Below are 288,358 nucleotides of genomic sequence, written 5' to 3' on the forward strand. Positions count from 1 at the left end.
GAAAAAGTGAAACAAACTAGATAAAAGATCATCATAATATAGTCCAATTGTTTTTAAACAAGACTACTCATTAGAAGTACTATATCAGCAACCTCAAATATGCAGATGATAGCACTCTTAATGGCAGAAAGCAAAAAGGAACCAAAGAGCCCTGCGTGAGGGTGAAGGAGGAGAGTCAAAGAGCCGTCTTAAAACTAAATATTAAACTAAGATCATGGCATCTGGCCCCATTGCTGCATGGCAAATAGAAGGAGAAAAGGTGGAAGTAGTGACTGATCTACTCTTCTTGGGCTCCAAAATCACTGTGGACAGTGACTGCAGCCATGAAATCAGAAGACAATTGCTTCTTGGCTGGAAAGCAGTGAGAAACCTAGACAATGTATTGAAAAGCAGAGACAGTGCTCTGCCATCAAAGGTCTGTATAGTCAAGGCTATGGTCTTCCCAGTGGTCATTTATGGTTGTGAGAGCTGGACTGTAAAGAAGGCAGTGCCAAAGAATTTATGCCTTTGAACTGTGGTGCTGCAGAAAACTTCTGAAAGTCCCTTGTACAGCAAGATCAAACCAGTCAATCTTAAGGGAGATTAACCTTGAATATTCACTGGAAGGACTGATGCTGAAGCTGAAGCTCCAATATTTTGATCTCTGAAGCAAGCAGACAACTCGTTAGAAAAGTCCCTGATCCTGGAAAAGATTGAGGGCAGAAGGAGAAGAGGGCATCAGAGGATGAGATGGCTGGACCTCATTACCAATGCAGTGAACATGAACTTGGGCAAACTCCAGGAGATGGTGAGGGACAGGGAGGCTTGGAGTGCTGCAGTCCCTGGGGTCACAAAGTGTCAGACATGACTGGGAGACTGAACAACAACAGCAACAACACTCATTAGAAACATATCTGCAGCTCTGGAGAAAAAATCAATATCTGAGCATTTGTGTTTTTCAAAAAATTTCAAGGTAATTCTGATATGCGTCTGGATTTTAAAAAGTTATTACAGGTTTTTCTATTAGATCCTAGTTTTGGTGATATAGAATTCTATTATTTTTCTGTTGACCAATCATGATGCAATGGTATTGAGTAATAGTTAACATAATCACAATGGTGAAAGATGTTTATCAGTTTTCACAATAGCCAGACAAATAAAAGATAATTACAATTGCAAGTCAAAATAATTAATACAATTCTGGGGGACTCAAGCAGAGTGATGTGGTAAGTGGAAGTACATAAATGAGCATGTTTTCATCCACCCAGTCAGTCTAGTCTTTTGGTTGATACATTTAATCCATTTGCATTTAAGTAATTATCAATATATATGATCCTATTACTGTTTTCTTAATTGTTTGCATTTATATTCTATATTTTCTTTTCTTGTATTTTATTTTCTGTTTATTTTCTGTATGTCTTTTATTTCTCTTGTATTTCCTGCTTAGAAAAGTTCCTTTAGCATTTGTTGTAAAGCTGGTTTGGTGGTGCTGAATTCTCTTAACTTTTGCTGGTCTGGAAAGCTTTTGATTTCTCCATCAAATCTGAAGGATAGTCTTGCTGGGTAGAGTATTCTTGGTTATAGGTTCTTCTCTTTCATCACTTTAAATATATCATGCCATTCCCTTGTGGCTTTTAGAGTTTATGTTGAGAAGTCAGCTGATAGCCTGATGGGAGTTCGCATACATGTTATTTGTCGTTTAGCCTTGTTGCTTCCTAATATTTTATCTCTGTCTTTAATTTTTGTCAGTTTGAATACTATATGTCTTGGTGTGTTCCTTCTTGGGTTTATCCTGCCTGGGACTCTGTGCTTTCTGGACTTGGTTGACTGTTTCCTTTCCCATGTTCAGGAAGTTGTCGGCTATTATCTCTTCAAATATTTTCTCAGGTTGTTTCTCCCTCTCTTCTTCTTCTGGGACTCCTATAACGCAAATGGTGCATTTAATGTTATGCTAGAGGTCTCTTAGGCTGTCCTCATTTCTCTTCACTTTTTTCTATATTCTGTTCTGTGGAGATGTCCAGCAATGTCCTCCAGGTCGTTTATCTGTGCTTCAGCCTCAATTATTCTGCTATGGATCCCTTCAAGTGTACTATTCATTTCTGCTTGTTCTTTAGTTCTTCTAGGTCTTTGGTAAACTTTTCTTGCATCTTCTCAATCTTTGCCTCCATAATTTTCCCAAGATCCTGAATCATCTTCACTATTTTTCTGGAAAGTTGCCTATCTCCACTTCATTTAGTTATTTTTTGGGGGTTTTATCTTGTATCTTCCTCTGGGACATAACTTTCTGCTTTTTCATCGTGATTAACTTTTTGTAATATGGTTTTTGTTTTATCCACTGTGAGACTGTGCTTCTTCTTGCTTCTTCTGCCTACCCTCTAATGGATGAGGCAAAAAGGCTTGTGAAAACTTCTTGATGGGAGGGACTGGCAACGGGAAAAACTGGGTCTTGCTCTGGTGGGCAGGGCCTTGCTCAGTAAAGCTTTAATCCAATTATCTGATGATGGGTGGATTGTACTCCCTCCCTGGTAGTTGTTTGGCCTGAGGCAACCCAGCCCTGGAGTCTACAGCTCTATGGTAAGTTTATGCCAAAGGGGACCTTTCAGTGCCCCAGGCCCTGTGGTGAGGCCCTGCCAACCCACGCCTCCACCAGAGACCCTCCAACACTAGCAGATAGTTTTGGTTGAATCTCCTGTGGGATCACTGCTCTTCTCCTCTGGGTCTTGGTGCATGCAAAATTTTGTTTGTGCCCTCTAAGACTGAAGTCTCTCTTTCCTCCAGTCCTCTGGAAGTCCTATAATCAAATCCTGCTGGTCTTCATGGCCACAGTCCCTGGGGATTACCAGTCTCTTTGTCGGGTCCCCAGGCTGGGAAGTCTGATGTGGGGTTCCAAACCTTTACAAAGGTGTGAGAATTTCTTTGGTATTTTTGTTCTCCAGTCTGTGAGTCATCCACCCAGAGGGTATAGGATTTGATTTTATCATGACTGCACCCCTCCTACTATCTTGTTAAAGCTTTTTCTTTGTCTCTGGACATGGGCTATCTTTTTTTGGTGGGTTACAGCATCCCCTGTAAATGGTTGTTAAACAGCTAGTTGCAGTTTTGTTGCTCTTGCAGGAGGAGATGAGCACATGTCCTTCTACTCCACAATCTTAAACTGGAATTTCTAGCTTATTTTTTTCTCAGATACTGTACTTTTCATTCCTAGATGTTTGCTTATATTTATAAGTTGTAATAGCTCTTTTAATATCCTTATTAGCTAATTCTAATATCTTTGTCAACGATGAGAAGATATTTATTGATTGAGTTTTCTTGCAATAATGGATCATATAATCTTGCTTTTTTGCACACTTGGCACTTTTTTATTGAGTGCCAAATGTAATTTTATCTTTTTGAATGTGGAATAGTTTTATATTTCTATACTTATTCTGAACTTTGGAATAAGTTTGGAACAACTTTGGAATATTCTATCCTAGGATGTAGTTCTATTACTGTGAATAATTTTGACCCTATAGGGTCTTGTTTGAAAGATGCTTCAGGCAGCACAAAAGCTACATTTAGTTTAGAGCTAATTATTCCCTTCTAAGTACTCTTCCAAGTGTCTTGTGAATTACTAAGTTTTCCAGCATGGTTAGTAGAGATAAATGAATAGAAATAAAATAGATAAAAATGAAGATTAAAAAAATGTTTAAATATCAGGTATTGTTCCCTCTTGTCCTTTTTTTTTTTTTTTTTAATATTCTCCCTGATCTCAGGTGGTTCCTTTATCAGTACCTGCTAATTAACAATAATCTAGGAGAACTTTCAGTAGCTCTCCAAAGTTCCCTTTTACTATGAAGCTGCCTTTCCATTATTAATCTGTCCATCAAATCTATCCATATTTTATTTGTAGGTTCTCAGATATCTCTCCCTATTCAAGGTATCTGCTTGATGTGTCCAGGTTCTCATTCATTGCATTGTCACTTGAAAACACTTTCAAGGCTGTGAACTGTGATAGTCATAGGGTTCTTCTCAATAGGGTTCTTCTCATTTGTGTCCCATATCTGAGGATCACAGTATTTTCTTTCACAATTTCTAGTGTCTTGAAAAAAACTTTTTAATTTTTTTTTCACCTTTTGAAATATTTTTAAAGTGATCACCTTTATATTTTACTTTGGAAATGTTTTTCTATCAGTTTTATTTAAACATTTTGAATTTTGTGTTTTGTCAAATCTCATATCCCACTTATGTGGTGGGATTACTTAGTTCCAATTACTGAATTGGTAGAATAGATTTATATTTGTCATAGTCTTATTTCAGTAATGATCTCAATTCCTTGAATATTAAACAGTTCAGTGAAGCAGACGTAAGTGGTTTAAAATCAGTTTATCTGGTTTTATCTTTTTTTTTTTTAATTTTATTTTATTTTTAAACTTTACATAATTGTATTAGTTTTGCCAAATATCAAAATGAATCCATCACAGGTATACATGTGCTCCCCATCCTGAACCCTCCTCCCTCCTCCCTCCCCATACCATCCCTCTGGGTCATCCCAGTGCACTAGCCCCAAGCATCCAGTATCGTGCATTGAACCTGGACTGGCATCTCGTTTCATACATGATATTTTACATGTTTCAATGCCATTCTCCCAAATCTTCCCACCCTCTCCCTCTCCCACAGAGTCCATAAGACCGTTCCATACATCAGTGTCAGAAAGATGATAACAATAACCCTGTGTACGAGTTTATCTGGTTTTAAATTCAAATCTGTCACCAAGCAAGATGAAGTTGAAAGCTACTGAACCGTACTAAGACTCAGTTTCTTTTTTCATCTAAAAGGAACATTAATAAAACTGCTTCTTAGGTTGACTTTAAGGAGGAATAATGACAACAGTTGTATAAGTATTATCATTATCAAGATGTTTGATGATATTGATATAATTTAGTGTTTACTATTACAAAATTTCATAAAATGCTATATATTAACAAATATATATGAAATCTAGAAAAATGATACAAGTGATCCTATTTGCAGGGCAGGGATAGAGATGCAGATGTAGAAAATGGCCTTTTGGACACATTGGGAAGGAGAGGGTGAGATGAATTGAGAAAGTAGCATTAACATAAACACACTACCATGTGTAAAATAGATAGCTAGTGGTAGGCCAATGTATAGCATAGAGAGCTCAGTTATGACCCAGAGGGGTGGGATGGAGGAGGAGTCGGATGGAGGAGTTGTGGGAGGGAAGCTCAACAGGGAGAGGATATATGTATACTTATAGCTGATTCACTTTGTTGTACAGTAGAAATGAACACAACATTGCAAAGCAATTATACTCCAATTAAAAATAAATTAAAAAGAAAACATAAAAAATAGTTATATCACCCCCTCACTGTAGGAAAACATATATATGAATTTGTAGTATAACAAGGATTCTTCTTAGGTCTAAGAGTAACTAGTAAATTATTCATTCTTTTAAGTCATTTGTTCTTGGTATCAGGCTCTCTTTCTTACCCAGTTGACTCAAAAAACTAACTGATGATGACAGATTATGAGAGTAACAGATCACATTGGAAAACATATGTCATTAACTAAATAGTGAGTCCTGCTCAAAAAACTCTTCAACAAATCCCAGGTATATTTCTCACTTTTCCACTAGTGACTGAGCTCACCATATATCTGCTAAATTAACAGCACCTAATAGAGTTTCAGACTTTTCCTAGGTGAGTGGTAATAACTTACAATGCCGTGTCTCTGTTTTCATCCTGATCTGAAGGCAACACAGATCTTATTAAGATCAGAAGTACCAGCAGAGAAAAAATAATCAGGCTCTAGGACAAAATATATTTATCTGCCTTTTAATCTCTTGTGTTTTCTTTTGGCTTTATGCATTCAACCTCATTCTGCCTTTGGCATTGACTTAAGTTTCATTATAGTGCTGACCTCCAGCTAAAATATCTTTGGTAAAGTTCTTTAAAAAAAAAAAAAAAGGAAGAAAGAAAACAAAACCTGTTTCCCTGTATAAAACATCTTAAAATTATCATCAGAAAAAATAATATTTACTGACATCAGTGACCATGTTAAATATACTTCTTATGCTTATCTTTTGAATAAATGATTTACTTGTTCAACTGATAAATGTTTTCAGAAGTAATACATCACTTTCCTGAACAGTTTTGACTTTCATATAGTGAAATAGAAAAATATATAGGTATTTGACATTGTATTATGGGAACATATTCAGTATATTCTCTTTATATAAAATTCAAAAGTTTATTTCAAATATGTCTAAGTGACATGGTGTAGTACTAAGACTCACTTCTTCATATTATGCTACAAATGAGGGCCTCCCTGGTTTCTCAGGTGGTAAAGAATCTGCCTGAGATACAGGAGACCCGGGTTCAATACCTGAGTTGGGAATATCCCCTGGAGAAGGAAATGGCAACCCACTCCAGTATTCCTGCCTGGGAAATCCCATGAACAGAGGAGCCTGGTGGGCTACAATTCATAGTGTTGCAGAGTCAGACACAACTGAGCAACTAACACAACAGCAACACAAATTTGTGCAGTTGTAAAAATAAACGCTATTTTTATGATTTCCATTATTGGATAAACTATGTTGGAGTCTATATCATAATCTCAAATTTTTATTAGAATTTGGTAAATTTGCAATATTTTGCTTGGTTTTCTTGATACATGCAATTGATATGCATGTAAATCATTTAGGTGCATGCACATACTTGTGTGTACACACAAACACACACACACACACACAAAACCTCACACACACAAGCTTTCAGTCATTTCTTGCTGTATAACAAACCATCTTGAAATACAGAGAGTTAAAAGCAATGGCCATTTATTTGGTCATGATTTCCTTCACTGATATTTGAATTAGGCTCACCTGATCCCTTCTGCTACAGATCTCAACTGTGGTCCTTTACAACTTTGTAGTCATTAAACCAGGTGTTCCAGGATGATCTCCCATATTGCATGTAGATTGTTCTGGTGGTAGGCTTTGCCATCTCTTCTTAAAATCTCTCATCTTTGGAAAAGCTAATCTGAGTTTCCTTACATTTCAATTTCTGAATATCAAGATGAGTAGAGTAGAAGCTGCAATAGCTTTTGGACACTGCACAGTGTCACATCTGCCATATCTTATTGGTTAAAGCAAACTAGGCACACTGCCAGCCCAGATTCAAGGGGATGGAGAAATAGGCTTCACCTGTTCATTGTCATAGCAATGCAGTCACATTGCAAAGATCCATCTGTACAAGGATGGAACATATTATAACAGCTACATTTGTGTGCAATCTACCGTATCTGCTCTAAATGTTCTATTTGTTCAGTCATTGACATGGAAGCCACCAAAGTGAGTGAGTGAGGTCATAAACATGCATAGCTTTTCTTCCTAGGTAACTGCTTAAGGACCATGCTTCTCTAGTTGTCACTGTCAAAATGGGTGATAATCATGTATTTATACTGTGTCTACACCTTTTATTTGCAACCCTCATCAATATTCTGTTAGAATGTACATTAAGAAATTGAAAGGAGGAAGAATGATCAGTGCCCAGGTGTGCCTAAGTCATGTGTATGACACTATATTTTCAATATCGAGAAATTTTATGCCCTTATCGTCTGAGACTTTTGACTTGAAATAAGAGAAGTAATACTTTTTGTGTTTTCATGATTTTCATAAAGCTTTTTAGATATATAGCAATCAAGTATGAATCATTTATTTTTGGAATTATCACTGTAAAATACTTAGATGATTCTATTATACATATTTTTCTGGACTCAATTTTTACTAGGCTCAATTAAATTTTACATAGTCATGGCATAATGTTATAGAAGTATTTGTGTTCTCTCAATGTCAATGTTAAGATTTGCATTTCAGTCTGTGACTAAAATTTAATACAATTCTAACCAAGTATGTTCTTCATCAAATAATTTTCAATATAATTTTTTTATGTTTTATTAAACTTGTTCATAGTGGTATAATCACAAGACTAATTAATTAAATAACAAAAATGAAAATGGCACTTTTATCTCTTAAATTTGAGTTAGATGAATAATAAACTTTATTGTCAGATATTAAAATATCACCACTTACCAGAACCATGAGTTTGATTCCCTTATCTAGACATACTCTACACTATACTTAGGAATGTTATGTTCCTAACATATTTGTTGTTTGAAAATGGAAATACACTTCAAAAGAAAAGCGAAGGTGTAAAATCTGACTTGGATTTTTGACAAATTCACAAAAAATCACATTGTTAACAATATGTGGCTTACGTCTAGTTTAAGGATTAATGAATTTATTCATTATCTTATTCGGTAGATCCTAACTAAACAACTAAAGTGTGCTCAAAACTATTCTTACTTTTTAACCTAAAACTGAGGAAAAGATAGGTAAGATGATGACAAAGGTCTCAGCAGTGGAATGGAGTAATAAGGTGAAATTCTGTGATGATGACCCTATAAAATTTACCAGCTTTGTTAGTGATACAGCGGCCTAAGTCAAATGATAAGGTGGTTTTACAGGCTTACTGATAATGGAAAGATATCAATTTTGAATGTGTTAATGTAAATTTAAATATAGCTATCATTTAGAAACATAGTATACTTTTGTAATTTTTCCTAAAAACATATGGAACTTTATATTCAAGAAAATATTCAGACATCATTTCATATAGTTCTTACTATCCAGAAGAAAACAGCGAAACCAAAAGGGGCAGTTTCTACAAAGTAAGCTCCAGAAGCCTAAATTCTAATTTCCTGTTTAGTATTATTTTCAAGATACTGTGGGTAACAGTTATTAACTTGTGGCCATAGCTATTAACTCGTGGACATATAGTATGTGCCACATCCTCTGCTCATTTAGTATGTTTATCATTTTATTTATTACAGCAGTCATATGGTTGAGTAGAATTATCCTGAATTTATACATGATAAAAGCTATATTCAGTAAATTTAATTACACAGCCAATATAAAAACTCTTTGGAGTGACAAAACAGGTATTTCATATGCCACAGTTTAAGACCTTATCCACTTTAATACCCTGCTTGATATACCACTTAGCTTAATTCTCTGAGAAAGAGTAAAAGAGAAAACAGTTTAAATTTAATGAAACTGAAACTGAAAATAGTTTTAATTTCATGAAACTGACTTTAGAATATCTGTCCTAGAATTAAGATTCAACTATCACATTTTTTACTTATTCAGTTTTATTTTCAGAAATCCTCAATGTGTATCTCTATATTTTTGGTCTCATAATGTTGGCCAATATTTTCCCCTAGACATATATATTTATAGTTGATTTAGATTATACCTTGAATTTGTGTCCCACCTTTTTTTGGCAATGCAAACCCCACAGTTCATTGAAAATATCACTTTTTTTATTATAAACTTTACTCTAGCATTTAGGTATCTTTCAAAAAGATGTCACTCTGAAATTCTTCATTTTAAAGAATAAAAGTCTCATTTCCCTAGTCATTTTGCAGTATGATCCAGGTTTATATAAAAAAGATCTAAATTTTAAATATGAATTAAAAGTCTTTACCTATTTTAAATGCCAACCCATTTCCAGTTAAATGTCCTTTCTTATTTGTGATGCAAGTGCTGCAAACTGTGGATGGTTAGAAAAAGCTGTGTGTCATTTAGAGTCCAAATTAGAAATGGTGGGGACTGCCCACAGGAGTAATCCACTGTAATAGTTGTCTTTGGCTTTGGAGCATTCCGAAAGTCATGTTGCAAAATGTTATTTAGTCACTAAGTCATGTCTGATTCTTTGCAACCCCATGGACTGCAACAGGCTAGGCTTTCCCTGTCTTTTACTCTCTCCTGGAGTTTGTTCAAACTCATATCAGTGATGCCATCCAACCATCTCATCCTCTGTTGCAGAAAGGAATCTCAAAAAAATGTTTGCTGCTAAGGAGGCTGGATGAACATGAAGCTACTGCCCCACATCCCTTCTGAAAAAAATGGAGTACTTGATCTCATTTGGTCTGGAATTGGGTTGGGTTCTTTAGCCATAGACACCACTCTATGTGCCCAGGGGACTATGAAGTAAACTGGAATATTAATAATACCTGTATGGGACTCTTGAAACTGGATAATGAAAGCAAAAGTAGATGAAATATTCTTTAGGAATAAATTGAATGGGGTAATGAGAATGAACTAGTAATTGGTAGTTGGAGCAGTGAGTAAATGTCATCCGTAGAAAGGACAGCATCTAGAAGCTCTGTGTAAGCAGGAATCTGGAATCCATGGCAGGCATCATAGAATATCTCAGAGTGGCTGAACTGTGCACTAGAGGAGGGAACAACTTCTATCTACTGCTGGACCAACAAATAGACAAGGTGTACACTAAAGCTGCTGTGGGTTTTGTATTCCTACTTACCTACCTTAAAGTTGGACCCTTAGGCAGTTGCAACTGCTTTCCTTTTTATATTTTTCAATTCACTAAACCCCTATCATAAAAACAGGAAATTACCATCTGTGCAAACTAAAAGTGCTTGCTTAGCATCAGAGTCAATAAAGACTAGATTAGATGTCAAGGGAAAAGGGTGACTATTAACACTACAAAGTGTTAAAGTGAAAGTATTAGGCTCTTAGTTGTGTCCGACTCTTTGCATCCCCATAGACTGTAGATCACCTGAGTCCTCTATCCATAGAATATTCAGGCAAGAATACTGGTGTGTGTTGCCATGCCGTTCTCCAGAATATCTTCCCAACTCAGGGATCGAACCCAGATCTCCTACATTGCAGGCAGATTCTTTTCTGTCTGAGCCACCAGGAAAGTCCTTAACGCTACAAGGTCTGTGGTTAAAGGAGTTTGAGAGAGGGCCTTTAAACATGTTTGTTTAAAACAAGTATACAAACCATCAATCCAACAAAACTGAAAACAAAATACTAATTTTTCTGAGTCTACTGTAGCCTCTCAAGAGGGTAGTGCAGATAGTTATTAACAAGCATTCCAAAATTCTGGATAATCACTAGCTTGAGCTCTGATCAATGATAGTTAAACTATGGCTTAAATTTTCTTACCCATTGTAATTTTAATAAAATTTGATTTACTAATATTCATTTTAGAAATGTAAAATATGATTTTCAAAATGTAGTTATGTTAATCTGTCTGATAATCATACCTATATTCAAAATAGTGTATTTATTTTTTGTTACTTTATTTATTTATTTTTGGCTATGCTGGGATTTTATTGTGCTCAAGCTTTCTCCAGTTGAAGTGAGCGGTGACTACGCTCTAGTTGTTATGTGTGGACTTTTCATTGCCATGGCTTCTCTTGTTGCAGAGCACAGGCTTGAGGGTATGTGGGCTTCAGCAGATCTGGTAAGTGAGATCAGTAGTTGAAGTTCCTGGACTCTAGAGCACAGGTTCAATAGTTGTGGCACACAGGCTTAGTCGCTCTGAGACATGTGGTATCTTTCTGGACTAGGGAAAGAAAGCATGTCTCCTGCATTGGCAGGTGGATTCTTTACCACAGAGCCAAAAGGGAAGCCCCAGAATACTGGATTTAAATTCAGAAGTATTCTAAAATATATATTAAATGATACATAGCATGCAGTGCCAAGCATCTACTCTAGTAAGTAGAAGTCTTTCTTCATTATGGTTAATTTTAAGATAATGTGTAAAAAAATGCTGATTAAAGAAACAAAAAAATTAAAATCATTTTAAATTACTATTTGAACTGTCATGTAAAGTTTGTGAAATAATATTATCTACTTCATTTATAATTTGGTAGAAAAAGTAATTACATTTTTGGAAAGGACTTCATTTTGTACATTCATAACATGAAAGACTGTGGAAAAACTGACAGATGAGCATGTACATTTCAGTATTATCTACATGTGAGTATCTCTAAAATGAAGAATAAATGCTGTTGAGGCACTGATGTAAGAACTGTATGAATCATCTTTATTTTAGATCTTGTTGTTTTATGGTTTTATCAGAGAAACTAGTTTGAACCAGGGTCTTCTGCATTACAGGCAGATTCTTTACCAACTGAGCTACCAGGGAAGCCCTAGTTTTCAATGCTGTCTAGAAACCTGCAAATACTGGCATATTCTTTCTTTCCCTTATCTTTGATTTGTATATACTTATTGGTTTGTAAAATTTTACCTAATGATTCAGAAAAGTATTTTTGTATAGGTGACCAAATAAATATATACATTAATTCAATGCTCAATAGAATAAGAATAATAGAACAAAGGAAATACATTTTTTCAGAAACTCAGTAATAAAAATATATTAAAGACTAAACTGTAGCCCTAAATATTTCACAGATATCTTCATTTAATATTAGCCCAACATTTAATATATACTTAATATTAAGTGCTTACTATCTAAGATTTGGGGAGAATACTGTTGTAGATTTACTACAAGTGGTCTTTGACCTTATGCAACGGAAGGTCTGATCTTTGTCAAACCAGTAGAACAAGATCTTTTTTTTCAAGTGACATTATCTTCTATCCCTTGCAAGAACACCTATTTTGTAAAATAATGTGGCATTATACAATCTATTCTTAAGGCTGCAACGGTATCAGCCACAGATGTCAGGAAAAATGAAAACATGAGTCATTTAACATATTTAGGCAGGAACAAAGATTAAATTTTAACTCTTTAATTTAGTCATGTGTTTATTCAGAACAAAATGACAGAAGGCAATGATTTTCCTTAGTGGGAAATAGTATGTTTATTCTCATTCTAATAACTCTCAGTTAACCAATACTGATGCATTCTTATTGAGACTCAGTTGAATGCATGACAGTTAACATATCTGCTCCTATTATTTCTCCTTAAAACCTTTACCTGAGAATGGTGTAAAAGTACAGGGTGTTATTACACTGTATTAATTTAACACATAATTATTAAGCACTATTTGTCAATATGTTGCTAAATACTAAAAATCTGAAATTTGGGATTAACTGTGCCTTCAAAAATAATAAGAGTTTTTGGTGACAAATGCCCACCTTCCTTAGCTTTAAACCATAGACATTTCTGCTCTTCTAGAAATTGCACTGGTTTAATATTTTACAAATTAGGAGACATTTCTCCTATAATTCAAAGTTTTCTGAATGAATATAGAACCCAAGATTCAGAGAGAGAGAGAGAAATATTCAATAAGAGAGGTATGCATTATTATTTTTTTTGATACAGAATATACCTTTACACTAGGTAAAGGGAAAAGTGTAGAGTACATAAAGACCTAGAATTGCAGAAAAATGTGGACTTTTAAATGATTATGATAAATGATTATATGCAGCTAAAGTTAGGAGAAAAGAAACTCTGTACACTTTTGGTGGAAATGTACAGCCACTATGGGAAATACCATGGAGGTTATTCAAAAAGCAATCCACTTCTTATCATATATCTGAAGGAAGTGAAGTAACTCTCTTAAAGAGACATCTGCACCAACATGATCATTGCAGTATCATTTACAGTAGCTAGGACATGGTAATGACCTACATGTCCTTCAGTGGATTGATGAAGTATATGTAGTCAATGGTATATTCTTTAACCATGAAAAAGAAAGAAATCCTACCATTTGTGACAATATAGATGAGTTTTGATGGCATTTTGCTAAGTGAAATAAATTACATAAAGAAAGTATGGTATGATTTCACTTACATGTGGAATAAAATTAAAAAACAAACAAACAAACAAACAAACAAAAAACCTCATAGAAACAGAGAATAGTGGCTGCCAGAGATGAGAAGCCGGGGGAAAGGAGGCCAGGGCAAATATGGGTGAAGGTTGTTAAAAGGCAGATCCTTTCAGTTAAAAGATAAGATCACAAGATGTAATGTACAGCCTGGAGACCATAAAGAATACTGTATTGTGTACTTGAAAGTTACTAAGATAATAGGTCTTAGAAGGTCTCAGTGCAACAGCGTCAAAGTATGTCTATGTGAGGTGATAGATGCACTAACTAAATTAATTGTGATAGTCATTGTTTAATATATGTATAAATCATTGTTGTCCAGACAAAATTGTTGCCTGTCATGCCTCAGTAAATCTGGAAAAATAAAATGAATTGTATATGTTCATCTCCCACATGTTCATAGTAGAAAATGGAAAAATAAAATATTTGATAGACAAATATCAATTTCTAAAATACACTTCTGTATCATTCAGTTTAGTTCAGTTCAGTCACTCAGTCATGTCTGACTCTTTGCCAAACTCATGAACAGCAGCACTCCAGGCGTCCCTGTCCACCATCAACTTCCAGAATCTACCCAAACCCATGTCCAGTGAGTCAGTGACGCCATCCAGCCATCTCATCCTCTGTCATCCCCTTCTCCTCCTGCCTGCAATCCCTCCCAGCATCAGAGTCTTTTCCAATGAGTCAACTCTTCGCATGAGGTGGCCAAAGTACTGGAGTTTCAGCCTTAGCATTATTCCTTACAAAGAAATCCCAGGGCTGATCTCCTTCAGAATGGACTGGTTAGATCTCCTTGCAGTCCAAGGGACTCTCAAAGAGTCTTTTCCAACACCACAGTTCAAAAGCATCAATTCTTCAGCACTCAGCTTACTTCACAGTCCAACTCTCACATCCATACATGACTACTGGAAAAACCATAGCCTTGACTAGATGGACTTTTGTGGACAAAGTAATGTCTCTGCTTTTTAATATGCTGTCTAGGTTGGTCATAACTTTCCTTCCAAGGAGTAACCATATCTGTATCATTAAATGCAACTAAAACATTGAGTCCAGTCTTAGTGAATATACAACAACATTCTACTCAGCATTCCAGTCTTTTATCTGGAAGCACTTTCTTCACCTAGTTAGTACCTCTTTGAGTAACTCTCTGTGCTCTGCCTGGACTCTAGTACTTTGTTCATTGTTCTTTCTTTATGTAATCTCAACCATATAGCAACTTCATTGTTTATACTTCCAGTATAAACTTCACTTCTCAATGACCTCTCTATCCAACTGCTGCTGCTGCTGCTAAGTCACTTCAGTTGGGTTCGACTCTGTGCAACCCCATAGACGGCAGCTCACCAGGCTCCCCTGTACCTGGGATTCTCCAGGCAAGAACATTGGTGTGTTGCCATTTCCTTCTCCAATGCATGAAAGTGAAAAGTGAAAGTGAAGTCTTTCAGTAGTGTCCAACTCTTCACGACCCCATGGACTGTAGCCTACCAGGCACCTCCGTCCATGAGATTTGCCAGGCAAGAGTACTGGAGTGGGGTGCCATTGCCTTCTCCATATATATCCACCTCTTCAATATTTCCAATTTTTTTCCCACATGAATCACCATATACCCAACATATAGAAAATTAAATTTATGCTTATCTTTCAAAGACTATAGCTTGTTTCTTACTGGAATAGGTATTGAAAAACAGACATCCTTAGCTGACAAAGGTCCATGTAGTTAAAACTATGGTTTTTCCAGTAGTCATGTATGGATGTGAGAGTTGGACCACACCAAAGAATTGATGCTTTCAAATTGTGGTGCTGAGGGAGACTCTTGAGATTTCCTTCAACTGCAAAGAGATCAAACCAGTCAGTCCTAATGGAAATAAGCCCTGAATATTCATTGAAAGGACTGATGCTGAAACTGAAGTTCCAATACTTTATCAGCCTGATTCGAAGAGCCAACACATTGGAAAAGCCCTGATTCTGGGAAAGATTGAGGGCAGGAGGAGAAGGGGGCAAGAGAAGATGAGATGGTTAGATAACATCACTGACTCAATGAACATGAAGTTGAGCAGACTCTGGGACAGTGAAGGACAGAGGAGCTTGGCATGCTAGTCCATGGGATCTCAAGGAGTCAGACATGTCTTAGTGACTGAACAATAACAACAAAAGTTATGAATGAAATGTAGAATGGTGGTTGGCTTCCCAAGTGGTGCTAGTGCTGAAGAACCTATCTGCCAATGCGTGAGACATGGATTTGATCCATGGGTTGGGAAGATCCCCAGGAGAAGGCATGGCAACCCACTCCAGTAATCTTGCATGTAGAATCCCATGGAGAGAGGAACCTGGAGGACTACAGTCCTTAGGGTTGCAAAAAGTTGGACATGACTGAAGCATGCACACACATCTATGGAATGGTTGTTATCGGTGGATGATAGATGGGGAAAATGAGAAGAGGTTGGTCAAGTGTTGAAAAATTCCAGTTAAAACATAAGTTTTAAGCATCTAATGCAGAGCATTGTGATTATAGTTAACAGTCCTGTTATACACTTGAAAGTTGTTAAGAGTATAAATGCTCTTGCTACCAAAAAAAAAAAAAAAAAGTTAATTATATGACATCATGAAAGTGCTACTTAAACCATGGTGGTAATAATTTTGCAATATATAATTGTATTAAGTTAACAAGGTGTATACTTTAAATTTAAAATTCTTAAGTTTAAGTCCTAAAATTATTGAGAAATATATTTGACACATAAATCAACTTAAATTTTGATTTATGTGTCAAACATAGCCAATGAAGCTGGAAGATTTTTCTTTTTTTGCCATTCTGATGATTTCTCTTTGGGCCAATAAAGAATTTTGAAAATTAAAAGAAATAAGAAAGTCCAAGTACTTGGAGAAGACTTATTCTTTCTTTACTGAGGATCCATAGATGTATTATTAAACTATGAGGAAAAAAAGACAAAGAAAAAAGAAAAGTAGGGTTCTTTATTTGATACAATTATAAATACATTCAATTATTTATTAGTCATCTGCTATTATTATCACATTGCTATACTAGAGGAGGGATATATTGCATAACAATATTTAATGAAATAATTTATGTATACTCCATAAATACATATTTTGTACTTATTGTATGAAAAGTGCTACATGAGATAGAGACAATTTAAGTGAAAGTGAGTCAGACACAAACATTGCCTCTAAAGACTTTTAGTGGCATAGGTTTTTGAAGCAAATGCAACTGGAGAAACTAGAAAAGAAAACTTACTACTTGATTGCTGATTCCGTGGTGCTAGAAAATGTCTTCCCTGATATGATCTCCCTTGGCCCATTGTCTTAATCAGTGCAGTCAGTGGAAAAAACTAGTCAACATTACACCTTAGAGATGAGCAGAATTATCCAAGATTAATTCACAATGAGATTAAACGTTATATAGATTATTCAGGAGTTATTACATATCTGATGAAAGATAATATGGATTGTTTTTATTTCTTAGAATGTATACCTATGACTACAATCCCTCTCTATAAAGAAGACAATGTTACTCTTATACTTCCCCCTTTTATTTTATTAATGTCACAGTTTACCTATTTTTATGTTGTGTATTGCTTAAATTATAGTAGTTATAGTTATTTTTATTGCCCTTTAATCTTTATACTGCAGTTAAGTGGTTGACAAGCTATTTAATGGAAAAAGTAAAGTCTGTTCAAAAAATAGTAGTGGGAGAAGTTATTGTAGACAAGCAGAAGAGTGAAGTTTGGACTCTACCTTATACCATATACATACAAATAATAATAATTCCAAGCATTCACATAACTAAGTTTAAGAGCTAAAGCTATAAAACTCTTAGAAGAAAACATAGGAGCAAATATTTTCAATCTTGGGTTTGGCAGTGATATCTTAAATACGACCCCAAGAGCACAAACAGCAAATCAAAACAGATAAATTGAACACAGTGAAAATTAAAGAGTGGGTAATGGTGTTCCTAAATTAAGGTTACACAATGTAAATTCTTATAAATTTTAGGTAAACAGAATCATTACATACTAACCATTTAGGTGGTAACTTTTTTCTATAATATATTGAATATTATCTGTTTTAATGTTTGTGTTTTTTATTTGAAAAATATGTACAATTCTTTGGGATCATTCTAGATTTAGACAAGCAATCCTACATGCTTTACCCTAGCTCTTACACTTACATGTGTCTAAAACTTTGTTCCCTTTAATGTTGATGTGTGTTATAGATGGTACAAGTTATACCCAACTACCTCTGTTGCAACCTGTATCATTCTATTGTTTAAAGTATTTCTGTGATTCCTTGAGAGAGTCTATCTACATATAGTGACGAACACTTAAATTCCCTTTTCTGTGCAATACTCAAAAATGATAATTATTCTATTATTAGTAAGTTGAGAAGATATTGGGGTATTAAAAGTAATTATTTTAATACTTTTTGCCAGTGTTCACTGCTCCTTTACTTCAACATTAGCCAGTGACAGATTTAACAAGGGTTATAAAATGAACACATTGCTTCTTAGGATATGGTGAATGACAAGTGGATGCTCTCAGAACTATACAAAATAATCTCTACATGAATTTCATGCTTGAAAAAATGGAAAATCTGAGGGAAATCCATAGCTATTAACTGAATTTCTTAAAAATTAGAAGCATAATCTGTAGAGGAATTAGAACAAGTCATTTAGAAAGGGTGCTTGGCAGTTATGAATATATGTGGAACACATAATGCCTTGGCATTGTTTGAAAGTAGATTCCTAACTTGGCATCCAGGCCTTCTGTTGTCAAGCATGCTTGATATTGTAAATCCCTACTTGTAAGCATGTCTATTCAAAGAGGCTGAAATATAAAAATGACTTGCAAATCACCATTTGGGGTCTACAATGCAAAATAATTAAAATTATAAACATGGCTAACTCAGTATTTTATGTCTGATTTTTTTGGTTTTAAAACAAAATATGCTTAATGTGGACATGTAGGCAATATATAAAAGATTAAGCTATGAATGAATCCTGATTACATATACTTTTAATAAAGTATCATCTTACTCATGTTGCTCTGAGAACTATTACAATTTTCTGTAGGATATTAATTTGCAAATCTCTGGGCCATATTAAAATTGTATAGTGAGGTGATCCTCAGGATCACTTCTGTACTAATAGCAGTGGATATCAGTCAGGGACAGAGGAAAAGGAGGGAAGAAGGGAGGGAGGAACAGGGAGACATTTAAGGATATGAACGCAGTATAATCATCCCACCCATCATTTAGGAAATAAATTCTGTAAATTCTAGTCCCAGTAGTTCATAGATTATCTTGTTTTACTTCATTAATTGGTTCATTGACATTTGCTACTTCCATTATATATGATGCTGTTATGTAAAACAGTATTCATCAAATGCCTTACTTTAATTATGCTTATTCTGATATGAGATCAAATATACAGGTATGAGGCTTCCCCGATGGCTCAGTGGGTAAAGAATCCTCCTGCAGTGCAGGAGATGGGAGATGCAGGTTCGATCCCTGGATTGGGAAGATCCTCCCTCTGGAGTAGGAAATAGCAACCCACTTCAGTGTTCTTGCCTGGAGAATCCGATGGGCAGAGGAGCCCAGTGGGCTACATTCCACAGGATCACAAAGAGACAGACAGGACTGAGTGACTTGAGTACAAGCAAGACAGGTATGAGGCCTCCACTTAATACCTTTTTTGTTGAATCAAGTATGGTAATTTTGATTATAAATAAGAGATTGACAAACTAATCACTGATTGTAAAAAACTGTTTATTATGTTGTATAAAAATAACTAGACAATTCTACAGAAGATTCTTCATACCCTATTATTTTTGAAGGCCTCATTTACACAGTAAGCCCTTTCATATATTAAGTACTATGACAGTCACATTGCTGCATAGCTCCAAATGACATATCTACACATGCATATTTTGTAAATTGGAGGGAAGAGGATAGAGCTAACTGTTTGGTTTGTTTTCCCCTCTCTTACAGTATCAGTCTTTTTTACTGGAGGGAATGTCATCTGAAAAAAAAAAAAAAAAAACAGAATATACTTTTCTTTTGACTCAATGGTCAGAATATACTTTTCTTTTGACTCAATGGTCAGAATGAATCCCATCACTAGCAAAATATGTCTGGCTTGGGGACGAGGCAGGTGTGCATATAACTCTTAGTTCCTGGAGAATATTTAGCAGTCCTAGCATGCCATTTATCTATCATTCCAATATTTCACATGATTGTAATATCCAATAGAGACAACTTGAATTCTTCAAATTTAGAACTATGTTTTATCTCTAGCATCTGACGTAGTTCCACCTTATAAACTATAAGCATAAATGTGTGTGTCTGTATGTGTACACATATATGTAGACATATATGTATGTCTGTATGTGTACACATATAAATAGACATAAACAAGTATTTATTTGCATGCATGCATGCTCATTCATGTCCAATTCTTTGCGACCCAGTGGACTGCAGCCTGCCCGGCTCCTTTTGTTCGTGGGATTTTCCAGGCAAGAATAGTGGAGTGGGTTGCCATTTCCTCTTCCAGGGAATTTTCCCGAACCAGGAATTGAACCCATCTCCTGCATTTCAGGCAGATTATTAACCTGCTGAGCTATTGGGGAAGCTATAATATGTATGTACACACATGCTGTTGAAGAATAAGTATAGCAGCCTTGAAGCATCCTAAATAAACCTTCAGACTAGGTTAGTTTATTTTATGGTTAGTATATTTACCATAATTATTTTGTATCTGTTTTCCCCCTTTGTTTAGGACAGTTTTAGTTTCATAGCAAGATTGAGGGAATGGTACAGAGTTCTTGTATAGCCCTTGCTTCTATACATTGATAGCCTCCCCCACTATCAACAACCCCACCAGAGTGGTACATTTGTTACAACTGATGAACTGACATTAATGTATCATTATCACTCAATGCCTATCATTTACATTACAGTTCATTCTTGGTGTCATGCATTTTATCAGTATTCCAGTTTGATAGACTTTCCACAACACTGGAGAGTAATAACAAATTTGAACAAAGGACTCAGCAATCTAAAAACAGGTGCATTAAAGACTAAACAAATGAAAAAGGCAGTTTAATACGTTTTAACTGTAGGAAATTAAAATTTTGTACAAGAAATGTAATCATACTATACTGCTTCTCTCAGCAGTGAAATTTTATTTTCATAAGCAAAACATGAATACTTACCAGTAAATAAAGAAAATTGTCATGTAATTAATATTAAAAATGTTAAGGCGATGAGGAAATTGAGGTTGGGAATGAAGAGTTAAATCCTCAACTGTGGTAATAGAACACAAGACGCAGAAATGTGACACATGGATTGAGCAACTGCAATTTCTTCGAGTATTTCTAGCCCTAGATTTAAATAGTAGTGTTTAAAAGATCTAAAATAAATGAATAAAAGGCTTTCAGTAGTATAAGTCACTTCAAGATTGAAGAATCCTTTCTAGCAGTCTCATATGCTTCTAGGATTCTACCCAGAGGTAAGTCAGTGAACACACAGAGTGACATGTAGAGTTCAGAACTGGCTTGAACACTCCCTTCATTTTCAAACAAGGACAGGGAATATTTTCTAACTCTGACTCAACCAATCACTGTATCTGAATTTTCACCTGTAATGGAGAAGTATTATGTTAATCCAAAAATGAATTGCAATTGCATGTAATCCTCTTTTTCATGAACTAGCAAACATTATATCAGTCAGTTCAGTTCAGTCGCTCAGTTGTGTCTGATTCTTTGTGACCCCATGAATCGCAGCACCCCAGGCTTCCCTGTCCATCACCAACTCCCAGAGTTTACTCAAACTCATATTGATTGAGTCGGTGATGCCATCCAGCCATCTCATCCTCTGTCGTCCCCTTCTCCTCCTGCCCCCAATCCCTCCCAGCATCAGGGTCTTTTCCAATGAGTCAACTCTTTGCATGAGGTGGCCAAAGTACTTGAGTTTCAGCTTCAGCATCAGTCCTTCCAATGAACATACAGGACTGATCTCCTTTAGAATGGACTGGTTGGATCTCCTTGCGGTCCAAGGGACTCTCAAAGGTCTCCAACACCACAGTTCAAAAGCATCAATTCTTTGGTGCTCAACTTTCTTCAGTCCAACTCTCACATTCATACATGACCACTGGAAAAACCATAGCTTTGACTAGAAAGACCTTTGTTGGCAAAGTAATGTCTCTGCTTTTTCATATGCTATCTAGATTGGTCATAATTTTCCTTCCAAGGAGTAAGCGTCATTTAATTTCATGGTTGTAATCACCATTTGCAGTGATTTTGGAGCCAAAATAAATAAATAAATAAAGTCTGACACTGTTTCCACTGTTTCCCCATCTATTTCCCATGAAGTGATGGGACCAGATGCCATGATCTTCGTTTTCTGAATGTTGAGCTTTAAGCCAACTTTTTCACTCTCCTCTTTCACTTTCATCAAGAAGAATTTTAGTTCCTCTTCACTTTCTGCCATAAGGGTGGTATCATCTGCATATCTGAGGTTATCGATATTTATCCCGGCAATCTTGACTCCAGCTTGTGCTTCATCCAGCACAGCGTTTCTCATGATGTACTCTGCATATAAGTTCAATAAGCAGGGCGACAATATACAGCCTTGACGTACTCCTTTTCCTATTTGGAACCAGTCTGTTGTTCCATGTCCAGTTCTAACTGTTGCTTCCTGACCTGCATATAGGTTTTTCAAGGGGCAGGTCAGCTGGTCTGGTATTCCCATCTCATTCAGAATTTTCCACAGTTTATTGTGATCCACACAGTCAAAGGCTTTAGCATAGTCAATAAAGCAGAAATAGATGTTTTTCTAGAACTCTCTGGCTTTTTCCATGATCCAGAGAATGTTGGCAATTTAATCTCTGGTTCCTCTGCCTTTTCTAAACCAGCTTGAACATCTGGAAGTTCACAGTTCGCGTATTGCTGAAGCCTGGCTTGGAGAATTTTGAGCATTACTTTATTAGTGTGTGAAATGAGTGCAATTGTGTGGTAGTTTGAGCATTCTTTGGCATTGCCTTTCTTTGGGATTGGAATGAAAACTGACCTTTAGGTAAACAAATATTTTTAGAATAAGAAGCTATCTTAGAGTTTTGGGGCTTCCTCTGTGCTCAGCTGGTAAAGAATCCGCCCACAATGCAGAGACCTGGGTTGGGAAGGTATCCTGGAGAAGGGAAAGGCTACCCCTCAGAATACCATAGACTGTATAGTCCATGAGGTCACAAAGAGATAGACACAACTGAGTGACTTTCACTTTCACTTTTTATAGTTTGTAACTACAGGAAAAGTATTGATAAAATTCAAAGAAAACTGTAATTATAAATGGAGAAATAATGAAGACTACAAAAGAAACACTTCTGTTTATCACATAAAACACAGTGGGAAAGCCTTGCTTTTAAAAACTTTATACCTTATAAAAACAAGTTACCCTTATTATAATTAATAAAGCACAATTAATAAAATGCATAAAATATATGTTGTGGATATGCATACTAAAATACTATAAACTAGTTCCTCATAATGATAGCTCTATATTTAGTAAAATTTCATTAGTCTGTGTATGTGTCAGCTAAATAATTTGCATACTTAAAATTCCCTGAGTACTCATAAACATGATCAATTGCAATGCCTGAAATTATTCTAAGAGAAAAACCATATTAAGAGAACATTATAAACCCAGTCCAAAACCCACAAGAGGAGCTCTATATTATAATATTACAGAGCCTCATCTTTCAAGAAGTTTGCAGTCTCAACTTAGAAATAAAATCATTGTTTATTTAAAACTAGGCTTATTAAACAAGGATTTCAGCATGCAGAGATGGTGGGTTTCTCACATTTTAACACAATTCCATGTGTTACAGAGCATGAAGGAGAGAAAGAAGGAAAGCAAAGAGATGTGTCAAATTTTCTCATAAATGTTTACAATAAAGATTTCTTTAGCATTCCATAGGTAGTGATTAATATGTGATTTTACATTTGAATGAGTTTCCAGGACTTGGGAATAAAATAGTAAAGTTTAAGCATTTGCGCTTCTTTACAACGGAAAACTAGAAAATCACTTAACCAATGCTGTTTACAGTAATTTGTGCTAAACATTTCTTAAAATTGTTATAAAGGCATTAGTAATGCATTGCTGTATAATAGAGAACTTGGAATTGAATGGATAGTTTAGAGTTAAAAATAACACATTGGAGACAATTGGATGACCACTTCCACTTTCACAACATTTAACATTGATTGATTGATTTGCAAATATTGAAGAATCCTTGCATCCCTGGAATAAAGCCCACTTGGTCACAATGTATGATCTCTTTAATATGTTTTTGAATTCTGTTTGCTAGAATATGTTGAGGATTTTTGTGTCTATGTTAATCAATGATATGGGCCTGTGATTTCTTTTTTTGTGGCATTTTCATCTGATTTTGGTATTAGGGCAATGGTGGCCTGATATGTGTTTGGAAGTTTTACTTCCTCTGAAATTTTCTGGAAGAGTTTGAGTAGGACAAATGTTAGCTCTTCTCTAAATGTTTAGTAGATTTCACCTGTGAAACCATCTGGTCGTGGCCTTTTTTTTTTTGGAAGGTTTTTTATTACAGTTTCAATTTCTGTGCTTGTGATTGGTCTGTTCAGAATTTCTGTTCCTTCCTAGTTCAGTTTTGGAAGGTTATACTTTTCTAAGAATTTGTTTATTTCTTCCAAGTTGTCCATTTTGTTGTCATATAGTTGCTCATGGTAGTGTCATGATCTTTTGTATTTCTGTATTGCCTGTCGTGATTTCTAGTTTTCATTTCTAATTTTATTGATTTGATTTTTTTTCCCTTTTTTTCTTGAGTCTGGCTAATGGTTTGTCCATCTTGTTTATCTTCTCAAAGAATCATCTTTTTGTTTATCTTTGCAATAGTCTCAGGAGTCGTCTCTCTGGAGGCATTTTGCATTCACTGGAGAAGTTTCGTTTATTGCAACAGGGATATAGGGGAGATATTACTGGTTTCTAGTCTTCAGAGGGTAAGGATACTGCTGTATCTTGCAATACACAGGATTGTTCCCTGAACAAATAATTATCAGGCTCAAAATGTCAACAGTGTCATGACTGAGAAAACCTGCACTAAATCCACAAAAAAAATTTAAACTGGATGAATAATTATGACTAAATATTTAAATTTTAAATAGTAACTCTCTGATACAGAAACTGTAGAGATAAGCATTATCTCACTTTCTTATATTCTTCAATTTATTTTTGCATATTATAATTAATTATAACATATAATTCAATTTTCTTATTTTTTTAACTTTACAATATTGTATTGGTTTTGCCATATATCAACATGAATCTGCCACAGGTATACAAGTGTTCCCCATCCTGAACCCTCCTCCCTCCTCTCTCCCTGTACCATCCCTCTGGGTCGTCCCAGTGCAACAGCCCCAAGCACCCAGTATCGTGCATCGAACCTGGACTGGCGACTCGTTTCATATATGATATTATACATGCTTCAATGCCATTCTACCAAATCATCCCACCCTCTCCCTCTCCCACAGAGTCAAATTTTAATTATAAAAGTTTTCCCAAAATTGTTTAATCTAAGCTTTAAATTTAAATGATGCTGTAGCCATTAGTGGTTTTCAAAATTTGAATCCTTTTAATTAGCTCTATTTTTTAATAGTTTTTTTGGTAGTTTTAGGTTCACAATAAAATTGAGCAGAAAGAACAGAGATTTCACATACTCTCTTAGGCCATTCACTCAGAGCCAGCCCCACTATCATCTTCCTCAGGAGACAGACCATTTGTTACAGCTGTGAAAAGAAGAGAAGTGAAAAGCAAAGAAGAAAAGGAAAGATATCCCCATTTGAATGCAGAGTTCCAAAAATAGCAGGAGAGATAAGAAAGCCTTCTTCAGCGATCAATGCAAGGAAATAGAGGAAAACAACAGAATGGGAAAGACTAGAGATCTCTTCAAGAAAATTAGAGATACCAAGGGAACATTTCATGCAAAGATGGGCTCGATAGAGGACAGATATGATATGGACCTAACAGAAGCAGAAGATTTTAAGAATAGGTTGCAAGAATGCACAGAAGAACTATACAAAAAAGATCTTCATGACCCAAATAATCACGATTGTGTGATCACTCACCTATAGCCAGACATCTTGGAATGTGAAGTCAAGTGGGCCTTAGAAAGCATCACTATGAACAAAGCTAGTGGAGGTGATTGAATTCCAGTTGAGCTCTTTCAAATCCTGAAAGATGATGCTGTGAAAGTGCTACATTCACTATGCCAGCAAACTTGGAAAACTCAGCAGTTGCCACAGGACTGGAAAAGGTCAGTTTTCATTCCAATCCCAAAGAAAGGCAATGCCAAAGAATGCTCAAACTACCACACAATTGCACTCATCTCACACGCTAATAAAGTAATGTTCAAAATTCTCCAAGCCAGGCTTCAGCAATACATGAACCGCGAACTTCGAGATGTTCAAGCTGGTTTTAGAAAAGGCAGAGGAACCAGAGATCAAATTGCCAACATCCGCTGGATCATGGAAAAAGCAAGAGAGTTCCAGAAAAACATCTATTTCTGCTTTATTGACTATGCCAAAGCCTTTGACTGTGTGGATCACAATAAACTGTGGAAAATTCTTTAAGAGACTGGAATACCAGACCACCTGATCTGCCTCTTGAGAAACCTATATGCAGGTCAGGAAGCAACAGTTAGAACTGGACATGGAACAGCAGACTGGTTCCAAATAGGAAAAGGAGTACGTCAAGGCTGTATATTGTCGCCCTGCTTATTGAACTTATATGAGAAATGCTGTTCTGGATGAAGCACAAGCTGGAATTAAGATTGCCGGGAGAAATATCAATAACCTCAGATATGCAGATGATACCACCCTTATGGCAGAAAGTGAAGAGGAACTCAAAAGCCTCTTGATGAAAGTGAAAGAGGAGAGTGAAAAAGTTGGCTTAAAGCTCAACATTCAGAAAAGGAAGATGATGGCATCTGGTCCCATCACATCATGGGAAATAGATGGGGAAACAGTGGAAACACTGTCAGACTTTATTTTTCTGGGCTCCAAAATCACTGCAGATGGTGACTGCAGCCATGAAATTGAAAGGTGCTTACTCCTTGGAAGGAAAGTTATAACCAACCTAGATAGCATATGAAAAAGCAGAGGTATTACTTTGCCATCTAAGGCCTGTCTAGTCAAGGCTATAGTTTTTCCAGTGCTCATTTATGGATGTGAGAGTTGGACTGTGAAGAAAGCTGAGCACCAAAGAACTGATGCTTTTGAACTGTGGTGTTGGAGAAGACTCTTGAGAGTCCCTTGGACTGCAAGAAGATCCAACCAGTCCATTCTAAAAGAGATCAGTCCTGGGTGTTCACTGGAAGGACTGATGTTGAAGCTGAAACTCCAATACTTTGGCCACCTCATGCAAAGAGTTGACTCACTGGAAAAGACTCTGATGCTGGGAGGGATTGGGGGCAGGAGGAGAAGGGGACGACAGAGGATGAGATGGTTGGGTGGCATCACTGACTCGATGCACGTGAGTTTGGGTGAACTCTGGCAGTTGGTGATGGACAGGGAGGCGTGGCATGCTGCAATTCATGGGGTCATGGAGAGTGAGACACGACTGAGCAACTGAACTGAACTGAACTGATGAACCTGTATTGACCAAAGTTCATAGTTTACATTGCAGTTCACTCTTGCTGTTGCACAGTGTACAGTTTTCGATAAATGCACAGTGGCAGGTATCCATGGTTATGATCATGCAGAATAGCTTCAGTGCCCTAAACATCTTCTGTGCTGCACCTGTTCATTCATTCCAACCACTACCCATGGCAACCACTTATCTTTTTATTGTCTCCAGATTGTGCCTTGTCCAGAATGGCATCAAATGAAACTGTACCCTTTTTAGATTTTTTTTTAATGACTTCTTTTATTTACTAATACACATTTAAGCTTCACATCATGTTCCTTCATATAACTTCATGGTGTTATAATGCATTTTTTTAGTGCCAAATTATAGTCCATGGTCTGTATGTGCCACAGTTTATTTATCCATTCATCTACAGAAAGACATCTTTATTGTTTCCAAGTTTTGACAATTGTAAACAAATCTTCCATAGACATCTATAAACAAACACGATGCAGGTTTTTATGCAGACATAAGTTTTCAACTCTTTTGTCAAAACTCCCTTGAGCATGATTTTAGTTTTGTTTTTGTTTTTTTTAACTGAATTTCACAATCAAGGTTTTCCCTCAACCCCCAGGAGGACCTCAAGTACATTTTACTGAAGGGTATTAATCAATTAATTTTGTCCTAAAATAACACTATATTTCTGTCTTCCACATCTTTAACTGCTCTCTAATTGCTTTGCCCTCTCTGAGATTTTCCTCTTGTACTCATTACAGTGATATTTGGTCTTTCTTTTTTATAGCAATTTAACTTACCATCTTGTCAATTTTTCTCTTTTAATTTGCAAATTATTTTCTTTCAATGTGGTTTTCATTTCCAATTTATCTAGCTCTGTAATATATATTTCATATAATTTGACCTTTTTATTATTTGGTTTTTATTTTTATTAAGGTCAATATGTGTATTTTCAATATATAGTATATAATCTATTAATTATTTCCTCCTATTCCCAAAACTTACCTAATGCTCAGTGCTGTGCATCCTTTTAAAATAATTACTGTTGCTAGAGTAGAGCTGAATACTTGCAAAGCCATCTTAGAGTGTATTTGCTTAGATGTAAGCAGCTCTGCTCTGATTTTATCTTGGAGATCAATGCTCCTCAAACTAGCTATGTTTTATATAGTTTTCTTTTTCCCATATTTTGTTTCATTTCAAATTCATCTTAGACTGATACCTGATACCTGGGTACATGACTCCCTGTGTCATGTACCCAAGTTCAATATCATTTAAATCAATATATGCACTGTTAAATGAGAGGAGTCAGGTTATACTTTTAATCTTAAACTGACATATTTCTATTAAAGTTCCTAAATTCTTCCTCTTAATTTACATATCTTTCTCAGTGTGAGCCAGTGGCAGACATTTCATGGAATGCCATCAGCTCACAGACCGCACTCTAAGTACAAGTGTGTGATTATTTCTTAACTTCTTTCCTACTGTGTCAGGTTGGTTTATTTTTAGCTCTGGCTACAACAGGTTTGTGTCTACATATTTACTGTCTATCAACCTCTATGTAGCAAACCTGAGTGAGATTTCTGTAGAGATCATTTGACAATAAGTGTAGCCCTGGTTGGGTCAGTATTTTGTGATTAGGTAATATAATTTACATGAAAATTTGTTCAATTTAGTTACTGGGGTTGCAATATAATGGGGCTACCAATCCAGTTTCAATCCAGTCTGATGATGTTCAAACTCCAATTCATTTGTAAATGATCCCCAAATATCAGTATTTCTGAACCATTGCCCTAGAGTTACTCAATTTCTTCAAAGAATTATGCTCAAATCTGCTACTTCCATGTTACAATTGTCACTCGTAGAATTTTCAGCAGATAGTAGAAGGATCTCACCATGCAACTGGAGACTGAGTTTATCTCTCTTTTTACCTAATTTCTACTCTACCAAGTGACTCCCTGTTTTCTGACTTTCCTCTTCTATGATACAGACATCGATTGATCTTTGATTCCTTCCAGTAATGAATAAATGAAAGTTGCAGGTCTGTACAAAATAGGGAGATAAGGTTTCTGATTTTACTAATTAGGTGACAAATTCAAATTAATGCATACAAATTTTCCAATTGCAAATTTTTTTCACATATTTTGTATAAAAATTGAAATTTACTGTAATAATTTATTTAAATTTGGTAGAATGCTTTATCAAAAATTAATTTACAGGTTTATATTAAGATTTCATAGTATTCTGGATTTCTTTTGAGAAATTCCATATATAGAAAATACATTTAAACACAAAAGATATATATTTTAAGTGGAAGAAATCTGAACATCTGAAAATACAGAAATGGTTAATTATAATCTGGCATCTTTACCAGGTGGAAATAAATGTTCTTGAGTTAGTAAGGGTGCTGATTTAAAAGTACTTGTGTCACCAGGGCAATCTTGTATATTTCAAAATAACTATTAAACAAATTATAACAAGTAATTCGATTATTGGCCTATGCTGCTGCTTAGGTGCTTCAGTCATATCTAACTCTGTGAGACCCTATGGACTGTAGCCCACCAGGCTCCTATTTCCATGGGATTCTCCAGGCAAGAGTATTACAGTGGGTTGCCATGACTTCCTCCACAGGATCTTCCCAAGCCAGAGATCTAACCCTGGTCTCCTGAATTGCAGGCAGATTCTTTACCACTGAGCTACCAGGGAGCCATAAAAGTGAAAGTGAAAGTCACCTATAAAACACTGGCCTATTAAAACATTTTAAACTTTGTAATGTACTCAGGGGGGTGAAAAAAAAGTATTAATCATGATCTAAATGGTCCTTCTAAGGCCAGGTGACTGACTGACACTGAATAGGAGAGCCCACCCAAAAAAAGAATGCATAGAAAAATATGTATATACTGCTGCAAATCTTGTAATAAATAATTTCAGACATAGTATTCATTCAAAGAACATTGTCTTTTATTATAGATCAAATATTTAGGCAAGTACATAATAAGGTTATTAACTGAAAAATGCCTTGATCTAATACATTGAATTATTAAAAAAAAAGAAAAAAGAAAAAGTGTTAATAATATTGTATTTTGGAAACATATTTATGTGACTTACCAGTTTTTTGCATGCTTCCATCCACTTTTAATTTCCTTGATTAAAAGTTAATCTCATTGTTGATCCTGGAGAAGGCGATGGCAACCCACTCCAGTACTCTTGCCTGGAAAATCCCGTGGACGGTGGAGCCTGGTAGGCTGCAGCCCATGGGGTCACTAGGAGTCTGACACGACAGAGTAACTTCACTTTCACTTTTCACTTTCATGCATTGGAGAAGGAAATGGCAACATACCAGTGTTCTTGCCTGGAGAATCCCAGGGATGGGGGAGCCTGGTGGGCTGCCATCTATGGGTTTGCACAGAGTCAGACACAACTGAAGCGCTTAGCAGCAGCAGCAGCATTGTTGATCCAGAGTATCTGTTTACAGGAAAAAAAAAAAAAAGAGCAGAATAGCAAACATATAACAGAAGAAAATGTGGTTGTAAAGGCTAAAAAACTGCATTTTTGAGAATCAATTTCACTCTCCTTGAAACTAATTTCCAGTGTTTATTTAATGTGTAGGTATTATTAGCTTTAGCTTTTACTTTGGTGTAAGTTTCATTTCTGTCACTTTTCAGCTCTGTGACCCTGGAATCTTAATTTCTGATTTTAAAAATAAAATTTTTTGTGCTTATTCCTTCCTATCTTACAAAATGTAGTGATTTTTAAAATAAGTGAAATAGAAAGTGTAAGAAATTATATAAAATGAAGATATAAGGATGAACTGTATGCTTCTCTTTTGGATACTGTTCAAGAATAAAAATCTCTAAAGCTTTTAAAAATTATTAATACATAAAAATGTGTTGTAGTTAAGAATTGGAATTTTAATTAAAAATAATAGTTTCTCTTTGACAATGTCATCTCTCTTGTGGCATAATTCAATACTTTTCATGAATAATTCCTCAAAGCTTTAAAGAGTTTAGTTTTTACTTGTTATAACAGTTTGTATACAAAAGAAAAAAAGTATTAGATTTTTATTTGATGAAAAGATTACCATTATATGCAAATGTATAGTATGTCAGAAATGGTAAAAAAAATATTTTAATCTAGAAATATACTAATCTAGAAGACATAACAGACAGAGGGGTTGTAAACAAAACAAGATTTTTTAAACCAAGGGCCTTTTTACTTTCCCTCTGAAGTAAGCACTTTTCTTAGCAATCTACTTTCATCTACAAGAGAAAAAATTTCCAGAGGCTTTAAAGATAATGTAATTCAATTCTTTTGTTTTAGAAATGAAGAAGCTAAGGGAGAGGAGATAAGTGATTTTTCCATAGTCACGCCATGAATTTCTGGAGTAATTTCAATGAGAGAGCAAGGAATATGACCAACCAAGTCCTTCCATTGCAGTCAAAACTGCAGTGTTGTGGAGTAAGAGGTAGACCCATGGATATTTAGGAATAGGCTTTTGGCTCAGAATGATTAAAGAGTGTATGAATGTGTATTTTAATAAATTTCAGTCTTCCAAGTCAGAAAATTAGCTAACAATTTTGAGTAAAACTTGCAAGCCCTTACCTCATATTTAAGACTTTCTTTTAGATTTTTCAGATATTGCCAATAAATTTTCACAAAATGTGGTGTTCTGACATAAAATAATGATATTTTTGATACCAGCTTATATCATGCTTCTGAAAACATAAATCCCAGAAGGCAGAATAAGTTAGCCATTCTTGTAAGTCAAACCTGTCCATGGGCCTGCTGCTAAACATGTAGCATATCTCTTACAAATTAAGGTTATATTCATTAGTTCATATTCCTCTATTAAATGCTTTCCATTTGCCCCAGATATCAATAGCCAAGCATTTGTCACACTCAAATGTATGTAGGAACAAGCAGACTTCACAGAGGTTTGTCCAATTTAACATGGCTTTGTGACTGCAGCCATGAAATTAAAAGATGCTTACTCCTTGGAAGGAAAGTTATGACCAACCTAGACAGCATATTAAAAAGCAGAGACATTACTTTGCCAACAAAGGTCTGTCTAGTCAAGGCTATGGTTTTTCCAGTAGTCATGTATGGATGTGAGAGTTGGACTGTGAAGAAAGCTGAGTGCTGAAGAATTGATGCTTTTGAATGTGGTGTTGGAGAAGACTCTTGAGAGTCCCTTGGACTGCAAGGAGATCCAACCAGTCCTTCCTAAAGGAGATCAGTCCTGAGTGTTCATTGGAAGGACTGATGCTGAAGCTGAAACTCCAATACTTTGGCCATCTGATGCGAAGAGCTGACTCATTGGAAAAGACCCTGATGCTGGGGAAGATTGAGGGCAGGAAGAGAAGGGGATGACAGAGGATGAGATGGTTGGATGGCATCACCGACCCAATGGACATGAGTTTGGGTAAACTCCAGGAGTTGGTGATGGACAGGGAGGCCTGGCATGCTGCAGTCCATGGGGTCACAAAGAGTCGAACACAACTGAGCAACTGAACTGATCTGAACAAGCTTTACAGTGTCACTTTTCCTTATATAGCCCTTGGCCATAACAGGAGAGTGAAAAGAAATTAGTCCAGTATTTTTTATGTTTTCCACTCCTCATATGATCTCACTCCTGTGCTCCTTCTTCCGGTAAAGTATAGAAAACTCTAAGGCTGTTATCAGTGATTTGCATAGCCAGTTTAGTACTCTTGCCTGGAAATCACTGCCAGGTCATATGGTTGGATTTATACAACTGACATTTGATATAACTCTGATTTTATTTTCCAAGCATGCTCAGAGAAAGAAAATAATAACCACAAAACTGATCTATTGAATTTATAAAATCTCCCTATGACTTAGTATGTAATTAGTTATTGTGATGCTTATCTCTAATCTTCACAAAATTGTGAGGAATAAAATGTATTAATTGACAACATCATTAGCATCCTTATTTAAATAAGGAAACTGAAACACAAGATCACATGTAATATAAAGAACAGAGCTGGGATTCATTTCCATTTGTTTCAGAGTCCAATGCCTGCACTTTTCTACTGTAACACTCATAGGAACAAAAGCTATCGAGACAGCCTTTATCAAATATCTTTTAAACATCTAAATGTTTATTCTATTTTTAAATCTCTAGAGAAAAAATTCAGTTTACCAATGATATAGCTAGAATTCACAATGCCAGCAGTCTTTTAGTCATAAGGCAATAATAGCTATCAGTAAACATTTACAGGAAGATTTTTTTTTTTTTTTTTTTTGGCTTCAGTGTAAGACAAATACTTTGTAATCTAACCTAAGTCCATAGTTTTGTATATGTACACACACACACACATACACAAAATGCATATTTGTGTTTGTTTTTTAATCTCGAACAGAATATATGTTTGTGTTGTACATATGTAAATTATAGGTTATTATGCAAGTATATAGTATATATTAGTATATATATAGAGATAGAATATATAGAGTATTAGTATCAAGTACAGAGAAGGCAATAGCACCCCACTCCAGTACTCTTGCCTGGAAAATCCCATGGATGGAGGAGCCTGGTGCGCTGCAGTCCAGGGGGTCGCTAAGAGTCGGACACGACTGAGCGACTTCTCTTTCACTTTTCACTTTCATACATTGGAGAAGGAAATGGCAACCCACTCCAGTGTTCTTGCCTAGAGAATCCCAGGGATGGGGGAGCCTGGTGGGCTGCCACCTATGGGGTCTCACAGAGTGGGACACAACTGAAGTGACTTAGCAGCAGTAGCAGTATCAAGTATATATTAATAATATGACCTTTCATTTTAAATTGATTTCCCATATTTTTTGTCTGTAGCATAAGTAATTCAAATTAATTTCTTCTTCCTACAAAGATTTAATTTGTAACATCTTAGTTATGCCCTAATGAGTACTCTACTTTTGTCTCTCTTCCATTTTCCAATTTGTTACAGAAATTGAATTAGTCAATAATAATCCATTTTCCACAAATCAGTAATGACAGTTATACTCAAATGACAATTATACTTATTCACATCTGGATTCTGTTTTTTAAGATCAGTATATTGTCTAGGTATGTAAACTAAGCTTGCTGGCTGACAGTGTTTATTTTCCTGCACTCCTCATTCATGGAAGTTAAAAGGAAATGGACAGTGTATCCTTTCCCATATTCTATTCTCAGTCATTTCATTAGGTTTTAATGACGTCTTTTGTAGAACTGGTTAGACAGACTAGAGGTGAGTGAGGCCCAAAGGCTTGTGCAGTATTTTATGGTTTAGAAATGTGAAGACGGAAGCTTTTGCTGGCAAATATTTAGTGTTAGGTGATATTTTTCAGACTTTTTAGGGAAAATCTAGGATCAATACATTTGTAACGAGTAAAGGAATAATGGCCTTTCCTGGTGAAAAGAATCCACCTGCAATGCAGGAGACCCAGGTTTGATCCCTGTGTTGGGAAGATCTTTGAGTCAGAGAAATGTGGCTTCACTTAAAGTCTGTGTCTGTATATTTTAAAAGGTTCATGTTCTCAGAATTCCTTAAACATTCAGATTGTATAACTGTATTTTCTTCATACTTCATATTATTTAAAGTTGAATTTTCTAAATCCCAGAGTCCAGGAAGTGATTCCTGTTTGGCTATGTAATTTTTTCCAAGAGGAAAATATTTTTTTAACTTGTGGTATTTTTGCAGTTTTAAAATATATTTTACGCATTATTTAATCACTTTTATCTTTTTCTTCATTATAAAATGGGCATATAGTTAGAAGTCAATATCAAATATATATAATTGATAAAGGAAAATATGTACCATAATGTGCTAGTCATTTGTATGTCTTTGGCTAACCTTAGAATTCCAATACATTTTTAATGAAATTTAGCACTTTTTAGTCAGAATATTGTGTTTAGGTCAGTTTTATAGAGTACTATAGATGACTTATGGAGAAGGCAATGGCAACCCACTTCAGTATTCTTGCCTGGAAAATCCCGTGGATGGAGGAGCCTGGTGGGCTGCAGTCCATGGGGTCGCGAAGAGTCAGACACGACTGAGCGACTTCACTTTTACTTTTCACTTTCATGCATTGGAGAAGGAAATGGCAACCCACTCCAGTGTTCTTGCCTGGAGAATCCCAGGGACGGCAGAGCCTGGTGGGCTGCCATCTATGGGGTCGCACAGAGCCGGACATGACTGAAGTGACTTAGCAGCATAGATGACTTAATATAAAAAGTTATTTTGTTAATCTACTGTGCCAAAGAATTGATGCTTTTGAACTGTGGTGTTGGAGAAGACTCTTGAGAATCCCCTGGATTGCAAGGAGATCCAACTAGTCCATCCTAAAGGAGATCAGTCCCGGGTGTTCATTGGAAGGACTGAGGCTGAAGCTGAAACTCCAATACTTTGGCCACATCATGCAAAGAGTTGACTCGTTGGAAAAGACCCTGATGCTAGGAGGGATTGGGGGCAGGAGGAGAAGGGGACAACAGAGGATGAGATGGCTGAATGGCATCACCTACTCGATGCAAGTGAGTTTGAGTAAACTCTGGGAGCTGGTGATGGACAGGGAGGCCTGGTGTGCTGCGATTAATGGGGTTGCAAAGAGTCGGACAGGACTGAACGACTGAACTGAACTGAACTGTGTCATTAATGAGTCCATTAACAACTGTTATATTATTAACTTTTTCATTATTTATCATAGAAGCTGTATTTATTTTGTCTTTTAAAATTAATACTCTTGGAGAGAGGCATTTCAAAATAGGACAAAAAGCTAAGGATAAATCTCAATATACTAAAAACTTCATGAGATATTTGGAGGAACTCTATTTGGTGGACAGTTTTAAATAATCTTTAAATTTTTATAATTATGTAGATAAGTAAATGTGGTCATAAATATGTGAAATCATATAATATAAAATTCTTATTAGAATTTTAAATGCAGAGATTTTTATTAGTTTTTCCATAAATACATTCCCAGAGCCAACAACACTGTCAGGTAACTGGCAAGTACTCTATATAAATAATGGTTAAATGAAATAATTTAAATAATTCTCTAGTTGAATGACTTGAATTTAAGATGAACTGCCTTTGGGATGAATAATATTAACATATTAATGTATTGTTTAGGGTTAAGTCATGTGCTGTGCTGCATTTAGTCACGTCTGACTCTTTGTGACCCCATGGACTGTAGCCCACCAGGGTCCTCTGTCCATAGGGATTCTTCAGACAAGAACATTGGAGTGGGTTGCCATGCCCTCCTCCAGGGGATCTTCCCAATCCAGGAATTCAGCCCAGGTCTCCTGCATTGCAGGCAAATTCTTTACCATCTGAGCCACTAAGGAAGCCCAGGGCTAAGTTATAGGGAATAAAAATTTCTTCTAGCTACTTTTAGTATAAAAGGATATCCTATTGAGTCCTAATAACTTACAGAATTATTAGAAAGACTAAAGAAGGTGACTCTAGGTTAATCTTTCAAGAAATGATTCCAGATGCTGTGTTGTAGAACCAAGCCACCAAGAAAGCCACTTCTATGAAAACCAGAATGTTCATAAAATCTCCACAACCACCTGATGGTAGTGATCAGGATACCACATCTACAGTGACATTTGCCAGCAGAAAAGAGCTGAAGTATGCCCTCCATGTCAGTTCTGCCATGCAAATTTGTTAAAAGGATAGCAAAAGTAACAAAATTTAAATCTTCAGTATCTTGAAGTTTAGAAAATATTATTTTTCTGCCTTTGCAAGATGATCATTTTGGGTTTGGAAAGAGGATATTAAGCGTCCTGTATCTGTTTATTTTTAAAAATTTTTTGTAATATCTATTTTTGCATACTTTGTAATTTTCATCTCATACTAGCAAGTTATTGTGCTTATATAGTATAATAGTAGTAGTGTTAGTCACTCAGTTGTGTCTAACTCTTTGTGACCCCATGGACTGTATCCCACCAGGCTCCTCTGTCCATGGGCTTCTGCTGGCAAGAATACTGGAGTGGCTTGCCATTTCCTTCTCCAGAGGATCTTCTGGACTGAGAATTGAAACTGGGTCTCCTGTATTGCAGATTCTTTACCATATGAGCTACAGGGATCAATAAATAACATTATTGAAGTGCATGCTAAAACTTTTTAAACATGCAACATCAGGAGTTTGTGTATTACCTGTCTAGAGAAAGGAGGAAAATAGCAAAATCTTGAGAGATCATTGTGTTCTCATAGGGCAACTTACCTAAGTTGAACACATAACATTATCACACATATTTACTCCTGTAGAATATAAGTCGGAGAAGGCAATGGCACCCCACTCCAGTACTCTTGCCTGGAAAATCCCATGGGTGGAGGAGCCAGTAGGCTGCAGTCCATGGGGTCGCTAAGAGTTGGACACGACTGAGCGACTTCACTTTGACTTTTCACTTTCATGCATTGGAGAAGGAAATGGCAACCCACTCCAGTGTTCTTGCCTGGAGAATCCCAGGGACAGGGGAACCTGGTGGGCTGCCGTCTATGGGGTCACACAGAGTCGGACACGACTAAAGTGACTTAGCTTAGCTTAGCTTAGAATATAAGTTCCTGCATGTAGAGGACATGTATTAGTCAACTAATTCTGTCTAAGGGTCATAGTGCATACTCATTGTTTATTAATGAGTGAGCCCAAAGTTTGAAGAGCTGTCATGGAGAAGAAGGAATAAAATTGTTTTTCTTTGGACTTCCCTGGTGGCTCAGTGGATAAGAATCTGCCTGCCAATTCAGGGGATATGAATTCCACATCCAGTGGGACAACTGAGTCTGTGCACCACAACTACTGACCCCGTGCTCTAGAGCCCTCGAGCTGCAACTGCTGAACCCACACACCACAACTGTTTGGAGCCTGCACACTCTAGAGCCCATGGGCCACAACTAATGAGCCCCTGTGTCACAACTACTGAAGCCCATGTACCCTAGAGCCAGAAAGCTGTAACTGCTGAACCCATGTGCTGTAACTATTGAAGCTCATCCACCTAGATCCTGTGTTCTGCAACAAGAGAAGCCACCACGAGGAGAAGCCTGTGCACTGCAACTAGAGAGTAACCCCCCTCTCTGCAACTAGAGAAAGCCTGCATGCAGCGATGAAGACCCATCACAGCCATAAATAAAGCAGTCTGTAAAAATATTATTTTGCTTTACTCCAACCTATAGTACTAGAAGGAGTAGTTCATGATTAGGGGATAAACATATGAACTGGAGTTTTCTAAGTATCAGAGTTTTCTAAAGTTGAATAGATTGCCATAATAGGCATCATTTCAGTAGAAAATGAGTGATCATCTACTAGGGATGTTGCAGAAAAGATTCTGTTTAGGTGGCTGAACTAGATGAATGAGTTTAAATTCTAAAGTCTCCTTAAATTTTCTGATCTTATTATTATAAAATTATTTTTTGGAAAAAGTCCAAGTATAAAAAAGGGAACTTTTTTTTGTTCATACGTCAGCCCAAAAACTTGAGATAAAAATTAGAGTCAGGACTATGATGCAATAGGCATAAAGAATGAAAATAAGGCTGAAAAACATGCTGGCTCTAGATGGTAAGATTCTTGTAGGAATACATTGCTAATTTCTATGCTGGGGGACTTCCACATTCCAGTCTTTAAAAATTCAAAACCATGTATCACTACTATGCTTAAACCTCAAAATATCACATTCAAGATGCGTCTGTCTCCATCAAGTAAACTTTGGAGTGTATCCCACTTAAGAAAATATCAGACACATGCAGGATGTGACTCATGTCTCCCTTCAAAATTACATGTGGAATCTTTATAGAAAGAAAGATTATATATGTCTCAAGCTCTGAGACACTTTAAATTAGTAATTGTAATACTTTAAATCTATGCAAATAACAAGACCCTGACATGGTACATAATCCATTTGTCTTTCCTCAAAGAGACAGAAAATAACTAAGTAACTTAATCAAAGAATCCTGCCATGACAGTAGCAGACAAAGCAAACACACCTGTCTTCCTTATCTATCATTAACTGAGTTTGAGTTCATAGTAGACCTATCAACACTTGACAGATCTAGCCTGATTTTTGCTAGGCACACAGGTCAGTTTATTTACCTTTTATGTGATATACACTTTTAATTTAGAAAATACAATCATTGCAAAAATATTAAAACAATTATATAATGTGAATACGTTTACACTTCTTTCTCGATGAAATAATAAAATTCTGTTATATTACATCAATAACTATATTCACAAGCTTAGTAGGGTGAAAATAGTAGAAATTATTACTTTTATTACTTATTCCATTCTGGTCAGATAATAAGATTAATGATTAAATAGATTGCTCCCATTTCTATTACCTGTCATACTAAGGCTGAAGTCAGTGCACTCTTTTTTTTTTTCTTTTTTTCTTGACTTTTTTTTTTTACATATTTTCTTGACACAAAATCAAATGCCCATTTTTTGAAGAGTGAAGACACTCCTGAAAATGTCCCTGTTTTGAATGGTTTAAAAAAAAACAAAACTCTCTTTATAGATACCATTACTAACAGAAATTTGTAATTTTCCTGATAAATATGTGGGAGAGAAGACATTAATAATGTATTTTCCTACTCCTTTTTGTAGGATTGGCATAAAAGCAATAGAAACACTGCTCAATGGTTAGAGATTATGCAGAAATGTGGCCTTCACATGGATTTCCCATTGTGGTGCCAAGATGCCCCAGGGAGAATGTTTACTGGAGGTTGCAAGAGGTAAACATATTGGGATATATAATTCAAATTATTTTAAAATGGAACAGAAAGCCTATCCAGTTATACATAGATGGAGTGATAAAATTGGCCTGGAATCAAGTTTGAGAATATGTTAAGGAAGCAATTCTGGATGAAGGTTGTGAACAAAATATGTGCGTCAATTTTCATTGATTGCTCTATGCTTAGTACTTGCTTAAGTGAGTAACTACAAGAACAGGGATGATCTGTGTTTAATTTAAAATCATCTAAAGTATTTAAAATATAATGTTAAGAAACCAAATTTTACATGTAGAAGTTCTGTGGAGCAATTTGAGCAATTAGGGAAGAATATTTATTTCATTATATTTTATCAAACATTTTACATTTACTGACTTGATATGTCTACTTCACTTTTCCTTCAGTGAGGCCATATTATTTATGTCTAATACCTTTGTCTTTATCACTTATTGTATATTCTTTTTTCATTATCTATTATTATTATTATGTATCTATTTGAAGGTCTCAGCTCTTTTTGTCAGTAGTTGTTACAGTTTTCCAACTAACAACTGATTCCTGATGGATCCCCAGTACTGTATTTCCAATGATTTAGCAGAATATAGGGAGATAAAGTATGTTGAGTATCTGCCATGTGCCAAAAATTAACTATGTATTAATATATGTAATAGTATATATATATATATATGTGTGTGTGTATATATATATATGTATAAATAATTTATATATCTACCTTGTTTAATTCCAACCAACTGCAGTTCTGCAAGTCTAGCATCATTTTTTTATGACTTGCATTCCTTTGGTACCAGTAAGATTCTTTTAAATAAATATTACAGTACAAATGATTTTTTTCTTACATCTAAGAAAAATCTTAATAAATATGGCCCATATGTGAAGAGTTGACTCATTGGAAAAGACTCTGATGCTGGGAGGGATTGGGGGCAGGAGGAGAAGGGGACGACAGAGGATGAGATGGCTGGATGGCATCACTGACTCGATGGATGTGAGTCTCAGTGAACTCTGGGAGTTGGTGATGGACAGGGAGGCCTGGCGTGCTGTGATTCATGGGGTCGCAAAGAGTCGGGCACGACTGAGCGACTGATCTGATCTGATCTGATCTGATCCTTTTCAGGGCAGGAACTCCAGTCTTTATAATCATCACTCAGAAATTTTTAAAGTAATCCAAATGTGAAACTACAACCATTTTTTAAAATGTCTTGGAGGAAAAAGTATACAATAGAGAAAAGATAGTATCTTTAGTAAGTGATGCTGGGAAAACTGGACAGCTACATGTAAAAAGAATGAAATTAGAACAGTCTCTATACCTTATACAAAAATAAAATAGATCAAATGCCTGAATGTAAGACTGGGTCCTATAAAACTCTGAGAGAAAAACATAGGTAAAACCTTATTTGACATAAATCACAGCAGTATCTTTTTGGATTCACCTCCTAGCATAATGAAAATGAAAAAAAAAATAATAATAAATGAATGGGACTCAATTAAACTTAAAAGCTTTTTTCCCAGCAAAGAAAACCATAAACAAAATGATAAGACCACCTGCAGAATGGAGAGTGCAAACAGGAGAAAGACAAGGGATTAATTTCTAAAATATACAGTTTATTCCACTTAATACCAGAATAATAAACAACCCCATCAAAAAATGAACAGAAGATCTAAATAAACATTTCTCCAAAGAATACATACAGATGGCCAACAGGCACATGAACAAATTATCAGTATTGCTAATTATTAGAGAAATGCAAATCAAAACTACAATGAAGTATCACCTCACTCACCAGTCAGAATGGCAGTCATCAAAAAGTCTACAAACAGTAAATGCCTGAGAAAGTGTGGAGAAAAAGGAACCCTCCCTACATGGTTGGTAGGAATGTAAATCGGAATAGCTACTATGGAGAACAATAAAAAGTGTCCTTTAATTTCTAGAAATAGAAGTACCGTATGATTCTGCAGTACCATTCCTGGGCATATATCCAGAGAAAAACATAATTCAAAAAGATACAGGTACCCCAGTGTTCACTGAATAGCCATCAAGATATATATTTATGTATATATAGAATAGAATATTACTCAGCCATAGTGTGAGTTAATGCCATTTGCAGCAACATGGATGGACCTAGAGATTATCATACTATGTAAGATAAGTCAGAGAAAGACAAACATTATATGATATTGCTTATATGTACAAGTACAAGCAAACTTATTTACAAACCAGAAATATACCCACAAACATAGAAAGCAAATTTATGGTTACCAAAGAGGAAAAGAATGAGGGATACATTAGGAGTCTGGGACTAATGTATATACACTACTATGTAATAGATGAACAGCAAGGGCCTACTGTATAGCACAGGAAGCTATATTCAATATTTCATAATAACTATAAGGGAAAATATTAACACTATATATATAGTGTGCATATTATATAATATATCTATATGCATACAACTGAATCACTATACTGTACAGCTAAAACTAACACAACATTGTAAATCAATTTTATTCCAATAAAAAATAATAAAATAAAATGTCTCATATTCTCCAGTTTTCTACTACAGTGTAACTCATTGCAGCTTTGCATCTCATTCCTCAGAAGAACCTTGTCCTCATCTTCTGCCTTATAACACTACCACCAGACTCTCAATCAGTAGTCCTTCCCTGATCTACATGTTCAGGCCTTGTATAATCTTAATTCTAAAAACCATGGGCTTCAGGAGTAATAAAGACAATTCCATACCACTGATCCACTGGACTATATTCATAGTAACTTCCTCAGATGAGGTTTTGAAAATGATTCCTGACCTACTTCTAAACAGAAAAGTTCTCTTAAACTAATTGTGTACATCTACTTTAGAAATTATCAGTGTTTAAATTTAGATAGTAAGTCAGTTATTTGTGTATATTGTAAGAAAATGGGTATATAGATATATAAATACATCATTTTTTGATACTAAAGGTTGCATTACAAAAACAATATTGGGCCTAATTAATGGTTAAATGGAATTTCCTAATGCATCTATTTCCAGACTTTCCAAATATTACTTTTTGAGTATTATGTCTAAAATTATTCTTATATACCTTTAGCAGTGGCTTGTACGTAGCTATAAACATGTAATTATGGACTTTTTAAATAAACTAGCTGTCAGCAAATTTCACCTAAAAAACTGTACTAATTGACCTTTGGTTTACGTGTGTATCTGCTTTTATGTCTAAACTTAGCTTTGATTGTGTTCCCAACATATTCATTACAGAATTTTTACTATTCTGTTAGGTATTATTTCTGTGAGTTCTGTAAAATTATTAACTAAATTCTTAGTGTGAATTAGTTGTTTTTGCTTTGGTTATGCCATTCGTCTACTTGTTAAAAATGCCTATTTCAAATTTTTCTTGAGTCCTTTGTGGTTTTTTGGTGGCCTTTTAAGTGAAAATAAAATTAATTTATTCATAACAGAAAATAGGTTCATGAAGAAAACTTATTTTTTATTTCAGTGAGAAAGTAACAGCAGGAAGGTATAGTATAGGAGTGAAACATAAGAAAATGATAAACTATCCTAACAATATATTCAAGTTACTTTATCTCACCTTTTCTATCTTTGTTCTTTCATCATTGTCAAAATGTCTTCTCTGTTTAAAATTCAGACAGCACAAATGTTTGAATTTTGTTTCTGTGATTATAATGTCTACATATTTAATCAATGCCTGATTAATTTTATATATCATAGCATTGTTTTCACATGATTATATTTTATTTATCTTATACATTATTACTGAAAGTCAAGCTTTGTTGTTAAATAATTCTATTAGTCAGCTAAGGCTTCTATAGCAAAATACCAGTCTTTTAATAGATGGGGCAGATGAAATAATATAAATTTATTTTCTCACAGTTCTTCTCACAGAAGTCCAAGATCAAAGTGTTGGCAGGGATGATTTCTGGTGAGGTGTCTCTTCTTGACTTGTAGGCAGCCAAATTCTGTCTATTTTTCTGTATTGAATCACTCTTGGTGTTTCTTATTCTTATGAGGACAAAGGTTCTGTTGTATCAGGGCTTGCTAAACTAAATGCTTTTCCCCTAAATTCATATGTTGAAGCCTAATTCTCAGTGTGGTGGTATTTGAAGATTGTGATTAGGTCATGAGTGTTTGGCATGAGTAACATTATCATCCTTATAAAATGCAGAACTCCTTTGCACTTTAGGGCCATCTTAGGACGCTGTGAGAAAACAATCATCCATGAACTATAAAGTAAGAAGCAAATATTCAATTCTCTAGCATCTTGATCATAGACTTGCTAGCGTCCATAATTTTTAGTAATAGATATTTGTGGTTTTTAAGTCACCCAGTGTTACTTGTGTTATAGCAAGCCAAGCAGATTAAGGCAGGGCCACACACTTAGGATTCTCATTTAACTTTAATAGCTCATGGAAGGCCCTATCTCTAAATACAGTCGCATTGAGGGTTAAGCTTCAACATGTAGATTTTTGGGGGGCCACAGTTCAGTCCAAAAGAGTACTATGTTCCTGAAATATTGCTACTGGAATATGTCCCTATTGTATTATACAATTATCATCACACTTTCCTTTCATCACTTCAAGGCAAATAGATGGGGAAACAGTACAAACAGTGGCGGACTTTATTTTCGGGGGCTCCAAAATCACTGCAGATGATGACCGCAGCCATGAAATTAAAAGACACTTACTCCTTGAAAGGAAAGTTATGACCAACCTAGATAGCATATTAAAAAGCATTACTTTGCCAACAAAGGTCATCTAGTCAAGGCTGTGGTTTTTCCAGTAGTCATGTATGGATGTGAGAGTTGGACTATAAAGAAAGCTAAGCATGGAAGAATTGATGCTTTTGGACTGTGGTGTTGAAAACTCTTGAGAGTCCCTTGGACTGCAAGCAGATCCAACCAGTCGATTCTAAAGGAGATCAGTCCTGGGTGTTCATTGGAAGGACTGATGTTGAAGCGGAAACTCCAATACTTTGGCCACCTGATGCGAATAGCTGACTCCTTTGAAAAGACCCTGATGCTGGGAAAGATTGAGGGCAGGAGGAAAAGGGGATGACAGAGGATGAGATGGTTGGATGGCATCACTAACTCAATGGACATGAGTTTGGGTAAACTCTGGGAGTTGGTGATGGACAGAAAGGCCTGGTGTGCTGTGGTTCATGGGGTCGCAAAGAGTCAGACACGATTGAGCAACTGAACTGAACTGAATCTGTTTCATATATACTTTAACTCATATTGTATGAGAAATATTTTAATATATATCATTTTTAATATCTTGATGAGATTTTAAAGAGGAACCCCTGATCAGTTATATCATTGTTATTTTTCAATGGCATTTATAAAGAAATAATGCTCTTAAGTCATTGTCACTAGATGACAGAACTACCACTTGCTGAGGAGCAATGCCTGGTGATTTGATAATGATCCTTGATGTAATCAAATGGCGTGTATTTATATATATATATATATATCATATATGTATATAAAGACACAATTCAGTGAAATCAATTAATTCATATTTCATATAAACTCAGCAGTGGCCACAGGACTGGAAAACGTCAGTTTTCATTCCAATCCCAAAGAAAGGCAATGCCAAACAGTGCTCAAACTATCGCACAATTGCACTCATCTCACACGCTAGTAAAGTAATGCTCAAAATTCTCCAAACCAGGCTTCAGCAATATGTGAACCGTGAACTTCCTGATGTTCAAGCTGGTTTTAGAAAAGGCAGAGGAACCAGAGATCAAATTGCCAACATCCACTGGATCATGGAAAAAGCAAGAGAGTTCCAGAAAAACATCTATTTCTGCTTTATTGACTATGCCAAAGCCTTTGACTGTGTGGATCACAATAAACTGTGGAAAATTCTGAAACAGATGGGAATACCAGACCATCTGATCTGCCTCTTGAGAAATTTGTATGCAGGTCAGGAAGCAACAGTTAGAACTGGACATGGAAGAACAGACTGGTTCCAAATAGGAAAAGGAGTACGTCAAGGCTGTATATTGTCGCCCTGCTTATTGAACTTATATGCAGAGTACATCATGAGAAACGCTATGCTGGATGAAGCACAAGCTGGAATCAAGATTGCTGGGAGAAATATCAATCACCTCAGATATGCAGATGACACCACCCTTATGGCAGAAAGTGAAGAGGAACTAAAAAGCCTCTTGATGAAAGTGAAAGTGGAGAGTGAAAAAGTTGGCTTAAAGCTCAACATTCAGAAAACGAAGATCATGGTGTCTGATCCCATCACTTCATGGGAAATGGATGGGGAAACAGTGGAAACACTGTCAGACTTATTTTTTGGGGCTCCAAAATCACTACAGATGGTGACTGCAGCCATGAAATTAAAAGACACTTACTCCTTGGAAGGAAAGTTATGACCAACCTAGATAGCATAAGCAAAAGCAGAGACATTACTTTGCCAACAAAGGTTCGTCTAGTCAAGGCTATGGTTTTTCCTGTGGTCATGTATGGATGTGAGAGTTGGACTGTAAAGAAGGCTGAGCGCTGAAGAATTGATGCTTTTGAACTATGGTGTTTGAGAAGACTCTTGAGAGTCCTTGGACTCCATTCTGAAGGAGATCAGCCCTGGGATTTCTTTGGAAGGAATGATGCTAAAGCTGAAAGTCCAGTACTTTGGCCACCTCATGTGAAGAGTTGACTCATTGGAAAGGACTCTGATGCTGGGAGGGATTGGGGACAGGAGGAGAAGGGGACAACAGAGGATGAGATGGCTGAGTGGCATCACTGCCTCGATGGACGTGAGTCTGAGTGAACTCCAGGAGTTGGTGATGGACAGGGAGGCCTGGCGTGCTGCGATTCATGGGGTCACAAAGAATCAGACACGACTGAACGACTGAACTGAACTGAACTGATCCCTGGATTAAGCCATCAAGAGCCAGAACAATTCATTCAAGTGCCAAGAAGACTATAAGTGTGTAAAATTGCAGAGCATAAAGCCATAGAATGCTTTGGCATCTTTGTGTTCTTTGACTTCCACTGCATCACCCTTATATCTTGACATTGTGGTCTTGGTGTGTGTGTCTGTGTCCCGATTTCCCTTTTTTATAAGGATACCAGTCATATCAAATTGATGGCCTACCCCACTCCAGTGAGACTTCATCATAACTAATTATGTATGCAATGAGCCCACTTCCAAAATTCTTAAGTCTGAGGACTTAAGGCTGCAACATATGAGTTTTGATGAAACACAGTTAACCATAACACAAGGATATTATCAACCAAGATTCTCTGAAAGAATGACACTCCCACTTGCCACCGTGAGCTCTGCCCTTCAGGCAAGCTCATGCACTTTATTTTATTCATTATGTAGATTAATGTATAAATAAAATAAAGTTTAATTCCCTTCTTGATGTAATTAAGAGAGTTCTTGAATTTCTAAAACAAGGAGCATTCATAGATGTATTAAAACACTTTTGAAAATCCCTCCTTACCCCTTGGATTTGAAGATGGGTTATCAAAGTACAGATGTTCATATTGAAAAGCAGTATATCAGGGGAGAGAGTGAATATTACTCCCAGGTTTTTGCAAAATGATTCCCCCAAATAGAAGTACTATAGTAAAGACTTTTTACTCTATAGATTGCTAGGGGTGAGCTAGAAACAGAAAGTCTTCCCCTATAGGAACACAGGGCATAGAAGCATGAATATCTGAATCTTGTGACTTCAGGGTTTGAAACAGATCTTCTAGAATTTTTGAGAGAACTAATGCTAGAACGGGCCAAGAAAAATAATTTTTAATTAATTAATTTATTTATATTTATTTATCTGGGGCTGTGCTGAGTCCCCATTGCTACATGCAGGCTTTCTCTAGCTGTGGCCAGGAGGGGCTACTCTTTGTTGTGGTGTGCAGGCTTCTTAATGAGATGTCTTCTCTTGTTGTGGAGCACAAGCTATAGGCATACAGATTTTGATAGTTGCAGCACGGGCTCTGTGGTTGTGCATATGAACTCTAGAGCATGGGCTTAGTAGTTGTGGCACACAGGTTCAGTTGCTCCACAGCATGTGGAATCTTCTCAGATCAGGGATTAAACTCATGTCCCCTGCATTGACAAGTGGATAGCACTGTTCTACCCAGAAAGTTCAAAAAAGAATGACCCCAGGGTGCAGTAAGTGAATTGGTGAGGCCAAGAGCATTCCAGAGGTTTGAAACTCACTGAAAAGAGGAAGAGAGGCTGGCCTAAGGGAAAACATTTTGCTGGATAATCCTCCTGTATACAGTCCCTCATTCAGTACACTTCTGACTAAAACAAACAAACAAAATAGGCTCCCATGGGAGAGCCTTCATGGGAGAGTCTGAGGCCTCTCAGTTCCAGGAGAGTGTGCCCCAAACCCAAGCCCCTATATTTAACTCTCAAAAGTAGCCTAATTAGAACCTCACTTTTTTTTTTTTTTTTTAAGATTTGGTCTGTAGTGAGTAGCAGACAGCAGTCGTCTGCACTGACCAGCTACTGAAGACAAGTAAGGATTGTCTTATGAAGGCTCTCAGGTGAAGAAGAGCTGATTCTGGGGATTTGTGGGCAAGTGAAAGGAACCACTGGGGTCCATCCTGGGTCCCTGAGTGAATTCATGGCATAGGTAGTGGCTCGTGTGTACCTGGACTCAACAGTGTTTTCTGCAGCTCAGGCCCAACTGCCCTATTTCTGGCTTGTGTAGATTTTAAGTTGTCAGTGTTGGCATGCCTCAGAATCAGGTGGTAAGGTAGTTAAATGATCAGTTTCAGAGATTTTGGCTTAGAATGTTCAGAATCAGTCCATATGGAGAAAATTTATTTTGACATTGCCACATGTGTTAGATTTAGTTTCTGATTTAGTTATTGGACAGTTTGATTAGGTTACTGGACATTATTGTCACTGTTCCACACTTCAATTATGTTTACCACTGCACACTGAATTCATGGAGAAAATATTTACAAAAAATCAACAGAACTTAAAAATTCACCTTTTACCTTTCTCAAACCTAGATCCCTCTTCTGAGTTAATTATTGGTTTATTATGTAGATTTTCCATATCTTTTTTTTTTTTTTTTTTACTTTACAATATTGTGTTGGTTTTGCCATACATCAACATGAATCTGCCACAGGTGTAGGTTTTCAAGATCTTTTCTAATATATTCACATTCTTCTGAATGTTTGAAATATGATTCTGTTTTATTGAGGTGGGTTATTTCATATGTATGGACACTCTATGTATTTCTGGAAATTGTTGAACACAGTTTTACTCTGTCCCAAATTGGATTTTAATCAGTGCAAAAAAAGTAGACATATTACAAAGAACAATGCTTGGAATACTGTATACTTTTACTTTCAATTGAATTTTTAATATGTGAAAGTGATCCCCCAAATCACTTAAAAATGCTATGCTATTTTCTACCAACATTCTAGTGGGAAACTGGATTAATGTAATCGATGTCCAGATGCTGTAATTCTTAAAGTCCTGGTTACTCTGGGAGTGTTCAGACTTTATTGAGTTGATGACAGGATAAACTCTTATTCACTGTGTATTATTACACAGGCATATTATTGACTTTATTACTCTGTTATTAATAGTTGAATTGACATTTTTACAATAAATATTACAGAGATTCATGTTCAATTATAAGAATTTTCTTCTGGAAGCAGAATTTGTGAAGCAGTTATGTTATAGAGAGAAATTTTATAAACCATTATATATTATCTTAGAGACTATTGAAGTGCTGAAAGATGATTATAAATCATGTTGTAAATAAAGCTATTTGCTTTGTTTCTCTAATTTTGGCACATTTTTATATATTATTGTATAGTTATTTATTATTTCCTGTGTGGATGACATCTTAACAGTCTGTAGACTTCTTGAGAGAGGAATATTTATTTCTCTAGTATATCCAAGAGTTAATTCCAATCACTTCTTGTCCTACAATGGCTATAGAAAATGTAAAGTGATTGTTCTATGAAGCATTTTTTATTTGTGAGGTACTTAACACTCAATCCTCAGTGAATCTGTTTGAATGCTGCTTTTTGTGCACTTTAGAAACCTTTCACACCAAATAATGTTAACATCTCATTCAGAAACTAATCTTTTTACACTTAGCACTTGCCAATTTATAAAAAATGTCATATGTCATTGTTTAATATTCCATATTTCCTTTTCTAACTGACACCTGTTTATTTTTATTAGCAGTAGTTTATCTTAACCTCACCCTTATTGGTACCAGCCCTCTTTTTCCCACTACAATGCCACATATAATCCTTTTCTGGACAGGCATTCTGCCTCTCTTCAGAGTATTTAAAGTAGACCATCCCATTTGAGGGTAAAAGCTAGTGACTGTCCTCAGAATGGAGTGTATTTTTACTTTTTAGTTTCTTGCCGACTTCTCTTATTATCTGTGTTTAAGTCATCCAGCTTCTTAATTGGAAATTATTGTTAAGAGCAAATATACAGTTAGACTGACACAGTGGAATGAGTCTTTCCCTGATAAGTTTGATAATGAGGTAATTTTGTGCTTTTGGTAAAAGCAATAAGGTAACTCACTCTAGAGAAATGTTCTTGAGGATTATTTTTTGTTTTTTTTTCTTTCTAGGTGTGGTTTTGTATCTCTGGGCATCTACCAAGTATTAGATAATGTTTGAATAAGAAAGAACCTTATTATAAATCAGGTGTAAGGAACCTGAGATTGCTGGTATTCAACAGATTTGCTAAAGTTAGCATACTTCAGTGTTTTAGCTTCTCCTATTTCCCATAAATGTCAAGGATTTTCTCCATGCCTACACAGTGATATATGTCACCCTTTCTAAGATTAATAATCTTTGCCAATATTGGAGTTGATTTATGCTCTGGCTCTGTTGGCAACAGTCTTCCCTACCCCAGCCCTCATCAGCTACATTGATTGGGTACCAGAGCTTCTCCCAGCCTGCTGGTTAAGCAGATGCTAATGGGCAAATGAGCAACAGCAGGGGGGCATGCTGGGGTGATCTTCATTCATTAGCAACTGTTCAAGCAGCAGGATGAGGGAATCTGCAGATGCTGAGAAAGACTCTAGGATGAACTTGACCTCAAAGGTACTTGTGAACAAAACTTGAATTTTACGAGAAGGTAAGGTTTTCCATGTTTACCAAAACTCCAGTATTCTTGCCTGGAAAACTCCATGGACAGAGGAGCTTGGCAGGCCATAGTCCATGGGGTCCCAAAGGGTCTGACACAACTGAGTGACTAACACTGTCATACATTATCACACACAGAGGATCAAAGGCAGATTTAAGTCACCTGTTAAATCATCAACTTGCCTTCTGAACATTGGAATGCTTATAGAATTGATCCTTCTCCCATTTATCAGATGTTACTTTTTTTTTCTGAAATACTTACAATGCTGTCTTTGAATTTTCTCAGGAAACAGTCTCTGTCCTCATCTCTGGCAGTCAAAGTGTGCTTATATTAAGAGATGATTTTTATTGGATTATTTAGATTGTTATATACAATTATCGTTGATGTTTGAGATTATAAGTAGCTAATTAAAATTGTTATCAGATACCTCTCATTTAAAGCTGGGTCACTGTAATAATTTTCTAGGGCTGTAGTAACAAGTTACCACAAACTTTGTGGCTTGAACAACATAAATGTACTGTCTCACAGTCAGGGGGCCAAAAATCTGCAATCAAGTTGTCACAGGATTGCTTCCGTCTGGAGGATTTGAGGGAGAATCTGTTCAGTGCCTCACTTCTATCTTCTGGGGGTGCTGGCAGTCTTCCTTGGCTTGTCGATGTATCACTCCAATCTCTATCTCTGTCTTCACATGTCTTTCCTCCATGTGTCTCAGTCTTTCTCTCTTTTCTCTTATGAAGATATTTGTCATAGGATTTAGGGCTAAATCTAAATCTATGATGACCTTATCTGATCATCCAAATAAGTTCACATTCACAGATATCTGGAGTTAGGACATGGACATATTATTTGGAAGGACACTATTCGATCCACTAAAATCACTGAATTCTAATGATATACATCAAGAAATGACATAAATACATTATTTAACATAAATGGCTTATTCGTGTTTTTCAAGTCTTTTAAGGCAAGACTAAAAAAACATAGTATGTCTGTGCTTTTTTTAGAGTTGTTTTTTTTTTTAATTTTAAAATTTTAATACATATGTACATTAAAAATTTTATTTTTTTAGAGGTATGCAATTTTAATTTTTTTTTATTTTATTTTATTTAACTTTACAATATTGTGTTGGTTTTGCCATATATCAAAATGAATCTGCCACAGGTATACATGTGTTCCCCATCCTGAACCTTCCTCCCTCATCCCTCCCCATACCATCCCTCTGGGTCGTCCCAGTGCACCATCCCCAAGCATCCAGTATCGTGCATTAAACCTGGACTGGCGACTCATTTCATATATGATATTATACATATTTCAATGCCATTCTCCCAAATCATCCCACCCTCTCCCTCTCCCACAGAGTCCAAAAGACTGTTCTATTTCTCTAAAGACATTAACCACATTCACACCTGTATGTGATGTATGCATGAATTATGAATTAAGTTAAAATTTTAGAATTGAAATAAATTTGTCATGTGCATTTCCTGTTAGAGGCATCTAATTATCATCTGACTGACCCACTATACTGAATTTTGATGTTGTCCAGATATATTCATGTCTTGTCAATTTTTTAGAAGTGAACATTATTCAAATTTATTTTATGTGAACTTAGAGGGAAGTGTTTTGAGCAATATATCCAGTGTTTGTTCATACACATGTCAGCCTTTGCTATTCAGAGTACTCATAACACCAAGAAAGCAATCTGATTCTTATTTCAGGAATGATAATGACTGTGTAAGTTGAGATGAATATACAACCGAAGATTTTATTTTTTGTTGTTAATTTTCTTTTTTAGCTAACCTTCTACAGTGACCATAAAATTCCCAGGAAACCATTAATTTGTAATTACATTCATATTTTCTTCCTGTGTCTCCCTTTGTCTCTTACTGTCTCTCAGAACTGTGTCCCTTGTGTGGCCTCTGTTTTTAAATTCTCAGTTGGTTCAGCTGCTAAAGGGAGAAATAGGTCTGCAGCACACTCCTTGCCAAACACTGGGAGTATAGGTTTCCCATTTTAAATTCGCAAAATGTAGTCCTTCTGGCCCCAGGAGGCTTCAGCTGCTTTACCTTGATGCTGTAATGAGAATATACTGACACATTTTCATTATTAGATCAAAGGAGAAGGACATTACATGAAGTCACTTGCAAATGAAATATAAAAATTGGCTGGAGTGTACACTTTCATTCTCTTTTTCCAGAATCAATAGAGGAAACCAAAGAAAGGAGACACGCAGTCTGAAATTAATATAGCTGGTGAAATCAGACTTAAAGTGGGTCCATTTATTCACAATTAACTTGAATAACTGAAACATAGATTTTATAATTAGAATGTCTTGGAAAATGCAACTTAATTTATAGAAGGGACACACAGAAAAGTTACATGTGAGCCTTATTAGTTTTAGTATTCAATTGTACTATATTCCTGATTTGATAATTCAAGGTGAAATGGTAAAACATTATTTCAAGAGATAATTTTGTCCCCAAATATAATAACATCTTTTTAAAATTGCATATGCCTTTAATCTAAGTAATGTTTTAAAAATATTGCTTTATCTTTAGTGACTGTAATTCAAAGTCAATTAAGTTATTATTCATTACTTCTGTCATTGGTTCATTACTAGTGTCACCAACTGTAACAAATCAACAAAATGTTTTATTACAGAAAGGTGACACTTGTGTTTGTTATATGTTCAGAGTTGATAAGAATATATCAGTCTTCTCAAAGTTATATGCCAATCTTTGATACCTTAGGGCAGTTTCTCTGGAAAAAAAACTGCTTACATTGTAGCAAACTGAGAAGTCTACAATTTGCTCAAGTATTTTTTTTAATTTTTAACCAAATTACAAAACCTAAATGACCTTAGATTTTATTGCTTAGATGTATTTGAAAATAGTGTGTGGCATATTTTGGGAATATACTTACCCATTGACTTTCTTGGTAATACATTTTTTACAAACTCATGTGTCTAAATATACATATTATATATTCTACTTAATATCTGTGCATAACAATTATGCATTTATGGGTGCAAATAATCAAGTTGGTAAGACTCAATAGGTTTATGGTTGTAGTTGTCCTGTTGCTTAACTCAAATGAGTACTATACATTTCCTCCTAGGATCTTTTTTCTCTTAAACCTGACCTGGAGTCACCAGTCTTCGCAGTTGAAAGTCAGTGAAGGAATAATTATATTCAATAGTTATAGGCTCTCTTCCGTATCTGTGGCCTTGCCAAGATATCTATATAGTCATTAGATTTATACAAAATTATAAACAGTATCAAAAGGCTGGCAACCACAGCTTCTTTCTGTGTAATAACAGACTATATCAGAATTGTAGGGGTTCTTATGTAAAGCTCACAAATTCCTTTAATTTCAGAGAGGGATCTTAAGGTGTACTGTAGTGTCATGAAGTCTATTTTCCTAACAAAGAAATTCTCCTTTAATTGAAAGTGAAGAAAGAAGTCAGAAGTAACACCCACTAGTTGGCCTGTGTGTTTCCAGGCATCTTAATAAAGTTTGAATTGTATTTAAAGTAGTTGCTTTGGACATTTGGGATTGAATCAAGATCCTGTGATTTTTTCATGGTTCCTGTTCAGCACTGAAAGGATAAAAGTGTAACTGATATGTGGATTATATGCAATAAATGGGAAATATATATGCAGGCTCCCTAAATCTAACTTTTGTCAAGAAAATGTTAAACAGATATTAAGAATTAAAAAAAATTTTTTTTAAGTTCACAGTCTTTGTGTATACAATTGGAGGGAAAATAATCTAAGTTAATGAAAAATAAGGACTCTGAAAATCCAATAAAATTTCAGTTCAGTTGTCTCCTCTGGAATTCTGCTTCTCATCAAATATTATTTTAGATTACTATTTCCCCAAAATAATTTGATAAAGACAGTTGTAAGTGGAATATTCTATTAAAGAACATTTACCCTAAGGCTAATTACTAAAACAGGGAATGATAATAGCTACTCAGTTACACTGGAATAACTTTTTCATAAGGCAATCTTCATTAAATAATATTAAGGGGACTATTTTCAATGTGAATGAAGAGGTTTCACCATATGATTCATTTTATTCTTAATTACGATCACATGGTTCTATAGGCAGCATAAAGAAAATGTCCACCCAGGATTTCAGTATATTCTTAAAACAAAAGTATTATGAAGTGTGTCATTACTCTACCTTTTTTCCCCCTCATTTGGAGTAGACATTATGACTGTTTAATAATTATACATCTGACACTTTTCCCAATACATAAGAATTAAATTTTCCTAGGCTTCATTTCAGACCCTTTGAAATTTATATTAGTTCTTTAAAGACACTTTACCAATATGCATTTAATTTTATGTTGCAGACCCTTGAAATAGAACCAGATGAAAACAAACCTTGCATGATTTATTGACCTGGTATTACCGTGAGATCACTTAACCTGAATATAAACCCTGAGTTATTTGGGTTTTTTGAGCTGATTGAGAATTTAGATAAGATCTGCTTACTATTGGAGAAGCCAGGAAAATTTTAGATTTTGGTTCTTTTTTCATAATCAATTTTTATGGCATTTTGATGAAAGTGAAAGTGGAGAGTGAAAAAGTTGGCTTAAAGTTCAACATTCAGAAAATGAAGATCATGGCATCCGGTCCCATCACTTCATGGGAAATAGATGGGGAAACAGTGGAAACACTGTCAGACTTTATATTTTGGGGCTCCAAAATCACTGCAGATGGTGACCGCAGCCATGAAATTAAAAGACGCTAACTCCTTGGAAGGAAAGTTATGATCAACCTAGATAGTATATTCAAAAGCAGAGACATTACTTTGCCAACAAAGGTCTGTCTAGTCAAGGCTATGGTTTTTCCTGTAGTCATGTATGGATGTGAGAATTGGACTGTGAAGAAGGCTGAGCACCAAATAATTGATGCTTTTGAACTGTGCTGTTGGAGAAGACTCTTGAGAGTCCCTTGGACTTCAAGGAGATCCAACCAGTCCATTGTGAAGGAGATCAGCCCTGGGATTTCTTTGGGAGGAATGATGCTAAAGCTGAAACTCCAGTACTTTGGCCACCTCATGCAAAGAGTTGACTCATTGGAAAAGACTCTGATGCTTGGAGGGATTGGGGGCAGGAGGAGAAGGGGACAACAGAGGATGAGATGGCTGGATGGTATCAGTGACTCGCTGGACGTGAGTCTGAGTGAATTCTGGGAGTTGGTGATGGACAGGGAGGCCTGGCTTGCTGCGATTGATAGGGTCGCAAAGAGTCGGACACGACTGAGCGACTGAACTGAACTGAACTGAAGTGAGGGCATTTTACCTTCCAAGATTTATAATTATAGGATAATTCAGCTAGATTTGAATTTTAAAACAGTTTCCACAGGAGGGATAGAGTGACTCATTTCCCATGTTAGCTCTTCATGATCACCCTGGTCATCACTTCACATTCCAAAACAAAGTTGAAAAAGAAAAGAACAAAGTTGAAAGACTGTTGCCTAGTTGTAAGACTTCTTATAAAGTTATAGTAATCAAGACAATTTGATATTGGTGCAAAAATAGATTAATAGATAAAACAATAAATTTGACTTTATCCTCATTAAAAATTTCTGCTTTTCAAAACACAGGTGGTGAGAACACTAAAAATAAAGATGTATAATAGAAAATACTTGACAATCATAGAGCTTATAAAGGACTTATATCCAAAATTATAGAGTCTAGATTTAACTTAATAATACAAAAACAAACCACCCAGTAAATAAATGAACAAAGGTATGAATGGACACTTTACCAAAGATTATACATTCTTTGAAATAGGCACATTAAGATTTTCACCATCCTTAGTTATTAGGAACTGCAAATTAGTACCACAGAAAGTTTCAACTGTACATTCATTGTATTGACTAAAATGAAAAAAAAAAATTCATGCCAAGTGTTGGCAAAGATGTGGAATGAAGTCTAGTGGAAATATCATATTTCTAACCACTTTGTTGGATTCAAGATTGCCAGGAGAAATATCAATAACCTCAGATATGCAGATGACACCACCCTTATGGCGGAAAGTGAAGAGGAACTAAAAGGCCTCTTGATGAAAGTGAAAGTAGAGACTGAAAAAGTTGGCTTAAAGCTCAACATTCAGAAAACAAAGATCATGGCATCTGGTTCCATCACTTCATGGGAAATAGATGGGGAAACAGTGGAAACAGTGTCAGACTTTCTTTTTTTGGGCTCCAAAAACTCTGCAGATGGTGACTGCAGCCATGAAATTAAAAGACGCTTACTCCTTGGAAGAAAAGTTATGACCAACCTAGATAGCATATTGAAAAGCTATCTAGGCATCAGATCAGATCAGATCAGATCAGTCGCTCAGTCATGTCCGACTCTTTGCAACCCCATGAATCGCAGCACTCCAGGCCTCCCTGTCCATTACCAACTCCTGGAGTTCACTCAGACTCACGTCCATCGAGTCACTGATACCATCCAGCCATCTCATTCTCTGTCATCCCCTTCTCCTCCTGCCCCCAGTCCCTCCTAGCATCAGGGTCTTTTCCAGTGAGTCAACTCTTCACATGAGGTGGCCAGAGTACTGGAGTTTTAGCTTTAGCATCAGTCCTTCCAAAGAAATCCCAGGGCTGATCTCCTTCACAATGGACTGGTTGGATCTCCTTGCAGTCCAAGGGACTCTCAAGAGTCTTCTCCAACACTACAGTTCAAAAGCATCAATTCTTCAGTGCTCAGCCTTCTTCACAGTCCAACTGTTACATCCATACATGACCACAGGAAAAACCATAGCCTTGACTAGATGAACCTTTGTTGGCAAAGTAATGTCTCTGCTTTTGAATATACTATCTAGGTTGATCATAACTTTCCTTCCAAGGAGTAAGCGTCTTTTAATTTCATGGCTGCAGTCACCATCTGCAGTGATTTTGGAGCCCAGAAAAATAAAGTCTGACAGTGTTTCCACTGTTTCCCCATCTATTTCCCATGAAGTGATGGGACCAGATGCCATCATCTTCCTTTTCTGAATGTTGAGCTTTAAGCCAACTTTTTCACTTTCCACTTTCACTTTCATCAAGAGGCTTTTGAGTTCCTCTTCACTTTCTGCCATAAGGGTGGTGTCATCTGCATATCTGAGGTTATGGATATTTCTCCCAGCAATCTTGATTCCAGCTTGTGTTTCTTCCAGTCCAACATTTCTCATGCTGTACCCTGCATATAAGTTAAATAAACAGGGTGACAATATACACCCTGATGAACTCCTTTTCCTATTTTGAACCAGTCTGTTCTTCCATGTTCAGTTCTAACTGTTGCTTCCTGACCTGCATACAAATTTCTCAAGAGGCAGATCAGGTGGTCTGGTATTCCCATCTGTTTCAGAATTTTCCACAGTTTATTGGGATCCACACAGGCAAAGGCTTTGGCATAGTCAATAAAGCAGAAATAGATGTTTTTTTGGAACTCTCTTGCTTTTTCCATTATCCAGAGGATGTTGGAAATTTCATCTCTGGTTCCTCTGCCTTTTCTAAAACCAGCTTGAACATCAGGAAGTTCACGGTTCACATATTGCTGAAGCCTGGTTTGGAGAATTTTGAGTATGACTTTACTAGCGTGTGAGATGAGTGCAATTGTGCGGTAGTTTGAGCATTTTTTGGCATTGCCTTTCTTTGGGATTGGAATGAAACCTGACCTTTTCCAGTCCTGTGGCCACTGCTGAGTTTTCCAAATTTTGCTGGCATATTGAGTGCAGCACTTTCACAGCATCATCTTTCAGGATTTGAAATAGCTCAACTGGAATTCCATCACCTCCACTAGCTTTGTTTGTAGTGATGCTTTCTAAGGCCCGCTTGATAAGAAGAGATAAGAAAGCCTTCTTCAGCGATCAGTGCAAGGAAATAGAGGAAAACAACAGAATGGCAAAGACTAGGGATCTCTTCATCAAAATTAGAGATACCAAAGGAATACTTCATGCAAAGATGAGCTCGATAAAGGACAGAAATGGTATGGACCTAACAGAAGCGGAAGATATTAAGAAGAGATGGCAAGAATACACAGAAGAACTGTACAAAAAAGATCTTCACGACCCAGATAATCACGATGGTGTGATCACTGACCTAGAGCCAGACATGCTATATCTAGGCATAGCATATTGAAAAGCGATCTAGCTAGCTACATTACTTTGTCAACAAAGGTCCATCTAGTCAAGGCTATAGTTTTTCCAGTGGTCATGTATGGATGTGAAAGTTGGACTGTAAAGAAAGCTGAGTGCCGAAGAACTGATGCTTTTAAACTCTGGTGTTGGAGAAGACTCTTGAGAGTCCCTTGGACTGCAAGGAGATCCAACCAGGCCATTCTGAAGGAGATCAGCCCTGGGATTTCTTTGGAAGTAATGATGCTAAGGCTGAAACTCCAGTACTTTGGCTACCTCATGTGAAGAGTTCACTCACTGAAAAGACTCTGATGCTGGGAGGGATTGGGGGCAGGAGGAGAAAGGGACAACAGAGGATGAGATAGCTGGATGGCATCACCGACTCAATGGACGTGAGTCTGAGTGAACTCCGGGAGTTGGTGATGGACAGGGAGGCCTGGGGTGCTGCGATTCATGGGGTCGCAAAGAGTCAGACACGACTGAGCGACTGAACTGAACTGAACTGAACTGAACCACTTTGAAAAGTTTTTCAGTTACTTATTATGATTAGCCTTTAACTGTCATATAATTTAGCAATTTTGTTTATAGATATAAACTGTCTACCAGTGAAAAGATTAATGCTTAGACATACTTGTTTATAAATGTTTCTAGCAGTTGTAATAGTAATAGCCAAAAACTGTAAACAACCCATATATCCAATGAACAGATGAATCAATAAACATCTGTGAATGGATAAATAGCTGAATCAACAAATATCTATGTTGTATCCTTATAATAGAATACTACTCTGAAATAAAAAAGAATGCATTATTTGATTTTCATCAATATGAGTGAATCTCAAAACCTATGTAAATGAAGTCAGATTGAAAAGGTACACATTTCTGTGTTTCATTTACATAAGATTCTTGGAAATGAAAAATAATATACTATGATAGAAAACAGGTTATCTGAAGTCTGTGGGGTTGGGAATATGAGAAAACTTTAGGAAAGGTGTATGTTCATTTTCTTGACTCGTTACTGGTTTCAAAGGTTTACTCATGTTATAAATCTTGTACACTATGAATATATCCAACTTATTGTATGTCAATTACAATTAAAGCCATTAAAAAATCATTTTTTATGGATGAAGGTAGGCAATAAATTTTGCTGTAAATCTGAGATTAATAGAAGCCCCAGCACTTAATTTCCATATTGACATGAGAAAGTTAAGAGGACTTCTTTCTTCATCTATAAAATAGAAAAATAATACCCATCTAAGAGATATAGTCGAGGATTTAAATGTAATGATAAGTAAAAATATTTTGTATTTCACCAAGTACATATTAGATTCTCAGTAAATACTGATTTCCTTCCCATAGTATTGATATTTGCTATCTCTGATGATCATATTTTGCCACAAGTAAAAAGTCACTGGGAAAAATGCTAAGTTAAGGATTTCATAAATCATATATGTATATTTTAAAATTTTCTCCAGAAATGCCATAAACCACAAAGTGAATGACAGCAGCCATGTACATGACAGGCACCACTTACCAGGAGAGTTTGAAAAATTATCACTTTCGTTTAAAATCATACCCTGAAGGAAAAAGAGGTGTCAGAAATAGCACCCAAATAAGAAACACCTACATGCCCAGATGAAAAGATACCATCTAAAACAAGTAACAGATCCTGTCATGAATAGGAGAAATTAGGTTATGACTAGAGACAGTAATAGTCCTTCCCTCCCATCCTAAGAGTTGAAAAAGTTTAAGCATTCTAAAACTGAATGTGTGACCAAAAGCATTAAAACAGCTGAGTCAGTAATTTTGGCAGATTTAATGACAGAACTAGATCAACTAAAAATTCAGCCTGACCTGTTATATAAAGGTGGATCATTAAAATATCAGGGAGAAAAGTAACCAAACTTCTTGACCCTAAAACTGTGAACTTAATTAAATACATTGTGTAAAGATAATATTACCATTTACAATATATGCACAAGCATCTTTAGAACTAATCAATTACCTTAGTTAGAAAATTCAGATTAAAAAGTATTTTCATTACATAAAGCTTTAAAATATATAGCAAAAAACATCTACCTAATTATTCAGAGGTTATGAGGAAAGGTAACTATATTTCCTCATAACCATCTTTCCTCATGGGAATAAATATAAGTTCCTATATGACTTCATGTAAAGGATAAGTTTCTGTATTGGTTATGGCAGTTTCTCTTCAAAAGAGAGCAAGCTAGATTTTGGTAATAAAGTGAAGTGTGAAAGTCTCTCATTCGTGTCCAACTCTGTGATCCCACGGTCTATACAGTCTATGGAATTCTCCAGGACAGAATACTAGAATGGGTAGCCTTTCCCTTCTCCAAACTAGGGATCGAACTCAGGTTTCCTGCACTGCAGGCATATTCCTTACCAGCTGAGCTATGGCTTCCCTGGTAGCTCAGCTGGTAAAGAATCCACCTGCAATGCCAGAGACCCCGATTCGATTCCTAGCTTGGGAAGATCCCCTAGAGAAGAGATAGGCCACCCACTCTAGTATTCTTGAGCTTCCCTCGTGGCTCAGATGCCAAAGAATCTGCCTGCAATTCGGGAGACCCAGGTTAGATCCTTGGATTGGAAAGATCCCCTGGAGGAGGGTATGGCAGCCCACTCCAGTATTCTTGCCTGAACAGTCTCCATGGACAGAAGTGCCTGGCTGGGTTGCAAGGGCTGGACATGACTGAGCAACTAAGTACAACACATTCTTCCCAAACAATCTAGGTGATCACCATTTGCTGAAATTCTATAATAAATCATGTTTCTAATATGAACTTTTTTGTAAAGGACATAATTACCTCTGAATTATCTTCTCTATTGGAGCTTCCCTGGTAGTTTAGATGATAAAGAATTTGCCTGTAATTCAGGAGACCCAGGTTTGATCCCTGGGTTGGAAAGATCCCCTGAAGAAGGGAATGGCCACCCATTCCAGTATTCTTGCCTGGAGAATGCCATGGACTGAGGAGCCTGGCTGTCTACAGTCCATGGGGTTGCAAAGAGTCTGACATGACTGCCTGACTGACACTTTCACACTTTATCTTCTATGTTAATCTATATATCTATACAGTTTCTTATAATTCATACTATATTTTACAAATTGTAAACTCCTTTCACTATAGTATCTCATTTAATCAATTTTGCTTTATGAAAGGTAAAATGTCCAAAATATTCAAATAACTTTTAAAGCTCACAATAAAAATTAAACAACTGAATTAATAAGTAGATCAAAGACCTAATGTGCTACTCTTATATTGGTCTGTCCATTGGTTCAGAGGGTTTGCCTTGTGCATTCCTCCCTTGATGTTAGTCAATGCCAGCATGGTGAGAACATTCTCTGGCTAAGGATAAATGGTATGGTCAGTTTGGGTTTTTTTTTTTTTTTTTTTTCTCTAATCAAACCTAACTTAATAAAACAGTATTGATCCTGTGACTTTACCTCATTAATACACATTCTAAACAAGCAAATTAAGTGATTTCAATCAAGTAATTCAAAACAAAAACTGGAGTGAAAAAGGGGCCTTTACATTTATGATTAGTGGACCCATACCTATTCCTAGTTCTATAACCAATTATGTGAATACTGGTACAAAGTAGAGGGAAGAAAGTTCTCCTATGTTTTGATCACAAAAGAACTGATTCAGTGACTTCCACATACACTCACTCATATCAGTATTTCAAGTAAATCAATAGAGGAGACCCCTCCATTTGAAAGATGATATATTTTAACAAGCAATCTTCTCTGAATCTTTAGAAAAAATTTTGATGAAAAACATTGGACTCTTCTGACATAGTTTGTATTCCTTTCATAATGACTATATTGTGAAAAGAGGAATATATATATATATATATATATGAATTTGTCTGAAATGCTGAATAAAGGTACAACCAGATAGCCAAACTATATAAATATTTACATAAATTATATATTAGTAAATAATTCTAGTTTGAAGTTCTTATTAATTTCATATCAAGGTTTTTTATTATCTCTGAAATTATCATATTAATTTACTAATTTAATCACTTTCTTCCTTCACTATGCTGTGTAGTCTATGAGAGCAAAACATTTCTTAATTATTAATTGGAGTATTCTAAGGGCATAGTATGTGTCTAGCACATATTGAATGACCAAAAGATTAATATTTCATATACTTGCCCCAATACAATATGAAGAGTAGATAATAGAACCGTTGGCCTCTTTATGTGAAAATATTATTCAGGCTTTAGCATTTCCTTCTTTATTTTTCTCACTATTTTGGAGGATTGCATAGATCAAGGAAATGAAATTATTGTACATGTAGGAAATGATTGAGTAAGTTCTAAATTAGTAAATATTCACCAAGATTGTGATTTAATGCAGTTACTGCCCTCCAGGTAGCTGTTAATGGTTTCCATTCTCTGTAATTATTAAAGATCATCATGCTGCTGTTTACATATTTCTTTCTAACTGCTTCAACTTGAGTTTCTACTTCCTATTCAAGGCATGTGTGTGTGTGTGTATGTGTGTCTGTGCGTGTGTATACAAACATTTGTGTGTGAAATATAGACCTGATTTAGAAAATATTTTTGTATTTAACAGAAGAATTATTCATATATATAAGTTGAATCAATTTAAGCTAAGAGTCCTTGTCCTTGGTTAGTTCTTCTGTTATGATATTTGTTTTGTATATTCATGTTTTGAATAATTTAAAATGTCTAACTAAAATAGAATTGAACTGTGTTCCTAGAAAAAATATGGAGATTAGATATTTATACAAAGTATAAACAGTTTTTGTGAAATCTCACTGATTGTATAAATTTAATTGTTTCAGTGTGCATGCCCTGTACATAAAGATTCTTATACTGCTAGATTGTTTAAATAATAAAATAATTTTATACAATAAAAAGCCTATACAGACTTTCCATGTTTATTTTATTTTAGCTATCTAAATAAAGATACATTATGGGCCTAATAGTTTCTAGTAGTTAATTTTTTTAAGAAAAGCTAATTTTAGTCAATAAAATAAAAAAGCATAGACAGTACTGAAAATATTTTCCTCATTTAGCAAACTGACTTATAACAAGATGTTCCTAATCTGATTTAGAAGCTCTATTTGTACATTTCTAAATTGAAAAATCTATGAAATTACCTATATACTGGAAAAGGTGAACAATTTTGGAAATGAACATTTCATTTAAATTATCATAGTGAATTTTTTACCATATACATTCAAACTTGATAATGTTCTTCAGAAGATATTTCCCCCAGGAGTACAAAAAAAAAAACTTCTACTTTTTAATATTACAAAAATAAGCTCACTTAGCATTCTTAATTAAAAGCAAAGAAAGACCATGAAGTGGTATTTGCTGTTCCATGCATCCATGTTCTTAAAGGTATTAAAAAAATTATGACAACCAAAAAGCAAACAAACAAACAAAATGAACAAAGAAAGTTTATCCAAAGTGTATGTTTCGGTGTGGGAAATAACAAGAAGCTCTTGGTCATTCCTGAACAAACAGCATTTTTCTGAAGAACACTTTTGAGATTATGTGTTCTCTACTGGCAGTTCAGTTCAGTTCAGTCACTCAGTCATGTCCAACTCTTTGTGACCCCGTGGACTGCAGCCTACCAAGCCTCCTTGTCCATCACCAACTCCCAGGGTTTACTCAAACTCATGTTCATTGAGTCAGAGATGCCATCCAACCATCTAATCCTCCTTCCTACCCTTCTCCTCCCGCCTTTAATCTTTCCAAAAATCAGGGTCTTTTCCAATGAATCAATTCTTTGCATCAGGTGGCCAAAGTATAGGAGTTTCAGCTTTAGCATCAGTCCTTCTGATGAATATTATGGACTGATCTCCTTTAGGATGGACTGGTTGGATCTTCTTATAGTCCAAGGAACTCTCAAGAGTCTTCTCCAACACCACAGTCCAAAAGTATCAATTCTTCAGTGCTCAGCTTTCTTTATAGTCCAACTCTCTCACCCATACACAGACTACTGGAAAAACCATAGATTTGACTAGACAGACCTTTGTTGGCAAAGTAATGTCTCTGCTATTGAATATGCTATCTAGGTGGTTATTAACTTTTCTTCCAAGGAGTATGTTTCTTTTAATTTCATGGCTGCAGTCACCATCTGCAGTGATTTTGGAGTCCAAAAAATTAAAGTCTGACACTGTTTACCCATCTATTTCCCATAAAGTGATGGGACCAGATGCCATGATCTTAGTTTTCTGAATGTTGAGCTTTAAGCCAGCTTTTTCACTCTCCTCTTTCACTTTCATCAAGAGGCTCTTTAGTTCTTCACTTTCTGCCATAAGGGTGGTGTCATATGCATATCTAAAGTTATTGATATTTCTCCTGGCAATCTTGATTTCAGTTTGTGCTTCATCCAGCACAGCATTTCTCATGATGTACTCTGCATATAAACTAAATAAGCGGGGTGGCAATATACAGCCGTGACATACTGCTTTTCCTATTTGGAACCAGTCTGTTGTTCCATGTCCAGTTCTAACTGTTGCTTCCTGACCTGCATACAGATTTCTCAAGAGGCAGGACAGGTGATCTGGTATTCCTATCACTTTCAGAGTTCTCCACAGTTTCTGGTGATCTACACAGTCAAAGGCTTTAGCATAGTCAATAAAGCAGAAATAGATGTTTTTCTGGAACTCCCTTGCTTTTTTGGTGATCCAATGAATGTTTGCAATTTGATCTCTGTTCCTCTGCCCTTTCTAAATCCAGCTAGAACATCTGCTATTTCACGGTTCAAGTATTGTTGAAGCATGGAGAAATTTGATCATTACTTACTAGCATGTAAGATGAGTGCAATTGTGCGGTGCTTTGAGCATTCTTTGCCATTGCCTTTCTTTGGGATTGGAATGAAAAATGACCCTTTTCCAGTCCTGTGGCCACTGCAGAGTTTTCCAAATTTGCTGACATATTAAGTGCAGCACTTTCACAGCATCATCTTTTAGGATTTGAAATAGCTCAACTAGAATTCCATCACCTCCACTAGCTTTGTTCATAGTGATGCTTCCTAATTCCCATTTGACTTTGCTTTCCATGATGTCTGGTTCTATGTGATCACACCATCGTGATTATCTGGGTCGTGACAATCTTTTTTGTACAGTTCTTCTGTGTATTCTTGCCACCTCTTCTTAATGAGAGAGTCATTTCCTAGGCAGGTTGATAGAAAATCTAGGGGTCCCCAAGGAGAGAGGGGTTTGGAATTCTCAAGGAAGAAGAAAGGACAAACTGTTTTTCTTTTTCCAAATTCCTTAGGATTATATAACAATAATGTATCCTGCCTAAGGACAGTCTTTGGATTCAACCTTCTGTTATCTTAAAATGTTAATTATGGGAGTAGACCTGGTCTTTACAAGGATATATCTTGCCTGAGGACAGTGTTATCTTAAAATGTAAATTATGGGAGTAGGTCTGATGAGGTCTTTACAACCTCCAGACATTCTTTGAATTATATAACCTCATTGTTAACACCAGCAAGCGGGTACTCTTTCTGCCCCCTTCTGATGCCTATGTCAGAAGCTTTCTCTATCTCCTTTATACTTTAATAAAACTTTATTACACAAAAGCTCTGAGCGATCAAGCCTCGTCTCTGGCCCCGGATTGAATTCTTCTCCTCCCGGGGGCCAAGAATCCCAGTGTATTCGCATGATTAAACAACAACCTTTCATCTTGGGGGCTCGTCCGGGATCCTTCAGGACAAGGTAAGGATGCTTGGAGCTTTAGTTCTTTGTTCTCTTAGCGAACACGTTTTCTGCTGTGCTTTACTAACTCTACGGTGTGCTTGTGTGAATGAATGGCATGCCCTGCGTGAAGCAAGTAAGGGGCCCTGCTCTGCGGTTCCACGGTGATCTCATACGGCTTATGGCAGAAACCTGTCAGGGTGTTATACCGACCTGCCAATGCCAAGAGGCACTCAATGTCTCCTTCGGGAACCGACCAGAAATGGGCAAAGCGTGTGGACCGAACTCTCCTTTCTCGGTCAAACTTTTCGGTCTCTTTGACCATTTCATACCTACCCTTGGGAATTAGAAGTACTAACCTAATCTATCGGATCCTAGACTTTCAAGGGACTTGTGATCTATACTGTTACTGTGTACTGTGACTTAGGTCCCAAACTTGGATTGGTAGTCAAGAAAGTGTCTAGCCTCGCTAGGAATCGAAAGTTCAGAAGCTAGATGGAGCTCTAGCTCCCAGAACATCTCTGAGGTTAAAGGGTACTCAGATTGGGACTGCAATGGATTTTTTTCTTTGGTAACGCTGGCTCTTAGTAGATCAGAGGAGACTGTTATACTGGTGTGGTGATGCTTGGAAAGAACATCTCAGTTTTATATTCATGTCGGTCTTATTGTAGTCAGGAAATACTCAGGGTTGTGCACAGTCACTCAGGTGACGAATGTTTCCCACAGCGGTCTTAGCTTGGGAGGCATTCCGGAAGGTTACTCTGATTCACCCCGGGTGACATCAGAGGCAAGCAAGGTTAAAGGTGAAGAGCTGGACGTCAAGTAGGGATGCTATCAAGTCTACCCCTGGTACATCCCCACCCCATCTCGGTGGTAGAACCGGGATGGACGAGTACGGCACCTGCATCGGTAAGGGACAGACAAAGTCCGACCAGGAAAGAAAAGCTTTTGGTGTAATGTCTGTCTACACCCCCATCTAGATCAGGGAGGGACGCCTCCAGTAGAAAAATGGCGCTGGTTACTTTTTTTCTCTCTTACAGATGGGAGCGAACAATTCCAGCCTCACTCCTTTGAACTGTATCCTGAAAAACTGGGATAGATATGATCCCCAGGGCTTAAATAAAACACACCTGGTCTTCCTATATGATACTACATGGCCACGGTATCCATTGGAGGATGGCGAACGGTGGCCAGTTGGAGGGTCTCTTAAGTATAATACTGTTCTACAATTAGACCGGTTCTGTAAGGAACAAGGGAAATGGGTAGAAGTAGCATATGTGTTGCCCTTTTTCTCTCTGCGAAATATGCCAGACTTATGTCCTAAGGGTATAGATCTGGGCGTGAAATCTTCAGCTCCCTCCTGTCCTCTTACTTTGCCCCCGTACCTGGGACTCCAAACTGGGATTCAAACTGCCCACATGGAGGTCCAAACAACTCCTGTCTAAGTACGACCTCAGACTACTCTTGTTTCAGTAGAAACTCAGACCATCAAAGTAAGAGATGAGATGGAGGACAGGAGACAAAGAGAGGAAGAAAAACAGGTTTCTCCAATCTATCCCTGGGATCATATGCGCAGAACAGCCAGAGAGACTGAGGAACAGCCACACAAGCTGTTGCTTCTTTATGAAACACCCACCGGGAGAAATAATCAGTCTGTGAGAGTTAATAAGCCTTTCTCTTATCAAAAAAATACAAAGAATCAAGGAGGATCTGGGAGACTATTTAGAGGGCCCAGAAAAATATATTAGAGCTTTTAAAGGTGTTACTCTGCTTTATGACCTCACTTGGAAGGATGTGATGTATATCTTGGGACAAGCGCTGACTCCTGAGTCAAAGACTCGAGTTTTGGGAAAAGCGGTTGCTTATGGAGATGAATGGCTTGGTAATGAATCAGTAGGGAAGAGGGAGAACAAGATAGCGGCCCTCCCCACTGGGTATCAGGCGGTCCCAACTATAGAACCAGACTGGGACTACAACACAGCTAAAGGAAGATGGGATCAGAGTCATTTTGTTAGATGTATTCTTGAAGGACTTAGGCAGGCGAGTTCTAAGCCTTTAAACTATGGCAAGTTGGCAGACATAGAACAGGAGGAGAAGGAAGCTTCTGGTAAATTCCTAGATAGACTGAGAAAAGGCTTTCGCAGATTCACTGAGACTGATCCCGAAAGTGAAGAGGGAAAAGTGATCTTAAAGGATAGATTTCTCACTCAGTCAGCTCCAGATATCCGCCGTAAGCTATAGAAACAGGCGTATGGACCAAATCAGTCTTTAGATACTCTGTTACAACTGGCTCAGACAGTCTATTATGGTAGAGAATATGAGGAAAAGAAAGAAAGGCAAAAGAAAAGACAAAGGAAAAGGCGGAAGCCTTAGCCCTGGCTATGAAAAACGTTCTTAAATAGCCTGAGAAAAATGCCCAGAGGGGCCCAGGTGAAAAGGGATGGGCTTGCAATTACTGTGGAAAGGAGGGGCATCTCAAGCGGGATTGCCCTCAGGCATCTAAGCTGCCCCCAGCTCCATGTCCGGTCTGCAAAGGACCACACTGGAAGAGAGACTGCCCCCAGAGGTGTAGGTCTCCCGGGTCAGACTCTCAAGACAATCAGGACTGAAGGTGCCCGGGGGTCCCCACACAAGCTCCTGTCCTAATTACCCCTGAGGAACCCCGGGTATTAATAGTTGTGGGGGGCCAATCCGTCGATTTCCTTTTAGATACAGGGGCAACTTATTCTGTGCTTACTGAAGCCCCTGGCCCACTTTCTTCCCGATCCGCTTCCATAATGGGACTGTCTGGACGAGCCAAAAGGTATTATTTCAGCTATTCTTTATCTTGCAACTGGGATTCTGTGCTGTTTTCACACGAGTTTCTGATTGTGCCAGAATCTCCCTCACCCCTTTTGGGAAGGGACATACTGAGCAAGGTCCATGCCTCTGTTTTCATGAATATGGAGCCCTCCCTTTCTCTCCCTTTAGTTGAACAAAATGTAAATCCTAGAGTATGGGCTGATGGGAAATCTGTGGGTCGAGCACAAAATGCTATTCCTGTAGTTGTTAAGCTCAAAGACCCACACGTATTTCCACATAAGAAGCAGTATCCACTGAAACCTGAAGTTAAGGAAGGGTTAAAACCCATCATCGAAAATTTAAAGGAGCAGGGACTATTAATTCCCTGTAACAGTCCTTGCAACACTCCTATTTTGGGTATAAAGAAATTGAATGGTAAATGGAGACTAGTTCAAGATTTACGAATAATAAATGAGGCTGTAGTTCCTTTACACCCCATGGTGCCTAATCCTTATACTCTATTGTCTGAAATTCCTGAATGGGCCAAATATTTCTCAGTAATTGATTTAAAGGATGCCTTCTATTCAGTGCCTTTGGCGGAAGAAAGTCAATTCCTATTTGCCTTTGAAGGCCCTACACAGCCAGCTTCTCAGTTAACCTGGACAGTTTTGCCCCAGGGATTTCGTGACAGTCCTCACTTATTCAGACAAAGTTTGTCACGGGATCTACAAAACTTTAATAGCTCTGAAGCAGTGGTGTTACAATATGTAGATGATATTTTGCTCTGTGCTGAGACAGAGGAAGCTTGTTCGCGAGCCTCAGAAGATTTCTTAAACTTTCTGGCGGGCTGTGATTATAAGGCATAAAGAGAAAAGGCTCAGCTTTGTCAACAATTGGTTAGATATCTGGGCCTGATCATATCAGAAGGGACTAGGGCCATAGGCCCTGAGAGAATTAAACCTATACTAAATCACCCCCTACCTATGACTTTAAGACAATTGAGAGGATTTTGGGGAATCACAGGTTACTGTTGCATTTGGATTCTGGGTTACGGGGAACTTGCCCGGCCTTTATATAAACTTATAGCTGAAACTCAGCAGGCCCAAACCGACAAACTGGTTTGGTCTCCAGAAACTCAAAAGGCTTTTAAGGTTCTTCAGACTGCTCTCCTGCAAGCTCCAGCTCTAAGCTTGCCCACAGGGTCAGAATTTAATTTGTTTGTCGCTGAAAAAAAGGTGTGGCATTGGGAGTTTTGACACAACCCTGAGGGCCTCACCAGCAACCTATTGCTTATCTAAGCAGAGAATTAGATGTAGTTTCACGTGGGTGGCCCCACTGCCTAAGAGTAATTGGGGCAGCGGCTTTATTAGCACCTGAAGCTTTAAAAATAATTAATGGATGAAACCTTACTGTACTGACTTCTCATGATGTGAGTGGAATCTTAAATTCTAAGGTTAATATTTGGATGACAGACAGTAGGCTTCTTAAGTATCAGTCATTGTTGTTAGAAGGACCAGTAACTAAGCTTAAAGTTTGTGGAAATTTAAATCCTGCCACTTTCCTTCCTGAGAAGGAAAATGAAACACCTGGTCACGATTGTTCTCAATTCCTAACTTCGAACTATGCAGCTCGGGAGGATCTAAAGGATACCCCATTAGACAATCCTGACATGGAAATATTTACAGATGGCAGTTCTTTTGTTCAGGATGGAAAGCATAAAGCAGGTTACGCCATGGTGACTGCTGAACAGGTTTTAGAAGCAAAATCTCTCCCCCAGCGAACCAGTGCTCTGTTGGCGGAGCTTGTGGCCCTGACCCGAGCTCTAGAATTAAGCAAAGGGCAGCGGATGGGCCTGATAATCTATTTGAGTCTACTGCTGACACCAAAAATCCTGAGTCTGCAGTTTGATCCTCAAGACAATGTATTCCTGTCCTGGGCTCACTCCTATGCTGCATTCCACAATCGGTCTAACTGCTGGGTCTGCAGAGCACTCCCCTCTTTGTCAGTGAAAGGTTTCCCATGGTGGACATCCCCACTTCAAGGAAAAGACTTTCTCCAAGTCTGTAAATACCTTCGACAACAATCACATGCGATGCCTCTTCTTCATCTGATGATATCTACCAACCCTAAAATGGACTGGTGCAACACTTTGCACTTTAACTATGGACATAATGTGACTTTTAATTATGATTCTGAATGTTGTGTTTTTGCTGTTTGCTCTCTGCATCTGTAATTGTATAACTGGATTTGTTTCTAGCCGCATGAAAGCTTTTAAGTTACAAATGGTTGCTCAAACTCCTGCTACTGCTGTAGCTTCCTCCAGCTACTATTTGGGGCCCCTGGATCAGATATCCTCAATATGAGGATTAGGAGAATATGTTGCCTCACCAATTTAGGGACAACGCCCCTTGTCAGCTCGGAAGTAGTTATGGAATGAGAATGACGCCCCTTTTCCCTAGGCAACATAATTCTCCTAAAAGAAAAGGGGGGAATGAGAGAGTCATTTCCTAGGCAGGTTGATAGGAAATCTAGGAGTCCCCAAGGAGAGAGGGGTCTGGAATTCTCAAGGAGGAAGAAAGGACAGACTTTTTCTTTCTCCACATTCCTTAGGATTATGTAACAATAATGTATCCTGCCTAAGGACAGTCTTTGGATTCAACCTTCTGTTATCTTAAAATGTTAATTATGGGAGTAGACCTGGTCATTACAAGGATGTATCTTGCCTGAGGACAGTGTTATCTTAAAATGTAAATTATGGGAGTAGGTCTGATGAGGTCTTTACAACCTCCAGACATTCTTTGGATTATATAACCTCATTGTTAACACTAGCAAGCGGGTACTCTTTCTGCCCCCTTCTGATGCCTATGTCAGAAGCTTTCTCTATCTCCTTTATACTAAACTTTATTACACAAAAGCTCTGAGCGATCAAGCCTCATCTCTGGCCCTGGATTGAATTCTTCTCCTCCGGGGGCCAAGAATCCCAGTGTATTCGCGTGATTCAACAACAACCTTTCATTAATATCTTCTGCTTCTATTAGGTCCATACCATTTCTGTCCTTTATTGAGCCCATCTTTGCATGAAATATTCCCTTGGTATCTCGAATTTTCTTGAAGAGATCTCTAGTCTTTCCATTCTATTGTTTTCCTCTATTTTTTTTCATTGATCACTGAGGAAAGCTTCCTTATCTCTCCTTGCTATTCTTTGGAACTCTGCATTCAAATGGGTATATCTTTCCTTTTCTCTTTTGGTTTTTGCTTCTCTTCTTTCATAGCTATTTGTAAGGCCTCCTCAGACAACCATTTTGCCTTTACATTCTTTTTCTTGGGGATGGTCTTGTTTCCTATGTAGGAGATCCCTCCTGTATCTACTTGCAGCGATACCCTAATAAACTAGACATAGAGTGAGGGGATAAAATTTGGAAGGAATTCCTCCATCTGAGGACTTGCAAATATGTAGCTGTCCTTATAAGTGACTGTGGAGAGAAGAAAAATAAGTCAAAACTTTGAAATTTGCAGTGGTTTATAGTGTGCAAAAGGCCTCCTCAGACAACCATTTTGCCTTTTGCATTTCTTTTCTTGGGGATGGTTTTGATCACTGCCTCCTGTACAATGTCACAAACCTCCATCTATAGTTCTTTAGGCACTCGGTCTATCAAATCTAATCCTTTGAATCTATTTGTCACTTCCACTGTATAATCATAAGGAATTTGATTTAGGTCATACCTGAATGGTCTAGTGGTTTTCCCTACTTTCTTCAAAGGCAAAGGAGAAAAGGAAAGATATACCTATTTGAATGCAAAGTTCCAAAGAATAGGAAGGAGAGATAAGAAAGCTTTCCTCAGTGATCAATACAAAGAAATAGAGGAAAACAATAGAATGGGAAAGACTAGAGATCTCTTTAAGAAAATTAGAGATACCAAGGGAACATTTCATGAAAAGATAGGCATGGGGAAGGCGCCAAGATGGCGGAGGAGTAGGATGGGGAAAACACTTTCTCCCCCACAAATTCATCAAAAGAGCATTTAAACGTCGAGTAATTCCACAAAACAACTTCTGAATGCCGGCAGAGGACATCAGGCACCCAGAAAAGCAACCCAACTCCTCGAAAGGAGGTAGGAAAAAATATTAAAGACAATAAAAGAGACAAAAGAGGGAGGGACGGAGTTCCGTCCCGGGAAGGGAGTCTTAAAAAGAGAGAAGTTTCCAAACACCAGGAAACCTTCTCACTGCCGAATCCGTGCCGAGCTTTGGAAGCACAGAGGACAACATAACAGGGAGAAAAAATAAATAAACAATTAAAACTTGCAGATTGCGAGCCCTACGGTAACTCCTCCAGCGGAGAAGCAGCGCAGACGCCTGCATCCGCCATTAGCAAGCGGGGGCTGGGCAGGGAGGCGGGGCGCGGGCTGCATCGCTGAGAGTAAGAATCTGGCCTGAATACCCTGAGCACTATCTGAGCGAAATAATTTGGGCTAGCAAACCAGACTGTGGGATATCTACTATGCGAAAAGCCAGCCCTAACCTAAGACACCGCCAGCCCGTGCATGGAACAAAGGACTAAACAGAGGTAGCCGGCTGCAAACCTTCCCCCTCCGGTGACAGGCAGCCAGAGCCAGAAGGGGGCAATCGCAGCCCCAGAGAGACATTATCTATAAAATTGGCTTCTTTGCTAACTAAAACTTATTGGGGGTCTGGACGGTCAACATCTGCCTGAGAAGGTGTGCCGGTTTTACACCCAGATAACCAAGTGGCGGGGAGGCAATAAGTCGCAGCATTGGCGCTCGCCAAACACCTCATCACCTGAGCTGCTCGGACCTGGGAAGAGCACAAAACACAGCCCCAGCTGAGTCTGCGCCTCTGAGGACTACCTGAGTGCCTGAACCTGAGCGGCTTGGACCTGGGAGGTGCATGCAACCCAGGGCCAGCCTCGGATTGTTCCCGGTGGAACAACCTAGAGCCTGAGCAGTGTGGGCAGGGAGGCTACATGCGCCGTGAGCGGGGGCAGACCCAGCGTGGCTGAGGCACTGCGAGCGCACGCCAGTGTCATTTGTTTGCAGCATCCCTCCCTCCCTCCCCATAGCGCGACTGAACAAAGAGAAGAAATACAGCTCCACCCACCAGAACACCGACACAAGCTTCCCTAACCAGGAAACCTTGACAAGCCACCTCTACATACCCACCCACAGCGAGGAAACGCCACAATAAAGAGAACTCCACAAACTGCCAGAATACAGAAAGGACTCCCAAACTCAGCAATTTAAACAAGATGAAGAGACAGAGGAATACCCAGCAGATAAAGGAACAGGATAAATGCCCACCAAACCAAACAAAAGAGGAAGAGATAGGGAATCTACCTGATAAAGAACTCCGAATAATGATAGTGAAATTGATCCAAAATCTTGAGATCAAAATGGAATCACAGATAAATAGCCTGGAGACAAGGATTGAGAAGATGCAAGAAAGGTTTAACAAGGACCTAGAAGAAATAAAAAAGAGTCAATATATAATGAATAATGCAATAAATGAAATTAAAAACACTCTGGAGCCAACAAATAGTAAAATAACAGAGGCAGAAGATAGGATTAGTGAATTAGAAGATAGAATGGTAGAAATAAATGAATCAGAGAGGATAAAAGAAAAACAAATTAAAAGAAATGAGGACAATCTCAGAGACCTCCAGGACAATATTAAACGCTACAACATTCGAATCATAGGGGTTCCAGAAGAAGAAGACAAAAAGAAAGACCATGAGAAAATACTTGAGGAGATAATAGTTGAAAACTTCCCTAAAATGGGGAAGGAAATAATCACCCAAGTCCAAGAAACCCAGAGAGTCCCAAACAGGATAAACCCAAGGAGAAACACCCCAAGACACATATTAATCAAATTAACAAAGATCAAACACAAAGAACAAATATTAAAAGCAGCAAGGGAAAAACAACAAATAACACACAAGGGAATTCCCATAAGGATAACAGCTGATCTTTCAATAGAAACTCTTCAAGCCAGGAGGGAATGGCAAGACATACTTAAAATGATGAAAGAAAATAACCTACAGCCCAGATTATTGTACCCAGCAAGGATCTCATTCAAGTATGAAGGAGAAATCAAAAGCTTTTCAGACAAGCAAAAGCTGAGAGAATTCTGCACCACCAAACCAGCTCTCCAACAAATACTAAAGGATATTCTCTAGACAGGAAACACAAAAATGGTGTATAAACTCGAACCCAAAACAATAAAGTAAATGGCAACGGGATCATACTTATTAGTAATTACCTTAAGCGTAAATGGGTTGAATGCCCCAACCAAAAGACAAAGACTGGCTGAATGGATACAAAAACAAGACCCCTACATATGTTGTCTACAAGAGACCCACCTCAAAACAGGGGACACATACAGACTGAAAGTGAAGGGCTGGAAAAAGATTTTCCATGCAAATTGGGACCAAAAGAAAGCAGGAGTCACAATACTCGTATCAGATAAATTAGACTTTAAAACAAAGGCTGTGAAAAGAGACAAAGAAGGTCACTACATAGTGATCAAAGGATCAATCCAAGAAGAAGATATAACAATTATAAATATATATCCACCCAACATGGGAGCACCGCAGTATGTAAGACAAATCCTAACAAGTATGAAAGGAGAAATTAACAATAACACAATAATAGTGGGAGACTTTAATACCCCACTCACACTTATGGATAGATCAACTAAACAGAAAATTAACAAGGAAAAAAAAAAAAAAACATGTATCTATAAAGCTCACAAAAGCAAAGCACAGTAAAATGAGGTATGGCAATAAAAGGCGTTAAATTTATCAAATAAAAAAAAATAAAGTGCTGAAAAATTAAAAAAAAAAAAAAAGAAAAAGAAAAGATAGGCATGATAAAGGACAGAAATGGTATGGACCTAATAGAAGCAGAAGGTATTAAGAAGAGAATACACAGAAGAATACACAGAATTCACAGAAGAACAATACAAAAATACACAAGAACTATACAAAAGAACTATACAAAAAAGATCTTCATGTCCAGATAACCGCAATTGTGTCACTCACCTAGACCCAAACATCCTGGAATGCAAAGTCAAGTGGGCTTTAGGAAGGATCACTACAAACAAAGCTGGTGGAGATGATGGAATTCCAGTTGAAGTATTTCGAATCCTAAAAGATGATGCTGTGAAAGTACTGCACTCAATATGCCAGAAAATTTGGAAAACTCTGCAGTGGCCACAGGACTGAAAAGTTCTCAGTTTTCATTCTAATCCCAAAGAAGGGCAATGCCAAAGAATGTTCAAATATTGCGTAATTGCCCTCATCTCACATGCTAGCAAAGTAATGCTCAAAATTCTCCGAACCATATACTTCCAAGTGTTCAAACTGGATTTAGAAAAGGCAGAGGAACCAGAGATCAAATTGCCGACATCTGTTGGATCATAGAAAAAGCAAGAGAATTACAGAAAAACATCTACTTCTGCTTTATTGATTATGCCAGAGCCTTTGACTGTGTAGATCACAGCAAGCTATGGAAAATAATACTTCAAGGGATACTACCAGACCACCTTACCTGCCTCCTGAGGAATCTGTATGCAGGTCAGGAAGCAACAATTAGAACAAAACATGGAACAACAGACTGGTTCCAAATAGGGAGAGGAGTACATCAAGGCTGTATATTGTTACCCTGTTTATTTACCTTATATGCAGAGTACATCATGTGAAATGCTGTGCTGGATGAAGCACCAGCTGGAATCAAGATTGCCAGGAGAAATATCAATAACCTCAGATATGCAGATAACACCACCATTAAGGCAGAAAATGAAGAGGAACTAAAGAGCCTCTTAATGAAAGTGAAAGAGGAGAGTGAAAAAGCTGGCTTAAAACTCAACATTCAAAAAACTAAGATCATGGCATTTGGTCCCATCACTCCATGGCAAATAGATGGAGAAACAGTGGAAACAGTGACAGACTTTATTGTTTTGGACTCCAAAATCACTGCAGATGGTGACTGCAGCCATGAAATTAAAAGGCTCTTGCTCCTTGGAAGAAAAGCTATGACAAACCTAGACAGCATATTGAAAAGGAGAGGCATTACCTTGCTGACAAAGGACCGTCTAGTCAAAGCTATGGTTTTCCCAGTAGTCATATATGGATATAAGCTGCTAATGCTGCTGTTAAGTCGCGTCAGTCGTCCGACTCTGTGAGACCCCATAGACAGCAGCCCACCAGGCTCTGCCGTCCCTGGGATTCTCCAGGCAAGAACACTGGAGTGGGTTGCCATTTCCTTCTCCAATGCATGAAAGTGAAAGATGAAAGGGAAGTCGCTCAGTCATGTCCGACTCTTAGTGACCTCATGGACTGCAGCCTGCCAGGCTCCATCCACAGGAGTTTCCAGGCAAGAGTACTGGAGTGGGGTGCCATTGCCTTCTCCAATGGATGTAAGAGTTGGACTATAAAGAAAGCTGAACGCCGAAGAATTGATGCTTTTGAACTGTGGTGTTGGAGAAGATTCTTTAGAGTCCTTTGGACTACAAGGAGATCACACCATTCAATTTCAAGGGAATCAGTCCTAAATATTAATTGGAAGGATTGATGCTGAAGCTGAAACTCCAGTACTTTGGCCACCTGTTGCAAAGAACTGACTCATTGGAAAAAGTCCCCGATGCTGGGAAAGACTGAACACAGGAGGAGAAGGGGACGACAGAGGATAAAATGGTTGGATGACATCACTGATTCTAAGGAAATGAGTTTGAGCCAGCTCTGGGAGTTGCTCATAGACAGGGAAGCCTGGTTTGCTGCAGTCCATGGGGTTGCAAAAGTCGGACATGACTGAGCGACTGAACTGACCTGAACTGAGGTTGGTCATAGCTTTTCTTCCAAGGAGCAAGGGTCTTTTGATTTCATGGCTGCAATCACCATCTGCGGTGATTTTGGAGCCCCAAAAATAAAGTCTGTCAATGTTTCCATTGTTTCCCTATCTATTTGCCATGAAGAGATGAGACCAGATGCCATAATCTTAGTTTTCTAAATGTCGAGTTTTAAGCCAACTTTTTCACTCTCCTCTTTCACTTTCATCAAGAGACTCTTTAGGTCTTTGCTTTCTGGTCTAAAGGTAGTGTCATCTCCATATCTGAAGTTATTGATATTTCTCCTGGCAGTCTTGATTTTGTCACTTATTTGCTGCTTAACTCTGTTCAAATATTTCAGTCTGAAATTTCTCTTGTAGAAGATGGTAATAATAAAATCACTCCTGGGGTCAGGTCAAGACTCAAGTGTAGTGTCTTAACACATTGTAGGCCTCAATAAGTGCTAACTGGCTTCCTTTTCTAAGGATGTTCAGAATTATAGCACTATATAATTGCAAACTTTCAATCTAGTCATTGGTATCAATCAATGACAATATATTTTGGAAGACTATGCATAATATAAGGGCTTCCTGAGTAGCCCAAATGGTAAAGAATCTGCACACAATGTGGGAGACCTGGGTTCAATCCTTGAGTTGGTAAGATCATCTGGAGAAGGGCATGGCAACCCACTCCAATATTCTTGCCTGAAGAACTCCATGGACAGAGGAGCCTGGCAGGCTACAGTCCATGGAGTTGCAAAAAGTCAGACACGACTGAGTGGCTAACAATTTCACTTTCATGAATAAAATAATAACTAACATTTCTCTGAAGAACTTTAACTAAGCAAAACAAATCTGAAAATTAAAGAATAAAATTCATGGAATTTAAAACAGTAATGTTTAGGTAGTTGACAAAAATGGTAGATATTTCAAAATACAAATTTTGTTCAAAATGTAAGAAAATAGAGATGATTCTAAAATGCAATGGGGTGATTAGAGTTATCCATGTATTTGATGAGGTTTAAAAAAGCCATGGCAAATATTTAAATCTGGTTAATTTTGATTTTAAAAAGCACACCATATATCTAGTAGATTACACTTAACATGTAAAGGTAGAATCATTTCCTGTTGTAGAACAAGATTAAAGACTTTATACATTGAGATACACAAAAGATTAATTCTTAGCAAATGACATATCCCAGGTTTGAAAACCCTAGCATCATACTGTTTATCTTTCCAAGGAACTATGCAGCCAATAGCTGCAATGAACTCTCCCTTTATCTCCAGACCAGGCAGGACTCTATAAACCATTTTTCAGATTACTAAAATGTAGGCACATCTTGTGTTAGATTTTAATATTTAGAACTGGATACCCTGCTGCTGCTGCTGCTAAGTCGCATCAGTCGTGTCCGACTCTGTGTGACCCCATAGATGGCAGCCCACCAGGCTCCCCCTGCCCTGGGATTGTCCAGGCAAGAACACTTGAGTGGGCTGCCATTTCCTGCTCCCTAAAGAAACCTATTAACAGTAGAGTATTTATGCATATTACTACCATTAAGCTAATAATGACAGAATGGTTCAGAGATGAACTCTGAAGTCAGACCTCCAGTATCATCCCGGATTACTGATTCACTCTTCATTATTTTCAGGTTTTCATATGCTTTTCAGCCTGAAGTATTTTTATTGTCCTTTTTTCTGAATTCATAGATTCCTTCTACTGTAATGTATAAATTACTGTCATTCAATTATTATTAACCCCATCCCTACATTATCACTTCAGATTTTGTATTTTCCAGATCTCAAATTTCTGTTCGGGTTTGTTCTTATACTTTTCTATTACTATATGTAATTTGTATTTGATTTCCATTTCTATTTCTTGATTGTTCAAGCATTTTTATATAAATTTTCTTTTAGATGCTTAAAAGATTTATAATGTGTTTTCATTGATAGTCTGTATTCCTTGTCCCCAGATCTCAATGTCTCTGTCATCTCTGCCTCTGTTTCTGTATTATTTCTTATTATCTTGGTTATGAGTCACCTTTTCCTGCTTATTCCTGTGTTTGAAACTCTTTATTGTATACTGCTTTCTGTGAATGTTATTTATTTTAGTGTCTTGATTCTGTTTTTTTCTTTTAAGAGCATTAATTTATCTTTTCTTGCTAACATTTACTTTTCTGAAAATCAAGGCTTGATTTTACATTTGGTTATGGGACTCTAGAGTATGGTTTGCCTATACTCTATAGGCAACTATAGAGAACTAAAGTACTCCTGTAGTTATTTGGGGAAGGAAGAGAGGTTTTGACTAAATGCCTGATATATTCACTAAGGTCTGTTGACTTTTGTACTCTGACTGTTCAGAATTTCCAGTTCTCCCAGGAGTATGTCACCTCAGAATCTATTGTCATCTCCAAGTCCTCTCTCTGTCCAGGAGCTGGTTTCTTCCAGGGCTCATGTCATCTGACTCTAAGCATGTGTACATTTGTGGTAAAAGACTCAAGGGGATCCTTATGCAGATTTCTATAGTGTCTTCTTTATTTAGTTCTCTCTTCTGACTGACCTTACACTACAAATTACTGCCACTTCAGCAGACCCAAAGTGTCATTTTGGTCTCCGCTACCTTTGGATCACAGCTATCTGTAAAGTGCTCCAGGTCAACCTACCCGCCCCCACCCCCACCACCACACACATACACACACACAATGCTGAGTGAGTATGGTCCTCTTCTTATATGGGTCCCATCTGTCCAGGATCACAGCCTTGGTCTAGCTGTTGTCTAAATGTGTGGAAATAGGTACTATATATATTTTATGCAATTTTATTACTGTTTATGATTAGCCAGTGTCAGAGGTCCCTCTGACTTTTTTTTGTATAACTGACCTACAACACTATGTTAGTTGCAGGCTCACAACATAGTGATTCCATATTTCTGTACTTTATAAAATTATTACCACAATAAATCTAGTTACCATCTGTCACCATATAAAGTCATTAAGATATTATTGATGCTTTTCTATATTCTGTACATTTCATCCCTATAAATCATTTATTTTGTAGCTGGAATTTTGTATCTCCTAATCTCCCTTATCTATTTCACTCACCCTCATTTCCCAGCCCTCTGATAACCACATGTTTGTTCACTTATGGGTCTGTTTCTGTGTTGCTAAGTTTGCATTTATTTTGTTATGTCTGTTCACTGTTTTTGCTTGTTTGTTTTTTAGAATCCACATATAAGTGAAATCATGTGATATCTGTTTTTGTCTTTTTCTCTTATTCCACCTAGCTAATACCCTCTAATTCCATCCATGTTATCACACAGCAAGTTTTCATTCTTTTGTATGCCTGAGTAATATTTCATTTCATAGTTTATCTTCACCAACATTTGTATTTATTATCTTTTTGATAATAGCCATCTGAGAGGTGTTAGATGATATGCCATTGTGATTTCTATTTGCATTTCCATGATTAGTGGAATTGAAATTCTTTTCATATGTTTTTGCCCATCTGTATTTCTTCTTTGGAAAAATGTCTAATCAGCTCCTGTGCCCATTTCTTTTATTAGAGTGTTTTTTGTTTTGATGTTGAGTTTTATGAATTCTATATATATTTTGGGTATTAATTCCTCATTGGATATATCATTTGCAAATACCTTTTCTTATTCAGATATTAACCTCTTGTGCAAAGGATCATTTGCAAATATCTTGCGGTTTTTCATTTTGTTGTCAGTTTCCTTTGGTCCACAAATACTTTTTAATTTGATGTAGTCACATTTGTTTTTGTTTGTTTGTTTATTTTTGTTTCCCTTCCTGAGAAGACATATTCAAGAAAACATTGCTAAAAGTGATGTCAAAGAGTATACTGCCTATGTTTTCTTCTAAGAATTTTATGGTTTCAGATTTTACATTAAGATCTTTAATCCCTTTTGAGTGTATATTTGTATATGGTGTGAGAAAGTAGTCCAGTTTGATTCCTTTGGATATAACTGTCCAGTTTTCCCAATGCAGTTTATTGAAGAAGCTATCTATTCCCCCATTTTATATCCTTGCCTCCTTTGTCATAAGCCGTGTATATTGACCTTATAAGCATAGGTTCATTTCTGAGCTCTCTGTTCTGTTCCTTTGATCTCTGTGTCTATTTTTGTGTCAGCACTGCACTGCTTAATTATTGTAGCTTTATAGTATAGTTTGAAATCAGGAAGCATGATATCTCTAGCTTTGTTCTTTCTCAAGATTATCTTGGCTATTCAGGATCTTTTGTATTACTATACAAATTTTAGAGTTATTATCATTTGTGAGAAATGCCATTGGTATTTTGATAAATATTGCACTGAATCTATAGATTGTCTTGGGTAGTATGGTCATTTTAACAAAATAAATTATTCCAATCATGAGCACAGTCTACCTTTTCATTTGTTGATGTTGTCTTCAATTTCTTTCATCAGCATCTTAGATTTTTCTGAATACAGGTCTTTTAACTTCTTGGTTAGTCTTATTCCTATGTATTTTATTCTTTTTGATGGAATTGTAAATGGAATTATTTTCTTAATTTTTCTTTCTGGTAGTTCATTGTTACTGTATAGAATTATAACATATTTCTGTATATTAAATTTGTATCCTGAAAATTTATCACATTCATTTATTATTTCTAATAGTTTTTTGGTGGTGTCTTTAGGATTTTCAGTATACAAGGTCATGTCATCTGCAAGCAGTAAGACTTTTACTTCTTCCTTTCTTATTTTAATTCCTTTCATTTCTTATTTTTCCTGATTGCTATAGCTAGGAATTCAAATACTATATCGAAAAAAAGTTGCATGCTTCTACCAAAATTCTCGAAATATTGTGAAGTTGATATTTTTGTGGGAGAGAAAACTGGAACATGAAAAGCAATATGAAGTTTCCCAAATGCCAAAATGAAACCAGATGTACTGAACAAGGTTTAAAATGAAGTTCCATCATTAAATAACTGAGGAAGAAAGCTTAGTGCCCTCTACTGAACCTTGTTCTCTGGACAAAGTTAAAGAATGATTCCTCCAGTGTTTCCTTTAACAATATTAATTTGGACAAATAAACGTACCACTGACCTCAATAGTATGCTCAATAGATGGAGATCAATTACAAAGTCTTCTATTTTTGTATAAAATTTTGAAGAGAGATAGAGTGAACCTTAAAGGAGTAAATAATACAATTATAATATATTGTCCCTAAAACATTAGCATCTGTTTACACTTTTATGATTCACCTACTTCATTACCTGTGTGTATCTATCTCTATAGTTCTCCATATTTTTGGAGAGCTTTTTAGTTTTTTTCTTTACTCTTCTAATATCCCTAATACTTAGTCCATGACATGGTATATCAAATGCTCTTTAAATGAAAACAAAACAAAAAAAAGAGTACATTTGTTTTACTTTGTTTCAAGAGAGATTTTAATTTTGTATTTCATGTGAATAGATAATAATGGCTAATAGCAAGTAAATGTTAAAAATGTACTTGTAACTTTTATAAATACTTGAATTTAATTTATACTTAAACCTTAAAATAATCTTATTAGAAGGGCACGTGGGCATAAAGCAGTTATGTGGCATGCCCAGTGTCATGCCACTGATCAATAATGGAGGTAAGATTCAAATCCTAATGCCCTGACCCAAAACTCTTAAATTATGTGATATGCTACTTCTCATGCAAGAGAACAAGATATATTCATTAAAGAATCCCCATGATAAAAGTTCACTAAAATACTCTTCTTCTGTGTTGAATACTAGAAGATCCTAAAGGGGATTTTAATGGGCATAATATAGAATATTAAAATATGTTATTCAGAAGTTTGATAACAAACCTAGCAAAAAAGCAGAGGCCAATGTATGTTCAGATACTCCATGTCATGAGTGAAACATGCTTGCTAAAATATAAAATGAGTCTGTCAACATGATAATAGTCTTATAAAACCCAAAATTTTAGCTGAATTGTGAGATATGGGGAAGTATTGGAGAGAGGGAGATTGTAGAGTTTCTGCTGCTTTCTAATCTATTAAGAAAGCAGGCCTGCTTGGTGTTTGGAAGTTATCAACACATCTTTGAAAAATGAATATATATATATTTTTCTTCACAATTATTTCATTTTTACTCTTAAAGTATGAGTATTTCAGTTTATCTGTCACAATAATATCTACTTAGAATGGTTTTCTAATGACATCAGTAAGTGTCCTTCCTGACTTTGGACACAGTGCAGAAACCCAAAAGTCTTCACAAATTAAAGTGAAGAAATTTACAAATAAACTTTCATCATTCCTGTCATTTTTATGGAACCTAATCTAGTAAAGGAGAATATTGAAGCTAAGTGACTGACAGGGAGAGTGTCTTTTTTAATTGGCACTGAGCAATTTATCAGACTCTGATGTCAGGAACACTCCATTAGGCTGTGAGGAAGTGATTGGTGCGATAACATTCAATTGAAAATCTCTGTGGATGATAGTTTATGCCACCGTTGCATCAACTTAATGAATGAGGCCCAATAGCATCCTCCTCTTCCTAGAAGGAAGACATCCATCATTGAACAAAAGATTCGCCAGTGCCAATACAATGTCATGATTTTTTTTTTTTTTGCTTTCTTCTTCCACTTTGTGAGGACAAAAAGATTTCAAAAGTTAAGAGAAATACTGACATCCACATCCCATGGAAACTAATTGCCTGGGCCATATCACACTATTACTTATATCACACTATTATATATATGTATATACATATATATGTATATGTAGAATGTTATTTACATTGTTTTAATCATACCTAAGGCAAACTTAAGAGAAGGAAATGGCAACCCACTCCAGTGTTCTTGCCTGGAGAATCCCAGGGACAGGGGAGCCTGGTGGGCTGCCGTCTGTGGGGTCGCACAGAGTCGTACACAACTGAAGCAACTTAGTAGCAGCATCAGCGAGTTAAACTTAAGACTGTTTCATATCTTGTTCTTGGAATAGATAAACAATTTCCTGATAATGAGGATTGAAAAACTATATAAATTCTTAAATTGGTATCACTACAATGCCTCTCAGCAAAGCATCTCAGAGTATCTAACACATTTTGAAAATATAATTGTTATTTAGTTGTTTAGTCACTCAATCATGTCTGACTCTTTGTGACAACATGGACTGTAGCCCACCAAGCTCCTCTGTCCCTGGAATTTTCTAGGCAGGATTACTGAAGTGGGTTGCCATTTCCTATTCCAGGGGATCTTCCTGACCAAGGGATCAAACACAGGTCTCTGTCTCCTGCATTGCAGGTGGATTCTTAACCACTGAGACCCTGGGAAAGCTCATAAAACCCAATATTTACTCATAAAAATTAGTTTCATTCATGGATAAAATATAAATATAATGACCAATTCAAATCAATAAAGATAATTCCTACAATTTTCACAGGTTTCAGTATCTAGTTCTTTCACCTCTAAGGAAAAAAAAAAAAAGCAGAAGAGGAGGGAGATAAAGCAGAGTTTCCTTTCCATCTGCATTTTTATTCTATGTTTCTTTCTTTTACTTTCTCTTTCCTCCTTTCCCTCATTGATTTATTTTCCTTCATACCCTTCACAGTATAGCAGAAAACCTCTATATGATTTGAGAACAATATGAATGGTCAGAATTGAAGCTGATATATCAAAATTTGTTAGAGGAGACTGTTCACCATGAAAGGATATCTAAGTCTGTTTTATTTTGGAAAAGAAAAAATGGCACTTATTTCTGACATAATATAACACATGCATTGTCACATTAACATCTTGATCTAGCTCAGGTGAAATCTTTCAACTGCTACACTCCATATCACATATCACATACACATATTAGCAGTTTTAACTCATCCTATCATCTGTTTTTTATTATCACTACACAGATGTACAGTGATAATATAAGAACCATCATAATGTAAATGCAGTGAAATATACAATAAAATAGAATAATTGCTGAAGCTGAAACTCCAATATTTTGGCCACCTGATGCAAAGAACTGACTCATTTGAAAAGACCCTGATGCTGGAAAAGATAGAAAGCAGGAGAAGGGGATAACAGAGGATGAGTTGGTTGAATGGTATCCCCAACTCAATGGACATGAGTTTGAATAAGCTCTGCAAGTTGATGGACAGAGAAGCCTGGCATGCTGCAATCCATGGGGTCACAAAGAGTTGGACACAACTGAGTGACTTAACTGAACTGAGATGTACAGTTGATATGAAAATATTCACAATCAACTTACTCTGTATCATATTCACATTACTACAAATGAATATTATATTAAGGTTTACTTCTTTTAATCTTTAAATATTTTGTCATTATTAATTGTCATCTTGATTCAAATTTCATTAAAATTAATTAATCTGAGAGTGATCTCAGTGTTAAAAAGGCTCACTCCAAATCCAAAATTCATGTGTCCTATTCGGTATTCAAAATTATTTTTAGATAGCAACTATAGTACTAGGGGAAAAAAAGATTTGAAAGTATGTTTTTAATCTTTCTGGCAGGAATGATTCTACCTAGGCTGGCTCAAGGTTATTTTTTTCTGTATTTTATTTTATTTTATTTTTTTTTCCAATTTTTACTGCTGGTAAGCTATTCTCTCAAGAATCAGAGTTTAATGAAAAATAAACACCAGTGGAGTCTTGCCAGAAAAGTTGATGCTACAATTTTCTAGAATTGATATGAACTACTGTTATTCAAGCCAAGGTGATTTCTCTTTCTTTTTATCTTTTTCTCTTTCACTGTTTATAATATACATTTATAGTCATATATTTAAGGTGGAAATTTCAGATTCAGATTAAATAAGTTAAAAGGGAAAGTTATGAATTTTTGTTGGACTAATTATAATAAGCAGCATTCATTTAAAATTAATTTTGATACCTAATTTTGTATTCTCTCAATGACATTACATAAAGCCTTTCAGTTCAGTTCAGTCACTCAGTCATGTCAGACTCTTTGCGACCCCATGAATTGCAGCATGCCAGGCTTCCCTGTCCATCACCAACTCCTGGAGTTCACTCAAATTCACATCCATCGAGTCGGTGATTCCTACATAATAACTTCAAGTACTTAGAATTATGAAACATACAATTCCAGTCGTTGCCATGCTTGCAGTCTAAAACATACTATACTGAGTGAAGTTTTCAAGCATACTTTGATCTTTCTCAAATACTTTTCAATCATTTTTGTAATAATTTCCTTTGCTTGAAGGACTGACTAGATATGATAAATTTTCTACTTTGGCTATTACTATTTGTCACGTTATTGGAAAATAATTAAATAAAGCAGAGTTGTCAAACTATAGCCCAATGATCAAATCCTATTGTCCAGTTACGTATTTTATTTTATCCTTCCAGCATTACTGAAGTATAATTGATCTATAATATTGTATGTTTAAGGTATGCTATGTAATGATTTGATGTAAATATATATTGCAAACTGATTTCCATAATATGGTTAGTTAACACTTCCATCACCTCATGTTATTACCTTTTTTTTTTTTTTAATTTGTGGTAAGAATATTTAAGAATACAACTTTTAAGTATATAACTTTAGTCACCATGCTGTATATTAGATCTCTAGAAAGTATTCATTCTATAACTAGAAGTTTGTATCCTTTATCCAATGTCTCATCTCCTGTGCTCTTTCCATCCTAACTCTGGCAGCTACCTTTTTACTCTACATTTCTATGCATTTGGCTTTTTTAAATTTCATATATTGTTGAGATCATACAGTATTTATCTTTCTTTATCTGAATTATTTCACTTCACAGAACACCATTACCTATCCATGTAGTCACATATGGCAAGATTTCCATTGTTTTGTGGCTGAATATTCCATTTTGTATATGTGCATTTATATTTGTGTGTATTATATATTTTTTTTTTTTTTTTTTTATTTTTTTTCCTCTAATTTTATTTTATTTTTAAACTTTACATAATTGTATTAGTTTTGCCAAATATCAGAATGAATCCGCCACAGGTATACATGTGTTCCCCATCCCGAACCCTCCTCCCTCCTCCCTCCCCATACCATCCCTCTGGGCCGTCCCAGTGCACCAGCCCCAAGCATCCAGCATCATGCATCGAATCTGGACTGGCAACTCATTTCCTACATGATATTTTACATGTTTCATTGCCATTCTCCCAAATCTTCCCACCCTCTCCCTCTCCCACAGAGTCCATAAGACTGTTCTATACATCAGTGTCTCTTTTGCTGTCTCGTACACCGGGTTATTGTTACCATCTTTCTAAATTCCATATATATGCGTTAGTATACTGTATTTATGTTTTTCCTTCTGGCTTACTTCACTCTGTATAATAGGCTCCAGTTTCATCCACCTCATTAGAACTGATTCAAATGTATTCTTTTTAATGGCTGAGTAATACTCCATTGTGTATATGTACCACTGCTTTCTTATCCATTCATCTGCTGATGGACATCTAGGTTGCTTCCATGTCTTGGCTATTATAAACAGTGCTGCGATGAACATTGGGGTACACGTGTCTCTTTCCCTTCTGGTTTTCTCAGTGTGTATGCCCAGCAGTGGGATTGCTGGATCATAAGGCAGTTCTATTTCCAGTTTTTTAAGGAATCTCCACACTGTTCTCCATAGTGGCTGTACTAGTTTGCATTCCCACCAACAGTGTAAGAGGGTTCCCTTTTAATCCACTTATCCACCAGTGGACACTTAGATTGTTTCTACTGTGACTAAAACGGTGATGAAATGGGAATACAGATACAGTATTGGGATAGTGATCTTATTTATATAAGAGAAAAGGTTTAAAGATTTTGCCATTAAGCATGTGGCTTGACACATGTGACTTTTAATATGTTGAAGTATGCTCCTTCTATAAGCAGTTTGTAGAAACTATTTTTCATGAAAGGATGTTGAATATGGTCAATGCTTTTTCTTCATCTACTGAGATGACCATATAACATTTTTCTTCATTCTCTTAATGTAGTATTGTTATGCATATTTTGAAACACCCTTGCATCAGAGGGATAAATCCTACTTTATCATGGTGTATGATCTTTTTAATGTGCTGTTGAATTTTGCTCGCTAGTATTTTGTTGAGGATATTTGTATGTGTACTAATCAAACTAAAAAGATTTTGCACAGCAAAGGAAACAATAAACAAGATTAAAAGACAGCCCTCAGAATGGAAGAAAATAGTTGCAAATGAAACAATGAGTGGATGAAACTTGAGCCTATTATATAGACTGAAGTAAGTGAGAAGAGAAAAACAGATATCATATATTAATACATATATATGGTGTCTAGAAAGATAGTACTGATGAACCTATTTGCAGGGCCACAGTGGAGACATAGACATAGAGAAGAGACTTGTGGACACAGTAAGGGAAGGAGAGGAAGGGACAAATTCAGAGGAGCATGGAAACATACACCTTACCATACATAAAATAGATAGCCACTGGGACCATGCTATATGTCACAGGGAGGTCAACCTCTCTGACAATCTAGAGGGAAGGGATGGGGTGGGAGATGGGAGGCGGTTCAAGAGGGAAGGGATATACATATACTCCTTTCCCTCTTGAACCTCCTCCCATCTATATATATAGATGTATATATAAAATGTATATATGTATATATATATATATGTATATATATGTGTGTATATATATGTATACATATATATATATACACCTATGGCTGATGCATGTTGATGTATGGCAGAAACCAACACAAAATTGTAAAGGAATTAGCCTTTAATTAAAAATAAGTAAATTTATATATATATATAAATAAATAATCTTGGTTGAATATATCATTACTTTCTCCTGGCCTGCAAGGTTTCTACTGAGAAATCCACTGATGGCTTAAATAAGGATTCTCTTTTTTGGGTGATTTTTTTTTCCTCTACTGACATTAAAAATCTAACTTTGTTTTAAACAGTTTTGTTATGTATTTTGGAGAATATTTTTTTTCAGTTGAAGTTTTGGGGGATACTTATGAGTTTTATGAACTTATGTTTGAGAGGGTTTGAGAAGTTCTCAGTCATTATTTCTTTAAATAAACTGCCTGCCTTCTTCTCTTTTGGGACTCCAATAGTGCATATGTGGTTTCTATTATTGATATGCCATAATTCATGTAGGCTTTCTTAACTCTTTTCATTTTTACACTGAATGGATAGTTTTATTCTCCTCTGACTGGATCATTTCAAAGGATCTGTCATCCATTTAATATGTTTTCTCTTCTTGATACACTCTGCTGCTGTCTTATGTGCGGATGCATGCTCAGTTGTGTTTGGCTCTTTGTGGCCCCATGGATCATAGCTTGCCAGGCTCCTCTGTCCTTGGGATTATCCTGGCAAGAATACTGGAGTGGGTTGCCATTTCCTCCTCTAAAGAATCTTCCTAACCCAAGGCTCAAATCCATGTCTTCTGCAGCTACTGCACTGAAAGGCATATTCTTTACCACTTAGCCACCTGTGAAGCCCCTGGTGCTCTCTAATTATTTATTTATTCATTTTATTCTTAAGCTTTATTATTTCTGTTGGTTCTTTTCTAGTATTTCTGACTGTTAAGCTTGTCATTTATGTATGCATTGTTTTGTGATTTTGTTGAATTGTTCTTGTGTTTTCTTGTAGCTTATTGAGCTTCTTTAAAACTACTATGTTAAATTTTTTATTGGTTAAATTGCAGGCCTTCAATTCCTTTCAATCAGTTATTGGGAAATTATTGTATGAAATTAATAAATTTAATATCAAGTATTAATATTAAACATATATGTTAAAGAGGCAAGATCCTTTTTCTTGAACAGGGCATTCTAAAACAAAGCAAAATAGTAATAGAAGCAAATTATGAACAACGTTGAAAATAGCAAAATATCAATATGACTAAGAGTTAACATTTATATTGTGTTTTTTACTATAACTCATATGTAAGTCAATTTTTTTTTAATTTTCTCAGGTAACCCTCAAAACAAGAATTTGGAGTTATATTATTATCCACATAAATAATATTCTTGTAACTAATTATCTACAGAAAATAATTAGTTACATTAAAGACATTATGGAGAAGGCAATGGCAACCCACTCCAGTACTCTTGCCTGGAAAATCCCATGGATAGAGGAGCCTGGTAGGCTGCAGTCCATGGGGTCGCTAAGAGTCAGATACAACTGAGCATCTTCACTTTCACTTTTCACTTTCATGCATTGGAGAAGGAAATGGCAACCCACTCCAGTTCTTGCCTGGAGAATCCCAGGGATGGGGGAGCCTCGTGGGCTGCCGTCTATGGTGTCCCAGAGTCAGACAAGATTGAAGCGACTTAGCAGCAACAGCAAAGACATTAAGTAATCTGAATTAAAGACATTAAGTAATCTGGCTAAGATCTATTCACCAGTGCAGCAGAAGAAAATTAATGAGATGAACCCATAATATAAGATGTGAGGTAAGATCATGAGGTGGAAAGATGGATAATTTAGGAAGCCAAGGTTTAAATTTCAACCTGCTGCTTAATCTTGGCCTTGAACAAGTAAGTTGCACTCTCTGAGAATCAAACACCAACTGTAAAGTGAGCCTCTGCTTGCCTCTCAGGATTATTAAGAAGCATATATTAAATTGTATATAAAACTCTTCATATATAAAAATCAGTATATAAAATCCTTTCAAAATATAGAAATGCTGTGATGCACTTGATTTAGGGAATTGATTTTGAGGGAAAAAATAGAAACAAATCTTTCCAAATGCTTACTAGATTCTGAGACCTCATCAAAAGGCTCTGTATTTCATTCTTTAAAGTAAAATCACTGCAGTTTCAGGGAAGGGAAGTGTGACAGATTAGGTTGTTATACAGCATTCCTACATTACTCAAATCTGCTACCATTTGCATGCCAGCTTTCTAATTTTGCCTGAAAAGTAATACTGTGAAACAGTTTATTTAATACAATATTGATGTTTTCTACTATGTAATAACATGAAATAAAATAACCTGTACATTTGTTTCCTATTAATATTTTCCTCTTTAAAAGTAGAATATGCACACAATTAGTACCCATTTTAAAGGGTAGGAAAGGGTATCTGACAAAAGCAGATACTTCTTCCACTGTCCATCACCCACCTATATTCACTCCCCAAAGGCAGGCACTGTCAGAGTTTCTGTTTATCCTTGCAAGTATACTCTAGATTTGGAACCTAAAATTCTAAATCAAATAATCTTTCTAAAATATAACTTGTATTCCTGCCATTGGGGTGATATTTTGGCATCTTTTCACTTGACTGATATTAACTGTCTTTTTGAAATTATACCTCTGTCTTTTTGGATAAATATGAGTATCAAACCTCTGGATGTTATATTAGTTACAAATATTTTGACGCTGTCCTTTAAAATTTTAACTGATATTTTTACTGCTACTAATTTCTGAAATTAGTAGCAGTAAGCTGCAGAAGCGCAGCAGCTGCGACGGACCGCACAGAAGTGCAGCAGAGAGGAGCTACCCCACCTCCGAGGTTAGGGGCTGTGGCCCAGAGGAGCAACCCCACATCCAAAGAGCAGCGGCTGCATGGGTGCAGGAGGCCTGAGAGGAGCTACTTCACATTCAAGGTCAGGAGGGGGAACTCGTCCAAGGGGAGGAGCAGTGGCTCCACTCTGCTGAAGCAGCCGTGAAGAGATACCCCATGTCCAGGGTAAGAGAAACCCAAGTAAGATGGTAGGTGTTACTAGAGGGCATCAGAGGGCAGACACACTGAAACCATGATCACAGAAAACTAGCCAGTCTGATCACATGGACCACAGCCATGTCTAACTCAATGAAACTAAGCCATGCCATGTGGGGCCACCCAAGACGGGAGGGTCATGGAGGAGAGGTCTGACAGAATGCGGTCCAATGGAGAAGGGAATGGCAAACTACTTCAGTATTCTTCCCTTGAGAACCATTAACAGTATGAAAGGCAAAATGATAGGATTCTGAAAGAGGAACTCCCCAGGTCAGTAAGTGCCCAATATGCTACTGCAGATCAGTGGAGAAATAACTCCAGAAAAAATGAAGGGATGGAGCCAAAGCAAAAAAAAAAAAAAAAGCCCAGATGTGGATGTGACTGGTGATAGAAGTAAGGTCCGATGCTGTAAAGAGCAATATTGCATGGGACCTGGAATGTAGGGTGCATGAATCAAGGCAAATTGAAAGTGGTCAAATAAGAGATGACAAGAGTGAACGTCAATATTCTATGAATCAGCGAACTAAAATGGACTGCAATCGGTGAATTTAACTCAGATGACCATTATATCTACTTCTGGTAGATATAATGGTCAGGAATCCCTTAGAAGAAATGGAGTAGCCATCATGGTCAACAAAAGAGTCTGAAATGCATTACTTGAATGCAATCTCAGAAATGACAGAATGATTTCTGTTCATTTTCAAGGCAAACCATTTAATATCAATATCAAGCCTATGCCCCAACCAGTAATGCTGAAGAAGCCAAAGTTGAACGGTTCTTTGAATACCTACAAGACGTTTTAGAACTAACACCCAAAAAAGATGTCCTTTTCATTATAGGGGACTGGAATGAAAAAGTAGGAAGTCAAGAAACACCTGGAGTAACAGGCAAATTCCGCTTTGGAGTACGGAATGAAGCAGGGGAAAAGCTAATAAAGTTTTGCCAAGAGACTGCACTGGTCATAGCAAACACCCTCGTCCAACACAAAAGAAGACTCTACACATGGACATCACCAGATGGTCAACACCGAAATCAGATTGATTATATTCTTTGCAGCCAAAGATGGAGATTCTCTATACAATCAGCAAAAACAAGACTAGGAGCAGACTGTGGCTCAGATCATGAACTTCATATTGGCAAATTCAGACTAAAATTGAAGAAAGTGGGGAAAACCACTAGACCATTCAGATATGACCTAAATCAAATCCCTCATGATTATACAGTGGAAATGAGAAATAGATTTAAGGGCCTAGATCTGATAGATAGAGTGCCTGATGAACTATGGACGGAGGATTGTGACATTGTACAAGAGACAGGGATCAAGACCATCTCCATGGAAAACAAATGCAAAAAACCAAAATAGCTGTTTGAGGAGGCCTTACAAATAGCTGTGAAAAGAAAAGAAGCAAAAAGGAAAGGGGAAAAGGAAAGATATAAGCATTTCAATGCAGAGTTCAAAAGAATAGCAAGGAGAGATAAGAAAGCCTTCCTCAGCAATCATTGCAAAGAGATAGAGGAAAACAACAGAATGGGAAATACTAGAGATCATCTCTTCAAGAAAATTAGAGATACCAAGGGAACATTTCATGCAAAGATGGGATCAGTAAAGGACATAAATGGTAGGGACCTAACAGAAGCAGAAGATATTAAGAAGAGGTGGCAAGAATACACAAAAGAGCTGTACAAAAAAGATCTTCACGACCCAGATCATCACGATGGTGTGATCACTGACCTAGAGCCAGACATCCTGGAATGTGAAGTCAAGTGGGCCTTAGAAAGCATCACTATGAACAAAGCTAGTGGAGGTGATGGCATTCCAGTTGAGCTATTTTAAATCCTGAAAGATGATGCTGTGAAAGTGATGTACTCAATATGCCAGCAAATTTGAAAAACTCAGCAGTGGCCACAGGACGGGAAAATGTCAGTTTTCATCCCAATCCCAAAGAAAGACAATGCCAAAGAATGCTCAAACTACTGCACAATTGCACTCATCTCACATGCTAGTAAAGTAATGCTCAAAATTCTCCAAGCCAGGCTTCAGCAATATGTAACCATGAACTTCCAGATGTTCAAGCTGGTTTTAGAAAAGGCAGAGGAACCAGAGATCAAATTGCCAACATCTGCTGGATCATGGAAAATGCAAGAGAGTTCCAGAAAAACATCTACTTCAGCTTTATTGACTATGCCAAAGCCTTTGACTGTATGGATCACAATAAACTGTGGAAAATTCTGAAAGAGATGGGAATACCAGACCACCTGATCTGTCTCTTGAGAAATTTGTATGCAGGTCAGGAAGCAACAGTTAGAACTGGACATGGAAGAACAGACTGGTTCCAAGTAGGAAAAGGAGTATGTCAAGGCTGTATATTGTCATCCTGCGTATTTAACTTATATGCAGAGTACATCATGAGAAACTCTGTGTTGGATGAAGCACAAGCTGGAATCAAGATTGCTGGGAGAAATATCAATAACCTCAGATATGCAGATGACACCACCCTTATGGCAGAAAGTGAAAAGGAACTCAAAAGCCTCTTGATGAAAGTGAAAGAGGAGAGTGAACAAGTTGGCTTAAAGCTCAACATTCAGTAAAGGAAGATGATGGCATCTGGTCCCATCACTTCATGGGAAATAGATGGGGAAACAGTGGAAACAGTGGCAGACTTTATTTTTTGGGGCTCCAAAATCACTACAGAAGGTGATTGCAGCCATGAAATTGAAAGACGCTTACTCCTGGAAGGAAAGTTTTGACCAATCTAGACAGCATATTAAAAAGCAGAGACATAACTTTGCCCACAAATGTCCATCCAGTCAAGGCTATGATTTTTCCAGTGGTCATGTATGGATGTGAGGGTTGGACTGTGAAGAAAGCTGAGCCCAAAAGAATTGATGCTTTTGAACTGTGGTGTTGGAGAAGACTCTTGAGAGTCCCTTGGACTGCAAGGAGATCCAACCAGCCCATCCTAAAGGAGACCAGTCCTGGGTGTTCATTGAAATGACTGATGCTGAGGCTGAAACTCCAATACTTTGGCCACTTCATGTGAAGAGTTGACTCATTGGAAAAGACCCTGATGCTGGGAGGCATTAGGGGCAGGAGGAGAAGGGGACGACAGAGCATGAGATGGCTGGATGGCATTTCTGACTTGATGGACATGAGTATGGGTAAACTCCGGGAATTGGTGATGGACAGGGAGGCCTGGTGTGCTACGATTCATGGGGTGGCAAAGTGTTGGACATGACTGAGCAACTGAAGTGTATTTCTGAAAATTGTATCCAGTTTAAACTAGATATTTTTTCCTCATGACTCTTAAATTTTATACTTATTATAATTTATAATTGTCTTATGTGAATTTCTTAAATAGCAGTTTAAAAACAATTATTAAATTTGCTTCTTTTACTTAATAGTATGTTTTTGAGCTTTATATTCCTCGGTAAAACATATTATAATCATTCATTTTAAACCCTATATAATATTCCTTTGTATTAATACAGCATACCTGTTGATATACATCTTCATCATAGCTTGTGTGCAAATAATGATTATAACATACATAACTTACATATTAACTAAAGAGCTAATATTAATTTATTTAATATATTAAACACCCATTTGAACCATTGTGACAGTTTAATAGATAGGACATTACATTTACAGCCCTTTATTTGCCATTCTTTCAATATGTTTTCTTCTTACTCATCAAAACTACCTTTTTTCTTGGAATTTTGCTGTAGCATGCCCTTGCTTTCTATAGTTTTATTTTTTTTTATTAGTGATTTTTTAAAATTTTATTTTATTTTATTTTTTGACTTTACAATATTGTATTGGTTTTGCCATATATCAAAATGAATCCACCACAGGTATACATGTGTTCCCCATCTTGAACCCTCCTCCCACCTCCCTCCCCATACCATCCCTCTGGGTCATCCCAGTGCACCAGCCCCAAGCATTCAGTATCGTGTATCGAACCTGGACTGGCGACTCGTTTCATATATGATATTATACATGTTTCAGTGCCATTCTCCCAAATCATCCCACCCTAACCCCTCTCTACTCTACCCAACTCTGTGAATTTCTGTGTGTTCCAGACCGTGGAGAACACTTAGGGAACTGATTACTGGCTGGATCTCTCTCTTCTTTTCATTCCCCCCTTTGATCCTCCTGGCCACCTCTGTCTCCTTCCTCCCTCTTCTCTGTATAACTCTGTGAACATCTCTGTGTGGGCCAGTTGTGGAGTGCACATAAGGAAGTGATTACTGGCTAGCCCACTCTCTCCTCTATTGATTCCACCTCATCTCATTCGGGTCATCCCTAACTCCCTCCTCCCTCTTCTTTTCTCCATGTAATGCTGTGAACCTCTCTGGGTGACCCTCACGGTGGAGAAACTTTTCATCTTTAACCTAGATGTTTTATCAATGGTGCTGTATAGAAGGAGAAGTTTTGAGACTACTGTAAAAATAAGACCGATAACTGGAAGCAGGAGGCTAAAGTCCAAACCCTGACTCCAGGGAACTCCTGACTCCAGGGAACATTAATTGACAGGAGCTTATCAAATGCCTCCATACCTACACTGAAACCAAGCACCACACAAGGGCCACCAAGTTCCAGGGCAAGACATACCAAGCAAATTCTCCAGCAACAGAGGAACACAGCCTTGAGCTCCAAGATACAGGCTGCCCAAAGTCACCCCAAAACCATAGACATCTCATAACTGGACACTTCATTGCACTCCAGAGAGAAGAAATACAGCTCCACCCACCAGAACACCGACACAAGCTTCCCTAACCAAGAAAACTTGACAAGCCACCTGTACAAACCCACACACAGTGAGGAAACTCCACAATAAAAAGAACTCCACAAACTGCCAGAATACAGAAAGGACACCCCAAACTCAGCAATATAAACAAGATTAAGAGACAGAGGAATACCCAGCAGATAAAGGAACAGGACAAATGCCCACCAAACCAAACAAAAGAGGAAGATATAGGGAATCTACCAGATAAAGAATTCCAAATAATGATAGTGAAATTGATCCAAAATCTTGAGATCAAAATGGAATCACAGATAAATAGCCTGGAGACAAGGATTGAGAAGATGCAAGAAAGGTTTAACAAGGACCTAGAAGAAATAAAAAAGAGTCAATATTTAATGAATAATGCAATAAATGAGATAAAAAATACTCTGAAGGCAACAAATAGTAGAATATCAGAGGCAGAAGATAGGATTAGTGAATTAGAAGATAGAATGGTAGAAATAAATGAATCAGAGAGGAAAAAAGAAAAACAAATTAAAAAAAAATGAGGACAATCTCAGAGACCTCCAGGACAATATTAAATGCCCCAACATTCGAATCATAGGAGTCCCAGAAGAAGAAGACAAAAAGAAAGACCATGAGAAAATACTTGAGGAGATAATAGTTGAAAACTTCCCTAAAATGGGGAAGGAAATAATCACTCAAGTCCAAGAAACCCAGAGAGTCCCAAACAGGATAAACCAAAGTGAAACACCCCAAGACACATATTAATCAAATTAACAAAGATCAAACACAAAGAACAAATATTGCTTTCTATAGTTTTAAACTCTTTATTATTAAATATGTGTACATGAAGAAACAATATATTGTTCACTTTATTCCCTTTCAGCTGCTTTTACCAACACACAGTTCATACTTCTCTTATGTGTGTCAGCATAATGTTTATAATTTCTTCCTTGTCATATGTACATTCATTTATTATTAGCATTAATACAGAATATCATTCAGTATTCATGCAGAATGATTTCCCATTTTGTGTGTATGCCAAAGGTGTTTATCCAATATTTTTATTGATATTTGTTTTGATATCAATGTCTTAACCACTTTTGGTCATTTTTGGTTATATAAATCAATCAGTTCTCTTGTTGACTGTCCACCTATAGTTTTGATTAAGAATACTTTGGCCTATTATCTGTCTCCTAAGATGCCTGTAGGTCAGGGCCATTTTTGTTGCCATTAGGAATGCGCCATCTGTTACAGCCATCATTGCAAATAGATGAGGAAACAATGGAAACCGTGAAGGATTTTATTTTCTCAGGCTCCAAAATCACTGCAGATGGTGACTACAGCCATGAAATTGTAAGACACTTGCTCCTTGGATGAAAAGCTATGACAAACTTAGACAACATATTAAAAAACAGAGACATTACTTTGCTGATAAAGTTCTGTATAGTCAAAGCTATGTTTTTTCCAGTAGTCATGTATGGATGTGAGAGTTAGACCATAAAGAAGGCTGAACACCAAAGAATTGATGCTTTTGAACTGTGGTGTTGGAGAAGACTCTTGAGAGTCTCTCAGGCTGCAAGATGGTCATTCAGTCCTAAAGGAAATCAATCCTGAATATTATTGGAAGGACTGATGCTGAAGGTGAAGCACCGATACTTTGGCTACCTGATTTGAAGAGCTGACTCATTAGAAAATACCCTGATGCTAGGAAAGATTGAAGGCAGGAAGAGAAGGGGAAGACAGAGGATGAGATGGTTGGATAGCATCAGTGACTCAAAGGACATGAGTTTGAGCAAGCTCTGGGATATGGTGAAGGATAGGGAAGCCTGGCATGCTGCAGTCCATGGCGTTTCAAAGAGCTGGAAACAACTGAGCAATGGAGCAACAGCATAGCAATCATGTTCATTTTGCTTCCTACACTTAAGTACTACTATTGGACCTTTGCTTTTCCAGAATCCTGTCACTGACATTGGAGTGCCCAGTTTCTTAGAATCCTCCCTTTCTGCTATTTCCTAAAAAAGACTACACCAACTGTGATGTCAGTGGTCCCCTGACTAGCAAATTGCTTTTAGAATTAGTAAGTGATATGTTTTCTAATAACTTGTCCTTATATAAAACATTTATTCTAACATGTCTCTTTTTGGCATTTCAATCCCCACTTCAATACTCTGTTTGTTCTGGCTCCTATCACAGTTATGGTAAGCCATCACTTTTTTTTTTTTTTTTTTAATCCTTCAAGAAGCTAGGTATCTTCAATTAGAAGCAGTACCAGATGTTCTTGCATGATGTTAACACCTGAGTCAAAGGAAAGTTCCTCCATATCAATAAAGTTTCTCTTACTCAGATTTATACTCTGTACTCTCACTGGTCCAATATCCTCAAGATCCATTACCAGGAGTGTCCTCTCATTTCTTCTTGTTTAGTTGCTAAGTCATGTCTGACTCTTTGTGACCCCTTGGATTGTAGCCCATGAGGGCCCTTCTGTCTGTGGGATTTTTCAAGCAAGAATACTGGAGTGGATTGCCATTTCCTTCTCCAGGGGATCTTCCAGACCCCGAGATGGAATCTGTGTCTTCTGCATTGACAGACAAATTCTTTGTCACTGAGCCACCTAGGAAATCACAATACATGACCTTATTTTGTGACTATTTTTTGGATACCCAGAAGCTATTTTTTGTAGTTTAGTTTATACAGTTTGGTAAAATCCTTTAATTGATTATATTATTGATTAATTATTAGATTGCCTATTATAATTATTATTTGATTATCTATTATATTCTTATATTTAAGAATATTTTTTGTCCATTTGATGTCTTATTCTAAAGAGGTGTATGAAGGTTTCTGGTTATTAGGATATTTCTGTTTGTGTCTTTTGTATATCATAAATGAAGTAAATGACAACTCATTCCAATATTCTTGTCTGAGAAATTCCATGGACAGAGGAGCCTGGTGGGCTACAGTCCATGGGCTCTCAAGAGTCAGACACAACAACTAAACCACAGTATCACAAAATACTTATTTCATAAAAGTGATTGCTGTGTAAATTGGTACATATTCTGAAGTGCTATGTATTTCTCCAGTGTCATTTAACATCAAAAGATATCCTTTTTTACAACTGTTCTTTTTAGTTTGAGTTTTGTATATGATATCACTATTTCTTTCTATTATTGTTTCTATTTGCCTGGCAGATTTTTACTCATACCTTTATTTTAGCCTTTCATAACTTTGTTTCACATGTGCAGGGCATGAATTTTGCTTGAATTGCCAAAATGAAATTTAATTTTAACAAAAAGAAAAGTGAATTGGTTGAATCCATTCAGTTTATTTATTTGATTACTGTTTGGTGCTAGCTCTGTAATAATATTTTATATAATGTGTTCATTTGCTGGTTTTTTTTTTTTTTTGCTGAAAGCTGTGTATTCTTTCCTTTTAAATTTATATTTTTAAGTTTATAAAAATTTAAATGCTTATGCATTAATATAAATATAATTATGTATTGTATTTATATGTTTATGACTTGTATTTTTTCTGTGAATCATTTTTTTTAAGTCTTTATTGAAATTGTTACCACATTGTTTCTGGGTTTTTTTGTTTTTTTTTTTTTTTTCACATTTTGGTTTTTTGACCACGAGGCATATGAGATCTTTGCTCTCCAAGCAGGGATCGAGCTGGCACTCTCTACTTTGGAAGGCAAAGTCTTAACCACTGGACAGCTGGGGAAGTCCCCTGGTTTGGTTTTGAATTTTTTCACATGCAGGTGTGTCAGGTTTTATGGTATCTTTAAAGTTTCATCCATTTTTTCTGTAACCATCAATAATTATTCTACTTTCCTATTGTATATTTTTTATTTTGTTAGACTATATACCTGGACATTGAGCTTCCAGTTTGTCGTTCCTTTGTTTTAGTCTTATATTATACATATATTTACATAAATTAAAATGTTCATTATCAGATGTTTGCTGATTTTTTCCATATCATTAATTGTTTGGGTGAGTTCATTCTCTAGTGTATTCTGTAAGAATGGCTCATACTTGCAGCACTGACTAATTTCTTGCTTTTCAAAAATTGTTTGATATCCCATTGATATTGTAGTAATTAAAAATATAGATTCCAATGCCAAGGTGCCTTAATTTCAATCTGTGCTGTGCTAGGGCTTCCCATGTGGTGCTAGTGTAAAAGAACCCACCTGCTAATGCAGGAGACAGGAGACATGGGTCTATCCCTGGAAGATCCCCTGGAGAGAAAATGGCTTCCCACTCCAGTAATCTTGCCTGGGAAATACTGTGGAAAGAGGAGCCTGGTAGGCCAAAATCCACAGGGTCACATGTGGACATGATTGAAACAATTTAGCATGCACACAAACATACTTTGTTCTCTAGGTATTTACCCTTCTTATTTTTCACCTTGTCCTAGTCTAACAGTTCTCAGTTCAATTCAGTTGCTCAGTCGTGTCTGACTCATTGAGACCCCCATGGACTGCAGCACGCCAGACCTCCCTGTCCATCACCAAGTCCCACAGTTTACCCAAACTCATGTCCATTGAATCGGTGATACCATCCAAACATCTAATTCTCCCTTGTCCCCTTCCCTTCCTGCCTTCAATCTTTCCCAGCATCAGGATCATTTCAAAAGAGTCAATTCTTCACATCAGATGGCCAAACTGTTGGAGTTTCAGCTTCAACATCAGTCCTTCCAATGAATATTCAGGACTGATTTCCTTTAGAACTGACTGGTTGGCTTAAAACTCAAAATTCAGAAAACTAAGATCATGGCATCTGGTCCCATCACTTCGTGGCAAATAGGTGGGGAAACAATGGAAACAGTAACAGACATTATGTTTCTGGGCTCCAAAATCACTGCAGATGGTGACTGCAGCCATGAAATTAAAAGACACTTACTCCTGGAAGAAAAGTTAATATCAACCTAGACAGCATATTAAAAAGCAGAGACATTACTCTGCCAACAATGGTCCAATAGTCAAATCTATGGTTTTTCCAGTAGTCATGTATGGATGTGAGAGTTGGACTATAAAGAAAGCTAAGTGCAGGAGAATTGCTGCTTTTGGACTGTGGTGTTGAAGACTCTTGAGAGTCCCTTGGACTGCAAGGAGATCAAACCAGTCCATCCTAAAGGAGATCAGTCCTGAATATTCATTGGAAAGACTGATGCTAAAGCTGAAACTCCAATACTTTGGCCACCTGATGCAAAGAACTGACTCATTTGAAAATACCCTGATGCTGCAAAAGATTGAAGGTGGGAAGAGAAGTGGACAACAGAGGATGAAATGGTTGGATGACATGACTGACTCGATGGACCTGAGTTTGAGTAAGCTCCAGGAGTTGGTGATGGACAAGTAAGCCTGACATGCTGCAGTCCATGGGGTTGCAAAGAGTTGGACACGACTGAACGACTGTACTGATTGACTGAGGGCCACCCTGTGCATGCTTGCTGCTGCTGCTGCTAAGTTGCTTCAGTCGTGTCCGACTCTGTGCGACCCCATAGACGGAAGCCCAGCAGGCTCCCCCATCCCTGGGATTCTCTAGGCAAGAGCATTGGAGAGGATTGCCATTTCCTTCCCCAATGCAGGAAAGTGAAAAGTGAAAGTGAAGTCACTTAGTCTTGCCTAACTCACAGCGACCCCATGGACCGCAGCCCACCTGGCTCCTCTGTCCATGGGATTTTCCAGGCAAGAGTACTGGAATGGGTTGCCATTGCCTTCTCCGACCCTGTGCATAGAATCCTTAATTGTTCTCATTTTCTGAATTTTAAGAAAGTTAAATTCCCCACTATTATATATACTTTCCTCTACTTGAAGCTTCTGCTACTGCTGCTGCTAAGTCACTTCAGTCATGTCCGACTCTGTGTGACCCCATAGATGGCAGCCCACCAAGCTCCCCCATCCCTGGGATTCTCCAGGCAAGAACACTGGAGTGGGTTGCCATTTCCTTCTCCAATGCATGAAAGTGAAAAGTGAAAGGGAAATTGCTCAGTCATGTCTGACTTTTCTCGACCCCATGGACTGTAGTCCACCAGGCTCCTCCATTCATGGTATTTTCCAGGCAAGAGTACTGGAGTGGGGTGCCATTGCCTTCTCCGTGAAGCTTCTAGTTAAACTGATTTTAAGATCTATGTGTTTCATCACTGTACCAGAATGCCGCATCCTAGATCCCTTCTCTTTTTCAACTCATACTGATAGAAAATCTTCTGTGTGATGTTGGTGGATAGTGATTAATGGATCACTATTAATGAATAAAGATAGTGAGTATAAATGATCCTCTGGAATGTTTTTTCATATGTCTGCTATTGTTATTTTATATGAGTAAATACTGTGTTAAAATGGTATTATGAAAGTGAAGTCAACATTAAATTTTAGCACATATATATATAATACATATATAATATATATTAATTTTTAGCATATATATATATATATATATATATATATATATATATATATTACCTTGGGAAAGCAGGCAGGTGACTGATACCCAGTAGATAACTTCTGAACTAAAGAAGAGCTGGGAAAATGCCAAGAAATAGAGCACTGAGGATCATCAGTCCAAGCTGAGAGGCTTTGCCAGGGGATTGCTTTGGGGATCAAATGACAGAGCTGGGAAAGAGAAGTCCTAGAATGCAGAGGGCATCTCTGAAGACATACTTCATCATTTTGCCCAAGGTCAATTCCAAGATGAGGGGGAAATTCAGAGCTAAGACATTTATTTTAATGGCTTCATGTCTTTAACCACTATAATTTAAAGAAACAGCATTGGTTTGTGCCTATACTCTATTGTTCTACTGTAAAAGTTGATGAAAATTAGTACAATTTTGAAATTCTATAGATTTTTGGAGGGGGGCTAGAATCCTAAATAGCGTTATTTTCCATCAAAATGCTAAGAAATAATTAAATCTAACCTCCAGTGAAAGTCTTTATTTTGTTATTTTGTTCTACAACTCCTTGAAACAAAGTACCTAAATTGGAACTCATGCTACCAGATACAATAAAGTGGATTAATGGGTTTATCTGCTTTATGTGAATGAGTCAAATGGCAAAGGTTTGAGGATAGAATATGATTCTGATGTGTTAGTGTGCACATGGGCATACGCATGTGTATGTTGACTGGAAATGGGAATAAAATAGAACTATGAATATGATAGCTTGCATTTGGTAGTTCTCCTCTGATAACTGTTATTATATTCTATTTGCTAATGATTACATGTAAATTCAATGCATAGAAATGGACATCAGAGAGGCCAGAAAAACTGAGGTAAAAAAGAAAATAAATTCAGTGGAAAGGTAGGTATGTACTATAGAATGGGGCACTGATGAGTCATTTGTCCCTAAGGTAAATGAAGAAAATCAGAGATCATAATCCAAAATGAGCCCAAGTCTCAGTGTACAGGCAGCTGTGCATGGTTAAGAATAACATCCTAATTTCTTTTAATAAATATCCAAATATGATGACAAGAAAATTAAGTACATTACCTTTTTTGGTATGTTTGACAATGTCACACAATTGCTAATACAGTTGCTTCCATAATTGTTCCATTTAGTGTTTACAAAGTTGTGAAGTAGTTTTGTTTTGCTTCAATTTAATTGATTTTGACATTTGATTTTTTGAGAACTCAGCCACCTGACTTCAAGCACTGCATTCTTCATATAAAATAAATATTACACATTATTGGATTAAGAGAATCAAATCAGCCATTTGAAAGGGACAATGAATAAATGTTAAAAGAAGGCCAGGACATTTGCTGTCTTCCTATCTTCTCACTCTCCTCTATCATTGTATTGATGTTAGAAATTCTCACTCAACTGCCATATATTTGGCTTGGCAAGACAAGAGTCTTTCCAAAACAAAATCTTCCATTTGTTTTGTAACAGTTAAATGTGTAATTTAATCACCTACACCATAGTATGAATTATTCATACATAAATATGTGAGGAGGAAAAAAAACTAGTATTAGGCTCCCAGGCTTCTGTGATAGGACAGACAGAGAAATTATCATCTTCAGAAATTGTTCTAGGCCAAGAATTGTTTTGGATGTGAATTCTCCTAACAATCATGAGAAATGCTTATGGCATGTTTGTAGGTGAGGAAAATGAGGCTTTCTAAGAATTTTTTTTTTTTTTACCAACATTGTCATGAAAGAGTACAGCAAAAGTACAAAATAAGTACAGCAAAGAGAGACCAACACACCAAAAGATATGTTTTACTTACTTTTAAAATTTGCATGGAAAGTGGGCCCAAAACTCTGAAACTAAATCTGTGCATTTTAAGCCACACCCCATTACTTTTTTGTATTACATGAGTTGCTTCTTACCTTGCTATTCATGCCTTCTTTGCTAGTCTTTCTCAATAAAGCAGGACTTGGAAGTAATATTTCTGAGTTGTCAGAGGGACATTGGGATTCTCTACAATGCAGCAGATCTTTTTCAAGATCTGCTTCTATTTTTCAAGACCATTCATGTTTGAACAAGGCAAAATTGAAATGCAGGCTCAAAGTACTTGTGTTGTTTATAAAACTTTTCTCAGGCATTCTTTTGACAACGTCTTAACTTTATTCTTCTTAGTATTACTTTCTCATGCTCCTGCTCACTCTTGGTATACTATTGCTGTTAAGTTGCTTCAGTTGTGTCCGGCTCTGTGCGACCCCAGAGACAGTAGCCTACCAGGCTCCTCTGTCCCTGGGATTCTCCAGGCAAGAACACTGGAGTGGGTTGCCGTTTCATTCTCCAACTCTTGGTATAAGTTAAAGCAAAACAAACACATAGTACGATATAAATGACTGATAATACTAATCATATTTATTTCTTTCTTGATTATTATATTCTATTTTAAAAAATAAGTTCAAATCTTAATGAGTGTTCCTGTTACTTCTTTGTCTACACAGTACCACCGTAAATCAGATCTAAAGTGTTAGCTTCCTATTACTCCTGCTGCTGCTGCTGCTAAGTCACGGCAGTCACGTTTGATTCTGTGCGACTCCATAGACGGCAGCCCAACAGGCTTCCTGTCCCTGGGATTCTCCAGGCAAGAACACTGGAGTGGGTTGCCATTTCCTTCTCCAATGCATGAAAGTGAAAAGTGAAAGTGAAGTCGGTCGGTTGTGTCCGACTCTTAACGACCCCATGGACTGTATGTAGCCTTCCAGGCTCCTCCATCCACGGGATTTTCCAGGCAAGAGTACTGGAGTGGGCTGCCATTGCTATTACTCCTAAGCACATCTAAAAGTGTGGCTTACAGCTATATTAGAGGGTAAATACATGGGTCTGTAGTTTCACCTTCTTTTACATATTTAAGCCAATCATCTTGGCTCAGTTCAAAAATCACTCCCTCCAGGAAAACATGAACCTTAAGCTAGGAGAAGTGCATTTTCCATCTTTTATCTATGGGACATTCCATTAATTTAGTGTGTGGTATTGAAATAATTTTTACAAGGTTTTTTAATATTTAATTTATTTATTTTTAATTGGATGATAATTGCTTTACAATATTGTGTTGCTTTCTGCCATACATCAATGTAAATCAGTCATAATCCCCTCCCTCCTGAACCTCTTTCCCATCTCCCACAGTGGGGGAAGGATAGAGTGAGACAAATTGAGAGAGTAGCACTGAAACATATATATTACTGTATGCCAAATAGATAGCCATTGGGAATTTGCTGTATGACACGGGGAACTCAAACCCAGTGCTCTGTCACAGTGTTGGTTTTTTACATGCTAAACTCATTGAAGGCAGAAACTATGCCCTATTTTTCTTTGTACCCACAATGCACAGTGCTTGATACATGCAGTGTATCATGTGTACATGTTCCTTTATATAAAATATTAAATTGATTAAAGGGCATATAGCAGCCTTTTCTAACAAAATCTTTATATTAGAAATAGGAAATACTTAAGATGAGTTACAGTAAATTTTAACTTGTTTGATTGGAATTTTACTGCTTTCTTTGAAGCTTTCTGTTAAGAAATTTGAAATATTTTAGAGACAAAGACAGTAAGTACATGAATCATGAAGAGAAATCTATATCTTTAAAAGGATAGTTATTAAAAAGTATGACAAAATATTTTGAACATTTTGTAATGATTGTCTCTTGCATTAAGAACCCTCATCTTATTAAGCATCAGTGTTTGCCTTTTAATTATATCTGCAGAAATATTGAATGCAACAAGCCTTCTATTAATCATAATAATTTAAAAAAATTGTATCTGTAGTTTCTAATACAACAACAATACTCTGTGCAGTGTTACAATTTGTCTTTTCCTACTGATACCATGAGCTCTTCTAATACTGAAAATTGGCTTCTGCAAGCAAATAACTTTTGCCAGATGACTCAAAAGTATCCAACAGGTTATTTTTGCAACTCCAAGAAAAGATGAGTATGAAACAGTTGGATCCTCAAATTACAGTTTTCCTATGCAGAAAGAAATAGGATCTGTTGAGGGTTAGTATGTCAGTAACTCTTGTTTCCTGTGAAGAGACCAAGACAGGCAAAGAGATAATAAAATTGCTCCACAACCTAGCCTGGCAGCACACATGAAATACTACATATCAATAAAGGCAGAATTAGTTCTTTTAAGTGTGGTTTTTACTGGTTACTGTTAACCTGATCACCAAAAAATTGGCACTTAAATCATAATATCAAAATTCCTATTGACATCAAAATATTAATTTTTTGACTCAGAATATTTAGTCAAGATTCTCTCCTTAGTTACCCTTAACAATATCTTAACTAGGCTTAAAAACAACAACAAAAATATTGTCAAGAAAAACTAAATTCAAATTTTATAATTATCTTCATATCATTAACTAAAGAGGTACTTTCTATCTAAAATGAAATGACAGAAACAATATGCAAGCATAATTAGAGTGTGATTCTTTTCTTGACACCAGTTTTTTTAATTATATAAGTTTGGACAGCTTTATAATATCTGTTGCCATATTTCTCTCTGTGGGGCTTTCCTGGTGGCTTGGTGGTAAAGACTCTGCCTGAAATGCAGTCCATGGGATTGCAAGGAGCAAGATGCCATAGCAAGATGCTGTAGAATAGATGACTTAACACACTTGTTCCTCAGACCATCTTTTCACCTGATCTGTTCACAAAATAGAAGAGCTAGTAAGTGAGCTCCAGCGTCTCTTCCTCTTCTTATAAGAACACCAGTTCTATCAGATGAAGGCTTAACTTTATGATCTCCTTTTACCTTACTTACCTCCTTAAAGTCCTTATCTCCAACTACAGTCATATTGAGGGTTCAGTTCAGTTCAGTTCAGTCGCTCAGTCGTGTCTGACTCTTTGCGACCACATGAACTGCAGCATGCCAGACCTCCCTGTCCATCACCAACTCCCGGAGTTCAGCCAAACCCATGTCCATTGAGTCGGTGATGCCATCCAGCCTTCTCATCCTCTCTCATTCCCTTCCCCTCCTGCCCTTAATATTTCCCAGCATCAGGGTCTTTTCAAATGAGTCAGCTCTTCACATCAGGTAGCCAAAGTATTGGAGTTTCAGCTTCAGCATCAGTCCTTCCAATGAATATTCAGGACTGATTTCCTTTAGGATAGACTGGTTGGATCTCCTTGCAGTCTAGGAAACTCTCAAGAGTCTTCTCCAACACCACCATTCAAAAGCATCAATTCTTCAGCACTCAGCTTTCTTTATAGTCCAACTCTGACATCCATACATGACCACTGAAAAAACCATAGCCTTGACTAGATGGACTTTTGTGGACAAAGTAATATCTCTGCTTTTCAATATGCTGTCTAGGTTGGTTATAACTTTCCTTCCAAGGAGTAAGTATCTTTTAATTTCAGGACTTCAAAATATGCATTATGAGGGGATGCAGTTTAGTTCATAACATGTCCCTATCTTAGTTATGATCAGATCAGATCAGATCAGTCGCTCAGTCCTGTCCGACTCTTTGCAACCCCATGAATTGCAGCACGCCAGGCCTCCCTGTCCATCACCAACTCCTGGAGTTCATCCAGACTCATGTCCATCGAGTCAGTGATGCCATCCAGCCATCTCATCCTCTGTCGTCCCCTTCTCCTCCTGCCCCCAATCCCTCCCAGCATCAGGGTCTTTTCCACTGAATCAACTCTTCGCATGAGGTGGCCAAAGTACTGGAGTTTCAGCTTTAGCATCATTCCTTCCAAGAAATCCCAGGGCTGATCTCCTTGACAATGGACTGGTTGGATCTCCTTGCAGTCCAAGGGACTCTCAAGACTCTTCTCCAACACCACAGTTCTAAAGCATCAATCTTCAGCACTCAGATTTCTTCACAGTCCAACTCTCACATCCATACATGACCACAGGAAAAACCATAGCCTTGACTAGATGAACCTTTGTTGGCAAAGTAATGTCTCTGCTTTTGAATATGCTATCTAGGTTGGTCATAACTTTCCTTCCAAGGCGTAACCGTCTTTTAATTTCATGGCTGCAGTCACCATCTGTAGTGATTTTGGAGCCCAGAAAAATAAAGTCTGACACTGTTTCCCCATCTATTTCCCATGAAGTGGTGGGACCGGATGCCATGATCTTCGTTTTCTGAATGTTGAGCTTTAAGCCAACTTTTTCACTCTCCACTTTCACTTTCATCAAGAGGCTTTTGAGTTCCTCTTCACTTTCTGCCATAAGGGTGGTGTCATCTGCGTATCTGAGGTTATTGATATTTCTCCTGGCAATCTTATTTCCAGCTTGTGTTTCTTCCAGTCCAGCATTTCTCATGATGTACTCTGCATATAAGTTGAATAAACAGGGTGACAATATATAGCCTTGACGAACTCCTTTTCCTATTTGGAACCAGTCTGTTCTTCCATGTCCAGTTCTAACTGTTGCTTCCTGACCTGCATATAGGTTTCTCAAGAGGCAGATCAGGTGGTCTGGTATTCCCATCTCTCTCAGAATTTTCCAGTTTATTGTGATCCACACAGTCAAAGGCTTTGGTATAGCCAATAAAGCAGAAATAGATGTTTTTCTGGAACTCTCTTGCTTTTTCTATGATCCAGCAGCTGTTGGCAATTTGATCTCTGGTTCCTCTCCCTTTTCTAAAACCAGCTTGAACATCAGGAAGTTCATGGTTCACATATTGCTGAAGCCTGGCTTGGAGAATTTTGAGCATTACTTTACTAGTGTGTGAGATGAGTGCAATTGTGCGGTAGTTTGAGCATTCTTTGGCATTGCCTTTCTTTGGGATTGGAATGAAAACTGACCTTTTCCAGCCCTGTGGCCACTGCTGAGTTTTCCAAATTTGCTGGCATGTTGAGTGCAGCACTTTCACAGCATCATCTTTCAGGATTTGGAATAGCTCAACTGGAATTCCATCACCTCCACTAGCTTTGTTCGTAGTGATGCTTTCTAAGGCCCAGTTGAATTCACATTCCAGGATGTCTGACTCTAGGTCAGTGATCACACCATCGTGATTATCTGGGTCGTGAAGATCTTTTTTGTACAGTTCTTCTGTGTATTCTTGCCATCTCTTCTTAATATCTTCTGCTTTTGTTAGGTCCATACCATTTCTGTCCTTTATCGAGCTCATCTTTGCATGAAATGTTCCTTTGGTATCTCTGATTTTCTTGAAGAGATCCCTAGTCTTTCCCATTCTGTTGTTTTCCTCTATTTCTTTGCATTGATCACTGAAGAAGGCTTTCTTATCTCTTCTTGCTATTCTTTGGAACTCTGCATTCAGATGTTTATATCTTTCCTTTTCTCCCTTGCTTTTAGCTTCTCTTCTTTTCACAGCTATTTGTAAGGCCTCCCCAGACAGCCATGTTGCTTTTTTGCATTTCTTTTCTATGGGAATGGTCTTGATTCCTGTCTCCTGTACAATGTCATGATATGTGTCACGACAATGTCACTAGTTATGATAGATTATGGTATTTGTCTATGCTTGCAGTCATGTACTAATGTGTGAACACTACTTCTCACTGAACACAAGATAGGAACCACTTCCCAATGTTAAAAACTCCTTGCAAGGAACTGTGTCATTTTATTTGCCTCAACATTGCTCTGCATCACTTTTTTGGATTAATTTGAAAAGAGTGTGTTCTTCTTGATACATTTGGTAAAATTCCCCAGTTAAGTCATCTGGTCTTGGACTTCTGTTTGCTGGGAGTTTTTAATTACAAATCCAATTTCATTTGTAGTGATCAGTCTGTTCAAAATGTCTATTTCTTTGGATATATGCTTGGGAGTGGGATTACAGTATCATAAGGTAATTTATTTGCAGTAACATGAATGGACCTAGAGATTATCCTATTATGTGAAGTAAGTCAGGCAGGAAAAGACAAATAACATGTGAATCCATTTACATATGAAATCTAAAAAATATGATGAACCTGTTTAAAAAACAGAAATAGACTCATGGACATAGAAAAAAGGCTTATGGTGGTTACAGTGAAGGTAGCTGGGCAGAAGGGAAATAAACTAGGATTTATCTCCTGTTTAATTAATATAAATTAGTATAAGTTTATATTAATTGATGGGATTAACATATACATTAATATAACATAATATAAACATGAATTAACATAACATTAACATATACATACTACTATGCAAAGAGTTGACTCATTGGAAAAGACTCTGATGCTGGGAGGGATTGAGTGCAGGAGGAAAAGGGGATGACAGAGGATGAGATGGCTGGATAGCATCACTGACTCAATGGACGTGAGTTTGATTGAACTCCAGGAGTTGGTGATGGACAGGGAAGCCTGGCGTGCTGAGGTTCATGAGGTCACAAAGAGTCGAACATGACTGAGCGAATGAACTGAACTGAACTGAATGTATAAAGTAGATAAAAATCAATGACCTACATATAGCAGAGGGAACTATATTCAATGTCTTGTAATAATCTATAATGGAAAAGGATATGAAAAATTATATATATATTTATATATTTATGAATCACTTTTCTATACACCTGAAGCTAACACAAAATTGTAAATTAACTATACTTCAATTTTTTTTAAATCATGTAAGTGCATAATGTTTAAAATATCTGTTTCTTTTAGACTCAAAAATTTTCTTTTTGGCTGTGTGCTTCTGGAAATCTATCCATTTCTTTTAGGTTTTCCAGTTTGTTGGCCTATAACTGTTCACAGTATTCTTCATGATTTTTTGCTATCTCTGTGGTGTCAATTGTTATTTATTTGCTTACATTTCTTATTTTGTTTATTTGGGTCCTGACTTTTTCTTAATGAGCCTGGCTCATCAAGCATGTTGTTTAGTCTCTATATGATTGTGTTTTCCCTATTTTTCTTTCTGCAGGTTCATTTTGAGTTTTGTACCATTGTGGTCAGAAACCATGCTTGATATAATTTCTATCCTCTTAGATTCACTGAGGTTTGTTTTGTTAACTAGTGTGTTGTCTGTTCTGTAGAACATTTCTTGTATGCTTGAAAAGAATGTGTGTTCTGCTGTTTGCGGTTGTAGTGTCCTGTAGATATCAATTAAATCCAACTGATCTACCATGTCATTTAGGACTTCTGTTGGCCTATAGATTTTGTTTCTGGGACATCCTTCTACTGATGTCAGTGAGCTGTTAATGTGTCCTATTATTAACATATTATTGTCAGTTTCTCCATTTATATCTGTTAGTATTTACTTTATATATTTAGGTGCTTCTGTATTAAATGAGTGTATATTGAGTGTAATATCCTCTTCTTGTGTTGATATCTTAATCTTTATATGATGCTCTTCTTTGTCTACATTATACTCATTGTTTTAAAGTATATTTTATCAGATATGAATGTTGATTCTCTTGCTTTCTTATCATTTCCATTCACATGAAATTTATCTATTTCTCACTTTCAAGCTATGTGTCTTTCACCCTAAAGTAAGTCTCTTCTAGGCAGTATATTGAAGGATCTTATTTTTTTTCCCATCAGCCACTCTATGTCTTTTGATTGGTGTAGTTAGTCCACTGACGTTTTAAAGTAAATATTCATAAGTATGTACTTGTAGTCATTTTATTCCTTGTTTTAAAGCTGTCTTTGTAGTTCTTCCATTTTAAATTTTTTGTCTTCTTACAGTTTTTCTTTTTGTGGTTTGATGACTATCTCTTGTTTGTTTTTAGTGTATAGAAATGGGATTTATTTCTGTACTTTGTTTTTCTGTCCTGAAAGCAAAACTTTTCCATAGTTCTAACAGTTTTGTTGTTGTTGTTGGATTCTTTAGGGTTTTCCATATTTAAGATCAAGTTGTATACAAGCAGAAACAATTTTATTTTTTCCTTTATTTATTCTATTTGTTATTGGAGTTCTATTTACATATAACATTATATTAGTTATATGGTAAACAATATAATGGCTTAATATTTGAATATATTTTGCAAAATGTTCACCATAATAATTAAGATGTTAACTAGATTTATTTCTTCCTTTCTAATTTGGTTACAATTTTTTCTTATCTTACTAAATTGTTCTGGCTAGGATTTCCAGTATTTTGGTGAATAGGAAAAGACATAGGGCACACATAAAGAAAATTATAAATAAAAGAGCAACCATTACCATTTATACCACAGAAATACAAAATATCCTAAGACATTACTATCAACAGTTATATATCAACAGTTTGGAAAACTTGGAAGAAATGGCTACATTCCTACAAACCTATTACCTGCCAAGATTGAATTGTGAATAAATAGAAAATCTTCACATATAAATAACAAGTAATGAGATTGAATCTTAATCAAAAATTTTCTAAAAAAGAAAATCTTAGGAACAGAATGCTCTCACTGGTGAATTCTAAAAGCATTTCAAGAAATTAATATCAACCATTTCATACTTTTCTAAAAAAATTAAGAAGAGGGAACTTTTTCAAATTGATTTTATAAGGCCAACCTTATCGTAGCACCAAACTCAGTTAAGAAAAACACAAGAAAAGAAAATTTTAATAGAGGCCAGTATCCTAGGTGAATATAGCTGCAGAATTTTTCAGCAAAATGCTAGCAAAACAAATTCAATAGTGCCTTAAAAGAATCAGATCCTATAATTGGGGAGAACTTATCCCTGGGATGCATATCTGAGGAATGGGAGTAATAATTAAATAGTTCACAGAAGAACTGTACATAAAAGGTGTTAATGACCCGGATAACCATGACAGTGTGATCACTCACCTAGAACCAGTCAGCATGGAGTGTAAAGTCAAGTGGGTCTCAGGAAGTATTGCTACGGACAAAGCTAGTGAAGGTGATAGAAACCAGCTGAACTATTTCAAATCCTAAAAGAGATGCTGTTAAAGTGCTGTACTCAATATGCCAGCAAATTTGGAAAACTCAACAATGGCCACAGGACTGGAAAAGGTCAGTTTTCAATCCAATCCCAAAGAAGAGCAATGCCAAAATGTTCAAACTACTGAACAAGGGCATTCATTTCACATGCTAGCAAACTAATGCTCAAAATCCTTCAAGCTGGGCATCAATAGTATGTGAACTGAGAACTTCCAGATGACAAACTGGATTTAGAAAAGGCAAAGGACCAGAGATCAAATTGCCAACATCCGTTGGATCCTAGAAAAAGCAAGGGGATTCCAGAAAAGCATCTACTTCTGTTTCATGGCCTATGCTAAAGACTTTGAAGCAACAGTTAGAACCAGACATGGAACAACAGACTGGTTCAAAATTGGAAAAGGAGTACATCAAGGCTGTATATTGTCACCCTGCTTATGTAATATATATGCAATGTACATCATGTGAAATGCTGGGCTTGATGAATCATAAGCTGAAATCAAGATTGCCAGGAGAAATATCAGTAATCTCAGGTATGCAGAAGACACCACCCTTATGGCAGAAAGTGAAGAGGAACTGTAGAGCCTCTTGATGAAAGTGAAATAGGGGAATAAAAAAGTTGACTTAAAAGTCAACATTAAAAAAACTAAAATCATGGTATCCAGTCCCATCATGTCATTGCAAATAGATGGGAAAAAAATTGAAACAGTGACAGACTTTATTTTCTTGGGCTCCAAAATCAGGTGGAGACTGCAGCCATGAAATTAAAAGACACTTGCTTCTTGGAAAAAAAGTTATGGCAAACATAGACAATCATATTAAAAATCAAAGATAGCACTTTGCTGATGAAGGTCCATATAGTCAAAGCTATGGTTTATCTAGTAGGCATGTACAAATGTGAGAGTTGGACCGTAAAGTAGGTTGACTGCCAAAGAATTGATGCTTTTGAATTGAACTGAAGACTCTTGAGAGTCCTTTGAATGGGAAAGAGATCAAAGTAGTCAAATCCTAAAAGAAATCAATCCTGAGTATTCATTGGAAGGACTGATGCTGAAGCTGAAGCTCTGATACTTTGGCCACCTGATGCAAACAGCCGACTCATTGGAAAAGACCCTGATGCTGCGAAAGATCGTGGGCAGCGGGAGAAGGGAGCCCAAGAGGATGAAATGGCTGGATGGCATCACTGATCAATGGACATGAGTTTGAGCAATCTCCAGGAGATGGTGAAGGACAGTGAAGCATGGCATGCTGCAGTCCATGGGGTCACAAAGAGTCAGAAATGACTGAAAAACAGTAATTAAATATTTCATATAGAAGTGTCTGTGACATGTTTTTTTTTTTTTCCTTTTTTTTTAATCCATCAGTGGCGAATTCAGCTAGACAGGAAAAGTTTCCATAAGGATGGATGGATGCTTCTCCTGTTAGATTAGATGAAGGATACATGTTATTGGTATTTTAAAACAATGATTGTTAAATTCCTTTTTTCTTTGTAAGGATACATGTTGAAAGTATTTGACAGTTTTCTGAAGCAGATTCTATGAAAAGTGTCATGGATATTATTATTTTATTATATGTATGCAGATGCTATTAAGCCTTGTCAGTTTATGGAACTGCTGAAAGAAATATAAGCAATTCTTTGCTTATAATTGCTGTTTGAATCATGGAAAAAGCTTTCTAACTTTGTTGTTGTTATTGTTTAGTTGCTAAGTCCTATCTGACTCTTTTGCCACCCTACTACTGTAGCCCGCCAGGCTCCTCTGTCCATGGGGTTTTCCAGGCAAGAACACTGAAGTGGATTGCTGTTTCCTTCTTCAGGGGATCTTCTTGACCCAGCAAACAGACCAGGGTCTCTTGCTTGGCAGGCACTTTCTTTACCACTGAGCCACCTTCATAAGTTTGGCTATAATGTTAATTCCAATTCTAGATTTTCTTGAACAGTAAAAATAATAAAGGAGTGCTTGCTAGAATATTCATTAATCAAATACAAAAAAAATGGCCTTTTGATTTCTATTAAGCTCACTAATACTGCACTTTCCATGAATGGGATAAATTTGAACTTGTAAGAAAAAAAATAGTCATGACTTAAACAAGTAAAATAACATGTTGATGGAAAAATTCCATAGCATAAATCAATAATACTGATTTTTCATATTTTCCAGCATGTATAAAATATACTAATTATAGTATGATACAAATTGGCTACAAAGTCTGTAAGAAAAATTTGAAAAATTTAGTTGACATTGATAAATTTAGAGTTGTTCAATGTATATAGTGTGAATTATGTGACAATTAAAATAAGAATTATTGAACTTAATTTAGATTGATATAATCTTGAAAGTAATATGCTTTTACTTCAGAGTTAAATCAGTTTTTCCTGAAAAAAGTTAACCTGTCTTATCAATGTGAATTGAAATATTAAAGACAATTTTGTAGTGTTCAAGTTATTGCAAAATATAAATATGTTTTGCACAGTTGATATATATGTAAGAATTCTTTTTAAACTGTAAATTTTATGAAATCTGAATATAGATTGCATATATCCAATGAAAATTTTGTGTGTAAATTGAGATGTTCTATAATTGTAAAATATGTACCAGATTTTTTAAGAATTAGTTGAAAAAATATATTAAAATATCTTAGATTATTTTGATAGATTATATTTGAGATAATCCTTTATATGTATGCTTTATTTATATAACTATATAATGTTAAATGCAGTCAGCCCTTTGTGTCCACAGGTTTCATGGGTGCAACCTACCAGAGATTGTAATTCAGTCCCTAGTTGGTTGGACCTGTGTTATGAAACCACATGCAGTGGGCAGATTGTATTCATTACACTACATCATTTTGTATAAGGCACTTAAGCATACTTGGGGGCCCTGGGAGCTCTTAAAACCAATTTTCCATGGATACTGAGGGACATTTGTGCTTATTATAGTATTAATTTTATTTTTAGTCACTTATATTTTATCTTTTAATGTAGATGCTAGAATATTTAGTCTTAATATGTCACTAGCATTGTATTTATTTTGGAAAATGCTGTTATATAACTTTCATGTTCTCAAGGGAATCATATCATCAAAGGGATGAGAATAACTGCTTTGTGAAAGAATCCCAAATCATAAATTCTCTACCAAGATTAGCTTATGGCATTGACCCGTTATTCATTATGCTCTAGCCATCGTACTTTCTTCACTGATGCTTCTCCAACATGTAGAAAAGGTTCATATGTAGAAAGGTGCTTTGATACATACAAGACTGAAAGAATAGCAATACTCAAAGATCCAAGTCAACACTTAAATTTATACTTAAAACCAATTTTCAGTCTGAGCAAATATCAAAGCACAGAAGTTCTCTGATCTGCATTGCTAATATCATTTGAAAAATGAACAACTGATTTTAGTACTTGAGACTGTCAACAGGTACAACACTTCATCTATACGAATACAGTCACTTAAGTCTGTCCAGCCTTTCATTTTGTCAGTGCACTTTATAATTATGAAAAAACACAATGAAAAGTATTATTTTGAAAACTAGAATATCAAGATCACTAATTGAAGTATACACATCACTTTCAAAATGCTGTTACCACATCCTTCAGTTCTAATGTGGGCAAAGAGTTGGAGTAAATGTATTTTTTTTTATAGTAAACTTAAGTTTTCAAGAGATTTCATGTAAAAAGACACCTTTAATTGTTTCTAAGAGCCACTTAAATTTTTCTTCCCCAATAGCACAAATACAGACAATCTTGACATCACAGAATCTTTAGGAAACAAACAGCTAGATTTAAATGTCAGCTAGGTATTAAAAGCAGCATAATAAAAATGAAAATTATGCCTTAAAATACTAAAATTAGTGATTGTTATATTAATGCTGCTGCTGCTGCTAAATCACTTCAGTTGTGTCCGACTCTGTGCGACCCCATAGACGGCAGCCCACCAGGCTCCCCCGTCCCTGGGATTCTCCAGGCAAGAACACTGGAGTGGTTGCCATTTCCTCCAATGCATGAAAGTGAAAAGTGAAAGTGAAGCCACTCAGTCATGTCTGACTCTTAGCGACTCCATGGACTATAGCCTGCCAGACTCCTCCATCCATGGGATTTTCCAGGCAGGAGTACAGGAGTGGGGTGCCATTGCCTTCTCTGTGTTATATTAATAATACATATTAATTTAACTTATATTGCCATTTTATTGCAACTAATTTATGTTTGACCTATTTGTTTTATCTTTGCTGGAAGTACTCTCCTTTCAGCATTAGCCCACAAAGATGCTATATCACCCAATATGTTAGACATGCCTATAAGAACATTTCAACAGGAAATCGATATGTAATTTTAGCATATTATGATTAAACCTAAATCTCTTTAAGACCAAGAATTGCATAAAACTAAACTTAGAATGAAACAACCTAAAAAGAAATGGTCATTCTTTTTGTTCAATATTCGTTGACCATTGCTCTAAGAATGACAAGATGTGCGTGTGTGTGTGGGGGTGTGTGTGTGTGGGTGGGTGTGTGTGTGTGTGCACGCACATGCTCTGTTGTGTCTGGCTCTTTGTGACTCCATGGACAGTAGCCCACCAAGCCCCTCTCTCTGTGGAATTTTCCAGGCAACAATATTGGAATGTGTTGCCATTATTTGTCAAGATGCTTTAAAGCAAATCCTAGAAACATACAGTATATAGTTGGACTGCCAATGTTCAGGACTTAAAACACATTATTTTTAATATATATTGGACTAATTAATCTCTTGCACATGATTTGGCATGTGATTCAGGAAAATAATCCATCTATTCCATCATTATCTTATAGCATCAATAAAGGATGCTGAACAAATTTACTTTACAAGAGCAAATAGGAGATGATAGAATATTGAGAGAGTCTAAAGTACAAGAATGTAATGGGTTGTAAAAAGTTTATGGAGAATATTTTTACCATTTATTTTTGTTATTCTTCCAGAATATTAAAGAACTATAAATCAACCTTTGAGTTTCACTAGTTGTTCCCTGATTTGTCCTTGTAAAACACTCACCAGTTGTTGTTTTTTTTTTTTTTTTTGAGCTGGATATTTTTCCTCAGAAAGCTATAAGTGTGACCAAAAGAATCTTTTCTCCAGTGGCAGCTTTGAAATAATGATTTCATCAGTTATTGCTGCTACTGAATGACTATTTAATTAGCAAATTAAGATGCTATTTGTTAAAATAAGAATCCTTTGCTCATAATTTTGAAAGTGCTTTTTTTTTCTGTCTTCCTAACTTACACAATATAATTTGTAATTAGAATTATTTTCCATAGCAACTTATTATTTTCATTGCAAACTTAAGACTGATAGACCACCTACTGCAGATAATGAACACATAAACTCAGGAAAAAAGCCAAGATCATTAAATCTTTCAGTTTGGATGAATGCATAGAGAAAATGTTACTTTAACAAGTGGTTTCCATATGCAAGCATTAAAGAAATAGCTTTTGCCTTCAACTGGCCTAGAGCAGAAGAGAACTGTCAATTGTGTAAAATGATATATGCAAGTGGCACAGATATCTAAGTGTGGTAGCATGTACAGGTAAGGCAGTGTAGCTTCTCTGGGCAAGTGTGGATTTACCAGACAAGTAATAACTCAGTTTTTTATCTTCACTTTACCTGGTTAGAGCAATAGCATTGATAATTTGTTATTGGTTCTGTTGAAAATTCATTTACATCTGAGCTTTACATTTAGAAGTGCCAAATCAAATCTCTTACAATTATAAAACTATGTATTGGCTCATATGAAACTTGTTTACAATTTAGAGCATCTTAAAACACCATGCTATGGTTTTTTCAGTAGTCATGTATGGGTGTGAGAGTTGAACTATAAAGAAAGCTGAGTGCTGAAGAATTGATGCTTTTGAACTGTGGTGTTGGAGAAGATTTTTGAGAATCCCTTGGACTGCAAGATCAAACCAGTCCATCTTAAAAGATATGAGTCCTGAATATTCATTGGAAGGACTGATGCTGAAACTGAGCCATTCCAATGCTTTGGCCACCTGATGCCAAGAACCGACTCATTGGAAAAGACCCCGACGCTGGAAAAGATTGAAGGCAGGAGGAAAAGGGAACAACAGAGGATGAGATGGTTGGATGGCATCACTAACTCAGTGGACATGAGTTTGAGTAAATTCTGGGAGTTGGAGATGGACAGGGAGGCCTGGCATGCTGCAGTCCATGGAGTCACAAAGAGTTGGATACTACTGAGTGACTGGACTAAACTGAAAACACCATGTCTCTGAAGGTTGACTTTATGAAATGGCAAAATGTTTGGAATGACTATAGGTAGACCTGAGTTTGAAGTTCTGCTTTAGCAATTTCCAACCTGGGATTCAGATTAAATTCTTTAACTATCTGAGTGCCTGATGTTGAAATAACTTTCTAGGCCCAAGATGAAGCCGCTTCTGCTTATGGTGCCACATCAGCAAATAAAATTTATTTGACTTTTGTGTCCTTATAAAGTCTCCATGTGACTATACAATATAGTCAGTTAGACAATCCTCAGATGTCAAACCAACTCTAGGCCTTCTTACCCCAAGCAAGGTTGACTATGTGGCCCCAGCCAATAGATATTTTCTATTCATCTCTTCCTTGTTTTTTTCATTTTTTATCCTATAAAAGCTTATTACCATTTATCCCATTTAGAAGTTCTCCATGAAGAGACTACCCATTTCATGAAGTGTTAAAGTTTGTATTTCTAAATTTTCTTCTTGAATGATTTTTTTTAAGTTTTTGGTGCACAGGATGAGATTGAAAGCTGACTGTTAATGACCTGTGTGACAAGATGCACTAGCGAGGTGCCTGCTGAACTATTCACTATTCCTTTTATAGTAACTGATGGCTGTGGGTAAGTCACTCTTGATTTGAGCTCCACTCCCTAGTGTGCAGGTCTCCAAGCAAACTTTATTTAATGTGTGTGTGTGTGTGTGTGTGTGTATGTATATATGTGTGTATGTGTGTGTGTGGTTCCCAGAAAGGTTCTGAGATCTTGGAAAAATTCTGGGAGTCCACAGTGGGTGGCCACTAGAGTACTCACAAAACTTCCAGGTAGGTTCAGAGCATAAACCACTGAGGGACTAGAGAAAATAAATAAAAGCAAACACATCTAAATCCAGAACATAAGAGTCTTTTGGTTTCTGTTTTACTTGAAGATCTTCACCTTGAAATAAAGAAGCATTAAGTAGTTGAATTGGTAAATTAGTGTCTTTCTGTCATTCAGGTTATTACCCAGTTCTTCGAGGAGCTAAAACAAGCTGTTCTATAAATTGAGTCTTTAAAAGAACAGAACAAGCACACCTGTTCTTTTTATCAATCCTAAAGACCCCCAGTTATCTCAAAAGACTTATAGATACTGTAAATAACCTGGGCTTTGGAAACCACGTCCTTAGAGCAACTTGTATTCTTTCTCTGTTCTTTTGAGATGTAAATATTCTACCTGGTCTTCTCTAGGAGCTGACAGCCATGTCTTTGAACTACAAACACCAGGGATGTAATAATTATCAGAAGGAACAAACAAAAAATGAGGGCAAGCTATTTGGAAGCTAGTTGAAAATATTGTCTCCCCACAAATATTAATAAAAAGTGTAAGTCATCTGAGCACATACCTTAAGTTACCATATGCCAGAAATTGCACTATGATATGATTCATATCTTTTTAAAATAGTGAGTTTTGCATTATTGTACTTGTCTCATGATTAAAATTTTTAAGTGAAAGCTATAAGATCTCTCTTTGTGTCTGTCTGTATTTTTGTATATGTCAGTGTATGTATGTTGTAGATGTGTGCCATATTATCTCCAGTTTGTTTTGCCAAAATTAATTTTTAAAGAGCATGTGATGGTAAAGCAAGCGTCTGCCTATAATGTGGGAGACCAGGGTTCAATACCTGAGTTGGGAAGATCTGGAGAAGGAAATGGCAATCCACTCCAGTATTCTTGCCTGGAAAATCCCATGGATGGTGAAGTGTGTAGGCTACAGTCCATGGAGTGGCAAAGAGTTGGACACAACTGAGCGACTTTACTTTCACTTTACTTTACTTTCAATGGGCATAAAGAAAATTAAGCATTATGTCAATCAAGTATACTCTCAAATACTAAAAATCTAACCTAAATCTTTTTCAAGTTCACATGATCTAGGACACTCTTCAATAAAAAAGGCAAATTAAGGATTTATTTATTTAATTTTTTTTTAAAGCATGGTTTTAAAGCTATTAGTATTAAATATAATGTAGGTTTGTTGGTGGTGTTTAGTAACTCAGTCATGCCCAACTCTTTATGACCCCATGGACTGCTGCATGTCATGCTTCTCTGTCCTTCACCACCCCCCAGAACTTGCTCAAACTCATGTCCATTAAGTTGGTGATATCATCCAACCATCTCATGCTCTGTCATCCTCTTCTCCTCCTGCCCTCCATGTTACCCAGCATCAGGGTGTTTTCTAATGACCTGGTTCTTTGCATCAGGTGGCCAAAGTACTGGAACTTCAGCTTCAGCATCAGTCCTTCCAATGAATATTCAGGACTGATTTCCTTTAGGATTGACTGATTTGATCTCCTTTTTAGTCCATGGGACTCTCAAGAGTCTTCTCCAACACTACAGTTCAAAATGTTAGGTAGTTAGAATAGGAGTCCAGAATGGTGGTGGCTAAAAGATAAAAAAGGGAAAAGCCCGCAAAAATAGAGCAAAGGAAGGTCTGAGGACCAGAGTGAGGATGTCAGGTAAAACAAACAACACTCCTGGCTAGCCCAATTTACATAGGGTAGGCTCAGGGGAAGGAGAAAAAACATATAAAAAGAAAAGCCAAAATTGGGCTGGGGGCCTCTCTTCTTCACGTCTTTTGGGTTCACATACCGTCATGCCTCGAGGATGTATTTTCCTTTACTTTCTAAATAAAACTGAGCTGTAACACGGAGCTGTAACACTGGTCTGTCCAAGGGCTGTAATGCTGGTCCATCCATCGCTTAAAATTTTTGTTGCGATGAGACAGAACTGAGGAAATTGCACACTCCCCCGACATCTAAGGTGCCATCTCTGGGATTTAACCTGACTGAAACAACCTCGGCTTGGCCCTGGCAAGAAGGAAGCCAAGCACAGCAGGAGCCCAACTTGGCAAAAGCTCCTGTGGTAGAAGCTGAATGCAAGGAAAACTCAGTGCAGCGGAAGTGACAAGAAGCCCAGGATGCTGAAAACTTGGACAGTGAAAAACGAGCTCAGCAGAAAGCTCATGCATCTCAGTCTCAGATTCCAGAAGACCTCCGGTTAAGGTAGGAGGTCCTCCCTTCTATGACTGGAAGGACATATGGCTAACAAAATTTTAATTCCTTTAAAAACTCTCATTTCTTGTTTCCTCAAACCCCCCATGAACAGGTGAGCAACAGTGGGTGCAATTGACAGACTGTGGCAGGACTACTCTTCAGTGTGTCCCAAAGGTTCCACTATCTGCTGGGCCTCAGTAGCTGTTACCCAAGCTGGTACAGGTTCTTCTGTCCTTAATTTTTTTTTGTACCAAGGATCAGGCCAATGAAAACTGTGAGCATAGGTCAGGTATTTAGCAGCTTTTCTGGCAGGTTATGAAGGGGATTCCTTGGCATGTTTTCCCCACTGCTTTTTCCTCCTGTCCTTCAGCTCCTTTCTCCTGGGACTTGAGCTGGCCAAAACCCATGGCTCCTGGCTTCAGGAGCTAATGAAGCTCAGGCTCTGATGTCTCATTGCAAAAATTCAGTTAGAGACACAGTGATAGGTAAGAGGTGTATTTGTTTGGATTCAGAGAGAAGCACATTTCACAGGGTGTGAGCCATCACAGAGGGCAAGTGATGTGGCCATGGAATGTGGTGTGGCTAGTTTTTTCGAGCCAGGTGAAGTCGTATGCTAATGAGTGGGAGAATCATCCCAACCATTGGGGAACCATGCACTCTATCTTTTGACAGTGACTTGGAACTCTCCTACCACCTCTGGATGTGTCATTTAGCTTACAGATTGGGGATCAAGGTTTGGTTGAATTTGACTTGTCATCTTGGACCCATTTGATTTTAATTGGTTTATGTTATGCCCTTGGGCTATGCCATTCTTTCAAAAGCTGTGCCCTGCCCCTTCCCTCCTGTTTCATGCTCTTCTTCTGAGCCCCTTCTGGCCCACAATGTTGTCTCTACAATCTTCTGGAGGGACAACCAGAAAATAGCTGGCCCTTAGGAGGGAAATACTGTTTAACATCCAATCCCACTAGATATTCAGGCCATCGTCTACTATGTTTCCTACAACATGTGCAACAATAGCATCTCTCAGTGGAATCACTAGGGTGGGTGACAGTCACACAATGCCTGCTAGAAGTCCATCTGTTGACATTCCTTCAAAGGCAATTGGGCTTCCAGGGATAATGTTTGTCACTTTGAGACTTAGCCCTGAAGGCCGTGTGGGCCCAAACCCTTAGCACCCTTTTACTAAAAGCGACAAACATACCCCAGGATCAAATCTCCACACCACTTTTATGGAACATCTGGTACATTGCCTCTTATCAATTTGTTCTTAAGCCACTTACTAACTCCTACAACCAGGATCCTGCCCCCTTGTAGGCAACATTGCTATACCCCACTTATTATTAAGATACTCTTAATGTCCTTAACAGGGCCAGATAACCCACTCCTTTGTCATTACATTGGTTATTAACTAAAGTGTGTCTATGACAATGAAATATTTACAATTTGATACACCCTAACCTACTCTTATGGAGGATTAGGGGAAGAAATCAGTGACTTACATTTCCTTAGGCAGCAAGAGGATAAGGCTTATGGCTGCTTCAACAGGTTCCCAGTCTCAGCGGAAAGCCATGGATTGCTTTACATCATGATATCTATTCACATCTGCAGTGAACAAGCACGCAATGAGTTAAAATTACAACCCCTTAATCCTACCCAGCACTGGTCATTCTGGAGACTTTGGGTATGCCCAACTCCAGTCTGAGGGTCCCAGGTGGTTGACCTGCCTCGACCTGTGGTCCTCGAAATGTTGCCATGCCTCAACCTGCTCAGGGATCTGCCAGTCCAGGGGTCCTACGAAGTCGACATGCCTCGACCTGCCCAGGGACCCAATTCTCAGGAGGCCAACATGCCTCGACCTGCTCAGGGATTTGATCTCCAGAAGGCTGTCACACCTCAGCTTGCTTGGGGATCTGCACCCCGAACTGGGGACGTATGGCTCTCAGATTGCAACGGTACTGGGTAGGATAAGCTTCAAAAAAACTCACCCCTAAGGAAGTCCACCCATGGAAACTGAAAGAGTCCTATTAGTTTTTTCTTTTTCCTTTTCCTCTATATCATCACTGTCTTTCAGATAGGAAATAACCAATCCATTTCCCGACAGATGCCCTTGAGATGCATCCTAGATAACTGGAAGCATCCTAGATAACTGGAAGCATCCTAGATAACTTTGATTCTCTAAGCAGAAATCACTTAAAATTATTTTGTGCCACTGCATGACCACAGTATCCTCTGGGGGACAAGGAACACTGGCATGAGGATGGGAGTTTAAATTACAATACCATCCTGCAGCTAGATTTATTTTGCAAAAAATAAGGGAAATAGACAAGACCCCCTATGTCCAAATTTTCTTTTGGCTAAGAGATATAAAGGAACTCTGTCTTAAGTATGGGATTGTTGTATGCCCTAAAAGTGAACCTATTAGGCGAATGGTGTTAGGCACAGACAACCAAGAGAAGGAACCGCCCCATGAAGGCTCACCTCCCATGGCTCCCAAGTTGCCTAGTGCTCCTTCCTTGTAACCAAACCTGCCCTCATACCTGGAAGCACCCCCTCCACAAAAGCCAACTCGAGTATGTCCCTTATTGAAACTGGAGGAGAATTCAGACATAAGCGGGTCCATAAGCCCTTGTCACACTTAGAACTAAGACATATCAAACAAGACCTGAGAAGCTATACAGATGACCAAGCCAAATATATAGATACATTCAAACACATTACCTTGGCATTTGACTTGACATGGAAGGACATCATGGTCATATTTAGTCAGACTTTATCTGACCCTGAGCATGAGTTCAGTTCAGCCACTCAGTCATGTCCAACTCTTTGCAACACCATGAACCACAGCATGCCAGGCCTCCCTGTCCATCACCAACTCCCAGAGTCCAACCAAACCCATGTCCATTGAGTCGCTGATGCCATCCAGCCATCTCATCCTCTGTCGTCCCCTTCTTCTCCTGCCCCCAATCCCTCCCAGCATCAGTCTTTTCCAGTGAGTCAACTCTTCACATGAGGTGGCCAAAGTTTTGGAGTTTCAGCCTCAGCATCAGTCCTTCCAATGAACACCCAGGACTGGTCTCCTTTAGGATGGACTGGTTGGATCTCCTTGCAGTCCAAGGGACTCTCAAGAGTCTTTTCCAACACCACTGTCCAAAAGCATCAATTCTTCAGTGCTCGACATTTTGATAGTCCAAACTCACATCCATACATGACCACTGGAAAAACCATAGCCTTGACTAGGTGGACATTTGTTGACAAAGTAATGTCTCTGCTTTTTAATATGCTGTCTAGGTTGGTGATAACTTTCCTTCCAAGGAGTAAGTGTCTTTTAATTTCATGGCTGCAGTCACCATCTGCAGTGATTTTGGAGCCAAGAAAAATAAGGTCAGCCACTGTTTCCACTGTTTCCAATTTACTTGCCATGAACTGATGGGACGGGATGCCATGATCTTAGTTTTCTGAATGTTGAGCTTCAAGCCAACTTTTTCACTCTCCTCTTTCACTTTCATCAAGAGGTATTTTAGTTATTCTTCACTTTCTGCCATAAGGGTGGTGCCCTCTACATATCTGAGGTTATTGATATTTCTCCCGACAATCTTGATTCCAGCTTGTGCTTCCTTTAGCCCAGCATTTCTCATGATGTACTCTGCATATAAGTTCAATAAGCAGGGTGACAATATACAGCCTTGACGTACTCCTTTTCCTATTTGGAACCAGTCTGTTGTTCCGTGTGCAGTTCTAACTGTTACTTCCTGACCTGCATACAGGTTTCTCAAGAGGCAGGTCAGGTGGTCTGGTATTCCCATCTCTTTCAGAATTTCCCACAGTTTATTGTGCCCCACACAGTCAAAGGATTTGGCATAGTCAATAAAGCAGAAATACATGTTTTCCTGAAACTCTCTTGCTTTTTCCATGATCCAGTGGATGTTGGCAATCTGATCTCTGATTCCTCTGCTTTTTCTACAACCAGCTTGAACATCTGGGAGTTCACGGTTCACGTGTTTGCTGAAGCCTGGCTTGGAGAATTTTGAGCATGACTTTACTAACGTGTGAGATTAGTGCAATTGTGCAGTAGTTTGAGCATTCTTTGGCATTGTCTTTCTCTGGGATTGGAATGAAAACTGACTTTTTCCAGTCCTGTGGCCACTGCTGAGTTTTCCATATTTGGAGACATATTGAGTGTATCACTTTCACAGTATCATCTTTCAGGATTTGAAATAGCTCAACTGGAATTCCATCACCTCCACTAGCTTTGTTCATAGTGATGCTTCCTAAGGCCCACTTGACTTCACATTCCAGGATGTCTGGCTCTAGATGAGTGATCACACCATCATAATTTTCTTGGTTGTGAAGATATTTTTTGTACAGTTCTTCTGTGTATTCTTGCCACGTCTTCTTAATATCTTCTGCTTCTGTTAGGTCCCTACCATTTATGTCCTTTATTGAGCCTATCTTTGCATGAAATGTTCCCTTGGTATCTCTAATTTTTTGAATAGATCTCTAGTCTTTCCCATTCTGTTGTTTTCCTCTATTTCTTTGCATTGATTGCTGAGGAAGGCTTTCTTATGTCTCCTTGCTATTCTTTGGAACTCTGCATTCAGATGCTTATATCTTTCCTTTTCTCCTTTGCTTTTCACTACTCTTCTTTTTACAGCTATTTGTATGTCCTCCTCAGACAGCCATTTTGCTTTTTTTGCATTTTTTTTTTCTTGCGGATGATCTTGATTCCTGTCTCCTGTACAATATCACAAACTTCCATCCATAGTTCATTAGGCATTCTATCAGATCTAGTCCCTTAAATCTATTTCCCACTTCCACTGTATAATCATAAGGGATTTGATTTAGTTCATACCTGAATTGGTCTAGTGGTTTTCCCCACTGTCTTCATTTTCAGTCTGCTAAGTTCTTAAAAGAAACTCGAAGTATGCTACAGGGCTTCACATGTCAAGTGATAAATAACCAGTAGGGGAAGCAGTCCCCTCCTCATATCCTATTTGGAATATAATGACCCTGAGTACATTTGTGAAAGGGATCACTTTCTGATCTGTGTGAAGGCAGGACTGAAAGCAGCCCAGCAAAAAATAATCAACTATGTCTTGTCTTAGCAATAACTCAGGTGCCCAACGAGAACCCCATTGCCTTTCTCAAAAAGGCTAAAAGAAGTCCTCCAAAAGTTTACCAATCTGGACTTAGACTCTTGCAAGAGACAGGTGATTTTAAAGGACACATTCCTGTCCCGCTGTGCATCAGACATCAGGGTACAGTTACAACAGCTACAGCAGCAGGACTCTGCAGCCTCTTTAGATGAGATGGTAAAGACAGCCACCAATACTTTTTATCACAGAGAACAGGAAAGGGAGGCCAAGGCCCAGGAAAGGGAGAAAAGGAAAGAAACAAGGCATGCCCAGATGCTGGCCGTCCTCCAGGGAAGCCCTATGGGAAACCCGAGTCCTTGAATGATAAGGCAGGAGACAAGTGCTTAATCTGTAGACAGGCAGGGCATCAGGCCAAAGAGTGTCCAAACCATGACAAATGTCCTAAAACGGCTTGCTACAAATGCCATCAATTGGGACATTGGGCGGCACTCTGCCCTGGGAACCCAAGAACGTCAAGGTGACGTGCGAAGCCTTCCCTCATCATGGTTCAACAGGACTGAAGCGGTCCACTCCAGCCAGCCTCCCTGTCACAGATAACCATCATGGGGCTTGAGCCAAAGGTACAATTGGATGTGGCAGGTAGATCCGAGAATTTCTTGGTTGACACAGAGGCTACCTACTCTGTTCTGACCTCCTTCTCTGGATACTTTTCCTCCCAAACCTGTACCATTTGAGTGCCACAGGAAAAACAATTACTAAAAGATTCACCTGAGCACTTCTTTGTTGCTGGAATGGACAAATATTTTCTCACCAGTTTCTGGTGGTCCCTCAGTGTCCTACTCCCTTATTGGGAAGAGATATACTCACTGAACTGGGGACCACCCTTGTGGCAGGAAGCTTTTCAGCCCCTAGAGCCCTACAGCTTCTGGTTACTACCGAGGAACCCATTACACCCTCTCAAGTAGAGAGGGACCAAAAACTATGGGAGAACAAAATTAACCCCCAGGTGTGGGACCAGGGGACTCCTGGACGAGTCCAGCAAGCTGAACCGGTCATCACTGTCCTCCAAGATCCCACTCGGTTTCCTAACTGGAAACAATATCCCCTCAGAAGAGAAGCTCAGGAAGGACTACAGCCTCTAATAAATAAATTCCTTGCCTGTGGGCTATTGGTCCCCACCAATTCGCCGTGTAGTACCCTGATATCCGTGTAAGGAAAAAGGACGGAATCTGGTGAATGGTTCAAGATCTCTGGGTCATAAACGAAGCTGTAGTCCCCCTCCATCCCACAGTAGCCAGTCCCTATAATATTGGGAGAAATCCCACCCAGTGTCAAGTGGTTTACATTCTTGGATCTCAAAGATGCATTCTTTACCATACCACTGGCTAAAGAATCCCAATATTTTTTGCCTTCGAGTGGGGGGCTCCAGGAGAAAAACACCAACAGATGACTTGGATAGTGTTACCCCAGAGGTTCAGAGATAGCCCCCACCTGTTTTGGCAGGCTCTTACCTGGGATGTCCCAGGTCTGGACCTGGGACCTAATGAGAAAATATACAATATGTAGATGACCTACTGATCTGCTCTCCAGATGAGAAAAATGCCCAACAATATGTAATTCAGGTTCTAAACTTTTTGGAAGAGGGGGGATACAAAGTCTCTCATGATAAGGCACAGATGGTCAAGAGAAAGGTCAATTACCTGAGAGTTCAGATTACACACAGGCCCACGAGGCTGTCTTCTGATTAAGTACAAGGAATCCTCCATTTGCCCTCCCCCAGGACTTGAAAACAATTGAGAGCTTTTCTGAGGCTAACTGTATTGTATTGTATTGTAACTGTATTGTATGGTAGAATGTGGATACCCAACTATGATCTAATTGCCTAGCCCTTATATGAAAGCTTGAAGGTATGGAATGATTCAATCCCACTGATGTGGGGAACTCCTCAAAAGAAAGCAGAGGCTACACTAAAACAAGGTTTAACTCAAGCACCTGCCCTGAAGTTGCCAGACCCAGAAAAAGCATTCCAATTTTATGTCCACGAAAAAGAAGGAATAGCCTTGGGAGTGTTAACTCAAATGTTGGGATCAGAGCCCCAGCCTATAGCTTACTTATTCAAGAGGCTTGACCCAACGGCCTAATGCTGGCCTCCCTGCCTTTGAAATCTTGCAGCTATTGCAGTCCTGATAGAAGATGCTTTAAAACTCTCTTTTGGGGGCAAACTAACTATTTTTATCAGCCACCAAGTGAAACAACTCTTAAATGGGAGAGGCCATTTATGGATGTCTGATCAAAGAATCCTCAGATGTCAAGTAGTTCAGGCCTCACTATATTCCCCTGTAAGGTTCTTAACCCAGCTGCCCTCCTGCCTACCCCCCCAAGGGCCCTCTCCCCTTTCACTCTTGCCTAGAAACCTTGGACCGCTGGACAAAACCCTGAGAAGGATTGTCAGAAGAACCTGTGACCAATCCTGAGGAAATCTGGAACACTCATGGAAGCAGCTTTGTCTTGGGTGGAAAAAAGAAGAGCTGGATATGCAGTGGTCTCCAATTTTGAGACCATAGAGGCTAAACATTTGCCACCAGGTACTTCAGCCCAATTAGCTGAGCTCATAACCCTGACTCAAGTTTTAGAGCTGGGAAAAGGAAAAAGAGTAGCCAAATGCTGCTATTTGGAAAGAAAGAGGCCACTTCCCCAGTCAAATACGGTGATCAAATCCTTAGGCTCTTGGAGGCAGTCCATCTGCCTGCTGAGATTCATCTGCCTGCTGAAGTTTCAGTCTCCCACTGTAAAGGACACCAAAAATGGAGCACAGAAGTGGCACGACAGAACCAAGCAGCTGATCGGGCAGCTAAGAGAGCAGCATTACAGAACAATGACCTGATAGGGGTTGCCACCTTAGTTCCACAGTCTAATTTGTCAGAAACTCTTTCATATACTGAAGCTGAGACTCTTAAAGCTAAGCAGGGCTTTCAAGAAGATCATCTGGGGTGGTTCCAAAAGGAGGGAGTCATTTTTCTGCTTGGGAACCTCCAATGGAAATTGGTTAACTCCTTACATCCCAGCACTCATTTAGGGGAAAAGGCCCTCCAAAGATTACTACAAAGGTCCTTCAAAGGAATAGGCCTCCAAACGACTATAAGGCAAGTGGTCTCCTCTTGTCCCACTTGCCAATTAAACAACTTCCAAAGAGCTCAAAGACCCCAGCTGACCCTGCCTGTCCAACAATGTGGGACCTACCCAGAAGAGGACTGGCAGATGGACTTCACCCAGATCCCAGTTTCTCAAGGGTATAAATACCTATTAGTCATGATAGATACATTCACAGGATGGATTGAAGGCTTTCCCACCCAGGCTGAGAAGGCTGAGCAGGTGGTAAAAAAAAAAAAAAAAAAAAAAACTGCTCCATGAGATCATTCCGAGATTTGATCTGCTGAGGTCATTACAAAATGATAATGGGACATCATTTACTCCTAAGGTTGCTCAAGGGATCTCTAAAGCATTGGGCATTACTTAGTATCTCCATTGTGCCTGGAGGCCTCAGCCTTCAGGAAATGTAGAAAGAGCCAACCAATTCTTAAAATCAATGATAAAAACGATAATCCAGGAGACCTCCCTGGGATGGAAGAAGGCTTACCAAGAGCTCTCCTCCCCACCCATATTACCCCTAAGGAACAGGTTGGTCTTAGTACTTACGAAATGCTATATGGGAGACCTTTTGTTTATGTCAATGACCTCTTCTTATATCCAGAGGCTTAGACCCTCTGGTCTTATACCATGGCCATTGGGCAATTCTAACAGGATATACACTTGTGGGGTGTCAACCAGGACCCAAAAGAGTCTAAAGAGTCACCACTATATGCTTCAGGGACTCAAGTTCTAATTAAAGTCTGGAAAGATGGATCCCCAAAGGCTCAACACCAACCCACATGGAAGGACCCCTACCCTGTAATACTTTCTACCCCCACAGCAGTCAGGGTACCAGGACATGACTCCTGGATTCACTACTCATGAGTCAAGCCTTTCAAGAAAACAGACGAGGGCACTCAATACACCTGTGAGCCCCTAGGAGATCTCAGATACCTATTGAGAACTACAAAGAGTGAACACCCCCAAAATTCTAATGAACACCCCCAAAATTAAGTTTCTAGGGATAAGATTTCTCAGTACAGCTCTAAAGAGCCAACACAGCTTGGCAGGGGTTGTACTCCAAAACAAACAGGAGACAGATCTTCTGATCTCTGAAAAAGGAGGGACTTGAGCCATCCTGATGATGGGAATTTGGAGTTGGCTAACTGTGGTGTTGGAGAAGACTCTTGAGAGTCCCTTGGACTGCAAGGAGACCCAACCAGTCCATTCTGAAGGAGATCAGCCCTGGGATTTCTTTGGAAGGAATGATGCTAAACCTGAAATTCCAATATTTTGGCCACCTCATGACTCATTGGAAAAGACTCTGATGCTGGGAAGGATTAAGGGCAAAAGGAAAAGGGGATGACAGAGGATGAGATGGCCGAATGGTATCACCGACTCGGTGGACATGAGTTTGAGTGAACTCTGGGAGTTGGTGATGGACAGGGAGGCCTGGTATGCTGCAATTCATGGGGTCACAAAGGGTTGGACACGACTGAGTTACTGAACTGAACTGAAATGAACTTAATGCCCCTACTAGTCCTTGTTATGCCATACTGATGCTGCTTATGATTGCTCCATGTATTATCAATTGTCTAACCCATTTTGTTTCTGCATAGGTCAATAAGCTACAACATACAGTGCTAGTTCAACAAGGATTTATAAAACTATAGCTGACCACAGAAAATATCACTCACCCTTAGATGGACACCAATATAAGGACTCTGAGTCCTGAGACTAGCAAGAGGGGAAGGCTTAAGGCCCCTCACCATCCCAGTTCAGCAGGAAGTAGCCAGAAAGACTTCGATGCCCTTATTCCCAAAGAATTGGGCCTCCTATCTCTTAAGGTGGGGCGGGGGGGCGGGGGGGATGTTAGGTAGTTAGAATAGGAAAAAGGAGTCCAAAACAGCGGTGCCTAAAAGATAAGGAAAGGAAAATCCTGTGAAAATAGAACAAAGGAATGTCCAAGGACCAGAGTGAGGACCTCAGGTAGAATAAACTGCAGTCCTAGCTAGCCTAATTTACATAGGGCAGGCCCAGGGGGAGGAGAAAAAGCATAAAGAGGAGTCAAGGGGCTGGGGGTCTCTCTCTCTCTCTCTTCTCTTCTCTTCGCATCTTTTGGGTCAGCATGCCATCATGCCTCCAGGATGTATTTTCCTCTACTTTCTAAATAAAACTGAGCTGTAATGGAGCTGTAACATTGGTCCATCTGAGAGCTCTAACACCGGTCCGTCCAAGAGCTGTAATGCTGGTCCATCTGTCACTTCAAAGTTTTGTTCCAACAAGACAGAACCAAGGAAATTACAAACTCCCCAGACAAAAAGGATCAATTTTTTGGTGCTCAGCCTTCTTTATGGCCCACCTCTCACATCTGTACATGACTATTGGGAAAACCATAGTTTGACTAGATGGACTTTTGTCAGCAACGTGATGCCTCTGCTTATTAATATGTTGCCTAGGATTGTCATAGTTTTTCTTCCAGGGAGCAAGCGTATTTTAGTTTCATGGCTGCAGTCACTGTCCACAGTGATTTTGGACCGCCAAAAATAAAGCCTGTCATTGTTTCCATTTTTCCCATCTATTTGCCATGACATGATGGGACCGAATGCCATGATCTTCGTTTTTTGAATGTTGAGCTTTAGGCTAGATTCTTCACTCTCCTGTTTCATGTTCATCAAGAAACTCTTCAGTTCCTCTTAGCTTTCTGCTGTAAGGGTAGTGTCATCTGCATATCTGAAGTTATTGGTATTTCTCCAGGCAACCTTGATTTCAGCTTGTGCTTTATCCAGTGCTGCATTATGTAGGTATACAACTTTCATCCCACCTCAACTTACTAAAAGTCAAATAAGGTTGTGTTATCTCTATTACAGTATTTGTCAGAAAGAAAGGTAACTCAAAATGATGGTTAACTGTTTAGTGTCTCAAAATATTTTCATGAGTAATCTGAACATAGTTGTTAAAAACAAGTCAATTAAATAGCTGTAAGATAAAAGTTTATAAATACATTTTTCAACAATAATTATGCTTTATTGTGTGATTACTTAAAATTTTTCCCCAAGCCTTTTTGGTAACTTGAAACCTTGAAGTTATTCTGAATAAGTTAATGATGGATATTCATTGAATATGCTAATATAAATTATGCCCAAGTTAGAGAAAATACTGAAACAATAATTATAAACAAAAGTTTATCCATATTTGGCTTGCTTTTCTAGAGAAATTGCAAATATTTGGGTTTATTAGTAAACATTCTTTGTGTCATTAAAAAGTTCACCATGAGGAAAAAATACACTTCAAGAAATCATGCAATGTATTTATAAATTTGTTGATCCAAGAACACTAGTGCAACAGATGACCTACAGATTTCTTACTTCTTCATTTTCACTAGGATTTAAAAATTTTAAGAGTTTTCTTTACAACCACCAGACATTCTTTTGATTCACTGAAATAATTAATAAAAAGTATATAACTCCATTGCTAATACTAGCGAGGGGGCACTCTTTCTGCCCCCTTCTGATGTCTATGTCAGAAGCTTTCTAAAAAAAAAAAAAAATTTTAAGAGTTTAAGAATTCCAAATATATGTGTGTGTGTGTGTGTGTGTGTGTGTGTTAGTTGTCCAGTTGTGTCTGACTCTTTGCAACCCCATGGACTATAGCCCACCAGACTCCTCTGTCCATGAGATTATCCCAGCAATATTTATACAGCACTAATTCTGTAGTGGGTTGCCATTTCCTTTTGCAGTGGATCTTCCCAACCCCAGGACTGAACATGTGTCTCTTATGCTTCCTGCATTGGCAGGCAGGTGCATTACTGTCCGAGCCACCAGGGAAGCATACACACACACATACACACACACACACACACACACACACATGTATATATATAATTAAAGCTACTAGAAATAGTACAAGAAAATCTCTATGCAAGAAAAGTAGGAAATATTTTTGATATAAGGGTATAAGATATGTAAATGTTTTTGTTAAGAGAAAAAGAAAGGAATTTTGTCCTAAATTAAAGCAAATAATTTAGAATGAGAAAGAAGGGGAAAACACAAGACAAATATAAATGAATATAAAAAATTGCAGAAGCTTTGTAGAAAAAAATAATCTTGGAAATAGAACTGTATGTGTAATCAAGATAGCTAATATTGGAATTGAATTATTTAAGTTTAAAAATGACTTTTAATATCAAAAGTACATAAGTATAAAATTATAATTAGTTTTTCTCTTGGTTAAAAGAAAAATATTTTATTAGATTATTGGTTGTCTCCTGATAAGATTTGTAAACAATGTGTGTGTGTGTTTTTCTTTACCCTTTGAGTAATTAGCCTAGAAATCAAAGATCTTGTTTCTCACCAAAATAATTTACTGTGTTTCATGTTGTTTTCATCAAATCTTGATTTTTTTTAAATTTTAAAGATACTGTTTATATATGTTATTCTTTTTTATTATAAATTTATTTATTTTAATTGGAGGCTAATTACTTAACAGTACTGTATTGATTTTGACATACATCAACATGAATCTACCATGGGTATACATGTGTTCCCCGTCCTGAACCCCCCTCCTTCTTCCCTCCCCATACCATCCCTCTGGGTCATCCCAGTGCACCAGCCCCAAGCATCCTGTATCATGCATTGAACCTGGACTGGCGATTCATTTCATATATGATATTATACATGTTTCAATGTCATTGTCCCAAATCATCCCACCCTCGCCCTCTCCCACAAAGTCCAAAAGACTGTTCTATACATCTGTGTCTCTTTTGCTGTCTCGCACACAGGGTTATCACTAACATCTTTCTAAATTCCATATATATGCAAGGAAACCCATCTTCCTCAATATTAAAAGAGATAAGGTCTTTAGAACTCCATAACTTTCTGAATTTGCCTTCAAAGTCTTTAATTCTCACCTTAGTTAAATGGATAGTTCTTTTACAAACTTTCCCCAAAATAAAATTCAAAATGAAGTCTTTTTGACCTCTAACTTTGAGATTTCCCAGAGAATCTGTAGAAAATCTCAAAGGATTAAATTAGGTTTACTTGCTATGTTAAATTACATCTGTGTGTGTGTATTAATCACCCAGTTGTGTCCAACTCTTTGCTTCCTCGTGCACCATAGCCTCCCAGGCTCCTCTGTCTGTGGAATTCTCCAGATAAGAATACTGGAATGGGTTGCCATTCCCTTCCCCAGGGGATCTTCCTGATCCAAAGAGAGATAGAACCCAGATCTCCTGCATTGCTGACAGATTCTTTACCAACTGAGCCACCAGGAATCCATAAATTACATGGGAAGAATGATCAAATAAAAAAAGTAATACCTTCCTGGTTATGTTTATAAGGAGGCATGTTATTAATATAAATGTTCTAGAAATTATATGAAATTCTTATAAATTTGATATGTCCTTATAAGGTTATCAGCAGTAATTCTAGTTACTACCGTAAAATATTGTATATCACAAAAATAACCAAATTCATTGTCTATTCCATTATAATGAACTCTCATCAGATTAATGATGGGCATTTTTAGGTATTTTGTCATTACAGTTATTGTTTTACTTTGATGCTTTTTCAAAAATGAGTTTCATGGAAGGGACCCTACCAAGTACTGTTGACCACTGACATTCCTGCCAAAATACTATGTATGGAGGTTCATAACATGGTATAGGAGGCCGTGACCAAAACCATCCCCAAGAAAAAGAAATGCAACAAGGCAAAATAGTTGTCTGAAGAGGCCTTACAAATAGCTGAGAAATGAAGAGAAGCAAAAGGCCATGACAAAAGGAAAGACACAACCATCTGAATGCAGAATCCCAAAGAATAACAAGAAGAGGTAAGAAAGCTTTTTTCAGTGAACAGTGCAAAGAAATAGAGGAAAACAATAGAATGGAAAAAACTAGAGATCTCTTCAAGAAAATTAGAGACATCATGGGAATGTTTCATGCAAAAATGGGCACGATAAAGGACAGAAATGGTATGGACAGAAACAGAAGCAGAAGAGATAAAGAAGAGGCGGCAAGAATACACAGAACTGTACAAAAAAGGTCTTAATGACCCAAATAACTGTGATGCTGTAATCACTTACCTAGAGTCAGACATCCTGGAGTGTGAAGTCAAATGCGCCTTAGGAAGCATTACTATGAACAAAGCCAATTTACCTGCCTGAGATACCTGTATGCAGGTCAAGAAGCAACAGTTAGATCCAGACTTGGAATAATGGAGTGGTTCAAAATTGGGAAAGGTTATATATTGTCACCCTGCTAATTTAACTTACATACAGAGTACATCATCCAAAATGTTGGGCTGGATGAAGCTTATGCTGAAATCAAGATTGCCAGAAGAAATATGTGGTGCTAATGATAAAGAACCTGCCTGCCAATGCAGAAGACATAAGAGATGTGGATTTAATCACTGGATTAAGACGATCCCCTGGAGGAGGACATGGCAACCCACTCCAGTATTGTTGCCTGGAAAACTGAATGAACAGAGGAGCCTGGCAGGCTACAGTCCATGGGGTCAGAAAGAGTCTGAAATGACTGAGAGACTAACAGTTATGCAGATGATACCATCCTAATGGAAGAAAACAAAGAGGAACTAAAGAGCTTTTTGATTAAGGTGAAAGAGGAGAGTGAAAATGTTGGCTTAAAAGTCAACATTCAAAAACTAAGATCATTGCATCTGGCCCCATCACCTCATGGAAAATAGATGGGGAAAAAAATGGAAACAGTGACAGACTTTATTTTCTTGGGTTCCAAAATCACTGATGCTGAAGCTGAAGCTCCAGTACTTTGACTGCTGATGTGTAGAACCAACTCATTGAAAAGACCCTAATAGTGTGAAAGATTGAGGGCAGCAGGAGAAGGGGGCCTCAGATGGTAGATGAGATGGTTGCATGGCATCATCAGCTCAATGGTCATGAGTTTGAGTAAACTCTGGGAGATAGTGAAGGACAGGGAAGCCTGGCACACGGCAGTCCATGGGGTCATAAAAAGTCAGACACCACTGAGTGACTGAAGACTAACAAAAACTTTGAGCATATTTACAGTTGAAGAAGACTCCATCTGACATCTGATTCTGTGGGACTGTTGGAGACATTAAAACCAATTCAACTAGGATGAGAAGTACTTGGCTCCCAAGATATCAGATCAAGAGAGTCATGAATGTTTCTTTTCTTTCCTACTTCCCTCTCTGAACATCCTTTTCCTAATTCTTATACTACAAAGACCTTTGTGACTCTTTTGTCCACCTCTTTCCTTGCTTTGACTAAAAAGATAATGCCATTATTCACATATCTTACACAGTTACAAAGGAGGATAACCCAATTTTCCAACTGGCTTAATTGGAATATTAAGCCAATTGGCTTAATTGGGAAATCCAATTTCCCAAGTCTCCAACTGGTTTACGGTGCTGGTGATGCTGTACTTCTTTCTGCTTGTCACAAACTTCTCCCTGATTTTCAGTGCCTTGGTTTCTCTGGAACAAATTTGCTGAATAAACACTTCTGGGGAAGTGGAGACACAGTTACATGAAATACATAGACTAACTGGCTTAGCAAACTTCAAGTGTGCTTACCAGACTGTGGACATTATTTTGCCCTCAATAGTTATTGTTGTCTCTACAATATATTGCATTCCCTCAAAAGTTTTAAATGCATTTGGGCACCCATTGTTGAACTGACAGATCATCTCTCCTTGACTGGAATGACAAAAGAAAAGGATAGGATAGGAGGTGCAAGGGTAGGAGTCTGAAATCAACTCCTGTGAATACGATACTGAGACTCAAAGAGGCAGTGGTAGCTGAGAGTCACAGTAAGAACAGTATGTTTGATCATACCTCTTAAATGGACAAAAGGATAATCAAAAGGGAAGCAATGTTGAAATAAATTTCTCCAAGATGGAGAATTTCTACATAAGGAAACTGAAATTTAGATATCTTTTGTGTCTATGTAAATGCTCCGCTTGGTTAGAAACACAGTCTATTCAGTCAGACAGTATACACATAATGTCAAGCCAACTCTGTGCCATCTTGTCCCAAACCACTCTGTGACCAAGGCATCAGATATTTTCTGTTTGTCTCCTCTTAGCTCTTTATTATTTATCCTATAAAAGCTTCTTGCCTTTCACCCCATTTTGTAGTTCTCCAAAATCAGACTCTTCACTTCATGAAGTGTTATAATAGTAAAATCTACATCATTTGAGTTTTCTTCTTTAATCATTTATTGCTTGAAGAAGGAAATGGCAACTCACTCCAGTATTCTTGCCTGGAGAATCCTGTGGACAGAGGAGCCTGGTGGGTTGCTGTCTATGGGGATCACACAGAGTTGGACATGACTGAAGTGACTTAGCAGCAGCAGGAGCATTTATTGTTATACTGGTGACTTCTTTGTATGCAAATGTCATAAGGATCAAATGAGATAATGTATGTAATGGCTCAATATACTGCCCTGCACATATGAACAATTCAGTGAAAGGCAGATACCGTTTTTATTGAGAAAAATATGAAAAGTGCCTAGTACTGTGTGAGTATTCAATAAATAAACCAGTGAATATCATTGTGATTTAACAAATAGAATTTGATTTCTGAAATCAATTTAACAAATGAAATGTTAATGACTAATACATAGAAAATGTTGATCATATTGTTAGATAATTTTTCCCTGTTCTGTAATCTTTAACTAGAAATTATGTTCTCTCTCAGATCACTATAAAAAGCCAGACTACTCTTGAATAGCTGTTTGAAAGTTAATACATATTTCTAGACAAGAGCATTACATTTATTGGATATTATAGTTAAAAATGAAGCATTAATTAATTGTAAAACAGATGATTTTTGGGGGGGATACCTCAAAAACAAATTTTATTTTCATGTTGGTACAACAGAGATATTGCCTTTTAAAAATCTTAACTTTTGGCACTTTAATCAAGTTAATTTGAAGTTTCTATGTATCTTTGTGAACCTTACATAAGGAATGTCATGATATGTTACAAGGATTGTATCAACTTTTTACAGAATTAGCTATTCTTTCAATTTTCAATAAAGTTAAGTCTCTTTTGTTCATTAAAACTAAATATTTTGCTTACATGCAAGTTATCCATATTTGCTGTTGTCATTCACAGCACCTACCCAATTATCCACACTTAAAATATCTAAATGAAATTAATATCTATTAAAAGTAATTCTCCACTAATTACCCTCAATGTTCTGTTCATTCCTAATAACACTTTTTGATTAGCCTCATAAGGACAGCATGTTCCAAATATTATGTACTTCTAATGTGATGTTATTAACTTTGTTCAATATCTCCTTGTTTATGGTGCAACATCAGTATGTAGGTAGAAAATAAAATAAGAATTAATCAAACCTTTTGTTTTAAATTTGTTTTAATTCTTTTCATATTCTGTTTGGCTAAATGTAAACTAAGATGTTTTTCTCCATTGTTTTAATGCATATTTTGATTCTTTGAGTTTAGTGGATATGTGTTAGTTACTCTTTTTAGGATAAAAATAAAATTCAATTTAGGTTGTCTCTAATGGGTGACTATCAAACAGCAAATATCAGTAAAAGAAATCAGGGCCCAGAGTTACCCAGAGTCCAAGGCTCTCCAAAATGGGAACACAGGTGATGGCTTTGATGCCCCAGGGCAGTTTGGGTGGCTTTACTATGTGGGTCTCCTAATCACAAGAATTCTTGAATTATCACTTTAGCATACTTCCTTGATGTGATTTAACAGATTTCTCTGTATCTGTTTTTTTTTTGTTTTTGTTTTTGAATCTCTTTCTATTCTGCCTCTACTAATAACTGAATGATATTCTAGGCATATCTCTAGGTCAAATTCCAGGGGAGAATCTCTTGATCCTAACTATTCTCTTTCCTGTTTAGGCAGAGCTTTCATTTAAACCTAATTGTCACTGATAAACTTATATTTTGGCTTGATTGGGTTAGATACTAACAGCCTAAAGATTATGCCAGATTCATTTGGAAGTGAATAGGTAATTTCTGCCTAGGATTACTTTCTCAGCAGGGTTTTGGGAATATATTCCTTTCCCTCAGCAAAGGGCAGTGGGAGTTGTAGACATTATAATCAGCCTTTTTAAATGTACTTTACTGAATTTAAACCAGAAAACGGTTTTAGAATTGCCAGGTGTTCCAGTGTCTGTTCAGTGTTCACCTGGCCACTTGCTAGTTTTAGAGTATAATATTCCATATACCAGTAACTGTTAATAGTACAAAGTAGAACAGAAATAACAGCCAGAAATGAATGAATAAATATACAAGGTTACTAGTTTCTAGGAGTGGTGTAGTAGTCATTGTTCTCCAGAGAAATAGGAACAAAAGGGGATCTATGGATTTTATATATATATAGGCTTCCCAGGTGCTGCTAGTGGTATAGAACCTGCTTGCCAGTGGTGGAGATGTAAGAGACATGGGTTCCATCCCTAGGTCAGGAAGATATCCAGGAGGGGATGGCATGGCCATTCACTCTGGTATTCTTCCTTGGAGAATTCTATGAGCAGAGGAGCCAGGCAGGCTACAGTCCATAGGTTTGCAAAGAGTTGGGCACAACTGAAGCAACTTAGAATGTGTGTGTGTGTGTGTGTGTGTGTGTGTGTGTGTTCAATTCAGTTCAGTTCAGTTGCACAGTCGTGTCTGACTCTTTGTGACCCCATGAACCACAGTACACCAGGCCTCCCTGTCTATCATTAACTCCTGGAGTGCACCCAAACCAATGTCCATTGTGTCAGTGATGCCATCCAACCATCTCATCCTGTTGTCCCCTTCTCCTCCTGCCCTCAATCTTTCCCAGCATCAGGGTCCTTTCAAATGAGTCAGCTCTCTGCATGAGGTGGCCAAAATATTGGAGTTTCAGCTTCAACATCAATCCCTCCAATGAACACCCAGGGCTGATCTCCTTTGGGATGGACTGGTTGGATCTCCTTGCAGTCCAAGGGACTCTCAAGAGTCTTCTCCAACACCACAGCTCAAAAGCATCAATTCTTTGGTGCTCAGCTTTCTTTATACTCCAACTCTCACATCCATACATGACTACTGGAAAAACCATAGCCTTGACTAGACGAAACTTTGTTAACAAAGTAATGTCTCTGCTTTTTAATACGTTGTCTAGGTTGGTCATGCGGAGAAGGCAATGGCACCCCACTCCAGTACTCTTGCCTGGAAAATCCCATGGATGGAGGAGCCTGGAAGGCTGCAGTTCATGGGGTCACAGAGAGTCGGACACGACTGAGCGACTTCACTTTCACTTTTCACTTTTCACTTTCATGCATTGGAGAAGGAAATGGCAACCCACTCCAATGTTCTTGCCTGTAGAATCCCAGGGACAGTGGAGCCCGGTGGGCTGCCATCTATGGGGTCGCACAGAGTCAGACACAACTGAAGTGACTTAGCAGTAGCAGCAGGTTGGTCATGACGTTCCTTTCAAGGAGCAAGTGTCATTTAATTTTGTGGCTGCAATCACCATCCGCAGTGATTTTGGAGCCCAGAAAAACAAAGTCAGCCACTGTTTCCACATCTATTTGCCATTAAGTGATGGGACCAGATGCCATGATCTTAGTTTTCTGAATGTTGAGCTTTAAGCCAACTTTTTCACTCTCCTCTTTCACTTTCATCAAGAGGCTCTTTAGTTCTTCTTCATTTTCTGCTATAGGGTGGTGTCATCTGCATATCTGAAGTTATTGATATTTCCCCCAGCAATCTTGATTCCAGCTTGTGCTTCCCTCAGCCCAGTGTTTCTCATGATGTACTCGGCATATAAGTTAAATAAGATGACAGATAGGAAAGCCAGGAGTCCCCAAGAGGCAACAGGAACAAAGGGTATGTGCTGGATTTTTTTTTTTTTTTTCTATTTTCCTTTGCTCCCACTTTAGCCATGTAGAGGAGGCTCCTTCAGGAAGCAACAGTTAGAACTGGACATGGAACAACAGACTGGTTCCATATAGGAAAAGGAGTACGTCAAGGCTGTATATTGTCACCCTGCTTATTGAACTTCTATGCAGAGTACATCATGAGAAATGCTGGGCTGGAAGAAACACAAGCTGGAATCAAGATTGCCAGGAGAAATATCCATAATATGAGATAAGCAGATGACACCACCCTTATGGCAGAAAGTGAAGAGGAACTCAAAAGCCTCTTGATGAAAGTGAAAGTGGAGAGTGAAAAAGTTGGCTTGAAGCTCAACATTCAGAAAATGAAGGTCATGCCTTCTGGTCCCATCACTTCATGGGATATCAATGGGGAAACAGTGGAAACAGTGTCAGACTTTATATTTGGGGGCTCCCAAATCACTGCAGATGGTGATTGCAGCCATGAAATGAAAAGACGCTTACTCCTTGGAAGGAAAGTTATGACCAACCTAGATAGCATATTCAAAAGCAGAGACATTACTTTGCCAACAAAGGTCCGTCTAGTCAAGGCTCTGGTTTTTCCAGTGGTCATGTATGGGTGTGAGAGTTGGACTGTGAAGAAAGCTGAGTGCCGAAGAATTGTGGTGTTGGAGAAGACTCTTGAGAGTCCCTTGGACTGCAAGGAGATCCAACCAGGCCATTCCAAAGGAGATCAGTCCTGGGTGTTCTTTGTAGGAATGATGCTAAAGCTGAAACTCCAGTACTTTGGCCACCTCATGCAAAGAGTTGACTCATTGGAAAAGACTCTGATGCTGGGAGGGATTGGGGGCAGGAGGAGAACGGGATGACAGAGGATGAGATGGCTGGATAGCATCACCGATTCCATGGATGTGAGTTTGAGTGAACTCTGGGTGTTAGTGATGGATAGGGAGGCCTGGCGTGTTGCAATTCATGGGGTTGCACTAAGAGTCGGACCTAACTGAGCGACTGAACTGAACTGAACTAGAGGTTCCTTTTCATTCTGTGTTGCTATGAGGACAAGCTGTGATGATGATAGGTTCCAGCTACAACTTTTTCCCAGACCTTGAGCTGCTAATTGCCCAGCCAGTGTATTTTACTCAATGAAATGCTTTTCTTAAGCTATGTTAATGAAACTATGTATCTTGTTTGGAGGCCTGTTTTCCTTCAAGACATGTCAGTTGTTTTATCGATACAATATATCTTGCCCAGACACACCTCATCTGGAGACCCTCCCCTTGTGCAGATATGTATGTTATGGAAGAGATACCTGGTGCAACTCTCTCAGATTTGAAATGTTTCTTTTATCTGTGATCAACAGCTTGCTAACAAGTATAAGATGTCTTGCTAAAAACTGGCAAGGGGGTATATTTTCTGTCCCCCTTCTGAAGTCTATATCAGAAGCTTTTTCTATCCCCAAAATTTTGCTACACAAAAGCTATGGTACATATACACAATGGAGTATTACTCAGCCATTAAAAAGAATACATTTGAATCAGTTCTAATAAGGTGGATGAAACTGGAGCCTATTATACAGAGTGAAGTAAGCCAGAAGGAAAAACATAGATACAGTATACTAACGCATATATATGGAATTTAGAAAGATGGTGACAATAACCCGGTGTACGAGACAGCAAAAGAGACACTGATGTATAGAACAGTCTTATGGACTCTGTGGGAGAGGGAGAGGGTGGGAAGATTTGGGAGAATGGCATTGAAACATGTAAAATATCATGTAAGAAACGAGTTGCCAGTCCAGGTTCAATGCACGATACTGGATGCTTGGGGCTAGTGCACTGGGACGACCCAGAGGGATGGTATGGGGAGGGAGGAGGGAGGAGGGTTCAGGATGGGGAACACATGTATACCTGTGGCGGACTCATTTTGATATTTGGCAAAACTAATACAATTATGTAAAGTTTAAAAATAAAATAAAATTAGAAAAAAAAAAAAAAACTCCAAGTGATCAAGCCTTGTTTCTGGCCCCAGATCAAAGTTTTCTCCTCTGGAGACCAAGAATCCTGGCATCGTTCACGGCTCACAGCCACAACTTTTCACTGGGAACTGGTAAACTATGGCCTGGTGATTATGTAAATAAATTTTATTGAATCATAGCCACTCTTTTATTTACATATTATCTATGACAATTTTTTCACTATAATGGCAGAGTTGAATAGTCACAACATTGATAACATAGTCTAAAAGGGTTGAAACATTGACCATCTGGCTTTTTTGCAGAAAGTGCTCCCTGATACTATCAACAAACTAGTATTTACCTTACCTATCAACAAACAAAAATAATTTTACACCGGTTTTTCCCCTGTGCTTGAAATAATGAAGATTGGTATTGTATTTGGTGGTGGTATTTGGTAGAAGAAATCCTGTGTATAAAGTATCATGTTTACCATAGAAGAGCAGGAGGGAGGAAAGGAGGGGACACAATAGGAAGAAAAGAGAGAAGAGGGAAAGAAAGGAGAGGGAACTGAGGATACTTAGGAGCAGAAATGTGAAATAGTTCTAGAATCTTGGTTTGTAGTCCTTAGTCCTATTTGCTTTTGATGGGCTGTCTTTGGCTTTTTCCTTTTTGAATCTACGAGACATGTCATTACCCTTACAGTAAGTTCTTTTCATAAACTAGTTGAAGTCAGATTTTGCTTATGTGCAAATGAAAAATTCATAAACATTTCAGCAAGAACAGCATATCTGATGACTCAGGTGATGAGCCACACCCAGCAATAGTTTTAAACCAGTATAGTCACATAGTCTCCATTCTCATTGCCAAAGGTAACAGCAGAAGAAACCCTACAAACACGCTCAGTAGAGCTGTTGAAAGGAGGCTCCTTGAAAAATGGAACTTATTGGAGTAAAACTAGTAGTACACTGGCACTTATCTTACTGTAAGAAATGTTTGCATCAGATCAGTAGACTTTAAATTACTATTCAAATTTATGCTATTTTTCTGTTGGCGTTTTATTGAAATTGAAGGAAGTTATCAGTAAAAATTTCCATTATATGTTGAATTTATTGCTATCAAGATTCTATTTATATTAGAAAAAAAAGGATGTCTGAATTAAGTAAAAATGAAAGGTTGCTTAGTACCATCTTAAGTGTATTACTTTAGTACTTATACTTCTACACATATTTATGACATTATTCTGGCGGTGCCAGTGGTAAAGGACCTACCTGTCAATGCAGGAAACATAAGAGACATGAGTTTGATCCTTGGGTGGGAAAGATCCCCAGTAGGAGGAAATGGCAACCCACTCCAGTGTTCTTGCTGGGAGAATCCCATGGACAGAGGAGCCTGGTGATACAGTTCACAGGGTTGCAAAGAATTGGACATGACTGAGTGTCTGAGCACACACACACACACACACACGACATTATTCTAGTTTGTTTAAATACTTGACAATCAAAAGACTGAAATCAAATGGGCTCCTTTTTATCTAAAGCATTGCCACTATACACTAAAAAGTAATAAAGCTGGTTAAGTGGAAGTGAAACTGACTCCTTGAGGTTGTTCCATTTTGTATAAAACACAATAATAAGTAATATAATAGTTTCTGTGGAAACTAATTAAAACCTAAGCAAAGAGAAATATTGGTTTTTGCTGTGACTCTAAATTTAACTAAAATGAGTGCTTACTATATGCCAAGAACTGACTTCCCTGGTAACTCGATGGTAAAGAATATGCCTGCCAAGCAGGAGATGTGGGTTCAATCCCTGGTCAGGAAGATCCCTTGGAAAAGGAAATGGCAGCCCACTCCAGTATTCTTGCTTGAGAAATCTTATCGACAGTGGACCCTGGTGGGCTACAGTCTGTGGGGGTGCGAATGAGTTGGACACAACTTATTGACTAAACAACAGCAAGCAAGTCTCTGAAGAAAAAAAAAGAAACAAAGAAAATTTAAAACATAATCTTATCATCCAGCAGCATATAACAGTTCAGGAGAAGAATCAGAGCAGTAATCAAAATATCATATATGATCCTAAATAAATCAGTGATAAGAACAAAGTAATATAGCAATGAAATTACATCCTAACTGAAACCTGAATATCCTGTGCCTGAGAAACTGTGTTGGTTTCTCTTTCATCCTTTGCTTTTCTGATAATACTCATCAGAATGATAGGTGTTCATATAAAACATTTTTCATATAATGTAGGTATTCCAGATATTTCAGTGAAGCAAATATTTTCAAAGCTTTGGAAAAAAAGGACTTCCTAAACACTAAAAATCTACACAGTATCTTATATTCTGCAATAGCTTAAGAGAATGGTTACCTCATACATGAATATCTTAAGTAAAGCAAACTATCTGGAAAGAGTAACTCTGTTGAGATGAAGTTCTTTGAACTTGGAAAAAATTATTTAAATGACTACAATTAGTTGAATTATTTAGCTTTTTAAGCTACACAATTTTTGTTATCTAAAAATGTGGGTGGTTTTCCTCATCCTTCTCTATATTTTCTTACTTGACTTCAATTATTTTTTCCTGTTCAATACCTAGTGTGCCAGGAAAAATAATGGCTCCACAAAAATATACATGCCTTGATCCCTGGAATCCATGAATATATCACCTTACATGGAAAAAGGGACTTTGGTGGTAAACATCAAAGACATTGAAATGAGGATATTATTTCAGGATATCTGTGTGTGTATAATTTAATAAAATGAGTGGTAAAAATGGAAGAGAGAGGCAGAAGAGTGGATCAGAGACATAAGCTGTGAGAAACACTCTATTTTCATTATTGACTTTGAAAATGAAGGGAAGGGTCCATAAGTCAAGAAATCCAGAAGGCCTCTAGAAACTGGAAGTGACCCTCCCCTGATAACCATCAAGAAAACGAGGTCTCAAGTCCTACAACCATAAGGAAATGAGTGTTCTCCTAGAGCCTTCAATAATGAAGAGTCTTACTGACCCCTTGATTTTATCCTAGAGTGAACTGTGTCAGACTTCTGACCTGGATAACTGCAAGGTAATAAATGTATGTTACTTTAAACCACTGAAGAATTTTTTTTTTTTTTTTACAGCAGCCATAAGAGAATTCTGAAACTAATAACTGATTATAGCAAGGTTGCAAGATATACAGTTAGTATGTGTCAGCAATAAACAAATTTGAAATTAAAGATAAGAAATGATTTATATTAGCACCAAAAAATTAAATATTTCAGTATAAATATAACAAAACATATACATGACCTATGTGAGGAAAACAACAACTCTGATGAAAAAAAATGAAGATGAACAAAATACTTACTCCATATTTATAAATAGAATCATTATTGTTAATATGTCAATTCTTCCCAGCCTGATCTAGAGATTTAATGAAATTCTAATAAAACTGCTGATAAGTTATTTTATGAATATTGACAATGTGATTCAAATGTTTACAAGGAAAGAGAAAAGACTCAGAATACCAACACACTTTTGAAGAACCTTGTTAGAGAAGCGGGACAACCTGACTTCAAGACTTATTAGAAAGCTACAGAAACCAAAGCAGTGTAGTATTGATGGGTCAGTGGAACATAATAGAGAGCCCAGTAATAGATCCATACAAATATAGTCAACATATCTTTATGTTAAGGAGCATAGGTAATTTAAATTGGAAAACATAATAGTTGAACAAAAAGTTTTTGAACAACTGGACATCCACATGTGAAGAAAAAGAAGACTAGACACAAACCTTATGCCTTTTGTCTTTCACAAAAATTTAGTGATAAATTTATGGATAAGCAATGATACATTCATATGTATAAAGGAATTTTACTCAGCAATAAGATGACACTAGCTGTTAAGTCACGAAAAACATGAAGGAACGTTCTCATTTCATCACTGTAATTGGAGACAATCAGTTAAGTGAATATAAGTTCTGGCCTGTTGTTCTATGGACTTTTTGAGTGAATTGTACATTTTTTAAGGTTATCTCCTAAAAGCAATATTGTATATATCCTTCTTCACTTCTTTGAGAAAGAAGTAAAAGATCTGTTTTGATGTCTACTAATATTTTTTTGTCTGTATAAACTTTCTAGTAGATTTAACCACCATCTTTTTCATTGTTCTGTCTTTATAAATTTACTGTTAAATGATTTTTATAGAAGTGTTTTCTAGGGTAAACATTTCATTTTATATTTTGGAAATAAAGATGCTCTACACAACCAGTAAGATAATCTGATGTATTTTAAAACAGTATTGCTCAAGGTAGATGTTTTGGCTGCCTTGAAAGGCAATGCTTGGTGTTAATTACTTTGAAGCAAACAGTACTTTAGATTCTACTCAAATCACACAATGAATGGGCATATGCTTTCCAAATCTCCCATACTTTTCTCCTCATTTCTTCCATTTTGCTGTTTTATTTATCATACAATCTGCTTGAATTTCTTAAACTCCTTCTATTGTGAAATACTGTGAACTCTAACATACCTATCGGTTCTAAAAGTTTTTATGTACTGTGTGTTAAAGTCTGATGTTGCTGCTGCTGCTGCTAAGTCGCTTCAGTCGTGTTCAACTCCGTGCGACCCCATAGACGGCAGCCTACCAGGCCCCGCCATCCCTGGGATTCTCCAGGCAAGAACACTGAAGTGGGTTGCCATTTCCTTCTCCAATGCATGAAAGTGAAAAGTGAAAGTGAAGTCTCTCAGTCGTGTCTGACTCTTCACAACCCCATGGACTGCAGGCTCCTCTGTCCATGGGATTCTCCAGGCAAGAGTACTGGAGTAGGGTGCCATTGCCTTCTCCAAAGTCTGATGAGGATCACTAAATTACCAATTTCTAGCAATTACTTTGAAGGAGTAAATGGACTTACGAGAGATGTGAAACATATGTACAAATTCTAACATAGCAGAATATAGTAAGTGCTATAATTTGCAAAAGTAAATATCATGAGTTCCGAAAAAGGAAAGCTCAGTTTCAACAGAGGGGTGTAAGACTTTGGGTAAAATTCAAGTTAGGCCTTAAAATGAGGGTGGTTTCTAATGTTGACAAAGGAAAGAGTTTCAGTGAGGTAAAGGCTGTTTGCATATATTAATACAAAATTACAGGAAAGGAAAAGGAGATGGCATAATTTTAGCCTCCAAAATGTGATTGGAGGTTAAATATTTTAGGACAGTATTTTGAAGGCCACACCGTCTCTATCACAGATACGTAACACTGTCAGTACAGCAAGAAAACAGCCATAGATAAAACATAATCAAATGGGCAAATATGTGTGAATGAATTCCAATACAGCTTTATTTATAAACACAGGCACTTGTTGAATTTGGCCCATGTGGCATAGTTTCCCACCTCCTGACCTAAATTGTAAAAAAGGACTTACACACCATTATAAAATTTTTGATGTATATGTAGGAAGATACAGCTAAAGTCTGAATGGAAGTGGTGGATGGCACTTTGATAGTGACTCTTGCCTGAGAATAAGATAAAAGGAGCCATTTACTTTGATAAACCATTTGACAAAGATTCTCTCCTTGACCAAACTCTGACCAGGCCCCGCTGAATATTTTTTTCAACTAGACTTTGACTTCTGGACTTGCATTTTTGTCCAGTTCTAGCAAGAATCTTGGAGAAGGCAATGGCACCCCACTCCAGTACTCTTGCCTGGAAAATCCCATGGGCGGAGGAGCCTGGTAGGCTGCAGTCCATGGGGTTGCTAAGAGTCGGGCACAACTGAGCGACTTCACTTTCACTTTTCACTTTCATGCATTGGAGAAGGAAATGGCAACCCACTCCAGTATTCTTGCCTGGAGAATCCCAGGGACAGAGGAGCCTAGTGGGCTGCCGTCTATGGGGTCACACAGAGTTGAACACGACTGAAGCGACTTAGCAGCAGCAGCAGCAGCAAGAATCTAGCTAGACCTTGGTTAGGTTGGTTTAGCCAGAATCACCTCTTACTCAACTGTTTCCTCATAGAAATTTTCCAAAGACTGACCCCATTCTGCTCTTTGGCTTCGTATTCCCATGTTTATTGGTGTGTTCAAAGTTAAGCCCAATTTATCTTCCCTCACTGCAAAACCTCTTGACCTCCTAGCTTGAATGAAGTCTGCCTTACTGTTCTTTAACAAGTGAATGAAGGATTTTTTCTTTAACATATGTAAGTGATTAAAAATTATGAGTTTTTAAAGTTATATCCATAGAGATGAAAAATAATCTCTTAACAGATAAAACCAATCAAAGCTATGTTTTATTTATTATACTGTTAAAAGCCATTAGTCTGAAACCAATTGATTTTTATTTTTAGACATCAGCTAAATTTTAATTGATTTTTAAAACTGAAATGGAATATCAAAATAACCCTTAAATAATTGTAGTACTTTCTAAAAAGGGAGAATCTGTGATTTTTATGGCAATGACTGTATTTGCTTTCTGTGACTTTTGCCGTGCGTGTGTGCTAAGTCACTTCATTCGTGTCTGACTCTTTGTGACACTATGGACTGTAGCTCACCAGGCTCCTCTGTCCATGGGCTTCTCCAGGCAAGAATACTGGAGTGGGTTGTTATGTACTCCTCTAAGAGATCTTCCTGACCCATGGATTTAACCCGTATCTCTTATGTCTCCTGCATTGGCAGGTGGGTTCTTTACCACTAGTACTACCTGGGAAGCCTGTGGCTTATGCCATTGTTATTCAAAAAGCCAAATTCATTCTATTTTACAAAATTATTGTTCTTTCCTCTAAAACCATATATTGGTTGTTAAAGCCATGCAAATAATTCCCTAAGAAATGTTGTAAACAAAATGTTTCACTTTTAGATTTTGTGTATGCCTATCAGAGGGGCTTCTCAAGTGGTGCTGGTGGTAAAGAAACTTCCTGCCAATGAGAAGACATAGAAAAGACATGGGTTCAATCCCTAGGTCAGGAAGATACCCTGGAGGAGAGCATGGCAACCCACTGAAGTATTCTTGCCTGAAGAATCCCATGGACAGAGAGGAGCTTGGTGGGCTACAGTCCATAGGGTCACAAAGGGCTGGACACAATTGAAGTGACTTACTTAGCGCAGCAGAGCACATACATATCTGAAACTGAATTCCAGTTTTAAGAATACAGTTTGGATATGTTCAGTTATGGATAGACATTCTTGCTAATGCCATGTTTCTAATGTCTATAATCCATCCTGAAGGTTTTAGATGCTTATGCAAGTAGGGATGATCTTAATATAAATCCATACCTGTTTAAAATATATGAGAATGGCTTTACTCTAATCTTTTTGAAGCTATGACATGCCAATCAGCTTCTTGTGACAGATGCTTTGAAAGAAACCTATGAGGAGAAGTCCTTTTAAAATTGACTGTGTAGGAGGTAAGAAAGTGGGAGGCATTATGCTGTACCTTTTCAGGGTAGAACATGGAAATGGTTCTTTCTTAACATGTATTTTATACTGATATAGTACAAGATGTTACTTGATCATATATGTAGGAAAACTGAGACTGCACAATAAATATATACCTGATCTTTTCCTCATTAGATATGATATCAAAGATATTTTTCCCAATGTATCTAATTATTGGATGTTGGAACAAAAAGTTTGTTGCTTTAAAATATGGAAACTGAATTTCAGTCAAGTTAAATGACTTAGGAATCAGATTAAAAAAAAAAAAAAAAAAAGGTATGAGTTTTCTTGACTCCAAGTCATGTGCTCTGCTTGAGAGAGTTAATTTTCTTCCTCATTCAGAGAACGTTTACCAGACACATCCAATAGAACTAGCATCCTTCTTTTCTGTTTTTAACCTTGCCAGGATAACATTAAAAAAATAATGCTGTATAGAGGGCTATTAATCCTGAAACATGCATTATATAGTAATAATATCAAGGCTCTTTGTTTTCTTCAGCAGTAATCTGATTCTCTAGCTGTGATAAACTGCTTTGCCTTTGGCCTTCTAGTTTAGCCATTTAGGAATTGGATTATTGTCTCATAAAGCGGAGGGGGCATAGATATCATTGCTTAATTATAATCATTATTAAAAGTTCTGAATCATGCTATCATCAGGAAAAGGGTAACTGATGGTACTTGAATGACTGATTCACAAAGAACATTTCAGTTTATTTTTGTGTCAGGAAAAATAAAAGCATGTTTGGAGTGTAATATGCAAAGTGGAACACGACCCCATGCTCTGGTTAAGAGCTCAAGGTTTTGAAACAGTTAGAACTATTTGAATTTCTACTACAACATTTACTAATATTTTACATATTTAACTTTAAAATATAAAAAAAATTTTGCATCTACTAATCTTTAGTTTCTGTGAAAATAAAATGAGATTATATATGTTTCATGTTTAACAGTGCTTGGTATCTAGTAAGCACCCAATAAATTGTATCAATTTAAAATAATATTCACAATAATTAAGATGGTTATCTTATTTTGAAATGTTCTTAAAATTCACTGCAAAATTCAAAGTCACTGTAGTCCCAGTCATGCTAATGTTTTTAACATATAAATATGCAACATTTGGGATTACAGTTTTATCATGCAGTGCCTTATAGTTCAAGTTGACATACACAGATTCAGTGTACAAATTTCATAATTTAGGAATTATGACAAATGTATTCATTCAGTAAATATTTCAGAAATGTTTACTTAGTGACAGGAAGAGTGTTAGGAGAAATAAAACACAGTTCCCAAACTTCAGTAAGCCATACAAGAATAATTATTAGTGCCATGATGAGAATAAGATGAATAAGACATGTCTCAAATGTCAGTGACATTAAATTAAGGAAAGACATATGGGTGATTTACTGGAAAGAAACCAAGTAATGGAAGTGTTAAAGTTAAAAGGAAGCTATTGCTGGAACTTAGTTGTTGGAGAAATTCTGACAGAGGAATCAGAGACATGGTCTTTGAGCTAGCCTTTAAAGTTGAGAAAAATTTCAACAAGTTAAGAATGAAAAGCATTTCAGATTGATTAGTAATGAGAAAATGTAAAGAGATACAATTTTGTAAGTTTATAATTTTTGTATTATGTAAATTTAAGCAGAAATTGCAAACATTGAATTAAATTAGAAATAGTAAAATATAAATCGGCTTCCCCAGTGGTTCAGAGGTAAAGAATCCTCCTGCAGTACAGGATACATAGGAGATGCGGATTTGACCCCTGGGTCAAGAAGATCCCCTGGAAGAGAAAAAGACAACCCACTTCAGTGTTCTTGCCTGGAGAATCTTGTGGACAGAGGAGCCTGGTAGGCTACAGTCCATACAGTCACAAAGACTAGGACATGATTGAGCGATTGAGCACAGCACAGCACAGCAAAATTTGTTATAAATAGATAAAAGTTACAATGAAAAAGGATATGAATTAAAAAGTAGTACATAAATGGAAAAGAGAAAATCAAGAATTAAAGGTATACATGTTCAAGAGAACTTTATAGGAATGAGACATTGATTGTATCAGAAGCATACAAAACAGAGGCATGTCAAAATATGCCTGTGTTCCAAATCCATGTAGCAGTTGGGAGGATAATGCAGCATCATTAATTGAAATATAGAAGAATAAAGGTGGTATGTGTGTTATAGAAGAAAGTGACACATTTTAATTCAGAAATCATGAACATCAAACACCAACAAGATTCTAAGAAGACATGAACAACAGGTACAGAATAAAGACACAGTTTTATGCTCCACATGACGTAGGGAAACTAAATGAGATCATATTTTGTGAATGTCGAGATAAACAAAGGAAGGCACAAACTGGAAAATATCCTATTGATTAGAGAAAGAAGAAGAGGGATATGGAAGTCAGAAATAATCAGAAAATCAGGATAGCATGAAGTCTCAAAAACTTCAGATAAAAAAATCCAACAAGAGAAGATAGTAATTCTAGAAAGGTGAGAAATGAGAAAATATGTGGTAATTAGGAAGACATTTGTGACTTTTAGAGAAGTGATTCAAGTCAAATAAGGTAGAATATATGTGAAACACTAGTGAGTGAGTGAGAGGGGTAAGACAGAAGATTTTGTGATAAACTCTTTTTTTCAGAAATGTGGTCATGCAATGTAGTGAATTTTTGTTTTATTTTGTTTTAGAGGACATCTCTAGCCAAAGTAAACTGAAGTTTAATAAAAATAAATAATAATTGGTGGAACCAATTCATAGAGAAGGCAGGAAAAAAATTCAGTAATGAAAATAGTTCTACAAGCATTCACTGAGTACCTAGTAGGTTTCAGAGACCAGGTTACATGCTGAATGTATAAATCTATGCTGAGTATACAATCTACTGGAAGAAAAATGCATAGAAAATAATTATAGTATAATATGTATCTTAAATATACACACATATATATGCATGTAATTATTATGTATGCACATATACAATTATATATATTATATATGCATAATTAATATATATGCATATAATATATATACAATTGATATATATATATATGATGAATATATGTATAATGAATACCAAAAAGAAATTGTGTCTGTATCTACCTAAGTAGAGGGGAAACTTCATAAGGAAGACTTCCAGATGAAGCTGCAGTTAAACTAACCCATAGAGGATAAATAAATAGATATATTCATGAGTTACAGGTAAGAACAGAGTTAATCTAAGTAGAAGCAAGAGCTAGTAGCTTCAAGTAGTGATGGAAAAGGCAATTTGAGAAGCTCTACATTTTCCAATAGAGTTTGCTATATTAAACAGGAATTATCAAGTCTTTTAATATATTTTAGATGTATAACTGTCAAACAAAATTATATGTATACAGCATAATTATCTGATATATATTTACATTTTGAGAGAATTCATACAATCAAGTTAACTAATACATCATCACTTTATATAGTTAATTTTTTTTATTATTAAAACCCTTAAGATCTCCTCTCAACAAGTTTCGTGTATCTTACGTAGTATTGCAAGTCATGGTCACAATGCTATATGTTAAGTCATCAAAACTTATCTAATAATTGAAAGTTTGTACCCTTTACCAACAATTTCCTATTTCCTACACTCCCCAGATAAAACTACAATATAATCCAGAAATCCTACTTATGATTATCGATCCAAAAGAAATAAAATCACCATGTTCAGTTCAGTTCAGTCGCTTTTTGTGACCTACTGTTTGTGACTCCATGGACTGAAGCATGCCAGGCTTCCCTGTCCATTACCAACTCCCAGAGCTTGCTCAAACTCATGTCCAGTGAGTCAGTGATGCCATCCAAACATCTCATCCTTTGTCATTGCCTTCAATCTTTCCCAGCATCAGGGTCTTTTCTAATGAGTCAGTTCTTCGCCTCAGGTGACCAGAGTATTGAAGCTTCAGCTTCAGCATCAGTCCTTCCAATAAATATGCAGGACTGATTTCCTTTAAGATTGACTGGTTTGATCTCCTTGCTGTCCAAGGAACTCTCCGTACTCCCACATTATTTGAAGCATTGTTCATGACAGCCACGTTGTTTCATGGAAACAACCTTTGTATTCAATAACATGTGAGTGGATAAAGACAATGTGATAGGTACACACACGTGTATACAATGGGATATCATTCCATCTTGAAAAAAAGAAGGAAATATGGCAATTTGTGATAAGATGGTTGAATCTGGAGGGCATTAGATGGAGAAAAACAAATACTGCTTGGCATCACTTGCATGTGGAACACCCTCCCTGTAAAACACACACACACACACACACACACACACAATTATATATATATATATATATATATATATATATATATATATATATATAGTAAAACATATAGGAATGGAGTAGAATGATGGTTGACAGGGCTGGGGAAGTAGAGGAAATAGGGAGATGTTGCTTTTTGGTTTCATTTTTTGCTCAGAGGCATAAAATGTTCAGTTAACTCAGGGCTTACATTAGAATTCAAAACCAACAGTATTAAGTTAGTAAAAAAATGATTCAGCTAAATTATAAACACTTGAAAGAGTTTTAGGAATTCTTAGAATGTATTCTACAAACCCACAGTAACCTGGATGAAGCTTACATTAGCAAAACTAATATGAAGAGATTAAATTTGCTAAATCTAGTTGAGTCTCTTTATTTTGAGATAATTATTCAGAATTTTCAAAATAATCAGTTTTATGAAATTATTTCCAGAAATTTTAAGTAATTGTGGATCAGGAACACACACCTTTTTTTTTTTTTCCTGCCAAGAGCTACATTTCTTGATTTTATTTTGAATGGTTAGACAATGACAATTAATTTTATAGCATTTATATTTAAGACACTTTATTCTGAGGAAGCTAAACACTCTTCACTAAGTTGGTCTCATCTGGGCTCAGTGAAGCCACTTATATCTGTAAACTCATGTACCTGCTCAGCTGTCTAGGGTATCTGTCTACAGTTCTCATGAAATGCATTTATGACAGATTACTAAGAAATAGGTTTATCTTCCAACAAATATAGAAATAGGTAAATCTTCCAAAAATTTTAGCTTATTTCTTATGTGATTCTCTTGTTCATTTTTGTGAAAGATTTAACAAAGAAGGATCTTTTTTTTCTGTCCTAACAAGGTAATTTTCTTCCCAACTTTGTTGTTGTTCAGTTGCTTAGTTGTGTCCAACTCTTTGCAACCTCATAGACTACAGCATGCCAGGATTCCCTGTCCTTAACTATCTCTTGGAGTTTTCTCAAACTCATGTCCTCTGGATCAGTGATGCCATCCAATATCTAATCCTCTGTTACCTCCTTTTCCTCTTCACCTCAATCTTTTGCAGCATCAAGGTCTTTTCCAATGAGTTGGCTGTTCTCATCAGGTGACCAAAGTATTGGAACTTCACCTTTAGCATCAGTCCTTCCAAAGAATATTCAGGGTTGATTTCCTTTAGGATTGACTAGTTTGATCTCCTTGCTGTCTAAGGGATTCTCGAGAGTCTTCTCCAGCACCACAGATCTAATGGATCAATTCTTCAGTGCTCAGCCATCTTTATGGTCAAACTCTCACATCCATACGTGACTACTGGAAAAACCATAGCTTTGACTATATAGACCTTTGTTGGGAAAGTGATGCCTCTGCTTTTTATATGCTGTCTATGTTTGTCATAGCTTTTCTTCCAAGGAGCAAACATCTTTTAACTTCGTGGCTGCAGTCACCATCCACAGTGATTTTGGAGCTCAAGGAAATGTCTGTCATTGTTTCCATTTTTCCCCATCTATTTGCCATGAAGTGAGGGGACCAGATTCCATGATCTTAGATTTTTGAATGCTGAGTTTTAAGCCCGCCTTTTCACTCTCCTTTTTTGCCTTCATCAAGAGGCTCTTTAGTTCCTTTTTGCTTTCTGTCATTAGGATAGTATCATCTGCATATCTGAAGTTGATATTTCTTCCAGCAATCTTTAGTCCAGCTTATCTTCATCCATCCCACCATTTCACATGATGTACTGTACAAATAAGCTAAATAAGCAGGATGATGATATACAGTTTGATGTACTCCTTTCCCAATTTTGAACCCATCCATTATTCCATCCATTATTCCACCCAACATTCCAAGTTGGCTTAAAGATCAACATTCAGAAAATGAAGATCATGGCATCCAGTCTCATCACTTCATGGGAAATAGATGGGGAAACAGGGGAAACAGTGTCAGACTTTATTTTTCTGGGCTCCAAAATCACTGCAGATGGTGACTGCAGCCATGAAATTAAAAGACGCTTGCTCCTTGGAAGGAAAGTTATGACCAACTTAGATAGCATATTCAAAAGCAGAGACATTACTTTGCCAACAAAAGTTCGTCTAGTCAAGGCTATGGTTTTTCCAGTGGTCATGTATGGATGTGAGAGTTGGACTGTGAAGAAGGCTGAGTGTTGAAGAATTGATGCTTTTGAACTGTGGTGTTGGAGAAGACTCTTGCGAGTCCCTTGGACTGCAAGGAGATCCAACCAGTCCATCCTAAAGGAGTTCAGCCCTGGGATTTCTTTGGAAGGAATGATGCTAAAGCTGAAACTCCAGTACTTTGGCCATCTCATGCAAAGAGTTGACTCATTGGAAAAGACTCTGACGCTGGGAGGGACTGGGGGCAGGAGGAGAAGGGGACGACAGAGGATGAGATGGCTGGATGGCATCACTGACTCGATGGACGTGAGTCTGAGTGAACTCTGGGAGTTGGTGATGGACAGGGAGGCCTGGCGTGCTGCGATTCATGGGGTCGCAAAGAGTCGGACACGACTGAGCGACTGAACTGAACTGAACTGATTATTCCATGTCAGGTAATTTTTTCCCAACTCTAGCAAGTACCTGATTTCTCGTATGCTGTCTTTTCTACAATAGTTCCTTCATTTTTTCAGATACTGTATTTAAACCATTTCTGTGGTCCTAGCTATGGAAATGTGAATTTGCATAGATTTCGGGAGTGATGATGTTTAAGAAATATTGAACGTTTGAAAATATCTACTGCCTGATCCTCAGGGAATAGTACCTATTCCCATTTGTACCTATTAGTATTCTTTGTGTCTCGCCTCGCCCTAAATCTTCCACTAAAGAGCCAGAGTCAAGGGTTATATCTCTACTGGCTTTTGGTAAGAAAAACTACCTTTTAGGCTAAATTCAACCTAAGAATTATGTTACCTATATGAAAAGGATGAATGATAACCTTAAAATATTATTACCAAAGGGAAGTGTTTGAGTTTAAATAATATAAATGACATGCATTACTTTTAAATGTGTAAGCTTCCCTGGTGGGTCAGACAGTAAAGAATCTGCCCACAATGTGGGAGACCCTGGTTTGATCCCTGAATTTGGAGGATCCCCTGGAGAAGGAAATGTCCATCCACTCCAATGTTCTTGCCTGGACAATTCCATGGACAGAAGAGCCTGGCAGGTTACAATCCATGGGATCACAAGGAGTCGGACATGACTAAATGACTTTCACTTTCACAACACTATATTGATAGAGTCTTGTGGTGACATTTTATAAATCTAATATTTATATAATTGTATGATTGACTTAAAAATATGCTATATCTAGTTGCTACATGATTATCTGTATATTTTGTTTCACTTGTAACAGGTACTTACTCATTCTGAAATATTGCATTCATAATACAACACTGTTTTATACACTGGCAATACAGTGATCATTAAGAAATCAGTTCAGTTGAGTTCAGTTGCTCGGTTATGTCTTACTCTTTCCTACCCCATGAACTGCAGCACGCCAGGCCTCCCTGTCCATCACCAACTGCCAGAGTCTACCCAAACCCATGTCCATGGAGTCAGTGATGCCATCCAACCATCTCAGCCTCTGTTGTCCCCTTCTGCTCCTGCCCTCAATCTTTCCCAGCATCAGGGCCTTTTCAAGTGAGTCAGCACTTCACAACAGGTGGCCAAAGTATTGGAGTTTCAGCTTCAGCATCAGTCCTTGCATTGAACACCCAGGACTGATCTCCTTTAGGATGGACTGGTTGGATCTCCTTGTAGTCCAAGGGACTCTCAAGAGTCTTCTCCAGCACTACAGTTCAAAAGCATCAATTCTTTGGCGCTCAGCTTTCTTTATAGTCCAACTCTCACATCTATACATGACTACTGGAAAAACCATAGCCTTGACTAGACAGACCTTTGTGGAAAAAGTAATGTCTCTGCTTTTTAATATGTTGGCTAGGTTGGTCATAACTTTCCTTTCAAGGAGTAAGCATCTTTTAATTTCATGGCTGCAGTCACCATCTGAAGTGATTTTAAGTTCAGTTCAGTTCAGTTCAATTCAGTCACTCAGTCGTGTCCGACTCTTTGCGACCCCATGAATCGCAGCACGCCAGGCCTCCCTGTCCATCACCAACTCCCGGAGTTCACTCAGACTCACATCCATCGAGTCAGTGATGCCATCCAGCCATCTCATCCTCTGTCGTCCCCTTCTCCTCCTGCCCCCAATCCTTCCCAGCATCAGAGTCTTTTCCAATGAGTCAACTCTTCGAATGAGGTGGCCAAAGTACTGGAGTTTCAGCTTTAGCATCATTCCTTCCAAAGAAATCCCAGGGCTGATCTCCTTCAGAATGGACTGGTTGGATCACCTTGCAGTCCAAGGAACTCGCAAGAGTCTTCTCCAACAATACAGTTCAAAAGCATCAATTCTTCGGTGCTCAGTCTTCTTTACAGTCCAACTCTCACATTTATACATGACCACTGGAAAAACCATAGCCTTGACTAGACGGACCTTTGTGGACAAAGTAATGTCTCTGCTTTTGAATATGTTGTCTAGGTTCGTCATAACTTTTCTTCCAAGGAGTAAGCATCTTTTAATTTCATGGCTGCAGTCACCATCTGCAGTGATTTTGGAGCCCCCCAAAATAAAATCAGCCACTGTTTCCACTCTTTCTCCATCTATTTCCCATGAAGTGATGGGACCAGATGCCATGATCTTAGCTTTCTTAATGTTGAGCTTTAAGCCAACTTTTTCACTCTCCACTTTCACTTGCATTAAGAGGCTTTTTAGTTCCTCTTCACTTTCTGCCATAAGGGTGGTGTCATCTGCATATCTGAGGTTATTGGTATTTCTCCCGGCAATCTTGATTCCAGCTTGTGCTTCTTCCAGCCCAGCGTTTCTCATGATGTACTCTGCATATAAGTTCAATAAGCAGGGTGACAATATACAGCCTTGACGTACTCCTTTTCCTATTTGGAACCAGTCTGTTGTCCCATGTTCAGTTCTAACTGTTTCTTCCTGATTGCATACAGGTTTCTCAAGAGGCAGGTCAGGTGGTCTGGTAATTCCCATCTCCTTCAGAATTTTCCAGTTTGTTGTGATCCACACAGTCTCAAATTTCCTTAGGCATACACACTAGCCTAGTATAGCAGAGGCAATGCTGTGTTTTCCCCAATTCTGTGATTTTCCCCTTGTAATTATCTTTGGATCATGTGATGAAGTTATGGCCAAATTGTATTGCTCAATATAATATACCACATTCAACCTCATCCCTAAAACGCTGCTTGATACTTGACATCCTGTCATCTTTTCCACATAGTTCTTGAAAGCCACATGATGATGATGACAGCTTTATAAACTGGAGGTGTTCTGGATCCCAGAGTCTCCAATTAGAAGAAAAATTTCAGGCATACACTGTGATGTCAATGGGAGACCAAAAAAAAAAAAAAAATCATTTTAAACCTTTGAGACTGGGGTTTGAGTTGTACAGGAGTTAGAAAATACTGACTAACATAAATAGTATGGCTAAAGGATGACACTAAGTCTTCTTTTACAATATAGTAAGATTTAAAGTTCAAGGACTACTTCCAATAATGGTAAGATAAAAATGAAAGTGAAGTTGCTCAGTCGTGTCTGACTCTGCGACCCCATGGATTGTAGCCTATCAGGCTTCTCCATCCATGGGATTTTCCAGGCAAGAGTACTGGAGTGGCTTGCCATTTCCTTCTCCAGGGGATCTTCCCAACCCAGGGATCAAACCCTGGTCTCCCTCATTGTAGGCAGACGCTTTTACCGTCTGAGCCATCAGTGAAGTCTAATAGTAAGATATGTATTATACAAAAAGGAGAAATGAATACAATGAGTGGCCATGACCTCTTTAGGTAGCTAACCTTAAACAGCTTATATTTCACCCTTATATTTACTTGGTTTTTATTTTAAGTGGGAAATAAGATGCTGCATCAAACCATAAATGGATAGCCTCCCGGGTAGTCTTCTCGTTCCAAGGATGTGTACTCGGAGAATATGAAAAGGTGTAATAGAAAGTAACTGTGAATGGACATCAGCAGGCCTCTTACATATTAAATCACAATATTCTGACTGTACAGAAAGAAGAGATATAGACATGTGAACACATTTTTCTTGGTATTTTTCTAAGCAGAGTGTGAATTTTTACCCTGCAAAATATAGTCATAAAACTTTTATTCTGCAAGGAAAGAAACTAATGTTTATACATCTATACATATAGGTTTATAATGTGTGTGCAATAATGTTATTTACATTCATTATAGATATAAGACTCAAAGAACTTTGCAATTTATTATTCCCACTGAAGAGGAAATAATAGGTTAAAGAGGTTAAATAATTTACTCAAGATTACATAATTTGTATGTAAGATTTAAAACCAAAGTGGTCTGAATTTCAATCTCATGAATTTCTTATTGTACCACTACTCCTTAGTAGAGTCAAGCAAACTTTGAAATTCTCATAACTAGTGAGATCATTTTGCTATACATGTGGACGTAATGCCACTGCCTGTACTCTGTTCACTGAACTATTTTAAATTTTAGGTAGTAAGTTTGTAGGTACAAGAGGTAAATTCTATTTAAATAGTTTCCTAATTATTAAAGAAATTAATAGATGCTGGTTGATCTTTGTATTTAATTCTCTGTTGAACTAGTCAGAACACTGATCTACAATTTAACAATTAATATCTGATACTAAGAATTGGTGCAAGAATTTCAAAATTGACACAATTTTTTGTTTGTTTTGCCGGCATGATTATTTTGAAATAATTATTTGATTTGCCAGTTACTGATATATCACAGATATGCTGCATTGTTTTCAATAAAATTTTTCCTAGTATTTACAAGCTTCTAAGCCAGGCTTCAGCAATACACGAACCGTGAACTTCCAGATGTTCAAGCTGGTGTTAGAAAAGGCAGAGGAAACAGAGATCAAATTGCCAACATCTGCTGGATCATGGAAAAAGCAAGACAGTTCCAGAAAACATCTATTTCTGCTTTATTGACTATGCCAAAGCCTTTGACTGTGTGGATCACAATAAACTGTAGAAAATTCTGAAAGAGATTGGAATACCAGACCGCCTGACCTGCCTCTTGAGAAACCTGTATGCAGGTCAGGAAGTAACAGTTAGAACTGGACATAGATCAACAGACTGGCTCCAAATAGGAAAAGGAATATGTCAAGGCTATATATTGGCACCCTGCTTATTTAACTTCTATGCAGAGTGCATCATGAGAAATGCTGGACTGGAAGAAGCACAAGCTGGAATCAAGATTGCCGGGAGAAATATCCATAACCTCAGATATGCAGATGACACCACCCTTATGGCAGAAAGTGAAGAGGAACTAAAAAGCCTCTTGATGAAAGTGAAAGTGGAGAGTGAAAAAGTTGGCTTAAAGCTCAACATTCAGAAAACAAAGATCATGGCATCTGGTCCCATCACTTCATGGGAAATAGATGGGGAAACAGGGGAAACAGTGTCAGACTTTATTTTTGGGGGCTCCAAAATCAATGCATATCGTGATTGCAGCCATGAAATTAAAAGATACTTACTCTTTGGAGGGAAAATTATGACCAACCTAGATAGCATATTAAAAAGCAGAGACATTACTTTGCCCACAAAGGTCTGTCTAGTCAGGGCTATGGTTTTTCCAGTGGTCATGTATGGATGAGAGAGTTGGACTGTGAAGAAGGCTGAGCACTGAAGAATTGATGCTTTTGAACTGTGGTGTTGGAGAAGACTCTTGAGAGTCCCTTGGACTGCAAGGAGATCCAACCAGTCCATCCTAAAGGAGATCAGTCCTGGGTGTTCATTGGAAGGACTGATGCTGAAGCTGAAACTCCAATACTTGGGCCACCTCATGCGAAGAGTTGACTCATTGGAAAAGACTCTGATGTTGGGAGGGATTGGGGGCAGGAGGAGAAGGGGACGACAGAGGATGAGATGGCTGGATGGCATCACCGACTCCATGGACGTGAGTCTGAGTGAACTCCAAGAGTTGGTGATGGACAGGGAGGTCTGTTATGTGATTCATGGGGTCGCAAACAGTCGGACACGACTGAGTGACTGAACTGAACTGAACTGAACTGAGTGATTAATATACGTATCTAGTTCTTTCTTGTTTGAAAATACTTGATTGCCAGGAATATATGAAGCCAGTGTTTATTTCTCCCAGGATAGCAAAAGACAGTGAGTACATGAAAAAATAAAGCCACAGATATTCATTTTAGCTGGCTCTTAATTCTCTCCCATGATAGTTGAGCCAGAGTAGGAAACAAACATAATGAGTAAACTTATTTGAAGTTGCTTTTTCACTGTAAATGTACTCCTTTTTAAAAGTGTAGAAACAAATACATCAAGTGAATAGCAAAATATGTGTAGACATAGAAAAAAAAAGTAGAAACAGCACACCTAGAGTAACCTTCAACTGAGTAAGTCTCTGAAGAATTGTTGGCTCATTGTGCATTGCCTTGTGTGCTTTGAACAGAGATCCCCATAAAACATCGTTCCATGAACCAACTATCTTTTTTTTTTCTGTATGCATTTTTTTTTACTTATTTTTATTTCTTATGTAAAACTTCATGTATTTTATACTGTTGATTTAAATATTATGGAATTTTAATATATTTACCTATCCTAATATAAGAACGGCCTTCCCTGGTGGCTCAAAGGTTAGAGCATCTGCCTGGAATGCGGGAGACCCGGGTTTGATCCCTCGGTCGGGAAGATCCCCTGGAGAAGGAAATGGCAACCCACTCCAGTACTGTTGCCTGGAGAATCCCATGGAGGGAGGAGCCTGGTAAGCTACAGTCCATGGGGTCCCAAAGAGTTGGACACGACTGAGCGACTTCACCTTCACTTTTAATATAAGAATAGTGCTTATCTTTACCTATGTACTCCATTGTCAAAGGCAGGTATTTAGAGAATGACATGGTTCAATGTGACAGTTCCTTTATTCTTGAAAAATTTGACAGTATTTCTTATGGAAATGACAGAGAATGAAGCCTCACCAGTGATGCTTATTAAAAAGGAAAACAAAGCTCTCCCCCAGTGTGAGAATTATCTTAAAAATCTTTTCGTGAGTAGACAGAGCAGTGGGAGTCACAAGACAGCTCACAAACATTCTATAACTGCCAGAGAAAAGCCCTAACTTCATAACTTAGCATGCCATTCATGTGCCTTCAAGATACAGTCTCCTTCTACTTCTCCACATTCAGCCTTCACTCTTTCCATCCATTACATATTTCTGTAGTGGAAATACCTGCCAGTTTATTAACTCAAAGCACAATTGAAAAACACTAAGCTAAGGCTTAATCTAAATGCATATTGATCTCTTAGCTCAAATCTAGATTAGACCAAGTAAGGCTAGTACAGAAGAATAATTTTCCTAGCTAACAAGAAAATGCCCATGACCAGCTATTCTTGCCTCATTTTGACTAGAGGTTTTTTCAAGTTGACAGGATATGAAATTCAGTTATTTATAATAATATAAAAATAAATATTTTTATATTTTATATTTATAATCTATAATATAAAAATGCATTTTAAGACCATGTATCATTAGAATGCCCTTATAAGTTTTTATTCAATAATATAATTTCTCAACATGCATTCTTAGAAATAAATATTTAATGTTATTAATTTCATAAATTCTTATTATTTGGAATTAAATTTCAAGAATGTTATTATTCCATTACTGGATCATTTGCAGGAATATAATAGGGAACTCTCATAGAATACCTATTTAGTATTTTGCTATTAATTACCCCCAAGTTGACCTCAGCAGTCCTGACTAAATAAGAGAAAAATACTTTTTTCAGTTATGATAGATTATGTCCAACACAAAATATTTGGAGAACAAAAATATTTCCAATTAGAAAAAAATATCTTTTGGAGGAAAAATGTAATTTTATATTTCAACAGAAAAATTTTGATACAAAGTTTTGATAAAACTTTGATATTTAAGACATTTTCTGCATAGTTATTGATTAATAGTACCTTAAAGAAATTAAATACTAGTTTCCTTTGTGTGAATATGATTTACAGTGTTTAAGTATAGTTGTTGCTAATCATAGTTTATATAGATTTGTGAATTATCCCTGGCTTTTTTTCTTAAAGTCATTGTTCAGTCACTGAATTGTGTCCAACATTTTGTGAATCCATGGACTGCAGTGCTCCAGGCTTCCCTATCCATCACCAATTCCCAGAGCTTATTCAAACGTGTCTCCATTGAGTCAGTGATGCCATCCAACCGTCTCATCTTCTGTCGTTCACTTTTCCTTCTGCCATCAGTCTTTCCCAGCATCAGGGTCTTTTCTAATGAGTTGGCTGTTCACATCAGGTGACCAAAGTATTGAGCTTCAGCTTCAGTTTCAGCATCAGTTCTTCCAAGAATATTCAGGGTTAATTTCCTCTAGGATTGACTGGTTTGATATCCTTGCTGCCCAAGGGACCTTCAAAAGTCTTCTCCAGGGATTTCTGTGTGTTGATTTTATATCCTGCAACTTTACTATAATCATTGATTATTTCTAGTAATTTTCTGGTGGAGTCTTTAGGGTTTTCTATGTAGAGGATCATGTCATCTGCAAATAGTCAGAGTTTTACTTCTTCTTTTCCAATTTGGATTCCTTTTATTTCTTTTTCTGCTCTGATTGCTGTGGCCAAAACTCCAAAAACCACTCATTATCAGAGAAATGCAAATCAAAACCACTATGAGGTACCATTTCACACCAGTCAGAATGGCTGCGATCCAAAAATCTACAAATAATAAATGCTGGAGAGGGTGTGGAGAAAAGGGAACCTTCTTACACTGTTGGTGGGAATGCAAACTAGTACAGCCACTATGGAGAACAGTATGGAGATTCCTTAAAAAACTGGAAGTTGAACTGCCTTATGATCCAGCAATCCCACTGCTGGGCATACACACTGAGGAAACCAGAAGGGAAAGAGACACGTGTACCCCAATGTTCATCGCAGCACTGTTTATAATAGCCAGGACATGGAAGCAACCTAGATGTCCATCAGCAGATGAATGGATAAGAAAGCAGTGGTACATATACACAATGGAGTATTACTCAGCCATTAAAAAGAATACATTTGAATCAGTTCTAATAAGGTGGATGAAACTGGAGCCTATTATACAGAGTGAAGTAAGCCAGAAGGAAAAACACCAATACAGTATACTAACGCATATATATGGAATTTAGAAAGATGGTAACAATAACCCTGTGTACGAGACAGCAAAAGAGACACTGATGTATAGAACAGTCTTTTGGACTCTGTGGGAGAGGGAGAGGGTGGGAAGATTTGGGAGAATGGCATTGAAACATGTAAAATATCATGTAAGAAACGAGTTGCCAGTCCAGGTTCGATGCACGATGCTGGATGCTTGGGGCTGGTGCGCTAGGACGACCCAGAGGGATGGTGTGGGGAGGGAGGAGGGAGGAGGGTTCAGTATGGGGAACACATGTATACCTGTGGCGGATTCATTTTGATATTTGGCAAAACTAATACAATTATGTAAAGTTTAAAAAGAAAAGAAAATTAAAAAAAAAAAAAAGTCTTCTCCAGCACCACAATTTAAAAGCATCAATTCTTCAGTGCTCAACCTTCTTTACTGTCCAACTTTCACATCCATTCATGTGAGTGAAGTGAGTAAAGTCGCTCAGTCATGTCCGACTCTTTGCGACCCCATGGACTGTAGCCTACCAGGCTTGTCTGCCATAGGATTTTCCAGGCAAGAGTACTGGAGTGGTTCGCCATTTCCTTCTCCAGGGGATCTTCCCTACCCAGGGAACAAACCCAGGTCTCCCACATTGCAGGCAGACGCTTTACCCTTTGAGCCACCAAGGAACCCCTCATCCATTCATGGTTACTGGAAAAAATAAGTATATATATATATATATATAACTTCAACTATACAGACTTTGTTGGCAAAGTAATGTCTCTGCATTTTATTTTTTTTTTTCTAATTTTATTTTCTTTTTAAACTTTACATAATTGTATTAGTTTTGCCAAATATCAAAATGAATCCGCCACAGGTATACATGTGTTCCCCATACTGAACCCTCCTCCCTCCTCCCTCCCCATACCATCCCTCTGGGCCGTCCCAGTGCACCAGCCCCAAGCATCCAGCATCGTGCATCGAGCCTGGACTGGCAACTCATTTCTTACATGATATTTTACATGTTTCATTGCCATTCTCCCAAATCTTCCCACCCTCTCCCTCTCCCACAGAGTCCAAAAGACTGTTCTATACATCAGTGTCTCTTTTGCTGTCTCGTACACCCACCGGGTTATTGTTACCATCTTTCTAAATTCCATATATATGCGTTAGTATACTGTATTGGTGTTTTTCCTTCTGGCTTACTTCATACACTGTCTAGGTTTGTCATAGCTTTTCTTCCAAGGAGCAAGCATCTTTTAATTTCATGGCTGCAGTCACTGTCCACAGTGATTTTGGAGCCCAAGAAAATAAAGTCTGCCACTGTTTCCATTTTTCCCAGTCTATTTGCCATGAATTGATAGGACTGGATGCCTTAATCTTTGTGTTTTTAATGTTGACTTTTAAGCCAGCTTTTTCACTCTCCTCTTTCACCTTCATCAAGAGGCTCTTAGTTCCTCTTCACTTTCTGCCTTAACTGTGGTGTCATCTGCATATCTAAGGTTATTGACATTTCTCCTGGTAATCTTGATTGCAGCTTGTGCTTTATCCAGCCCAGCATTTCACATGGTACATCGTACATATGAGTTAAATAAGCAGGGTCACAACATACAGCCTTGACATACTCCTTTCCCAATTTGGAACCAATTTGTTTTTCCATGTCCACTTCTGATTGTTGCTTCTTGACCTGCATACAAGTTTCTCAAGAGATAGGTAAGGTGGTCTGGTATTCCCATCTCTTTAAGAATTTTCCATAGTTTGTTGTGATCCTCACAGTAAAAGGCTTTAGCGTAGTCAATGAAGCAGAAGTAGATGTTTTTCTGAAATTCCCTCATTTTTTCCTGTGATCCAATGGATGTTGGCAATTCGATCTCGTTCCTCTACTTCATCTAAATCCAGGTTGTACATCTGGAAATTCTCAGCTCATATACTATTGAAGCCTAGCTTGAAGGATTTTGAGCATTATTTTGCTAGTGTGTGATATAGTTGCAATTATGAGGTAATTTAACAATTTTTGGCCTTGCTTTTCTTTGGGATTGGAATCAAAACTGAACTTTTCCAGTCCTGTTGACATTGCTGAGTTTTCCAAATTTGCCTGCATATTGAGTGCAGCAATTTAACAGCATCATCTTTTAGGATTTGAAACAGCTCAGCTGAAATTCCATTACCTCTACTAGCTTTGTTTGTACTGATGCTTTGTAAGGGTCACTTAACTTCACACTCCAGAATGTCTGGCTCTACGTGCCTGATCATACCACTGCAGCTATCTGGGTCATTAAGATTTTTTTGCATTGTTCTTCTATGTATTCTTGCCACCTCTTCTTAAGCTCTGTTGCTTCTGTTAGGTCCATATGGTTTCTGTCCTTTATTGTGCCCATTTTGCATGAAATGTTCCTTTGGTATTCCTAATTTTCTTGAGGAGATCTCTAGTCTTTCCCATGTATTGTTTTCCTCTATATCTTTGCATTGTTCACTTAGGAAGTCTTTCTTATCTCTCATTGCTATTCTTTGTAACTCTGCATTCAGATGGGTATATCTTTCCTTTTCTCTTTATCCTTTTACTTCTCTTCTTTACTCAGCTATTTGTAAGGCCTCCTCAGAAAACCATTTTGCCCTTTTGCATTTCTTTTCCTTGGGGATGGTTTTGATCACAGTCTCCCATAAAATGTTACATTGGGCAGTCTGTCTATCAGATCTAATGCCTTGAATCTATTTGTCACTTCCACTATATAATCATAAGGGATTTGATTTAGGTCATACATGAATAAGCTAGTGGTTTTCCCAACTTTATTCAGTTTAAGTCTGAATTTTACAATAGGAAGTTCATGATCTGAGCCACAGTCAGCTCCTGGTCTTGTTTTCGCTCACTGTATGGAGTTTCTCCAACCTTGACTGCAAAGAATATAATCAATCTGATATCTGGTGATGTCCATGCGAAGAATTGATGCTTTTGAACTGTGGTGTTGGAGAAGACTCTTGAGAGTCCCTTGGACTGCAAGGAGATCCAACCAGTCCATTCTGAAGGAGATCAGCCCTGGGATTTCTTTGGAAGGAATGATGCTAAAGCTGAAACTCCAGTACTTTGGCCCCCTCATACAAAGAGTTGACTCATTGGAAAAGACTCTGATGCTGGGAGGGATTGGGGGCAGGAGGAGAAGGGGACGACAGAGGATGAGATGGCTGGATGGCATCGCTGACTCGATGGACGTGAGTCTCAGTGAATTCCGGGAGTTGGTGATGGACAGGGAGGCCTGGCGTGCTGCAATTCATGGGGTCGCAAAGAGTCAGACACAACTGAGCAACTGATCTGATCTGATCTGATGTGCAGAGTAATCACTTGTGTTGTTGTAAGAGGGTGTTCGCTATTACTAGTGTGTTCTTGTGGCAAAACTCTCTTAGCCTTTGCCCTGCTTCTTTTTCTACTACAAGGTCAAACTTGCCTGTTACTCCATGTATCTCTTTACTTCCTCCTTTTGCATTCCAGTCCCCTGGGATGCAAAAGACATATTTAAACTTCAGCTTCTTCAGTATTAGTGGTTGGCATTAGTATTTCTTAAAAGAGAAAATATTAATTTCTATTTTTTAAAAAAAACTTTTATTTCTGAAAATGTTTTGTGTGTTTTGTAGTTATACATTTTATAATGTTTAAAAGCTTTTTAAATATTGCTTTTTAAAATATGAGAGAAAGCTGTTAGTTTCCTGTATGAAAGTTAGAGCATTATTTTCCTTGATGTTGATTTCATGTGCTCCCAGATTATAAGATGACTGCTCACTCTGAACATTTACTAAATTTAGCTCATAAAGTATAAGGAAATTTTATCTATGTTTTCTTCTTTATATTGGCTTCTTAGAAACTTTGATCAAAGTCTGCCCTTTATATTGTAAGGACTTAAAACCTGATTGTAAAGAGTTTCTGTACTTACACCATGGATGGTGATGTAATAACCACTGTGATTTAAGACTTCAGGAAAGGTGGTATAGAGATCAAATTGAACTGACTACAATGAAAATATAGATTTCAAGAAGTTAGGATGGAATAAAGATCATTTTAGTAGTCTAGCTAATAAAGGACAGTCTCTTGAATTTTAAAACACATCTTATTATTTCTATTTTGGATTTCAAGTAATAAAAATTAATTATAGGGTAGAATTTTCCCTTGTTTGTATTGGACATAGATGGTTGGGGGTATAGCTGATTATACACAAAGAGGTGTTTTCAGATTTATTAGGTAACAATCTTTCATAACATTTTATAAATAAAGAAAAAAACAAGAATCAAAAAGATCACTTTTTAATGAAGCCAATAAAACAATTATAAAACAATTACCTAAGTAGTGGCAGCTGAAACAGAGATAAACACTGATAGTTAGGTTGCATTTAAAAAAGTTGACAGAGCCTGATGATTCATTCACTGTGAGCTGCAAGTTTTAGTCTAAATGCCTAGACAAATTGTTATTTTGACAAAAGTTAGAAGGTCAAAGTGAAAATGCAGGGCAAGGTTTTCACTGAGGATTGGACAAATGGAAAGAAACATGTATCTTCAAATTTAAGAGGGACTTCTGTGTAAAAAAGTGCTTACACTGGTAAGTGTAAAATACTTACTAAGAGACAGAACCAGAACCAATCAATGGCAGCTAGAGATGGATGCTTAGAATAAAAAATAAAAAATATTTCTGATAGATAAAGAAATTGGTTGTCAGAAAGTTGAAACTATAGATGTTCCCAAAGATGATAACAAATGTATTTGATAAGGTTGTTGCTAATGAAAGGTTGTAGGACTCATTATCTTATGTAATGTTAAATATTTTTTAGTTTTTAAATTATTTAATTTTTCATTGAGAACATACTTACCAATTTTTGGTCTTATTTATATTTATAAAGCATTTGAAAGTTAAAGAACAGTCAGAATAATGCATTTTTTGCATAAATAGCTCAATTTTTCCTTATTGTTATTTTTATCTTAGGGTTTCTTAGATTTTGTCCTTTTAAGATTTCTTGCCCTCCAAAATGTTACATTTCAGGTGAGATTTTTACAGCTTCTCAACATGAACAGCTTGCAGTTCATATTTAAGAAAATTTTTGTTAATCTATTAGGTTACTAAACAGCCCTCTTATAATTCATAATTCTTAGAAATATGTTTTTCTTTATCAATTTTTAATATTACGACCCTATATAAATAATCAGGGGTATTTGTACAAAATCTGGGAAAAAATTGTATGGAAGCAGAAACATATATGTAAAAGATGAAATTAATTTTAGTCATAGTAGCACCATCCTTGGGAATATTTTTCAGTATATATATATTTTTTTTTCTAAATTTCAGTGACTACAGTTATGTTTGCATGTGTACCTTTGTGTATATATAGCAAAATTAGTGTTTTACAGTACAGATGATTTTATATACTTACTCATATTTTCAATTAATATTGCAACTTGCTATTCAGAGGCTGTGCTTAGTTGCTCAGTTGTGTCTGACTCTTTGTGACCCCATGGACTGTAGCCTGCCAGGCTCTTCTGTCCATGAGGATTCTCTAGGCAGGGATACTTGGATTGGGTTGCCATTCCCTTCTCCAGGGATTCATATGCTAGTATTCTTTAAAGACATGACTTGTCGTTATGGCTTCAATAGACTGTTATTTATTTCCCTGCTTGATTAACATTTCTTTGAGTCTGTACTTTTACGTCTATTGAGAAGACACTGGGCCATGTGATCTTGAAACCCTGTTGAGTATTGATTTGACCACAGGTAGATTATCACCAGAGAAGGCAAAGGCAACCCACTCCAGTACTCTTGCCTGGAAAATCCCATGGACGGAGGAGCCTGGTAGGCTGCAGTCCATGGGGTCACTAAGAGTCGGACACAACTGAGAGACTTCACTTTCACTTTTCACTTTCATGCATTGGAGAAGGAAATGGCAACCCACTCAAGTGTTCTTGCCTGGAGAATCCCAGGGATGGGGGAGCCTGGTGGGATGCCATCCATGGGGTCTCAGAGTTGGACATGACTGAAGCTACTTAGCAGCAGCAGCAGCAGATTATCACCAGAGCTGGGCCAACATGCTTCTTTATTTGAGTTGTTATTGTTGTTCAGTCTCAATCATGTCTGACTTTTTGCAACCTCATGGAATGCAGCACACTGGGTTTCCCTGTCCTTCACTGTCTCCTGGAGTTTGCTCAAACTCATGACCATTGATTCAGTGATGCCATCCAACCATCTCATTCTCTGTCACCCACTTCTCCTGCTCTCAATCTTTCCCAGCATCAAGGCTTTTCCAGTGAATCAGCTCTTTGCATCAGGTGGCCAAATAATTGGAACTTCAGCATCAGTCCTTCCTTCCAATGAATATTTACGGTTGATTTCATTTAGAATTGACTGGTTTGATCTTCTTGCTTTCCAAGGGACTCTCAGGGGACTTCTCCAGCACCACAATTGGAAAGCATCAGTCCTTCGGTACTCAACCTTCCTAATGGTCCAGCTCTCACATCCATACATGACTACTGAAAAACACCATATCCTTGCCTATACAGACCTTTTTGACAAAGTGATGTCTCTGCTTAATTCACTGTCTAGGTTTGTCATAGTTTTTCTTCCAAAGAGCATCTTTTACTTTTGTGGCTGCTGTAACCCTCTTTAGTGATTTTGGAGCCCAAGAAAATAAAGTCTGCCACTGTTTCCATTTTCCCCAGTCTATTTGCCATGAAGTGATAGGACTGGATGCCTTACTCTTTGTGTTTTTAATGTTGAGTTTTAGGCCAGCTTTTTCACTCTCCTCTTTCACCTTCATCAAGAGGCTCTTTAGCTCCTCTTCATTTTGTGCCATTAAAGTGGAATTATTTGCATATCTGATATTGTTCTTTCTCGCAGCAATCTTGATTCCAGCTTCTGATTCATGAAGTCTGATATTTTTCATGATGTACTGTGCATATAAGTTAAATCAGTAGGGTGACAGTATACAGCCTTAACATATTCATTTTCCAATTTTGAGGAAAAAATAAAGAGAAAATTATTCTATATTGAGGAAAATGAGAATAAAATTGGCAATTATTTAGTTCTGGAGAAAAGAGAGAAAAGGTGGAGTGTGAGACAGAGAGAGAGTCAGGTCATTGAAAGACACAGAGAAAAACAGCATTGCTTCCTATAGAATTTCCAGTACCTCTTCTAGTCTTTCCTGGTAACGATGTTTCTAAGTCACCTTATTAAGGTTGACAGGTTTAGCAAATAAAAATACAGGACACCTAGTTGTATTTGAAACTCAGATAAAACAAAAAGCAAGTTTTTAGTATAAATACAGGATAATGAAATATTTGGGACATAGTTTTGCTAGAATATTATTTGTTTATTTGAATATCTTATAATCCTGCATTTAGTATCCGTCCTAAAAGGTGATACTCATTTTAGTTAGAGGTGCCTTGAGAGGTTGTCTTGGTTTATAACTAACCAAACTATGACTATCCCTGAAGCGCCCATTTCACTCTATGGCTACACCAGGGTTTCTTTAACTCTTTTAATCATTTTACCTGTAGGATTTTCCACTTGCTAGATAATTTCTGTGATCTTCTTGTTTCCAAGAACATAAGCACCTGATGAGAAATTTCTTTTTTCCTTTTTGGAATTGTCTTTAAAGCAGAAACAAAACCTGAAAACCCTCCAAAACTTTGATTTATCTATTTCTTGGCATTTTCTATAGGTTACTATTCTATGGTCTCCTAGGCCCTATTCTGAAAAGTGTAATTCTGCAATATATGTTTTACTTGTTATAACTTTATAGGAAGATAAATAAACAGGATGTCAAAATTTGAAAATAAGTGGTTTTATTTTATTTTTGGAATTTTTTTTTTCTTTACTATTTTCTCCTCAGCACCTGTGTGACTTCTCACAGTTCCAGTCTGTTAAGAATGTGGGCATTTCTGACAGCACAGGTGGTCTTTGCTTTAGCATTGAGATGAAAATAAAGACACTGCTAATTTTCTTTATTTTTTTTCTTGTCGTGTGTTTATATGCCTTCACTTTTTTCTCTAACTATTCATAGCCATGAAATGGAAATTAAAAAATTTTAAGTTATATGCTTTGAATTCTTTATAAATTGAAGGAAGGACATACTGCTGGTTGTATGATTGGTAGAATCCGGCTTTCAGCCTTGCTTTATGATAATAGACCTGCAGTTTGTGTGTTTCTTTTATATAAAGCAACAAAATCTCAGTGAAGGTTATATTTACGGCATCTACAGAGATAGAAAAATAGTACAATACAATCGAGTGTTTGAAATGTCCCTTTTGTAACATATCTGAGACATATAGGGTGTCTATGAAAATATTCATTATAATCTGTCTGGTGCTTAACTACACTGTACACACTTCTCTTAGGAATGTTCATTCTAGGTGAATCCTTTCTTTCAAGCAGCCTGTAGCTTGTAATTCCTCTTAACTTGTAAGTGCTTAGGTGACAAGAGTAAATAGTTTTATTTACTGCAGTGCCTTTTAAGTCTCAATACATCTAGAAATGGAGAGGGAAATACTTTTCTTAATATATCAGTTCACTTTTCTAAGTTCCCTTTCATTTAGCATAGATTGATGAAGTTACAGAGAAATTAGAAACTGTCAGGATGGTATTTTATAATTTGACTTAAAAGAGTTAAAACTAAATGTCTTCTTTTGCTCCCTCTAAATAAGTATATAATACTTATATACATATGCATGTGTGCATGTTCAGACACTCAGTCATGTCCAACTCTTTGAGACCCAATGGACTATAGCCTGCACAGTCCAGTAAGAATACTGGAGTGGGTTGCCCTGCCCTCCTCCAGGGAATCTCCCCAGCCCAGGGATTGAATCCATGTTTCCTGCATCTCCTGCATTGGCAGGCAGATTCTTTAAACTGAGCCACGTGAGAAGCCCTTGTATACATATAATACATATACTGATGTGTGTATGTTTATATATTTATCCAGAAAGGACATTTGATTACTGCTGTACTTAAAGAAAGATCATGAGTTGGCAATAGTCATTTTCACCATACTCAGATATTTAGCAGTTTATCTTTTATACAGTTACTCCTTTAGATTCCAGGGCTCCATCTTTTAACTGAGAACACTGACAAAGGAATGTAGGATGTTCATGTATCAAAGTTAGATTAGGAAGGAGCTGGATTATTTTCCTGTAGATGCTATAATAAATCGCCATAAATTTGATGACTTAAAACAACAGAGTTATATTCTCACACTTCTGGAGGCCAGTAGTACAAAATCAAGGTGTCAAAAGGATCATATCCCCCACCCCCACCCCACCCAGAGGCTCTACAATATAATCTACTTCTTGGCTTTTCTATCTTCTGGAGGCAGCATTTCTGGGCTTGTGGCCACATCACTCCAATCTCTGCCTCTGTCTTCACATTGCCACTCCTTTGTATGTTTGTCTAATTTCCCTCTGCCTTTCTCCTATGAGGATACATGTGATGTCATATATGGCCCATCAGGATAATTTAATATCATCTCCTCATCTAAAAGTCCTCTTAATAACATTGACAAATATCCTTTTTTCCAAATAAGTTAACACTTTCAGGATCAAGAGATTAGGATAGGGACATATTTTTCGGACTGGGGCTTCCCTCGTAGCTCAGGTAGTAAAGAATCTGCCTACAATGAAGATGACTCAGGTTCTATCCCTGGGTGGAGAATATCCCTTGACAAAGGGAATGGCAACCCATTCCAGTATTCTTGCCTAGAGAATTCCATGGACAGACCTTGGGGTTGCAAAGAGCTGGACATGACTGAGTGACCAACACTTTCACTTTTACTTGGGACTAATCACCAGGGAAGATCTTGGCCTAACTTGGTTGAGCTTCTCATCATCAAACACATCAAACATATCTAACGTGGTTGTTTAGGTAAGATTCATCACTTGAAGATAGTAGCTGTACAGTTATCACATGGGTCAAGTGAGAGGGCTTATTTGGCAGAGACGGTGGATTCACCGAACATTCTTATGTTCCCACTATTCTGCTGATTTGTGCTACTCCTATTTGTAAAGTTTTGGCTCATAATCAGTCATATCTCATCTATTTTTATTCTGTCTAAGAAGTTTTGCTGTTGGATGAGAAAGAAATAGCTCTCTTTTATATATATTATTCAAATCAACCTCAATTCATTCTTCTGTCTCACTAATATATGCTTTTATTCATTTACTTGTTTATTTCTGTTACACTACTGTAATAGCCTCTGAACTGGGATTTCTCCTTCTAACTGAAATTATCTTCAATACAGATGCTAGCTTATTTTACATAAATCAGATGTGGGTCTTTCAAGGCTTTATTCTTAAACCTTCTATGAATCTCCATGCTTTAGTAAATGTTGAGCAATTTTCACTTAACACTAGTGGATAGAATTCTCTGTAAAATACATAAAAAAGCTTAATAAATCATTTAGTAAACAGGAGATTCTGAATTTATGATTTAAAAGGTTGGAGAAGAGTGGCTTGTATACGAGAAATTCTTTATCAGTAATTCTCTCATGGCATTTATCACTTGTAATGTGTATTATATTTAATTTATGTGTATGCCATCTGTCTTACCAGACAGTAAGTACCTCAAGGGCAGAATCTATATAAATTGACATTGGAGCATCTCAAAGTTTAACATCAGGATTTGCACTAAACAGTTTTCTAATATGTAATATTAAAGGAAAAACTTGAGACTGAAAAGGAAATGAATGACCATTAGAAATTAAAAAAAAAGATAAATAAAAGATAAAAAGAAACTGAAAGATAGAAAGACACAGTAGAGATAAAGTTTTGAAACACATGTAAGAGAATATTTGAATAAAGGATCATTTTTAGCAGCATTTATGTATAACAGTTTCAAGACAGACACATGTTAATGTGTAAGGTAAAAACTGTGAATAGTAATGAAGGGGACTGAGTGTCAAAAAGTAAGTCATAAGATTTTAGTTTGAATTTTGATATTATCCATGACATCAATCATTCAAGATATTTTAATCTGATACTACCCACAGAATTAAGGGCACCCTTTTTTTCCTTCTTCTTCATTTTCTAGGCAAATATCTATCAGTCAGTATAGCAAGCAGAGAAAAAGAACTCCCTGCTCTGTTTACATTTCCTCCTTTTGCAGGTGAAAGGAAGCTCACTGTCGTTAAATTTAATAATCAGAAGATAGCCATAGTATGTTAGGGTTTCTTATGTGATAACAACCCAGATGTCTATAATTTTGCAAGGAGATTTTCCAATCTGCCCTTTGTGATTGAGTATAAAATTTATTACAATTTCATGGCCAAATGCAAGTTATTAACATACTGCTAACACAACTGGTTTAAATGTGATGGATAAGTATTTATCAGACAGTCAGTAAATCATCCAAGGATGCTCTTATATCCTGTCTTTTATGTGGTCACCACTTTATGAGGCACCATGAGAAGATGTAAAACACTTTTGTGACATATCCCAATTCTCTAAAAATTGAATCTCTATTTGGAAATAATATGACAAATAATGAGACAGTACATAAACAAAGGCTGCTGCTGCTAAGTCGCTTCAGTCATGTCCGACTCTGTGCGACCCCGTAAATGGAAGCCCACCAGGCTCCCCTGTCCCTGGGATTCTCCAGGCAAGAACACTGGAGTGGGTTGCCATTTCCTTCTCCAATGCATGAAAGTGAAAAGTGAAAGTGAAGTTGCTCAGTCGTGTCCAACTCTTAGCAACCCCATGGACTGCAGCCCACCAGGCTCCTCTGTCCATGGGATTTTCCAGGCAAGAGTACTGGAGTGGGGTGCCATTGCCTTCTCCATAAACAAAGGCAGTATAGCATAATTAGAAAATTGAAAGAGTAATCTGACATACATGATGGCTAGAAAAAAATGTTGGAAGAGAAGGATTCATAAGAAAAGTAGGATCTTAAAAAAAACAGGTCTTAAAATTATGTGTAGGGCTTGGATAGGTCATTTGGATTTTTGAAGAAATTTCATGAGTTTGCAGCAGGTGAAACAACAAAAAACACAAGCTGGAATGAGAAAACTGTGCTTGTATAACTATTGGAGAATTGGCTTGACTGTAGTACAGTTTTTCTGTCAAAGAGTACTGAATCAAACAAAGAGCAGAATTAAACACAAAATACAAATATCATTGAAGACTTTAAAAGGTAGGTGAAATATTATACTTCTAAGAATTGCCTGAGCAGGTCATAATTTACAATTTGACAATTTAATCCAAATTAGCATTTGTTGACATGTCTGTATTAATTTCCGTGCATGTGTGTGCATGTTTGTTTGTATGTTTTGTGTGCGATGAGTGGTGGCAGTGTATTCCTTGTATGTATTTTATATATGTCCTTTCTTATAATCTGCCGAGTAACAAGGATAATGATTATTTAATAATCAAATTAGTGGTTTCTTTCTTGCTACATGTTGAAACCATTCTCAGCAATATATTCGGAGACCATCATCACATTTTGCCATGTTTACTTTTTTATCTGACTTCTAACTTGAAAATGGCAGCAAAACATCAGATATGTGTGGGTCAAATGAAATCAGCCTACTCAGAATTATTCTATCACCTGAAGATATCACCAAAAATAAGCTCTTGGGAAGTAGAGCTATTAGTAGTTACTTAAGGCCTCACTCCAGTACTCTTGCCTGGAAAATCCCATGAATGGAGGAGCCTAGAAGGCTGCAGTCCATGGGGTCATGGAGGGTTGGACACGACTGAGCAACTTCACTTTCACTTTTCACTTTGATGCATTGGAGAAGGAAATGGCAACCCACTCCAGTGTTCTTGCCTGGAGAATCCCAGGGATGGGGAAGCCTGGTGGGCTGCCATCTATGGGGTCGCACAGAGTCAGACACGACTGAAGTGACTTAGTAAGAAAAAAGGCCTCTCTACTTACTAACCAGGATCTATACATACTATATTTACTAAGTATACTCTCTACCTACTAACCAGGATCTACGTATACTAAATTTACTATATGATATGAGTGTTGGTACCACCTTTTCCTGTGGTTTGAATCCATTTCACTTGCCTGAGTCTATGTAATTGGTTCCAGCAATGAACCAATTTTCATTGGCTCATTGGTTCACTGACTCAATGTAATTGGTTCCAGCAATTATTTCTGCGCTCCAAATGACTTTGATAATAATTAGATAACAAATTTAAATGATAGTTCTACTTTAACTATTTAGTCTATTGTTTCAAAAATTATATAATCTTATTCATTAAACTTTTTCTTGGATGGATCTCACTTTTATCCTTAAAGTAGATATTAGGCAAATCATAGTCTACTCACTCCAAAATTCCAGTGTCCTAAATAGATATTTGCTCAACTAGACTCAGAGTTGTTTTTTTTCACCAGAGTCATGTGTATACTTCAGGATGGGGAACACGTGTACACCCGTGGTGGATGCATGTTGATGTATGGCAAAACCAATACAATATTATAAAGTAAAAATAATAATAATAATAATAATTAAATTAGCTCAGTAGCTAATCTACCTTAACTGGAGCTGTTATTTGTCAAGTTTCTTGGTACTTTCTCTGGTGAAACTATAAAATTAATGGCAAGATTTTTCAAAGTCAATCTTTTATGTCTTTCTATTATTTAACAGCATTTTACATATTGAATGTCAAAAACATATTCAGTATCACCTGTGAGTAGTTGAGGCACAGATGTTTGACATCTGTTGGCTACAGGTCTCTGTGAGGCAAAGTATGTCAGAAGCACAGAGGTCTATGCCTTTGCTCAGGATTTATGAAGAATTGCATACTGTCAATGTTACTTAACTTTTATGTCTTGTATATTTAGTGCAACTAAGGAAGAGAACTATAGTCGCTGAATACAATCAGAAAACAATATTAAAAAGCAAAATTGCACTCACTTTTTTAAAATAGAAGCATTAAAAAATGTTTAATCATGAATGAATCTATTTGAACCCTAAATATACTGGTAATAGAGAACTACGACTTTAATAATATATGAGAAGCAGAAAAAAAATGTTCCCAAAGACCAGGAAAAGTGATAAATAACAAAGCTAAAACAACAAAAACACAAGAAGCCCTCTTATTTACAAAAAATATGCAAAGATATTGTCATTAGGGATAATACATTCATCTTTCTGTCAGTAAACCCAAAGATTGAGGGAAAGGGGTCAAGTATGTCTATATATACCTTTTGCAAATATAAACTTGAACTTGGACATGTACATTTTTCTATAAGTTATAGTGTGGAATTTCATTAACCATGTTTATGAAACAATATGGCTAGTCTTTTTCTTGGAAGTCATATAGTTTCTTGTATGGAGCCTCATTATTTTATTCTCAGTTTTTCTACGTTTAGCCCAGGTACTTGACACCAACAATGACCATTTCCAATGAAATGAGAAATACTGGAATTGGAAATCACTGGTGTGCAAACACATCTCTTAAAGAACTAAAAAACATTCAGCTGTGAATCACATAGATTACAACAAAAATGTTTGAGCAGGGTGATGACAGCCACACATTGTGTGGAAACAAGCCATCTATTTTCCATGGGGGCTGACAGATGATGTTATAAGTCAGGCTGCTAACAGAAGCAGCCACCACTGTAAAAAGGTGTTATAAATGCCAGAATGAACAGTTGGAGTTACAGCCACCTTTCCAAGTTAGTCCAGTTGTTATACAACCATTTCCTAATGTAGTATGAGAGAAACAGAAGAGATTGACCTACCCTGCAGCTCTACTCCTTTCCTTCAAGACCCTGGAACAGGAAGGTGCTGGTCAGCTTATTCACTGGTAATTTTCATATAGAACATAAGCCTCAGCACAAGAGTATAAACAGTATGTTAACCCGAGTCCTTAATCTATTTATTGTCCATCAAAGCATGTGATGATAGATGTTTGTTAATATACCGCCACTTTGCTATATACATATTGTGCATGTTAAGAATATTTGTTCCCATTGAATTTTCAAGTGTGTAACATCTGTCTTTCTCTTTTAATCTCACATATGTAAGACTTTTATTGGACAACTGTGTTAATTATGTGAGCAAGAGAAAAAGGCGATTATACCCATTCTTTAAAAAATAATATTCCTCACTGAGTTAGTATGATAATTTTCCAACCTCTGGCTCTTCTCATGTGAATATAATTGATGTGAATTTACTGCTTGAATATTGGTGTGATTTTAAGTTCCTGTAGGTAGTTAAATCATTTTAAGCAAATATAGAAGGCTATTGGTGGGTCGTGAAGATCTTCTGGAGAAAGGAATGGCAACCCACTCCAGTACTCTTGCCTGGAGAATCCCATGGACAGAGGAGCCTGGCAGGCTCTATGGGGTAGCAAAGAATCAGATGGGACTGAGCGACAAAACAGCAACAACTAAATGTTTTTTTTTTGTTGTTGTTGCTATTTGTTTGGTTTTTTATATAATAAGGCAGTAATGCATAGAATTATATGGTTCCCTAAAGCCAAAAATGGACTGTTTTTTTTTTTTTTTTTGCCAGATTGCAAAATTGGAGTATGTATTCTTTAATAAAATTTACTATTTAAAAAAAAAATCAAGCAAAACCTATGATATAATGCAGATATTTGTTTCTGGCAGTGATTCAAAATATTTTAAAAAAGTAAAATAAAAGGCATGATTTCAAATGACTAAATAGCAAATAAATGAAAATCCTGAAAACAAGTATTAATCTACATCTATAAATCTGGAAAATTGCACAGGTGATTTTGCCATTTGGTCTATTCTCATAACAAACACATCTAGCAACTAGATGAATGGTGTAGAAATCTGTCCAAATTTTCACATGACTCCAACGATTAAATAAGATTTACTTCAGTCTGGTCATTTGGCATATAGCATCCTAGCCTTAGGATATTGGAACAATGGATTTTTTAAAAAGTGGAGAGTATAACATGAATTAATGTATTATTCATGAACTAAAAAAATATGAAAAAAATAAGAGAATAATTTTTTTTCCTTCAGCTATTTTTCACTAAATACAGAAATACATTTTCTATTGATGCCTGCCCTTTGTCAAACTGCATTGTTACTTCTTGGGACCTCCAAGATATTTGAGACTACTATATAGATTATAACTCTGACAGTGTTTGTAGTGTTGAAGAGTTGACACATGTACCAAGGCTACTGCAAATGGAGCAGCCCTCAAAGAATCCATTTAATATAAGGTAATATATGTTGAAATATTTTGTAAACAGTTTACATTTTTCATCACCATAGTATTTTGTGTCCCTCTCCTTTATTTAGCTGTCTTATGCTTTGAGGAATTAGTCCAAGCTCAAGACATGGCTTATAGTTAGACCTAGGGAATCATGGCCATTCATCTTCTTTGCTGACGATCTGTTAGCAACCCAGACTTAAGCCTGATGGGTGAGCTCATAAATGGGTATATGAGAAAATTGGAGTTTGTAACAAGTAAATGCAAGCATACTTGAGCTTCATGGATAAAAATTCTCACCATTAAAAAAAAAAGCCCAGAGAAAGAAGTTGGTCTCAATTTGCTAGATGTTGCCTTATGCAAATAAAAACTTAGAAAAGCTAAAGTCATTTTACTACCAGAATGGTTAAGAGATGGGTGATATAGAGAACGGAGAGACCCAGAACATTTTAGAGAAATGGAATCATTCTGTCTGAATTAAATTTGAAGAAAGCCTGCTCTACATCTGAATTCAAATTGCTTGAGCTAATCTAGTTCTTTATTTGTATTCGTTTGGTGTTTTCTCTATTGACAAAAGCAGTTTGGTAATCAACACTGTAAAATGTAGTGAGTAAACATGTAGGAGCAATATAACATACTACTGTGATGTTGAAATAACACTGACTTAAATAAAATGTGAAAGTTTAAAACTATAATGACACATGGGGATAATATTCAATAAATATTAATAGAGGCTCCTTTCCAAATAATATAATTTTATCTTCTCTAGAAAATAATGCTGTTGATATTGTACAAAGAAAATATGGAAAAAATAAGTCATTGTTACATTAACGCTACATCTGTAGATTCTAAACTTACCTTTCTAATAAAATATGTTAAAAGCCTTCTCTTCTACCTTGAGTAAATACTGTAATAAAATTATAATCAAGTATATACAAACAATAATTATTAGCAAACTGATTTTAACACTTTAATTGGAAACACTCTCAAATATAAAACCTTCCAGCATAAAAGGGACTATCTGTAAGTGTCTTTAAATCATACAGAATATACATTCACTTATCATTTTCCATTCCTTATTTAAAATGTCAACTACTTAAAATTTCTGATTAGGTTATTGTTATGTAGAGAACATGGAAATATAAGAAAGAAAGTGAAGAATTTGAACAATAAAGAAATGCCAGGAGAAAACTATTTCAGAGTTTCCATTTTTGTATTTCTAAATTAGAAGAAATTTAAGAAAATATTAAGAGATCAATTATTATAATTTTAGGAATACATTCTTGACTGAAACAGTATTTAGAGGGCATTTCCAAAATGTCATTTTATAAAAGGCAGTATGGCTGCAATCCAAAAGTCTACAAGCAATAAATGCTGGAGAGGATGTGGAGAAAAGGGAACCCGCTTACACTGTTGGTGGGAATGCAAACTAATACAACCACTATAGAGAACAGTGTGGAGATTCCTTAAAAAACTGGAAATAGAACTGCCTTATGATCCAGCAATCCCACTGCTGGGCATACACACTGAGGAAACCAGAATTGAAAGAGACACGTGTACCCCAGTGTTCATCGCAGCACTGTTTATAATAGCCAGGACATGGAAGCAACCTAGATGTCCATCAGCAGATGAATGGATAAGAAAGCAGTGGTACATATACACAATGGAGTATTACTCAGCCATTAAAAAGAATACATTTGAATCAGTTCTAATGAGGTGGATGAAACTGGAGCCGATTATACAGAGTGAAGTAAGCCAGAAAGAAAAACACCAATACAGTATACTAAAGCATATATATGGAATTTAGAAAGATGGTAACAATAAGCCTGTATACGAGACAGCAAAAGAGACATTGATGTATAGAACAGTCTTTTGGACTCTGTGGGAGAGGGAGAGGGTAAGATGATTTGGGAGAATGGCAGTGAAATATGTATAATATTATATATGAAATGAGTCGCCAGTCCAGGTTCGATGCACGATGCTGGATGCTTGGGGCTGGTGCACTGGGACGACCCGGAGGGATGGTATGGGGAGGGAGGAGGGAGGAGGGTTCGGGATGGGGAACACATGTATGCCTGTGGCGGATTCATTTCGATATATGGCAGAACCAATACAATATTGTAAAGTTTAAAAATAAAATAAAATTAAAAAAAATAAAATAAAATAAAAAAGAATATGCTGAAACTAATTTATCTTAACTGCTTATTAAGGATTATTGATTATATGAACATAAAATACCACTAAAAATAATGTTACATAAATAATGAATAGCTTTCAATTAACTATAGATAAATTTAATAATAAATAAATGAAGTCATTATTATTATGATAGCTATAACATTTGAAAAATAGTGTCCATATGCATTAAATACTAAAAGTAGCCCTAGAAATTGATAAGTAAGAGAAACTCAGAAGGTTCTGTGATTTCTCCAATAACATATAATTACTAATCACGGCTTCTAATACAATTTTTAAAATACAGATTTTCCAACACTCAAAAAGGGAAGTATTCTGTATTTACATGACTGTATAAACTTTAAAAAATCATGGTGTATGTATCACGCATATGTATGCCATTACTTTTAAGATAGTTTTCATGTGTAAGACTTTTACTGACATTACATTTAATCCCACCAGTATCTAAATTATGATTATATGCATACTTATTTTTAAATGCAAACCAGTAAAAATTAATATTTGGTTGATTTCAAACAACAGTAGATTCTTTTTAAATTATCGTTTAGTCAATTCTGATTATATAGCTAATTCTCAACCAAAATTCCCCTGCTTTACTGCTTATCTCCCTGTTAGAAAAGTCTACTGTGCCAACAGCCTTTCTGTGAATGTGGAATTAGAGGAACATTTTCTGCAGGAGAGACATTTGTGGTAAACTTGATACTAAAAAGAGGAAGGAGTGATCAGTTTTGCATGAGGGGATGATTAGTAAACATATATGAGTGTCAAAAGTTAATTAGACATTTTCTAAGCTGACTAGAATAAAAAGGGAATTTTATGTAAATGAACAAAAGTGACAGCACAGATATTCATAATCCAGTTAATTAAGTGTATTAAGCTCTCACTCAATGATTAGGGCAGAGCGCTGCCCTTTGGGAAACAAAAAAACATACATAAAGCATTGCCAAGTATTACTGTTCCCCAAATATACATACAAATAAAAGTTTTAATTTTTCTACTAATGAAAATTGATGAAGAACGTTTTCCATCAGTTCCTTACGATGATGATGAGCATAAGATTGAATTCGAATATAGATAGCTTCTTTGCTTTCATTTTCCCAAGAATATACCCATCAGTATTATAAAGATATAAATAATAACTAGATAATAAGTTACATTTTTTTTAAATTTTTGTTGGCCAAATGATGTCTCTGTTTTTTGGTTTTTTATTTTTTACTATATTTATATTAATTAATCATCACCATCACTAAGATCTACTCCCCTGTTTGCACTTTTATCCAAATAAATAAGATCATATTAAGAAAAGTAAGGTTTTGGTTAGAATATTATAGATTGCCTGTGCCTACCACCCACATTCTACCAATAATTATGATTTTCTATGCACTATGTAGACGTAGCAACTAGGTTATTTTGGGGAGCTCATTTATTTCATTTGCAACTCATGAGCTACCATTTTGATGTGAGAAAGAGACCCCAAATAGTTGTACTAAAGTGCTTAGTAGAAACTTGTGGAGTCAATTTTCAAAGCAATTATTTTCATTTAATATATCTGAGCTTTCAAATTATGTTTACTTTTCTAAGTGTACATCTTTTATTTTATATTCAACTCTAGATACAGTTTTTTTTGTACATACAGAATTATAGAATTTACATCTAAGTTTTACAATGTAAGAAATATTTGTAGGTATCATACTAAAAAGGCTTCTTTTCAGATACACAGTTAAAAAGCTAACTCTAATTTAAAGTACCAACTACAATTTTACTAAGACAAAAAGGAGACACTAGTTTAATCAATGCAGAGATAAGCATTCGTTTCAATTGCCATATAAAACTTTTACAAATCAAATAATAATTTTTGGATTTTCTTATTTCAAATTCTGCACATAACTAGAAAACACAATTTCTCTTTCTTATCTGGCTATAAAAATTCTAGGATTTGAATTGCTTTGTAATGTTCAGTTCTTATATCCTTTTCCTTTTAGACGAGAGATTTCCCTAGGAGAATATAGATTTTCTTGCCCTATATTCAAGAATTATAAAGGCATTAATTGCCAAATGTTATTTTCTTCAGTCTGGCAATAGACTTGACTCTGTTTTGATCATCACTAGATTTGGATTAATCCGATAGATCTAGACCCACCTCTGCATTCAAATGGGTATATCTTTTCTTTTCTTCTTTGCTTTTCACTTCTTTTTTTCACAGCTATTTGTAAGTCCTTTTCAGACAACCATTTTGCCTTTTTGCATTTGTTTTTCTTGGGGACGGTCTTGATCACTGTCTCCTGTACAATGTCATGAACCTCCATCCATAGTTTTTCAGGCACTCTATTAGATCAATCCCTTGAATATATTTCTCACTTCCACTGTATAATCGTAAGGAATTTGATTTAGGTCATACCTGAATGATCTAGTGATTGTCCCTACATTCTTCAATTTAAGACTGAATTTGGCAAAAAGGAGTTCATGATCTGAGCCACAGTCAGCTCCCGGTCTTATTTTCACTGACTGTATAGAGCTTCTCCATCTTTGGCTGCAAAGAATATTATCAGTACGATTTTGGTATTGACCATCTGGTGATGTCCACGTGTAGAGCCTTCTTTTGTGTTGTTGGAAGTGTGTTTGTTATGAACAGTGTGTTCTCTTGACAAACTTGTATTAGCCCTTGCCCTGCTTCATTCTGTAATCTTGGCCAAATTTGCCTGTTACTCCAGGTATACTCATATGAATGCACAGTTTCAAAGATATCAAGGAAAGATAAGAAAATCTTCCTTAGTGATCAGTGCAAAGAAATAGAGAAAAACAATAGAGTGGGAAAGACTTGATATATTTTCAAGAAAATTAGAGATGCCAAGGGAAATTTTCATGCAAAGATGGGCACATTAAAGGAAAGAAATGGTATGGATGTAACAGAAGTAAGAAGAGGTGGCAAGAATACACAGAAGAACTATACAAAAGAGGTCTTCATGACCCAGATAATCACAATGGTGTGATCACTCACCTAGAACCAGACATCCTGGAATGTAAAGTCAAGTGGGCCTTAGGAAGCATAACTATGAACAAAGCTAGGGGGGGTGATGGAATTCCAGTTGAGCTATTTTAAATCCTAAGAGATGATACTGTGAAGTGTTGCACTCAATATGCCAGCAAATTTGGAAAACAGCAGTGGCCACAGGACTGGAAAGGTCAGTTTTCATTCCAATCCCTAAGAAAAGCAATGCCAAAGAATGTTCAAACTACCACACAGTTGCATTCATCTCACATGCTAGCAAAGTAATGCTCAAAATTGTCCAAGCCAGGCCTCGACAGTACATGAACCATGAACTTCCAGATGTTCAAGCTGGATTTACAAAAGGCAGAGGAACTAGAAAGGAAATTGCCAACATTCACTGGATCATAGAAAAAGCAAGAGAGTTCCAGAAAAACATCTAGTTCTGCTTTATTGTCTATGCCAAAACCTTTGACTGTGTGGATCACAACAAACTGTGGAAAATTCTTAAAGTGATACAAATACCAGATCACCTAACCTGCTTCCTGATAAATCTGTATGCAGGCCAAGAAGCAACAATTAGAACTGGATATCACTCTGGTTCCAAGGCAGGAAAGGAAAACATCAAAGCTGTATATTCTCACCCTGCTTATTCAACTTATATGCAGAGTACATCATGAGAAATGCTCAACTGGATGAAGCACAAGGTGGAATCAAGATTGCTGGAAGAAATATCAATAATCTCAGATCACACAGATGACACTACCCTTATAGCAGAAAGTTAAGAAAAACTAAAGAGCCTCTTGATGAAAGTGAAAGAGGAGACTAAAAAGTTGGCTTAAAACTCATCATTCAGAAAACTAAGATCATGACATCTGGTCCCATTACCTTATGGCAAATAGATGGGGAAACAGTGGAAACTGACAGACTTTACATTTTGGGGATCCAAAATCCCTGCAGATGGTGACTGCAGCCATGAAAATAAAGATACTTGCTCCTTGGAAGAAAGGCTATGATCCACTTAGATAGCATATTAAAAAGCAGAGACATTACTTTGTTGTTAAAAGTCTGTCTTGTCAAAGCTATGGTTTTTCCAGTAGTCATGTATGGATGTGAGAGTTGGAGTATAAAGGAAGCTGAGCCCTGAAGATTTGATGCTTTTGAACTGTGGTGTTGGAGAAGACTCTTGAGAGTCCCTTAGACAGTAAGGAGATCCAACCAGTCCATCCTAAAGGAAATCAGTCCTGAATATTCACTGGAAGGACAGATGTTGAAGCTGAAACTCCAATACTTTGGCCACCTGATACTAAGAACTGACTCATTTGAAAAGACCTTTATGCTGGGAAAGATTGAAGGCAGGAGGAGAAGGGGATGGCAGAGGATGAGATGGTTGGATGGCATCACCAACTCAATGGACATGAGTTTGAATGAACTCTGGGAGTTGGTGATGGACAGGGAGGCCTGGCATGCTGCAATCCATAGGGTCACAAGGAGTTGGACACGACTGAGCGACTGAACTGAACTGAAGACCCACCTATGGAAGTCCATAATTCCTTTTAGTCCTTCCTCTGTGAAGCAAGAGGTGTGTGATCTCCGAAAAGAACTATGACATCCATCTGAGTTGGGACTGAAACAAAAATAGAATAATAAAAGTAATTTTTATAGCCTCAGTTTAAAGAAGTGTTGTGTCAGTATCAAGTCTAATTTGATTTTGGATGTTTTATCTGAGTCAGAATTCCTATATTAAAACTGAAAGAATAATAGTTTGCTATCCAATATAGAAATTTAAAATTTTTATATTGTTGGGCTTACAATCAGCACAGTTCAATAAGTCTGTGCTCCATTGAACATGTTCTGCTCCAAATATATATAAATAATAGGTAAATTTGAAAATATTTAAAACAAAAATTACATGGTTATAAAATATGGTCAAAAACCATATAAGCTAAAAACAAATAGAAAAATAAAGCAAAGGTGAATTCACAGGTATCCTGGGCGCTTTATTAAGAATCAGCAACCGTGTCTAAGATATTGATTCCTTGGAGGTAATAAGAGCTGAAAATAGTACACTAGTGAGCAATACAATATTGTAAAGTAAAAAAAAAAAAAGAATAAATAAATTAAAAAAATAAAATAAAATTTACATTCCAAAATTAAAAAAAAAAGATTAATACTTGAAATCTGAGGTTAGGATGAGGCTTCCCCTCCCTGCCCCCTTCTCCCTTGCTAAGGAACAGAGGGTGAATAAAGGTTCCAGCCCAATCATAGACTGTAGACCTACATGAGGCTCTACATTTTGAAAAGGCAGGACCACATCTAAACAACCTTGGCTGAAGAATATGAACCAAGAAGCCCATTAAATAGAGCTATATCTGTGATGGCAAAAGAAGATAGGAACTCAAACGTCTTCAAAAAATAGAAAAAGGTATTGTAAAGTGGGAGACCTAGGCAGTAAGTTTATGAAAAACTTAAGTAAGAAAGAGTAAGAATAGAGAGAAATAATAAACAAAGAGTGGTAAAAGTACATTATATGTATATAGTACACATTATATATTATTATATATCTTTATAATATATAATAATATATAATATTATTTAATATATTAGTGCACAATACATTAATATTATTTATATATTATACATTATAAAGAATATATAATATATAACATTAAATATTGTAATTATTATATAATATAATTATTCTATAATATAGAATATATTAATATATACTATTAATATTATATTAATATGTAATATATTGATATTATTTATATATAATATATAGAGAGAATAGAGAGAAATAATAAGAAACAAAGAGTGGTAAAAGTACATTATAGTCTCTACTCCCAGAATTTGAAAGTTTCCAGTGTGCTACTACTGCCTGCAGGCCGACTTTTCTCAACTGGTTCGTCCGAGTGCTGGCACAAACCTGCAGAGGCGGCAGCGATGCTTTCGGGCACCCAGGCAGCGGCCGCAGAATGCGAGGACGGAGAACTGCGGTGCTTTTAATTTAAAAAAAAAATAATAAAAGTACATTATATATATTATATAATATTATATATAATATATATATTTATATAACAACCCTAAATTGAAAGTGAGCCAACAAATAGAACTCCAAAATATATGAAGAACTCTAATGTTTAGACAGGCAAGCCTGATATGCTGCATTTCATGGGGTCACAAAGAATCTGACACTTGTAAACACACATTTCTAAATAATTGATGAATCAGAAAAGTAGTTACAAGGGAAATAGAAAATATTATGAACTGAATGGAAACCAAAATTTGTGTGATAAATCTAATGTGCTTAACATTAAAACCTACAACATTGACTATGTTAATTAGAAGTGAATGAAGAAAATGTGTATATCTACATAATATCTATATATACATATATATGTAAAACTCTTAATCTGATTGTCGTGAATTCATCATTATCCCACTGCTTGACATTTAAAGCACAGTTGTATTATCAACATTAAAAAAGATGGGAAAAAGGAATAGTTATAAAAAAAGATTCAGTTATAAGTGTTAAATATTAGAAAATACTATAAACAAATAGATGACTATAAATATGGAACATAGGAAATATTAACATTTTAATGAAGAAATCTTTATTAGCAAATTTGTCCAAGAACAGATAAGTAATTTTTAAAACCACTTTAAAAATTTTAACAGCTATAAAAACTCCCTATCCCCTTTTGAAAGTCACTGAATACATATTGTTTTAAACTATACTCTACCAAATCTCCAAAGTGCAATTAATCCTCATGTTTTATAGCACATTTTAGGAATTAAAATTGAACAGTTACTGGGAGTGTTACCAATTCATCTTATGAAGGTAGAATAAAACAAGCAAGAAGAGAACAAGACCTCAAAATATTATTAAAAGTTGATTTATGAACATGAATGCAAAATGCTAAATAAAATAATAGGAAGATAAATTCCATAGTGTATTAAAGTGCATTGAAATCAAGTAGAACTTATCTCATGAATGTCATTTGGAAAGACATATTTAGTTGATATTTAATAAAATTGAAGACATGTATAGAAGTCCAGTCCTTATTGTCCTGCTATTCCATCTAAAATACATAACAAATGTAACACTAAGAGCAAATTTATATGTAAGTCTATATAATGAAACATATACATGAAGGATCATTGCAACACTTTAAGATATGGGAAATGTTGGAAATGTTGAGGGAAACCTACATGTTATTTTATAGGAAAATAAAGGAATAAACATGTATTTCTATGAAACAATAACAGTGAAAATAAAGTGCCTAGAGCTGTCTATTATCAGTATGTTATGTATAAAATATATATTATGAATTAAAAATTCACACTGCAGAAGATTATGTGGATTATATGCAGTTAAAATGCAAAACCATTAAAAAAACAACCTCAAATTCAGAATGGTTTTACCTTTGAGTGGCATCCGAAAGCAATGAAGTATGTGAGAGATATATAGAAGACATTAACTAGCACTTCTCTTAGAAAAGAATTCTGACATAAATATTCTAAAATATTTATAGTTAAAGCTGATACTAGGTATATAACATTATTATTCTTTTTTCATTTTGAAATATTGGGTATCAAATATTTTGTTAAAAATTTTAAAAATTCATTATTCTGATGAGAAATATATTTTTAAAAATCTGAATTTTTAATGTGTTTCTTTATATTGTTAAATTAAAATGAATCCAGAGCCAAACAAGAAGATAATTCATTTGAAATAATTTTTAAAGTAAAGAGATGGGAGACTATGCAATGGGGTGAAATTTTCCACCACAAGATCTGCAAGTATCTCAATGACAGGGGAGAAAAGGGGCTTTTCTTTTATAAAGGTGGGTAAACAAAGAAAGAATGGGATAGGGGAAAGTGAGAAGAGGTGGGTCCTGTGATGGAACAGTTGATTGGGAATTTTCTTTCTCTGAGATCAGTAGAAAGGATATATGCTGGGCTAAGGTGAAGGTGGATTAAAATACAGGGATTTAAGAGAAGAGAAATAGATAAAAGTTGGTCAGATCATATGTTTAGTCCAGATTAGTCAGTGGGTACAATCCAACTAGTAATTTTAGGAGGCAAATAATAGGAGTTTGGAGGGTTTATATCTGGTAAACAAGGGGTCATCTGCAAATCATATGGGGAAGAGGGATTCTTCACAAAATACTCCTCCCAGGAACACAGAAGTTAGGGGATTTCTTTATCTACCAGTCTTTTCAGGACCACAGGCCTCAAGCAGTTTAAAATTATCAATATTTGGAAGTGACTAATTGGTAATCCAAGGAGCGGTGGTTGCGCGGGCACAGGAGGGCCTAGAGGAGCGATTCCACGTTCAAGATCAGGAGGGGCGGTGGTGAGGAAATACCCCTCTTCCAAGGTAAGGAGCAGCGGCAGAGCTTTGCTGGAGCAGCCGTGAAGAGATACCCCACGTCCAGGGTAACAGAAACCCAAGTAAGATGGTAAGTGTTGCAAGAGGGCATCGGAGGGCAGACACACTGAAACCATAATCACAGAAAACTAGTCAATGAAATCACACTAGGAAAACTGCTGCTGCTGCTATTAAGTCGCTTCAGTGTGTCTGACTCTGTGCGACGCCATGGATGGCAGCCCACCAGGTTCTCCCATCCCTGGGATTCTCCAGGTAAGAACAATGGAGTGGGTTGCCATTTCCTTCTCCAATGCATGAAAGTGAAAAGTGAAAGTGAAATCACTCAGTCATGCCTGACTCTTAGCGACCCCATGGACCACAGCCTACCAGGCTCCTCCGTCCATGGGATTTTCCAGGAAAGAGTACTGGAGTGGGTTGTCATTGCCTTCTCCGACTTAGGACAACAGCCTTGTCTAACTCAGTGAAACTAAGCCATGCCCTGTGGGGCCACCCAAGATGGGTGAGTCATGGTAGAGGAGTCTAACAGAATGTGGTTCACTGGAGAAGGGAATGGCAAACCACTTCAGTATTCTTGCCTTGAGAACCTCATGAACAGTATGAAAAGGCAAAATGATAGGATACTGAAAGAGGAATGCCCCAGGTCGGTAAGTGCCCAATATGCTACTGGAGATCAGTGGAGAAATAACTCCAGAAAGAATGAAGGGATGGAGCCAAAGCAAAAACAATACCCAGTTGTGGATGTGACTGGTGATAGAAGCAAGGTCTGATGCTATAAAGAGCAATATAGCATAGGAACCTGGAATGTCAGGTACATGAATTAAGGCAAATTGGAAGTGGTCAAACAGGAGATGGCAAGAGTGAACATCAACATTCTAGGAATCAGCAGACTAAAATGGACTATAATGGGTGAATTTAATTCAGATGACCATTATATCTAGTACTGTGGGCAGGAATCCCTTGGAAGAAATGGAGTATCCATCATAGACAACAAAAGAGTCTGAAATGCAGTATTTGGATGCAATCTCAAAAATGAAAGAATGATCTCTGTTCATTTCCAAGGTGAACCATTCATTATCATAGGAATCCAAGTCTATGCCCCAATCAATAATGCTGAATAAGCTGAAGTTGAATGGTTTTATGAAGACCTACAAGACCTTTTAGAACTAATACCCAAAAAAGATGTCCTTTTCATTATAGAGGACTAGAATGCAAAAGTAGGAAGTCAAGAAACACCTGGAGTAACAGGCAAATTGCCCTTGGAATACAGAATGCAGCAGGGTAAAAACTAACAGAGTTTTGCCAAGAAAATGCACTGGTCATGGCAAAGACCATCTTCCAACAACACAAGAGAAGACTCTTCACTGGACATCACCAGATGATCAACACAGAAATCAGATTGATATATTCTTTGGAGCCAAAGATGGAGAAACTCTATACAGTCAACAAAAACAAGACTGGGAGCTGACTGTGGCTCAGATCATGAACTCCTTATTGCCAAATTCAGACTTAAGTTGAAGAAAGTAGGGAAAACCACTAGACCATTCAGGTATGACCTAAATCAAATCCCTTACGATTATACACTGGAAGTGAGAAATAGATTTAAGGGACTAGATCTGATAGATAGAGTGCCTGATGAACTATGGACAGAGGTTCGTGACATTGTACAGGAGACAGGGATCAAGACCATCCCCATGGAAAAGAAGTGCAAAAAAGCAAAATGGTTATCTCAGGAGGCCTTACAAATAGCTGTGAAAGGAAGAGAAGTGAAAAGCAAAGGAGCAAAGGAAAAATATAAGCATCTGAATGCAGAGTTCCAAAGAATAGTAAGAAGAGATAAGAAAGCCTTCCTCAGCAATCAATGCAAAGAAATAGAGGAAAACAACAGAATGGAGGAAACCAGAGATCTCTTCAAGAAAATTAGAGATACCAAGGGAACATTTCATGCAAAGATGGGATCAGTAAAGGACAGAAATGGTAGGGACCTAACAGAAGTAGAAGATATTAAGAAGAGGTGGCAAGAATACACAGAAGAACTGTACAAAAAAGTTCTTCACGACCCAGATAATCATGATGGTGTGATAACTCACCTAGAGTCAAACATCCTGGAATGTGAAGTCAAGTGGGCATTAGAAAGCATGACTATGAACAAAGCTAGTGGAGGTGATGGCGTTCCAGTTGAGCTATTTCAAATCCTGAAAGATGATGCTGTGAAAGTGCTGCATTCAATATGCCAGCAAATTTGGAAAACTCAGCAGTGGCCACAGGACTGGAAAAGGTCAGTTTTCATTCCAATCCCAAAGAAAGACAATGCCAAAGAATGCTCAATCTACCGCACAATTGCACTCATCTCACACGCTAGTAAAGTAATGCTCAAAATTCTCCAAGCCAGGCTTCAGCAATATGTGAACCGTGTACTTCCTGATGTTCAAGCTGTTTTAGAAAAGGCAGAGGAACCAGAGATGAAATTTCCAACATCCTCTGGATCATGGAAAAAGCAAGAGAGTTCCAGAAAATCATCTATTTCTGCTTTACTGACTATGCCAAAGCCTTTGCCTGTGTGGATGACAATAAACTGTGGAAAATTCTGAAAGAGATGGGAATACCAGACCACCTGACCTGCCTCTTGAGAAACCTGTATGCAGGTCAGGAAACAAGAACTAGAACTGGACATGGAACAACAGACTGGTTCCAAATAGGAAAAGGAGTTCATCAAGGCTGTATATTGTCACCCTGTTTATTTAACTTATATGTAGAGTACATCATGAGAAACGCTGGACTGGAAGAAACACAAGCTGAATCAAGATTGCAGGGAGAAATATCAATAACCTCAGATATGCAGATGACACCACCCTTATGGCAGAAAGTGAAGAGGAACTAAAAAGCCTCTTGATGAAAGTGAAAGTGGAGAGTGAAAAAGTTGGCTTAAAGCTCAACATTCAGAAAACGAAGATCATGGCATCCCATCCCATCACTTCATGGGAAATAGATGGGGAAACAGTGGAAACAGTGTCAGACTTCATTTTTCTGGGCTCCAGAATCACTGCACATGGTGACTGCAGCCATGGAATTAAAAGACACTCCTTGGAAGGAAAGTTATGACTAACCTAGATAGCATATTCAAAAGCAGAGACATTACTTTGCCAACAAAGGTTCGTCTAGTCAAGGCTATGGTTTTTCCAGTGGTCATGTGTGAATGTGAGAGTTGGACTGTGAAGAAGGCTGAGTGCCGAAGAAATGATGCTTTTGAACTGTAGCGTTGGAGAAGACTCTTGAAAGTCCCTTGGACTGCAAGGCGATCCAACCAGTCCATTCTGAAGGACATCAGCCCTGGGATTTCTTTGGAAGGAATGATGCTAAAGCTGAAACTCCAGTACTTTGGCCACCTCATGTGAAGAGTTGACTCATTGGAAAAGACTCTGATGCTGGGAGGGATTGGGACAAGAGGAGAAGGGGCAAGAGGAGAAGGGGACAACAGAGGGTGAGATGGCTGGATGGCATCACTGACTCGGTGGACGTGAGTCTGATTGAACTCCGGGAGTTGGTGATGGACAGGGAGGCCTGGCGTGCTGCGATTCATGGGGTCGCAAAGCGTCAGACATGACTGAGCGACTGATCTGATCTGATAGTTGCTTTACAGCAACTATAACTATTTCTGTTTCTGCTGTTCAATGATGTGAATCTGCTATACGGGTACACACATCTCCTTCCTCTTGGACCTCCCTCCCATTCCCACCTCGACTTCCATCCATCTGTGCACCTCAGAACCTTCAGCTGAGCTCCTTGCACTATACAGCAGATTTCAACTAGCTAGCTATTTTCTACATGTCACTCCACCTACATCAATCCCAAATCTCCCAGTTCATCCTACCCATTCCATGTCCACATGTCCATTCTCTATGACTATGTCTCTGTTCCTGCCCAGTTAATAGGTTCAGCTCTTCCTTTTTCTAGATTCCACATATATGTGTTAATACATGATGTTTTCTCTTTCTGTCTTGCTTCACTCTATATGACAGACTCTGGGTCCATCCACATCTCTATAAGACCCAGAATTACTCCTTTTTAGGGTTGAATAATATTCCATTGTGCATATGTACCACATCTTCTTTATCCATTCATCTGTCAATGGATATTTAGATTGCCTCCATGTGTTGGCTATTTAAATTGTGCTGCAGTGAAAATTAAGGTGCATGTGCCTTTTAAAATTAGTTTTCTCAAGATATATACCCAGCAGTGGGACTGCAGGGTCAAATGATAGTTCTATTGTTAGTTTTCTAAGGAGTCTCTACATTCCTCTCCATTGTCACTGTGCATCAGTTTACATTCCAACCAACAAAGCAAGATCCACACCCTCTCCAGCACTTAGTGTTTGAGGATTTTTTGACAATGGACATTCTGATTGGTGTGAGATGTAGTTTTCATTGTAATTTTGACCTGCATTTCTCTAATAATTAGTGATGCTGAGCATCTTTTCTTTGCCTCTTGGCCATCTGTTAGTCTTCTTTGGAGAAATGTCTGTTTAGGTTGTCTACTCATTTTTTGATTGGGTTGTTTGTTTTTGATATTGAGTTTCATGAGCTGCTTGTATATTTTAGAGATCAGTTCCTTCTCAGTTGCTTTGGTTGCAAATATTTTTTCCCATTCTGAGAGTTGGCTTTTGATCTTGTTTATGGTTTTCTTTGCTGTGCAAAAGATTTTAAGTTAAATTAAGTCTCATTTATTTTTGTTTCTATTTTCATTACTCAAGTGGTGGGTCAAAAAAGATCTTGCTGTGATTTCTGTCAAAGTGTATTCTTCCTGTGTGTTCCTGTAAGAGTTGTATAGTGTCTTGTCTTACATTTAAGTCTTTCATCTATTCTGAGGTTATTTTTGTGTATGCTGTTAGAGAGTGTTCTAATTTCATTCTTTTACATGCAGCTGTCCAGTTTTCCCAGCATCACTTATTGAAGAGACTGTCTTTTTGCCATTGTATATTCTTGTCTTCTTTGTCATAGATTCAATTCAGTTCAGTCACTCAGTCATGTCGATCTCTTTGTGACCCCATGGACTGCATCACACCAGGCCTCCCTGTCCATCACCAACTCCCAGAGCTTACTCAAACTCATGATCATTGAGTCAGGGATGCCATCCAACCATCTCATCCTCTGTCATCCCCTTCTCCTCCTGTCTTCAATCTTCCCCAGCATGAGGGTCTTTTCCAATAAGTCAGTTCTTCGCATCAGGTAGCCAAAGTATTGGAGTTTCAGCTTCAGCATCAGTCCTTCCAATGAATATTCAGGACTGATTTCCTTTAGGATGGACTGGTTGGATCTCCTTGCATAGACTAGGTGGCCATAAATTTTCTTAATCTAAAATTTTAAGTGAAACCAGGTATACCATTCCTTTTCTAACATTAGAGACCAGGCCATATTGGAAAGAGACTAGGAGAAGTCAGTGGAAGAACTTAGCTGTAGCTCTCAAAAGATTAAACCAAAATAGTCTATAAAAGATATATTTCAACCTATTTTTTCCCCAGTAGATAAAAATAAAGAAAAAATACAGCCTCTAGAAAATGTAATATCCAACTTAAGCATAAGCATACTTCTATATTCTTCTGCAGAACAAAAGTGATCAAATTTGAAACACTATTAAAGTTTAAAGTTTAAAGCCACTATAGAGTAAAATTGCAGCAAAAATATAAATATCTAGATCGACAGTTATACTTTGTCATAGATTCACACAAAGAATTTTAAGATACATTTGTTCATATTGTTATAATACAAATACAAATTAAATTGCAAGAATATAAAATAGTCTGTTTAATTATGAAAGTCCTAAAATATCATGTTTTGATTTAAAGACATATTTAACCAACATTTTACACTTCCTTTAAGATAACTTTTAACTTATTTTGTTAATTTAGCTTTTATTTTGTATTGGAGTAGTATTGATTTACAGTGTTGTATTAGTTTCAGGTGTCCAGCAAAGTGTTTAAGTTATATATATCCATATAGGTTATTACAAAATATTGAGTAGAGCTCCTTATGCTCTACAGTTGGTCCTTGTTACTTGGTTACTTTTTGGTCTTTGGTTACTTTATAAATATTAGTCATTTTAACTTACTTTTGAAAACAGTTGTCATAATCAAATATTAAAGGAATAACTATAAATGAGAGTTATCACATACAAACAAGTATTGGAAAATAAATATTTAATGATTTTTTTTGTTGTTTCCATGAATCAAAATATAATGCCTCACCTTTATCTTGTTGCATTTTCTGCAAAGTAAAAAAAAAAAAAAAAAAACTATTTGAGTGGGAATTAAGTTGGTGTAAAATGGAGGCCAACTGTTGATAAGTTAGACAAAGACAGATACAATAGATAATTAATAATACTTTATTCCAAACCCCCACTCTGCCCATTCTCATGGCAATTTCTTCTCTATTACCAGCATGCATAATAGCTATAATCTCTAACTTTGAGTCACACACTATTAGAAAATAATTCAGTTTCTATATGATTTTAAAGTAACAACCCTATCTTACTTATCTAACTGTATAAAATAAGATAATATATGTGAAATCACTGGTAAAACACAGTGTCCTCTACCAATTTCAATATCTTTGGTATAGGTTGAAATACAAATACATTTATATATATTACTACCCATTAATTTCATCATTAACTTTATTAATCTTTGAATTCCAAAAAGTTTGCATAGTATTTAATATGTACAAGAACTCCATAAATGCTACACATAGTGATTAAAAAACAAGTGTAGTTACTTTCACTTTCTGAGATTTGTGTTCTTCATATTGTAATAATCCCAATTTATCAGAAATAGAAGGGTTCATTTAAATAATATAATAAATAGAATGTATCGCATATAGTGCCTGACAAATTGTCATAATAGTAATAGATATATCCATTACTGCATTTAGAATATCTAGTATGGATTAACTGCTTGAGACAATGTGTACTAGACATTTATATATATGATCATTAATATTTATACCAACCCAGGTATTAAAATCACAATCATTTTAAAGTTGAATATGCTGAATCACAGAGAATTTAAGTAACTTAACAAAGGACAAACAGTGTATGCTTCTCTACACAAAGTCTGCTCTTGTTTTATAATGTCAGATTTCCTGGAGTTGATCAATAAATGTTTAATGAGTTGATATTAGTAATTTTTCTTAGCTATAATTTTCAGGAATAGTAAATAGCCATATTAAAAATAATAGCAGAAGCTCCATAGTGTCATGTGGAGCAGTAAAACAATTGAAAAAGGTGAAAAAAACTTGAAATTAATTCTGGCACATAATAGGCATTATTCAATTTTATTTATCAGCCAAGAGTCCCTGGCACATGCTGAATATAGATCCTACATTAACACAAGTTGAACTGTTCTAATTAATACTCTCTAAAGCCTCCATAAAATAGTTAATTTATATTTTATAAATATTTCATTTGTTCTTCAGTCATAATGTTCCAATACAGGATCCACTAATATTCTAAACAGTTATCTATTCTTTCATGACTTTGGTGTATTCTCTCAAAGTTTTCTACAATTTAATTTCATATAACTTATTTCTTTTCTAATTTACTTTTACAAATCACTCCATCCCTAGTTCAGACCACTTTGTCTATTCCCATAGGATATTCCTTGCAAGGATCACTGTAATTTTCAGTCAGGAATTAAATGTAAACAATTGTTGGGGAACATTTGTTCTATACACATAGGAAAATCAAAATTCTTTCAAAAAGAATCATTTTAATAGAAGAAAATAATATCATAATCAAAAGATCAGAGTATGGGGAGGCCAGTGTGGCCAGAGTATGAGGACATAGGGCCACAGAGGATGTAGCTTTGAAGAGACCATGTTGCAGAAAACTGTATAAGAGCCTTTTGTGTCTTGGACTGTATACCAATGTGCACACACACACAAAAAAAAATTCACAAGGTTAGAAAAGAACTATTGACAGGAAAAGATCGTTTCTGGAAAGCTATAAGTGAACAATTCCTAGAGTTCACAAAGAACAGAGAATTGTTCAAGTTTCTGTCATTCTGTTTATAGAGATTAGTTCAGTTCAGTTCAGTGGCTCAGTGGTGTCCGACTCTTCGCAATCCCGTGAATTGCAGCACGCCAGGCCTCCCTGTCCATCACCAACTCCCGGAGTTCACTCGGACTCATGTCCATCGAGTCAGTGATGCCATCCAGGCATCTCATCCTCTGTCGTCCCCTTCTCCTCCTGCCCCCAATCCCTCCCAGTATCAGTCTTTTCCAATGAGTCAACTCTTTGCATGAGGTGGCCAAAGTACTGGAGTTTCAGCTTCAGAATCATTCCCTCCAAAGAAATCCCAGGGCTTTATAGAGATAGCCTCATCAAATATATGGGCTTTCCAGGTGGCACTAGTGGTAAAGAACTTGCCTGCCATTGCAGGGAGTATAAGAGACCTGGCTTTGATCCTTGGATTGGGTAGATCCCCTGGAGGAGGGCATGGCAAGCCACCCCATCATTCTTGCCTGGAGAATCCCATGGACAGAGGAGCCTGTGGTGGGCTACAGTTCATGGGATTGATCGCAAAGAGTCAGACACAGCTGAAGCAACCAAACATAAGTCAAATATATGAGATATTCTTGAGAGACCTCAAAAGGGTAACATTATAGTATCATAATAGTATGATTTCAGTGGTCCTGAATGAAAGTAATTCTTCTAGACACAACTTTTAAAAGCAAAACAAAACCAAAAGCAATCTTGAAAAAGCTCAATGTGATCTATAAGTAACTTAAATGCTCCTTTAAGATAGTGTGAAATATTCATCAGACAACAACAATGTATTTGAGATGATGGAGTAAGTCTCCCTTGTGTGATCTTTAAAGATCACCTCAGCACAACTGCAGATATTATACTTGGAAAATCACATAAAATTAAAGTATTTATTATAGTCATGTTTTTTAGAAGAGGGAGGCACAGCATGCCAGGAGGGGATATTATGGGAAGAATGCTAGAGAGCTGGCCCAACCAAGCATGTGGGGATCTAGGGGAAAGCAAACACCCATGGGCCAGTGCCTTTATTAGGGTAAGGGTAGGGTACACAAGCAAAAGGTATGAGGGGATTTCATTGATACATTTGAATGTCATTAGGTCACAGTCAGCAAAAAACAGGAAGGGGACTTTGTGGTAGAGACCAGAATTATCAAGCTGCTGTGGCTGGACGCTTCAACAGGGTGCTCATATCTTATTCATGGGGATGTTGAGGCATCAGGAAAATGCCAAGATTTGAAAATTTATAATACAAAAACAAAAGATGTTATACTTAAGATTCAATAAAGAATTGCTATACATGAAAGAAGCAACCAAATATTACCAATAATTATTTTAAAAATCAGTCAATAGAAACAGGTCAAGTAATAAAAGAGAAAATGAAATTAGTAGGAAAGCAGTAAAATAAGCTGTTGTAAATATTAAAAATATAGTCAGAGATTTAAAGGTAAGCTGGCACACAGAGAGAAATAGAAGACATAACAAAAAATTTTAAATACTTAATAGGTGTGAACAATATAATATTAGAAATAATGTATTAAATTGGACTAAATTTACACAGTATAAAACAAAATCTGTGAACCTGAAGACATAGCAATATCCCTAGATGGAAGAACAGAGACAAAAAAAAAGCAGAAAAGAAGTATACTAATGACTTTTGGGAGAATACCAAGTGGTGTATATGTGCAATTGAAATCCCAGAGGAAAATATAATAGGTTGAAAGAAATAATGGCTGAATTATTTCAACTGTGGCTGAAAACTATAAATTCAGAGACCAAAGAATGTCATCCATGCCGAGCTGGGTAAACATAGTGCCAATTACCATAAGACACATCAAAATTAAGCTGCAAATTTCAAATGGTGAAGAGAAACAGAAAAATAAACAACACAAATCATACTGGGAGACTAACGTGACAGCAGATTTTTCATTAGAATTTATGCAAGTCAGAAGATATTTAAATGGCCTTTTAATGTACTGAGGGGAGAGATAGACTGGGGGAAAGAGAGAGAAAGAAGGCAGAAGGCTTAGGAAAGTGGGGAGGGAGAGAGAGAGAGGAAGTGCAACCTAGAATTCTAAACCCACCTAAAATATCTTTAGAAAATTTAGGCCAAAAAAATGTATTTTCAGACAGAAGAGCTCAGAAAACTTGTTGCTAGGAGATGAGCACTAAAGGATATGCTAAAGATACTTCTTTAAGCAGAAATAAATTATACCAGAATAAAAATTCTGTCTACCCAAAAGAATGATAATGTTAATAATGGTAAATATATGATAAAATGTAAAATAGTTACTTTTCTGATTAAACACTGAGTTCAAAAATAATTGAATGTTTTAATAAAATGTATATATTTTTGTGTTTAAAACTTGTACGTTTAAATGTATTATGATAGCACAGAAGTTTGGGAAGAAATGAATTATATTATTGAAATCTTCTAACAATGTATAATACTGCATATTTTTATGCAAATAAAAATGGTGATGATTAAAGTTACATTCAGTAAACTATAGAATAGTTACTAAACAAAAAAACATATATATAGCTAAAAATGCAAAATTAGAGAACAAATAATGTTCAGTTCTTGTGAAGGTCAGAGAAAACCCATACAGAGGTTAAGGAAGAAATGAAAGGGGAAATTTGGAATGATTCATTGATAAACCAAAATTTAAGAGAAAATGATGTTAGTACATGCCTTCAAGAAAGAAGAAAGAACTCACATCACTGATATCAGTATCCAGCATAAGATACTAGAAAAGAAGAGCCAATTAAATTCAAAGGAAGGAAAATAGAGAAAATAAAGATTAAGGAAAAAATACAATATAAAGAGACAGGGGATTTCTCTGGTGGTCCAGTGGTTAGTAATCTGTTTTGCAGTGTGGTGGGCACAAGTTCGATCCCTGATCAGGAACTAAGGAACTGCATGCTGTGGAGTAACTAAGCTCGTGCACTGCAGTTACTGGACCTGCTATTTCAGGAGGCTGCTCACCACAACTAGAGTGTCTGTGTCTCAATGAAAGATCCTCCATGAAGCAACAGAGATGCTGCATGCCACAACTAGGATCTGAGGATCTGACACAGTCAAACAAATAAATAAATAACAGAATCAAAGCAAAACAATATATGATTAAATCAAGAGCAGTCACTTTAAGATAAATAAAGTTCATGAAATTCTAATAAGCAGAAAAAAAGATACAGATTACCAACAGAAGTGAGAAAGTTGGCCTTACTACACATTCACCTTATGTTAAAGAGAAAATATAAAGGGAATATATTGAACCAACTGTAGCAATGAATTCATTATTTCAGATGAAAAGGATAGTTTTCTTGAAAGATAAAAACTACAACTTACTAAAGAAGAAATGCATGAGCTCAATTGTCCAATATATATTTAAAAGTTGAATTTTAGTTCAAAACCTTTCCACAAAGGTAACTTCTGATCATACTGGCTTTACTGACCAGAAAATAAATATTGCTTAATAAATAAACACCACTTCCAGGCAAAATTTATATATATATATATATATATCTCCAGGAGAAATCAAAACTTATGTCCATGCACAAGCCTGTATGCAGATGTTTATAGAAGTTTTAGCTTTCAATAGCTTAAAAAATCTTAGTAACCCAGATGTCCATCAACATAAAAAGCTCAAAGAATCTCTATGTCCTTTAAAACTCATCACCGTATAACCATTACACAGCAAGAAAAAAATATGGACTCTTGATATGTGCTACCAAATATGTGACTCTAAAATCATTGTGCTAAGAAGCCAGCTCCTTCCCTAAAATGAATACATATTGCATTATTATTTTTATATACAATTATAGAAATGGAAAATAACTGATGGGGCAGAAAGAAGATTGATGTTTGCCTGGGAAAAACAGCATATGAAAGAGAACAAAAGGAAAAAATATAAAAGAGAACCTCATAACTTGTGGATGTTCAGTATTTTAACTGTGTTGGTTTAATAAGTATACACTTAACATTAAAACACCACATTGTACATCTTAAAAATGTACTACTTATTGTATGTCATAGCTCAGTTGGTAAAGAATTTGCCTCCAATGCAGGAGACCTGGTTTCGATTCCTGGGTCGGGAAGATCCCCTGGAAAAGGAAATGGCAATCAACTCCAGTATTCTTGCCTGGAGAAGCCCACAGACAGAGGAGCCTGGCAGGCTACAGTACATGAAGTTGCAAGAGTCGGACATGACTTAGTGACTAAACAGAGATTTTATGTCAACTACATCTCAATAAACTTCACAGATAAAGAAGGCGGAAAAAGAGGAATAAAAGAGCAAAGAATAAGATTACAAATAACAAAAGAATAACCCAATGTTAGATTTAAATCCAAACATATAAATAATTACATTGATTATAAATGTGTCAAATAAAAGACAGAAAAACAGATAAAATGAAACTTTCAGGACCCAACTTTTGCTGCATATTTTTCATTCCAATCCCAAAGAAAGGCAATGCCAAACAGTGCTCAAACTACCAAACAATTGCACTCATCTCATACTCTAGTAAAGTCATGCTCAAAATTCTCCAAGCCAGGTTTCAGAAATACGTGAACCGTGAACTTCCAGATGTTAAAGCTGGTTTTAGAAAAGGCAGAGGAAACAGAGATCAAATTGCCAACATCCGCGGGATCATGGAAAAAGCAAGAGAGTTCCAGAAAAACATCTATTTCTGCTTTATTGACTATGCCAAAGCTTTTGACTGTGTGGATCACAATCAACTGTGGAAAATTCTGAAAGAGATGGGAATACCAGACCACCTGACCTGCCTCTTGAGAAACCTATATGCAGGTCAGGAAGCAACAGTTAGAACTGGACATGGAACAACAGACTGGTTCCAAATAGGAAAAGGAGTACATCAAGGCTATATATTGTCACCCTGCTTATTTAACTTATATGCAAAATACATCATGAGAAACCCTGGGCTGGAAGAAGCACAAGCTGGAATCAAGATTGCTGGGAGAAATATCAATAACCTCAGATATGCAGATGACACCACCCTTATGGCAGAAAGTGAAGAGGAACTAAAAAGCCTCTTAATGAAAGTGAAAGAGGAGAGACAAAAAGTTGGCTTAAAGCTCAACATTCAGAAAACAGAGATCATGGCATCTGGTCCCATCACTTCATGGGAAATAGATGGGGAAACAGTGGAAGCAGTGTCAGACTTTATTTTTCTGGGCTCCAAAATCACTGCAGATGGTGACCACAGCCATGAAATTAAAAGACACTTACTCCTTGAAAGGGAAGTTATGACCAACCTAGACAGCATATTGAAAAGCAGAGACATTACTTTGCCAACAAAGGTCTGTCTAGTCAAGGCTATGGTTTTTCCAGTGGTCATGTATAGATGTGAAAGATGGACTGTGAAGAAAGCTGAGCACTGAAGAACTGATGATTTTGAACTGTGGTGTTGGAGAAGACTCTTGAGAGTCCCTTGGACTGCAAGGAGTTCCAACCAGTCCATCCTTAAGGAGATCAGTCCTGGATGTTCATTGGAAGGACTGATGCTGATGCTGAAACTCCAGTACTTTGGCCACCTCATGCGACGAGTTGACTCATTGGAAAAGACTCTGATACTGGAAGGGATTGGGGGCAGGAAGAGAAGGAGATGACAGAGGATGAGATGGCTGGATTGCATCACCAACTCGATGGACAAGAATTTGGGTGAACTCCGGGAGTTGGTGATGGACAGGGCAGCCTGGCGTGCTGCAATTCATGGGGTCGCAAAGAGTCGGACATGACTGAGCGACTGAACTGAACTATAAAGTTATTATTGTTGTTGTTTAGTCACTAGGTCATTTCCAATTCTTTGTGACCCCATGGACTATAACCCATTAGGTTACTGTGTCTATGGAATTTCCCAAGCAAGAATACTGGAGTAGGTTGCCATTTCTTTCTCCAAGGAGTCTTCCTGACCCAGATGTTGAACCTGCACCTCCTGCATTGGCAGGTGGATTCTTTGCCCTTGGGCAACTTGGGAAGCCTGTTAAAGGCATAAATAGATTTAAAGTTAAAGGAAGAAATAAGATATATCATGCATTAATCATAAGTAGGTAAAAATGATGATATTTATATCAAACAAAATAGACTTTAGGACACATATATTACCATGACTATGAGGAGTTTTAATAGTAATAAAAGGATCAAATAATCTAGAACACATAACTGTTTTAAGAGTTTATATATTTGTAACAGGTATTCAGATTACTAAGCAGCAGCTTTTAGAATTTAAAAGAAATGTAGACAATTCCAGGAATCTTAGTAATCAATACAATCAGTAGACAGAAAGTCAGTGAAGATGTAGAAGATCCGAACAAATACTGTCAGCCAACTGGATTTATCTGATTCTTTTACCACAAGAAAAAAAAATGTAGGAGAACATTTTTATCATTTGGGAATGGGTAAAATTTTCTTACAGAGAGACATAGAAGTACTAACTGAAATAATTAACAGATTAAACTTCATAAATTTTAAAAATAACTTCATCAAATGATACCATTAAGAAATCAATAGGCAAATTGCATTCTAGGGAAAAATATTCACTACACATGTAACAAAATTACTGATATCTAACATGTATAAAATGTTTCTATAGTTCTATAACAAAAATTACAACCAACAATAAAAAAGAAAATACAAAAGAGAAGAACAAATAATTCACCAAATATACAAATGACTGATAAGGTCATGAAAAAAAAATTGTTGCAAATCAGTTACCAGGAAATGCATGTTAAAATTATAATAAGTACAACCACCTTAGCACTACAGTGATAAAACCTTATTTCTAAACTTTAACACCAAATATCAAAGATTTTTAGAAGCCAAAGTTAATAATTTTCTGGTGGGAGTGTAAAATGATAAAATCACTTTGAAAATCTGTGTCACTTCTATAAAAAGTAAAATAAATTCTATCTTTTGACACACACTAGTGTCAATCTTATATATTCACCCAAGAGAAATAAAAACATATTTATGGAAAAATCCTTAGACAAGAGTGTTATAAATACTTTATTCATAGTAGCTAAACACTGAAAACAGCCACATGTCCCTAAACAGAAGAATTATTTAAAATTCTTTGGTGTATATGTATAATAGAATGCTATCAGAAATAACAGTACTCAGCAACTAAAAAAAAAAAGTGAATTACTGACAAGTGCAACAACCTGGATAAATCTTGAAAGTGTTATACTGAGTGAAAGAAAACACAAAGTAAAGTGAAAGAAAGAAAGACACAAAAATAAATATTGTATCAATTCCATTTATATGAAGTACTAGAATAGGCAAACCCAAGGTATGTGATGAAATTTATGATAATGGTTGCTATAGTGGAAGATGGCCTTAGGAAAACATTAGAGAACTTTCTAATATGATAGAAATATTTTATATATGAATTGAAGAATTGGTTATGTAAGTATACATTTTTTTTTTCAAAATTGATCAAATGGTACACTTACCTGATGTTTCACCATATAATAAACTCTACCCAACATCCCCACAAAAACTTGGGAAAGTGCATGGGAATAACCATGCATACACACAGGTGAATGAAAAGTTTTTGAATAGTATGGCAAGAAATAATAAACATTAAAATATGTGTGTGTCAAGAAGTTAGTTAATTCAGATTGGATAAAGATATGGTTCCTCTGAATGTGTTACTCAAAATTGGAAATGAAAAGAGAGCATATTTTGTTTTTTTCTAGGTAATGCCCTGAGAAAATGAAAGTAAATTAGTAAACGACCCTTAGCAGATTTGTGAATATACTTACATTATTGCATTGATCTTAGAAACTATCAGCAAGCACTTGGAGTTTACTACTCGGTATCTACAAGTGTCTTAGCCACTGAAGAGGACACTGAAGAAATACAGAAGAATGTCTATAATCTGATCTTCTTAGAGAATTGGTGAAGCATTGTCAACCTTCTCACTTAAAGATCCAAAAAATTACTAGACAGGGACAGAAATATTCGAAAATCTAAAAACCCACCTTTGCAAAAGCATATATGTAGTTACAATGTACAATGATTGTGTAGATATAGTTAAGAATATCATCTTTTGCCCTGTACTGTCATTCGGTGACACTTTCAGGGACTGTTAAAGAGCAAATAATCCTTAAAAAAAAAAAAACCGAACACTTCATTTAGTCACTCATACTCTTTCCTTTCAGGCTGTTACTTTATAGTTTGTTTTCTCCATTAATATGGAAAACCATGTACATGCATTTTAAAAATCATTTTTCAAGGTAATATACACCAGGTACTCTACTAACACGGGTGCCCCAGGTGGCACTAATGGTAAGGAACCCACCTGTCAATGCAGGAGATATAAGAGATGTAAATTCAATCTCTGGGGAAGATCCCCTGGAGGAGGGCATGGGAACCCACTCCAATATTCTTGCCTGGTGAATCCCATGGACAGAGGAGCCTAGCAAACTATGGTCTATAGGGTTGCAAAGAATTGAACATGACGGAAGCAACTCAGTACACAGCACACACTATACTAATATATTCTGTATCAGCTGCTTTAGTAACATGCTTTGGTGAACATAATTTATTTTTACCTGCTGGCATCTGTTTTCCTCTCCTCTTGGTAACAGCACCCAGATTTTACTTTGGACAGCCACCTACCATGCCCATTTGGAATCCATGTCATTTCACTGGGTTGCCCTGTGAATCAGGTTCTAGCTGTCAATACATGCATTCCCAATGGCTGTGGTCTTTGGGTCAACAATTACACAGAGGAGTATCCAATGAGTATCAGTCCCATAATTTTTTGGTAACACTTGGGAAGAAAGAAATATTTTTGGTTTGTTTAGTGTATCAGAGGAAAATGTAACCTTAATGGTTCTGGTGGAGGCCACCATATGGAGAGGGATTCCGTGGTGGCTCAGATGGTAAAGAATCTGCCTGCAATGCAGGAGACCTGGGTTTGATCCCCGGGCCAGGAAGATCCCCTGGAGAAGGGAATGGCAACCCATTAAAGTATTCTTGCCTAGAAAATCTCCATGGGCAGAGGAGCCAGGCAGGCTACAGTCCATGGGGTCCCAAAGAGTCAGACATGACTGAGCGACTTCACTTTAACTTTCACCATATGAAGAAGACTCTTGGGGGTAAAGGCTACACAGAAGATAGCAGAACCCAAAGATGGATAAAGAATCTAATGGCATAATTTGAGGGCCTTAGATCCAGATGTTTATAAAAGCTCATTCTAGACTTTTCCTTTATGTGAGTCATTTTGAGATCTATTTCTAACTGTTGCTACTAGAAATACTTATCTAATAAGCAAACTCATTTCATTTTATGACTGTTACAGCCCTATGAGTAAATGCCATGATTCTTCATATTTTACAAAAAGTGATCTCAGGCTTAGAGTGATTAATATTTTGGTTAGGTGATGTAGTTAAGTGATAGAGTCAGGACTCATACCTGTTCATGTAGCACAAAAACCCATAACTTTAACCTATACAATAGTCAGTCTCATGTCGTAGTGTCTCTGTATCCCCAAAACTTAATACAGGTTCTGACTCATAAGGTATGTTAGGATGGGGAGCACATGTATACCTGTGATGGATTCATTTTGATATTTGGCAAAACTAATACAATTATGTAAAGTTTAAAAATAAAATAAAATTTAAAAAAAATTTAAAAAAGGAAGAATAAACATGATTAAGATAAAAAAAAGAAAAAAAAATGAAGGCATCCCTGCCTAATGGAAAAAGGAAGATAAGATAAAAATGGAGAGGACTGTTGAACACAGACAGGTATTGGGTTGGGACCAGTTTGACTAGAATGAAGGATTTTAGAGATTCCTTGAAAAAATAATTCCAAACTCCACTATAGAATTTCTGTCACATATGGATGTGTGCACAGCAGTCAGTGTGTTTTATTTTCTGTTTTAATGCATGCATATGTCTAAATCCTGTTACCAAGGGTTTGACAATCTAGCTTCATAAGTGTGATTCTGTCAATCACCAAAGTCACTGAAAATGGATAGTATACTCTTAGTTGGGAGTATGATTATGCAACAAAGACATAGATTTATTAAATAGAAGATAGGATGCAAACATAACTAATGTGACCTTTGGGAAAAAATTTTTACCTCTATCCTCTTCTTCCTTTTATAAATATCTGATAACTTCTTAGGGCATAATCTTTATAAGACTGGCTAGTCTCTTAGAAATTAGTTTTCTATTTGTGTCTTTCTTTCCCAAATAACTGTGTTAGAACACCATAATGTAACAATGGAGACATCTTTGCTTGGACCAGCACAGTCAACTGACTGATAATGCATAGCTTATGATAGGTGAAGAACATATTATCTGTATATTGATAAAGTCAGTTTGACCAAACTTTAGTTAGGCTCCTGGACCTCTTCCTAGGGCCATCTGTGTACTTCCTTGTAAAATCTAGTTTAGAAAGAACCATGCTAAGTCAATTTAATCAAACTCCTCCTGCCACTGATATCTATCACCCTTGATATTTGATGAAGTTCCTTATCCTTCACTATCTATGGCAGTTATAACCTTACAAAATGTATTTCTTAACCGTGCTTCAAAGTCAGAATTAGTCCTTGATCGATAACCTGCAGAATGAATAAATTACATGTGTATCAGCAATCATGAAAACAGCATTAACCTCACTTATTATTCCTCTCCATCAGAGCTCTTAGGTGACCAGGTACATTGTCAATGAGCAATAATGTTTTAAAAAGTTTTCTTTCCCCTCTGAGTCATAGTTCTCAATGGTGGGCTTCAAATATCCAGTAAACAATGTTATAAACAGATGTGGTATCATCTAATTTTTATTGTTCCACTTATAAGGCATAGGCAGAGTAGATTTGACAATAGTTATTAAGGGTCCTAGGATTTTCAGAATGGTAAGTGAGCTTTGACTTCAACCTATAGTCACCAGTTGCATTAGCCCTCAACAAGAAATTCAGCCTATCCTTTGAGTCTTTGAGGCAGTCATTGACTTCTTCTCTCTATGATAAAGTCCTAGATGGCACCTTCTTCCAATATAAGGCTCTTTCACCTACATTGAAAATCTGTTGTTTATTATAGCCACTTTAATTATCTTATCTAGGTCTTCTGCATAACTTGCTACAGTTTTTGCTACATCAATTTGTACTTTTATATTGTCAGGAGAGTGTGTAATTTCCTTGGTTCTGTCTCACTGCAACAAAGATTTGAAATGATGGATCAGTGTTACAGCTCAGAGTTTTATTCTGTAAACAAAGGATAGCACACCCTCGAGGTGTGAAGCCTAGCCGACCTTGAAGGACCAGCCTCTACCTCTCTTGTCTCCATCTTTTTGTACATTTTGTCTCCTCCCTGCTGAGCCTGCCCTATGCAAATTAGGGTTAGCCAGGAGGGGGATTTAGAAAGGCAGAGGAACCGGAGATCAAATTGCCAAATTCTGTTGGGTCATAGAAAAAGCAAAAGAATTCCAGAAAAAAACATCTACTTCTGTTTCATTGACTATGCTAAAGCCTTTGACTGCATGGATCACAACAAACTGGAAAATCTTCAAGAGATGGGAGTAACAGACTACCTTACATGCCACCTGAGAAACCTGTATGCAGGTTAAGAGTCAATAGAACAGGACATGGAAAAACAGACTGGTTCCAAATTGGGAAAGGAGTACGTCAACACTGTATATTGTCACCCTCCTTATTTAGCTTATATGCAGAGAACGTCATAAGAAATGCCAGGCTGGATGAAGCACAAGCTGGAATCAAGTTTGCTGGGAGAAATATCAATAACCTCACATATGCAGATGACACTACCCTTATGGCAGAAAGTGAAGAAGAACTAAAGAATCTCTTGATGAAAGTGAAAGAGGACAGTGAAAAAGCTGACTTAAAATCCAGCATTCAAAAAATGAAGATCATGGCATCTGGTCTCATCACTTCATGGCAAATAGGTGGGGAAATAACGGAAACATGACAGACTTTATTTTCTTCGGCTCCAAAATCACTGCAGATGGTGACTGCAGCCATGAAATTAAAAGACATTTTCTCCTTGGAAGAAAAGCTATGACAAATCTAGACAGCATATTAAAAGGCAGAGACATCACTTTGCCAACAAAGGTCCATTTAGTCAAAGCATGTGTGAGTTGATGTGAGAGTTGGACCATAAAGAAGGCTGAGAACTGAAGGATTGATACTTTTAAACTGTGGTGTTGGAGAAGACTCTTGAGAGTCCTTGGACTGCAAGGAGATCAAACTGGTCAATCCTAAAGGAAATCAACCCTGAATATTCATTGGAAAGACTGATGCTGAAGCTGAAGCTCCAATACTTTGGCCACCTGATGTGAAGAGCTGACTCATTAGAAAAGACCCCAGTGCTGGGAAAGATTGAAGGCAGGAGGAAGGGGACAACAGAGGATGAGATGGTTGGATGGCATCACCGACTAGATGGACATGAGTTTGAGCAAGCTCTGGGAGATGGTAAGGGACAAGGAACTCTGGTGTGCTGCAGTCCATAGGGTCACAAAAAGTCAGACACAACTGAGCAACTGAACAACAACAAGGAAGGGGGTGTGTTTGTTTCACCTGAGGTTCTCACTCCAGCCCATGGATTTTTCCCCTTATCACTGACTTTTTTCTTTCATTCTCTGTCTTTTGGCCATTGCCATTTTGAACTCCATTCTCTATTTTAACTAACAATATTGTGGACGTGTCTTCTTTCTTTAAACCTCATGAATCAACATAATCTTTGGCTTAACGGAATGTTGTATCTGGTTTCATCTTAATTTAGACTACTAAACCTTTTCCCATGTTGGCTAAAACACTAATTTCTCTTTCCTATTTATGTTTACTGGAGTAGCACTTTTAATTTCCTTCAAGAACTTTTCCTTTGCATTCACAATTTGGCTGTTTAATGCATGGGGCCTAGCTCTTGCCCTGTCTTAGATTTTGGCATGTGTTTTTCACTAACCTTAATAATTTCTAGCTGTTGATTTGAAGTGAGAGACACAACACTTTCACTTGAGCATGTAGATGCTAATCTAGATATCTCAATATATTTGTGTCTCAGTTAATAGGGAGGCCTGAGGAGAGGGAGAGAAATGGGAAATAACTAGTCAGTAGAACAGTCAGAACACATACAGCATTTATTCATTTATTACTCAGTGGTTCATGGTACCCCAAAGTAATTACAATAATAATATCAAAGATCACTTATCACAAGGCTCCATGACAAATATAATAATGGTGAAAACATTTGAAATATTGCGAGAATTACCAAAAACTGACAGAGACACAAAAGGATCAAATGCTGTTTGACAAGTGGCATTGATAGACCTGCTCAACACAAATTTGCTACAAACTTTCAAATTATAAAAATGAAATATCTGCGAAGCACAATAAAGCTAAAGCAGTAAAATGAAATATTCCTATAATAAAAGTCTGCCTCTTCTGCCCCTCTAAAGCATTTTTGTCAATCACCTTAATCCAAAATTTGATTCTCAGTCTTTATTTTACCTTACGAGCATTATCTGATGTAGGACAAATAAAATCTAAAAATCTGAGACTTATTTCTCTTGTTGAAAATAAAGTGACTTTTTTCCCTTCATCCTTTTTTCTTACCTTAGAACATTTACTTCCAAAAACTTGTAATTTAGAAAATTTGTAAGTACTTTCTCCTCTCTTTGAAATGTATATTAATCCTTCTGAAAACTAGAGGGGACTTTTGTCAGCTTTATGATGCAGAAATGTCTTTCTCAAGTCCCTAAAAGCCATCTCTTTCAAGTGTAAGCATTGAGGCTGATAGCACCCATATCTTCCAGTTTCTGGAATAGTAAGAGGCTTACTTTGGTAGCTACTCCCCTGCTCCCAGTTGCAAATCTAGTTCTGCCATGAAGAGATGAAAAGTTTTTTTTTTTTTTTTTTTTTGTTCCTCCTCTGGTTAAAGCCAATTAGCCACCCCAAATGGTCACTCCAGTTATCAGGTAGAGTTAGGATCATAGATATATCACAAATGGTTCTGTCACTTTCTCTTATTTGGCAAGTAGATATGTTTTATCTTAAGGCATGTGTATAAGAGGTCTGTCTGTCTGCTTGGTTATATAAAAGGATGAGAATTCATTCTGTTTTTGCAATCTTTTAGTGGATTGCCTGTGACATCATTACATTTTGGTTTAATATTTATTTAATAATAAAATTATTTTCTTTCTCTACCATCTTTTTAGAAGAGTTGACTCATTGGAAAAGACTCTGAGAAGGGGACGACAGAGGATGAGATGGCTGGATGGCATCACTGACTTGATGGACGTGAGTCTGGGTGAATTCCAGGAGTTGGTGATGGACAGGGAGGCCTGGAGTGCTATGATTCATGGGGTTGCAAAGAGTCGGACATGACTGAGCGACTGATCTGATCTGATCTAATACCTTTGGTTTACATAATTCTTTACTTTCTTGGCTTTCCTGATTTTAGCTTGATAGTTCTCTTGATGATTGTCTGTTATTCCTTTTCATCTCAGTCTCTTATTGCTCCATCTTTGGAACTCCCCTCCGAAATGGCAGCCCATTCCAGTATTCTTGCCTGGAAAATCCCATGGATGGAGGAGCCTGCTAGGCTACAGTCCATGGGTCGCAAGGAGTTGGACATGACTGAGTGACTTCACATTCTTACTTTATTTCTTCCTTACTCTATTCATCCTTTGATGAGTTCATTCAAGGTCAATAATTTGAAATACCTTCTGTTTATAATAGCCAGGACATGGAAGCAACCTAGATGTCCATCAGCAGATGAATGGATAAGAAAGCAGTGGTACATATACACAATGGAGTATTACTCAGCCATTAAAAAGAATACATTTGAATCAGTTCTAATGAGGTGGATGAAACTGGAGCCTATTATACAGAGTGAAGTAAGCCAGAAGGAAAAACACCAATACAGTATACTAACACATATATATGGAATTTAGAAAGATGGTAACAATAACCCTGTGTACGAGACAGCAAAAGAGACACTGATGTATGGAACGGTCTTATGGACTCTGTGGGAGAGGGAGAGGGTGGGAAGATTTGGGAGAATGGCATTGAAACATGTAAAATATCATGTATGAAACGAGATGCCAGTCCAAGTTCGATACATGATACTGGATGCTTGGGGCTAGTGCACTGGGACGACCCAGAGGGATGGTATGGGGAAGGAGGAGGGAGGAGGGTTCAGGATGGGGAACACATGTATATCTGTGGTGGATTCATTTTGATATTTGGCAAAACTAATACAATTATGTAAAGTTTAAAAATAAAATAAAATTTAAAAAAAAAGAAAAAAAAATGAAATACCTTCTGTTAACTGATGGCTTCTAAATTGTTATCTCTAACCTGAACATTTGACCTAGATGTAGACTCATATCCAGCTACCTACTTACTACTTGAATGTCTAATAGATACCTCAAAATTATGTCTAAAATTCATGATATTCCCTCCACCCTTGTACTACTTGTATTGATAGTTTTCTCATCTTGTGCATGCTGAGTTGCTTCAGTTGTGTTCAACTCTTTGCAACCCTATGGACTATAGGCTATCAGGCTCCTCTGTCCATGGGATTCTCCAGGTACGAATACTTGAGTGGGTTGACTTTTCCTCCTCCAGGTTATCTTAGTGACCCAGTGATCGAACCCACGTCTCTTTAAGTCTCCTGTATTGGCAAGTGAGTTCCTTACCACTTAGCACCACTTGGGAAACTATCCTAGTTAATGACAACAATATTGGTTGCTTTGGAAAAATAATCTACGTATACATGTTAAGTAAAACACTAAAAGGAAAAAAAAAGACTCAATAGAAACTGTAATAAGAAATAGAAATATAATTTTTCATATTATACTGAAAGGCATCATAAAATACAATGATACATAAAGCTGTCCATTACATTGCATATTCCTGAAGAAATAAGCTCAAGGAAACAAGAGAATGTAACACATTTCCACCCATTAGAAAGAGAAAGTGTAGGGAGAGGGGAAAGTTATGAATAGTTAATCACTGTTAGAATATCTTGAGGACATTTGACTACAATATAATATAAAAAGAATTGATTGGTAAAGACTTATTTATATGTTTCTATATTAATTCCTTAGTCTGTATGTTCTAACACAATTCTCCACTATTTCAAACATTTTCACATGTGAGCTACTGACAAGTTAATACCTTAAAACAAAAATGAAAATCAAAAGTATGTTTACTTGTTGAGTTTTGTATGGATTATTTGTTAGTGAGTTAAACTGGTGTTTTATTCCCTGTAGTGTATCCCTTAGCAATATAGTCATTACCTGGAATTCCCATTTTTCTGTTTTTCAAAGAAAATAATTTATAGGCAGTTCTGTCAATTGTGTCACTGTGTTAAAGAAAAAAATTATGTGATATATAAGATCTTGGCCATGATAAATATGTATTCAGATATCACAGAAAATACATCTAAAACACATTTTAAAACCAGTCAGTTATCAGAATGTCAGAATAATTGTGATAAAGGAAATGACAGGATCAAAAACTATGTTGGACAGAAAATGGAACAAGAAATATTAGTCTGAAATATTCACAGAGCACATGTTCTTAAATTTCACAAAATGAATCACAAAAATGTTCTACAACACATTGTAAAATGATTGAATTTAGTTATTTTTCTCAAGCTAATTCAGGCATTACCTAAATACATTTATCACTACAATTCTGGAGTTCAAATTTAAATTCTTATATTACTACCAAATGTCATGATTAGCTATGGTGATATTAGCAGGGCTTAACATTGCTCTCATTTTAGAGTGTAACTGAATTCCATGGTGGCTCAGATGGTAAAGAATTTGCCTGAAATGAAGGAATTCTGAATCCAATCCCTGGGTCAGGAAGGTCCCTTCGAGAAGGGAATGGCAGCCCACTCCAGTATTCTTGCAGAAAAATTCCATGGCCAGGCTACAGAAGAGCCTGATGGGCTATAATCCATGAAATCACAGAGTGGCCACGACTGAGCAACTAACAACATAAACCTATTGTTGAAATGTAACATGGGTCTTGATTTGTTTTGTTTGGATTGATGGATAGATATATTGATTTATTTTTAACTTAATCTGTGACAACAGTCACCACTGATAATTTTTTTTAATTAGGCATTCTGACCTGTCTTCACAGTATTTATGACTTATGGTAATATATTTATATAGACTTTGCTTGGCAATTAGTCTATTAAAAATTCTTGTTCAGACTTAACCTTTCACTTTAAACACATCAGATTAATAAACTATATGACATTTTAAAAGACAGTTGTTCCAAATGTAACTTAGTATCCTGGAGTTGATCCTAAACAGAAAAATGGAAAACCTGGGGAAATCCAAATGAAATCTGCAGTTTAGTTAATTGCATGCATTCTCAGTCACTTCAGTCTTTCCCAACTCTTTATGACCTTGTGGACCTTGGCCCACTAGGCTCCTCTGTTCATGGGATTTTCCCAGCAAGAATACTGGAGTGAAGAGCCATGCCCTCCTCTGGGGATCTTTCAGACCCAAGTATTGAACCTGCGTCTCTTGCGTCTCCTGTATTGCAGGTGGATTCTTTATTGCTGTGCCACTGGGGAAGCTCCATTTTTTAGTTAATTGTATAACTTTAAAAATTTTGACAAGTGTGTCATGATTATGGAAAAGAATTGTATCATGAATATAATATGTTAACTTTAGAGCATGATAACTTGACAAGTTTATTCTAAGTTATTGAGAAAATGGATGAAGGGTGTAAGGAAGTTATGTTTTTCTCAACTTTTCATGAATCTACTATCACTTGAAAAAAAAGTATATTTTATAAAATGAATTGCACCTTGTTCTTATTTATTTTACTCACTTTTGTATCTCTTAGAGACATCTTAAATTCGAACTTGGGAAAAAAATCACTTGGTACTCATTCATCTGATGACTTTTTTTTTTAAGTCATAAGATACAAATCAGTTTGGTCTCTGAATCTGCTGTTGAAAGTTGACATGCGATTTTTTTTTCCTTTGAATTATCATTTCATAAAGTACTCTATGCTTTTTTTTTTGTAGATTTATTTATTTTAATTGGAGGCTAATCATTTTACAATATTGTAGTGGTTTTTGCCATACATTCATATGAATCAGCTATGGGTGTACATGTGGCCCCATCCTGACTCTCTGTCCCACCTCCCTCCCCATCCCATTCCTCAGGGTCAGCCCAGTGCACCAGCCCTGAGTGCCCTGTCTCATGCATCAAACCTGGACTGGTAATCTATTTCACATATGGTAATATACATGTTTCAATCCTATTTTCTCAAATCATCCCACCCTCTCCTTCTCCCACAAAGTACAAAAAACTATTCTTTACATCTGTGTCTCTTTTGCTATCTCACATATAGGGTCATCATTACCATCTTTCTAAATTCCATATATATGCATTAATATACTGTATTGGTGTTTTTCTTTCTGACTTACTTCACTTGTATAATAGGCTCCAGTTTCACCAACCTCATTAGAACTGATTCAAATGCATTCTTTTTAATAGCTGAGTAATATTCCATTGTGTATATGTACCAAAACTTTCTTATACATTCATCTGTCAATGGACATCTAGGGTGCTTCCATATCCTAGCTATTGTAAACAGTGCTGCAATGAATATTGGGGTACACATGTCTCTTTCAATTCTGGTTTCCTCAGTGTGTATGCTCTTTTATAGGATGCTTCCTACCCTTGGAGTGAGTCTGCTTTCTCTGCACATTGTGTGCTCAAGTCACTAAGTCATTTCTGACTCTCTGCAACTCCAAGGAGTGTATCCCACCGGGAATTTTCTAGGTAAGATTCATGGAGTGGGTTGCCATTTCCTTCTCCACTGCTTTCTCTAATAAGTTCAAATTCATTCTTCAAGACCAATTCAGTATCTTCTTATCTGTAAATGTTTCTCTAACCTTCCCCACTGCTTTAAAGAATTTAACCCAGGTCTCCAGCATTGCAAGCAGATTCTTTACCAACTGAGCTACATGGGAAGCCCTTACAGAATTAGTGTTTAAATATACAAAAATAATACAGCAAAATTTTATACTTTAATAATATATGCAATCTTTACATTGTAGTTATTAAATATTAATGTTTATCACAATTACCTTGCATGTGTGTGCATCTGCTTAGTCACTCAGTCTTGTCCAACTCTTGTGACCCCATGTACTGCAGCCTTCCAGGCTCTGTCCATGGGGATTCTCTAGGTAAGAATACTGGAGTGGGTTGCATGCCCTCCTCCAGGAGATCTTCCCAACCCAGAGATTGAACTCAGGTTTCTCTCATTGCAGGTGGATTCTTTACCATCTGAGTCACCAGGGAAGCCCAAGAATACTGAAGTGGGTAGCCTACCCCTTCTCCAGGGGTCTTCCCAAGCCAGGAATTGAACCAGGATCTCCATCATTGCAGGTGAATTCTTCATCAGCTAAGCTATTCCTAATGCCAAACTACTATGCCTTCTAGGGTGGAGTCTTTGAATCTGACATTTCAATAGGTACTTTCTCTTTAAGTTGACTATTGAATATATTTTGAGATATCTTGTCTTACGTGGTAAAAATGCACTCATTTGTTTTTTATTCAAATAATTATAATTTATTGAATTAGTATTAGTGAATGAATTAAATTATTAATAATAGAGTAGACAAAGGGTAAGTTAGATCTCAATTCTCAAGAAAAAGTTTGAGGAACATATGTTCTTGAAACTTAAGTGAAGGCATCCAGTCTCCAAGGTTGTGTGATGTATGTAATCCAACCCAGAATCTGACATGTATTTGATTTTATTTGAAAGAAATGAAGGGGAAAAAAGTGTGTGTGTGTGTTTTCCCTGTTTTGTTAATCAGTGGTCCTTTTTAAAATGTTTTTACATACACATTTTGACACACAAATTTAAGACACACAGAAAAGTTGAAGATGGAACATAGAGTTCCTTTATACCAATAACTCAGCTTTCCATGAAGTTAACACTTACATAACCATAGTTTAATTATCAAAACTAAGAAATTAGTAGTGATGCAATACAATTAAAACTCTATAAACATTATTATATTTCATCAGTTTTCCCAACTAATGTAATTTTTCCATTCCAGAATCGAACTGAAGATCTCAACATGACATTTAGTTGTCAGATGCCCTTAGTCTACTGCAATATGTAACAACTCCTTGGTCTTTATTGTTTAATTTTTGCATTTTCAAAGTGATAATTTTCAGTTACTTAGCAGACTTGTCCTCATTTTTAATCTGATATTTCTAATAATTATATGGAGGTTATGTACTTTTGCCTGGGATCCCACAGAAGTTGTGTGAATTTATTTTTTTAAAACCAATTCACATACAAAAAGTTATGTATATTTAATATATACAATTTGATGAATTTGTGGACAAATACACACCTGTGAAGTCAACATCACAGTTTATCCCATAAACATACCTAACATCTCTAAAAGTTTTTTCCACTCTCTATTTTTGTGTAAGAACACTTAACATAAGATCTATCCTTTTAGCAAATTCAAAAGTGTATAATATAGTATTATCTACAGGTGCTATGCTGTACAGTAAAACTCCAGAACTTATTCATGTGGTATAACTGATACTTTATCCTTCAAATAATACCCTCCTATTTCCCCCCTCCTCCAGCACATGGCAACCACCGCTTTACTCTGTGCTTCTATGAAATTAACTATTTTAGTTTTCTCATATAAATTATATTATGTAGCACACCCTTCTGTATCTGGCTTATTTCACTTAGCATAATGTCTTGCAGGTACATTGATGTTGTGTCAAATGGCAGGATTTCCTTTTTAAAGATTAAGTAATATTCCATCTTATGTATATCCCACATTTTCTTTATCCATTCACCCATAGATGGACATGTAGATTGCTTCCAGGTCTTGGCTATTGTGAATAATGCTACAGTGGACATAGAAATGGAGTTATCTATTTAAGACCTAATTTCAGTCTCTTTGGCTATATACTCAATTGAGAGATTAGTAGATCATATGGTAGTTACAGTTTTTAATTTTTGAGGAACATCCATACTGTTTTCCACAGTGACTGCAATGATTTTATTTTCACATCAATAGTGTATAGAGATTTCTTTTTATTCATATTCTTACCTTTTGTTTTTTGAGAATTTTGATTTTTATTTAAAAAGGAAACATGTGAGTGGTTTGCTAAAATTACTTAAGCTGGGAAGGTACTACCAAAATCAGTTTGCTGTCCTCAAATGTTCCTTTCAATCCTAACAATTAGAACGTGTTTTTATATATTAATGATATTCAAGCACTTTTGTTTACACATACCCTAAATGAATTTCAGAGTTTCTTCTTTACATATTTAAGTTGAATTTTAGCATTTTTCACTATAAATGTAAGTATAATTGTGTGGATGCAATTTCTTATACATTATAATGTTGGCATTTTAAAATAAAATGTCATATAATTTATCCCTTAAAAATTACATAACTTTGTAATGCTACTTAGTTTCATCTCTTTAAATACTTTTATAGACAAACTTTTATTTAATTATTTTGTTCTTTAAATATGTTTTTGTTAACTTCTCACTGCTGAACTTTGTTTAATGTAAGATTTTTATGCTTATGAGTTTTTTTTGATTACTTACCGTAATCATCCTCCAGCACAATAATGTACATAATAAGCAATTATTTAAAAAATATACTTTCTGTCATCATACATTAAATGAGAAGATAGTATAGGATTTGAGGAACCAGTGCCATAATCTATATAAGATTTTAAAGCAGATATTCTCACTGTTGCTGTTTTGAGAATACATGCAAGTGGGATTTGATGAAAGAATGGAGAGCTATTTGGCTACTGAGTAACCAGGCAAGAAATTTTGGGGATTAGATTTTGGTGGTTACATTTTGGTCAGGATGCTGAAAGTTGGTCATATCTTGGCTACATTTTGAAACTAAAGACACAACTGAAAGATGGGAGATGGAAAATAAGAGAATGAAATGCTGATACACCAATGTTTGTTCATTTTTTTAACTGCAGAAATGAGAAAAATATAATTCTTATTTACCAGTTGGGGAGCTACATTGGGGACATGTTAACTTACCCTTCAGTTGACAGTGTTGTATGAGATATTCACAGTAGATTTCCAGACTAGGGAAATAAAGTTGAAAATCAACAGCATGGATTGTGCTTAAAGTCTTGTGACTTGACAAGATTATTTCAAAAGTGAGTAAAGAGAGTGAAGGAGCCATCAAGGACTATTGAAATTGGCGAGGAACCTTCCCTGAATGCCAAGTTTAGCAAGTGCTTCCAGAAGGAGGAAATGACTGACTGTGTAAAATACTGGTGATGAACGCAGTAAAATAGGGACTGAAAATTGACTTTTGGGCTTACCACTGTGTGGTTTATGGGTAACCTTGACAAGAATGATATGGAGTCATAGTGGGAACAAAAGCCTGATTAGAGTGGGATTAAGAAAACAAATGGAAGTCATAATTTTGTGTTGAGGGTGGGGAATATGTTGTCAAACGGGGAGCAGACAATTAAGACAGTAGCAGCTGGAGAGTAATTTGGTGTTAGAAGGCATATTTTGTTTTCCTGCATGGGAGAAATAAGAGGATATTCATATGATGATAAGTATGATCCATTAGAGACTCAGAGAAGTGTGTGATGATTTAGAAGAGAATGAAAGGGGAAACTGGTGAAGCAGTAGCCTTAATAAGGTGAGAGGTGATGAAATCTATTGCACAGTTGGTAAGTTTCTCTAGCTAGGAATATAGAGAGTTTAATCATAGCAAGATATGCGAAGTCAGAGTACATGAACATAGATGTTAAAAGTTAGATTAGCTTATGGAAATGGTTACTAATATCTAGTTGTGACATTTCCTTCTGGATTTCTTTTATGGTGCTCTAATGTAAGAAATCAAAAGTAAGCATATTATTAAAATGAGTTTACACAGTACCAGACAAGTACTTGTGATGTGACCAGACTTACAGGAATTTTCATTATACTTTGTTTGCTTTACAGTTTGCAAGAAATCAGTTAATTCAAGCTAAGGTGTAAAGTTACCCTATCATGGCTCCCCTAAAAAAATCTTTTTTTTTTTTAATTGTGAGTTTTTATATAGTTAAAGGTTTGATACTTACCCCATATGTGGATAGTGGTAATGCAAAAATTTGCTGCAAAGTCTGCTTATAAATTGATTAAAATTAACATACTTTGGATATTATTTTTTTAAATGTTAAAGTCTCTAATATTTATTGAGTAATATGATAGATTTTTAAACATTCTCTTATATACTTCTAAAAACCATCTTATAATGTACACAGTATCATCCCATAGGTGAGGAAACTGAGTCTCAAAATAGGTTAAGTGCAAAAACAAAACAAACAAACAAAAACCAAAATAAACAGGTAAGTATTTCAGAGCAGTGAGATTTCAATTAAGATTTAAACAACTCCAATGTTCTCTCTTTAAACCATATTGGGCTTCCAGTAAAAGAGGTTAATATCAGAATTAGCTAACACAGGCAGGCATGCATCTTTCTACTGCAGTATTGGAGAGAAGGCTTTACACTTCTACTAGATGACCACAAGAGACTTTTAAGGAAGATTAAGAAGTTTTATTCCATAGCTAGAATGCATTTGGCTCTCTCGTATTTCTCTTATTGATTCCCTTCAAATCACTGCATCATTGAAAACCTTGGAAAACCATTTTACTACTATTGGTCCACCACTTATTTTTTTGATGCTCTGGGAGATAGCAATTGAAGGAAAGATTTTTTTCAGTATATTTTGATGTGTTTCTATTATCACATGTGCATTGGGGGACTATGCTCACACAAAACCTCCACTGACCTAGTTTTCCATTTCTTAAGTCATATTTTATTTCTATTCAGCCTTGAAAGTAAAATGTTAGAGTATATCATTTACTCCAATTTACATATTATTTAGGATTTTATATTTGCTCTGTATTTTATATTCAACAACTGTTTTCCTTAAATATGAAAAGGAAAAAAAAAAAGCCCAGTAGTTAACTTACTTTTAAAATATATCTTTATTATAAAAAAAAAAAATTCTGTTTGAAACAGCTAAAAGGTAAAAACCACAGCATTTGGCTCCTTTTAAACATGAGTAAATATATAAACAACATGTTGAAATGCAGATCCCCTAGCAGGTAGATGATTTTTCTTTCCTTAGAAGCTTAGCTGGAATCTTCATTGATCTAAATAAATACTTCATAAGACAAGTTCCCATTGAAGTTGGACTGACTTGTTCATTTCTATTTTATTGATATTTAGGGTTTTGAAAACCTGAAAATGTTCTTCTAAAATATGTGCTTTAAAATTTAATAAGAAAAGGCCCAATAAATTTAGAGTAGGCATTTTAGTCTATGAATATAAGCTTTTAAAAATGATTACCAAAGCAAATTATTTGAAAGCTAACAGGTTAAAACTAGTTCTTTTAGATCAATTATTACCAAAATATGTGTCTCGGGTATTTTAACAACTGAACAATAAAATTTGCTTAGCAAATCAAAAAAAGAAAAAACTAAACTAAACACATAAGTAGCCCACGTAAGTGCATTTAGAGGTGCTACAAATAAATGGCCTAGTTTTGCACTAGGATTAGCACTTATTTCTTAGGAACAAAAATATACTATTAGAAATCAGTTGTTGGTATGGCAAGTATTAATAAACACTTCATTGAGAGAGAAAATCTCCTTATGTCAAGGGTCCCCAATAGTCCATGCCCGGTTAGGAACCAGGCATCACAGCAGGAGGTGGGCCTGCGGAGCTTCATCTGTATTTTTAGCAGCTCCCCATTGCTCACATTACCTCCTGAGCTCTGCCTCTTGTCAGATCAGAGGCGGCATAATATACTTTATTCTCTTGAATCATCTTGAAACTACCCACCCCTCACACCATCTATGGGAAAATTGTCTTCCCTGAAACCGGTCCCTGGTGCCCAAAAGATTGGGAACTCCTACCTTATATTATATTAGTGAAGATACAGTTTATCTTATCATTAGTTATAATGAGATATCCAGCTATTTTGGTTTTTTAAATATTACATTAAATATATATTAAGAATCCCATAAAGCATACTGACATAATCACAGATCCACATATTTTTAGAAAAAAATATATCCATAGCAAACAAGTTGGAGAAATGCTTTTTATATAGCTTTCCAATTTAAGAGTACTGCAGAAACAAACTAAGGAGAAAAAAAAAAATATCTCTGGAAAAGATTAAACAGTAATTTAGGAGTAACTAAAATGAAGTATTCTCTGCAAATAAGGACACTTCTGTTATATACCAAGTATCTATTGAAAATTCCAAATGACCTTGCCCACTTTATTTTATGCCTTTAGAAAATCAACTGTTATAATTACTTAACAAATCATCAAAAATTTTAATCTCATATCATTTATTGAAACCTACACTACTGCAGTAACAGTGGAAAAAATTCATCTTTAATATCAGGGCTGTTGTATCCTTTGCAAATTCTAGGTCATTTATCAGGGCTTATGGGATTTGCAAGCACTTAAGGAGAAATATGCCATCTGAAAAAATATAGAGGGTTACAAATTATGAAATTAAAAACCAAAAATAGACATTAATGAATGTTTATTTATATGACTACAAAACATAGTATTATAGTAATTTTAGTCAATCTAGTCAACAGAAGTTTGATTTATTTAGTTATAAAATGAATTAAAATTAAATTCAAAAATTAAATTCAAGAATAAAATTAGAATGTAACATTTGTTTTAAAATATTGTTTTAAAATATTATTTTAATGTACAATATAAGACTTCTTAAATAAGTACTTAAAGTCTACCTTAATTTAAACATGATAAATATGTTACTACCAGTTCTATTTTAATAGAATGTTAGATATCATATACTAGACTTTAACCAACACAGACTTTTATTTATAAAGTCTTTAGGTCATAAAGATTTTATCCTAAGAGGGAAATACTTTATACTTAGAGGAAAGAAGCTAATATGTGTGGAGCAGAGATCCACACATGATATGGGTATTCCCACAATGAAGAAATGGTTAAAAAAAGAGAAAGAGAGGCTTATCAAGTTAAGAAACACACCAAAGGGCAGGTTGCTGCTAGGGAAAAAGATAGCTTTTAAATACATTTTAAACGAACTCTATGCCCATTATTCAGTCACCACATATGACACTTCCAAAGTAGATACTATACAAAGCACTGGTGTCAGATAATCCTGGCTTTCTTCCCAGGTGGTGCTAGTGGTAAAGAACCCACCTGCCAATGCAGGAGACAAAAGAGACATGAGTTCTGTCCCTGGGTTGGGAAGATCCCCTGGAGAAGGAAACAGCAACCCCCTCCAGTACTCTTGCCTGGAGAACCCCATGGACAGAGAAGCCTGGTAGACTACAGTCCATGGGATCACAAATAGTCGGATACAACTGAGCGACTTCACTTTCACTTTTCACTTCACCTGATTTCATGGGATTGTAGACATGGAATTTCTATGAATAAATATATGCTCTTGTCCTTGGGTTCAAAGAAACAAAATTTAGGTAGGATTTTGTGGGCTAGACTGGTTAGATAATCAGGAAATAATCCTAAATATTTGCTCCTTGTGGTTCTGTTCTAAAAGTCTCTGATTGATTTCAGTTTTAGCCACTCTCAAAGGCCTGACATCATAATTGGTATAAAGTTCTACAGCTAGGGAGGAAGGTGGTTTTTCTCTACCCCCTACTGAGAAAGTCAATTTCTAGGCATGTTGATAAGAAGTCCAGGAGATTGGGGGTGGGGGGCGGTGGTCAGGGGGGTGGTGGGAGGCTGGGAAGGAGGAGGAGGAAATTAAATAAGCAGGGTGACAATATACAGCCTTGACATACTCCTTTTCCTATTTGGAACCAGTCTGTTGTTCCATGTCCAGTTCTAACTGTTGCTTCCTGACCTGCATACAAATTTCTCAGATCAGGTGGTCTGGCATTCCCATCTCTTTCAGAATTTTCCAGTTTATTGTGATCCACACAGTCAAAGGCTTTGGCATAGTCAATAAAGCAGAAACAGATGATTTTCTGGAAATCTCTTGCTTTTTCCATGATTCAGCGGATGTTGGCAATTTGATCTCTGGTTCCTCTGCCTTTTCTAAAACCAGCTTGAACATCAGGAAGTTCACAGTTCACATATTGCTGAAGCCTGGCTTGCATAATTTTGAGCATTACTTTACTAGCGTGTGAGATGAGTGCAATTGTGCGGTAGCTTGAGCATTCTTTGGCATTGCCTTTCTTTATTGAAATGAAAACTGACCTTTTCCAGTCCTGTAACCACTGGTGAGTTTTCCAAATTTGCTGGCATATTGTGTGCAGCACTTTCACAGCATCATCTTTCAGGATTTGGAATAGCTCAACTGGAATTCCCTCTAGCTTTGTTCGTAGTGATGCTTTCTAAGGCCCACTTGACTTCACATTCCAGGATGTCTGGCTCTAGATCAGTGATCACACCATCGTGATTACCTGGGTCGTGAAGATCTTTTTTGTACAGTTCTTCTGTGTATTCTTGCCACCTCTTCTTAATATCTTCTGCTTCTGTTAGGTCCATACCATTACTGTCCTTTATTGAGCCCATCTTTGCATGAAATGTTCCTTTGGTATCTCTGATTTTCTTGAAGAGATCCCTAGTCTTTCCCATTCTGTTGTTTTCCTCTATTTCTTTGCATTGATCGCTGAGGAAGGCTTTCTTATCTCTTCTTGCTATTCTTTGGAACTCTGCATTCAGATGTTTATATCTTTCCTTTCCTCCTTTGCTTTTCGCTTCTCTTCTTTTCACAGCTATTTGTAAGGCCTCCCTAGACAGCCATTTTGCTTTTTTGCAATTCTTTTCCATGGGGATGGTCTTGATCCCTGTCTCCTGTACAATGTCACGAACCTCATTCCATAGTTCATCAGGCACTCTATCTATCAGATCTAGGCCCTTAAATCTATTTCTCACTTCCACTGTATAATCATAAGGGATTTGATTTAGGTCATATCTTTATGGTCTAGTGGTTTTCCCTACTTTCTTCAATTTAAGTCTGAATTTGGCAATAAGGAGTTCATGATCTGAGCCACAGTCAGCTCCTAGTCTTGTTTTTGCTGACTGTATAGAGCTTCTCCATCTTTGGCTGCAAAGAATATAATCGATCTGATTTTGGTGTTGACCATCTGGTGATGTCCATGTGTAGAGTCTTCTCTTGTGTTTTTGGAAGACGGTGTTTGTTATGATCATTGCATTTTATTGGCCAAACTCTATTAGTCTTTGCCCTGCTTCATTCCGTATTCCAAGGCCAAATTTGCGTGTTACTCCAGGTGTTTCTTGACTTCCTACTTTTGCATTCCAGTCCCCTATAATGAAAAGGACATCTTTTTTGGGTGTTAGTTCTAAAAGGTCTTGTCGGTCTTCATAGAACTGTTCAACTTCAGCTTCTTCAGCGCTACTGGTTGGGGCATAGACTTGGATTATTGTGATATTGAATGGTTTGCCTTGGAAATGAACAGAGATCATTCTGTCATTTTTGAGATTGCATCCAAGTACTGCATTTCAGACTCTTTTGTTGACCATGATGGCTACTCCATTTCTTCTGAGGGATTTCTGCCCGCAGTAGTAGATATAATAGTCATCTGAGTTAATTCACCCATTCAAGTCCATTTCAGTTCGCTGATTCCTAGAATGTCGACATTTAGTCTTGCCATCTCCTGTTTGACCACTTCCAATTTGCCTTGATTCATGGACCTGACATTCCAGGTTCCTATGCAATATTGCTCTTTATAGCATCGGACCTTGCTTCTATCACCAGTCACATCCACAGCTCGGTATCCTTTTTGCTTTGGCTCCATGCCTTCATTCTTTCTGGAGTTATTTCTCCACTGATCTCCAATAGCATATTGGGCACCTAGTGACCTGGGGAGTTTCTCTTTCAGTATCCTATCATTTTGCCTTTTCATACTATTCATGGGGTTCTCAAGGCAAGAATACTGAAGTGGTTTGCCATTCCCTTCTCCAGTGGACCACATTCTGTCAGATCTCTCCACCATGACCCACCCGTCTTGGGTTGCCCCACGGGCATGGCTTAGTTTCAGTGAGTTAGACAAGGCTATGGTCCTAGTGTGATTAGATTGACTAGTTTTCTGTGAGTATGGCTTCAGTGTGTTTGCCCTCTGATGCCCTCTTGCAACACCTACTGTCTTACTTGGGTTTCTCTTACCTTGGACATGGGGTATCTCTTCATGGCTGCTCCAGCAAAATGCAGCCATTGCTCTTTACCTTGGATGAGGGATGTCTGGGGAGGCCTTACAAATAGCTGTGAAAAGAAAAGAAGTGAAAACCAAAGGATAAAAGGAAAGACATAAGCACCTAAATGTAGAGTTCCAAAGACTAGCAAGAAGAGATAAGAAAGCCTTCCTCAGCGATCAGTGCAAAGAAATAGAGGAAAACAACAGAATGGGAAAGACTAGAGATCTCTTCAAGAAAATTAGAGATACCATGGGAACATTTCATTCAAAGATAGGCTTGATTAAGGACAGAAAATGTAGGGACCTAACAGAAGCAGAAAATATTAAGAAGAGGTGGCAAGAATACACAGAAGAACTACACAAAAAAGATCTTCATGACCCAGATAATCACGATGGTGTGATCACTCACCTAGAGTCAAACATCCTGGAATGTGAAGTCAAGTAGGCCTTAGAAAGCATCTCTATGAACAAAGCTAGTGGAGGTGATGGAATTCCAGTTGAGCTATTTCAAATCCTGAATGATGATGCTGTGAAAGTGCTGTACTCAATATGCCAGCAAATTTGGAAAACTTAGCAGTGGCCACAAGACTGGAAAAGGTCAGTTTTCATTCCAACCCAAAAGAAAGAAAATGCCCAAAAAAAGCTTAAATATCGCCCAATTGAACTCATCTCACACACTAGTAAAGTAATGCTCAAAATTCTCCAAGCCAGGCTTCAGCAATATGTGAACCGTGAACTTCCAGATGTTCAAGCTGGTTTTAGAAAACGCAGAGAAACCAGAGATCAAGTTGCCAACATCCTCTGGATCATGGAAAAAGCAAGAGAGTTCCAGAAAAGCATCTGTTTCTGCTTTATTGACTATGCCAAAGCCTTTGACTGTGTGGATCACAATAAACTGGAAAATTCTGAAAGAGATGGGAATACCAGACCACCTGACCTGCCTCTTGAGAAATTTATATGCAGGTCAGGAAGCAACAGTTAGAACTGGACATGGAACAACAGACTGGTTCTAAATAGGAAAAGGAGTCTGTCAAGGCTGTATATTGTCACCCTGTTTATTGAACTTCTATGCAGAGTACATCATGAGGAATGCTGGGCTGGAAGAAGCACAAGCTGGAATCAAGATTGCCGGGAGAAATATCAATAACCTCAGATATGCAGATGACATCATTCTTATGGCAGAAAGTGAAGAGCAACTAAAAACCTCTTGATGAAAGTGAAAGTAGAGAGTTAAAAAGTTGGCTTAAAGCTCAACATTCAGAAAACGAGGATCATGGCATCTTGTCCCATCACTTCATGGAAAATAGATGGGGAAACAGTGGAAACAGTGTCAGACTATCTTTTGGGCTCCAAAATCACTGCAGATGGTGATTGCAGCCATGAAATTAAAAGACGCTTACTCTTTGGAAGGAAAGTTATGGCCAACGTAGATAGCATGTTGAAAAGCAGAGACATTACTTTGCCAACAAAGTTCGGTTTAGTCAAGGCTATGGTTTTTCCAGTGGTCATGTATGGATGTGAAGTTGGACTGTGAAGAAAGCTGAGCACCAAAGAATTGATGCTTTTGAACTGTGGTGTTGGAGAAGACTCTTGAGAGTCCCTTGGACTGCGAGGAGATCCAACCAATCCATTCTAAAGGAGATCAGCCCTGGGATTTTTTGGAAAGAATGATGCTAAAGCTGAAACTCCAGTATTTTGGCCACCTCATGCAAAGAGTTGACTCATTGGAAAAGACTGTGATGCTGGGAGGGATTGGGGGCAGGAGGAACAGGGGACGACAGAGGATGAGATGGCTGGATGGCATCACTGACTCGATGGACATGAGCCTGAGTGGATTCTGAGAGATAGTGATGGACAGGGAGGCCTGGCGTGCTATGATTCATGGGGTTGCAAAGAGTCAGACACGACTGAGCGACTGAAATGAACTGAACTGAACTGAAGGATTATATAACAACAATGTATCCTTCTTAAGGACAGTTTCTCCTTCTTGAAAACCTTCTGACTAATCCTGATATTTTAGAATGTGTATTATAGGAGTAAGTCTGGTAAAAATCTTTCTATTATTAAATTTTAATCCTGTTATCTTAAAATGTAAATGTGGGAGTGGGTCTGGTAAAATTTTTACCTCTTTGAGACATTCTTTTCATTGTTGTAAAAACTTATTTCAGAAGTTTATAATTCTTTTGCTAAGACTAGCAAGGGGAGCACTCTACATCCCCTTTCTGATATATATGTCAGAAGCTTTCTATGTCCCTATTTATACTTTAATAAAACTGCTATACAAAAGCTCTTGTGTTATCAAGCCGGGTCCTGGTCCTGAAGCTAAATCTTCTTCTACAGAGATGTGAATCCGACACCATTCACCGTAAGGTCTTACTACCTTTATCTTATATATGAGGGTGATATCTATAACTGCAAGATTCGGGCTAATATGCATTACATAAGTTGTTAAAAGACTATTGTGTTGAAACAGGAGTTGACTGGCACCATAGTTATGCTTAACATCATTGACTTTTTCACTTTTTTAATATATCAGTACTTTGGACAGCCCTCTATCCCCTTATGTGTGCTTTCCTAGGGAAACAGTAGGAACTGGAAAATTAAGAAATTAGAAAGTGTTGAAGTAATTAATGAGCATATTTGAGGTGTTGGAACTTATCCCAAAAGCAGTTTGAGATAATCATAGACTGATATGAGAATACCACTGAAGATGAGCAAAGGTTTTGGTAGAAGTGAGAAATACATTAAAGAAATGGTGTGAGTGATTTAGGTCTGTGAATTAAATGAGATCCGTATAAAGTTCCTCTACTGTTTGAGCTCTGCAATTCAATATCACAGTATTTCAAAGAAGGAAGACTAAGGCAGATTACTCCAACTAATGACAGGAGCTCAATTTTGTATGAATTATATATAAGATACAAACTGCTCTGTTTGAAGTCTTTAAACCACTTCAAGTTATTATGGTGAGACATGCTCATTTGGAATGTGGGGACTAATTTAGATACCATATTTAATCATTGTTTCCCCCTTCTATTTTCTCTCTGTTGTCAGAATTTAAATACAGCAAAACTGGACCAAATGAGTAATATATTTCTTTATGGCATCTGGACGAGGGAGTGGGGGGTGGTGGGGAAAGACAGTCTAGCTTTAAAACAGAAAATAACACTAACAACAAACAACTTCAGGCATCATTGTTAAGTAAACTTAAACATCAGTGAAAATCTCTCTGTGGTTCATTATGTTATAGAACGACGCCAACTGTTTAAAAAAACAAACAAAAAAACACATTGCAATGAGAATATGGACAGCACCAAATTTAGTTATTTTTTTGCTCTTTTACAAAATTTCTTTAGAACAAGTATTGGACAACAAGATGTTTGAAATCCCTGAGATTAAAAGCTTTTTTTTTTTTTTCCTGCAATGAATCTCTATAGCCATTATAAATTCTCAAAAGGGTGTATGACCCTAAAATCATTGAAAACAATTCATGTAAGGATTATTTCTCAGGTGTGAATGTTTTATGATTGTATGTAAATCTGTTATGTGCCTTGGGATAATGTGAGATTAAATTGGGATATGTAAATCAACCAGCTTTGCAGGTAGCCTGTATGGCACACATCAAGCTTGACTTTTATTTTTTGCTTCATTCATTGTTGAAGATACTCCTTAGTGGACAAAAGGGATTTGCCTTGTGAAGCTGGATTTTATTTGGTTTTCTGTGTAGTATAAATATTTATCTTTGGGTTTTCCTTTTCTTTTGAGGTCAAATGAATTCTGACATGAAGCAAAAGAGATGCAAAAATAAGCACTGAGAGGATGCCACTTCTTATGTGTTCTGGGTTTACCCTGCATGACAAAGCTCAGTCCCTACCTGGTTAAGCCTGTGCTAGGCTTTGATGTGCTCAGAGGTCCCTGGATATCACTTTGCTTCAAGGGTTGCTTATTTACTATTATTGCTTTATTTTTGATCTTTAATTTTTTACCCTTTGAAAAAGTGGCGGTTTATTTTTTCTTCCTCTTCCTTTCCCTCTTTCTCTCTTCCTTTCCTTTTCTCTCAGTAATATCCTGTTGACTTCTGGCAAGATGGTAACCTAAGGTTGTATTCTTTTCCTGCTCATTTTGATATCTGCATTGAAATTATCAACATATTTTTAAAATTGAATTTTAAAAAGTAGTGATACTCTAGAAACCAGAAAATTCATTATCAGTTCATCCCCTTAATACCAGAATATAAAGGAATCTTTCCTGGGAACACAGGTAGAAGAGGAATCTTAATTCAGATATGTCAGGAAAAGGATGGAATTTAGACCCTTGGCAATCATGAGTACATAAGTTTCTTCATCAACCTAGGAATCAAAACTTCAGCTTACTCCCAGCTTGAATTTGGTCATGTTAGGGCAATTGTCATTGTTCTTGTTCAGTCACTAAATTGTGTCCAAACCTTTTTGATTCCATGGACTGCAGTACATACGTCCTGTAGGCCATGGTTTTCTGACTCCTGCTTAATGAATTAGTATGAATATTTTTAAAAATCCAAGTAACTGAAGAATTTAGAAAATTTCTCATTCACTCCCATAGTTCAGCATGCACTTGATTATATGAAAATAGAGAAGACAGTAATGAAGATAAAAACATAAATGTCAAACTTAAAATTACAGTGCATTTGCTTAACAGCATTTTATATATTGCATAATATTGAGTTGATATAATTTTTGAATAGATATAATAACAACACCAAATGCTGGTAAAAATGAGAAGTTAGATCTCTCATGACTTTTTTGATGGGAATATAAAATAGTACCAACACTCTGGGAATGTCTTGATAAACTCTATATAAAACTATCATATATAGCCTAGCAATAGGATTCTTGAACATTTATCCCAAAGAATGCTGAAATCTCTAGGCAAAAACATGTATGTAAATATTTTGGCAGTTTATTTGGAAGCAATTCAGATGTCTTTCTCTGGTAGATAATTAAACTGGTCCATTTTTACTATGGAACACAGAATATAATTTTTGGTAAAGAATCCACCTGCAATACAGGAGATATAAGATACCCAGTTTCAATCCCTGGGCTGGGAAGATCCCCTGGAGAAGGAAATGGCAACCCACTCCAGTATTCTTGCATGGAAAATTCCATGGACAGAGGAGCCTGGTAGGCAACAGTCCATTTGGTCTCAAGAGTTGGACACAACTGAGCAACTAAAATACCACCACCATGCAATATAAAGTGAAAGGAAATGACTGTGAATACAGAAAACAACCTATAACCTCCAGAAAATTTTATTGACGAATAATGGCCAATCTCAATGTTCTCAAAAGATTGTGTACTGTGTGACTGTATTTATCTGTGTGTATGTGTGTGCTCAATCACTCAGTCATGTCCAACTCTTTGCAACTCCATGGAATGTAACCCACCAGGCTCCTCTGTCCATAGAATTTTCTGGGCAAGAATACTGAAGCAGGTTACTATTTCCTTCTCCAGGGGATCTTTCCAACCCAGGTATTGAACCTGTGTGTCTTGCATCTCCTTCAATCTCAGGTGTATTCTTTACCACTACACCAACGGCAAAGCTCTTATTTATATAACATGCTTGATATTATAAAATGATAGAACCAGATTATGGGTCAGTGTTTGAAAGGGGTTAAAGAGGAGATGGTGTTGAGTGGCTATATAAGGACATGAGCAAAATTTATGGTTAAATAATTTTTCTGTGTCTTGACTGTATCATTTTCAATAGTTAGTTTTGATGTTATACTATAGTTTTGCAAATCCTAGCCACTGGAGAAACTGAATAATGGTAATACAATAGATTATTGTCTCATTTCTTACAATTACATATGAATCTGAAATTCTCTCAAATAAAATATTCAATATTTAGAAATGAACGGAAAATAAAAAGACATTCCTGGATTGTGTTTCTGTGTGCACGCATGTGTGTGTGTGAGAGAGAAAGAGGAGAAAGAGAGAGAGAGGGTAGGGAGTGGGGGAGGCTTTTGTTTCTAGCAGAAATGCTTTATTAAACATTAAAGGGACTTCTTTAGGCTGAAAGCAAGTGATACCAGAAAGTAATTCAAATCCACATGAAAAAATAGAAGCACTGGTAAAGGTAATTAGTGGTGCTTTTAAAAGACATTATAATTGCATATTTCTTCTGTCAACTGATTAAAAAGCTATTGCATAATATAATGTGTATATAATTATATAATAGCACAAAGGAAGTGGGTACGTACAAAGCTGCATTAGAATAAGGGAATGACACCAGATAATTAACTTTAATTCACAGAAACATATGAAGAGAATCAGAAATGGTAAATAAGAAGGATAATATAATCAAACTTGCAAATGTATGTATGAGAATATTATTCTCTCTCAGTTTTTTAAAAAGATATAAGATTACAGAAGGTAATAATTATATCAGTATATTGTTGGACTTGTAACACATATGCATGCAGTTTATATAACTGAATAAAACAGGGGGAAGGGGAAACAGAAGTATAAAGGACTACCATTTCTATAGTTCATTGGAATTAATCTAGTATAAACTTGAAGTGGGTTCTGATAAGATAAATATATGCTCTAGAGAACTCACTAAGAAATTAATACAAAAAATATTGGAGAAAAACATGAAAAAATTAAAATATTTCATTATGAAATATTCCTTCAATACAAAAGAAAGCAATAAAAGAGGATCCAAGGAACAAAATGATATAATGCATAGAGAAAACAGAAAGGCAAATAACAGAGATAAATCCAGTGTTATCAATAATAGCATGAAATGTGAAAGGATTAAATAGTATAATCAAAGACAGAGACTGACAGACAGGATAGAAAAGCAAGATCCAATTATATTCTGTCTACTAGAGACACATTTTAGATTCAAAGATACAAGAAGCTTGAAAAGAAAAAGGTGGGAAAATATATTGCAAACAGCAACCATTTCAAAGTTCAATACTAGCTATACTAGTATCTTATAAAACAGACATTTTTAAAAGTGTTATTATTAGAGATAAAAAAGGATGTTTTATAATAGCATAAGGGTCAACCTACAAGATATACATACATTCACTTGAAAACAGCTCCCAAAACATACATGAAGAAAAACTGACAGTTCTAGGAAGAAATACACCAGTCAACAATATAGTTCACGTCCTTAAAACCCTACTTTCATTGCTACTTACAACTAGACAGAAGATAAGCAAGTTATAATAAACTTTGCAACATTAGCAGACATAGATAGAATGCTTCACCCCAAAGCAAGACAGTACATAGTCTTCTTAAGAGTGGAAATGTTTGGAACCCTTTACAGGAGAGATCATTTTCTTGATCATAAAGCAAGTCTCAATAAATCTAAATTGATTGAAATCAGAAAAGTATGTTTCTAAAGATGACAGAATTAATTAGAAATCAAAAGCAGAAGAAATAGTGGGAAATGGAAATGGCCAGAAAAATGGAAATTCCACAACACATTCCTAAATTAAAAAAAAAAAAATTAGAAAACACTTTGAAATGAGTGAAAACAAGCATGAAATATATCAAAACTGTAGGATATAGATAGAGAAAAGCTTAGAGGAACATTTATATCTTGTATATAAACATCTTATATGTTTAAACACATTTGAAAAGAAGAACAATTTCAAACCAATAACCTTACCTTTTACCTTAAGAAACTAAAAAAAAAAAAAAAAAAAGTGAAACTAAAACAAAAGCAATGAGCAAAAAGGAAATAACTTTTAAGTTAGGGTAGAAATACAGGAAATAGATACTAGAAAAGCAACAGAAAGAAATGAACAAAACCAAAAATAGCTCCTGCAAAGATAAGTAGAATCAATAAATTATTTTCTAGACAGAAAAAAAAATATATAGGAAAGATTCAAATTCCTAAAACAAGAGAGGACATTGCTCCTAATGTCACAAAATAAGAAGGATTTAAAGGAATATTGTGAGCAGTTGTACACCAATAAAGTAGATGGCTCAGATGAAATGGACAAATCCCTGAAAGGGCACAGAATTTGGTATTCTGACTCAATAAAAAACTAAATACTGAAATTATGATTAAGAAATTCCGCACCAAGAAAAGCCAGTCTGAGGCCTCACTGGTGAATTCCATTTAACATTTAAAGAAGAATTAACACCAGTCCATAACAAACTCTTCTATAAAAGGAGAAGGAAACACCAAGAGGGGGAGGAGGAAGCACCAACTCATCCTGTGAAGCCAGTGTTACTCTGATACCAGAATCAGACAAATATATAACAGGAAAGAAAAATCACACATCAATATCCCTGTGAATCTAGATGTGATTTGCTTCAACAAAAACAGGAAATCACATACAGCATTATATTTAAAAGATTGTATACTATGACCAAGTGTATTTTATCCTAGAAATGTCTTGTTGGTTTAACATTTGGAAATAGAGTAATACTGGATATTGATAGAATAAAGGACATAAACCACATGATTATATCAGCAAATGCAGAAAAAGTACTTAAAAGAGTCCAATACCCTTTCAGTATAAAAACTCTAAAAAACTAGGAATATAAAGAAATTTCCTCAATTGGATATAGGGCATCTATGAAACATCCACAACTGACATCATAATTAACGGTAAATACTAAATGATTCACCTTTACGTTTAAGAAAAGACAGTGATGCCAACTCTCACTACTTTTATTTAGCATTGTACTAAAGTTCTAGCCCTGACAGTTAGACAAGTGAAAGCAATAAAAGGCATCAATATTGGAAAAGAAGGAAGGAATAAAATTCTATTTGCAGATGACATGATCTTGTTTATGGAAAATGCTGGAGAATTCAATAAAACTATTAGAACTAATAAACAAATTCAGCAGACTTTTAGAGTACAGGTGAGAGTGCAAAAATCAATTGTATTTCTATGTACTATGCTATGCTAAGTCACTTCAGTTGTGTCCGACTCTGTGTGACCCCATAGACGGCAGCCCACCAGGCTTCCCCGTCCCTGGTATTCTCCAGGCAAGAACTCTGGAGTGGGGTGCCATTTCCTTCTCCAATGCATGAAAGTGAAAAGAGAAAGTGAAGTCGCTCAACCGTGTCCGACTCTTAGCGACCCTATGGACTGCAGCCCACCAGGCTCCTCCATCCATGGGATTTTCCAAGCAAGAGTACTGGAGTGGGGTGCCATTGCCTTCTCCGTTCTATGTACTAGTAATGAATAATCCAAAACCGAAATTAGGAAATCAATTCCATTTATAATAGCAGGAAAAATAAAATATTTAGAAAGAAGCAAAAAAAGTACATGATTTGGACGTTGAAAACAAAAATAACAAAACTGTTGATATTAAAGAAGATTTAAACATATGGAAAGATATTACATGTACATTTATCAGAAGACAGTATTGTTTCAATAACAGTAGTGCCTAAATTATTCTCTAGATTCAAGACAATCACTATCAAATACCATCTGACTGCTTTTGCTGAACTGACAATATGAGCCTAAAATTCATATGAAAATTCAAAGGATGAAAAATAGTGAAAGCAATCTTAAAAACAAACAGCAAGTCTGGGACACTCACATTTCCTGACTTTAAAACTTACTACCAAACTAATAGTAATGAAAAGCACAAGTGACAAAAGAGAAGATAAAATTTTGACTTCAGCATAATTAAAAACTTTTGTATTTCAAAGGACACAGTGAAGAAAATGAAAACACAGCGTAATAAATGGTAGAGAACATTTGCAAATAATATATATGACAAGGAAACTGTAGCCAGAATAAATAAATAACTGTAATGATATAAATAACCCAACTGAAAAATGAGCAAATGATTGAAAAAGAAATTTCCCCAAAAATGGTAAACATGGAAAATTGACACATGTAAATATATTTCAGCATCCTTAATGATTAGATTAATGTAAACCAAATCACAAAGTGATAGTACTGCATACCCAACTAGAATGTCTATCATTAAAACACACGCACACACAATAGCAAGTATTGATAAGGATTTGGAGAAACTGGAATCTTCACTTATTGCTGGTAGGGATGTGGAATGATGCACCTACTTTTTACAACAATTTGGAGTTACTGTATAACCTAGAAATTCCATTCCTAGCTTATCTCCAAGATTAAAGAAAACATACTTCTCAACAAAAACTTGTACACAAATGTTAATATCAGCATTATTCATAATGGAAAAAATTTTAAATAATTCTCAACAGATGAATGGGTAAGTTAAATAAGGTGTTTTATTCAATGGAATGTTAGCAATAAAAAGAATAATGAAACATACTAGAATGTGGATAAAAATTGAAATTACTATTTCAGTGAAATAAATACATAACAGAAGATCACATATTGTATGATTCCACTTATATGAAACATCCAGAATAAACAAATCTATAAAATAGAAAATAGGTGACTGATTGTCTATGTTTGGATGGTGGTTGGGAGTAGAGAATTTGGGGCAACTATGGGAATAAGTGCTATTAGGTTTGGAGTTTCTATTTGGAGTGATGCAAATGTTCTAAATTAATTGTAGTGATGCTTGTACATCTTTTGAATATGCTCAAAACTGCCATTATACCTTTTAAGTGAGTTAATTTTATGGTATGTGAATTATACCTTATTAAACTGTTTTAAAAACTGTAATAACACTTTACACTCATTAAATGACTAAAATTTCAAGTCTGATAAGACCAGGTATTAGTGAAGATGTACAGCAGTTGGAGCTCTTATTTACTTTGTAGGGATTGTATAATAAAATGCTACAACTTTTGTACATTCTTTAGTAAGAATTATTTACAAAATTACCACAGAAATGGGTGATTCCAGCTCCTATGAATTCAATCAAGAGAAATAACAAGAGTTGTAAACTAATGTTAATAGTAACTATCTTTGTAAAACACTGAATGAAGAAAAAACACAAATACCTATTTAAAAAGTAAGTGGATAAACAAATGTGTTATTCACAAATTTGCTACAAATTATTGTGCCATAACAAAATACCACAAGCTTAGTAACCAAGCACTGTAAATTTATCATCTACAGTCAGTGGTCCAAAATGGGTTACCTGGGCTAAAATGCAAGATGTCAGCAGGGCCTGGTTCCATTCTGGAGCTTCGACAGGGGAAAATCTGTTACCTTGTCTTTTCCAGCTTCTAGAGCTGTCCACATTCTTTGGCTGATGGCCTTTCCTCTATCTTCAAAGCCGGCAATATTGCAGTTTTGCAGCTTTCTGACTATTCTCCCATAGTCACGTGCTTCTGCATTATTTGGGGGTTTTGCAATGAATATGCCCTTTTAAAAATAAAAGACATTTCTAATGAAAAAAAAAAAAAAAAAAAGATTTACTCTTTAACCCAGAAAGTCCATTTCTAAGAAAATATTTTTTTTCAGATTGAATTAGAGATGCATGCAATGTTTATATGCAAGAGCACTCATTTCATCATGTTGCAGAGAGAAATTAGAAACAGACAGCTATCCAAAAGCTGGAGTAGAATTGTGTAGTATTGGTGTAAACATACTATGGGAGACTGTCAGTAGTTGACATGTCTGTATGCTAAGAATAGTTCATGATACAAGAGAGTTATAATATAAATATTTAAAAATTAAAACTGAATATATATTGTGATCCCATTTTTAAGCACATATATTTATTTTTAAACTTTTTATTCTATATCAGAGTATAGCTGATTAACAATATGATATTTTCAGGCACACAGCAGAGCAACATGTATCCATTCTCCTCCAAACTCCTCTCCCATCCAGGCTGCCACATAACTTGAGCAGAGCCCCCTGTGTTATACAGTAGAACCTTGTTGGTTATCCATTTTAAATACAGAAACGTGCACATGTTGATCTCAAACTCCCTATCTCTTCTCCCCACCCTCCCAAACTCCAGTAACCATAAGCTTGTTCTCTAAGTCTGGGAGTCTGTTTCTGTTTTGTGAATAAGTTCGTTTGTACCATTTCTTTTTAGAGTCCACAAATAAGGGATATCATATGACATTTGTCTTTCTCTGTCTGACTTCAGTCAGTATGACAATCTCTACATCCATCCATGAGGCTGCAAAGGACATTATTTCATTATTTTTAATGACAAATATCCCACTGTGTGGGGATTTTCAGGTGGCTCAGTGGTAAAGAATCTGCCTGCCAAGAAGGAGACACGGGTTAATCCCTGGGTAGGGAAGATCCCCTGGAGAATGAAATGGCAATCCACTCCAATATTCTTGCCTGGGAAATCTCATGGACAGAGAAGCCTAACGGGCTATAGTCCATGGGGTCATGAATAGTTGGACACAACTTAATGATTAAACAGCAGCAGCACCCTATTGCATGGGCTTCCCAAGTGGCTCAGTGGTAAAGAATCTGTCTGCAATGCAGGAGACACGGGTTTGATCCCTGGGACAGGAAGATCCCCTGGAGAAGGAAATGGAAACCCACTCCAGTATTCTTCCCTGGAAAGTGCCATGGAGAGAAGGTGTGAGGCCACAGCCTATAGGGTTGCTAAGAGCTGGACATGATTGAGCAAATGAGCACGCATCCCATTGGATATATGTTGCACATCTTCTTTATCCTCTGTCAGTGGACATTTAGGTTACTTTCTTGTCTTGGCTATTGTAAACAATGCTGCAATGGAGTTGAGGTGCATGCATCCTTTTGGAACATGATTTTTTCTGAATATATGCCCAAGAGTGGAATTGAAGGGTCATATGTTAGCTCTATTTTTAGTATTTTAAGGTACCTCTGTACTGTATTCCAGCATGACTGTACCAAACCACATTCCCAATAACAATGTGTAGGAGTTTCCTTTAAACATATATTTCTAAAATCAGAAGAGTTGCAAAATTATCAGTAGCATTTCTGAAATTATTGATGATCTTTATTATGTTTTGTATTTAACACATCTGTTATAAATGTTTTACTTTTATTAAACAGAAAAAAAAGAATGTGCTTGGCACAAAGGGAATAATGAATAAATAATGATTGAATGAAAATGAAATTAATCAAAATGTTCAAAATAGTATATAACTGAGTGTTCCTTGTATATTATGGGAAATAGAGAATAGGTTTGCATTAATGAATGGAGAGTGGCACTGGTTCATATATAGATATGAAATTATACTATATAAAATAGGCATTTTTGTAATTCAAATATTAGCTATTTTATGTCTCAGTCTAATGGATTGTGAAAATATTTCAATAGATAAATTATGAAGATAAGTATGCATATGTGGCACTTATGAGAAGAAAATCCCCATTTCTTCTCAAAAACTGTCATGATCAAATTTTCAATCATGAGAATTAAAAGGACTTTACTAGATTATATTTTCCATGTCAATGAAATGTCTTTTTAAAATTTTTAGCTCGGAGTCAAAATTCATTTTTCTATAGTAGCACCAGTATATGAGGTGACAATATCTGCAGTGCAGCTCACAAAAGCCTATTTAAACCACTGTGTGGCTGAAATATAGTAGTAATTTATCCACATAAAATCATGTTCATAATAAAGTTGCCATGGGGAGTTGAAGGCAGAGTGTATTTCTAATAGAAACATTAGAAAACATGGCTCTCATGAGACTAGAACCCACGTTCCCTTTGTTGTTCATTTTAGTGTGGATAAAACTGCCTTAAAAGGCTTGTGGCACCACAGGAACGTGTTTTATTTCACACATTCATAGACTGGGCCTGGGAATGCCTTATCATCACTGCTTTCACCCTGTTGCCCTGAAAAGAGAGAAGTAGGCCAGACCTTTGTTTGGTATCCTGTTTCAACCCAACAGTTGCTTAGTGCCTTTGGTCAGGTAACTAAAATTTTCCATATTTCAGGAAAATATATTTCCTAACTATTTAATGTGACTGTTAAAAATATGACAAAATGGGTTATATATTACTTACATAATGTAAGCTTTCCTGTGGTTTTATAATGCCACATTAGGCAACTGATTTAACTGTGTAGATGCAACATCAATTGAATACTATAAATAAAAGCAACAAAAAGCATTCAGATCAGATCAGTCACTCAGTCGTGTCCGACTAGTTGTGATCCCATGAATCGCAGCACCCCAGGCCTCCCTGTCCATCACCAACTCCTGGAGTTCACTCAGACTCACGTCCATCGAGTCAGTGATGCCATCCAGCCATCTCATCCTCTGTCATCCCCTTCTCCTTCTGACCCCAATCCCTCCCAGCATCAGAGTCTTTTCCAATGAGTCAACTCTTCACATGAGGTGGCCAAAGTACTGGAGTTTCAGCTTTAGCATCATTCCTTCCAAAGAAATCCCAGGGCTGATCTCCTTCAGAATGGACTGGTTGGATCTCCTTGCAGTCCAAGGGACTCTCAAGAGTCTTCTCCAACACCACAGTTCAAAAGCATCAATTCTTCGGTGCTCAGCTTTCTTCACAGTCCAACTCTCACATCCATACATGACCAATGGAAAAACCATAGCCTTGACTAGATGGACCTTTGTTGGCAAAGTAATGTCTCTGCTTTTGAATATGCTATCTAGGTTGGTCATAACTTTCCTTCCAAGGAGTAAGTGTCTTTTAATTTCATGGCTGCGGTCACCATCTGCAGTGATTTTGGAGCCCAGAAAAATAAAGTCTGACACTGTTTCCACTGTTTCCCCATCTATTTCCCATGAAGTGGTGGGACCGGATGCCATGATCTTTGTTTTCTGAATGTTGAGCTTTAAGCCAATTTTTTAACTCTCCACCTTCAGTTTCATCAAGAAGCTTTTTAGTTCCTCTTCACTTTCTGTCGTAAGGGTGGTGTCATCTGCATGTTTGAGGTTATTGATATTTCTCCTGGCAATCTTGATTCCAGCTTGTGTTTCTTCCAGTCCAGCATTTCTCATGATGTACTCTGCATATAAGTTAAAAAAACAGGGTGACAATATACAGCCTTGACGTACTCCCTTTCCTATTTGGAACCAGTCTGTTGTTCCATGTCCAGTTCTAACTGTTGCTTCCTGACCTGCATATAGATTTCTCAAGAGGCAGATCAGGTGGTCTGGTATTCCCATCTCTTTCAGAGTTTTCCACAGTTTATGTGATCCACACAGTCAAAGGCTTTGGCATAGTCAATAAAGCAGAAATAGATGTTTTTCTGGAACTCTCTTGCTTTTTCCATGATCCAGAGGATGTTGGAGTAGTGGTACAAAAAAAGAAGAGGGAAATGAAATGAGACAAAGCGATACCTGACTGTATGTGAAGGAGGAATTTTTAGATACCAGACTGAATGGTTCTTAGAACAACTTCCCAAGGGAAATCCGAGAGCTCTGAGTGACGGGGAAGCAGCCTGGGTATGGGACCACAGGCTGGGTTTGGTTAACACTGAACCACAGAGCACCAGGGAGTACTCTGAAAGAGGGAGGTGTCCAGCAGAGAGACCTCCGCATGATTACATGCTCCGGTTTAACTGGCTCTGTGCATCTTAGATAGGGGGAGAGAGGGGTCTGCCCAGTGCACCCATCCCGGGACCCTTCCCCAGAGTGTTGAAGTTAGAGATGACATAGGAAAGATGAGGATGCCAATGTTGGTTGCCTTTAGAATGTAACTAACGTGTAAACCACCTAAGCCCGAGGCCAGGGACAGCGGGCGGGAGGAGCTACCCCACACCCCGACAAAGGAGGCCAGGGGCGGTGGCCGGGAAGACCAACCCCAGGTCCAAGGAGCCGTGGCTGCGCAGGCGCAGGAGGGCCTAGAGGAGCTATCCCACGTTGAAGGTCAGGAAGGGCTGCGGTAAGGAGATACCCCTCATCCAAGGTAAGGAGCAATGGGTGCGCTTTGCTGGAGCAGCCTGAAGAGATACCCCAAGCCCAAGGTAAGAGAAACCCAAGTAAAACAGTAAGTGTTGGAAGAGGGCATCAGAAGGCAGACACACTGAAACCATACTCACAGAAAACTAGTCAATCTAATCACACTAGGACCACAGCCTTGTCTAAATGGGAGGGATTGGGGGCAAGAGGAGAAGGGGACGACAGAGGATGAGATGTCTGGATGGCATCACTGACTCGATGGAAGTGAGTCTAGGTGAACTCTGGGAGTTGGTGATGGACAGGGAGGCCTGGCCTGCTGTGAATCATGGGGTCGCAAAGAGTCGGACACGACTGAGCGACTGAACTGATCTGATCTGAAATGTATTTGTTGTTGGGTTTTGTATCTGCTTTTTTATTTTTTCAATTGAGGTTTAATTGATTTACCATATCATATTAGTTTCAAGTGTACAGTATAATGATTCAATATTTTTATAGCTTATTCTACATCTAAAATACAAAATAATGTATTTTTACAAAATAATGGGTATTTTTCTTTGTGCTGTACAGTACGTCTTCATCACTTATTCATTTTATACATAGTAATTGTAATCTCTCAAACACCTATCCATATATTGCCCCTCCCTATTTCTCTCTCCTCACTGGTAGCCAGTACTTTGTTCTTTACATCTGTAAGTATGTTCATTTTGTTGTATTCATTTGTTTATTTTTTCAGATTCCACATGTATGGGGTAACATAGAGTATTTATCTTTCTCTGAATTATTTTGCTGAGTATAATAGCCTTTAGATCTATTCAGTTTGTTGCAGATTGCAGAATTTCATTCTTTTTAACGACTGTGAAAGTGTTAGTTGCTCAGTCCTGTCCAACTATTTGTGATCCCATTGACTATAGCCTGTCAGGCTCCTCTGTCCATGGAATTCTCCAGGCAATGGGTAGCCATTCCTTTTTCAAGGGGATCTTTCCAAGCCAGAGATCAGACCTGTGTCTCTTGCATTGCAGACAGATTCTTACTGTCTGAGCCACCAGGGAACCCCTTTTAATGGCTAAGTAATATTCCATTGTGTACACATACACATCCCACATCTTTTTATCCATCCATCTGTTGATAGATGTTAGGTTGCTTCCATATCTTGGCTATTGTAAATACTATTTACAATACTATTTGTATTGTAAATACTATTTACAATACAATAGTATTGTATTGCTGCTATGAACATTGCAGTGCGTGTATATTTTTCAAATTGCTGTTTTTTAGGAGTGAAGTTGCTGCATCATATGGTAGTTTTAAGTTTTTTGAGGAACCTCCTTACTTTTTTCCTGTAGTGGTTGTACCTTTTGCATTCCCATCAACAGTATGAAGGAGTTTCCTTTTCTCCAAATCTTCACCAATATTTGTTATTTGTAGATATTTTTGGTGACCACCATTCTGACAGGTATGAAGCAATATCTCTCACTGTGGTTTTGATTTGCATTTCACTGATAATTAGTGATGTTTGGCATCTTTCCCTGTGCCTGTTGGCCATCTGTCTATTCAAGTTGTTTGCCCATTTTTTTTAATTGAGTTGTTTCCTTTTTGATATTAAGCTATATGAGCTCAATATAGCTAGCTCAATGTAGTTATATTTTGGCTACAAAGCCCTTATTAGTCATCAGCTCAGTTCATTTGCTCAGTCATGTCTGATTCTTTGAGACCCCATGGACTATTGTACACCAGGCTTCCCTGTCCATCACCAACTCCTGGAGCTTGCTCAACTTATGTCCATTGAGTTGATGATGCCATCCAACCATCTTGTCCTCTGTTGTCCCATTCTCCTCCTGCCTTCAATCTTTCCCAGAATCAGGGTCTTTTCTGATGAGGCAGCCCTTCATATCAGGTGGTCAAAGTACTGGAGCTTCAGTTCAGCATCAGTCCTTCCAGTGAATACTCAGGATTGATTTCCTTTAGTCATATCATTTGCAAATATTTTCTCCTGGTCAGTAAGTCATCGTTTCATCTTTCTGTCTGTTTCCTTTGGTGTGCAAAAAACTTTTAATTTATTTAGGTCTCATTGTTCTTGCTGTTGTTTTGCTTTCATTTCTTTTGCCTGAGGAGACAGATCCAAATAATATCTCCATATTCAAGAAATACTTAACCTGTGTTTTCTAGGAGTTTTAAGATTTCAGGTCATAATTTAGGTCTTTTAATCCATTTTGAATTTATTTTTTGTAAGCTGTGAGAAAATATTCTAATTTTATTCTTTTATATGGAATCATTTTCCCAATACCACTTATTGAACAGACTATCTTTTCTCCCTTGTGCATTCTTGCTTCTTTTGTGTAGGTTTATTCCTGGGCTCTCTATTCAGTTTCCTTGATCTAGGTGTCTGTTTTTGTGCCAGTACAATACTGTTTTTATTACTGTAGCTTTGTAGTATAGTATGAAATCACGGGATGTGATACCTCCAGTTTTGTTCTTTTTCCTCAATATCACATTGGTAATTTGGGTCTTTTATGGTTTCATGGGATAGTGGTGGTGGTTTAATCACTAAAGCCTATCCAACTCTTGTGACCCTATGGACTGTGGCCTTCCAGGCTCCTGTGTTTTGGGGTTTCCCAGGCAAGAATACTGGAATGCGTTGTCATTTCCTCCTCCAGGGGATCTTCCTAACCCAGGGATTGAACCCATGTCTCCTTAATTGTAGATGGTCTCCTTCATTGCAGCAGATGTTTTACCACTGAGCCACCAAGAAAGCCCCTATGGTTCCATGTAACATTTATGATTGTTGGTTTTAGTTCTCCAAAAGATATAATCATATTTTGATAGAGACTGCACTAAATTTGTAGAGTGCTTTAAGTAGTATGGATATTTAACAGCATTAATTATTTCAATTTGAGAACACAGTATATCTTTCTATTTTTTTGTATCACCTTCAGTTTCCTTCATCACTTCATAGGTGTTTTTTTTGTTGTTGTTGTTGTTTTAGTCTTTAATGTATAGATCTTTCTCCTCCTTGGTTAAGTTTATTCTGAGGTATTTTATGATTTTTGATGAAATTTTCAACAAGGTTGTTTTCTTGTTTCTCCTTTAGAAAGTGCATTGTTAGTGCACAAAAAGCAACAGATATTTGTATATTAATCTTTCCTTGAAACCTTGCTGAATTAATATATTAATTCTATATACACTTTAATGTGACTGCAAATATTGGCAGTTCCTTCTTCCAATGTAGATGTTTTTATTTCTTGCTCTTGCTTCCAATTCTGTGTTAAATAGAAGTGTTAAGAGTGGACATCCTTGTCTTGTTTCTGATTTTAGAGGAAAAATTTTCACCTTTTCACAGTTGAGTGTAATGTTAGCTGTGGGTTAGTCATAAGTGGCCTTTTATTTGTTGAGATGTGCATCCTTTATACCAATTTTAAGGATAGTTATTTTAACCATGAATGGATTTTTTAATTTGTCAGATGCTTTTTCTGCATCTATTGAGATGATCATGTGATTTTTACCTTCCTATTTTTAATATGATATATCATACTGATTGATTTGTATTAACCCATCCTAGCATCCCTGGAATAAAGTTTAATTGATAATACTGTATGATCCTTTTTATATAGTTTGAATTTAATTTGCTAATATTTTGTTAAATACTTTTGCATCTGTATCTATCAGAGAAATCAGTAAGTAATTTTCTTTCTTTTTTTTTTGTAGTTGGTATTGTTTTTGGTATCAAGGTAATAGAGACTTCATAGGATGAATTTAAGAGTGTTCACTCCTATTTAGTTTTGGGAATAGTTTGAGAAGGATGGGAATTAACTTTTCTTTACATGTTTGTTAGAATTTCTCTGTCTGGTCCTGGACTTTTGTTTACCAGAAGCTTTTTTTTTTTTTTTTTTTTAATTCAGTGAAACTGAATTTGTAGATAGATCAGTTTGTTTAGATTGTCTATTTCTCCCTGATTCAGTCTTGGCAGATTATGTTTCTAGAAATTTGTCAATTTTTTCTAGGTTGTCCAATTTGTTGACATAACTATAGTATTTTCTTATGATTTTCTTGTATCTCTATAATGTTAGTTGTTTTGTATCCTCTTTCATTTTTTATGTTACTTATTTTGATCCTCACCATTTATTTGATTTTATTTTTTTGATAAGCCTAGCTAAAAGTTTACCAAACCTTCCATCTTTTCAAAAAGCCATCTTTCTGTTTCTTTAATCTTTATTATTATTATTTTTTGATTTGTATTTCATTTATTTCCTCTCTGATCTTTCTTATTTCCTTCTTTCTGATAATGTTGGGCTTTGTTCTTTTTCTAGTTCTTTTAGATGGCAAGTAAGGTTGTTTATTTGGGGTTTCTGTTTGTTTCTTAAGGTAGGCTGTGGTACTATAATTTTCTCTCTTAGAATTGGTTTTGCTGAATCCCATAGATTGTGGAAAGTTGCATTTCCATTTTCATTTGTCTCAAGTTTTTTTTTTTTTCTGATTTCCTTTTTGATTTCATCTTTGACTCATTGGCTTTTGGATACTATGTTGTTTAGTCTCTACATGTTTGTATTTTTCACCCATTTTTCTGTCCTGTAATTGATTTATAGTTTAATATCATGGTGGCTAGAAAAATTACTTGATACAGTTACTCTCCTCTTGCAGCCTGGCATATGCTCTATCCTGGAGAATGTCCATGTACACTTGAAAATAATGTGTATTATGCTCTTTTATTTGCTGTAATGTCCTGTAAATATCTATTAAGTCCAATTGGCCTAATATTTCATTTAAAGTCTCCATTTCTTTATAATGATTTTCTGTCTGGATGATCTGTCCATTGATGTCAGTAGGGTGTTAAAGTCTCCTACCATTGTATTATTGTCAATTTCTCCCTTTATGTCCATTAATACTTGTCTTACATATTTAAATTCTCCTGTAGTAGGTGCATATACATTAAAGAGTATTATACCCTCTTTTATTGATCCCTATATTATTTTGTAATGTCCTTCTTTGTCTTGCCTTGTGGCTCAGCTGTAAAGAATCAGCCTGCAGTGCAGGAGATGTAAGAGATGTTGGTTTGATCCTTGGGTTGGGAAGATCCCTTAGAAGAGGGCATGGCAACTCACTCCAGTATTCTTGCCTGGAGAATCCTATGGACAGAGGAACCTGGTGGGCTATAGTCTCTAAGGTTGCAGAGAGTTGGACATGACTAAAGTGAGTTGCCATGCACGCAGGTACATTACCTAGAATATAGCTGTTATCTTTAAGTGGGCTTCCCTGATGGCTAAGTGGGTAAAACATCTGCCTGCAATGCAGGAGACATAGGAGACAAGGGCTTGATCCCTGGGCCAAGAAGACCCCCTGGAGAAGGAAATGACAGCTCACTTCAGTATTCTTGCCTGGAAAATTCCATGGACAGAGGAGCCTGGTGGGCTACAGTCCATGGGATCACAAAGAGTGAGACACGACTTAGTGACAGGAATTTACTTTAGAGTGTACTTTGTCTGAGATGAATATTGCTATTCCTGATTTCTTGTCTATTTCATTCCGTAACTTTCAATCTGTGTTTTTAATTCTGGAATGAGTCTCTTGTAAGCAGCATATAGGAGGATCTTGTTGTTTTGTTAATCACTTCTTCCCTTGTGGCTTGATGATTTTCTTTAGTAGTATGTTTGTGTTATTTCCTCTTTCATTTTTGTGTATCTATTGTAGGTTTTTTATTTGTGGTGATCATGCAGTTCATATATGTTAACATACAACCATATCTGCTTGTCTTAATCTGATAGTCATTTAAGTTCAAATCTATTGCAAATAATCTATATTTTTCACTTCCCTCCCCCACATATTTTGGTCTTGTTGTTGTATTTTACATCTTCATATTTTTTAATGCTTATAAAGATTTTATATTTTATTATTTTAATCTTCATACTAGCTTACATAAGTGGCTTATCTTCAGCCTATATTATATATATTATATATATATATATATTTTTTTTTTTTTAACTAGGTCACTTCTCCTTTCATAGATACATCTTTTTGTAGCCTTCTATTTCCACTTAGAGAAAATCCCTTGACATTTATTTTAGGGTGTTTTAGTATTGATGAACTCCTTTAGTTTTTGCTTATCTGATAAGTTCATCTCTCTTTCAATTATGAATTATATAATTGATTAATTATTATTGTTGTTTATTTTTGCTGTGCTGGTTCCTTGTTACAGAACATGGAGTTCTTGAATCGAAGTGTGTGGGCTAAGTAAGCAACATGGGCAACATATGGGCTCTGTAGTTGTGATGCGAGGCTCTGGACTTCGTGGGCTCAATAGTTGTGGTAAACAGGCTTTTCTAGTCATGGTATGCAGGCTCTAGAGTGTGTAATTGTGGCATTCAAACTCTGTTGCAGTATGTGGGATCTCAGTTCCCTGTTGGGAATTGAACCTGGTTCCCATGTATTGGGAGCAAAGATTCTAATTCTCCAGACCACCAGGGAAGTCCCTCAATTTTGAATTACAATCTTGCCAGATACAGTGTCTTCAGTTCAGTTCAGTTCAGTTGCTCAGTCGTGTCTGACTCTTTGCAACCCCATGAATCACAGCGCGCCAGGCCTCCCTGTCCATCACCAACTCCTGGAGTTCACGCAAATTCATGTGCATCAAGTCAGTGATGACATCCAGCCATCTCATCCTCCTTCGTCCCCTTCTTCTCCTGCCCCCAATCCCTTCCAGCATCAGGGTCTTTTCCAATAAGTCAACTCTTTGCATGAGGTGGCCAAAGTACTGGAGCTTCAGCCTTAGCATCAGTCCTTCCAATGAACACCCAGGACTGGTCTGCTTTAGGATGGACTGGTCGGATCTCCTTGCAGTCCAAGGGACTCTCAAGAGTCTTCTCCAATACCACAGTTCAAAAGCAATTCTTCGGCACTCAGCTTTCTTCACAGTCCAACTCTCACATCATACATGACCACTGGAAAAACCATAGCTTAGGTTGCAGCTATTTTTCTTTCAGTATTTTAAATATATCATGCCTTCTAGCCTGCAAAGTTTTTGCAGATAAATCAGCTGATAGCCTTATGGGGGTTTCCTTGTATATAACTCTGTTTTGTCTTGCTACCTTTAGAATCCTCTCTTAATCTTTAGCTTTTCCCATTTTTCTTATGATATGTCTTGGTATGTGTCTGTTTAGATTCTTCTTGTTTGGTACCCTTTGCACTTCTTATACCTGGATATCTGTTTCCTTCTTCAGTTTTGGGAAGTTTTTAGCCATTATTTTATTAAATAACTTTCTGACCATTTTCTGTCTTGTTTCCTCCTGGAGCTTCTATAGTGCAAATGTTTTACGTTTGATTTTACCAGAGTTCCCCTAAATGTTTCTAGCTTTCTTTTTTAATTTTTAAAAAATTTTTCTGATTGAGTAAATTGCATTAATTTTGTCTTCTAGATATGAGATGCATTCTTTTTTATCACCTAGTTTGCTGTTAATTTCTCCTATTGTGTTTTTCTTTCAGTTACTACATTTTTAATATCTGACTGGTTCTTTTTTATATTTTCCAATTCCTTGATACAATTCCCACTGTGTTTATCCTTTTTTTCTAAGTCAGTTAGCATTATGATTATTAATGCTTTGAATACTTTATTTGCTAGATTATTTATTTCTGTTTTATTGTTGTTGTTGTTTCCAGAAGCTTCCTCTTTTTGTTTTTTTTTTTTTTTCAATTGAAGCAAATTACTGGGTATTGTCACTTTGCTAAACTTTCTCCATCTCTCTGAAATTAGGTTAAACAGCTACCTATTCTAGTTTTGAAAGGTTGTCCTTATGTGGGAACATCCCTATACAGTCTATTGTTTCTATTGACTTAGGTGGGCATCTTGGATATGACGTTAGCACAAATCATGACTTTGCTCAGGGTGTGCTAACAGCTATCACCTTAGTAGCAAGTGGGGCTGGAGATGGCAGGGCTACAGTTGGAGCCAAGAGTGGCATGGGTTTCTCCTCTGCTCAGTGGCCAACTTCACCTTATTAGGGTGCAGCAGCAGGTCCTAAGTTGCTAGAGAAGAAGCCTTGATTATGGTTCATGCTAGCTCCAATCTCTCTAAGTGTGTACCTTTCCCCATTTCAGCATGACAGTCTCACCCCAGAGAAGCACTGGTTGTGACTGCCCAGCCCCAGATAGTCAGCCCCAGTCCATTTCTGATGCTCCACCTCTCTAAGTGGCAGTAATTGCTGCTCTTACCTTATTCAGATGGCATCAATTCCAGGCAAGCATGATTCATCACAACTGAGTACTCCTCTTAGCCAAGCCAGCCATTGCCATCGTGTGGAACTGTTTTGGAAAGCAAATGGGACAGAGTAGGTCCTCCACTTGGGCTGCAGCATGAACCAGTGCAGTCATGAGGAATTGGCCAGAGTTTATGCAGTTTTAATCTGTTTTTTCCACCTTGTTTGAGGAGTAAGCACATGTGTGTGCACTCTTTACAGGAAGATTCTAGATTTCTTACACTCTACTGTTAATCCCACGGGTTTTCTAGCCAGATGTGAAGACTTCTCTTTCTGGTGTTAGTCCCTAGGATGGGGTGTCCATATGTGACTTCATCCCCATGGAAGATCTCTGCCCTTGTAATCTCCCCCCAAATCCCATCTTCTCTGACCCTTTCCAGGGGCAAAGATCCTTACCTGATCATTCTCTTCCCTACTATATGACTCCATGTGAATCTTCTTATTGACTTCATTGTATGAGTTTTTCATCCAGTTACTTTTCTGCCCTTGAGAATTACTTCAAATATAGATGCATTTTCTGTGTGTTCATGGGGTAAAATGAGTTCCATGTTCTCCTACTGCTACTCTTGAACTCTTCATGTGTGCTTATTTTCTGTGAGTACTTAGAAAATAAAATCTTTGAAAAAGAAGGAAGAATAATAAACATAAACACACCGTTATAATGTGCAATAATGGGGCATTTTATAAATAATAGATGTAGACAGTACTCCCCTAGTAGGACATCGGCACAATGATTGTGAGTGTCAAGTACCATGCTATGTAGTAGATTCAATTCAGTTCAGTCGCTCAGCCATGTCCGACTATTTGTAACCCCATGAATCACAGCACGCCAGGCCTCCTTGTTCATGACCAATTCCCGGAGTTCACCCAAACTCATGTGCATCAAGTCGGTGATGCCATCCAGCCATTCATCTTCCATCGTCCCCGTCTCCTCCTGCCCCCAATCCCTCCCAGCTTCAGGGTCTTTTCCAATGAGTCAACTCTTCCTATGAGGTGGCCAAAGTATTCAAATTTCAGCCTCAGCATCAGTCCTTCCAATGAACACCCAGTACTGATCTCCTTTAGGATGGACCGGTTGGATGTCCTTGCAGTCCAAGGGACTCTCAAGAGTCTTCTCCAACACCACAGTTCAAAAGCATCAATTCTTCAGTGCTCAGCTTTCTTCACAGTCCAACTCTCATATCCTTACATGACCACTGGAAAAACCATAGCCTTGACTAGACGGACTTTTGTTGGCAAAACAATATCTCTGCTTTTTAATATGCTATCTAGGTTGGTCATAATTTTCCTTCCAAGGAGTAAGTGTCTTTTAATTTCATGGCTGCAATCACCATCTGCAGTGATTTTGGAGCCCAAAGAAATAAACTCTGACACTGTTTCCAATGTTTCCCCATCCATTTGACATGAAGTGATGGGACCAGATGCCATGATCTTCGTTTTATGAATGTTGAGCTTTAAGCAAAACTTTTCACTCTCCTCTTTCACTTTCATCAAGAGGCTCTTTAGTTCCTCTTCATTTTCTGCCTAAGAGTGATATCATCTGCATGTCTAAGGTTATTGATATTTCTCTCGGCAATCTTAATTCCAGCTTATGCTTCTTTCAGCCCAGCGTTTCTCATGATGTACTCTGCATATAAGTTCAATTAGCAGGGTGACAATATACAGCCTCGACTTACTCCTTTTCCTATTTGGAATCAGTATGTTGTTCCATGTCCAGTTCTAACTGTTGCTTCCTGACCTGCATATAGGTTTCTCAAGAGGCAGGTCATGTCTGGTATTCCAATCTGTTTCAGAATTTTCCACAGTTTATTGTAATCCACACAGTCAAAGGCTTTGGCATAGTCAATAAAGCAGAAATAGATGTTTTTTCTGGAAATCTCTTGCTTTTTCCATGATCCAGCGGATGTTGGAAATTTGATCTCTGGTTCCTCTGCCTTTTCTAAAACCAGCTTGAATATCTGGAAGTCATAGTTCATGTATTGCTGAAGCCTGGATTGGAGAATTTTGAGCATTACTTTACTAGCGTGTAAGATGGGTGCAATTGTGCGGTAGTTTGAGCATTCTTTGGCATTTTCTTTCTTTGGGATTGGAATGAAAACTGACATTTTTCAGTCCTGTGGCCACTGATGAGTTTTTCAAATTTACTGGCATATTGAGTGCAGGAATTTCACAGCATCATCTTTCATGATTTGAAATAGCTTAACTGGAATTTCATCACCTCCACTAGCTTTGTTTGTAGTGATGCTTTCTAAGGCCTACTTGACTTCACATTCCAGGATGTCTGGCCCTAGGTGAGTTGTCACACCATCGTGATTATCTGGGTCATGAAGATCTTTTTTGTACAGTTCTTCTGTATATTCTTGCCACCTCTTCTTAATATCTTCTGCTTCTGTTAGGTCCATACTATTTCTGTCCTTTATCGAGCCCATCTTTGCATGAAATGTCCCCTTGGTATCTCTAATTTTCTTGAAGAGATCTCTAGTCTTTCCCATTCTGTTGTTTTCCTCTATTTCTTTGCATTGATAGCTGAGGAAGGCTTTCTTATCTCTCCTTGCTATTCTTTGGAACTCTGCATTCAGATGCTTATATCTTTCCTTTTCTCCTTTGCTTTTCTCTTCTCTTTTCACAGCTATTTGTAAGGCCTCTTCAGACAGCCAATTTGTTTTTATGCATTCGTTTTCCATGGGGATGGTCTTTATCCCTGTCTCCTGTACAATGTCATGGACCTCAGTCCAGAGTTCATCAGGCACTCTGTCTATCAGATCTAGTCCCTTAAATCTATTTCTCGCTTCCACTGTATAATCATAAGGGATTTGATTTAGGTCATACCTGAATGGTCTAGTGGTTTTCCCTACTTTCTTGAATTTCAGTCTGAATTTGTCAATAAGGAGTTCATGTTCTGAGCCACAGTCAGCTCCTGGTCTTGTTTTTGCTGACTGTATAGAGCTTCTCCATCTTTGGCTGCAAAGAATATAATCAATCTGATTTCAGTGTTGACCATCTGGTGATTACAGAGCTGTGTCAAGGTTATATGGACTAAATTTCAGTCCCACCTCTACCCACAGTAACAGACCCTTGATTAATGGAAAATCTATACAACTATACGTGGCAACCTTACAACAGTGGATTACTATGCAGCTGTTAAAACAGAATAAATTTGAACTTAATGATGTGGAAAGAAGTTCACTATATGTTAAATACTGGAGATGATGAATTATAAAAATGTATTTGAAAAGACATCTTAATTTGATTAAAATGAACTTTTAAAAATTATTCACTTAAGTTGTATTGGTGATGGTGATGGTTTAGTTGCTGAGTCGTGTCCGACTCTTGCAACCCCGTGGACTGTAGCCTGTAAGGCTCCCCTGTCCATGGGATTTTCCAGGCAAGAATACTGGAGTGGATTGCCGTTTCCTTCCCCAGGGGATCTTCCCGACCCAGGAATCGAACCCAGGTCTCCTGCATTACAGGCAGATTCTTTACCAACTGAGCTATGAGGGAAGCAATATTTACAACTTTTGTCTCTCAAAATATAAATCCCCTATTTTACTTTGATTTAAGATTTTTATTTATTTATTTGGCTGTGGTGGGTCTTCTTTGCTGCGTGTGGGCTTTCTCTAGTTGCAGTGAGTGGGGGCTGCTATTTATGCAGTGCACAGACTTCTCATTGTGGTGGCTTCTCTGGTTGTGGAGCACAGGCTGTACACATGCAGGCTTCTATAGTTGCTGCACTTGGGCTCAGTAGTTGCAGCTCTCAGACCCTAGCGGCTCAGTAGCTGTGGTGCTCGGGCTTAGCTGTTCCGTGGCATGTAGGATCTTTCCAGACCAGGGAGTGAACCTGCATTAGCAGGTGGATTCTTAATCATTGGACCTCCAGGGAAACCCCTAACTCCCCTAAAGTGTCATATCATGCTGCTGCTGCTGCTAAGTCGCTTCAGTCGTATTCGACTCTGTGCGACCCCATAGAAGGCAGCCCATCAGGCTCCCCCGTCCCTGGGATCTCCAGGCAAGAACACTGGAGTGGATTGCCATTTCCTTCTCTAATGCATGAAAGTGAAAAGTGAAAGTGAAGTTGCTCAGTCGTGTCCGACCCTCAGCGACCCCGTGGACTGCAGCCTTCCATATCTCTATGATATAAAATTGTGAATAATTTTTAAACCACTTAATAGTAACACTTTATATAATAAGAATATGATGTTTGTGTATTTTTATAGTAGCAATATATACCTTAATATATACCTTTATAGTAGCCTTATATATATACCTTAAATAGCGAGAAGAACATTTTAAATACTTCAATAATAAAAATGGAATTTTTGGTGAAAATTAAAAATGGATGTTCTTCATGTATTTTTTTTTTTTAACTAGGAAGACATGAAACGATATGAAATATATTTTGGAAAGGGAAAATTGGAAAACTTTCTAAAGAAAAAAAAATCTGTTTTTGCTGGGAAAACAACATTCCCAGAGGCTGATATCAAGCTATTTCTTTTCAACTCCAAATGACAGAATGCATAGACATTCCCTACCTTTACAACAATACAGGTAGTAAGAGTTAGACAATACTGTCAATCACATTTCTTCCCAGAAGATCCACTGGAGAAGGGCTGGGCTACACACTCCAGTATTCTTGGGCTTCCTTGTGGCTCAGCTGGTAAAGAATCCACCTTCAATGTGGGAAACCTGGGTTCGATCCCTGGTTGGGAAGATTCCGTGAGGAAAGGAACGGCTACCTACTCTAGTATTCTGGCCTGGATAATTCCATGGACTATATAATACATGGGTTCACAAAGAGTCAGACATGACTGAATGACTTTCACTTTCCCTTAAGCACAAGAGAAAAGTATAATCTTTATTCCCCTGACTACAGAGATGTTCAAACAGGTAATGTGCATTTGTTTTCCTTCTTAGAAAAAATTACCATTATCATGACCAGAGCTCTGCTAAAAGAAGAAATTAGGATGCAGTTTAATGAATGGGACCTCTGAGGGTAAAGGGTTAGAAGATTTAAAAATGTTAGAAAGATATTGCAAGAGTCTTTATTATTAGAGTTTATGAGAATCTCATAACATTTTTATCCAAACATTATTCAGTTATATTAAATTTGATTACAGCCAAAAGTGACCAAGATATCTGTGCAAAATGAAATTATGGTTAAAGCATAATCAAACACTATTTCAAGAAGAACTGGAACAATTAATGAGAACCAGACATGAAATAACCAGGAGAGAATTTGCTTTGTTACTTTATCCATACCCACATTAAAGGGAAGATTTAATCAATCCTGAACACTGAGAAGCAATAGGCCATTTTAAACTGCCAGATGAAAATACTGTTCTCAGTAACATCTTCTCATTTAATAATTCTCCCATACAGAGAAAAGTTTCATTACAGTTAACCTAATTTCAGTATGCTGCAGAGATACATCATTGGCCCCTTTCTTAACTCCCACTGGTTCTCATTCTTTAAAATTTAACTATTTTTACATTTGATAACTATTATCTAATATTAGCTCAGCCACCTTTGATTCAGTCTCCGTAATCCAAATTACTCTAACCTATCCTCTAAGGCCAGATTTCCCAGCACTTTATATCTCTGCAGCTCTCAACTGAGCACACTTCAATTTGTCCACATCTCCAATTTGCTCCTGAGCTCAGAATTAAAGATATTTTAATAAAATTTCACCAGTGTCGAGTATATAATGGCATGATCATTTTTCAGTTATAGTATTTTACAGTATAATACATGCTTGCACTGTACATTTTTTCACTCACTATGTAGTGTTTCTTATTGTAATTGACTTATGATATCCTGTGAGATCTAGATCCTTTTGTATTCTATCCAATTATAGATAACTTTAATAAATCCTTAACTGAGATTTGCCAGTCTGTTAGGAATATTACTTTTATATGCTTATGTTATCTTGAATATATTTTGTTATTTAAAATTATATTGGATATTTTATCCCTTAAAATTTATAACTAATATTTGATATTGTTGTGGTTCAGTCACTCAGTTATGTCCAACTCTTTGCGACCCCATGGACTCAGCACACCGTCCTTCAGTCTCCTGGAGCTTGCTCAAACTCATGTTCATATGATCATCTCAATAAAAACAGGCCAATGATTACACATTTATTAAAGATACTAACAGCAAACTACGATTACTTAGAATTTCTGTAATCTAATAAGGGAATCTACAAAAAGTTAACAAAAATACTCCACAATGAAAAAGCTAAAGCTTGCTCTCTGAAATGGAGAAAATGATAAAGATGCTCACAATCACTATATCTATGCAACATTGTACTAAAATATCCCACTAGAGAGAAAAAGCAACACAACTTACATGTGTGTGTGTGTGTGTGTATGTATGTGTATATATATATATATGTATATATATGCATATATACACATATGCATTTAAAGTTATAAAATAACTCAGAGATATTAGAAAACTGGAAAAATCTCATCACTTGCCCTTTAGAGTTCAGTTCAGTTTCAGTAGCTCAGTCATGTCCAACTCTTTGTGACCCCCATGGACTGCAGCATGCCAGGCTTCCCTGTCCATCACCAGCTCTCAGAGCTTGCTCAAACTCATGTCCATCGAGTCGGTGATGCCATCCAACCATTTCATCCTCTGTCATTCCCTTCTCCTTCTGCCTTCAATCTTTCCCAGCATCAGGGTCTTTTCTAATAAGTCAGTTCTTTGCATCAGGTGGCCAAAGTATTGGAGTTTCAGCTTCAGCATCACTGCATCAGTCCTTCCAATGAATATTCAAGGCTGATTTCCTTTAGGTTTGACTAGTTTGATCTGCTTGCAGTTCAAGGGACTCTCAAGGGTCTTCTCCAACACTACAGTTCAAAGGAATCAATTCTTTGGCACTCAGCTTTCTTTATGGTCCAACACTCATAGCCATACATGATTACGAAAAAAAGCATAGCTTTGACTATACATACCTTTGTAAGCAAGGTAATGTCTCTGCTTTTTAATACATTTTCAAGGTTTGTCATAACTTTTCTTCCAAGGAGCAAGCATCTTTTAATTTTATGTCTGCAGTCACCATTTGCAGTGATTTTGGAGCCCAAGAAAATAAAGTCTGTCACTGTTTCCATTGTTTCCCCATCTATTTGCCATGAAGTGATGGGACTGGATGCCATGATCTTAGTTTCTTGAATGTTGAGTTTTAAGCCAGCTTTTTCAATCTTCTTTCACCTTCATCAAGAGGCCCTTTAGTTCCTCTTGACTTTCTGCCATCAGGCTGGTGTCATCCACATATGTGAGGTTATTGATATTTCTCCCAGAAATCTTGATTCCAGCTTGTGCTTCATCCAGCCCTGCATTAGTAATACATAAGAAATGTAATCACATGAAGAATAAAAACAACAGCAAAAAATTCTAACTTCCATTCCAGGTTCTGACTTTAATCAGTTGTGGAAATGATATTTAATATTTTTTTTTCAGTATCCTTTACCTAAAATAAGAATTCTGAAGAAGGGGCATCTGAAATGTTTCTGTCTCTAAAATTTTATGATTTATAGAAAATCATTTTCCATATCTAGGATAAGTTTTAAATTAACATCTTAAGCACCTTCTCTCTGTGTGACATATACTGTACTAGACATTGCAGTAAAGCAGTAAACAAAATATGTATTTATTATATTTTATTTGAAAAGATAAATATAAAATAATGTATTAGTATTTACTAATTAAGAAAGAAGAAAGTAAAAAAAGAGAATTAGGAAACAGTGAAAGGGTGGATTTTTAAATAAATCAGGCAAGGGAAGTTACACTTAGATAGTGATATGTGAGAAACTACCTAAAACCAGCTAGCAAAACTGTTACCAGAGGAAGAAAACTACAGATAGAACAAATAATAAGTATGGAAGTCTTAAGTAGGAGTGTGACTGGCGTATTTAAAGAATAGCAAAGAGGTGGGTGTGCCTGGAACACAGTGATGGAAGGAAAGAATAATGAGAAATGAGATCACATATGTTCTGGGACAAGGAGATGTTATGTAGTGCATTGTAGAGTGTTATAAAGACCTAGCCTTCACTTTAAATCAGATAGGGACCACTGGAATGCTTTGAGTTCAAAACTGACAATATCTAATGGTATCACTGTGAATGCTCTGTTAAAATAGATTAATATGGTGCAAGAACAGTGATCATTTAGGCGATCAGGAAAGTGAAAAAGTGAAAGTGAAGTCATTCAGTCATGTCTGACTCTTTGCCATCCCATGGACTGTAGCCCACCACGCTCCTCCGTCCATGGGATTTTCCAGCGATCAGTGCTGTAATTCAAATGAGAGATCAAGGTCGGAGGCTGAAGCATGGTAACTTGGCCAGAGCAGTAGTAATAGAGGGATGAAAAGCGATTTAGTTCTAAATATATTTTAAAGTTACAGAATGTGCTGGTGGATCAGGTACAGGGTGTAGGGGGGAAAAGTGTGTATGCTACTGCTAAGTCACTTCAGTCATGTCCGACTCTGTGTGACCCCATAGGTGGAAGCCCACCAGGCTCCCCTATCCCTGGGGCTCTCCAGGCAAGAACACTGTAGTGGGTTGCCATTTCCTCCTCCAATGCATGAAAGTGAAAAGTGAAAGTGAAGTCGCTCAGTCGTGTCTGACCCTCAGTGACCCCATGGACTACAGCCTTCCAGGCTCCTCCGTCCATGGGATTTTCCAGGCAAGAGTACTGGAGTGGGGTGCCATTGCCTTTGTGTATAAGATTATATAATTACACAGAAAAGACTCTGATGCTGGGAGGGATTGGGGGCAGGAGGAGAAGGGGACGACAGAGGATGAGATGGCTGGATGGCATCACTGACTCGATGGACGTGAGTCTCAGTGAACTCGGGGAGTTGGTGATGGACAGGGAGGTCTGGCATGCTGCGATTCATAGGGTCGCAAAGAGTCGGACACGACTGAGTGACTGATCTGATCTGATGCTATGTAAGTGGATACATCCTTCTGTAAAAGACTTTAAGTACATATGCAATGTGCACTTTTAATTTTTAAAGCTTTCATCTCTTAAACATTACTGATGGAGACAGATTGTAATGTTAACCTGTGAAAAGATTTTTTTCTGTAAATAAGTAAAATGTATTATTTACTTATAATAATTTGTTCTAATAAACCCATTTGTGACCTGCTTCCAAGTAGTATATCTCTATCTCTGTCTCTGTGTCTACATGTGCATCAATATCTATGTCTATTTGTATCTAATTGGAGATAGAGATAAATTTACTTTAAGCTCAAAATATGGTCTTGCAAAACTAAGTGACTGCTGAAATTAGAATTTGATTACCGTCATTCTGCTTTTCAACCATCCATGAAAAACCTTTCTGCCACTTAAGAGTTTCTACCTCTTAAACAAGTTCTTGCCCTCCTTTTACTGATAAGAATGCAAAACTGATCAATGAGTACAACTTCTGTAGAGTTAAGTTGATGTTAAAAATCTCAGCCATCGCTATATCGAATTTTGCTAGTCTGTTATTAGGTTATTTGAAGAAATCTTCTCAGTATCTTCAGAGAATTTCATTTGTAGATTTAATAGTCCACATCTCTGGGAAAATCTTTTCAAATATTATGTGCTTTAAAAAATGTTATATAGATCCCATCACTAAGAAAGAAAATATGGGGCTAATATTCTTATCAATAGTTTTAGATGCAGGAAATTCAAGCACAGTTTCAAAAGGGATAAAAAAAAAAAAAAAAAAAACTGGCCCACAGTAATAATCATAGCACTTAAGATTTGTTCAATTTTTGATTATTGCTTTTACTTTACACCTGCTGTGTTCATACTGTGCAGCTCTGAAAATGCATTAGCTGCTTGCACTAGTCCTTCCAGCAGGCCAGTTAAGAACATATTCCAGTTACCAGGAGTCATCAGAACTCAGAGACAGCGTTAGCAAAACATAGTCATTGAGCAAGGCTAGAGGACGCAAAAGAAATTTCAAGTCAATTTTTGAGAATTCACAGATACCTTTTATATCCATTCTTGTTAAAATTGTGCTTGAAAGGTTTTGGACAGAGTACAAAGTTGGATTTCTCTTTTTATTCTGTTGAGATTGCAAAAATGTTCTTTTATAATAAATGATTTCAATTTTAAACTTGAAATATTCAGGATTATATGTTTTATTTGGATAAACAGGCACAAAATACATACACATCCATATGCACTCATTACTACAACCTCCCTGACCACCATCCTAAACAGTACTGTAGTTTTCCCTGGAATTCATTTGAAGTTGATATATAGAGTTTTGCATTTCTTTTTATAGTTGTGTTAATAAGGCCTATTAACCATAATTCAGTACAATGGTAAATTGTTTTACATTTCATTTGTGTGTGTTTGACTGTGTCCTTTTTAGACTGAAACATTTGACAACCACTAGTGGATATGATGTGCTATGCACAATATTTAAAATAAAAATCTTTCTCTACCCCCAAACTGTCATAATGAATGTGATTCTCAGTTAACTCATTCTTTTGGTTAAGTGCAGTGATGGAGCACTTGGAAGATATGTTACTGGAGCAAGAGAAATTACATGAAAATGTGTAAAATAGTAGCAGTCTGGGATTATTTTAATCATTTTCATTAGCAGGTCCCTAGGAATAAAGCCTCGAATAAGGCAATGGCACCCTACTCCAGTACTCTTGCCTGGAAAATCCCATGGATAGAGGAGCCTGGTAGGCTGCAGTCCATGGGGTCACTAGGAGTCGGACACGACTGAGCGACTTCACTTTCACTTTTCACTTTCATGCATTAGAGAAGGAAGTGGCAACCCACGCCAGTGTTCTTGCCTGGAGAATCCCAGGGATGGGGGAGCCTGGTGGGCTGCTGTCTATGGGGTCACACAGAGTCAGACATGACTGAATCGACTTAGCAGCAGCAGCAGCAGGAATAAAGCCTAGGGAAAGTTCATTTTTCTTTCTATATCCTCATTCATTCATTTGTTGTTTCTTCCCCTATTTTATTGAATTTTATTCAGTGTCTTCTAAACATTTTGACCATGGGACACTTTTTCTTTTGTTATACCTATCATTAATTTAAGGAATTATGGGTCTTTAGTTCATACTTTGAAGTAACATTGTGTTATAGTATATAGTTTAACTGGTGAGCTCTGAATTGGTGTTATTGGGTTACTGGTAAAGCTATTGTTTGACCACTGAATTTAGCTGTTGCACTGTCTGGTTTTTCTTGGTTATTTGTGTTTTCTTTTTAAAATTTGTCATGTATTTCATAGTTGTTTAATATCTACTGCTAGATGCTTGGAGTAAAAGTGGTGAATAAATACAAACTTTATCCATATGTTCATAAAAATTAAAGTTGAGACTCAAAAAATTCTTGACACTAAAATGTTTTGAGAGACCTTATCTGAGAGATAAGGTATGAGTCATAATTGTGAAACTGGAAGCTCTGATTCTTTAAAATGAAAGTGTGACAAGGGATATAGAAACAAAGATAAAAGTAGGGCTGTATAAAGTTGTCAGCATTGATGACTTATTTTTGGAATATCACTCATCAATAGTTTGTCACCCCTCAGTTCAGTTCAGTTCAGTCGCTCAGTCATGTCCGATTCTTTGCGACCCCATGAATCGCAGCACGCCAGGCCTCCCTGTCCATCACCAACTCCCGGAGTTCACTCAGACTCACATCCATCAAGTTGGTGATGCCATCCAGCCATCTCATCCTCTGTCGTCCCCTTCTCCTCCTGCCTCCAATCCCTCCCAGCATCAGAGTCTTTTCCAATGAGTCAACTCTTCGCATGAGGTGGCCAAAGTACTGGAGTTTCAGCTTCAGCATCATTCCCTCCAAAGAAATCCCAGGGCTGATCTCCTTCAGAATGGACTGGTTGGATCTCCTTGCAGTCCAAGGGACTCTCAAGAGTCTTCTCCAACACCACAGTTCAAAAGCATCAATTCTTCGGCGCTCAGTTTCTTCACAGTCCAACCCTCACATCCATACATGACCACAGGAAAAACCATAGCCTTGACTAGATGGACCTTTGTTGAAAAAGTAGTGTCTCTGCTTTTGAATATGCTGTTTACGTTGGTCATAACTTTTCTTCCAAGGAGTAAGTGTCTTTTAATTTCATGGCTGCAGTCGCCATCTGCAGTGATTTTGGAGCCCCAAAAAATAAACTCTGACACTGTTTTCACTGTTTCCCCATCTGTTTCCCATGAAGTGATGGGACCAGATGCCATGATCTTCATTTTCTGAATGCTGAGCTTTAAGCCAACCTTTTCACTCGCTACTTTCACTTTCATCAAGAGGCTTTTTAGTTCCTCTTCACTTTCTGCCATAAGGGTGGTGTCATCTGCATATCTAAGGGTATTGATATTTCTTCCGGCAATCTTGATTCCAGCTTGTGCTTCTTCCAGCCCAGCATTTCTCATGATATACTCTGCATATAAATTCAATAAGCAGGATGACAATATACAGCCTTGACATACTCCTTTTCCTATTTGGAACCAGTCTGTTGTTCTATGTCCAGTTCTAACTGTTGCTTCCTGACCTGCATATAGGTTTCTCAAGGTGCAGGTTAGGTGCTTTGTGTGCCTCAATTGTGACTTGTTAATATTTAAGATGTATAGTTTTGATTGTTAGAATTATACAAACCAACTCAATGATTTAGAAGAGTTTCATATGAATCTCAACATGTTCACTTTTACAGCCAAATGCTTGCATCCAACTTGGGCTTTTGCATATAAGATAAGGCTTTCATTCTATCTTACCTATCTCTTTCCCCACCATTGTAATAGTAGCCCAGATGGCTTCACTGCTCCCTCCCATTTAACAGCCCCCTGGGGAATGAGGCTAGATCCAAGGAGCAGGTGATTTCACTGGGCATGTGGTTCATGTAAGTTTTGTGGGCATATAAACTGGTGGTGCAGAAGCATGGTTTGATGTAAGAACTAAATGGACCTTCTGTTCTGTTGACTCTGTGTTAGAGTAGGCATCACATGATTAAGCCGCTTAGGCTATAGATTTAGTCTCTATGTGTGCTAATTCACTTCAGTCATGTCCAATTCTTTATGATTCTATGGACTGTACCCTGCCAGGCTCCTCTGTCCATGGGATTCTCCAGACAAAAATACTGGAGTGGATTGCTATGCCCTCCTCCAGTTCTTCCCAAACCAGGGATCGAACCCACATCTCTTAGGTCTCCTGCATTGGCAGGTGGTTTCTTTACCACTAGTGCTGCCTGGGAAGTCCATAGATTTAGTCTGTGTACTCTCAAACATATTTTGGAAACAAGAAAACTTTAAGTCACTTATGAAAATTTCAATTTTAATTATAATCTTCAATTTGTTCAAAATTATCTTGCAGTCAATAAAGAAGTAAAACTCTTTGATCATAAAATGATTTGAATGCAGTTTCTAGCATCTGCTTTTACCTGGCATCCGGTCAGATTTCTGTTACATATATGCCAGTTTTACCTTGGGGAACCACAGTTATCCCCTTGAACTTACTCTTGACAGGACTATACTCCAAATACATATATATTTACTTAAGAAAAAATAAAATTTCAGGTTTAGCTTAGTCTGGGAGAGAGTTAAAATTTTAAATAAAATAGTGAACCAAGCCATCACAGAAAAGCAAATATTTAAATAAAAGCTTGAAAGAGGTAAGGGAAGCAGCCATGAGAAAATATGGGAAATTTCAGTGGCATTGAGATAGGAGGTACCAACCATGTCCCAAAACTAGGCTCTTTGCAGAAGGCCATGGTAAGGAAAACAGAAGATAAGGCAGGGTATTGTAATAACTTTGCATTTTACTTGAAATTGGATGAGAGGTCACTGAGCAATTTTATAAAGAGGAGAGTTATAATATGACCTCTTCTTTAATAGGATTATTTGTATGTTTTGAGGAAAGACAAAAAAATAAATTTAAATGCAGAGCTACTAATCTCAGAGAAATAAAAAAATATATAACGTTTTTCACATTTATCTAATCTCTACCGGCTTTTATAATTTCTTCATATAAATAAACATCACTTCATGGCAAATCAATGGGGAAACAGTGGAAACAGTGACAGACTTTATTTTGGGGGGCTCCAAAATTACTGTGGATGGTGACTGCAGCCATGAAATTAAAAGATGCTTGCTCCTTGGATGGAAAGTTATGACCAACCTAGACAGCATATTAAAAAGCAGAGACATTACTTTGCCAACAAAGCTCCGTCTAGTCAAAGCTATGGTTTTTCCAGTGGTCATATATGGATGTGAGCGTTGGACTAAAAAGAAAGCTGAGCACCAAAGAATTGATGCTTTTGAACTGTGGTGTTGGAAAAGACTCTTGAGAGTCCCTTGGACTGCAAGGAGATCCAACCTGTCCATCCTAAAGGAAATCAGTCTGAATATTCATTGGAAGGCCTGATGCTGAAGCTGAAACTCCAGTACTTTGGCTACCTGATGTGAATAACTGACATTTGTAAAGACCCTGATGCTGGAAAAAACTGAAGGCTAGAGGACAAGGGGACAACAGAGGATGAGATGGTTGGATGGCATCACTGACTCAATGGACATGAGTTTGAATAAACTCATGGAGTTGGTGATGGACATGGAGGCCTGGCTTGCTCCAGGCAATGGGGTCACAAAGAGTCGAACACGACTGAGCAACTGAACTGAACTGAAGAAACATATATACTTTCCAGTTACAGTGACTGTGGCTTTGGCAATAGACCTTTGGTCAATGAAACATAATCAGATGTGACTTTCACCACATTTAAATACAAGCTTTAAGTGCACTTGTGTATAGTTAGACAATCAGTGCCACTTATTCTATCTTCAGGCTACTCTCATCTTCCATGAAGTCAGCATGTCACAGATAGTAGCTGTTCCTTCTTCCTTGATGCTAAAATAAAAGAATGTGAAGCCCATTCCCAGCTATATCACAAGGCAAAGTGAAAGTGAAAGTGACTCAGTTGTGTCCAACTCTTTGCGACCCCATGAACTATACAGTCAGTGGAATTTTCCAGGCAAGAATACTGGAGGGGTAGCTGTTCCTTTTGTCACGGCATCTTCCTAACCCAGGGATTGAACCCAAGTCTCCCACATTAAAGGTGGATTCTTTACCAGCTGAGCTACCAGGGAAGCGAGGCCCCAAAAGTTTAGGAGAACCTGATAGAAATGCAGGCACGCCTAATCATCCATAGAATGTAAACCAGAATAAATATTTGTGGCTGAAAATCAATAATATTTGTAAGACTGTTTGCTCTTTTATCAAAACTGTATAATGCAAGTTAAAGTAGGAATAACACAGCCAAAAGATAATGGTGGCTTAGGCCAGTATGATAGTAATGAGACTAGTAAAATTTTAGATATATTTTGAAGGTAGAGACAGCAGAATTGTGGGATAGTTCTTGAGAAAGGGAAGAATAATGTTTATTATAAGTATTTGAACTTCTAGCTAGACTATGAATTTATGATCACAAAAATATTCAATTATATTTCAACTTACACAGAATCATTTTTTAATGTTGAAAGAAACTTTCAGTCACAAAGTGTTATATTTAATCAGGTTATAATTTTGTAGGTGACATATTTAGAAATATCTCTGTGTTATGCTGTGCTTACTCACTCAGTTGTGTCCGACTCTTTGTGCTCCATGGGCTGTAGCCTGTCAGGCTCCTCTGTCCATGGGGATTCTCCAGGCAAGAATACTGGAGTGGGTTGCCATGCCCTCCTCCAGCAGATCTTCCTGACCCAGGAATTGAACCGGGGTGTCCTGTATTGCAGGCTGAGCTACCAGTTGAGCTACCAGGGAAGCCTAGAAATATCTCTGGTTTCATACTATAGCCTGTTCAGGGTTGAAAATTGGGGGTATCAAATCTCTATGGTATCAGATCCTAAAGACCAGATTTTAAAGAATAATATAGCAGTCATATTTTATAAAGTATATGTTTATAATATACACAAAATTACATTTTTCATGCTTAAATTGTCCAAGGCTTTGTGTGCATAAGCAATATAAGCAATTTTAAGCTTACTCTGTACTTTATAAAAAAAAATAAAAGTTTTATAAAATCCCTTTATGTTTAGCATCTATGGCTAGAAATGAAGACAATTTTAGTTCCTTTCTCTAGCTATGAAATAATATTTCCATGCCACATACACTTGATATTGCATCAGAGTAACTTAGAAAATTGTGCTATTGTCTTTCTTCCACTTTTGTCCTTTGAAATATGAAATGTGTTATGAACAATATCTAAATGAATGTGATGTCTTGGATATATTGTCATAAGATTAATAAGAAGCATAGGGTAAATTAAGAATCTTAACTTCTCTCTACATTCTTATAACAAAACTCACTCAGAAATTTTTACTAACAGACCTATTATTTTATTCAGGCATTATGTAAGACAAATGTATTGACATTTAAATATATATGTATCCTGAAATATACATTCATAAAATTAATATACCCTTTCCTAGTCATGTTTCTAAAAGAAATATCACTAAATCCATATTCCTAAAAGAAAGTTTCCAATGCCCCCCCCCCAAAAAAAAATTAGGACCTCTGTAATAGCTCCATTGTGATTTTAATGGTTTCTGTTTTCATATTCTATACAAGTATCTTTAATTTAGGCAAACAAAAATGGCTGAATATATTTCATAATTTAGATTTCAGTCAGATCAGATCAGTTCCTTGGTCGTGTCCGACTCTTTATGACCCCATGAATCGCAGCAGGCCAGGCCTCCCTGTCCATCACCAACTCCCGGAGTTCACTCAGACTCACGTCCACCGAGTCAGTGATGCCATCCAGCTATCTCATCCTCTGTTGTCCCCTTCTCCTCCTGCCCCCAATCCCTCCCAGCATCAGAGTATTTTCCAATGAGTCAACTCTTCGAATTAGGTGGCCATTGTACTGGAATTTCAGCTTTAGCATCTTCCAAAGAAATCCCAGGGCTGATCTCCTTCAGAATGGACTGGTTGGATCTCCTTGCAGTCCAAGGGACTCTCAAGAGTCTTCTCCAATACCACAGTTCAAAAGCATCAATTTTTCGGCACGCAGCCTTCTTCACAGTCCAACACTCACACCCATATATGACCACAGGAAAAACCATAGCCTTGACTAGACGAACCTTTGTTGGCAAAGTAATGTCTCTGCTTTTGAATGTGCTATCTAGGTTGGTCATAAATTTCCTTCCAAGGAGTAAGCATCTTTTAATTTCATGGCTGCAATCACCATCTGCAGTGATTTTGGAGCCCAGAGAAATAAAGTCTGACAGTGTTTCCACTGTTTCCCCATCTATTTCCCATGAAGTGATGGGACCAGATGCCATGATCTTCATTTTCTGAATGTTGAGCTTTAAGCCAACTTTTTCACTCTCTACTTTCACTTTCATCAAGATGCTTTTGAGTTCCTCTTAACTTTCTGCCATAAGGGTGGTGTCATCTGCATATCTGAGGTTATTGATATTTCTCCTGGCAATCTTGATTCCAGCTTGTGCTTCTTCCAGCCCTGTGTTTCTCATGATGTACTCTGCATAGAAGTTCAATAAGCAGGGTGACAATATACAGCCTTGACGTACTCCTTTTCCTATTTGGAACCAGTCTGTTGTTCCATGTCCAGTTCTAACTGTTGCTTCCTGACCTGCATTCAGATTTCTTAAGAGGCAGGCCAGGTGGTCTGGTATTCCCATCTCATGAAGAATTTTCCACAGTTTATTGTGATCCACACAGTCAAAGGCTTTGGTATAGTCAATAAAGCAGAAATAGATGTTTTTCTGGAACTCTCTGCTTTTTCCATGATCCAGTGGATGTTGGCAATTTGATCTCTGGTTCCTCTGCCTTTTCTAAAACCAGCTTGAACATCAGGAAGTTCATGGTTCATGTATTGCTGAAACCTGGCTTGGAGAATTTTGAGCATCACTTTACTAGTGTGTGAGATGAGTGCAATTGTGCAGTAGTTTGAGCATTCTTTTGCCTTGCCTTTCTTTGGGATTGGAATGAAAACTGACCTTTTTCAGTCCTGTGGCCACTGCTGAGTTTTCCAAATTTGCTGGCATATTGAGTACAGCACTTTCACAGCATCATCTTGCAGGATTTGGAATAGCTCAACTGGAATTCCATAACCTCCACTAGCTTTGTTTGTAGTGATGCCTCCAAGGCACACTTGACTTCACATTCCAGGATGTCTGGCTCTAGGTCAGTGACCACACCATTGTTATTATCTGTGTCATGAAGATCTTTTTTGTACAGTTCTTCTGTGTATTCTTGCCACCTCTTCTTAATATCTTCTGCTTCTGTTAGGTCCATACCATTTCTGTCCTTTATTGAGCCCATCTTTGCATGAAATGTTCCTTTGGTATCTCTGATTTTCTTGAAGAGATCCCTAGTCTTTCCCATTCTGTTGTTTTCCTCTATTTCTTTGCATTGATGGCTGAAGAAGCCTTTCTTATCTCTCCTTGCTATTCTTTAGAACTCTGCATTCAGATGCTTGTATCTTTCCTTTTCTCCTTTGCTTTTCGCTTCTCTTCTTTTCACAGCTATTTGTAAGGCCTCCCCAGACAGCCATTTTGCTTTTTTGCACTTCTTTTCCATGGGGATGGTCTTAATCCCTGTCTCCTGTACAATGTCATGAACCTCATTCCATAGTTCATCAGGCACTCTATCTATCAGATCTAGGCCCTTAAATCTATTCCTCACTTCCACTGTATAATCATAAGGGATTTGATTTAGGTCATACCTGAATGGTCTAGTGGTTTTCCCTACTTTCTTCAACTTAAGTCTGAATTTGGCAATAAGGAGTTCATGGCCTGAGCCACAGTCAGCTCCTGGTCTTGTTTTTGCTGAGTGTATAGAGCTTCTCCATCTTTGGCTGCAAAGAATATAATCAATCTGATTTTGGTGTTGACCATCTGGTGATGTCCATGTATAGAGTCTTCTCTTCTGTTGTTGGAAGAGGGTGTTTGTTATGACCAGTGTATTTTCTTGGCAAAACTCTATTAGTCTTTGCCCTGCTACATTCCGTATTCCAAGGCCAAATTTGCGTGTTACTCCAGGTGTTTCTTGACTTCCTACTTTTGCATTCCATTCCCCTATAATGAAAAGGACATCTTTTTTGGGTGTTAATTCTAAAAGGTCTTGTAGGTCTTCATAGAACCATTCAACTTCAGCTTCTTCAGCATTACTGGTTGGAGCATAGACTTGGATTACTGTGATATTGAATGGTTTGCCTTGGAAACGAATGGAGATCATTCTGTCATTTTTGAGATTGCATCCAAGTACTGCAGTATGGACTCTTTTCTTGACCATGATGGCCACTCCATTTCTTCTGAGGGATTCCTGCCCGCAGTAGTAGATATAATGGTCATCTGAGTTAAATTCACCCATTCCAGTCCATTTCAGTTCGCTGATTCCTAGAATGTCGACATTCACTCTTGCCATCTGTTGTTTGAACACTTCCAATTTACCTTGATTCATGGACCTGACATTCCAGGTTCCTATGCAATATTGCTCTTTACAGCATCGGACCTTGCTTCTATCACCAGTCACATCCACAGCTGGGTATCCTTTTTGCTTTGGCTCCATCCCTTCATTCTTTCTGGAGTTATTTCTCCACTGATCTCCTGTAGCATATTGGGCACCTACTGACCTAGGAGTTCCTCTTTCAGTATCTAATCATTTTGCCTTTTCATACTGTTCATGGTGTTCTCAAGGCAAGAATACTGAAGTGGTTTGCCATTCCCTTCTCCAGTGGACCACATTCTGTCAGATCTCTCCACCATGACCCGCCCATCTTGGGTTGCCCCATGTGCATGGCTTAGTTTCACTGAGTTAGCCAAGGCTGTGTCCTAGTGTGATTAGAGTGACTAGTTTTCTGTGAGTATGGTTTCAGTGTGTTTGCCCTCTGATGCCCTCTTGCAACACCTACCGTCTTACTTGGCTTTCTCTTACCTTGGGCGTGGGGTATCTCTTCACAGCTGCTCCAGCAAAGTGCAGCCATTGCTCCTTACCTTGGACGAGGGGTGGATTTCAGGTATATTTCAGTAAAGGACACTTATTTTTCTAGAACCATCTGACTGTAGAGTAAGTCAAGTTCTTATTAAACAATTCTACTTTGTTTTTATTGAATTAAATTGTTCGTTGTATCAAGTTTCTAGAGATTGCTTACCTCCTGGTCACACTGATCTATGCTGCTGCTGCTGCCGCTGCTAAGTCACCTCAGTCGTGTCCAACTCTGTGCAACCCCATAGACGGCAGCCCACCAGGCTGCCCCGTCCCTGGGATTCTCCAGGCAAGAATACTGGAGTGGGTTACCGTTTCCTTCTCCACTGATCTATGCTAGTGATTTTCTAATCTGAACATCATCCGTTTCCTTGACTGATCAGTATTGTGATTTTAACAGTAGCAGAAAATTTCCAAAGACCCTGGCTAAGGTCATGAGAAAATATGCTCTTTGAGCCCATAATATTCATGTTGGTAACCACTTCTGACACTTCTGAGGATGACAGTAACAACTTCATATTGCTTGCTTCAATATGTGGATATGTTTGGAATTATTAGGGCCTCCCTTGTGGCTCAGCAGTAAAAAATCCACCTGCCAGTGCAGGAGACATGGATTCTATTCCGGGATCAGAAAGATCCCCTAGAGAAGGAAATGGCAACCCACTCCAGTATTCTTGCCTGGAGAATCCCACTGACAGAGGAGCCTGGTGGGCTACAGTTCATGGAGTCACAAAAGAGTTGTGCACGACTTAGTAACTAAACAACAACAACAAATTAGCTTTCTATGGAATAATTCATAATGATTATAGAGATGGCTTCCTGGTGGCTCAAACTGTAAAGAGACCCGAGTTCTATCCCTGGGTCTGGAAGATACCCTGGAGTAGGGAATGGCAACCCACTCCAATATTCTTGCCTGGAAAATTCCATGTACAGAGGAGCCTGGCAGGCTACAGTCCATGGGGTCACAAAGAGTAGACACGACTAAGCAACTAACAGATATAGACTAGTTAGTTTATGAGTGTCAGCATAAACCATTTTGTGGAAGCAGATGACTTCCACAAAAAGATATTTTGCTCATAATGATTTTAAATGGGAAGAAATGGAATCTTATTATTAACACATCCTAAGTCTCGTTCCATGGTATGTACTGTGCATACACTTACATGGATATTCCTTAAGTAAGTACTATGTATCTAATAGCTGTCATGAGCTTGATTTTTCAAATGAGGCAAGTGACTGCATTTTAAAGATATTCAATAATTTTCTGAAGTGCATAGCTTATAAATGGTAGTCCTTAGGTGTGAAAAAGACCCGAGTCCAGAGCCTCAGCTCTTCTCAGTAAATGTCAGTATAAAGAGATTACAGTGCAGCACCCACTTTTTGATATCAGAAGAATCAGAATCACTCTATTGACTCTTATAGTTTTTTTTTTTTTTTTTTCAGGCAAAAATCTATGCAGCAAGCAAAAACCTCTTCCCTGGGGATGATTTCTGGTCTGTAGCTATTGTATACTTTCTAAGGGTCTAAACATGAGAAGACATTTTATTTGTATTAAGTGGTTTAGTTTTGGAGACATGGATAATGAGCACAGGCAAGACTAGGGAAAGACTGTCATTGTTGATTTTTCAGAAGGAACACTGATTGTGCCTTGCCAGCAGTTTGCCCATAGCTCACAGCAGAAAGCAGACAGTCTCATAAGTTCAAATCCCAAAAACAGTCTGACAGCATAAATGGGAAATGTCTTATGGCCAATGTTAAGCATCTCCCTTTTGCATCCTGTGTGTGATTTTGTGATATATTTATTTTTCAGTTTGCCTTCATTTCACAGCATCCTCATAAATAAAATTCATCTTTACATTTGCTTTTCTAAAGTTCATAAAGCCACTTTAGAATATTATGAGGAAGTTCTCTAATTCCCTCCCAGTGAAATATGAATTTCAGTGGAATTAACCTGTGACTGTTCGGCAATACTAAGCATTGCTAAAAAGACCTCTCTTCTTTTCCCCATTTCTATTTAGTACATCATGATATTTAAATTCAATCAATGATATTTTCAAGGACATTTCATTTTCCCCAATATTATGGGGTATCACTTTTATCCCAAATTAGTTTTGTTCTTTATATATTGACCATTCGACTTAACATCTTGGAATCAAGATAAAACTTTTGAATGAAAAAAAAAAGGTTCAATTTCTCTCTACTGATCATTTTGAAAGTAAATGATTACAAATAATATTTTGATATGTTTGTTTTTCTGTATATGTGGGCTAAATGTGGAATTCTGCAGTTTTGGTCTTCAGTTTTGTACTTTTTGGTATGGCTAGTGTGATACATTTTTTATTTTTGTAAAGTTGATATTGGAATGACATGGCATTCAGGACTATGTTTTAATTATGTTATCTCTATAAATCAAGTGAAATATAATGTTTAGTAGCTAGTCTGTGATTTCCCCAAATGGTCTAATGCTTTCTTATAGAACACTTTTCTTCTGGAAGAATTAAAATATAGTAGTTGTCCCCAAAGTTAATGCCTGTGGAAATGCTAAATAAAACAAATTCCTTTAGTGAGGTATTATCAAACATTTTTAATGTGCTGTGTGTATATTTCTTTTAGAACAGCTTTTGCTATGATCTTTCATACAATTTGATAAGCACTTTTATTTTATTGACCTATATGAAGCAATTCAAATAATAGATTTTATAAAATTAATTAGTTGGCTTCAATGTTTGAGTGCAATTTAAATAAATTGTTTTACTTAATTTTATTTATTAATGTGCTCATCTATTAACTTTTCTCTACGTACTTCGTGTACCTACAAACAATCTGTAATTTTAGATAGTGGGACATAACAAAGATGAATTAGACACAGTTTCTGCCAAAAGACATGTATAACCATGATGAAACGTTGTATATAAGCCTGCAGAAAGTAGACATCGGAGTACATTTGAACGAGAAAAGTCTCTCATACCTCTAAGCTTTTTAAATAAGTTAATACCAGATTATTAGCTTTAAAGCACGCTGAGTAAAATTATCTAGGAATGGAAAATGTCATGAGGGAAGAGAAAGTGGAGAAAAGTCTGTAATAATTGTCTACTTCAGAGAAATTGTGGAAGAATGGCTGGCTTTCTCTAAGATGTTTTGACATCGTAAGACAATGTATATTAATAGGCTAAAAGCTGTGAGACGTCTGTATTGTTTTCTAAATAAACTGAAAAACAGTACAAGGCATTTTATCTTTATTACATGGATTCAGCAAGAAATGCTTACAAATTAAGCATCCTACTAGTTTCTGTTCCTGAGAATCAGGAAACGTGAGATATTCAAGCTTCATGTTTCTGGATTGTTTGTTTGTTTTTCCTTCTATATGGCACTTCCAGGAAGCTGTTCTGGTATGATGAATTTCCTTAAGGAAAAACTTTTTATAAATGAAAGTAGAAAGTCAGGAATGAAAACAAGAAGAGAAATAGAACTGCTTCACTAGAAATTTGCTGGGACAGGAAAATGTCAAAAAACTAGAGGGAAAGATGGGAGAGATTATAAAGTTTGTCTGATAATTTTCTGATTATTCATTTACTTCTTTAAGACTTTAGAGACCTTCTATTGAGAAAAAAACAATCACATTCAATGAAGATAAAATGAACTCATTTTCAGAGTGCTTCTCAATCTTCTAAAATCCATTCATGTTTCAGAGGACCATGTTAAAAACTTCAAGTTAAAAAACCCCATGGGTAAAAGAAAGAAAAAAAGAAGAAAAACAGAGCAAAAAAGAAAATTATATAAAATGTAAGGAGGGGGGCAAAGCAGTAAAATATATTATGGATGAATACAAACAGAATTGGCTGAGAAGAAATATATAGTTCGTGGGGGGATGCAAAAAGAGTATGATGAGACAGAGAGAAAAAGGTAAATATATTGAAAGTATTACAAAGGTTTAAAAAATAAAAATTCATAGAGACAGCAGGAAAAGCTTTTGGAAATGGACTAATTTGTAGTATTACTTGTAGTAAGACTATATATATTCCAGGGCTTCCCTGGTGGCTCAGTGGTAAAAAAAAATCCACCTACCAATGCAGGAGATGCAGGTTTGATCCTAGGTTGGGAAGATCCCCTGGAGGAGGTCATGGCAACCCACTCCAGTATTCTTGCCTGGAAAATTCCAAGTACAGATGAGTCTGTCAGGCTACAGTCCACGGGGTCACAAAAGAGCTGGACATGACTTAGTCACTAAACAACAATAAATATATATTCCACTACTACAGGGGGCAGCATAGATTATAAAAATATCATTTGACAATATTCAAGAGAAGGATAATCAGAACAAAGGTAAAAATGATAATTCCTGAATCCCTTCAGACTTATCAAAACTTCACAATTCCAAATGGGAGAGAAATGTGTATTATGAAGGAAATATAGGTATAGAAAGTTATCTTAGACTTCAAATCAAGTTTTTAAGTCATCCAAACAAATCTCTTCTAAGGGGTGGTAGATCTAAGATTACTTTTAAATTACTTTTGATCAAAATATACCATGAAGGCAATTGTTTTTAAGAATCAAATAATATTAAAGTAATTTTAGTGGCTACCATAATAGAAACATTATTACTGAAAGATGAGGAAAATTAGGGAGAGACTCTGTAGCAATCTTTTTAATATTATTTGGATAATATCTGCATAATATCTAAAATTACCAGTTTTAAACATGGAGCATTAATATATGTCACTGCCCATTTGCTTCTTTTATGAAATTTACTGAGTCCTAAATCCTATGACTTCTTGTTTAAGTAGAAAGACTAAATTTTATACGTTTGTAAAAGCTAATTCCTTATTCCATGGAATATAACTTCCAGGTTTTTGTTGTTCTTGTTCTTGAAAAGGCTGGCAAACACATAGAAGTGATTATGCTGTCCATCAGCCCTCAGAATATCTGTATCTTGTCACACAGATACAATCTAGAGAGGTTAACTTCTATGTCTGGCACATATGTTTCATACTGGGATCTCTTTCTACTTTCATACTGGTGGTTCAGTCTAATTCTTCCCTATATTCTATTTATTTTCTATATTTCATATCTTTCTCTGTCCTGATATACTCCTTCATTTGTTGGTGGGTATTATCCACAGTCCACTCTTTTTCATGGATATTATTCATGAATATTATCCATTTCATGGATATTATCCACTCTTTTTCATGGATAACAGTATACAAATATTTATAGACTTTACATGTCTGAAAATATGTTTATTCTACTCTAAATTTGATTAATAATGTAGATGGATTTAAAATTCTAGATTAAATTTTTTCCTGCAGAAATATAGTGCCATTATTCCATTGTCTTTTTGTTATGTTTTACTTTCACTACTCAATTGTTTAACTTCAACATTCTATTCAGAAAGCCCAAAGTCGTTCTGATTTTTGAAACATTGCATTTTCTCTAGAATTTCTGCTTAAAGAAAATAATCTGTTGTTTTAGCTTCTGTTTTAAGGAAGATCTAATTTTATCCATAGCTATATGCAACCAATGTGTACATTCAATATGGAAATCATGTCCTGCAATTATAAGATTCTTTTCACTTTTTTACATCTTTTAAAATCCTCACATGACTCTGCACATTTATTCAACTTATGTGTTAATGTTTACTGTTGCATTTTAATGTTGCAAACAGTAGTACACTACTGAGCAACTGAACTGAACTGTTGCATTTTACATATTAAATGAAGCTTGCATTGCTGTGATTATCCCTACTTGTTCATGATGTATTATTTTTTCATGTTATGGTGGAGTTAATTTGTTAATATTTTGTTAAAGAGTTTTACATCCATAGTCATGAAAAAGATTGACCCATGCTTTTTCTGTTTCATAATATCCTTATTAATTCTCGATATTAGGGTTATGCTTGCCTAATAGAATGAGTTGTAAGGGTGATTTTTCCTCCTCCGTTTTCTAAAACAGTTTTTGTAAGACTGTTATCTATTCTTTAGTAACATTTACCAGTAGTAAAATGTTTATGTAGAGACTAATTTGGGGAAATATTATTAACATATTCAATTTCTATAATGGAAAATAGAAGTTTTCAGAATTTCCATTTCTTTTTGTGTCAGTTTTCTTCTTAAGTTATAGTTCTCAAGAAACATTCATTTCACCTAATTTATTAAATTTGTTGGCAGAAAATTATGAATTGTGTTCTTTTATTACTCTTTTAAAATTTGGAAAATTTGTAGTGACAGCTATTTTATTGCTGATAATGTTGATTTGTGTTCTCGCTCTTTTTGCTAATTGATCAATTTAGTTTGTGATTTCAAAGAACCAATATTTATATACATATAAACTTGGTTTTGTTTATATCATCTATTGTCTTTCTGTTTCTGATTTATATAGTTTCAAAACTTTATTTCTATTTTTAAACGTGTTTGTGTTTACTTGGCTAAACTTTTAATATTTTTGTAAGGTAGAATTTAGGTCATCAATTTTATATATCCTTTCCTCATTTAATATGCTTAGCTTTTAAAGCTAAACATTTCCATTTAAGCCTTGTTTTAGCTTCACCGCAAGAAGCTTTGATATGATGTATTTTCATGCTCATTAGTTCAATTGTATCAATCTCTACATTTTGTTTAAACTGTTTACAGCATTAATATTTCATAAAATTATCAATATGTCTGTATGTAACTCTACTATTTTATTTTTTTGTATAATCATTTATTTGTCTTTGCAGTGCTGAATCATTTTCCTTTCTTTTCCTTGCATTTTAAAATCATTTTTAATATATAGATCTCTCTTTTCAAGTCTATATAATGTTAATATTGTGTCACTATGTAAAATCTTGAAAATACCATCTTTTTAAGCTCATTTATCCCTTTCAATTTATAATTTGTCTCAGTATTGTTGGTGGTGTTCAGTTGCTCAGCCATGTCTGACTCTGTTATCCCATGAACTGAAACACAATACACTTCCCTGTCCATCACTCACTCCCTGAGTTTGCTCAAACTCATGTTATCGAGTCAGTGATGCCATCCAACCATCTCATCCTCTCTAGCCCTCTTCTCCTCTTGCCCTCAATCTTTCCCAGCATCATAGTCTTTTCCAGTAGGTTGGCTCTTTACATCAAGTGGCCAAAGTATTGGAGCTTCAGGTTCAATATCAGTCTTTACAATAAATATTCAGGGTTGATTTCCTTTAGGATTGACTAGTTTGATCTCCTTGCTGCCCAAGGGACCTTCAAGATTCTTCTCCAGCACTACAATTAGAAAACATCACTTCTTTGGCACTGAGCCTATTTATGGTCCAACTCTTACATCCATACATGACTACTGGAAAAACCATAGCTTTGACTATATGGACATTTGTTGACAAAGTAATGTCTCTGCTTTTTAATACACTGTCTAGGTTTGTCACAGCTTTTCTTCCAAGGAGCAATTGTCTTTTAACTTCATGGCTGTAGTCACCATCCACAGTGATTTTGGAGCCCAAGAAAGGAAAATCTGTCACTCTTTCCACTTTTCCTTCATCTATATGCCATGAAGTGATGTGACAGGATGCCATGATCTTCGTTTTTTGAATGTTGAGTTTTAAGCCAGCTTTTTCACTCTCTTCTTTCACCTTCACCAAGAGTCCCTTTAGTTCTTCATTACTTTCTGCCATTAGGATGGTACCATCTGCATATCTGAGGTTTTATATCTCTCCTGGCAATTTTGATTCTAGCTCGTGAGTCATCCAGCCTGGCGTTTTGCATGATGTGGTCTTCATATAAGTTAAATAAGCAGAGTGACAGTATATAGCTTGGACATACTCCTTTCCCAAATTGGAACTGTTCATTGTTGCATGTCTGGTTCTAATTGTTGCTTCTTTTTCTGCATACAGATTTCACAGGAGACAGGTATGATAGTCTGGTATTCCCATCTCTTTAAGAATTTTCCACAGTGTGTTGTGATCCACACAGTCAAAGGCTTTAGTGTAGTGAGTGAAGCAGACTTAGATTTTTTTTGAATCCCCTTGCTTTTTCTGTGATCCAGCAGATGTTGGCAATTTGATCTCTGGTTCCTCTGCCTTTTCTAAATCTATCTTGTACCACTTTATAGTCTTTTTTTACTTTCGAAAATTCAAAGTTATTTTTTACATTGTTTGTTTCTTATAATGTTCCTTTCAGAAGGCTCTTATATATTCTAATCTGTTAATTGATTTATCTTAGCAAAAGGTTAATTTAAGAAACTTTTAGGTGATACTATACTCAAAGGTTATTGATTATCTGAAAACTATATGTTCATAAATTACTCATCCACAGCAGGAAATTTCCAGAGCTTCTATTTTCTTCAGCCTCCATATCTAGCTTCTACACATACCTTCCTACCTCTCAAAGAAGCTCACAGAACCACTGTTTTGCACCACTCCACTTTGGTTAGTTGGTTGGTGTTTTGGATTTTGGTTTTATTACCTGCCTTCCTTCTAGGATTTAAAACCATAATGGACTGAGCTTGAAAACAAAAAGTAAACTAGGACAAAGTACAACTATTTTCCTCATATTAGAAGTTAAAATTGCCCTTATGGTTAAATGTGTAATATGGTTATTACTTATAAATTGCATGAATAGAGAGTTCCATTCCAAATTCATTTCAGTGATTTCCCTTGTTGCAGAGCACAGGCTCTAGGCACATGGGTTTCAATTAATGTGGCAAGTGGGCTGTAGACCAAGGCTCAGTAGTTGTGGCACACAGGCTTAGTTCCTCCACAACACGTGGATTTTCCCAGATAAGGGATGGAACCCACATTCCCTGCATTGGCAGATGAATTTTCAACCCCTGGACCACCAGAGAAGCCCATACATTTTTTTTTTTAATATGCTACTACTCTGTAATTCCTGGTCTTTTCAGGGGCTAATTTCCCTGTGTATGATTGCTTATTCTTGAGTTTCAACCTGTCCAAACACAGTTTACTAAGGCATACTAAGAACAAATCAAGAATTGGGAAATATGTCTAGTTCAGTATCAAAGTAGAGAAAAGTATATCAGGTAATCATCTTTCAAACTGTTAGTTCAAAACCAGTGTTGGGAAGGTATCGTACTGTAACTATTTTAACCAGATTTAGTGTTGAATTAGAAAAGTGTTTGAACTCAAGACCCTTTCCTTTCCAAATTACATAGTTTTAATGGTGATTCATCTTTTAATTAAAGGTTTAAGCAATTTATCCTCAATAATATTGTAACTATTAAGATTAATCATAACTTATAATAGCTTTTAAATTAACAGAACTTTTCATTTTAACAAATCTTTATGCAGTAGGGCAAGAAATAATTACATTTTATTTCTCTTAAATGTGTTAGTAATTAACATTTCTAATTTTGTATGTGAAATAAATGCTTTGATTTAAATATAAAGGTACATTAACAAAGATTGCACATGCTATAATTTAAACTGAAGTTATAGGTTATACTTACTCATTTGTTAACATTAAACTTTTTTCTTAAACCCATGACTTTCTTGTGATGATGATCATCTTTTCTGAAGATGATAGAATTTTCCTGATAAAGATACTCTTCAGAGTATGTTCTAGAAACTGATGTTAAAGGAAGGCCTTCTACATTTAGAAAGTATACATACTGAAATTGTGCCTCTGTTCTAAATCTTACTTCCCTGGTATGAACATAAGACTTGCTGTATTTAGACAGCAAATGTAAAAATTTTAATTGTTTAAATTTAAAAATTTTCACAATTTAAAAACTGTGAAATTAAAAAAAAATTCTGATATAAACTAAGATAGAAAAGTGCAAATGGTGCAAATGTGCAAAAAAAGTACAAAAGTGCAAATGATGACCAAAAAACATAGATGTGGACAGGTTCAGAGCATGTTTCAGTGCAGAGAACTAGAAACATCTTATGTACATTTTAGAAGATAGTTTCTTGATCAAAGTTCCTAGACACATTTTAGATAACACTACAGCATGAATTATAGGCCACACCATATCCCATCACTGGAAAAGCTATTATATACTATTGAATGTCATCTTAGGGTTTTTAAGTATAGTTTTCTATGATTACTAATCAGAAGTGCAGTATGTCAAACCAATACAAACTAAATTTTACTCATGTGACAAGTTATGACGAACATGATGTGTTCAGCCATGTCCAACTCTTTGCAACCCCATGGGACTGTAGCTTTCCTAAGCAACCAAAAACAAGGTTTACAGTTTTCAGTGTATTCACTACCAAAAATGCCCAAATTAAAGCACAAATATCTCTAAGTTTGAAAAATAAATTATATTTTTACCTGACAGCTTTAAATGACATTTCTGATTAAAATATTCAAAATAATTAAATTATCTGGATTCTTTTTTTATTCTTCAGTTCAGTTCAGTTTAGTCGCTCAGTCATATCCAACTCTTTGCAAGTTAACTTGCAGCACGCCAGGCCTCCCTGTCCATCACCAACTCCCGGAGTTCATTCAAAGTCATGTCCATTGAGTCGGTGATGCCATCCAGTCATCTCATCCTCTGTTGCCCCTTCTCCTCCTGCCCCCAATCCCTCCCAGCATCAGAGTCTTTTCCAATGAGTCAACTCTTTGCATGAGGTGGCCAAAGTACTGGAGTTTCAGCTTTAGCATCAGTCCTTCCAAAGAACACCCAGGGCTGATCTCCTTTAGAATGGACTGGTTGGATCTCCTTGCAGTCTGAGGGACTCTCAAGAGTCTTCTCCAACACGACAGTTCAAAAGCATCAATTCTTCAGTGCTCAGCTTTCTTCACACTCCAACTCTCACATCCATGCATGAGCACTGGAAAAACCATAGCCTTGACTAGACACACCTTTGTTGGCAAAGTAATGTCTCTGCTTTTGAATTCTTAGTCAAATTAGAATACATTTTCAACAACAAACAGAATATTCTATACATCATAATTTTAAAAATTACTCAAAATTTTTTTCAGTTCTAAATCTACACAAAATGGCAAGGTTATTTCATCTTTATAGATTCAGAATCAGTCATAAATATGAATCACAATGCTTTTTCATGACTTTTG

This window comes from Bos taurus, chromosome 8 (assembly GCF_002263795.3).
Source record: "Bos taurus isolate L1 Dominette 01449 registration number 42190680 breed Hereford chromosome 8, ARS-UCD2.0, whole genome shotgun sequence".
NCBI classification, from domain to species: domain Eukaryota; kingdom Metazoa; phylum Chordata; class Mammalia; order Artiodactyla; family Bovidae; genus Bos; species Bos taurus.